This window comes from Cinclus cinclus, chromosome 17 (assembly GCF_963662255.1).
Source record: "Cinclus cinclus chromosome 17, bCinCin1.1, whole genome shotgun sequence".
Taxonomy (NCBI): Eukaryota; Metazoa; Chordata; class Aves; order Passeriformes; family Cinclidae; genus Cinclus; species Cinclus cinclus.
In genome coordinates, this window is record NC_085062.1 from 1,451,292 (window position 1) to 1,686,948 (window position 235,657).

Consider the following 235,657-nt stretch of genomic DNA (forward strand, 5'->3'; position numbering starts at 1 on the left):
TTCTGTTCTTCCCCCTCTGCTGCCCCTGCCCAGCTCCTGCTGCCCATCACAGCCACACCTGAGCACAGGTGAGCACCCCTGAGGATGCTCAGGTCTGTGCAGGTGGCTGCCACCAGTACCTGCCCCCTGAAGAAGGAATCAGGAATTGCCAAATTCGTGTTCCATTCTTTCTGCTGGGTGTGTCCGTGGAAGGAAATAAAGCCAGACATGATGAACTCTGCAAATCAGGGGATGCCCTGGGAAACTTTGGCTTTTAAAAGCCTGACCTAGAGGAAAGCAGCTTCTGTGGGGCAGCAAATTAAACAGTTTGAGCAATGTGCTCAGGTTCTTCTGGCACAAGCCCTAAAAGGCTGCAGTGCTTTGCTAGTCTGAGTTTTGGTGATGTGATGGGTGTGCTGGTGCTGTTAAACCACTTGTTTAGTTACAACCATGCATTAGAGATGGCTCCAAGCCAGAAAAGAGCTTGAACAGTTCTGTCCTGCACAGGCAGATCTGGCTGAGAGCAGAGACACCCCACACCACATTTAGAGACGTGCCAGACAAAGGAGCTCATTTTCTGCATTTATTTCCAGTGATGCTGCACCTAAACAAATGCCTGCCCCTCCATGCTTTTACACTGTGAGTGGAGCAGTGGCTGCTTCTGCTGTGCATTTTTTTTGCCCATTCTCTGACAGAGATGTCATTGCACACACCCTGCTGCAGCTCTGGTGCCATTTGTTGACTGATCTCATTGCTTTGGGCTCCAGCAGTGTCACAGCTTGGTGGCCACTGCCATGAGCCAGCAGCAATTCTCAGGTTCGTTTTTGTTTTTTTTTTCTCTGAAGCCTGACTTTTCTGCTGTTTTTGTGTCACACACACATGGAACTTCAGGACACTGAAGTAACATCAGTTTAGGCAGAGACCAGGAAACAAAGAGCCACACCCTGGGAGTGTGTGAGTGTGTGTGTGTGTGTGTCCTGGGTTTTGTTTCCTGTGGCACCATCACATTGGGGCACTCAGTGGCATCAGTCTGTGTTAAAATGGCCAAGGGCTTTTTGTTTTAAAACCCTACTGATTTAGAAAAATATTCCTAGAGATAATTCCATGGTATAAAGAGTGTATTCTGCTCTGCCTACCACAGGTTTAAATCAGAGGATTAAAAATATCCATTCTTCATTCTCACTAAATCCTAAACTTCTTATTTGGTTTTTGTATCATCAAATCCCATTGTTTTTAAATACACTAACCCAAGATTATCAGAAGGAATGAGGCAAGCCTTCATCTGCGTTGGTTTAGAAATCCTGATGCTGATCCATATGTTCTTGGAAGTAACACTGCGATGCCCTCTGAGAGCTTCAGAGCAGCTCTCAAAACATCACCCACTCTGCTTTCATTTCTTAAGCCAGCTGCCTCTCTCAATAAGACAGCTCAGTTTTATTCCCTCAGAAACCAAACTTTTGCAGAAACTGGCCAAATGGATCACTGGAATAGAAAGGAAGAGGAATACAGAGTTATGCTGAAAGGACAGCGTGGAGAGGGTGCAGAATTGCTGAATTTTCACATTGTGTTTTCAGTGCCCACAATCTCCTCAGCCTCCCAAAGCCTGCCCAGTGCAGCTCTGAGCTCGCTGGTAGTGATGTCTGGAGAGGCTCCCTGGAACAGAGGCTGGGCAGAGTTAAAGGAATTAATGCAGGGATTGATTAAAAACCCTTCAAAGGATTCACCTCGGGCAGTGCAAGAGCCTGGCCAGGGCTGCACCATCCCAAAGATGGAGCCAAGATGGACAATGGATCTCCAGTTTCACACTTTTATCAGCTGTGCTCCATTTCCACCTTGGGGTTCATTGTCCAAGCCCAGCTCCAGGTTCTGCAGTCCCACCCTCCCAGATTCTCTCCTCAATTCTCTCTGTTTGCACTTTTTGGGGCGAAGCTGCAGCGCTGTCCTTGGTTGTGGGGCTGGAAAAGGATTGTTTTGTGTGCCTGAGCTGTGAGCAGAACTTGGAACACTTGGTGTGCAGTCCAGAGTTATATCCTGATGCTGTTCAGAGTCTGGGAAATAGGAAAGCTCAGAATGAAGGCATCAGTGCAGCTGGAGGTGCAGAGATGGGAGCAGCAGGGGCTGGGTTTGTGGGGACTTCTCCACCTTCCCAGGAGCCAGACCTGTAATTGTCTGTCTCTGGTCCTGGCTCAGTCCAGCTCCTAACAAGACCAGTGGGAGTTTCAGCTGGGACAGCCTTCAGGATCTGTCCTATTTAATTTGTGACAAACACCACTCTGCAGGTCTCCTGCCTGCCAAATCCTGAGGGTTTCCGTTTTTGGAAGAAAAAGCCGGTTGTATTTGTTGGGCTGTTTCTTTCCTGGATGAATACAGGTAATTATTTCCAGTTACACAGTGCAGAGGCATTGGTAGTTAAAATGTACCCCTCGTCAGGTGTTTTGGGCAGTTCAGTGTGTGTGTGCATGTGTTTGTGTGTGGATAAAATAAAACTGAGGACAGCTTCCCTGGGAAAGATCTTTGATACCTTCATTTATCCTGAAGAGAGCACTGGGTGTGAGTAAAGCCACTGACAGCTTTTAGATGCTGCTGAGGGGATGGCTGTACCAGGAATGGCCAAACAGGGACCAGCCAGAACTGCCGAGACACAAAAACTGTCATTTATTAAAAAAAAAATCTTATTTCACTGTTTAGAACACCAAATGGAGACCAACTGGAATCTGTGCCCAAAGCATGCCAAAGAATTGCTGCTCTGAGGCTCTTCCTGAATCACATTTTTCAATCCATTTGTCCAATTGACTTTCTATAAAAACACATTTCAGTACAATAGAAATTACACTAGTGCTCATTAAATCATTCAGGTGGTGTTACATTGCTCCCATGAGTGCAAAGGCAGCCCTTGGCTTTGCAGCGAGTTTGGGCAGCCAGATCCCAGGTGTGGGCCAGCTAAAACCAGCAAAAGGGGGAAGGAGCAACCTCCTGAGGCTGATTCCCAGTGCCTGGAGGTTTCTGAGCTATCAGTATTTCAGTATTTCAGGGGTTCTGGCTCTGCCAGAATTTCCAACACCTGGAGCAAAAAAACGGAGGCTCAAATTTCTCTTTTTAGCATTAGCAAGATTCCTGCAGCTCTGATGATGAGGTCAGTGGTCACTTCAGAGTTTTGAGGTTTCTTGGAGTCTAATGGGAGCTGTAGAGAATTCCAAAGACTGAATCCAGTATGTGACCTGTGTGATTCCCACTGTAGGGCTGAAGGGACAGGTTTGGTTTGTTACCTTTCCCTTCAAATCTGAGCCTGCTCTTTGCCAGGCACTGCTCATTTGGGATGTTCACTCCTCACTCTTGGTGCAGGGGAAGGAAGACAGCGCTCAGCAGTGGAATGCAGGGATTTGTGTTGCTTTGAGGCAGGAGACACACGAGAAATCCACACACTGGTGACTCTGCTGATTCCTGTTCACCTGGCAGGGGCACATCACCCTCAACCCAACCAGCAGCTCACCCTGACCAGCATTAACACCAAAAAAAAACCCACAAAAAAACCCCCAAAAAACCAAACAAAAACAAACAAACAAAAAAAAAAAAAAAACAAAAAAACCCATGAACATTGTGTTTATTTCTCCAGCAAAATCTGTTTCTTTCAGTCTTTCATTTGCTTCTCTTCTTAAGACTCAAGTCTTTATTTCAGACATCTGCCTATAGAAAATAAGTATTTTTTTAAAGGGCACATTAAAAGATGAAAAGTGAAGCTTGAATAACTTAATCAGCATACAAATTACACAGATATAAAAGTTCTGTTTCATTGTCTTAACTTACAGTTTATTTTGTACAGAATTCATTATGTTATACATCTAAGACTGATTATATTGTATAAATATCTCGGGTGTGATGTATATACATATCCAGTGGTATAATTCAGCAATTAATGTATGCATTTCACAATACACTACCGTGTATTTCAATGTAGTGCACATGATTTATATTCCATAAAAGAGCACATCTGCTATGAAAAATCAGCATTTCATTCATAGGGGTTTGATTCCACCTTGCAGTACAAGGCTTTTCTCCATTTTATAATGGACTCTTGGTACTGTGTATGGCTGTAAGGGCTTCTTGTACATTCCCCAAGATGAGTTAAGAACCAGCAGCTCCAAACATGAACGTGGGGGTGTTGTACAGTGGGAGGAGAGCTGGACAGGGATGGGGAAGGGGCACAGCCAGCCCTGGGAGATGGGCAGGGATGGGGAAGGGGCACAGCCAGCCCTGGGAGCTGGGCAGGGATGGGGAAGGGGCACAGCCAGCCCTGGGTGCTGGGCAGGGATGGGGAAGGGGCACAGCCAGCCCTGGGTGCTGGGCAGGGATGGGGAAGGGGCACAGCCAGTCCTGGGAGATGGGCAGGGATGGGGAAGGGGCACAGCCAGTCCTGGGAGCTGGACAGGGATGGGGAAGGGGCACAGCCAGCCCTGGGTGCTGGGCAGGGATGGGGAAGGGGCACAGCCAGTCCTGGGAGCTGGACAGGGATGGGGAAGGGGCACAGCCAGCCCTGGGAGCTGGGCAGGGATGGGGAAGGGGCACAGCCAGCCCTGGGAGCTGGGCAGGGATGGGGAAGGGGCACAGCCAGCCCTGGGAGCTGGACAGGGATGGGGAAGGGGCACAGCCAGCCCTGGGAGATGGGCAGGGATGGGGAAGGGGCACAGCCAGCCCTGGGTGCTGGGCAGGGATGGGGAAGGGGCACAGCCAGCCCTGGGAGCTGGGCAGGGATGGGGAAGGGGCACAGCCAGCCCTGGGTGCTGGGCAGGGATGGGGAAGGGGCACAGCCAGCCCTGGGAGCTGGACAGGGATGGGGAAGGGGCACAGCCAGTCCTGGGAGCTGGACAGGGATGGGGAAGGGGCACAGCCAGTCCTGGGAGCTGGGCAGGGATGGGGAAGGGGCACAGCCAGCCCTGGGAGCTGGGCAGGGATGGGGAAGGGGCACAGCCAGCCCTGGGAGCTGGGCAGGGATGGGGAAGGGGCACAGCCAGCCCTGGGAGCTGGGCAGGGATGGGGAAGGGGCACAGCCAGCCCTGGGAGCTGGACAGGGATGGGGAAGGGGCACAGCCAGCCCTGGGAGCTGGGCACTGTGGGATGAATAAAACAAAAATTCTGCACACTTGAGAACTTCCAGCTCTCCCTCCCCTGTCCTGGCTTGGCTGCCACCCCCCGAGCTGCCCTGGCAGGGGCTGGGGGCTGGCACCAGCTGTGTTTGGGATGTTTGCAGGTGCCCGTGTCCCCTTGATGCAGCCCCTGCTCAGGCTGTGTCTGTGGGATGTGTCCACAGCACACAACCCCAGAGCCCCCCACGTCCTCCTCTACACACGCCAAAAGTAAGAGATGATGTTGGTTTGGTATTCAGTTACAGGTATTGCTTCCCTAGGCACCTACTGAAGCCTAATTCTAATTAATCTGACAGTACAGTTCCTATTTCTCAGACAATTCTACTTTCCTGCATACATACTTACATACATACATTTTGTGTCTTTTGATCACTTGGCTACCATTGCTTTGTTCTCTCAAAAGCAGAGACTTTTATCGAAGTGTAAATGCTGTTCAGTTAACAGCAAAGTGGAATATTATATATTCCATTAATAAAATATTGTATTTAACAGCATCACTGATAAATATTTAGGTGAATGGGGAAATTGGGGGGGAGGAGGGGTGCTTAAAATAATTTAAAATTGAATTTGCTTAGATTTAGAGTATGCCATAATTTTGAAATTAAAATTTGAGATATTTAATTTAAAAGGAACTGATCAACTCAGAACTATTTTGCATCAAGTATATTCATGTTGAATATATTTTCCTTTCATCTTACGAGAAGTAGCATAAATGCTCAAACCAGGATAAATCCAGAATAACTCCACTTTATTGGCATCATCCCAGTTTTACTGAAAATAGAGAGTTCTCTTATTTTCTCCTTTTTTGTATTGCTTTTCTTTTCCGTGGTTGTATTGCCATTTTCCATGTAAGAGATTTCATGTAATGACATGTGATGGAAAAGAAAAAGAAAAGTTTATGAACCTGCAGATCTTTCTTTCCCCCCTCCCTCCCCCCCATTTCAAGGTTTGGGGATTGGGTGTTTTTGTGGACAGCCATCCCCAGTTCCATTGTTTAACTGGCTCCCAGTAGCAGCTGTGCTCCTTCCTGATGGGCAGTAATTGTCATTTAACTTGGGCAGAGGATGACACCTCAAAAATTCAGTCACTGGGCCACCAAAAACTTCCCTGAGGACCTTCAGGGTCCAGCTGGGACTTGACCCCCTCAGTGACCAACAGAACACAGCCCCCGAGCTGTGAGCTCCTGCCCAGGGTGGATTTGGGGTCACTCTGACCCCAGGAGCACCAGGAAAGTGCTGGCATGGCCCCAGGTGTCCTCTGGTGGCTCCATGGATGGACAGCCAGGGTTTGGGCATAGGGACACCCCGGTGGGACAGCAGGGAGCACCTGAACTTTGGGATGCTCCAAGGGAAATCTTCCAGGTGAGTGACCTCTCTGATTTCTCACCGTGGGTGAGGCAGAGGAGCAGAACTCTGAAATGGGACCTCAGTGGGAGCGGAAGGAAGGGTTCCATGAGGAAATGGAGCCTTGGCAGGGATGGAAGGAGAAGTTTCCATGAGGAAATGGAGCCTTGGCAGGGATGGAAGGAGAAGTTTCCATGAGGAAATGGAGCCTTGGCAGGGATGGAAGGAGAAGTTTCCATGAGGAAATGGAGCCTTGGCAGGGACAGAAGGAGAAGTTTCCATGAGGAAATGGAGCCTTGGCAGGGATGGAAGGAGAAGTTTCCATGAGGAAATGGAGCCTCAGTGGGAATGGAAGGAAAGGTTTCCATGAGGAAACTGAGGGGTTTACACTCAGGACTAGCTGCTCTCTCCCCCTGCCAACAGCAGATTTGTTCCTCTGATTTCAGGACTAAATCAATTTTTTTATACTATAAATCAACAGTTTATTGTGCAAACAATAGTAAAGAGGGGGTTTTTTGTTCTGCTCTCTGGTTGGGCCAAATACAAAATAACACATTGGGAAGAGAAGTTAAATTCTAAAAAGTGGTTTTTATGTTGTTGGTGACAAGGAATTCATCTTTCCTTATTTTCTGGATCACTGAAGGGAGAGAGTATTTGTTAAACAACCCAAGACTTCATCTGATGCACAAGTGCTGCATCCCTTATGAAACAGAAGCATATCTGTGCTCTATTGTTTGCTCTCCTCCAAATTAGATGATGACAGATGCCATCCCCTCCCTGTGCAGCTCAGTGCCAGCAAAAGGAAGTCTCTAATCACTTATATAAGCCTGATGTCCTCACTTTTAGTCCCAATGTTGAAATTCCTGTGTTTTGCAGCAGTTACGTTAAATATGTTCCCAGTTGTGGATTAGGACCCAAATGTAGAATTTCCCACAGTTTTCCAGTTTGTTCAAATACCACCACTGAGCTATAAATTCAGATCTTGCTTTCATCTGCCTAGAAGATGGGAACTCCAGTACGTAAGGCAGCTGTAATTTGGCTCTTGTGGTTATTGCACAGGATCCATCACAGGAACATGTGCTTTATTGGGGGGGGGTTAAGCATTCTGTAGATTCAGGTTTTTCCTAACTGTAATTTTCATCTCAACTCAGTCATCCTTCAGTAAAAAAATACATGTGATGCACATGAAATGGCAGCTGTGAACTTCCAGCATGTTTTCCTCGTTAAAATTGGATAGTCCCATGTGTGACTGCAGTCCCAATGTGTCTTTTCTTTCCTTTTTAATGAAACATGGTGTAAAGTTTTTCTCTGTAATGGTTTCATGGCCGGGGATGTTTTAGACAAGGTCTGGGGCTGTTGAGCATGAACTTCTCTGGCCTGCTGAACTCTGCCACCTATGGATTCATTAGTCCAGAGTAACACTGACTCCAAGCTTTGCTTGTTTCCTGGGAAATTTCCTTCCTATTTTATGCATTTGACTTTCTCACTCAGATAATAACATGTATTGTCAGCCAAGCTACTGTTTCAGCAAAGCATTTCCCTTTGAAGTATATGCTGGTTGTTTTTTACAGGTTATGTTTTCATATTAGCAATGACAAAAGTGAACCCAGGGCTACTCCTTGATTTTTATTTTCCAGGGTTTATTATTATATTTACAGTTCCCTGTAAGAAGACACAAGCCTTTCCCAGTAAGAGTTCTAATTCCTTTCTATGTTTCAAATACTAACGACCCATATGGAAAGGAGGAAGATAATCAGTGATGAAGGAGGTATTTCTGGGGGCTGAAGCAGATGAATAAAAAACTCAAATCATTATAAATATTACTGTACTACACTTTGGTACAACCAAAAATTAAAAAAAAAAAAGCAACCCAACCCCCTTCAAAGAAAATATTTAATGTTCCCTAAGTCAAATAAAATTCACAAACAATATAAGAAGAAATTAACCACATGGGGTTCTTTTATATCTGTAAAAAATGATAAGACTACTTGGCTGCATTGCACATAGGCAATAAAGTGAGATTCATTCCAATCCCTTTTTCCGTGAGCCTCCTCTCAGGCTGTAAGCAAGAAATGTCCACTGTGCTTTACAAAGGACGACGACTAGAAAAAATCAATGCAAACAAACATCCCTTTCTTTTCTGATTTACCATTTACCATGAGAGATGACAAACAAATGGAGTCTCCTCTGAGTCTGAGCGCAGTTGAATTAGCATTTTGCTAGGACCAGGCAGTGTACAAAAACAGCCATGGTGTGTGACACCTCCAACACCTACAGGGAGCTGCTTTTAGGGGCACATCCTGGTTTGTGGTGAAACAGGATTAACTCAGCCAGCCTCTTGGACCTGCTCTCTGACATCAGGTTATCATCTCAGTACCTCCAGGCTTGGACTGTCTTGTTCCTATTGCTGACTGGACTGACTGCTCCACCATCCATAAACAGAAGGCATAAAGGTGATTACAAACATAAGAAAGTAGTTTTACATATTGTCTTGCAGTCTTTCCATATAGTCCCTAAGTTCCTTGGAATCACCAAGATTCATATCTTGGCATACCCATTTAATATTATCATCACTGTCAAATAGAATTGAGTTGGTGTAGGGGCCTCCATCCTCTGGCAGTATTGTTGTATATGAAGTGAACTTTACTCGCTTCTGCTTTGGCCCAGAAGGATTTATAGGTTCATTTTTAACTTCTTTTTCACAAAGGTACTCAGAAGATCTGAGGATATGATTATGAAGAGTCTTCTGAGAACTCCCATTAAGGAGAAAGTTGCTCTCTTCAAACTGCATCCCTCTGTCAATCATGGTAGTGCACTCCTCTGACGGGAGCGAAATGTCCACTGGGTTTTCCAGGAGCTCCACCTCATTTCCAAGCCAGACCCAGTCATGGGAATGGGGAATGTTGCCTTGCTCACTCACAGCAAACCTTTTGTGCCTGTACTTCCAAGCAAATGCCACACAGTTAATCAAAAACACCAAGATTGCTAAGCAGAAAACACAGAGCAGCGCGTACATGCCGATCTCCAGGTCTGTCAACCCTCTGGAAGTCAATGAGAGATCACTGGGACTGTTCTCTCCTGGTATTTCCACTTGGGTAGGGAAACCTGTGAAGGCAGTTGGGTTATTTTGGAGCTGGCCATCCTCCAGGGACTCCTGATCAATGGGAGATGTGAAAGTTGTGCTTTTGTTCGCATTGTCCTCAGGACCAGACACGTCCTCGTGGGTTTTGGACCAGTCTTGTGCTGTCCTCTCTTGTTCTGCAGCTTTCTCTATAGCATTGCTTGCATGGCTTTTAAAATCTTTCTCCACATCATCGATGTCGTTGGTGCTCCCTTTCTGGTCTGAATCTTTCTGACCAAACTTCACTTTGACGTTTCCTTTCCCCACAGCCAGCACGCTCTTGCGCTTGGTCTTCTGGCAGGGCTCGCTGATGACCAGCTCAATTTTAATCAGGGGCCCCTGCCCGTCCCCTTCTGCCACCACGACAGGCCAGAGGGACTGAAGGTTCTGGTGTGACGACACCACCATCTCATCCAGGGAGGTGATGGAGATGGAGAAATCCTTGGAGTCATAAATGTCCAAAGGCGTCACCGACCCATCGCTGAACAAAACCCAAGCACTCACCACGGCCTCCTGGAGGGGGGAGGATGAGGGCAAAAAAAATATGTGTGAGAGAGAGAGCACAAATCAGACACTCTGGAGTTAAAGTCTGGAAAAAAAAATTACGGAGTTTAACTTTGGGGTTTGTTTTTTTAAAGAAAATGTAAATGTCTACTCTGCTTCTCATTTTCTTGCAGGCTTGTGTTCTCTAGACCACTGAGGCATTTACCTCACCTTCAGGAACTATCAAAGAAACACTCATCTAAATTTAATAAAAGTGCTGGAAAAGACAATTGACAATTCTTTTTTCTCAGTCTGAAGTGAGAAGCCTCTTTTGAATGCCAGAGCCTCGTGATGAAAATAATCATATTTCCAACATCACGGTCAATTAGGTTTATAAAGGACCTATAATGGGGAATTTCTCTAATGCTGCAGTTCCAGTGCCTTATGTAATACAATGAGCAGAACTGGAATGTGTCGGGCCAGCGAGCCCATCCAGCCCATGGAACAAACTGGGAGCAGAACACATCTCAATGTAGTACTTTATATTTCCTGTCATGCTGTCAAATATGCAGGACTTGCAGTAGGCAAAAGCGATGGTGGTCTTTCCTGGGAACTGTAGAAACACTCATCAAAAACACCATTTTTATTTTTTGACCAAACCAATTTATCTTCTTACTGCAAATTGCTAGTGCAAAAAATATAGTTACACTTTCTGCACTGGTGTAGAACCTCAATTCTATAAAATCTATTAAAAGGCCACATACAGAATTTGCTCTGTGGTCTCATTAAAAGCTATTTAACTCCTCGGATTGTATGGCTCAAAGTAAGCACAAACTCATCAGTTTTCAGCAACACAGGTCATGAAAACTTCTGTACCTGCAGCCAGAGGTCGTTTTGGCTGAGCTGATTTTGTGAGACAATTAAGGAAGGGCATTCCCAGCTCTGCTTGCACAGCCAGGCTGTATTTTCTCCCAGAAAAAGTGGACGTTTTGTGGCACACGCATGCTTTGCTCGGCACTGTGCATTCCCAGACACGTGCATCCCCTCCCCTGTGCTGTGCAGGTGCCCAGAGCAGCTCTGCAGAGTTTAATGGTCACTGGGAAGGGGTCTTGGCACCATGGGCTTGGTCAGGAAGATGAACAGCCTTTACTACGAGGAGTCACTCCTTTTCACAGCCATCTAGTCACTATATCTGCTGCCTAAAATTTACAGCAAACTGCTCTGCCAAAGCAGAGGGAGCACATGAATTAACTGGATGTATTTTTTCTGGAGCCTACCTGTTTGGGAGTCCGCAGGATGTCGTGGGCAGAGGTGGTGGCAACGATGGCTCTCTTGTTTCCTTTGCTGCTTTGTAAGGACACGGACAAGCCTGACACCAGCTGGACTCCCAGGTCTGTAATGGTCACCCTGTCATCCAGAACTATCACTGTCTTCTCTGCCAGGATGGAATCCGAGAGAGGGGACAGAACCTGGGAAGACAAAGGAAACACCTTGCATGAAACAGCAGTGAAGTATTTCAAAGCAAGGCTGGCCTCTAACCAGCATACCAAATTAATTCTGGGTTTGTCACGTCCATGTCTGAGCCAGAGCTGATGTTTCCCCCAAGACATTACACTCATTTGCTGCTAAATTACTTTATCTAAAAAAAAAAAAAAAAAAATTAATAAAACTACAAATCACTTCAGAATTGCAGCTTGGTCTGGACAAAAAATATATAATATAGAATAAATTAAATGGATTTTTTGAAAAGTCATTTTTGTAGGGTCTATAAAACTCCCTGTGAATACAGTGCAGCCCAGAACAGAGTGTAAGACACTGATTAACACTGAAACTCAGTGAGTGGATAAATAAATGTTCAAAGCCTGGCTGATAGGAACTTGGCCTGTTGCTTTTCTAGGGACAGAGGACATGAATGAAATGAAAGTGAGACCTGCAAAAGAACTTTGAAAATCCCACTGGGTGCCTGCCTGCATTTTTCAATGCCAAAACACTCCTGCCAGTTGCTCCAAGACCTTGTTTCCAGCATGCTCAGAAAGAGACTCATCTTTATACTGGTGGCAGAATTTTGTGAACATAAAAGGACCAATTTTCCAAACATATTCAAGCATATAAAGGTGCATGAAGGTACTTGGCACAATTTCCCAGCAGTTATGCTCACGTGGCCCCACTGAAGTTAAAAGGAGCTGGTTGTCACCTCTTTCAGCAGCCAGAGAAATCTCCCTGTGTTCCATCACACTAAGATGGATCAATCCCTTCAAAAGCTTCACCTAAGGGCATTTTATGGAAGTGACAAACATCCACAATGAAAACCCATTCAAACTTCCTTTTCTGTTTAGGATGCCCATTTTTTCAACTTTTTTTTTTTTTTCTCCCCCTGAGATCAATGAATTTCCTACTCCAAGCACAAGCCCAGCCAGCCCTTGGTGTGTGTGAGCCTGAGCTCTCTCTCTGGGGCTGTACCTGCACCGTGGTGATGCCTTGCTCACGCCCAGCCAGCACTCTGCCCTCCTGGAGCTTGGCAACCTTGGGCTCTTCCACCTTCATGAAATCAGCCACGAGCTGCGTGATGTCGAACTGCCACTCCGAGCCCAGCAGGTAGCTCAGGTGCCCTCCAAACTCCGAGGACTCGGCCACAAACTGTGTCAGGACCCTGACCATGGCGTGCTGGTACTGCAGGGTGCAGCCTTTGCCTTTCTTCTCATCATCCTCTTCATCCTCGCTGTCACGGGTGGGCCTGTGAACACATCCAGCTCCGTTACCTGCCCCGAACCCCGACTGTTGTCACCAGTGATTTGGGTGTTGTCACCTGCTGCTGGGTGAGACACACACCAGGGTTTGGGTGGGAACCTTGGGGAGGTGTTTGTGCAGATTTTTGGTGCTGTGCAATTTAAAAGCTACTGTCGCTTCTTCCAGTAAAACCTTTTTTGGTGTGGGACCACCCAGCAAGTTGAAAATCTGTCTGGCATTGCTGGGATCCCAGTGGAGAATCCCCATTCTCCAGGCAGCAGGAAATGGTGCAGAGGGCTCAGGAAAGCAGAGGGAAATGTTTAGGAGAGGGCAGTTGTGGAACAAAGCCCCAAAGCCCTGCAGCAGCTCATCAGGGTGGGAGAAGCTGCTTTACCATCCTTTTAACATCTGCATTTCTGTGCTCTGCCCTCACTGTTATCTCCTGTAACACCCCTGGCCTTCCCTGCCAAGGCAGAGCCTCCCCATCCCAATCCCAATCCCAATCCCATCCCATCCCATTATCCCATCCCATTATCCCATTATCCCATCCCATTATCCCATTATCCCATCCCATTATCCCATTATCCCATTATCCCATTATCCCATTATCCCATTATCCCATTATCCCATCCCATCCCATCATCCCATCCCATCATCCCATCCCATCATCCCATCCCATCATCCCATCCCATCCCTGCTGTGCTTCACTGATCCCTCTGCTGTCCAGAAGCACACCTTGATTTTACCTCACATCCCATACAGCTCAGGCAGTGCCTGCTGTGTTCACTCTTTCAGTGCCCTCAGGTGGCTTCCAAAAACCCAAATTGGGCATTTAGGCTCCCACTCAGGGCCTGGGTTGCTCAGATTACCCCGTGCAGAAACACCTGCAGCCCTGGACACATCTCCAACATTCTCTCTCTGTCCCCCTTTCAAAATCTAACCTGTGAAATAAAGCAGCTTTCCCTAAAGCTCAGAGAAGGCATCACAGTGATTTGTTCATGATAGCACCGCTGTCACACCTCATGGAGTTTTGCCTGCTCAAAGACCCAGTTTACCACCAATATTAATATTTCATTTTTTTTCCCTCCTGTTCATTGCCTGGGACAAACACATGGATCCTCTTATCTCTTCCAAGTCAGGTATTAAGCAGTAGGTGGTCACACTTTTACTCATTATGCCCCCATGCTGTGGATTCATTGCTCAGAAATAATTTCCCTCCTTTCTGTATTTATTGAGCCTGAAGCCACCTCTATCTCAAGGGTGGGAAATAGAGGGAAAATCTCTTATTTTTCAAAGTATTGTAGGAGGTCGTTTTGTGGTTACAGTGTCCCTTTATCTTCTCCTTTGAAATAGCAGCTATGAAAAAGTATTATAAAACAGAATTGCCTTTGTTATAAATTGTTTTATGACAAAGTTGGCAGCCAGTAAGATGAAAACATATCCAAGAAAAACCCTTGTGCTCTTCAAAATGACTGAAAGTCCCAGTGTTACAGAACCTAATCCACTGGAAATGCATTTTCAATGCATCACTTGTTAGCTGAATATTTACATTCAGCCTCAGGTAAATGGTCTGTGGTAACTTTTGGTTTTGTGTGTGTAAAACAAGTGTCCATCATTGAATAACAGTGGAATTGTTAGGGAAAAGGCTACAAAAGTAGGATTTGGATTTCCCAGAGAAATCAGTCTCACAGAGTTTGACTAGCTGGGTACTCAGGGAAACCTTCAGTTGTTCTCTCCTTCCCAACACTGGTGTCAGTCTGAAAGCACAGTTGGCAAAACAGCCACAGAGAAAGTTCTAGAAGGGGGAATATCCATCGAGCTTTTGTAGCCCATGTCCATGTATGCTGTAAACTAATCCATGAACTCCTTAGTGTTCCCACTTTCAGTTTATTCCTGTATTCTGACCCTCTTCAAGTCAGCTCTGAACAATCTCAGGCTTTGGCAAAACCAAGTTCAGCTCTGAGACTTTGGGATTTGACCCTCTCTTAATAATACAGACAGTAACATTAGTGCCTGTGCAGAATTGGAGAAAAATGTGCCAAAGCTGTTCAGGTAAGGAGTACTTATGGGATTTGGGACACAAGAGCACAGAACTGATGGGAACCAGCCTTGTTATGGGAAAAGAGAGCCAGAAGCTGAGTTGGGTGACTCCCAGGAAATGTTCACATATTCAACATCCACACCAGCATCATTTTACACAATTCCCTTTCTGCTCCTGTTCCACAACCTGGTGTTTGTGCCTGCCCAGGGCAGGGGTTGGAACAAGATGATCTTTAAGGTCTCTATCAACCCAAACCATTCTGTGATTCCATGTTTTATTCAGAGCCAATAGGTTGCTGTTATTTTTATTTATGTGCTTGTTTATTCCTACTTTCACTGTTTAAAACTTTGCACCGCTGGATTGTCCAAGAGGAAATCTATTCCAAACAACTGGAGGGAATTCTTTTTCAGCCCCAGCTCATAAACATGAGCTGTGGAATGACCAGAGGGAAGGATTGCTGCACAGGGGCACAGAGGGAGCTCTCCTGTCCTTATTTCCAGACTAGGACTGTGTGGGCAGCTGGTATTTACCACAACAAAAAGATAATTCAAGTCCAGCCCGTTCCTTGGGGTATCTTAAATGCAAAGGCTCCATTTCAGCACAGAAACATTTAGAGATGTTTATGTACTGCTCCTCAGGATCATGATTTCTATGGCAAACAAATGTGGAGCATCAGAAAAGCCTCTCCAAAGCCCAGAGTGAGCAAGGCACGTTCTTCATCAGGAGAGGGAGGTTTAGGAAAATTTCTGAATTTTCAGTACAAGCTTTGCATAGATATGCATTGATATGCTTTGCCAGGTCTCAACTCAAGCACTCGAGTTCTTTCTGGGTTTTTTTTGTTTGTTTTTTTGTTTGTTTGGTTTTTTTTTTGTTTTTGTTTTTTTATTTTATTTTATTTTGTATTGGTTTTGGGGTTTTTTTGTTGTCGCTGTGGATTTTTTTGTTTTGTTGTTATTGGTTTGGGGTTTTTTGTGTTTGTTTGTTTTTTGTTTTTATTTTTTGTTTTTTTAACAATGGATATAATTTTTCCACTTTAAGGCCACAAAAATCAAGATTTAGGCAGTAAGTCAGTGTTTTGTCTCCATGTGTGCAACAAAATGTTTGAGATCCAGTGAATTGCACAGCTCCCTTTAAATTCCCCATTACAGTGTTTTCAGCAAGCTTAAAATCCTTCATTAAGCAGGGAGCTCATTTTCTGCTTAAGCCAAGTCCTGGTGAATATAAGATATTGCTGCATATTGTGCTTTTTGTCCTTCTTACCCTATTTCTTGCTGCTTGGCAAACTCGCTTGGAAGGTTTTTTTTGCTTTTCTGGAGCGAGCCAAGGTTGCCAGAATTACATTTAATTTACATTTCACAGAGAGCAAGGCTTTGCCAGGGAGCTGAGTTAAAGCAGCAGCCTGTTCCAAGGGTGCCTCGGAGCACTGATCTAATCAGTGATCTGTCAGCTCCACATTACACACATTGTCTCTGAGCAGTTGAAGTGTGTCTCTTTTAATCTGCACCCCTCTCAAACCAGGCATCACAGTTCTTGGGCCAGATGCTAATTTTCTGTTAAAAAAAAATAAATAAACAACCCAAAAAAAATCAGTTGTGCTGAGCTTGGGTTTGAAATACTCAATACAAAGAGTTGTATATTTAAAAAAAAACAACAAAAAAAACCAAAAAACATTTGCAACACCCCTAATTGAAAAAAAACCTCTCTCAGATACAAATTACAAACCACTAGGAGTTGATTTAGTGGAAGCTACAGAAATAAGCTGCACATAACTCCACTCACAGTTCAAGAAGCAATGTAATCTGGTACTTTTACAGATCTTGAAAATACAGCCTACCTATTAACAAAAATCTCCAAGGCCTTATCTCCACAGGACATTAAAGTCAATTAACTAAAGGAGCAAATTTACAGCGTGCTCCAGCCTTGTGCAGATGCTGCTACCCACAAATGGAATGGTTTGAATCCAGTGTTACTTAATTTGCCTCAAAGTACAGCTCTACTTCTGAGGGGCAGCACTCACTGAGGGTTTAACTAAAGCAATTTATTTGTCCTGCTTTTAACTCAGGCCAACTTTCCTGCTTTTGTCTCCGGAGCTGGACAGGACCAAAGCAGAGCTGGTCAAAGCTCAATAAGCTCAGCCTGAAGTGAAGCCTTTGCTGGTGATGTTGGGAGCCTCCTGAAAAGTGTCCCATCCCAGCTGTAAACATTTACTGAAATTAAATTTCCAGCTTGTTCTGTGAGACTTTAGCCATGCAATTCCTATTAATGCGAGCTGAAGGCACTCAGGCCATGTAAATATGTGTGCACAGAGCTGGTGCAGGAACCTCAAGGAGAAGGTAATTATTTTGCAGGTGCACGAGGAATAGAAATAAATGTTCTTGTTAGACTAGCAGAGTCTGCCTGGACCTCTTCTACACTCTTAATATTTGACTTTAATTTAAATATACACCTATTGTTTGCTGAGGCTGGGGTTTGTGCAGCCTGTGCTGGCTCAGGCACCACTTTCCCTGCACCAGTCAGGAGCTGAATTTCACCAGCCAGGAGCTGAATTTCACCTGCCAGGAGCTGAATTTCACCAGTCAGGAGCTGAATTTCACCAGCCAGGAGCTGAATTTCACCTGCCAGGAGCTGAATTTCACCAGCCAGGAGCTGAATTTCACCAGTCAGGAGCTGAATTTCACCTGCCAGGAGCTGAATTTCACCTGCCAGGAGCTGAATTTCACCTGCCAGGAGCTGAATTTCACCAGTCAGGAGCTGAATTTCACCTGCCAGGAGCTGAATTTCACCAACCAGGAGCTGAATTTCACCTGCCAGGAGCTGAATTTCACCAGCCAGGGAAGGCTCTTCCTATCTGCAGCAACTCTCACCAGAGATCAAGTTCTCCCCTTGATAATACCAAAGATTTGCCATATATTTGCAGGCTGATCAGTAAATTGTATTGCTGGTCTTGCACAGGGAAGATCAATTGGGTTTTTTTCCAGTTTCTAGCATAAAAGCAGCCTGTCTTTTCCTTTCTTTTCTCTAACAAGTTCCTGCTCTTGTAGCAGCTCAGAGCAGCTAAAAACCAACACAGTTCAAAGTGTGCGTGGGGTGTTTGTAAAAGTTTTGTAAAGACCCACTTCTCTTCATTGCTTCGTGGAAATTATTCAAGAGATTAGATAGGAAAACATGTCTGTAATCACATGTGGTTTACAACTACAAACATGGCAAGGTTTATAGGGAGGAGCAAGACATTTTCTTGGCTCAACAACCATCACTGGAAGAGCAGATGTGATCTGGGGCACATAAACTCTTTCTCAGGTCTGAGGGAGCAGCTATATTCAGATGAAGAACAGCTACGCTGATGCACAAACGTTTCTTTTGTTAACAGCACCAATAAAAACGTTTAAGGGATTATTGTAAACCCGGTTGTGTTTTGCCATCTGGCTCAGCCCCTCAGACAAGTGAAGCAGCACAGCCACGCTGGGGGTGTGGGAATGAGAGCCTGGGGCAGCCAGAAGAGATGCAAAAAAGTTTGGAGGTTGCTGAAGTGTCTCTGCACAATCCCTATAAAAATACAACAGCATTTTACCTGCTCTGTATTGCTGAATAACTTGATAGCAATGTTTAGTTCCTGCTGAGAAGACAAGGAGCAGTGTGAGGACACAAAGCCTGCAGGACAGGAGCAAAGTGGAAAATTATTGTGTTTTTGGTGAGGTGAGGTGAGCTATGAAAAAGCCACGCTGCAATCCTGCCCTGACCAGAACAGTGACATAATTCCAGTTGATTTCTGGGCTAAGTTTAAGGCTGCCAAAGTCTGTTGTCAGGGACTTTGGAAAGGATTCTTGAGTTTCCTTCAAGGACAGATGTCAAAAACTTCATGCAAATTGCCAGTATTGGCTCTTACATGAAGGTGAAGTTGAGACAACACAATGCTATGGCTTCACCTGCTGGGAAATGCTTGGATTTGGGGATTTTTGCAAAGATAAAAGCTCTCTCTGCTCCCTCTCAAACCTACAGCTTCTGACTGCAGTCCAAATGTCTTGAGTGCTTCAGCTTATCACTTAAAAACTCATAAAAATCCCCCCATGTCTAGGATTTTGGGAAACACATAGGAGGTGGAGGTATAAGGAGATTAAAAAGTAAGGAGAAAAGTCATAATAATCAAAAAGAATCAAAATGAAAAGCCACTAAATCTCCGGTTAAAACCATCCAAATCTAAAAATAAAGGAAATGTAAAAACCTTATGCGCAAAGCAAATGTCAGAGTGAGCACAACTAATGCTGGCTCTGAACTATTGATTCAGAATAGCCCTGCAAAGTTAAAAAATCCACAAGAATGGTCAACACAACAAGAGATCATTTATTTCCTGTTGAAACCTTTGCTTTCAGGTGGGCATAGCCTTCCAGGGGGATGGCACAGTGTCCACATTTTTCTTCCTCCTCCATGGAAAATTCCTGCAGATGTGTGCCAGCAGCTCCAGTGCAACCCAAGCAGCAGCAAATGCTTTGCACCAGAACTCTGCAAAGCTCTGCAAGCAGAGCAGGCTCTCAGAGAATTCCCTTTATTTCAGCTGGCCAAATAAACCAGAGGGAGACACCGGGGGGAGATTTCCAGCTCTGCCTGTAATGGCTTTAGTTTGAGAATGCCCACGACTGCTAAGCAGGGCTGGATGTCTGCTCCTGCAATAAACACCAGCTTAATCCTGTGCTCAGCAAAATCCCCCCTGCTTTTAGCAGGATCTGTGCCTCAGGGGTGGGACAGCACCGGCAGGACAAGGGAAGCTCAGTGGGGATTTAATCCATTCATTCCTCACCTAGCACAGCTCCTCCTGCCTCAAACAGCCACTCTGCCTTTGGCACTGAAGCAAACACTCCGAATTCTCTTGTCCCAGTTTCTCATCACCTCTTCTGGCATAGCAAAAAAAAAAATAAAAAATAAAAAATACCCACATAACCAAGAGGTCAGTCATTGTCTTTCTCTGGAGCCCATGATCTGGTTATCCTGCAGATTGTGTCCTATTGTTCTGTGAAGTGTTGGGTAATTCTCCTCCACTGCTGCTGGGCTCTTCAGGCTCTTCAGAAGCAGAGATGTTCTCCTGAGCACTGAGAGCTCTAGCTGCAAGTGCCACAGTGTTTAGCACTCCACTCCTGCTGCCAGCAAGGCTTTTCCCCTGGGTTATAAATCTCAGCTGGTGTCATGCTGTTTCCCCACTAATATTTTTCAACTTCATCTGAAATCCACCAACACTGCAGCGTTCCTGGAAGTTCTTAATCTTGCAAATTGTGCAAGTGATGGTTATTAGAGAATTGGCATTTTCAGTAGGGAACGATGGGATCAAAGCTCCAAATCCCCACTCTCTTTCCCCTCCCTTTTTCCCTGTCCGCTTTTTCCTGGTGGAACATGGTCTTCAGTAAGAGTTGCTTCTTACTTAACTCAGAGCTGCTAAGTAATGCAGCAGCCAGGTCTGGTGTTCAGTGCATCTGCACGGCCTGAACAACCACCCAAAGTGGTGGAATCTCAGGAGGTTTGGGCTGGAAGAGACCTGGACTGGTCACCTGCTCCAAGGCAGTGATAGCCGAGCCCTCCCTTGGCCCTGCTGTTTGTCACAGCAGGCAGGGATTGAGCCCTGGCCGTGCTCAATGTCTCTCTCACACACACAGGGTTGTGTCACACCAACAGGACAGGTCCGGGTCCTTTCCCTCAGCTTTGCACATCAGGATGTGTGATAGAATGTCCTGAGATTGTGTGGAATTAAATAATGCTCCAGGCAAAGCCACCGACTTTTAAACTGTACAGACCAGGATAAAACGCAGCAACTGTTGGATGTTTTAATGAAGGCTGAGGCAGACTGTAAAGCCAGTGGCAGACAGGAGAGTTTGGATCCCGAGGAATGTTCTGAAATGGCTGTTCCAAAAGCAGAGTGAAGAGAACATACCTTTTGTTGGAGGTGACAGGAATCCTCCAGCCCTTGATCTGGCTGAGCTCTGTGTCCGAGATCTCAATCTGCAGCGGGAGCCTGGGAACCCAGACCGTCACTTCCAGCTGCGTGGTGAAATGCTGGTAAGTGAAGTTAACAATTGTATCCACTTTGCTCTTCATTTCCTTGCCGTTAACGAAGATGGAGTCGCAGCTGTCAGAAACCTTAAAAAAAAAGATATATATATATATATATATATATATATAAAAAAAATTAGGGAAGGAATAAAAGTTTCTGAGGAAGAACAAGGATGATACATCAGTCCTAAGACAACACTGCAAATGTAAGTCATGCATATTGCATTTCCAGTGTTCTAATTAGAAGCAAACAGTGATAAATGGACCCCAGGGAAAGAGTTGTGCATTCCTCAAAGGATACTACTCGAACTACAAAAATAATTTAATGGTGTTATATAACCTGTGTGAATCTTTTATATTAGGCAAATTAAACTCTTCATGAATCAAGCTCCGTGTGCATCAACGTTTATGTTTACAACTTGCTTAAAGAACAAGGAAGAAATGGGGCCATATGTTAGCAAGAAAAAGACTGACTCAGAACCATAAACCAGAATCCTTTCCCTTTTCCTTGAGCACTGTAATGCTGAAAGACAAAGATCCCCTTATGGCTCATGAGCAGAAGTGCAGCAGAAGCATTATTTTTTAGAACTTCTCGGTAATTGTTTTAACAAAATGTATTCATAGTCGCTTGGTGGCATTCTATGAAATCACTGCTAAAACGAGCGTGTGGGCTGTGTGCTACAACTCATCTGCCCTCTGGGTTCCAGGGATCTTCTGGCACAAAATCAAGGTCCTGAGCACAGATATTATTTCTATAAAACCGTGATGTTGCAACTAATTCAATCTGCATCTTGGAAGAGAGGACTCCTTTGTCAGGAAGGGGTTTCTAATATATTTATATAATATATAATTATATATTTATATATTTATAATATATTTATATTTAAATATGATATAAATATGTCTGTGTGTAGTTGTAGATCACATTCATGTATTTATTCATGTGCAATATTCATGTTTATATGCATGTATAACATGAGTTATATACCTACATGTATTTTATCTATACATGGTTTGCATTCTGCTTTGAAGAGAGGGAGGTGATCACTTCCCACAGAGTCCATGCAGTGTGGATTTAATCTCTGAAAGCCCCAGCTGATGATGTGGTTGTGTTCCTGAACTGCACTTTGTTCTCCTGGCAGGACTGTTCTGGGTCACGTTCTGTGTACAAGGCACCCAGATCCAGAGGGATCTTGGCTGAGCCCGTGTTTAAATTCTGTTTTTCTGGAATTACTGAGATAATTCATGGAGGCTTCAGCGGGGAATATGGTGAACCACAGGCTGTGTTCCCTCTGCAAAACCACCTCAAATCTTTTCAGATATTAGCAGGGATTAGGGGTTACTGAACCAAGAAAAATTAGAGAAAAGTCTTTGGCAGATGTTTTGTTTTGCTCAAAAAAATACACAATAATCAGATACGAAGTGAAAGATCTGTCCTTCCATAGTTGCCATTTTTAAGTCAGCTTCTCAGATCCTTCTCAATGGACTGAAACTACAATTGCTCATTTACAAAGGGGCTAAGCCAGGTGATGAGGGATGGAGCAAAGGAAACTAAGTCACTCTTCTGGAGAGAATACTCCACATAAATGCTTAATGAGCACAAGAATATAAAAATAATAAATCTAGATAATCTGATAAAGAGCTTAGAATGGGCTTCAGGCACAGGAGTACCACAAATGAGATGAAGCATACTTGGAATCCCTTTTTCCCTCCCTCGTAATGTGTCACGAGTGTCTCTGAAAGTTTAAACACATTAAGCAAGCCCATTAATTGAATGAGCAGTTGAGACTCTAAACCATAAAGCTTACATCTAGGGAGTTATGTGAGAATTAATACAAGACAGAAATAATTAAGAAAACTCAAAGAGGGAGGGATAAACATCAAGGCCGGATCAGGGGAATAACTAATATCTGACAAGACAGAGCTAATTTTTCAGATTCTCTTCTTGCTGCATCAAATGTTCTTGTCAGCAGGCAAGAAAGGTGCTAAATTAGGGAACTGAAAGATGGACATTAATTGTAGCTATAAAAATATCAGTCTAGGCTTACAAATTTCACAGATTTTATGTCTAGACAGAGACATCCAGTCATTTATATACTGACCAAAAGGTAAGTACACAGCAGAATATGTAACTATGCTCTAGTTCACCCAGTGGTCTTGTGTAGCATTCAGAGCTCAGGATTCACTGAAGTGTATCTCCCAGGAAATAACCAGCCTGGATGAGAAAACTTGAAGGGAGCCATTGCTGTTTCAGTTCTCTATCTGGAATTTGAGGTTACTCTATTAAGTACAAGCATACCAGATCATTCAAAGGAAAATCCAGCTGAATCCCGTGATAAAGCAGGATAGACTAAAGCTCACATGAGGAAGCCTCATTTCACTCTCACATATTTCATTACTGCCGTGTTCCTTTCACTAACCTCACTGCACCTGGTGCTAGAAATTAGACTTGGCTCCTCTGAAGGAAATGAGAACCTTGAGCATGGACAGAAAACCCCCAGCACTCCTTTGTCACTTGGAACCCACTGCAGACCCAGGACAAAGAGCTGATCCCACCGTGGGAGCTGAGATTCCACGGCAGCACTGCTGGGACACTGCTCTGAGCAGGGACCTGGAGCCCTGGGGACTCTCTGCGCTCTCTGGCAGTGACCCTTGTGCACTTCCTACCCTTGTAAATCCCCTCCACACTTTTCCAGCCACACTCTGGCTGTCAGAGGTGGCTGTGATGCTGCTGGAGGAGGAGCTGGTCCAGTGCTGCCCTTTGGGGAGGGCACAGCTGCCTTAGCAGGTGACCACCTCTCACGATTCCTTTGAGCTGCTGCTAAGGGAACAAAGAGGGGAAAGGCTCTAAAATCTCTCCTGCAAACACTGCACAGTGAGGAGAATCAGCAAAAGCTTAGAATGCCACCCTCTCGTGTAAAATGCATGGAGCAAGGCTGTTTCAAGCAGTCTGTCAGCATCCATTGTCAGCTGCTGGCAGCAGCAGAAAGTGATGTTTGAGACACTTTGCAGGGGAGCAGGCCAGCCACGATGTGCTCCCATATGCAGGTCAAGAGAAAGAGAACTGCAATTAACCTCTCTGGGCTTTGAAGCAGGTGGGTGGGCTCCAACCCCCACAAGTAATTGTAAAAAAAAAGCACAATTTGCCCTGTACAGTCTGTCACAGCCTCCTCATTTTAGGCTAATCCGGAACAGAGGGAGATAGCAGTTCAGGAGGGGTAACTGGGAAACCATTTGATCTCAGGTCACAAAGGTTTCTGCACCCTTTGGGTGAGCAGGTAACACAGGGGCAATGTGAACTGGCAGGAAAACCAGTGACACCTGCTTGTGGCTCATCTCTGCACGCAGGGTCTGCTCCCAAACCCATCCCTCACCCTCAGCTTGCAGGTCATCCTCACAAGAGACAAGACAGTCACAGTCCTCATGGCTATCTATTATTTAGGAGGTTTTGGTCATGCTGAAATCCTACTGGGCACAACCATTTTTCTTCTCACTCTCTTGTGTGTTAGGGGAGAGGAAGATGCTGCAGCAGGGACCTGGCCACAGAGGCATCCATCTCCTGTCTGCAGCACCTCAGGGCATTTCCAGCCCACACCTCATCTCCAAGTTCATCTTTTTTCACCTTCAGGCAAACACTACTCATATATTTACATACACCTGTGTATGGACATGGATAATGAATGATAAAGAAAATACTCCTACCCAAAAGAATGGATTCTAGTGAATTCAGTGCAAAGCAGCAGTGACTAAGAGGTTGTGTGAGACCAAGCAGAGTCCAAAGCTGTCCTGTGGCACTTTTCACTTGTAAATTTTTGACACAAACCCTAAAGGGATGGTGCTAATTTTACAACCCATTTAAATAAAACTGAGGCATACACTATGTGTATCAGAATTTGATCTAACGCAGAGCCTTTTCAGCTGAAAAGCTCAGCCATTTGGTTATCCAGTCAGGTTCCCAGATGATTTAAATTTGAAGTCCAAACTCACTCTCGAAAAGAGGTGCTTGCTGCCAAAAGAGCCTTCACCAGTGCTTCAGCAACTCTGGATTTACATGAGGGGTTTTTGCTCAGAGTCAAGTTCTACTTGTCTTTAAAAACACCTGAGTTCAATGGGGTGGGCGTGCAGACTGCAGTGCTGTAACCCTGATTTTTCTCATTCATTTCTCATTCCTTGCCTGCCTGACAGAGCCATTCCTGATGGCCAGCACAGGAGCCCAGAGAGGTCTGGCTGCAGCCACCTCCATCCTGTGCCCACCCAGCAGAGCTCAGCCAAACTGGGGGGGTACAAAGGCTCATTATTGTGCCTGGGGCTGTAAGGAAAGCAATTGTAACAAGATTATAGAGAACGGTGCTGGGAGCGAACAGCTCCTTCTCATCATAATCTCAAAATTGTGATTTTGTGGTGCTTCCTGAACGCTGCCTTTGCCACCTTTTCCCTGGGGAAAAAATTGTTCCTGCCGTTGTTGTTCCCACATTAGGAAGGATTTGTTGAGCTGCTTGCTTGCTCCTTCAAACCCTTTCACTGTGTGTTTACCTTCTGCCTCCTGCATCTTTTAAAATGGCCTGATCATACATTTTTCTGGTTTGGATGATTTCCTACTTTATTTTTATTGTTGCTATTTTTGCTTTAGAAATTACAGGAATCTCTGAAATCACTTCCCCAGCCTGAGGAATCTGGCCTAGTGTTTGAGTAATAGTTGAAGACAAAAAGAAGGATTATTCCTCCCATCCTTTTCTTTCTCCCTCTACCAAACAGCTCCTTACCCCCACGTCTTCCCTGGCTCCTGTCCTCTTCTGCACCTGAAGACATTTCTGCAGTCTGTCCTACATCAGCAAGGGGCAGAAAGATGTGCCTCAAGTCTTGAGACAGAACAAACAAAGGATATTCCCAAACCCTTTTCAGATAAGAAATGCTGGGTTTATTTATATTCAGAATTATGCCTGACAGCAGTCAGTCTAATAAATGTCAGGCTTCTTGTTTTGGCTGCAGCTGTGTGTTATATCATGCCATGACAATTATCCAAGTGCACAGGATTCGCCCATATCCGTGTGTCGAGTGAAAAATCAGAATTTTTCATTAGATTTTGTTACTCTTTTAAATTTAAAATGAATTGACCACGTTTGAATGACAGTTCTGCCCAAAAATAACACAGTGTCCTGCTAGAATTCCAGTTCTGCCCAAAGATAACAAACACACTGTCCTGTTTTAACTCCAGTACAGCCCAAGGATGACAAACACTGTCCTGTTTTAATTCCACACAACCCAAGGATGACAAACACTGTCCTGTTTTAATTCCACACAACCCAAGGATGACAAACACTGTCCTGTTTTAATTCCAGTACAGCCCAAGGATGACAAACACTGTCCTGTTTTAATTCCACACAACCCAAGGATGACAAACACTGTCCTGTTTTAATTCCAGTACAGTCCAAGGATGACAAACACTGTCCTGTTCCAGGCACTGTGCCACCCTGTGCTCTTGTCACCTGCTGGAGCTCCTTGGGCTGATCCCTGAGGTTCCTGTCCCACCTGCCCAGGTGGCACAGAGCGTGTGGGGCTCCCAGAGCCCTCCAGGACCCAGCCAGGTGAGGGGCACCCACTGCCCTTGCCCTGGCACCTCTGCCCGTGCCCCTCACAAACCATCCTGGATCCGAGCCCTGGACGTGGCCTGCCAGGATCTCTTTCTCTTCCACAAGCACGGACTTTTCCAGGCAGATATTTCTCCCAATAGTTCTGCCTCCCTCTGCCCCAGCTCATCTTGTGCACTGGGGTCTGCAAATATTGTCTGCAAGCAATTTGAGGCAAATGGTAGATTAAGAATATACAGAGTAAAGGATGGCAAATGACATGATGCTGGAATTTAAACTAATAAAACACAAGGTTTTATTCCCTTTTAATCTTCCATATGTGCAGAATAGGCTTGGAAGTGTCATTTTTGAAACATTCTTTCCCCGTTAATTTGTTTTTATTGGCAAATCAGTTATCCAAGTACTGTTCTCTGAAATAGCTGCTGTAGTTTCAGATAGAAGTGTTGGCTTTAGGAATCCCCTGAGATATATTCTAAGGTTTCCTTCCTACTTAGAAATGATAGCAAGAGCTTAAGTCGAGTATTCCCCATCCCGTGTATTCGATATGTTTGTTTTTCATCTTATCATTGAATAATAATGTTACACAGGAACAGGATACAAACTGCCTGACTCACCGCAGTCCATGAGCTACACTTACAAACAAGATTAGAATGATTTTCCCCACCCTACCACCAGCTTTCACTGGAGAAAAGGTAAAAAATGAGATATGTCAAGGTGAGCCTGAGGCAGTTCCAGTGCTCTTCATCCTAAGCAGTCTTTAATTGCAACATGCACCGAGAATTAAATCACATGCTTTGCACTGAAACAAGAGGTGTCCCTAATCTCGCTGGTTGGGGAAATTGGGATTGAGGCAGGGAAGTTTGTTCAGCCCCTCAGCAGTGTGGTATCCTGTGAAAACAGCCTGGTCACATCACCTGTCAGCAGGACAGCGCTGTCCTTGGGTTGGTTATTCTCAGATACATCTGCTCTTCTTTTAATTACCCAAAGGCTTGATCTTAAAACTGCTGAAGTCAATCCAAACAAATCTACTGGAGGGTGATGCACAGAGGCCAGAGTTTCACTGGTTAGTAGGCATTTCCAAAACTACACAATCACATCCATCGGGAAATCCAGGCCATTTTGAACTGATCGTTTCATAATGGTCTTTCTTCCCAGATTTATTGTTCTAAAGGAGAAAAGCAGGAGATCCAAAACTCATATCTAGACTTTGAGTGTCTCTAAGAGAGACAGAAGCACAGCCTGGCAACCTCTTGTCCTGCCAGGGAGGAGTTGGAGGGATCTTAACACACAGACCCAGTTTAAAGCCCCCAAATAGTCCCCATCACTAGCAGTGAGCTGCAGGAGCATCACAGACACAGACACAACACCAGAACTGTGCTTGCTACACAGGGCCTGTCCTGAAGAGCACTTCTGGCAGGGGTACAAAGTGCACTCTGTGATTTACACTCAGCCCTGACTGCAATGATGAACTTAGAGGCAAGAGTGAAAGGAAAATCCTTCATCCAGGAAAGCACAGATCTGGAAAAGCAGATAACTTACTGAAGTGCTGTGTGCTCAAGAGACCAGAAAACCTCGATGAGCAATGCTTTGTGGAGGGGGAGCAGCAGTTGCACAGAGTTACCAAGAGACTGAGTGAGCAGCAATGGGCACCACAGAGTCACTGACACCTCCTGGGTTTGTGAAGAAGCCTCTGCTCCTTTTCTCTGAGGATCACTGTTTGACGCTGCTGAGGAAGAGAAGCAGGAAATTGAGGGAGGAGGGACATGTGCCCAGGTATAGCCTGTGATGGTGTGAATGGGTGTTGGAAGTTTGAGAGTGATTTTAGCATTTAACCCCCATTGAAATGCACTGAACTAGAGGGAAGGACAGCATGGCAGACATTAACATTTGGGTTTAACAATGCAGACAATTGCTGAGGCTTAGAAAAGGTGCACTGATCCATGAATGCACGATGAGAGTTTAAAAACCCACTGAACAGAATGGAGTGTGCACCATTCAAAAACTGTTGATCTGTGCAAAATTATTAAACAAGCCTTGAGATGTGCCAGGATTCCAGTCCCAGGTGCAGAGCAGCTGCTCCCCTTCTCTTCCCAGCACTGTGCAGGGGCACAGTTCCTGCTGGAGAGGAGAAGTTTGGAGAGGGCACAGGTCGGGAGGGGAAGCTGGGTGTGCACTTACACTGCAGCCTGCTGCTGAATTCAGCTCAGCAACAACCACTGAGCACCCTCAGAACAGAGTAAGGGCAGGTGCTCCAGCGTTTCCTCCTTATTCATTATGGAGAAAGAATGGTGAAAGCAAGTGGGGGGCAGCTAAAGCAGTCCATGGGGGCTGCCAAAATATTCTCTGCTTCTTGGAATGAGATCCTTTACCCATCAGCTGAGCTTTTAATTGCACTTTTCCCACAAAAAATCAAGCTGAGGAATTCTGTTGGAATTAAGTTTCTTCTCTGCTCATTGATTTCTCATCACCGTGTGCAGACTGAGTAAGAGAGATCATCTGCATTAGGTGGAATCTATGGCTATGTTAGGGAGAGGAAGAGAGGAGAGAGGAGAGAAAGAGCCTTTTCTCACGGTACCTGGGACAGGCAGTGGTTGGTCCCCCAGGAATGTCACCTCCCCTGCAGGAAAAGAAACACTGCTTGACACCAAGAACTAAATGCTAGAGGTGTCAGTGTTGCTGTTGCTGTGAGCACGGGCGTTTCTGCAGTGGGGTGGGGAGCCAGAGTCCGCTGGGAGGGATACAGCCTGCCTTTGGAACTTGGGCCAGCCCTTGTTGAAGTAAATGATAGATTTTTCTCCTGCTTTACTGGCCCTAGACCAGGAGTTTTCAAGACTGTGAGGACTTCACTGTCTATTGTACTGCAGTGACAGCCAACTGTGACACAAGCCTGGAACAAAGTCTTGTAGGCAGTGTGGTTTTGGAGGCTCAAGTTCTCTGCTGTGTCACACTTCAAGTTGTTTGGACAAACTGCAATTATCCCTTGATTGAGCAGCAGTTCCACTGCCAGGATGCAGCAGAGCAGGTGCACATGAAATAAGTTCAAGCTCATTTCAATCTCAGCACAGTTTGTGTTTAGGGAAAGCTTCAGGAATACTTTTTCCCCCATTCAATCACTACTTTTGTTGATAATGAGAACACATGGAGCAGAGCTTAGAGCAGGATCTCCTTTCTTCCTTGTGATCAGAATCGTGTCAGTCCCATTCTTGCTCCAGGAGTTTCTGTTTCTTCAGACCACTCTTGTATGCAAGTCAGCCTGGCTCCTGCTGGCCTTGTCTGATGATGCAGTGCCTCCCTGGGCCAGCATCCATCCCAGCCAGCCCTGCTTATCTCCAGACAGACATCTCCACTCTCAGCACTGGGATAAAGGATCTCCCACCAGCACTAATTCCGAGCACATGCTCTCCCATCTTAGGTGGATTTGCTTAAATATTTGATCTTTCCATTTGTGCAGATAAGGCATTACCAGAACTTGTTAGTTTACATAAACATCCACATTCTTCATATTCATAAGCTGCTGTCCCAGAAGGGTTTAAGAGCTGTTTATGTGGTGAAACCCCAGCAGATGGTACCAGCTCCTTCTTGCACCCGTCTAATTGCAAACACCGAACCTGCTCTGTAAAAGCTGTTAATTAGGTGAAAATAACACTTATGTTTGAGCTAAAACTAAGGTGGGGCTCCCCCCCCCCCCACCTCTGCTTTCCCCAGATTGAATTGCTCACACAACTGGGGTTATAAACTGACAGAATCATTTGCAGATGGGTGAGAAAAGTAAGAGGGGAAAATACTTAGGCAGCATCAGATGTAACCGTTCTTTGTAAAATAATGGGCTTTAAAAGTAATTTTCTGAGCACTAAGTAAACTTAGTGTTCATGATTCATGGCTCTAATCCCTGTGACTGAAATTTAAGATCTAAGGCTCCATGAAATTAAAGCAAAAGAAACAATTACATGCATATTCATTCAATTTCATGTACTGAGTTGCCTTCGGGTTTTCCAACGAAATTTTAACAGGGGGAAACAGAGGTTTCTAAAGACTGTGTTTGAGAAAACCCAGCAGATCAGCTCTAACTGCTGGAGCCAACCACTCTTCTGTGCCTGCTGGATCTCAGCATTCCTGGGGAATGCAAATATTCCATAGGTGTGACAGCCCAGCGGGCAGAAAGCTGAAGGACACTGAGTGTGCAGAGCCCTCGTGCACCACGAGAGCCTTGCCCAGCTGCACTGATGCCTTCATTCTGAGCTTTCCTATTTCCCAGACTCTGAACAGCATCAGGATATAACTCTGGACTGCACACCAAGTGTTCCAAGTTCTGCTCACAGCTCAGGCACACAAAACAATCCTTTTCCAGCCCCACAACCAAGGACAGCGCTGCAGCTTCGCCCCAAAAAGTGCAAACAGAGAGAATTGAGGAGAGAATCTGGGAGGGTGGGACTGCAGAACCTGGAGCTGGGCTTGGACAATGAACCCCAAGGTGGAAATGGAGCACAGCTGATAAAAGTGTGAAACTGGAGATCCATTGTCCATCTTGGCTCCATCTTTGGGATGGTGCAGCCCTGGCCAGGCTCTTACACTGCCCGAGGTGAATCCTTTGAAGGGTTTTTAATCAATCCCTGCATTAATTCCTTTAACTCTGCCCAGCCTCTGTTCCAGGGAGCCTCTCCAGACATCAGCATGAGGATGCTACAACAGGGCCAGGGCCCAGCAATCCCTGTGCTGCTCCTGGAGCAATCCTCAAGGAGAAGGAGCCCCAGGTGCTGCTCCTCCATGGGACAGAGCATCCCTTCCCTAGGGATGCCACGGGAACAACACATGGCAACAACAGCACTGCAAAGCCCCCAAGAGCAGACAGACAAGCTGTAAAGCTTGGGAGCTTAACAGTATTAAGAGGAATGTCTTAAGTCATGAATATTTGCCTCGCTAATCTAGCCTTTAATCTCCTCCCAGAAACACAAGGATACACCATCCTTATCCCAAAGGATCAACAGAAAGCCAGAAAAAAAAAATCCCCAGAAAGCTCTTAAATACACAACAGCACACTTTTGTTTTGTAAAGAAAACTCTGGTCCTATGCCTAGGCAGTGCTGCATCGACATTCTTAAGTCTTCCCAGTTAGTTTTTAGTCTCTGAGCAACAAATAATCCATTAATTAGTAAAAAATGAAAAAAGGAACTTTCAGACAGCCAACGCAGCCAAGAAAAGCAATCTTTAAACCGCACTCATTCAGCTTCAATAGAATTATTTGGAGAGAATGTCAAGAGTCTTTACCTAAAAAATTACTTCTCTTCTGAGACTGGACTGCACCGGACTGCCTTGTTCATCTAATCCAGGATGGCACAGAGGATCAGCATTAGGAGAGGCTCCCTGGTCAGAAGAGGGCTCTGGAATTTCCCTCTGGACTGTGTCAGGCCATGTCCTCAGTGCCTGCCCCGAGCTGTGCTCCAAGGACAGCCCTCCCAGGGAATATTCCTGGCTGCTCACGCAGGGAAACATGGGAAGCTCCTCTGGATGAGAGACTGGGAAAAAAAGTCCCCGTGTATCAAAACCATGGAAAACCTGATCTGCTCACGCCAGCAGCTGCCTTTGTGTTCTGCACCTGGGGCAGGAGAGCAGTGAATTGTCCCTCTGATGCAGGAAGGAGATGAGAAGGGAACAGAACAAATCCTGCAGGATCAGCCCTGTTCAGGGAGAGAGCTCAGGGTGACCTCTGCTCTGCTCTCTCTGTTCTTGCATTGTGTCAGGAAATCCAAACTCCAACAAGGGTGAAAGAAACACATCCCAGCCTCTGCGGAGCAGAATATCTTAATAATTGCAAACGATTATTTATAATTACATATATTTATAATTATAAATGTAATTACACGGACGTAATTACAAATGCCTGGTGCAACTGTAATACAAATGTTTGGCTACTGCAGTGCTAGCAGTGAAGAAGCTGCACTGAAGATGGGAATGCTGTCACTGCTGTGCACTGGTGCTGGGTCTCCATCCTAAAATCCTGCAGGGGTGAGGGGACATCTAACACCTCCCACCTTCATTTCCTCTTGCAGTGACAGCCTGGAGCTCTTGTGTTGACCTTGTCGTGCTCAGTGTTGGGGAAATGGCCTTGCCAAGGGTGACATCTTTCCCTGCACGTTGCTGTCCAAATCCATGGATGCAGCCCCACCCACCTGCCCGGAGTCATTGAGGGGTGTTTATGTTCCTCTGCAGGTTCTCTGAGAGTCATGCCAGTGTATTTTACAAAAGAATTAACTGCACAATCCCTCCTCCCGAGATGGGAATACAGCCTGTCCAGCCCCTCAAGCACAGGGGGAGCTCAAAGGGACACCTGTGGCCTCTGGGCAGGTGGCTCCACACAGGGGTGGCATGTCCAAAACTCCCCAAATCACAGCAAAATGATTCTGCTGGGAGCTGCAGACCTCATGGCTGTGAGGATCTGCAGAAAGCAAACCTCGGGATTTTCCTCTTTTGAGGAGAACTTTTAAAAAACCTAATCACAGTGAGAACAAATGTCAAAAATGCCACATTCCGGAGGACACAAAATTCACCTTTCTTCAGAGAGCTCTTCAGAAACCATGACTTATGGAAATCAATAATTCACTATTGACTTTCACTTAAAGGCAGAGATTGAATTATCAGAAAAATCAGTGCAGAGCCACCTGACTCCACTGTGCTCTTCACTGGATCATTTTTGATCCAAAGCCTGTATGACATGGGTGGACTGGGCTTCTCTCTCATCCAATAACACCCTGTTAAAATCCATTTACAAACAGTTGGCCTCCCTATCTGTCAGTCTTTCTGCCATGGACTTGTATGAACCCTGTCTAAATGCCACGACAGATCTGTAAAGTTCTGCAGTTTCCCCCTCGAACCTGGGCAGGAACAACTGTGCCAAGTCATGCATGAAAGGGAAGTGACAAATGCAGAGTGCTGCCCGAAGTTTTCTCTTGTACTTTAGGGTTTTTTTGTCTTTTCATTTGTTCTCCAACATCTTCCCTTAGGGCTGTGTAGAGACAGGAAAACATGCCACAGTGAAAGAAGAGAAAAACATGGGAAGAGTGGGAAAAGGTTTCTGCCTTCACTTCATCACAAGAGAAGTTTATGTAAAAGCTGCGTGTGACATAAAAATGCATCCCCAGAATCACAGAAAATCTATGAAACTGACTCTTTTATTAGAAATGATGAGTTCTTTTTCCTAATCAGAAAACTTACAGGTGCCACACAAACAGAAAATGCTTCTAGATTGTGTCGGGAAAGGAAATGATGTCATTAAAAATGGTTCTTTGTAAAAATCCCTAGAAAAACAGGTAGGAAAAGCCTACGTTAAAAATGCCTGGAAGAAGAGGCAGTGAAAGTGAAATGAAAATAAAGTAGCCAGGTAAGCAGAGCACAGAGCAGGGAGCACCTGGCTGAGTGAATGTACCTGGATGAGTTGGTCAGCCTGGATTTGGTTAGAAATGGATTTCCACGTGCTGCAGGCTCGGGTCCACCCGCCCCAGGTGAGTTCTTTGCTGTGGTTGCCACCCACCCTGGTTAAACAGCCGAGATTTTATCTGCATTTCAGTCCTGCTGCCAGACCCAACAGGGCTTGCTCAGAGGGACATGATCAGAGCAACCACAGAGGTGCAATCCAGATGTGAATCTTCCATGCACAGACACAGAAATTACTTTCCCATGAAACCCTAAGTCCTTCTCTTACTTTCATCTCCCGCTTACTAGAGCTACAAAAGAACAAGTTAATGTGAAGAACGGATTTAATTCCTTAATTAAGGAAAGTTTTCCTTTGTACTGCTGTTCTCTGGAGAGCCTTCCTCCCCCACCCACACAAACCAAACACAGGCACTGCAAGCCAGTGCTGTGCCTGCCACTTCTCTGCCCAAGCAGAGCACAAGTCCTGTGCATCCCAGGCATCCCTGCTGCAGGTGCTGCACTGTGCTTTTATACTCTGTGCCATCAGCACTGAAGGCTGGAGAGATTTTCCCTTTATTTTCCGTAAAAAACTCATGCCCCCCGTCTTATAAGTTTTTCTTAATAGTGGCTTCTCAGCTGATATCACGTGGATTCTTTTTTTTCCCCCAATGTTTGTGTTGCAGGTGCACTTTGGAGGCTGTGGTAGGACAGCTGTCATCTTCTCCTCTGCAGCTTCACTTCATATTTCATCCTGAAATCTGCAAATTGTTACTTGCCTTGATCTTCCCCCTTCTGTGGCAAAGGAGGGTTTGGTGAAGATTGGGATTTTAACCACATTTGCTGCCAAAACTCGTACATTTTTTACTGTCCATTCACCTTATTCTGACAGAATTTCCTATCCTTGCCAGGATTTCAAAGAGGGCTCAGGAGTTTTATGGAAATTCTCTCTGCCTGCCAACAGTCTTATCTTCGTGGCACAACACCCCCTGCAGCAGGCAGCTCTGAAGTCATCCTGTGGTGACCAGAGCTATCGGCTCTCTGAAACAACTCTAGTGAAAGTTATTTCTCATGTTTTATTCAAGTCAGAGATGCAGCCCTGTTGATTTCACTTGAGAGAGGGCCCTTCTTCGTGGCACTGAGATGTTTGTTTTTCACCATTTTGCTGCCTGCACTGTTGCCCAACACTGCAGCCCCTGCAGCTGGAGAAGGTCACCAGTCCTCAGTGAACTGGTGTTCAATTCAGGGCATCTGCACTTACTGATTCAGCATTTGGGGCCATTCTCATGCAGATGGATTCTGCCTTCCAATGCCCATCCACGCTGCACTTCATCTCTAGCTACACGCTCGGGTTCAAGGGGATTATGCAGAAAACATTTTATTCAAACCAGAATAACCAAATTCACTTCTGTGCTCCTGTGCTGCTGGGGAGTAGCTGGCTGGAAAACACACTGGCACTTTGTGGGTGCTTCTCACACACTTGGCAGTACCTGAAAGGAGCTTCCAAGAGCCTTGAGAGGGATTTGGTGTGAAGGATCTGTTTCTTAAGAGGTCAAACAGCCACCCCAGTTGTGCCAGATTGTACCCACGGGCATCTCCTGCTCCTTGGAGAGCAGACATGCAGGGTGCCTGCAGCTACAGCCCAGGGCTTAGGGAAGGCTGCACCCACACTCTAGGAAGGGATGAGCTGCTCTGGTGAAATTCCTGCTTTTCAGGATACCTTCTGTTTCTTTTCCTTATTTCTCTTCTCGCCTGCCAGCCTCATCCCAGCCTTCTTTATTTAGAATCACCTTCGTTTTCAGGTACTGCAGGCTTTTCCCTGAGCTTGCTGCAGCTCTTCCTGAACTCCCAGTGACAGACAGGAAAAGAATTATTTGACAGACAGGCAGCAGCCCCCCTTCAGGATCTCTTCAGTCTCACTAAACAGGATCCCTGACTCACACAAGGTCAGCAGCCTTCTCCAAGGAGCCACACTCCTGTACAAAGCCATCTGTGCATTCCTCAAACGGGCCAAAGCTGGAGGCATCTTCTTACAAGAATTAAGGGGATCAGAGTTGGCAATAATGTATTTTTTTCCTCAGCAGAACTGGTTACACGAGATGAAAATATCAATAATAACATAAGGCGATGAAACAAGCGCCGCTGTGAAGTTTGTGAGGAACAGAAGGTCCCAGCAAATGTCTGCGTGTGAGACTTCAAACTCACCAAGAGCACAAACAACAAACAGGCTGGGCCCTCGCAGTCCCAGGGCATGGAACCCACAGCCAGAGCTGGGAGCGTGCACACATTTGAGTGGGTTTTGGGGTTCCAGTTCAAGGGCAGCACAAAGGAGAAGCCTCTCGGGGTCTGAGCTCTCCCCCGCAGCGCTGGCTGCATCCTCCCTGCTCACCACGGTCGTGGGATCAGCATCCAGCTGCACCCCTGTGGGTTTCTCCCAGTGTCACCTTCCACCAAAAGCTGTTCCTGGTGTCCTACAGGAGCGGTGTGATTCTGGGGGTGCTGCAGGATGTGCTGCAAGAAGGAGACACAGCCCTGCTCTAAGGATAAAGGATCTGCAGCTGCTGTCTCCCTCCTGCCCTTTCTTTCCTTCAGTGTCGCTTTGTCCCTGCTTTTTGTACTCAGATCCTGATCTTCACTTCGCAATTTTGAAAACATTTGCTTGGCATTTATAGTGCACAAAATGTGCTTAAAAACACAGCAGTGAAGCATTTACTCCGAGGAAGGATTTTCTCATTTCGCTCTCATAATCTCTCATGCTAAACTCACTGCAGATTGGGGAAATCTAAAAGTCTCCAGCTTCTGTGTGGCAGGAACTATTTAAGTCTGCAGATTTCCAGTATGGGTGTTTTGAAATCTTTTATTTGTGGGGTGGCAATAAAAGATGTGGAGAGAAAATCTCCCCTGGCAACATGTACTCTTGAAAGGCCCTTTCAAAGCAAACATCCCAGCAGTAAGAAATACTTCAGCACGCCGTGTTCCCATCTTCCCCTTCCTTCCCTCTCCGCCTCCCCAGCCTGTGCTCTTTGCATTGGAATAATAAATTTCTTTGTGCCCCATCTTACAAAAGTGCTTCACATCACCTCCATGAACTTGGCTGGGGAAGACCTCGCAATCACAGGTTATATTCTTTCACACAGCACTGTGAGTATTTCATGTTTCTTTGCAGCCAAATGTTATCAGCTGGCCACGTAACATTCCATTTTTGGGTGGGGGGGAAAGAAAAAGGTTATTGTATTCGGAATAAGTGATTGCATCAAATGGCAACTAGATTGTGAGACAGTAATCATGCTGAGCTCAGGCGATTAAAAACTCACTTGGAAAATTGGTGCTTGCTGAGCCTTTATGGAAAGAAATGAATTAAGAAGGGAAACAATAAGGAAGTGCATACATTAATTTGGCTCTGCAGTGCATAATGTTGATTGTAAGAGGTCTAAGGAAGAACTGTGTGTCTTAAGGATTTCCTCTTATGTTTTCAGAAGGAAACCTGAGAGCCACCAGAGAGGGATTGCAAATTAAATCCCAAGAGTAATCTCAGAAGCAGCAATTGGAAAAGAGCAAATAAATAAATGACATAAATAGGAGCTAGCATTTCCTGCTAGGAACTTCTCTTTTGTGACAATGCCTCTCACACAAAGGAATCCCCTTGCTGGCAGTCCTGCAACCTCCATCGCCGTCCCCTGGGTGCTGGGCTGTGCTGGGTGTTTGCACAAGGAACTCCATAAGGGATGAGCTCCCTGGATGTCTGTATTGCAGCCAGCCCCGTGCAGCTCTGCACAGCTGCAGGGTGGGCAGCACTGCATGCAGGGCTGAGAGCATCCACACACTGCATGAATAATCCGTGCAAAGAAACGCCCAGACCTGTGCCGATAAGGGAAATGCCCATTTCACAGCCTCTTGCTGACACTTGCAGCAGTTCAGGTCTCTCTGCTCATTATTCCCCTATGGCCCACAAGGGATTTTGGGCCAGGCTCGTGTTTGAGGGAGGTTTCATCCTGCAGCCTCCATACCCACACCGATGGCCTTGGATGCACCAGCGCTTTTTGCCTCCCTCTTGCTGCCAGATTCTAGTTTTGTACCATATGTTTGGTTTTGAATCTAAACTGCCATGTTTTTAAATGAAATCAAGCTTTGCCATTCTGTTGTGAACGGAGCTGTCCCAGATGTGAAATCAAAGTTCTGATCAGCTGTGTGGAACACCAAGGTGACTGAGGCAGCTGTTTTCCAGAGCCTGGGCTCCAGGAGATGGCACTGCCAGAGCCAGGGCTGGGAGCTGACTGCTTTAACTGAACACAAGCACGATGCCCATTTGTTCCAGAATCGTGGAACACTTCCAGTGCTTTTCCTCAGGAGAAATCCGTCAAAGGAGTAAAACTCAACAACTTAATATTAACAAAAAGTGATTCATTTTCACAGTGAATTTGGTGGAAAGCTGCTTGATTCCTCAGCCAAGCATCACAGAGTTTCAAATTTGCCCCTCAACTTCTTGCTGAACTCTTTAAAGTTTTGCTGCTTAACACTTTTGATATTTTTAAAGATGTACCTGGACCATTCTCCAGTATGGTTCTGCTCAATTCGCAGAAACAACTCTAGCAATTCAAGGAGTCTTAGATGTGGGAGTAAACGTCTTGGTACAGTGCCATGAGTATAAATCAGACCTCAATAACTGACAGCACAAAACAAAATGATAAATCCTGACATTCTGTTAACCAATGAAGCCACTGCTCCATCTGAAGCTGAGGCATCCTCTCCCTGGAGAGTGTAATTAATTGGAAGAAGAGGAAAACCACACCCCAGTGCAACTCTTCCATACTTCAGGCAAATGGAAAAAGAAATCCATTTATAACTTCACTTTGTTCTTTCATCCTCATGTAACGAGTTGTCTGATTCAATAACCCAGCATTAAGCACTATTCCTTAAGGCTGGGTTTTCCTCATTGCCCTTAGAATCCCAGGCACTCCCCAATCCAACCCTGTTAATTCTCCTCCTGTTCCTGATCCCATGAAGAACACCAAACTAGTTTTCACTCTGACTTCCAGTTCCATCTAATGAGAATGCAAAAATATAAATAATTAAAAACCTAGCAAGGAAAAGCCTGCCTCTGCCCACAGAGGAGAAAGAGAGCTGGTTACTGTCAAATAAATTAACTGTACTTCAAATTGCTGGGGTCGTGTCAGCCTCCTCACCTCCATCTCCAACTCCAATTCCATATCTCAAGGGAGTGCATCTCAGACCATGTTACTAAAACGCAGGTGTGGGTGAAAATAAATAAATGGCTGTCACAAAAATAAATACCCAAGATGCCTTGAAAACCCCCCCATGGAGTGGGGGGAAGGCAAAGCTTGGAGCTTCCTCAGCACCAATTCTCTGGAAGTGAATTCACCTGGGGGTGGATTTTCTGGGTGTGCATTTTCACACACGTGTGTTAGAAATCACTGTGTAGTTGTTGGCTTTCACTGGTATGGATTGTTTTTTGCAAATTATTAATCACACCGATTTTGATATAGTACAGTTTGTAATCACTTTTAATTACTTTTGATAGTGTGATTTGTCCACTTTTGTACCCAGTTCCCTGGCCCTCTCAGAACACCATTTATGGAGGATATTTTAATTTGTGGACAGTGTGATAAATATATATTATAGTTTTGGCTTTCACAGAATATTAAAATACGTACATTATAACATTAACTTTTACAAGTAGTAAAAGAAGTAACTGTAGTTGTCAAATAATAACTAATACTTTTATTTTTGTAACTAACTGACAATAAGAAGAACAACTCAGATTTATTGGTGAAATAGCTAATGTTGGTTAAAGTATTTGTGGAAATAGCTAAAGCTGTCTCTGTAATTAGATAACATTTAAGGAAAGGATATAATCAATAACTGTTAGCTGCTAAAGCCATGGAACCAGAGGCTGTTATGAGAAGTGACACATGACCCTCAGAAAAACACAATTCAAAATTTCTGCACAAATCAGAACATTCAAACTAATTTTTAAAAAAAATTTGAATATAGATAATCATCATAAATAAGTATTTAACCAACACAATAGAAAAATACCTAAAACTGTTATGGTTAACCAGTGTCCCTCTAGCTAAACCTACAGCCAGCACTGTTATTGCCTCTTTTATCTTTTTATTAAATCTTTAAAAATTTTGAAGAGTGAAACATTTCTCACCCGTGGGTGCTGCCCCAAGCCCTGCTCTGGGTCAGGGTGGGATGCTCTGTGTGCTGCCCTTCCCCTGGTGTGGGAGCTGAGGCTTTGCTGAAAGGCTTTGCTCTCATCCCAGAGCTGACAGCTAATTTACCTGCTGTAAAAGCTGCCTTAACTTTCGCACAAAAAAGAGCAAATCCTGCCCTCTGTCACTCCAGTGCCTGTCAAACACTCACATGACTTTAGCTGAGAGCACAGCTTGGCCCCAGGGGTTTGGATGACAACAGGAATCTGAATTAATTTGCCCAGCCAGAATGATAGTTCAAGAGGTGTAAAAGCCTCGGAATGGTGAGGTTCCAATAGCTGCAATTAGAATATTTAAATGGCCAGCTAGGATGAAGTTTACAAAGTAGAGTTCACGTCCTACAGAATCTGCAGAAAAAGCCTGTAAAAGTTTGCCATTTTTCTACAACCACGGCTATTTACTGCCACCTTTGTTTGCCTGGACTGAGTTGTTTATTCACCCTGAGCATTTCTTAGTATAAAAATATTCCAGTTTTATCCTAAGCAATGCTATGGTTTGGGTAATGATCGTTTCCCAGGACTGGGATCTGTGCCCTTTGCATTTCTGCTCTCAGAGCAGCCAAAATGCTAAGCCATAGAATTGTTTTCTTCCTCTGAAGGAGCATCTGGTGCCTTGGAAGACACCATAAGCATCTCTGCCGAAATCTGTGTAATTGCACATGTCGGTGTGGTCTGTTCTGAAGGAATCCTTCTCCCAGACAAAACACTGTTTTCTCGAGCTGGCTTTGAAGACTGTGTGTGTTCAAAAATAGCTTCAGGAAGGCACACACATATATTTTGCTACAAACTGTGTACAACGTGTGCTGTATACAGAATATTAATTCCTCAATATGTGATTTTGTGCAACTGCCTCGCTGGCATCATTATTGCTATACATGGAGCTGGTTTGTGTGCAAATATTACTCCAAACACTAAGTTTTAGCTTGGCACAATCCTAAAACAATATAGATTTCCACCTGTTGCTGTGTATCAAGAGTGTTTTAAGCGAAATCTTTAATATGCAGTAAGTGGCTGTGGTTCTCTGTTCTGATTATCCTTTGTCAAGCTAGAAAACTAATTAGCAGGATCTGGTGACCTGGATGTCAGAACCTCTGATATTTCAACAAAGAGCAAAATCCTTAATTCAACAGCAGATATATTGTGGAGAGAGCTGATGTGCTCTCCTGCCCATCCCTAATGACTCATAAAGATGAACTTTGTATGAGGACAAAGAGAATGGTTTTTTTTGCCAAAACAACCAGAAATCGTAAGAAGCTCCAATTTATAAGTTTGATGAATTGCAAACAGCTCGACAATAATTCATTATTGCCCTAACTTAGGCATGTCTGTCTACAGATCCAAAAGGCAAGAGGTTAAAGAAGACAACTCTTTCTTGCCAATAAATCCTCCTGGGACAGGAGCGTCCCTGCCGTGGCCACGGCACTGCTGAGACAGAGACTGCAGCATCCCAGAGCAAAGCAGAGAGCTGAACCAGAACTCCTGAGCTCCCAGCAGTCCTCCCATCCAGCTGAGCAATGTTCCCTGCCACAGAGCTGCTGCCCCAGCCAGGCTCCAGGGGAGTGATTATTTCAGGAGCTGTGCCACGCACTGCAGAGCCTGGTCCCTGCCAGCTCCATGCCCAGCTGTCCCCAGGAGCTGGCAGGGACCTGTGCCTGCCCACAGCTGATTTCACGGAGCTGAGGGCGCTGACTCGCTGGCACTAAGCAGGTGAGATTAAAAGGACGGGATGGACAGGGAGAAGAAGTCCCTAAATTAAACACTCCAACTTCAGAAGCTTTTTTGGTCTCACAGCCCCAGCCTGGCCCCTGCTCTGGGGCAGTCACGTCTCCAGGGCTGCCAATCCTGAACCATTTCATTGAAGAAAAAGATCACTTAGAAAATAAGATCTAGTTCAAAATTAACAGTGCAACAAGCCAAGTGGCACCAAAGTAAATCCATCATATAAACAGGCGGAGAGGATTTTCACTGCTTCCAGAAGGAGTTTGGCCTCCTGGAGGAAGGTAATTTCTGCACGAGTGACCACAAAATAAAGCTGTTACATACTCAAAAATATGATAGATGGAGGAACAAGATTAGCTCTGCTTTATGTACGAGTCCATTACATTCTTGATCATATACTTTAATGGCAAAGCAGCTGCAGAACTCGCAAATCACAAGTTCTGGCTTTGTTTTCAGAGCTGCTGCATAAATAGTTGTATTTAACAGCTCCAGGCAGGCGCTTCTTTCTGCAAATTGTCCTAAGGATGTGCTGTGAGTCTGCAGCAAGGAATTGTTCTCAAAAATTCAGTGTCATCTAAACCAGAGAAGCTCGATATCCCTGTTTCCCTGTTTGCTTGTTGCCCGTGGATCCTTGTAGCAGTTTTTGTGCTGGGGTTGGAGATCTCAGTGCCCAGGGCTGTTGGACAAGGTCCTCAGTCACTCATCAGCTTTCTCTGGAAGAGGGAAGAACTCTCCTCAGATTTCATCTATCTCAGCTATTACCTCTCCTGCCTTTGTTACTCTGGTTTTTGCAGCACATTAGATAAAGCCTGGCTGGCTGCTGCCAGGAAAATTAGGTCTTCTATTGTTTTACCATTAATTATGGAGAGTTCCAGATAAGGTTTGTGTTCAAAAAGTAGAGGGCAGGAATGGTTTGAATTCTTCTTTCATTATAATCAGACAGGAAATTATGAAAGGGTGAAAAATAATTCATTGAAGAACTTTCCTCTAGCAAGATAACAAGGAAGGCAAATTGTGGCACAGATGGAGTTCAGGGGGTACTATTGAACACCATTGTTCTCTGTCTGCCTGTGCTGGGCATGGGGATCCTGGTCCTGCTGCATTCATGTGTGGGCAGAAATGGGCAGGGGGAGGCCCCTGACTCCCTGCTGTTCTACTGAGGGCCTTTTCTCCTAAAAAATAAAAAAAAAAATGAGGCTAAATCAGTCTGTGATGTAAGGCACTGAGTGACGGCAGAGATTCATTGGAACAGTCAGTCTCTTTCTGCCTAACTTGCAGAGAACATGGAACTATGACTAATGGAAGGATGAATTAATCGGGCAGCTGTCTCACTTTCAGTTACACTACTGAGATAAACATTTGGACTCAGAAGCTGTCCTCCTTAGAATTTCTTCATTTGATGCTGATGGCGATGTTTACAACCACCATGAAACTCAGAGACTTCAGAATTTTCCTTCGTGTGGAATTACTGCAGTCCAGGCTTTTAAAAGCACTTGCACAAAGGAGGGCATGACCCTTGCCTGGAGCTCCTGGCTAAAGGCTGGATCCCCTCAGGGTCCGTTTCCTTCTGCAATAAACCTTCTGTAGTCGACTTCTGCCAAGTTGCCACCATTTCTTTCTTTTCAGCTTCACAACCCGATGAATTTATTTAGGGTTTGCAGGAAAAGCGGGGAGAGAAGTCCTGGAAGAGAGGAGTCCGTGGCAGATGACCACTGAGGTTAATGAGGTGAAATGAGGATTTAGGCCGTTCAGGGTCCAGAGAAGCTTTAGAAACCATGTCATGCAGGTGGAGGAGGGGTTTCTGTCCTTGTTAGCAGATAAGGAAGCCAGATTCCAAGGGGAATGAGTGATTTACCCACAGTCACACAGAAAATCAGCAAGAGATATGGAAATTAATGCTGAGAAGCATTTCAGTGCCTTAATCATAAAGCCAATCTTTTCCCTCAAATGCCAACAGCATTAAATGTTCCTTTTAAATAATGGAATAAGCATAAGACTTTCATTGACTTACAGGAATGTTTCCATCAAAATGCTTTAGAGGGCAGCCAGTTCCAGTGGAAGAGTTGGCCAGAATTAGGACTCATGTCCAAATCAAGGAAGCAGGGATTGGGATGAGCTAAAACAAGTTCCACTGCCAGACTCCTCTGAGGATCATATCACACTAAAAATACAAGGTCAAAAAAACCCTGGGTGTGTTTTATTATATCCACCACTAATTAGGTAGGCTTTGGAAAAAGGGGCTGAAATATTCTCTGGTTGGGAAGTAATTAAACTGTTAGGCTGGGGGATAGAGGGCTGAGAGCAGGGAGGATTCACATCTCTGGCACACAAATAAATCACTCGCTCATCTCTTTGCCCATCTCTGAGCAGTATCAGGTCGCTGCCCAGAGAAACACATTTTGTATAAATACATAAGAGCCTGGGTGGAAGCCTGTTTTTGTTTAATCTAGCTTCAATTCGCTGTCTTAACTGAAAATAATGATGTTAGAGCAGTGATCAAAGAACTGTCTCATTAATTGGCTATTAAATCATTAGCTATTAAACAGAAATAAGAGGTTAAGAATGCAACACTCCATTATGCCCAAAAGAATAGGAATATGTCTCAAGTATCAAAGAAACAATAAAGGCAGAATTAACAGTGAAAAGAAGCTTAAGATAAGGCAATTAGATCCAAAATGCCTGAAAACTCTCATTAGAGGGTTCAGCACTACAGCCTAGATGGAAAAGGCAACAGAAACTCAGAAGCAAAGTCAATATTGACTTTACCAAAGGGGTTTGTAAATGGAATATGCATTTTTTCTGAAAAAAATATAGGCACATAAACCCCGCACTAAATTTTAACTCAGCTAATTAATTGTTATGGATTCAATCTTGCAACCAATACATACATTTGCAGTTTAAAAAGTATGCCTGAACAGCATTCGGTCTCAGTAATTTGTGACTGCAAGTATGCTGCAATTTTCACAAAAATAACATTACTCCCAGTTTATATCACCAGGATGAGGCAATATCAACTCAACAAAGACACATTCAGACCTCTTGGGTTTGTTCATTATGCCAAAATATTTGAGAGACGGGTGCCAGGTCTGGGAGAGGGTCCCAGGGGCATTGCCTACAGTCAGTGGTTTGAGACCCAAATAATTTCCTAAAGCAGGCAAATGAAGACCTGAGTTTGTCCAAGTCACTACCAAAAAATAAAAAATTACAGTGTAAATCCTGTCTGGTTCAGTCCAGTATTTTCAAAGTACAGCAAGTCCTAGAAACTCAATTAATAAAAATAAAACCCCCCACACACCATCATTTGGATCTGGATCTGATTTTCTGAAGTGCAAAAAGAAGACAGTCTCAGCAATATATTGATGATATACAACTTGATGCTTGAGTTTATAGTATGCAATTCATTGTTCATGTTTATCAACTGATAAATAATACCCACTAATCAGATAATAGCTGTGTGCTACACAGAGAAAAAAATATAAAGAATAGCAACATTTATCAAGGCAGTCTTTTCCTTTGACAATTAATTTAGTCATAAGTAAAGATATTCATCCCTGTTCCTCTGGTGAGGACCTTCAAAGAAATTTGGTTTCCAGAAAAAGAAGATGGGATTTTTTTTCTTCCCCTATCTGATATTTAAGGGAAAATATGGAACACATAAACAATACTAAAAAACCCCACCCCATACAGAATTCTCTGTAGTCCATTTTTAACTTCATTTGAAACAAGAACACTCCCAAACCACACAATAAATTAATCCATTCAAGTTATTCTAAAGCACATCTTTTATGCCTAAAAATAACAATAATGAGCTAAAAGCTGAAAGCCATGCAATGGTCAGAAGTCAGGCAGGCAGAGTCTTGATAAAGTCACATTAACACAATTTTCACTGCAATGGCAGGGAGACAGAACCACTTGAACATAATATTAAAAAAAACCCCCAACCACTAAAACGCAGCACAACATTGTTTAAAAGCTCGCAGCTCTCATTTTAAGACTTTTTGCAATCAGGTTGTTATTTTCTATTCCTGTCACTCTCCTCCAGATGCAGGTACAGTTCAGGATCTTTCACTGAGAGAAACTCTTGACTGGTGACGCAGCCGGAGCACAAAGGAAACTCCCTGCCCCGTGTGCCAATATTCTGCATTATTGCTGTGGCAGGATGGAACAGGCACAGAGCAGCAGAGACCCTCTGGGAGGAGCTGATCTCCGTGTCTGGGGTTCCTCAGCCACGTCCTTTGGCATCAGCACTGGCACCAGCTCTGGGTCAGCCACGGGCACCTCTGGGGTCTCCCTCCTCACCAGCACCCTCCACCACAGCAGCAGCCAGCACTGGGAAAGAGTGACTGGCTGATGGAAAAATCCCAGGATGGGTGTGGGAAATAGAAAAGGTCTAACACTCTCAGCAAGCTGTGCGAAAGCAAATCTCACGATGGAGAAATGCAAGAACGCTGAAGATGCAAGGATAAAAAACAGCAGGGCTGTGAGCTGTGTAGAGATAGGCCTTAGGAAAATCTGTTAAGCATGACAGTAGAAATATGTAAGCTTAATAATGAAGGTTTATCCATTGTTTTAAGCTATTACAAGCAAGCATTGTTCACAGCAAGATGTAAGTGTAGCTTTATTAATTGGCCTGAGCAAACGCTTGTCAGCTTTTAGTATTCTGCTATTGGTTAGGAAGTTGTTAAAAGACTTTTTAACAAAGAGAGCTTCCTCTGCTGTGCCAGCAGCTGAAGCTGTTCCATGTCCCTTGCTTGGCTCTGTAAAATGAGACTGATGGTTGTGATGGAATGAAAGCTTTGAGAGAGCTGCTCAGGCATTCCTGTCCTGTCATTTGAGTATACAGACATATGTAAATATAAGAGAAAGAAAAAAATCTCCCGGGAAAACCCAACAGTGGAGGTGGCCCATGTGAGGAGGTGCTGCAGGAGGAATAAAAGACACAAAGGGCATTCTCCAGCTCGAGGGGTGCCTCACCTTGACGACGTCTTCGTCAGCAGATCTGCACTCGGTGGAGTCCGAGACGTCGACCACGGAGCCGTCCTCCTGCACAGCGACCACCTTGACTGGCACAGACACCATCCTGCCCGTGAGGATGGCTGTGTTGAGGATTTCCGTGTCCTGGGGGCACACACAAACACGGCATGGGGGTTAGAGGAGCACAGCACCACGACAATGTCACAGGGGTCGTGGCAGCGACAGGACCCTCCCTTGCACACACCCTTGGAGCTCCCTGCAATGTTTTAGCAACTTTCTAAGGCAAAAGTTGCATCAGGACCGCCAAGCCCTGGTTTTGACAAACGTGGGCTTGCTCCTTTGGAGCCCTTTTGCAGGTTTGGCTGAGGGCAGTGCAGTCTGTAAGCACAGCACTGCTCAGTGGGATCTCCGGAGCATCAGCAGCTCCTCCCACCCCTTTGCCCCAAATCGTGCCAGTGCTTTGGGAGGTGATTTTCCATCATGACAACAGCATTTCTCCTTCCCGTTCCAGCTAACTCTGCTGTGAGTTGACCATTTATTTCCATAAATACATTAGGAGAAAACTATGCATCCATAGACTTTTTTTTTTTTTAGTCTTTCCCCATCAAAATCCCACCTAGAGACACTTAACCACATTTATCTGTAATCCTGATGAATTCCCAGCGCTGGCACTCTAATGACTCCATTAACACAGCCTTCCTCTGTGTCTTGGTGTGGCTGCAGTTTGATTAATTACTCCAAATGAGTTGCTACAGAGGCCCCTGCCTGGCATAAGCAGGTGCAGGCTGGAGAGGAGCAGGATCTGCAGAAGCTGTGCTGACTGCCAGCCCAAAAGTTGACACACAAGTGGGGCAAGGAATGATCTGGGATCTCCCAGGGATTCATTCCACCCCTCTCAAAAAGTCTATGATAGGAAATACTGAATCAATCCCTTTTCATTTGTTCAGCTTCCATAAAATTAATTGCTTGCCAGATGAGGACGGGGAAATAAAATAAAATTTTTAAAAAAAGTTGCTTCAAACTAATCTAACTTTTAATTCCATTATTAGAATTGGTGGAAGAAGGAATGGATTTTAGTGAAAAATCTGATGGCAGCTTGCATAGGGAGATATATTCACTATCATTTGCTCTGGCTGCTGGCTAGATTGATAGAGAATAATGGGCATTGACCACAAGCTAAGGACAGCTGGAGAAGACCAATAAATACTTACAACTAAGATGTATTATTAATCAATATTCGGAACCTTCTACAAAAAGCGCCCTGAATTAAATGAGCTGCAGCACTAATCACAGCAGTGCCAGCTACCTCTGAGAGCCTCGAGGTGTTTATGGGCAGCCACGGCCCAGAAAGGCATGGAGCACACACTCGAGTCCATCTCTGATCAGAACAGCTCTAAAAGGACGTGCTCAGCTTCACACTCAGACTCCAATGTGATTTAAGAGTCATCCTGAGCAGAGAGGCTTTTTGGAATAACACCTCGGGAAATAAGTACAGGCTTTGTTCAGTTCTCTGCGAGGCACAAACCAGATGTTTTACACAGTAAATGACTGTCTAGTTTTTTGTTTCTGCTGAATGGGCTCATTTATAACCAGCTGCCAGCCAGGAGAGAGGGACACTGGCAAAGAGAGGAGTATGTGACAGAAGTGGAAGTGTGAAAACACAACTGAGAATTCTTTACAAAGACTGAGATTTGAACAAGGCTGAGGAGAAAATGCACTGCCAGGTGAAAGAAGGCACTAAGGTGGAAAAAGGTTTTATAAGATAGACAAAGAGAAATTGGAGGTAATTCATCCACAAGTCAGAGAAGAGGTAGTTAGATTTCACCACTGCAAATATCCCCAAATAGAACCTAAGCCCTCAAACAGCAGATATTTGATGGAGACCTGGTGGTCCGGTGTCAAAGAGCTTGTAAAGAGCACTTCTCCAACATTCTCCAACAATAGATGGTCTTCTTCAGTGCATCTGGGGAAAATCTATTTTGGCCAAGGTCACAAGCAATGAGCACACAACAAATTCCACTTGCAGACTCTGTGTTAGCACAGCTGTGATCTCCTCCAGGTCGGGCAGTCGAGTGCAGCCACAGCCTGATCCAAAGCTCTGCCAAGCCAGGGACTAAAGGGTTCTCTGGGCTCTGGTGGACTTGAACCAGCTCCTCAACAGGCCTCATCTATTTCTCATTTGGTTTTTTTCTCTGTGCTGTTTGTTCTACCACCCGGGTGTTTACCATCCTGAGTGGCAAAGCACAAACCTCCAGCCTCTTTTGAAGTCTAAGTGCTCTTTATCTGCCAAAGCTGCAGTCAGACTTTGATGCACTGAAGGACAAAGTAAAGTTTATAAAAGGCATTTGCATTCCTTTCCTAAACTCCTGGTGAAGATGAGCATGAGACAAGCAGGAGCACCAGAACTGTCCTGAACCCACCTTGCTAATTATCTGGTGCAGCCCCACCAGCCCTGCACTTCACTGGGAAGAAATTCCACCAGAGAAATCAATATTTCAGATACCTGGAGTGAGCATTACACAAATATAACAGGCTGTGTAAAGGCCTTCTGAAGAGCTGGCTATTTATAGCCTGCAAAAATACATTTCCTCTGAGGAAGAAATGTGGACTAATTGACTGTCCAGTAGATTTATAAACAGACTTTTTAGTGCTTCTTCAACAAGTCATAACATTTCATCTAAATTTTGTAAAGCTTGGTTTACATTTCCATGGTGGGGTTTACTGCAGGAAAAGAGCTACTGAACTTTAGCTCCCCGTGCTGGTGATGACAACATCTGGAATGTAGAGAGAATGTAGAGATTGTGCTGGTTTGCATGGGTAGGTCCTCCCACCTGGCACAGTGAAACATCAGCAACCACAGCCGGGGACCACCAGCACAATCCTCCCACTGTGGGCACTGCAAGGTGAAAACTTGGAATCCTTTCCCATTCCTTTTGTTGAGGGTTTCAGCTGCCAGATCTTGACCAACTCCTTCAGGTCAGCAGAGCCTGGGTGGGAGCTACACATTGATATCACAGGCACCATCCCTGAATGATGATGATGATGATGATGATGATGATGATGATGATGATGATGATGATAATAATAATAATAATAATAATAATAGGGTGTGTTTATCTGCAGCTCTCTCTGTACCTGAATGCATTAGCACTTCAGCAGAGCTGTTCTTAATTACAACTGTAGCCTGCTAATAGCATTTCTTTGTTGTCTGAAGGAATCTACTTCTTATGCAGCCCTGGCTAAATTAAAATTTAATACAACATCAGGTCGCAACAGAACTAGGAAGCAAATGACAGCTGTTTAATTAAAACCTAAAGCTGATTAGATGGCACTACTGAGAGAAATACTCAAGAGGAAGAGCTGAAAACTACTGGAACTCAAGGCTGGGATAATGGCTTTATTTAAATGTGAATAAACGCTGCTCACAGCCGTAGTAAATGTTTGACAACTCGTGGGTTTGGACAAATGTGGAGGAAAAGTGAACGGGAGATGTGTCAGGAACCACGAGAGAGCTTTGAGAGCAAACACTGCTGTTAGCTGTGGATGGAACCAGGAGCTGGGATTGCTGAGGAACAGCTCCCATGGGTAGGCACAAAGGAATTCTAGGCACAGAGCTCCCAATAACTGTGCTTTGAACACCAACCGAGGGCTCCTTGGGCAGGTGAGCCTGTGCCAGCTCACCCAGCTCCCTAAAGCTGCTACAACGCAGCACTTTCACCCTCTTTTGGTTGTAAAGTAAAGACATGGAGAAACCCATGGTGCACCTCACAAGAAAACCCCTCAGGAGGCAGGAGCTGGTCCCAGTTCAGCTAATCCCAGTTCAGATAATCCCAGTTCAGATAATCCCAGTGCCTGATTCCTGTCCCTGTGGGAGCAGCCAGCAGCCCAGGTTCCCCTGACAGGTATCATCCCTGGGATTAATGCACGAGCTGCCTGCCTTTTTCTAGAGGTTAACAAAACATGCTACAGTACACTAAACCCAATAAACACTCAATTGTAAATCAGGAGGGAAACCTAAAGGCAGCCCTATTCCACTGACAAATGCTACAGTTAAATGCCTTTTGGCATTTAGCTGAAATGACTGTCTTTAGTGAGGAAGGCAGAGAGCTGGAACATTTGTCTGTAGAATTGCATTCCTTCATTATTATTTCTTTCCCCAGAGTGCAGCTCACAAAAATACATTTGTAATATTAGAAGGAGTCTTTTAGGAACCAGTTCTTCTGCCTGGAAACGGCATCTCTTAAAAAATGTAAATTACAGGGCAGATTGTGACGTGTGGGCTGGGCTAGGGGAGGGCTTTTTATGTGATAAATTATTCACCACCTTTTGCTTCAGATCAAAGAGCAAGGCAATAGAAATCCATTAAGCAAGCTTAATATATAAATTAGATGCTTTGCTGAAATTATTATAATCCACAGCAATTCTGGTTTTTCCCCCCCTCGTGGCTGAATACCATTTTGGGTTTCCAATACATATTAATGAAGCCTGAGTGTGAGAAAACTCCATTTTTCCACCATTATATCAGGTAAGAGATACCATTCAGTCATCCAAAGGCGAGAACAATCAGCTGGGATTATGTGTTTATGAAAGATTTCAAAACATAAACAATCTTGTAAAGAGATGGTATTCTTTGATCTTTTATTCCTTCCACATTTCCTTTCCTTCCTCCCTCCTACTAAAGGGCTGAACTTCAGCTCCTTCTTTACTCTGCAAACATCATTTCAGGGCAGTTGCTTGTGGAATCCCCCATTTCCCAATTCTCAGGTGTCAGAGCTCCCCTGCCCTGCTAGAAGCTCATCCCACTCCCCTCCAGCTGTTTCTGTTTCCTCATCCCAGCCTTTTTGCTGGAGTATCACTGCTAGGACAGGTCAGTTCTGACAGCACAAACACTGCAGCCCCTCGTGTCCAAGTTAAAGGTCATCCTCCTCTCCTCTCCTCTCCTCTCCTCTCCTCTCCTCTCCTCTCCTCTCCTCTCCTCTCCTCTCCTCTCCTCTCCTCTCCTCTCCTCTCCTCTCCTCTCCTCTCCTCTCCTCTCCTCTCCTCTCCTCTCCTCTCCTCTCCTCTCCTCTCCTCTCCTCTCCTCTCCTCTCCTTTACCTGCACAAAAGTTTGGTTTCCTGTGGGGCTCCCCAAGGAGGGCCAGGCAGGTGCAGGTGTTCAGCAGGAGGAATTAATGCAGATTGAACTGTACACAGAGGTTCCTAATCACTGCTTCTCACTGAACAATGTAGGCAGCAGCCATTAGCCTAATTGAATATTATTCTAGATGTGTATCAGTGCTGCAAAAACAATTTGCTTTAGCGCAAAAAGGCACGATCCAGAGACTCTGAAGTAGAGTCTTGTTTCAGAACTTGTTGGGATTTTTTTGTCATGGAGACACTGAAGGAAGCTCTGATTTTAGCAGAGGGTACCTGGTGCACACAGCCAGCGGGAGGGGTAATTCTGTCCTGGAGTTCATGGAAACCAAAGCTGAGATTTACTCCATTTCATGGTTTTTCACGAAGGAAATTCAGCTCATTTTGAGGTTTGTGTAGGATGAATAAGCAAAACCTGCTGCTGAAGGTGAAACCTGATTAGCCACACAGAGACTGTCATTTCTATGACCTGAGGCAGTTTGGGTTTTTTTTTTCATAATTCAGAACAGATCTGCCCCCATTAAGCAAGGGTTCAGAACACAGCCTGGTGCACTTGGCAGAAGTAATTGCAACCTGTCAGGCAGACTCCACTGTGCCTTCTGCAGGAGCAAAAGCCCTTCCCTGAGCCCAGGCTCGGGTTATTTCTCCTCAGCACATCATGTCCCAACCTGCTTTGTGATACCATGGCTCTCAAGTGCACACCTGAGGCTGGAGGAGCTGGGGAGCAGCTATTGTGTTGTTGTGTACCTGATCTGAAACGTCTGCAGAGAGGACAGACAGCAAGAGCTCCTGACTTGGGGTCTTTTAGCCAAGAAACACAGGGCCTGAAGTCAGCCTAAAAGTCTGGTAAACTCTGCCAGTCATTCACACTGCAATTTATGCTGTGTTCAGAAATCTGTGCAGGATCTGAACGCTCTCCTGACACACTCGAGCCAGTCCTTCTCAATAGCAGATGACTGGGAACCATTTTAAAGCATATTTAGAGTTTCACAGTTCATTTGAAGATATTGTTTTTCCACTTTTTGTTCCAGAAAAACATAATCATGTTCTGACTTAATAAAATTGTGGCTTCTCTCCAACTGAAATCAAATAATATCCCCTTGCAAGTGGACACAAAATGGGCAGAGCTCTCTACTCAAGAGCAGTGAGTGTACAAACTGATAAAGCAATGATTGTTTTCAAATGGCCCTGAAATAATTAATCTGAACATTCCTCAGAGGCATTGTTTTCTCCACAGAGAAGTCTAAGGAGGCCATGCCTTGCCATAGAACATAATTATCAGATCCACTTGAGTACCATCAGTAGTCAAAGATACAATTTTCTGGCTCTGTAATAATATTTAATGACATCGGGGATGACCATTTTGAAAAGTTTCCTTCAGATAATTCTCTAACTCTTTTCCTAGCCTTTACAATCTCTTTCAGACTGTCTTGGAGGGAAGCTTTTCTAGAGGGAATTCTTTGCCACTGGTGCAATGGGAGAGCTGGCAACTCAGTGGCTTGAAAAGGCTCCAGTTTCACAAGTGCAAAACTGCAAGCACTGAAACATAAGGTTGTGGATCACGTGAGTGTAGCACTGCAATCTGTGTGCTCATCTTCTTCCACGAGCACTACCTGGGCAGAAATCCATGTCCTTCTGTAACAACAGCTGTTTAATGCTATAGAAGGATGCACAAATTAATTACAGCTAGTCTACACCACATCCCAACATGCTGCAGGAGCATCAGCACGGAGGGAGCGTGATTCTCCCCCTCCTTTGGACACAGTGAACTTGTTCCCTTCAGCCATGCACAGTGGCTGTGCCTTAGGAAAACTGTTTATCAGCAGGAAAAATCCACGGGAAAGCAACCATAGCATTGTGCAAAATCCTTGGAGATCTGCTGATAGGAGACAGCAGTCCAGCATTCACTGGACAGGGGGCAGGAGAAGTGGATTTTATGTCTTGTCCCTCAGCACAGTAGAGCAGGATGCACATTACATTGACAGTATTTGGGAAGTGCATTATGGAGTTTAAACTGGAGCAGAGGTCTGTGAGATGCTCGATTCATTGTCCTGCAAAAGGAGGATTTCATTTTCTGAAGAACACGGGTCTGGCAGGAAGGAACCTGTGCCTTACCCAAAGAATTACTATTTTTTTATTCTTGAAGACAGGCTGCCTTATCTGTCAGGACCAGCCTGCTGTACTTCCTTATTTCACCTGTTCAGGTAATTCCACAGCTCTCACTGGGCTTGTGTGAGACGTGGAGTGCTCAGTCCCTGCAGGGCTGGCTCCTCTGAGTGCTCTCCTGTCCCCAGAGCCTGCAGTGAGGGATTCACCCCTGCCACTCCACGGCCAGGACAGCACCACAGGTCCCGTGGAAGGTTTATCTCTCCCCATTGCCTATTAAAGGGCTCAGATGTCTCTTTATACTTGAAGTCAAGAATTAGGGGAGAGAATCTCGATCCCTCCACGCTTTCAAAACCATAAAGAGTCAGCACCTGCACACAGCTTTGGTTCCTTCACTCCTGGGAGTTAAATCTGTACAGCCCTGCGCGACCCACGCACTGACACAGACTCACAAATGATGGCACCTTTTGTCTGCTTCACTTAATAAAGTTTCCTACAGCTCTATGGGGTGCAGGGAAAACAAAAACAACACCTCTGTAGCCAATGCAGCATCAGCCTTCCCCATCCTTCCACGCTCAGAGCTTCCTGCTGATTTGTTCCCTGATTTTGGGAGCACCCCTGCACTGCCACGCCACTCAGACGAAGTGCTGGCTCTCAACCTTCAACACTGAGCTTCTACTCCAAACAAACACTGGGGAAGATCTCACCTGGCTGTGTTTGGCACTGCCTGGGAACGCTTTTAGTTTGGAGAAAACAAATTAGCTTCTTGATGAAAATCAACTACTGTAAAGAAGACAGCTTTGAGAATATTTTTTTTGAAAAAAAAAACCCTTAAAACTAAAAAAATGGGATTTTTTTTTTCAAATCAGAGCATTGATTTATTTGAGGTGAGTTTTTGAGAGTTTTCTGAATGATCTAAGAACTATTGGAGGATTTTTACTTCCTTCCTCTGCCTCTTCTTGGCTTGAGTTTTGTTCTTGACTTTAATTTGTCAGTCTGCTCACCTTGTTCTGACCTGCTCCTATGTCTGATTATTTCTTTTCCTGCTCAGCTTTTACAAAGAACAACCTCTTTTTTATTCATGTTCAGAACAAAATCCCTTTTTTGTTTCCATGATTGAATTTCTCAGTGAACTCTTGTGCAGTGTATTTATTTCCTGCAGACTAGGACAATGTCATCTGTGTTTCAAAAGCTGAGCTGCTGCTGTCACAACATCAATATTTCTCCAGAGTCCATCAGCTTTTAGGAAACACAGTCCCTCAAATGAAAGACTGTGTTAAGAATCTGTGAGAAGGTAATAAAATAAAATAAAAAAAAAAGAGACTGACTGGAGGTAGTAACTATAATGAAGACCAAGTATCAACACAAATGTAAAACTGCTGTGAAATCAGCATCAAACTATTGAATTTTTCATCTTTTCCCATCTCTCTTTCATCTGTTCTAAGAATTAGACAGAGAATGATTTATTTAAACTAGTGCTTCTAGGATCTAGTCTTTCCACAATACTTCCAAACCAGTTCTCATCTCTGCCAAAGACAACTGGACAGTTATTTTCATTATACATCTAAAATAACTGAAGCAGAGGAAATCCCAGCAGGCCATGGACAGATGAGGAAAATTATTCCATATTCCCCAGTCCCAGGTGCAGGCCTGTTGTGTGGTTACACTCAGACTTGCTGTCTTCAGCCTCTTGCTTCTGACCAATTTAAATACCAATTTCCACACCTTTCCTCCTAAGTGGCCTTTTTGCATAACAAGTAAATGAGGATTTTATTGTCAGGTTCACTGATATTCAGCTGTGCAGCAAAACAAGGAAATGCAGGGGGCTCCAAATGCAGCAACAGATGAAAGGAAAGGAAAGGAAGAAATACAGCATTGCTTGGCACCCTTCTTGAGTGGGAAATGATCATGGCATAGGAGTTTATAATGCCACTGGCAGCTTCAGCAGTTCAAGGGGAAAATCACAGAAAATCTCTTCATGTGAAACTATTGAAAAATCTTCCACTTCCAGGGGGCTTCCAATGTCATCTCACAGGTGGCTTGAAATGGGGTGAGGGGGATGACATCAATGTTTCTCAGGAATAGAAAGTGAAAGGATTATTGGTTTTCAATAGAAGTATTGTGTAAACAGACAAAGGTCCGCCATTTATTGTTCTACAAAGGCAAGTAAATACCAAAATCACGGCTCATTTCCTTGATAAAGGATTTTAACACTGATCCCTTGCTCTTACACTTCAGCACCAAACTCAGACCAGGCTGGGGATTCCAAGGTAGTTCTAATTTTTGTCATTTTAAGTTCTTTGTAAACTGTGTGAAAGAGTGGTTGGCTTGGTTTTCAAACAGCAGACACTGGAGGATGGAAGGAAAGTGGAAAAAAAGACTTCTATCTTTGCTTCCAAAGTATTGTTTTCATAATTAGCCTTTCGAAGTCGTTAAGACATGACTGAAGTTCAAACCTCCCAAGCTGTTTCTTTAGAACCTGTTCCATTATGAGAAAATTATGGAAAAGCACTGATTTTCCAGGAAGATAAACTGGGTACAGCAAGAGAGGTAAAAGAGAATTACCCCATTTGTGTTGAAGGATTCATCTGCAAGAACTATCTAAGTGAAGGAAAGCCTCTCCCATTTTCTGCCATTTCCCTAATGTGAGGCACAAAAATCCTCACCCTGAGCTGCAGAGAGAAATCAGGTCAGCCCTGCTGGACTGTTCAAATAAAAGGAATATTTGCTATTCGCCTCCATTAAGGAAATTTATCTCCCTTAAAACTGGCTGTGTTAACCATTCATTCTTTACCTTCCCTCTAAAAATTGGCAGGTTTTCAAATGATAATACATTTATTTCTTCTTTTGCGCCACCAATTTCCAGCTGTTGACTGCTGTAAGGTGGGAGGAAGGCCAGGTCTGAGGCCAGGTCCTTTGTGTCCTGCAGCTGATGGGGTGCCAGATGAGCACAGCAGAAGATTCTTCTTGCAGAAAACACAGCTGAAGAAAACCTCTGGTTCTCTGGCATCTTGACGCATCATTTTAACAGAGAATTGGCAAAGGTGGAAAAAGCGCTGCACTTAGAGGCCACCATAAACCTGACACAAAATTCCAGCTGCAAAGTGTTTTTGGTTGGAAGCAGCCCTGCACAATTACCACGCAGGAAAGAGCAAGCTCTCCTCACCTTCCACTTCTTAGCACTTTGGCTTCTTTGTTCTTTTTCCCCACCTTGGAATATTTAGGCACGTCCTCCCCCCTGGTTATATTTCCCTCCCTGGGTGTTGAAATGAACTTGGCACAGATTTGGGGCAGTAATTCTCACAGTTTGTTTTCAAAGTGCTCCTCCAAAAACAGAGGCTCTTACCTAAATCAAACGTGGTGATTAAAGTATCTCATTTAAACTACTGCAGTTTCAATTTTTCCAGGCAAAAGGAATGATCTGGCAATGGATAAACTGGACCTTGAAATTAAAATCAATTTTCTGTATATCTTTGTTCCTTTGTTACGTTGCAAGAATTTTCCAAAAAGCCCAAGAATTATTGCCAGAAGGCTCCTCTGATAAAAAGCAAAACAAAGTAATTGAGCATTTCCCTCTACATTCTCTTGTGTTATTGCAAGTTTGTTTTCATGGCCAATATGACACAAAGGGGTCAACCAGGGCCAAGCTTCTGAAGTCACAGCAAATACATCAAACACACCTTTCTATTTGTTTTAAATTTTTTTGTCGAATGACACTGACATTCAGCCACCTGCCCACCAGTTACACTCCCTCAAATGTGGCACTTCAGTGCTGGTTTTGTTCTTCTTTGTTAATGATGGCAGTTCTGCAAGTTGTTGTTGATTTAGTTTGGGATTTTTCTCCCAGCAACGTTGCAATTAATTCTGGGACACAGATCCAATGCAATCTGACAAAAGCTGTTATGGAGAACAACCTGGAATAAAACTGCAACTGCACTTCTTCCTAAAGACAAATTGTGACAGGAGTGGAAGAGAAGATGAGGGTTCCTGGCCAGGTAATGCTGGACTGAGAAACAGGGACAGCCTGAGAGCATCTCTGAGGCAGCCAGGGCTGGCAGCAGCTCTCCCCTCTGCAGCTGCATTTCTGCTTTGGTTTTCTTTGGTTTTTCTCCTTTCTTGGACAAGAATCTCAAAACCAGAGTTTCAATCTAAAAAGCCTCGCTCCAGCAGCTTCTGCAACTCAGTCCAGAGGGGAATAAATGTATTATCTGGGAAAATCAAGGCAGAGGAAAAGACTTCAGACTCTATTAAACATAGCTGTGTGTAGCTGCTGTAGTCTGTATTTCACCAACTTTTGTGAGAGCTCTTCCCACTTATTCTGCATGGTGTCTTGGGCTAAACAAAGCCTGCATTTGACTGAAAAGACATTGACATGAAAGGTAGACTGGGATATGATACATAAAGATCTTGCTATTTTTACAAGTGCAGTGATATTTAGAAAGGTTGGGAACAATGTTTAGATCTTATTTATTTCTGGTCAAATGGTTTGCCAGAGGATTTTTCTGACAGTGGCTGTCTGCAATTCCATGGCAGTGAATATGCAGAAAATGTGCGAGGTCCAGGGAGTTCATTCACAAAATGCTGCAAAATGAATTCATTTACAGCTGAGCTGTGGCCTTTGTGTGTGTGTGTGTGTGTGTGTGTGTGTTATTTTCAGAGCACAGCACCCCTGAGAACACACCTCTCTCCAGGGCAGATTGTTTGAGTATTACAGCCACACCTGTGTTAATTTTAATTTTACATCGTGTCCTCACCTCTGCAGCACCATGAAGGGGGGCAATGTGTGACTTCAGCTGCTCCAAGGGAAGTCCCATTTATCTCTCCAAGAGCCAGTGTCACTTTAAAGAGAGTTTTTCACACAGAGTGCTCTGCCAGGCGTTTCACCGATGACTAAAACTTTATATTCAACATTTTGTTCACGTGCTCACAAGGAACAGTACAAACATGATTATACATTAAAAAAAAAAAAATCCCCACAATGATTAATAGAGTAGATTAACCTCTGAAACACTTGGACAGCTGTTTCAACATGCTGTCTTTGAGGGCAATATGCTGAAACAGCTGCTCTTACACATAAGGTAAAATTGTCCGCTTTGTTTTGCAGTGTGAACACTCAAGGCTTGTTTTGTGTCTTCGTGACTTTAACACACATCTGGAGCCTTGCCAAGGTTCTGTACAACTCACATACATTCCTTTTTTCCCCCACCTTATTAGCAGCTTCGCCAACGTCAACTCATTTGCTCAGCAGCAGGCTCAAAACCAGAGTCAAGTGGATTTCTGTCATCTTTACACGGGATCTACACGCTCAGGCTGCTCCCTGCAGCAGCATCCTCACACAGTGCATGAATGAATTTGATTATTTTTGTCTGTGGCTTTGCAATAGCACAAGTGTTTCTTGAATGGGAAAGCATGTCCTGGTTCATGGAGCTTTCTCTCCTTGTTTCCAAGGCAACTCAATACACAGACACATGCAAACACGTGTGTGCTATTAATATTCCCTCTGGATGGGGAAAATATTTTCATTTATCAATGAAACACTCAACAGCTTCTGTAGGAGTGAAAGACAAACTTCTCACAAAGGAATTCACAGCAGGAAAGCATTCGAGAAAGCCTTCCCTTTGATTGTAGCCTTAGTCCACATGTTTTGGGAAGTTTTTGCATCAAGATCTCCTCTGGTCAGATACACACAGAAACCTGAGCCCACCTTGCTGTGTCCTTGTGTGACAGCCAAGCTTTCAGTCAAGCTCTTGCAAAGAGAAGAAATAACCTGGGAGCTTTACTGGCACATTCATGCCCCTGGATTCCCTCCCATGAACAAGAAGCTGACGGAACTGGTGGCACTTTGTGCTTCAGGAGAGGTTCTGCAGCCTGGCCACAGCTGAGCTGCACCTGACACTTGGCACTGGACCACGGCTGAACCTGTTCCATGCTTCCAAATGAAACTCATTTCAGAGCAAGTGAGGTCTGGGCACAGAAACGATTTGTCATGCCCAGCACTCCGTGCTAAATCACATTTATACCCTCTAATTCTCAATTGTAATCCTCTTTGGGATTCGCTTAATTGTTCTGCTTTTAAGAGCAGGGGGTCAGGTAGAGGCAGGGAGTGCTGAGTGAGAACTGCACAGTCTGTGTCTGCCTGATTCTGCTGCTGGTCTCAGAAGGGAGCTGTGACAAAGAAGGGAGGCAGCTGGAAGTGGCAAAAGATGCTTTCAAAGGAAGCTCTCTGAACTGCTGTTGGTTCACTGTTGTTGCCATCGATCTGATTTTTCCCCTGCCATAGGAAAGGCCTGATGATTGCTGACACTGCCTGGGAGGTTGGACTTGTCATTCTCACGCTGCTTTGTAGGGTTTCAGAGCACAACAGACTTTGAAGCAGAGTTGGCTCTTGTCTTGTAAACACCCCCTTAATGACAACAGAATGTGGCCCATCCTTAGGGGTGAGTGCCATGCCCAGAGTAAACCCCACTTGCACAGTACACCTCAGGGTATTTGCAATATCACCAAATCCCGTGGCAATGCCAGCTCTGGGCAAGGCAACTTCAGGCAAAGGATCTTGGATCTCCTTAGAGCAGGTGTGGATTTGAAGGGACATAAATGTGATTTACCTCCAAGCTTAACAGCCAGCAATTGTGCTGAAATGGGATGCTGCTTATACTGAATTCAGTTCAGTTTGGGGCTTGATTTAGAAACAGCTGGCTGGGATTTATGGGATAGGGAATGCAGTAGAATTACATTAACATCAGCAGAACTCCTTTGCATTTCACTGGGGAACCTGGACCTTTTTTCTGTATGTGAATACTGGATGTTCCTCCTCCTTTGCATAACCATTTGAAGCTGTGCTTTACACAGCTCTGCTCTGGAAAAAGATTTGGGTTTTATGTCACCTCTCGTTTGTAAATAAATTTTTAAAAAGAGGAAAATCTTCAGTGGATGCTATGAGAAATCCCTGACTTCAATGGGAACTCCACCATCCCATACTAAGGAAACAGTTTATGAACCCAATTCCCTTAATTCACGCACTCCCTAACTTTTCAACACTGCTCCTATTAACTTGCACAACCATGTAGCCTTAATGATTTCAGGTTACATTTATACTACATGCTTCTATTTATAAATGGCTTATAAGGGAGACTAATCAATATTTAATAGACATTTGAAGTGTGCAGCAGACACGAGCAGCATGTGTTAGAGAAGGTCAAAACCACATCGATAGCAGGGTTAGAAACACCTATGAGCTCTGACTGGCAAATATCCCCCTGGGCCAACAGGATTTTGTAACAATATTACTAGCAATTATCCAATTAGTAACACTTTCATTAATAACTGAGTCTTTGTAAACTATTTTAAAAGCAATGCCATTACCCGAGGAAGCAATTCCCGTGTGCGAGGCGACCTATTCCATGACAATCATTAGGGAGAAATCTGTGGGTTAGGGTTTAAATGCCACTCTTCTCCCATAAGCTCGAACCAACACTGTAACATTTCTAATGCAAACACCATTACAGTGTTATTTTGGGATTTGGGCATTTTGTCATACATCCTTAGGTTAAACTCTGCTTTAAGACACATAAATTCAAGTCTCAGAGCTGCTTGATGTGCGTATCTGTGCGTGTAGAAGGCCACAACTTTTTATTTACAGAACCATTAATTAAATTACTGCAATTAAATATCAAATCTAATTGCATTAAGACAACATTAAGCACGCAGGAAGTCAGAATCAGAACTTGCATTAGGGTTAATGGGAGCTGTACGTGGATGGTTTGTAATGCACTCTCTATGAGCCAGGTCCCAAAGGACGCAGCTGACATACACAAAACCAACACTTTATGCAAATATCCTTTCACGATGTCCTAGTTTTTGCACCATTTCCAGCTGTTTCTGTGGGTTTCCTGCTATTTTCCAGGCAAGTCACCTGAAGTGAGACGGAAGAGTTTTATAAATGACAGTTTCTGATCAACTCAGAGCAGCTGAGAACCACAAAATCCTCAACTCGTAATTAGTCCACAGGGCACAAGATTCAATAACAAATCCACCTGAAATTATGATTCTCCCACTTCCTTTTCAATCTCTTTTCTAATTAACTGTAACAGTAATAGAGATTCCTGGGGGGGAGGGGGAAATAAAAAAATAGAAGTCAAGGGAATCTAAATCCCCATTTTCTTTGTTATCACACTCACAGAAGTGAGCACCAGCTCCACCCAGCAAATCCCAGCAGCCACATTCCCCAGGCAGAGGGGACATCCCTCACTGCAGAGGTCCTGCATTGCCTGGGAAATGCAGGGAACCCCCCCAAAAATGTTGTTGGTTTTTTTGTTTTGTTTTGTTTTGTTTTGTTTTGTTTTGTTTTGTTTTGTTTTGTTTTGTTTTGTTTTGTTTTGATTTGTTTTGTTTTGTTTTGTTTTGTTTTTGCACAGCAGTGAAGTGGGAGGACTCTTCAGGTCTGCTCCAAACTGACACCGAGTGTAAGCACTGCCCTCCTCAAGGATCCAAACCTGCTGGTGGAAAATCTGAAATCTGAAATAGAAAATGTGTCCTGCAGCAGGCTCCTTGGACATTCTGGCTGTATTCTGAACTTAATGGTTTTCTTGAGGGTTTTAGAGCAGAATTAAAATAATAATTAAAAAAATGATGTTTGCTTATGCAGTGATCAAACTAGCACAGAACTCTGTGTGCCTGTATTTTCAACTGGAGGAAAAACATTGAGAAGATTCAATATTTATGTAATGTTTTATGGAAGTTCAATAGCAAAATCCAATATAATTTCCCAATTAAAATCACCTGCTAGTTGACTTACATCCATTACTATTATCTCAAGCCACTGTATACTGAACCTATTCACACAACAGTTATGTGAACTTGCATAGGTTAAAAATTAGTAATTACTGTCTAGACAATTCACTGTTAGCTATAGTTGAGTGAATATAATGAATAATTTATTTGATTAATTTTGCATTCCTTTTTCTCTTTGTCAATTGATCATGACCATGGAAAACTTGAAAATGTACTCATTTATCAGAGTTATTTTCTGTGAATGATTCTTAGCCTGAACATTTTTCCACAAAACAAACTATTCTTACTTGTGGACTGAAATTCACATTATGGGACAGAAACTATGGAGACCACTGGGATTGTTGTTCCTTTTTGCTTAAAAAGATCATCATGGAAATAGCAGCAGTGCTAAAGTGTTTTTACAAAATGAGAACCCAAACAGCTTGATGCTCATTTTGTTGTATAAGTTACATAATTAAGAAAACTTATGCAGAAAACTGATAAGCAACAGCAAAACCTTATTTTTAAAACTATAGATGAAGTGGGAAGATGGTGATCTTTGAGTTTAAAAGCCCACAAGGAAAGGGAAAATAAGAAATAGGTGAGCTGGGGGAACACTGGAGGAAGGCGTGGCAGGAGTTCACTGTCCTCACAGGGATGGAGGGTTGCTTTCAGCAGAAATTGCTGAGCCCTAGAAACCAGATAATGTTACAGGGTAAATGTTTCTGATTTCTATGGGCAGAGTTGGATTTGAGCTGCCAATCTGGAGGCAAGAGACTCAACAACCATTACAGCTCCCTGCTCTGACATGGAATTTAATAGCGTGTTTTTCCCTTTGAAATTTGCTCTTCATTAGGTGCACTTCAAAATGGAGGCTGAAACAATGAGGGGCTTTGACTCTGCAGCAGATCAAATGCATTTTGACATCCATACACTCAAGAATAAATGACACGCTAATGAGATACAGAGATCAAATGCTCTGTTTGCCACTTAAATCTCCAGCAACATGGAGCACATCAAGGTTGTTAACCCATGCCTTGCAGGGTCCAAATGGCCCCACATTTCCTTTCTATCAAACTTAATTCTCCTGGCTCCTCCTCTTTTGCAGAGCCAACACCATAGGAATGATCTTGCTCTGACCACAAGGAAACAGGAGGAGGAGGAGGAGGAAGGGTATGCGAAGGAATGGGGATGAATGAAGTTTGATTTTGGGGTTGCACTTTCTACCTTTTTCCTTCCACTCTTTACAACAACCTTACAGGGACGCAGCACAGGCAGCAACAGCAAACACTGGCTGTGATCAGTGTGGGAGTCAGGGCAAGGAATTGAGAGCAGGGATTGAGGAGAGCAGGGATTAGGAGGACAGGGATTGAGGAGGGCAGGAATGAGGAGAGCAGGGATTAGGAGGACAGGGATTGAGGAGGGCAGGAATGAGGAGAGCAGGAATTAGGAAGACAGGAATTGAGGAGAGCAGGAATGAGGGATTAGGAGGACAGGGATTGAGGAGGGCAGGGATTGAGGAGGGCAGGGATTTGGAGGACAGGAATTGAGGAGAGCAGGTTTGGGTTCTCTCCCAGGGACCAGCACAGCAGCCTCACCAACACTGCTCTCATGGCTCTGAGGTTTTGGGCAGTGGTATTCCCAGCTGTGGAAAGCAGCTGGAATGCTGAGAGTTGTTACCATTCCAATACATTTACCAGCCAAGAATTCCAAGATCCCAGAGATGATGCCAAACCCTTTCATCTTCTCTCTGTCCTTGTTGCCACATTTGTGCGATGCCAACATTTCACCCCTTGAAACCCTCTGGATCTGTTCTTGCCCTCCAGGCACAGCAGTGAGTGCATTTATTCCCTCTGGAACACCTGGAATTTGCAGTGCCTGCTCTCCCTGCTCTCTCCCAGCCCCACGAGTGAGTGCTCTCTTCTTCCTCTGATGGATTTTGAAAGAGCTCACCAAAAAGTGCCAACCAGCACAAAATGCAGCCCCACAGGAGGCACAGCTGGGAACTGCTAATTCCCAAACTTCAGAGCTGAGCAATGCACAATATTCCAAAGCTCTGGGTTGGAGTATCCTGATCATACTAATAAAGCTTAGCATTTTCAGTAAAGCTGAGGCACCTTTGCAAGAAATTTCTTCACACACAATAGCTGCTTATAGGCTGCATTACAGCTTCTAAAACTCTCAGATTGCTGCTCTGCTCCATCGTTATGCTGCTATTTAAATGTAATTTAAAAAATAGAAATGACATGAAAAAATAATTCCTAAGCCTAACTGTATTGGGACTATGTAAATCAGAAATAACTACATTGAGGTCAGGGACAGCTTTGAACAGGAGCGGTGCAGAACACAAATGACTGTTTAAAAAGGAAAGCTTTCATTGCAGCACGTACATAAGAAATATTGTGTTATATATACATATAGACACACAATACAAAGTTAATTTATGTAGAAAGGACTCATCTTGCTGTACATCTAATAAATGCAGGCTGGCTACCAAATATTCCTAATAATGCTTCCTCTCCAGCTAGCAGAACAGCTCAAAAACAAACATCATTTTGTTCATGTGTGTCCATTATATTCACGTGCTGATTTAATTAACAGTAATTTCAATATCTCGGAGGTTTCTTCTCTGTTTTACAAATGATGCCCTTTTGATGAGGGCTTTGGTTTGAGTTACTGGCCAATCAGCTGTGGACCAAGACTAGAATGCTAATTGGCAATGAAACCAGAGTGAGCACGCTGGAAAAACTTCGAGATGAGCCAAATCATTGGGTCATTCTTAAGGAACACGAAGAATTTTTTAGGCAGACCAAATAAAAAGCTTTGCAGCTGCCTCCAGCCCAGTGGAGAGCCCTGGTGATGCTCTGCACTGCTCCCAGCCCATCCCTGTGGGTCAGGAGGGTCACTGTGCCCTCCTTGCTGCCCTGCAGGAGCTCCCACCACTCCTCACCCTCTGCCAAGGAATCCCTCCCTCACCTTCAACTCCCAGCACAAAATCTGTCGTAAAAGGAAGCAAACCTAATGGAGCAGAGGTATCCCCAGCTCAGCATTTCCCTCTGCACATTTATTATTGCAAACACTTACTTCTAAGGAGAATTTAGTGCCTGTGCACCCCTGGAGAGGATTTTCTAAGAATAGGAACTGTCCACACGGATCAAAGAGACCTGAGATCGTTCTGGCTGCAGGAATGGCTGCATGTCCTCCTACCCTTGATTTTTGGTCAGCACATTACCTCTTGCAAACCCAGCTTTATTTAGAAACCCCTGACCAAAGATGCTGCAGACACTCATCAATCAATTCCAGCTCACAGCTTCTTTTCCAGAACAAGCCTGTGTGGTGCAGAATGGAGGCAGCAGCAGCCTGATCTTCAGAAGGAGCTGTCTCCAGAGCACTGCAGTTTTAGTGAGGAGGCAGGGCAGGAAGAACAGTGTCTGTGCCCAAGGGATTAATCCCAGGAGCAGCACTGGGTGGAAACAGGGGACAGGAGCGTGTGGTGCTGGGAGCAGGAGGGGGAAGACAAATGCCCTTTGTCTGTCCCCAGTGTTGCTTGCCTGGGTGATCATAAATTAGCTCCAAAGTTGCATTTTACAGCAAGGACAAAGAGGAGCAGCAAGGCCAGACTTAGGACACAAACTTAGGACATCATTTGTGAGACCAGCACAGGTTCCCATGGCCCAGGCAATCCTGCCCCATTCCTGAGCTGGGGAATGCTCTAAGGACAAACATGGCATAGGAAAAACCAGATTACAGTGCTGCAAGGTCCTTAATTCCAAAGGCTCATCACTTGCATTCATCCCCATTTATGTGGATAAATCACTACTGTGGGGAGATTCAGAGTGACTTCCAAGAGGTGGATTAGTGGGAAATGCTGCCTGGAGGACTCCATCCTAAAGGATCCAGAGCATTTGGCATCAGCCTTCTCTGCATGTTCATTAATATTTTGGACTCTGATTGTAATGAGTATCAGCAAGTGTATCAAATTTCATGAAAGCAAATTTTTGGTTCACAGTGGAATAACATGGTGCTTTACTCAAGCAGGCATAAAACATGAGGATGAAAACCTCATATAATCTCCAGCTATTGTCATTCAATGTTTATCATCCAACACAGTAGAATACAATTCTTATCTTTGATGGATGTGGCACACAATAGCTGTTTTCTTGAGTGCATCATAAATATTAATAGTATTCACAGAACTCCTTAAAATTTGTCATGTCACATTGCTTTCATGGAATCATTCAAAATGCCATTATTTTTGTCCCACCAATAGCAGATTTTCCTTTAGTTTCTTTCTTTTCCACTCTCGAAATTAAATGGTAGGGAATGTTTAACTGAGCAGAGGAAAAAAAGGGATAATGGTTCACACTGAGCCATTCCAAAACCTACTTCAGATGCCCAGAATTAGACTGAAAGAGGAAAAAAATGTGATATCCTTTGGAAAACGCAGTCCAGTTAAAAATGAAACAGTCAATGAAATTGAAGAGATTTGTCTGGAATTCCATCTTTTGGAAGAACACTGAGGAGGAATGCTGACATTACCAGAATGTTCCTAGTCTGCCATACCCAGGACACGGGGGCTGGGAGCAGCCTGGGACAGTGGAAGGTGTCCCTGCCATGGCAGGGGTGACACTTTAGGGTCCCCTCCAACTCAATCCATTCTCTGTTCTATGATTTAATCAAGTGGAATCAAACACCCCAGATGTACAAGGAAATCAGTTTTTCTGCTGTTAAACAGCTTTGATCACTAAAATGGCTTTTCAGGGTGGCTGATCACAGTGCAAGCTGAAATCCCTGGATTTCAGTCACAGCCCACGTGGACATTCCTCGCATGTGCTCCCCACACATTTCTCTCCCAGAGTGTTTCAGAGTCAAAGCCTTCCCCTGATCAAGCTTTAATAAAACCTGCAGTGCTTTGTGTTTTGCTTGATGTGCTCCAAGAAATATTTTAAAATTTCATCTTTCTCCATAAAATTCACCCTGTGGTTTTCAGAGCAGCCTGACAAAACAAAACCATTTAATGCCCTATGACAATTAATTTGGAGATGGTAACAATTGCACAAGATCCTATCTCTGCTACAGGGACATAAAACACTCGCAGTGGGCAGGGGAAATAAAGTAATACAAAAGAAGAATCTCTTTCTTCCTATTCTGTACTCTCTCCACAGTAGTTAGTTAACTCTGAGTATAAAATTAATCCTCCCAATGTGGGATTTTAGGAGAGCTCAAGGCTTCAATGCTGCTGCCATTAATCAGTGTTAAAATTCACACTGAAATCTGAACTGGGAGCCACAGATCCCAGTTTTATTTTAAAACTATGTTGATAATCCCTAATATTTCTGGGATGGAGATCTATTCTAGATTGAATTTACATTTAATTTTTTTTTTCTGTGAAATGCTGAGCATAGGGAAGGACAAAATCCCATTCTAGGCAGGTTCCTTTGCATGCAAAGTACAACAGAAAGGCACTGTTAAAAAGGAACTACAAAGCCAAAGGTCAAAGAGATTTCAAGTAAGAAATATGCATTAAGTGCAATGGATAAACACATAAGGGACAATTTTGCACATAAATGCATTTAACCAACTTCTGAAAGATATGCAAATCATCAGGGTTTGCTAGAAATGACTCATCCTATCCTGATTTATTTTTTTTTTTTTACTTCGGAATTAAGTGGGTTTGATTTTCATAGCCAACCCCAGAGCAAGCAAAGACAAAGCTGGAACAGCCTGACATTTCCTCTTCTAGTTAAAGGTGCAGGTAAGCTGCTTTTTAAGTCTGGGTCAAGTCTAAGTCAGCTTCTAAGTTCTTGGACTGAGTGTGCTCTTTTAATTGGTGTCTGAATATAAATTCCACTATCAAACCATGATTTCTGTTGAAAAAAAGAAATTCTTTAAAGTTTTTTTCTCAAACAAATCAGCCAAGTGTTTCACTCTGCAATCCCATTTCAACCTGAGTTACAGCAATGGGCACCTTTAAGGACAATTTTTCTGGATGTTCTTGTCTGGCAGCAACCAGAAATGCAATTATCCAACCTCCCATTTAAAGGCAACCTCACCAGAACAAGCACAGCCATCTGTGCAAGTGATTCACAAACCAAGTGATCCAGGAAACCAGTACTCGACCAACAGCTCCCATTTTTGGGGGGAGGAAACAAAATTCCTGCAGACACAGTTCAAATAGTTGCAGGAAACAGAGCAATGTTTGAGGCTGAGGGGCGCAGAGTCCTGGGGAATTATTGATTGTTGCATTTGAAAAAGGCTTTGGAATGATGAGAGTCTGGGACTCACAGGTGCATTCCTGCACGAGAGAGGATTTGCAGCAGGGACATCTGAAAGAGCAGGGCTGCCAGTCACAGACCGGGCCAGCGTTTTCCCAGGTAAGAAGACAATGCCAGGTATTTTTCTATTATTAAATCTATTGTTCCTCAAGCCTTCAGCCTCAGCTGGAGCTTTCCTATAAAAACCAGTTAAAATACATCTTTACAATGTCTTATTTTTTACCTAAGTTCCTGGTTGCCTAGAAACTCTCTAAAAGACCTGGGGTTTAATTTTTTTTCTCTTTTTCTTTATATTTTGCCAACTGTTAGTTAGATAACTGTTAGTTAGATTAATCAAGTCGCAGTTGTTTGTGACAGAAACCTGGATGACAGACTCAAAGCTGGGGAAGTGTTTGTTTCTTGCATCCCAGGAGTGTCAGACTCCGCTGACCTTGCTACCAGCAACTTTCCACAGCTATGGAAATTACAGATTATGTCTGCTTAGAGCAAGAGCAATAACTGAGAATTACAGAATCATATCATCACCGGACAGAACAGACTTATCTGTGCTCTCAGTTTCTGTAATTAGCAGGACATGCACTTCCACTTGGCAAGATTATTATATCACATTCTTATAGTAAGACAAATCAAGCTGTCTAGTTTAGATCCAACTTTAGAATGCTCTGCTGGACCTTCTGGATGCCTAAAACACACCTTCTGCTCCATCAGACATCCACCAGACTCACAACTCCCATCCTGTTTCAATGGCATAAACCTTATTTTAAAATAATCACCTGCTGTGTTTACAGTCAGCGACGGGAACAGCAGAAGACAGAAGAAAATCTGATTTTTTTTTTTTCCCCTTGATATTCAGTAGCAAGACAAACACAGGAAGCAAAAATAGCTCTGGCTGTGCTTTCCTCACCTTGATGTGTAATTCTGTGTTTGATGGGAATGGGTCACCTTTACTTTGGGGGGATGTGAGTTCCACGTGCTCCTCTGGCACCAGATGTTGGAAGAATCAATTAGCAGAGATGACAATCACCAACAAGAAGAGGAGAGAAGCCCCCAGGAGCAAAGGGGCTGATGTTTGCACCTGGCAGTGGGTCCTGCAATGTTGAACTGAGCAGATCCTCAGCAACTTTTTATCTCAAGAGGTTATGACAAAAAATTTAGATAAAACTAAATGCTCCTTCAACTCTTCTAAAAAGAAACCTCTAAATATATATATAACAAAATATACATACATATAAAAATATATTTATTTAGTTGTTTATTTATATAAATAATATAAATATATTCCAGCTTCTAAGTAATCCTCCCATCCCTGCTTTTTTAGCTGAATTAAATCAGCCTAAACAAAACTGGAGTTTAGGTGACAAAACAGCATTTATGTTCTTCAAAGCCACTAATCCCTGCTGCCACTTGTTCTTAAAGGTATAAATTCTACCTCTTTTTTAACCAAAATAGTTTTTAGAGATAATAAGCAAGAGCACTGCAAAATTAAGTGTTCTTAAAAGTACCATGAAGAATACAAAAAGGGACTTAGAAGTTGTTCAGAAACAGGTAAAACTAAATAAAAGTGACTTCATTTCCATTTAATTTTTTATTCTCATCAAGCTTCGTTTATTCGGGTCTGATTAATTAATGTCTGTAAAGAGTTCCAAAAATATAAAACACTACATAAATACTAAATAATAATAGAGTACGTAAGGAAAAGCTAATTTGTTAATTTGCATGGAGTTTTAGGAATTTGCATTTATTTATTTCCCCTGTGCAAGCAGACCCATCCAATCCCTTTCAGCTTTTTTAGTAGAAAATACTTTGGCACCTACAGGACAATGGATCTTGATGTATTTTATGTGTTCCAGGTCACAGGAAATTGCTGAGACTGGAAGTTTCAATTGCTGGGAGCTCAAGGAGCTGGGGAGAACTGTGAGGTGGTGCAGAAAGCAAGTTTTCCTTCAGTATGAAATTTTGGTTTAGTTTCTCTCATTATTGCAAAAGTTGTATTTATTTAGAGTTTTGGTTCATCTCCTATGTGTTAAAAAAAAAAAAAGAAAAAAGAAGAAAAGGGAACTGAAGAAAATTCTCTATTGACTTCTGCACATGATTTCTTCCCTATCAAGTGTAACCTATGGCAGTGGGAAGTGGAAATTAAAATTATTTTGGGGTCTTGTTTCCATTACAAGCATCTTTCCTTGTTTCTGGTCATGGCAGTGGTCATGCAGAGGAAAACACCAATATCTGGTGGTTTTATGGTGTAATAGGAAAAAGCCAGCACAGACCAACTCAGAAAGGTTCATGAGGAAGCAAGAGAAAAAGGGAGAGAAGTGCTGTAACATCCAGACTCTTGGGCTGTTTCTCTGCTTTTACACCTGAATTTCCCTCTGAAATCCTTGTTCATGGGTAAAGCTCTGCTACTAAAAAGTCCATCAGGCCCTGCTGAAAATGTGCCTCTGGTTTTACCAGGAGATATTTGTGTTTTTAAAATAAATCATCAGCTTCGAGCTTCCTGCACACGTACACCTTACACCTGCTGGACTCCTCCATCTTCAGGAAGTATTTTATCCTTTCTGCATAACTCAAACCTTTTATTAAATTGATACTTTGCAGCTCACTGGACTCTTTGGTTCTTCAGGGGAAAAGCAGAGCAGCAAACAGTGCAGTTGTTTGGTTTAGCAATGAAGTTTCCCACACATGCAATGCTAATTTGTTTCATATAAAATGTCTTTACTAATGACAACATTTACCCTCAGAGCACAAGCGTGGCAGTGCCATTCACACAGCAGAAGACAACAGCTCCAGAGGAGCCATTTCCATGTACCAGGCCAATAACCCAAAAATGGGAAAGGATTTTCACAAAAGACCCAAACGGTTTCCAAGGAGCCATTACGGAACATCAGATAAATAAAATATTATTGAAATGCATTTTTTGCGTTTAAATCACTTGCAGCAGGTGCACAGGAAGACGCTTGTAATAAAAAGGCTCCCATTCCCTGGAATACTAACGAGGATCAGTGGAAACATTGAGGAAAAGGGAGCAGGAGCAGGTTCTAACCATGGCAAAGGGAACAATTCCCATAAAACCATTGAGGAAAAGGGAGCAGGAGCAGGTTCTAACCATGGCAAAGGGAACAATTCCCATAAAACCATTGAGGAAAAGGGAGCAGGAGCAGGTTCTAACCATGGCAAGGGGAACAATTCCCATAAAACCACTGAGGAAAAGGGAACAGGAGCAGGTTCTAACCATGGCAAGGGGAACAATTCCCATAAAACCATTGAGGAAAAGGGAGCAGGAGCAGGTTCTAACCATGGCAAAGGGAACAATTCCCATAAAACCATTGAGGAAAAGGGAGCAGGAGCAGGTTCTTACCATGGCAAGGGGAACAATTCCCATAAAACCATTGAGGAAAAGGGAACAGGAGCAGGTTCTTACCATGGCAAAGGGAACAATTCCCATAAAACCATTGAGGAAAAGGGAGCAGGAGCAGGTTCTAACCATGGCAAAGGGAACAATTCCCATAAAACCATTGAGGGAAAGGGAGCAGGAGCAGGTTCTTACCATGGCAAGGGGAACAATTCCCATAAAACCATTGAGGAAAAGGGAGCAGGAGCAGGTTCTAACCATGGCAAGGGGAACAATTCCCATAAAACCACTGAGGAAAAGGGAGCAGGAGCAGGTTCTTACCATGGCAAAGGGAACAATTCCCATAAAACCATTGAGGAAAAGGGAACAGGAGCAGGTTCTAACCATGGCAAAGGGAACAATTCCCATAAAACCATTGAGGAAAAGGGAACAGGAGCAGGTTCTAACCATGGCAAGGGGAACAATTCCCATAAAACCATTGAGGAAAAGGGAACAGGAGCAGGTTCTTACCATGGCAAAGGGAACAATTCCCATAAAACCATTGAGGGAAAGGGAGCAGGAGCAGGTTCTTACCATGGCAAAGGGAACAATTCCCATAAAACCATTGAGGAAAAGGGAGCAGGAGCAGGTTCTTACCATGGCAAGGGGAACAATTCCCATAAAACCATTGAGGAAAAGGGAGCAGGAGCAGGTTCTAACCATGGCAAAGGGAACAATTCCCATAAAACCATTGAGGAAAAGGGAGCAGGAGCAGGCTCTTACCATGGCAAGGGGAACAATCCCCACGAACAGGGTCCTGCTGACGAAGATCTCGGACACCACGAGCTCACTGACAGAGTCATCCCGTGGATATTCCACCTGCCAGGTGATCTGCTGGGCCCCTGCCAGGCTGCTGGTGTTGTCGATCTCAAAATCCATCTGCAGGATCTCGTAGGAGGTCATGTTTGCTCTGGAAAGCAAGGCAGAATTCCCCACAGGGTCACTGGGATGGTGATGGCAAAATGGATTTTCATTTCTCTTTCCTGCTCGCCTGATGATTTGCCATTAAATTCAACGTGCAGATTCGAGACACTGACAGAAACTTAAATGAAAGTGCACGTGGGCAACTGCAGAACTTCCTAAGTAAGGTGAAATTGTATCTTTTAGGTTCCTGAAATGGAGGCATTTTTCCCATTAAACTCAGGCATTCATTCTCCATAATCACAATGAACTTACAGAACAAGCCACAAACCCTTGGAAAAGCATTGCACAGATGTTGCTAAATTATTTAATATAGCATTATTACAATTTTGATGCTGCAAAACAACAGAATATTTGGCCATTCCTCATGTTCTACCAGAAATGAGCTCTTGTGGAGGGAAAAAAAAGACCTTCAAATCCAAACTGGTCTTTATCTCAGTGAAAAAATGGATTTGCAGAAATTATACATGACAATAAATGAGGGGTAGATTATCCCTATTTTCAATTCATGACAACATTCTCCTCGTCAGTGGTGCAGACTTGTAATTATATGGCAATCATATATTTCTCATCTGGAAATAAAACTTTAAAAGTAAAGAAATGGATGCAAATGCACTGCATTCAGAACTGAATTTAAGAATTCTGCTTCCTTTCTCAACAACAACTCTTATCACTTTCCTCAAGTCCAAAGCTATGTAAATATTAATAATTAATCCTCGGGTTAGAAAAACAAATCTTGTTTTCGTGTTACAGAGAAGCAAACAGACACCAAGGTTTAACCAACTGCACTTGGTGTATCCACAGCAGGGATCTGTTTAGAAAACACACGTTTGCTCATCCCAACTTCCCCAAAAACTGAGTTGTTTTACAAATCATACAAAGTTTACACACAAATATTTGAGTTCCTGCCCCAGACTCCCCGGCAGACCTCATGGAGGTCACAATCATGGAGAGAGGATGGAAAGGCTCTGACTGCAGAGCCAGCTCCTTCTTCTGCTGGAGAAACACTTGATTTTATCAGCACTGCTTCACTTTTGGGCTAAAATCTGAATTTGCTGTATGCCAGACCAATGGTACATTCATTTTCTGCGTGTCCTTCCTCAAAGCAGCCATTCCAAGAGCTGTGCTCACAGGAAGCTTTAGCTGCTGCTGCAGACAACAGAGATTTAAAACATCCTTTTCCTCTTCCCAAACACACAGAGGCAGAATCTGGGTTTGCCATATGTTTTTGAAGGAGAATTGTAAAAGGGAAAAGAAATCTGAGCAGGAATTATTGATTTTCGTGTTTTCTTTCTGACAACAAACAACCTAAACATATGCTTCAATGCCTGGAGGATAAATATTTTCCACGCTGACAGAAGATAATATCCACCTCCAGGCAAAACTAGAAGCTATTAAGACATCTTTTGTGTGGCCAACCAGACAACCATCAGAAACCTTTAAAGATAAATTTTATTACATAATAATAGGGATGTAATTAAACCATTTCTATTAAAAACATAAACTCAGTTTCATAGGGGTTTTTTTTATGCATCACCTCCAGCAGTTTGTTTTATCTAAATTACATAAAATTAATTTGCTCACAACACGGAACTAAAATTTAGATATGAGCTTTACACTAACTATGGATTTAGATATTGAGCCTGCCAAGGTATGTTTAGGTCTGCAATTTCTCTTCATTCTGTTCAGGCCAATAGCTGCCACTCACAAAAACACCCAGGAGTGCTTTCAAATTGAGAAGAAAACCTCCAGTGGAGGATTTGAGTACAGAGACACCAGTTAAATACTAGGTCAGGTTAGTCTGCAGTGACAAATCCACCCAATCTATGGGTGCCACTGACTGGCCCTTCTTTGAGTTCAGTCCACCACACCTTCAGTTATTCCTTTCTTGTTTTTCTTTTTACACATCCAGAAAGAAACCCCAAGAGCGGGTTCATACCTTACACACAAACCCTGCTCCTGTGCAGCTGCATTAACAGTGAATTAGAACGAAGCTGTCCCCCCAGGTTCCAAAGAGAATCCCTACCACCGCTTGGAAGAACACCACCAAATGTTTGTCAGAGGTTTTCTGCTTTGTCTCAGCAGCTGATTACGCAGCATGACACATTAATGCTGATTAAAGAAGGCTCCACTTCCCTCTTGGGCTTCTGCTGGAAGAGATGGCCTTGAACCATCTCTCACCTGCAGAGCCCTCTGAGTGCACAGCTTTGGCAAACCAGGATTCAGCTTTCTGCACTCTTACTCCCCAGCAGGTGAATGAATTTTCTCTAAAATAATGGTCTGCTTTTGTCCTCTTTAGAGATTCAGCCTTGGAGCAAAGCCAGGTGCTGTGGTATCTGGGACACCGAGTACCCCATGGATGGATTCACCCTCTTTGTTCTAAGCTTCTTCCCAGGTTACAACTGTAACAAACTCGATAAAACCTGAAAAGTGAATTTCTTTCGTGTTCAGACTAGTGCTCACCTACTGGCTGCTGCATCTCTTATCCTACAGAGGTTTCCTGCTAGAAAGACTGGTATTACATTCATAATTCTTGCAATTTATTAACCATCCTCTGTAACACCGTGTGGGAGACCACTGCCTTTTTCTGCTGAAACTGATGGAGGTTGCTAAAGTAAAACCAGAGATAAATTAAACCATAATCAACACCTCAAACGTCAGCATTTACTTATGTCAGCTCCATTAGCTGATAAATTCCCACCCCAACACCTGCATTTAAATTTCTCTCCTGGCTGTGCAGTGTATCACTGCAACCCTTTTTAAAAGCAGCTGCTCCACCCTGCCATGGCAAACCTTCATTTTTTTGGTCTGATTTGTAGCTGGGGGTCAGAACCTTGGTCTTGGTGTGGACCTGCAGCTGCCTGGTGAAGACAAAATGCCACCAGTGGGAAAATCCACGAGCAGAGCAGACAAGGACTGTAACTCATGCTGTTATCAGCCATTAAATCCTGTTAAAGCAAACTTTATCCTATCAAGATTTTTCTGCTTTTCCTGGAGACTTATTTCATTTTTCTCTTAAATAAGTTTGCACTCGTGGGGAGAGTCTGATGGAATCCAGGGACTATAAATCACTTCTCCCTTCCATATCTTTCCTCTCTTTTTAGTTAAATATTTCTGTTGTCCAGTAAAGTTTTTACCCGGTTTAGGATTTTGCCAAACTCTAGTTTAGAGAAGCAATAAAAAATAAAAAGTCAAAATTACTTTTATAAAAAAAGATTATTTCCTGCAAGCACAAGGAAAAGACCTTATAATTTTAGGCAGCTGGCATGCTTGCTAATAAGTCCATTTCTATGGAAATGAGTTCATAACTATTAATTTTGCCTGCTCCTGATCTATTCTTGATGAGCCTTTCAAATTTAGAAAAGCGCTTCATGATTCTCTCAATTTGGTAATTACTAACTCCCTTTGATGAATCCAGCCCAGTGTTTCAGACATGAGACATTCATTACACATTTTTCTCTCTGGTGAGAGGAGAAAAAAAAAAAAAAAAAAAACCCCATGGGTCTTTTTGGATTTATTTCCTCTCACAAACTCCTGTAAGTAGGTCCTCTTCTTCAAATGGTGATTTATAATCCTATTTGCGTACCTTCACAATCCTGCCTCTGCTGGGGGCTGGAAAAACGCCCGAATCCTTGAGATTTCTGCACAATCTCCTACTGTCTGGCCTCGTACCTGTCTAATTTACACCAGTCCCAAGCAGCCCAGCCAAGCTCTGTAACACCCCAGTCCCCATCCCACACCAGCAGCTGGGAGCTGGGTTCTGATCCCAGTCTGGAGTGGAGTTTGAGCACACAGTGGCAAATCTAGTCCAAAGAAAGCCAAGTCAAGCTCCAGAATAAAGGAGTTATGAGGACAGGAAAGGGTTGCCGAGTGCCAGAGCTTTCCCAACAGACACATCCACGTGGGCAGCAGTAAGTGGTTCCATGGAGCTGCAGCTCATTTTTACAAAATAATAGATCACTGTGAGGGTCCAGCATAGCTCTGACGTGAGAGGTTTTAACCAGCACCAGGAAATCACCTGGCACTGGAAGAACAACGAATTGAATTTGTCTGAGCCCAACATGGAATTATTGAATTAATGGGATGATACTCAGTGACTGACGTTATGGCAGCAGCAACAGCACAACTGGCTCACATTTACCTTAAAGAAGCAAAATTATTTACTATTAATAAAGATTTGCACTGCTAACCAAGCTGAAGGGCCTGCCCTGTGTGTCTGGGGAGAGAATGAGATGCAGGGTGGCATTTCAGGGCATTTCAGTGCCACCCCAAGGCTCTGCTGGCTCCCACTCACGGGTCAGCAGCGACTGAGCTGATAAAAGTCAGACCCTTCTATTGCTGCACTTGGCTATTACGGGAAATCATGAGTTCCATTCACTCATAAAATGTTTTCAGTAAATGGTAATTTGTTTATGAGGCCAGAGCAGTGTAAACAATACCCTCACAAATGAAGCAGACATGGGGTCTTGGAAAATAATAAATGTAGGATATCGTGTTGCTTGAGAGTCTTTTCCAAGCTGATAATGCCCAATTCTTACTCTGACAAATTGTAACCAAATTCAATGAGAATTCAGTGACCTTACATTATTACCAAGGTACATTAGTTTATAAAATACTTCAGTAAAAGAGGTCTCACTCCTTGGATCTCAAGAGGATTAATTTTGTAAATATGGTTTACTGAAGAGCAAACACTTACAAGAGGAGGCTTTTCAAAAACTGAGTGGAAATGCTCAAGACCCTAATTTCCTGCTGAAGTCAAATGAAGCAGCAGATGACCAGGACCTGTCAGGGAAAAGACCCAGACTAAAGGTCCTGACCTTCTCCCCCTGAGGAAATGAAGATCCTGGCAGCCTGAGATGAAGGAAATGAAAGCAAACACCTACCAGGGGCAGCATGCAGCTTCTGAGCCATGAAGATTTGCATGTGGACATCTCCTCTGCCTCGCTGCCTTCCTGCCCAGAGCCACCTCCAGCACCTGCGGGTGTCTCCCCACAGCCCCAGCACCTCTCTGAGGTCAAGCACCTCTGCTACACACCAGCCTTGACTTGATAAAGTCAAAACATAAATCATTTCTCCCAGCATAATAATAATAATAATAATAATAATAATAATAATAATAGTAATAATAATAATAATAATTCTGATGAGACCGTACGGACACAAAGCTGCTGTCTAACAGAGAACTTGCTCTGTTGTCTGTATTTTCCCAAATATTTTTTTTTTTTTGGTGTCTGATCTCCGGTTTTCTTTCACTGCCATCAAAATTCATGCTCTTCACAGAGGTACAGGCAAAGAAAATGGCTACAGAGGATAAACCCAAGCTGCTAAATCCATTAAGAATGTATGGATTGACACAGCATGTTCTAATAATCCAGTAAAAGCCATAAAAACAACAAGAAAACATTTTTGTTCAAAACACGCCACCAAGACCAGGTATTATGATGTTATTTTGCTTAGCCAACATTTTCCCACAACTGAAAACAATAAATCTAGATAATGAGCAAACCTTTTAAGCTCTTCAGCTTCTCCACTGCCAATTCACAACTGTGCTGCTCACTAACAATGTGCAATAACTTCCACTTTATTTGATTTTATCAACATCATCGTGACAGCCCTGGAGACAACCGAGACAATTGCTTCAATTATTTTTATTTGCTTGCACCCTTGTGACAGTGCACAGAAACGCTTCTGGTAAAAGAGCCCTTAGATACTCTTTAAGCCAAGCTTTAACAAAACAACTCTTAGGACTGGACTCTGGTAGGGTAATTGGTGAGCTCCATTGGTAACATTGCTGGGCACTGGGAGCCCATTTGTACCTTGGTCATTACTCTCCCCTTTTGGAACAGCATGCAATCTTTTGGGGCTTAAAAAAGCATTTTGATTGCACTGGAATATTTTTCTGACTACTATTTAGAACTTCTTTATTGCTGTGTTGTGTATTTCTTAAAATAAAGATTCTCTGTCAGGAGGAAGCGTCTTGTTGGGAAACAACAAACACATCCAGTGAGAAACTGGGGCCAGGGTTTAGCTGATGTTGGATGCAAATAGAGGGAGCTATTGTTGCGTAAAAAATAAGAATGATTTTATGATGAAAGACTTATTCTGAAAGCTATCTAGTTAATAAATATCGACAGCCCAAATGGTGCTTATGATTTTTCTTTAACTGTTGAGGAGTTCTTACATTTTTACATGCCATAATCACATGGTCTATTTTCAACATTGCTGTGAAGGCAGCTCAAATATATTGTGAAGCAGAGATGAATTGTTAAATAACCAATTAATGAAAATTAAAGATAATTAATTCAGTGGCATAAGAAGCTTTGTGCAGAGCAGGAACTCCCATCCAAAGATCTCTGCAGACTCTCCAAAGACCCCAGAAAGAAGCAGAGTGCAGCTCAGGGATGACCCAAGGCACAGTGAGCTTCAGGCAAGCTGAGTGTAAACAATGCAGCAAACATTTCACCTCAGGGAAAACACAGGGCGGGGACAGGAGCATCCATGAGACAGGAAATATTCCCTGGAAATCCCTGGTGACACTGGGCTGTCCACATTGCCACCACACAGGCAAACACCTGAGTTTCCTGCAGGTAAAGAAGCAAAAAAAAAAAAAAAAAAAGTTCACTCTTAACCCAGAGCTTCCTTCAGAGCCTTGCTGTGAAATGGGAGGCAAGCAACAATTTAATTTATCTGTGCCTCTTGCAGATTTATTGTGAGCCTCAGGAGGAGTGATCCTACATGGCAGCTCCTGAGCTCCTGAACATGCACAGCCACGTGAGGCTCTGGAGTTCTATATTTACAACCCTCACACAGATTCCTCACCTGGGACCTGGGAGAAGTGACCTGGAGACACCCTAACAGCTCAGGCCACATCTCCAGCAAGATTCCTTGACATTCGAAGCACTTTGCTATTTTCATGTGATATTAGCACGAGGTGATCAGACTTCTCTGTGTGCACCAATCCCATGAGAAATGAAAAGCCCTGCTAGAACTAGGAGGAAGCTCCTTGCAACCCAGTTGCTGTTTTGATTTCAGAATTACAGCTGAGGTTGACAGCTCAATCTCCTTGGGGAGGAAAATCAACCAGAGGGGATGTGGAGATGCAAATTCCCCACACACCAAATTTCTGAAGGAAAGCAGAAGGGACCCAAGTGCAGCCTGTGGCACGGGCACACCTGAGGAGCTGCAGGAGACACAGCACAGACAAAAGGGATTCTCCTCCTGAGCATCCAAAAAGTCTCATTCAACACTTTTGCTGAACTCAATCCTCTGCTCAATGGGCAGATTGTGTAAATGACTAGATAACAGAATGCCAAGCTGCAAAGACAATGGGAAATTAAAAACCAGTCCATATATTTCTTTTTACAGCTTGCTAAGAGCTCATAGGAGTGCTGTAGAAGCTGCAGTGATACCACCTTCATTAAATAATTAAAGAAAAAAATCAAAACAGGGGCATGGCAAAGATTATTTTGTTCCTCCTACATTCTCTTCAGCTCCAAACAAGTTTAAGCACCTAATGAACTAGACTTGGCTTTCTTTGACTCCAATGTACTCTTAGATGGAGAGGGAATGTGCAGGGTGTCCTGTGGCTAATTCACACTTGTGCTAAGAAATAAATGTCCATGGCAACATCCTCAAAGCAGTGAGGGCAGGGAGCAGGACAGCCCATTAACATCAACACAAACGGGACCTCCTCCCTCCCCACTGCCCTGACAGACACATGGTGTGCACTAAATTGTTCTGGATTAAAGGCTGATAATTATGTTTTACCAAAGAGCTAAGCTCTGCCTCTCTCTGTTGGTACCCACAGACAGCAAAAACATGAAAGTGAAACTGGCACAGAAACATCAGTTTCCCGTGTTTTAATTAATAAAAAAGATTAATTTATGCAGCTGAGCAAACACAGGGTGGCTCAGGGTCCATATTCAGTGGATGAACAGAAAGAGCCATCTGCAGTAAGTCTCTGTACCTCCACCCTTTGCTAGTTGAGCTTAAAGCCCTGATCTTCACATCAGAACTAACAGCAAGAGACAAACAAAGAGTTCCAATGTAAGTCACCCCATTAAAGACTGGTTTTGTCCCAAAAATGAACCTGAATTTTCCCAGACATGCAAAGATAACTCCAAATAACAAAACGCAGATTCAATATTTCTCCTTTTAAAAATCATTCCACGATTATTTTTTAATGGCATGAAAGTAAGGTCAGCACCAGAGCCACCCCATAACATCTGCAGGTCACCTTTGCAAAGGGCAGTCAGGACCCTGGCACTGTCCAGGACAATGATTTCCCAACACAGTGACAGCTCAAGGGGAGCTGCTGGGACATTGCTCAAAGCCAAGGTCACACCCTCAGCAAATGAGTGCAGGAACAAGTGAGGAATAAATGAGGTTAATTCATTCATTTCACAAAAGGAATAATTAGAAATGGGAGGGGAAGAAGTGGTGTTCAACCCAGCCTGTCCCACCCATGGTTTATATGGGAAAAGACAAAAATCATCCCAAAACCTCATTTCAAGGAATTTCCTCAGCAATTCACAACCTGAGAGGGAGTGGGCTGAGTGTGCAAGCTGAGCAGACACCTGCACCTTGGGAAGAGTCACAGCCAGGACATTTCCATGCCAGCCCTCCTCAGGGAGTCTGAGCAATGACCCAAAATGGCAAAATGACCCAAACTCGGGGTGACAAAAATCCTGTTGTGGTGGACGTGGTGTTACATTGACTCCCTTATTACCCACTGAAACAGGCACACCATTTGGGCGTTTGGCATTTGCTTTTTCATTTTCCTTGCCACTAACAAACATTTCACCCGATCAAAAACACCAGCTGTCACAAAGAACAAAGGGACAGAGAAAAAAGGATTTCTAGAAAAAGAAGGCAGGCTCCTGTAAGTGCTGCAATTCATCCTAAACTACATAAAACTATCCCCAACATCACGGGTTAATGCAAAGCAGAATGTACAAAATCATTCTCCTTCTATTCCTCTCCTTTCTGAATCTCCTCAGGATTTCATAATCTCTTCCCCTCTCCCGCCCCCCTCCCAACTCTCTTCCTCCCCATATAAGAATATGCTCAGCCCTGGAAAATTGTTTAGCTGAAATCCTTGGATTTTGTGGAGGCCTGGCATTCTTTGGCCAGCTGTATTTACACCCGTGGCTGCTGGGTAGTCATGCTGGAAGCAATTAGCTTTCATGCTTTTCAAATATCGCCTTTCAAAAACTTTGAGATCCCTCATCTCTATGGATTTAGATGTAGAGAAGCACAGGAGGAATAATTAAAAAAAATAGTTCATCCATATGCTGAGCTCCTTTAGTCTAATTCAAACACAGCAACTTCAGCTCCCCAGCACCTAATGAATGGCACCACAGCCACATCCCCAGCCCATCAGGGGAGATGCTCAAAGGCTTTGAAAACCATCACCACAACACTCAAATCCAGCAGCTTCCAACACTGCTGGGTCCAGGGAAGGTTCAGCAGCCAGCAGCCATCTCTCATGGAGTGGGACACGTCACCTTTGAGCACGTCTGTGGAGTTTAACAACACTTTCAAGCGTGTCCTTTATATTTTTCTAAGAGGAAAATCTGTCACTTGTTGGACTATTTTAAAAAAAAAAGAGAAAAAAAAAAGGACTGGAAAGAAAAATATAAGAGCGTAGTTAAATGTATACTGATTGCAGTAATTGCATCCATTCCTCTGCTGGAAAGTCTTGTATTGTATTTCTAATATGTGCTGATAAGTGCATTCACAACATGATTAACTGCCTCCAGACAAGAATGGCTATTATGTTTAACAGACTGATTAGCAAGTGACAGAGCTGCAAACTGTACTCCCTGTAAATTGGCTGCTTTTAAATTACAGCAACTTTTTATGGCTCCATTTATAAAATGCAGTGGCTTGTTACACACACCCAACGTAAATTCCTGTCTGACAGTAAGGAATAGAGGACACTGAGCTTTTAACTTTTAATCTTCAGATCTCAATTAAAGCATTGCTCATCTTCTTTTTAATTACACCAAAATCTGCACTGTACATGGCTCTCATCAGGCATCATCTCATTTTCAATATTGGTCTCTCAAAACCTACCCTTATACACAGGGACAATGATTTCAGTCTCTTTCAGAAGTTCTGCCTTATTTTTGCTGGTTCTGTAAGATGGGATTTAGTGTATTCTTCCCAGGATTTGATGAATTCCCCCCTGCCACAGCTCCAGGCACCTTTCCCATGGACTCTGACAGAAGTCCCAGTGCCCTCAGATCAAGGCAAAAGGAAGAAGTGCAGGGTCTGGCCCTGCTCAGCTCCTGGAATGAAGTCACAAATCTCAAATCCTCCTCAATTCAGACTGGCCACGGCACGAGGCACATCCCTGCTACAGCCAGGATTGCTCCTGCTCCAAGTGAAATGGGCTCCTCATTATTTCCCTGTATTTTATCCCAACAAAGGGGAGGATTTGGGCACCCAGCTCCTTGCAGTGCTCCTGAGAATCCTGCCATCCAGTTCATGGCTCTGGTTTTTTGGGTTTTTTTTGATTGCTCTTATTTTTATCTCTGTAATTTCTAAGAGTACCAGTCTTGTTTTGGGCCCCTGTGTATTTCATACAAACACAGCTAGTGAGGCAGTCATGACCCCAGAGACTTTGCAGTCCACAAGACAGAGAGAGAAAAGAGATTTAACAATCTGCACCAATTTAAATTCATACAGAAGGCACAAACCCTTTAAGTACAAATTTATCTAGAGACTTTCAAGCTCAATGACATCATGTACTTCAAACCAACTTATTTATAACATAAAGCTTAGTATAACTTGTAAGGAGATAGAATAAATCAATTTGTTCTATCACAGAACTTCATCAGATACAATACAGATGGCTCTGCTACCATGGTTAAAAATAACCTACACATTTTAGAATCAGCTCAAGGCATTTATCAAACCAGGAAACTGGTGGAGGAGGATGTTGTCTGGCATGTACACAGTAATGGGAATATCCACCCAGCAGCTTGGGGTTTTTATTAATCCTACCTCAGTGTTTATAATTTTATTCTGAACTGGGAGAATTCTGCTTCCAAAATAATTTATCATTGCTAAATACCAGGATGGAGCAACTTGAAGTTGTTTATTGAATGTAGATTAAGAGGGGAGAAAATAAACCAAAGGGCAGCCTGATTGTAGCAGGGAACAGAAAACACTTGAGTAACAAACCCAATCTAAAGCAAACTGGCTGAGCATCCAACACTTCCTGAGGGGTTAGAAAGGGTGATGGGAATTCCCAGACCCTGAGGTAAGGCCTGTATTAATTAATTGTCAGGGAGATTGCACCACAGAAGATCTGGCATCCTCCTGCGTGCTCCTCAGCCTGCTTGTGATTCCCAGATAATCTGCACCAGGCAGGGAGACAGGTGCAAAAAACCCCACAGCCCTGCAAATAATGTTGTTGGAAGAATGAAATTCATTTGTTTCTCGGCTTTCATTGCTCTTATTCTCACGTTCAGCCCACAGAGGGAAAATTAGGTGTTGGTGTTTGCTCAGGATTTATTTACTAAAGGGTTTGCTGCGAGGTTTCCCAAGGAGATCTGTTCAGCTCTTCCCACTGGAAGGAAACCACGATGTCCCAACACCTCTGGAGAGAGGGGAGAAAGCCACCAGGAACAAAGGGCTCAGGATGAAAATGCCCAAAGAGACAGGATCATTCTCTATGCTGGGAGGAAATTCCAGTACCTGTGCAAAACGAGGAGGGATAGCTCATGCTGTGACCACTTTTTTACTCTTCTTTAAACCAGGTATAATAAGCTCCTGGGTCAGCCAGAACTTTGACATCCACTGCCTTAGATTTTTCTTCATAATGAGCTCCCTTAAGAAGACCAAAAGCCTTGGTAGAGCTCAAATAAAGGCAGATTTCATCACAATAAACCTCGAATATGTAACATTAAACAGGAAAAACTCCAAGCAACTGGATCAAAGAGAAGGGAAATGAAAAGCAGTGTACACAGCCCTCCCCCAGACTGGGTCACTGCAGGCAAGCTCTCCACACTTGTTCCCAGCTGACCTGGAGACTTCCTGGGCTGCAGCAGAGCCTGCCCCGCACCTGCTGGTCCCCAGGGAGACCCCTCCGTGTCCCCACAGCCACCTCTCCCTGCTCCCTGTGCACCCCTGTACATCCCTGTTCCCTGTACATCCCAGTTCCCTGTGCATCCCTGTTCCCTGTACATCCCAGTTCCCTGTGCATCCCTGTGCATCCCTGTACATCCCTGTACATCCCTGTACATCCCTGTTCCCTGTACATCCCTGTACATCCCTGTACATTCCTGTTCCCTGTACATCCCTGTACATCCCTGTGCATCCCTGTACATCCCTGTACATCCCTGTTCCCTGTGCATCCCTGTGCATCCCTGTACATCCCTGTACATCCCTGTACATCCCAGTTACCTGTACATCCCTGTGCATCCCTGTACATCCCTGTTCCCTGTGCATCCCTGTACATCCCTGTGCATCCCTGTACATCCCTGTTCCCTGTACATCCCTGTGCATCCCTGTACATCCCTGTACATCCCTGTACATCCCAGTTACCTGTACATCCCTGTGCATCCCTGTGAATCCCTGTACATCCCTGTACATCCCTGTTCCCTGTACATCCCTGTGCATCCCTGTACATCCCTGTTCCCTGTACATCCCTGTTCCCTGTACATCCCTATACATCCCTGTACATTCCTGTTCCCTGTACATCCCTGTTCCCTGTGCATCCCTGTACATCCCTGTTCCCTGTACATCCCTGTACATCCCTGTACATCCCTGTACATCCCTGTTCCCTGTACATCCCTGTACATCCCTGTACATCCCAGTGCATCCCTGTACATCCCTGTACATCCCTGTGCATCCCTGTACATCCCTGTACATCCCTGTACATCCCTGTTCCCTGTACATCCCTGTACATCCCTGTACATCCCTGTTCCCTGTACATCCCTGTACATCCCTGTACATTCCTGTACATCCCTGTACATCCCTGTTCCCTGTGCATCCCTGTACATCCCTGTGCATCCCTGTACATCCCTGTACATCCCTGTGCATCCCTGTACATCCCTGTACATCCCTGTTCCCTGTACATCCCTGTACATCCCTGTTCCCTGTACATCCCAGTTACCTGTACATCCCTGTTCCCTGTGCACCCCTGTACATCCCTGTACATCCCTGTTCCCTGTACATCCCTGTGCATCCCTGTTCCCTGTGCATCCCTGTACATCCCTGTACATCCCTGTACATCCCTGTTCCCTGTACATCCCTGTACATCCCTGTTTCCTGTACATCCCTGTTCCCTGTACATCCCTGTACATCCCTGTACATCCCTGTGCATCCCTTCTCCCTGCACATCCCTGCTCCAGCCACCCCAACCAGCTCCCAGCCATGGCTCTCCTGCACTTCCACATCCCCCCTTCCCTTGGATATCTCCTGGTTCCTGTTCCAGCCTCAGGGCCAGCTCACCATTCTGAGCCCCCTTATATATAGCATTATAATTTTGGCCTCCCAATTCACCATTTTTCTACAGTCCCAAAACACTACAGGCACAGAAACAGTTCCCAAAGTTAAGACCTAGCAGTTATTTGATCAAGAATTCCCTCGAGGATTCCTCTCCCAAGTAGATGCTCAGTGCAGGACCACATGAGAAGTTGATCTCTCTGAAGTCCATTGAGCTTTACAATCTGCTTTCTGTGGGCAGACACTGAAAATCTATTTGCAATCTAATCCCTTATTCTGAAGACAACCATAAATTTTAAAAAGGTAACAATCAAAATATAGACAAATTCTGGCAAGAATATCAAGTTCAAAGTTTACTTTTCCCTTTAGAAGATAAATTTAAGGAAAAAAAAAGAGATACCACTAGAATTCATTAGATAAACAATTTAAACTAATTGCACATTAAATTAGCTGTTCCCTACTACATCACTTTATCCGCTGCTCCATGCCCATATTTTGTTTTCCAGAGGATCACAACAGCACAGCTAATTATGTGGATGCTTCTGCAGGTTATATATTGAGAATGAGAACAGTTGATTAACTACTTTGATAGGGATTCAAACAAGTACTGGGAGAAAGTGGGAAAATCCCTCAGAGCAACCTGGTGCAGTGGGAGGTGTCTCTGCAACTGGATGATCTTTAGGCTGCCTTCCAACCCAGGCTATTCCAACATTCTCTGATCTGATTTTGCTAATCTTTAGCATCTTACTTTCTCATCTTCATTATTAGTGAAATTGTCATGGATAACAGGCCCATGTTTTCACCTTCCAATTCGTTATTATTTCATCCCATTATTTCCCAAGCATCCGAAAACCCAACTGGAAAATCTGCTCCCAGAAATGAGAAGATCACAAACCTGCTTCCTGAAATGAAAGAATCTCAACAGGAAAAAGCTGCAAGAAGAGCAATCATACAAAATTCCAGTGAATAACCCAGCAGCCACAACGCTGCTGTGGGGATCTGCAGGCAGCCAAGAGATGACAATACTTTAATTAAAATGGCAAATTGCAAAAGGTGTCCAAAAGCTTTTCCTCCTCACCCATCCCTGCACAGACATCAGGCAATAAACTAAACATCAAGTTGCTCTGGGAGTTGTTTCCATAACCAAATGCAGATAATGAGGTATCCCCTCAAAACACTAAACTTTTTTAAAATTTAGTTTAAAACTGAGAGGAGCATGTGAATAAAAGGGAAGGTGTCTGAAGCAAAAGGACAGATGGTTCTGCTTCCAGAGAGGTGCACAAAACTGAGGTTTATTACAAGCCTTTTATTTTACTTAGAGCTTTTTTATTTACTCTTCTTTCTCTCTCCACTCACCTATTCACATCCCCCTCAGAGTACCCAAAACCCAAGCTCCCGTTTTTTCCATTCAAATTCAAATTCAAACACACACAAGCGCAGCACAGCTTTCAGTGCAGAAGTTTGAAGGGTTTTGTTGCAGATTTTGGGGGCTATTTTTTTTTAAAGTGTCTAACAAGCCAATGCCAGTGGCTGAATCAGTGCCTTTCAGATGAATCCACAGAAAATGAGAGGAACATGGCAGTGGTGACACATCCTGCAGCCTGAGCCCCCTGGAACTTCCAGTGTGTGCTATTATTTCATGGATAACGAGTAATTCTACTGTGTTTATCTCACCAAGAAAACCACTTTCCCCTCTTGCTTTTGCATTCCCTGGGTGCTTAATGAAGTGCTTTTGGTTTTGATGCAGGTAAGGGCATGGAGAATCTCCTCAGCAGGATTCCTGTGCCCTGGGCAGGCTCTCTATGGACACGCTCCCACCCCAGGCTCCCACAAAAGCAGCTCCAGAGCCTGGGATGCAGGAGCTCTTCCACGGACCAGGGCAAGCTGAGAAATCCCCGTGCTGCTCTCATTTCTGAAGATGTGCATGAAGTTATTTCCTTTATATTAAGTCCCTGCTCAGCTAAACCCTCTGAGATAAGAATGTTTAACGGGTTCGTGGGCTGGATTTCAACTGTTCCAGTGCAATAAGATGAAATACTCCAATTCGGAGCAGATTTCCCTGAAATACAGCATTCATATCATCCTGGCTGAACACTAAACACCTGCAGGAAAGCTGAGCTGTCTTGGATTTCCTGTTGGAAATCTCCTTGTTGAGCAGCTCAGGTTACCCTGGGAATGTTGCATAGGTGGGTCCTTCCTTCCTGTACCTTCACTTTTGGTCTTTAAACTTGGGGAGAGAAAATTATGTGCATTATAATTAAAAAGAAAAGGAAAAAATAATTTAAAGCTAACAGTTATTGCAATCACCATAATAAATTGATAGGAAATACATTTAACTATTGCCATGGCAATCAGGAAACTGTTTTGTTATAATTAACAGGATAATTACCTTTCTCTATTTTAACAAACTCATGAATTAAAAATTTAGGACAGCTTTGCCGGAGTAAATTCATCTGCATACATTACAAATCACACATTCTCATGGCATTTTCCTCTTTAACTCATCATGGCTCTTTTATTTTATATGTTTTTTATATCTTTATGCCATGTTGTAGAATTCAAGGTTGGGTTGGATGGGGCTTAGATCAACCTGGGGCAGTGGAAGGTGTCCCTGCCCATGGCAGGGGGTTGGACAAAATCATCTTTAAGATCCCTTTCAACCCAAACCATTCTGTGATTCCATGCAATTAAAAAAAAAAAACCAAAAAAACAAACAACTCTGAGTATCTTATTTACCCACAAATCTACAGAACAAAGGAATATGTGAAAGTTACTTGGCAAATAATTTCAAATTACCATAATGGGGTAAATCCCACAGAGCCTGAGAACAAAGCAAGCAGAAGCAAAGCAAAGCTTTAGCTACAAATTGTGCATCCAGCACAAGAAATCAGGTTCAATAATTCACTGTTATGTTTTGGTTTGTCACCTTTTACAATCCTTGCTGAGGAATGAATGTAACCTATGCAGAGCTCCTTTCAGCAATGATTTTCTCTTGTTTGCAGGTGGAGGTCACAGGTGAGATATAGACCATGATCCCTTTTGTTTGAAATATAGATCTCTCTAAACTGTCTTACAAAACAGGCACTGTCTGGGAAACTACCTCTTCCTTCTGTCTTTTTGTTTGGAATAGAAAAAATGGACATTTGTTTGTTACTTAGTTGAAATTAAGATGCTTCTGAAGACTGTAAAGGGAAAAAGAAATTGAAATTACAAGAAAACATGAGCTGTGAGGATATTTAGTATGTAATTATTTAAGTAGAAGACCTTTAATAAACTGGATACTCAACCTCAGGTTTATAAACTCAGTATTTAAAGGCCAGTTCCACTTCTGGGGAAAAACAAACCAGGACTGATGTTAGATCAGTAATATATTTTAGCATGGCTTTTTCTTTTCTACTGTAAAAATGCCTAATATTAAATGTACAGTACTAAATTGGAAGGGAAAGCAAACATTATCCAGGGCAAAGAATCAGATAAAAGCACCAAGAGAGATAACACACCTAGACTATATATAATCACGTGGGAAAATAGAAATAAAGGTGGTGCCTCTCTGCTGCAATAAAGTCAAGAGGTCCAGGCAGCAGCAGAACAAATAGAAAAGAGCTGCAGAATGGGATCGGGCAGGGTCTGGGGGAGACATTTGCTGGCTGCTCATGGCAGGGCTCTCCTTGGTGGCTTCTCTGGGGTCCAGCAGGCACAGAGACGGTGCTGGGCACCTCTGTCCCACTGAGACCCCAAAGACCCCCAGGGAATGATGCCTGAGGGACAGTGGCAGCTCAGGGAAAGCAAGCAGTGACACACTGGCCAGCCAGCAGCAGCCCACAGTGCAGGGACTTAGAGGGGAAAAAGAGAATTTTTTTAAAAGGGAATTTTAATATTACTGAACAGATTTTTTTCTCTTGCAAAGATGTTCCTTTCCTTTCCTTTCCTTTCCTTTCCTTTCCTTTCCTTTCCTTTCCTTTCCTTTCCTTTCCTTTCCTTTCCTTTCCTTTCCTTTCCTTTCCTTTCCTTTCCTTTCCTTTCCTTTCCTTTCCTTTCCTTTCCTTTCTTTTCCTTTCCTTTCCTTTCCTTTCCTTTCCTTTCCTTTCCTTTCCTTTCCTTTCCTTTCCTTTCCTTTCCTTTCCTTTCCTTTCCTTTCCTTTCCCACATAAACTTTTATAATCTACAACATCCTCTGGCACAGACTCCCCCAGGGTGTGCAGCTGGTGCAGCAGCACCTCCTTTCATTTTCAATCTGCCAGCTGCCAGTTTCAAGTGATACCACCAATTCTTTTTTGGAAAAGACACTAATTTTCCTATTCACCTGCCACACTGCTAATTCCTCCAGACCTGGCTCATTCTCACTGAGATGGGCATCTTCATGCCAGTGGATATATTCCCTTTCCCGCAGAAGAACACAGATGTTGCCTTCCTAGCTGCTAATTTTTATCTTTTCTCTTAATTGAAATTACCTTCTGCATCCCTAATTTTATAACTAAATGTCCCATATGTTGATTATGGTGCAGCTTGCATAAATTCGGTTGAAGAAAGTTGGTAAATTTCTTTAAATAATAATTATTAGAAAAAATATCCATTAAGGTAATTTGAAATTACGTTAGTTGGAAATTAAATTGTTAAAAATTATACTTTCTTTCAAGTTTAGAGTTTATGACTGAACAATCCTTCGACCAAGCATTACATGACAGGAATTCAGTGCTCAACATAGCATAATTTTAGAGGGAAGTGGATATTCTGTTGTGACATAACACAAATGAATATACATGACTTGAACCTCTCTCACAACTCCTTAACAATAATGTGCATTAAATGCTTCGAGAAATTCCTTCAGGCAACAGTGGTTGAATCAATATAAAATGCTTTCAGATTAAAAAGTGCATGAAAGTTTCAGGATCAGGAAGGCAGGGACACCCTCCTCTGTCCCAGGCTGCTCCCAGCCCTGCCCAGCCTGGCCTTGGGCACTGCCAGGGATCCAGGGGCAGCCACAGCTTCTCCCTCCCAAGGAAGAACTTCTGTATATCTAACCTAAATGTCCCTTATTTTTTTTTTTTTCAGTTTGAACCCAATTAATATTAATATTTCTCATTTAAAGGAATACTGCTGCTCCTTTCACTCAGAGGTGAAATACAAAGCAAATATTGGGGATGTAAGTGTGGGCAAAGCCAGAGAAATATTTGCACGTGCTACAAATATTATCTACAGAACAACTGAGTTTTAATAGATCAGTTCAGGAGCTGCAGACTGTAACGAGGTGCTCAGTGGCTAATAAACCTAATAAACCTATTAAAGCTAATAAACCCCAGTGTCCAGGCCAGGCAGCTCTGAGGGACCTGTGTCTGTGAGAGGGAACCAGGCACTGTCCTTGGGAAGCAGTGGGGCAGGGCACTGCCAGCCCCAGGGCAAATCCTCCTGGTGTGGCTGCAAACTGGCAGCACCCCTGAGAGGAGGGGACACCCAGGGACACACAGGGGGCTGTAATTTCTGATCCCTGTGATGCCTTACATTTTAGCTTTCCTATTTCCCAGACTCTGAACAGCATCAGGATATAACTCTGGACTGCACACCAAGTGTTCCAAGTTCTGCTCACAGCTCAGGCACACAAAACAATCCTTTTCCAGCCCCACAACCAAGGACAGCGCTGCAGCTTCGCCCCAAAAAGTGCAAACAGAGAGAATTGAGGAGAGAATCTGGGAGGGTGGGACTGCAGAACCTGGAGCTGGGCTTGGACAATGAACCCCAAGGTGGAAATGGAGCACAGCTGATAAAAGTGTGAAACTGGAGATCCATTGTCCATCTTGGCTCCATCTTTGGGATGGTGCAGCCCTGGCCAGGCTCTTGCACTGCCCGAGGTGAATCCTTTGAAGGGTTTTTAATCAATCCCTGCTTTAATTCCTTTAACTCTGCCCAGCCTCTGTTCCAGGGAGCCTCTCCAGGTGTCATTTCTGGTGACCCCATGCAGGGACATCTCCTGCTGCACATCCCAGGGCAGCCCTTCCAGCCCCTCTCACTGAACACCAGCTCCTCTTCTCCAGCAGCAGCCAAACCTCCTGTTCTGTGCAGAGCTGCCCAAGAGCTCCAGCTGTGGTGAGTGCAGCTCGGCCCCTGCTGGCACTGCCCGTGGCCAGCTGAAATTTCTCTTTTCCTTGCAACCTTTCCTCCTCTCAACTCTCCTGCTTTGTCCCCTCCTCTCGTTCTGCCTCACACCGAGTTCACAAAAACCTAGCAGTAGGGATAATATTTTTGTTTCTACAGCACTTGTCATTTATAATTCTTCACCTGCCCAAAGGTTTGGAAGCACTACCTGCTGTTAAATACCAATTTCAATTATGTTTATTTTTTTGTTATCATTATAGTTCTCCTTCTCCTCTGTGACTCCTTTTACTTTATTTTTTTTAATTTTTCTTTCCAACCTCTTAAATTTCATTTCTTTTTAATTGTAGTATGCTATCAAGAAAAAAAAATCTGTATATTCTTTCAGATTGAGCCAGTCTTCTGCACGACAAACAGTAATTATTTCATGTAATACACACACCAGCACACACGTATTTCTTGTCACCAAGTACCTGACAGCATTTCAAATGCTGGGAGAAGCTTTTGCATTTAATAAATGGAAAAAACCTGCCACAGTTGATTTTATACAACTTATCTGTATAAGTTTAATAAAAGAATCCCATCCCACACCTCAACCAAGAAATTTGGCTGCCACATATTTAAATTAAATGCCCAGTGGAACTTTCTAACTGCACAGCAGCAGCAGATTTACTGAAAGCAGTAATGGTCAGACAGCTTGAGTGGGAACTTTTAATTGAGACTTATTGGAATTGGAGATTCAGGAAATGGAGGCCCGTGGATAATTTAGAAACAATTTAAACCACGGAGCTGCAGGTTCTGACTGGCACATGTCACAGGCCATCAAGGACTGGTGTCACTGCACTGCCAAAGCCCCTCCTGATGGCACCAGCCTGCACCAGCTCCACCTTCACAAAGCTCTGAGCAGCACTCCAGATTGCAGCATTAAAAATGGGAACACCCCAAAAACCTTTTTGCTGGAGGGAAAGGGAGAACCTCTCTGACTTTCGGGGTAGTCAATAAATTAATTTTTCTGTTCACTCAGGAGGGAGAGAAGCAAACTGGCAGGTCAAAGACCAAGGCAAGGCACACGTTCTGCTTTCCCTGATCTCTGGCACTGCAATGTGCTGAGCCCTAAAATGGGTGGAAAGAGATAAATGAGTGCCTAAATCAGCAGAACCACCCACGGCAGTGCTTCCTTCCAGGCTTGCTCCTCCATCCTCATCCCAGGACTAAACTGCTTCCTCTGGCACCTGCTTTCAAACAAAAACCATATTTGAGGTCCCCTCCTAGCCAAGCACAGGGACAGAGCTGGGCTCTTTAAAGATTCAACTCCACCAACCCTGAGTGCCAGGGAAATAAATATATGGTATTTTAGAGGCATGGGACATAAATTCTGACTTGGTTTAGAAGCCTGTGGGCAGTAAAGTGCTCTGCCCATTAAAACATAAATTATCATCTGAGTGTAGCTGATGAGAGGCTGGGACTAATAGGAAGTGGTGCTAAATAAGAGTTATAGGAATGCTTTTTCCAGTCTGACTGCAGGAATTTACTCCCCTCCCTAGCATGCCTCAAGATGGCAGATGAAAACTAAGGCTGGTATGTATGGGAGCTCAGAAGCAAATTGTTACCCTTCAAACACATCCTTATCAATCAAGCATCTTCTTAATCCCATCAACTGTGATTGGAGAACATCTCTTATCCCCAAACTTCCCAGTCTTTGTGACAAGAAAATGTTCAGTCTCACAATCATCCCCTGAATCAGGGAGCAGCAGCATTAATAGTAATAGTGGGTGCACCAGGAAACTGAGCCTGAGTCGGGCTTTCAAACAAATCATTCAGAGGGGCTGGTTCTGAATTTCCTCTGAAATCTGAGCCTGTAACACAACTGAATCCCCTCAGAAACCCTGCGCCTGTGCAGCAGGACTCAGCACAGCGTTAAAGACCACAACAGACTCAGGAATTGAATCCAGATCATTTCAACTTTTCTCCACAGTTTTAGCCCAGACCAATTCTGAACTTCTCTTCTGGGAATTAATAAAAAGCGAGTGTAACAAGTCTGAAGTGCTTCATGAGCTCAAAACTGCCGGCTTGTTTATGTTCTACAGATAAATCAATACATTCAGATAAAGTTTCTGATTGCCAGTAATATTTTCTCTGACTCTTGAATTCACCCTTTTCTCCAGATGCTCATTTCTCCAGAAATACTAACTGACCTCTCTTATTTATGGTCTGTCTCTGCTATTTTTTGCTCTCCCCCTCCCAGCAGGGCTCTCAGCCCCACTGGGATAGGGCTGCTGGAGAATTCCAAGTGTTGGCAGTGTCACCAAGAAGGATTGCACGAGGTCCCATTGCTGCAGCCTGCAGTGCTCGGGGCCAGAGCTCTGGCCCTGGGCATTACTGACAAAACAGGATTCTTGACACTTGTATCTAGTTCTTACATGAAGACTGAAAGCCAAAATAAATGGAAGGGCAGTGTATAGGAACAGGCAATAGCTACGGGTTCCCTGCACCCATGGCTGTTCTGATTGACTGGGGAGGGAGGAATCCTTTTAACTCCAGGTTTGGCCTCTTGCACCACATAACTGAAATTATTTAACTCTGCTGGAGACCTATAAAGAGCAGAAGAGCCACAAACTAAAGAAGATTACAACGGTTTCTTGTTTTTTCCTTGCCAACACAGTGATGGCCTACTGTCCATTACAAATAAAGTGAAAAATCAGTCCTGCATTGAAACAGCAGCCTCTGCACCATGCAGCACAATTGCACTCTGTTTCCATCCCATCTCAGCTAAACAGGACTGGAATTGTTACACAAGTCCCAAGGTGCCCACTGATGTGAGATGTGGTTTTTATTTATTGGAGAAGACACTTGCATGCTCTGGGAAAAAAAGTTATTTTCTGGCCTTAAATCATCCATGCAGGAACAACTACAGGAAAGTCTGCAAATACATCAAGAAGGGATTTAGGATTGAATAGGGCAGGACAGCACTGAAGAGCCCAAAGAACACGGGGGAAGATGGGTTTGAGAGGCAGGGGGGAAGAAAGGCACATGCTTTAGGATGGAGGAGCAATCCTGCCTGCAGAGCTGCCCTGGGCGCTGCACAGAGTCACCTCCCCTGCCAGGCCAGGCACAGCCAAGGGACACAGGGCTGGCTCTGGCCCTGCCCTGTGCCAGCCCTGCCACCCCCAGCACCAGCAGAGGCACAGGGACTCCCATCCCAAAGAGCACAGCCCTGCCTGGCCCTGCTGTCGTCTCCTTGCCATTAACTCGTCCCAAGCACATCAGAAACTTGGATTGGGAACGGAGAGGAGCTCTGAAATTCAGCCATATCCAGCATCCTGCTCAGCGTGCCTCCTGCATGAGGGAGATGTTGTTGTGTCTGTTGGATGGGGTGAAGCGGCAAGGCGCACGTATCTCACGTTAGGGAGATATTTAATGTATGCCCTTGGCAAATAACAGACTATGGAGCATCTGAAATAAACAGAATCATCACCCAAAGATGAGACATGCTTCTGTTAAAATGAAAAAAGAAAAAAAAAAAAAAAAAGACAACAGTTTCTTAAAATAAACAAACGAACAAACAAGAAAACAAAAACAAAAAAAAAAGCCGCTATTTACAGTAAATTAAAAAGTATCTATCAAATCTCACTTATGGTAATATAAAACTATTTCTGAACTTTAATTATTATGACAAACTGGTCTCCTGTGGCTTGTTCATTTCACGCAGCTAAAAAAAAATTGTTAACGCTCTCCTAATTATATCAGTTTTCTGTGTTAAAAAAACTGGCTCACACTTATTACTCTATCTAGAGAAGCCATGGATCATCTTGCTATTCACTTAATGCTTTTAATTTACATATCAGAAATACTAATAAGTGTGGTGTTATTAGATCACATTCCCTTTTGCTTCCAACCCAAGAAAATGGTTTGTTTTGTTTGGCTGCCACAATTAAATTAATTTATTTTCCTATGGCATGGTTTTTGATAAGGGCCTTTATCAGAAGTTTGACTGTATTAAGCTTAATAGGACATCTCTCATTAAAATAAAATACGTTTCATTAAAATCAAACAATGGCTTTGCCCCCCCCACCCCCATTCTGGCTTCATTAGCATATTTAATAGAGGAGATAATTGTGCTTTTCACTTGAACAAGAGCCTCAATCTGAAGGATTTGTTTAAAATTCAGCAGATTATTTCAGTCTCACGTGATAAGCGGCAGTGCTTCGCCTGGAGGTGGCCAAGGCAGGAATCTGACAAAGAATTCAGATTGGGCACGTTCTGGACGTGTTCCACATTCCCTTTCTGTGGTGCTCAAAAGTACCCATGAATTTGCCCTTAACTTCCTATAATATTTACAATAAATCCAAATGATATCAAATAAATTATATCCTTTAGCCCCCTGCAGGCATTCCTGGAAGACATAGAAGAGTCTGTTTGAAAAGGAACTAATCCATAGCCCAGAAAATCAACCTCTGAACACTCTGCACTGGGAGAGCTGGCTCCTGTTTCCAGCAGAAACAATCTCTGACGACCTTTGGGATCATTAATTGTTTCCAAAAGGAACAGAAAAATACAAATAATTTTTTTCAAAAGACAAAAGATTCTCTACTTGGAGAACACATCAACTTTCAGAATAAGAGAGAGAAAGAACAAGGTTTTTGAGCTGTTGCTGTTTCGTGTGCTTTCAGCTGCTGCAGCTCACCCCTTTGAGCAGGGGGACCCAGCATCATCCCCTGCCATGCCTGGCTCTTCCATGGCTCTGTGCCTTTGCAGTTCCCCTCCCATTCCCACTCATCAGGGATGGGAGATTCACCCCAGGTCCAGCAGATACTGACACCTGGCAAAGGGAGGAATAACATCCCCTGGTCTGGGCTGGATGCTGGATGGGAAAGGAAAAGCAGCTTAAGAAAGATCTTGGGGTTGGTTCTGAGCTAGACAGAGATCTTCGGACAAAACCAAATGGCTGGAAAAGGGTCTCAGTGCAGGTGGGATCTGTGCCTCTCACAGGACCTGCTCAGGAACCCAGCAGGGAATCCTGGTGGAAGGAAGGATCAGCCAGGCCAGGGCAGTGCGGGGAGCAGATCAGCGTCGAGCACGCTTCCCATCCATCCCCACCCGTGCAGACCCAGACAGGGATTTTATCCCAAGAGCACAGCGTCACTCCAGGTCGTTCCTCTGCTCTTCTGGCACCCACTCCACTTCTTCTGCTCTTCTGGTACCTACCCCATCCTTCTTAGGAATTTTCTGAGGTGGAAACTTTTGTCTACCCAGCTCTATTCCTGCCTCATATCCTCTTCAAACAGATTTCTGCTCACAGTTGAACAGACATTAGCTGCTGAAACAAAGCAGCAGCCCATATGCAAAGTTTGTTTATTTGCACCACAGTGTCCTGTGCTTCGACTCAAAGCCAAAATGCCCATATGGCCGCTGGAAAAAAGAAGTGGGAAAGCAAAAAAAGAAAAAAAAAAAACCAAAACAGAGAGAGTAAAATACTGAGTTGTTTCGGCAGGAAGGAAAGGGGAGTTGTCAATACAGAAAGTGGGTTAACACCTCAGCAGTGTAAACACAGAGTCTGTCATTCTGCATACAGGGCAGAGGAAAGGGGCTGAGCACACAGCACTGCAATTTCTTCTTGCTCCTTCCTCTGTCCTTGCCCTGTCTGGGCACCACCTCCTGCACAGGGGACCTGGGAACCCTTCAGGGATCACAGAGTGCCCCTGACCCATCTGAGCAGCCCCTGACAGCTCCTAAAGGCAAAATGCTGCCCCAAGTTCGTGGCGCTATTTATGTAAGGCAGAATTTTTCATCAAGCTGCTATCAAAGGGCACTCTTCATAAACTGCTCAGATATCACACACACAGTGCTGCTAAATAAAGAGAGTTGTCTTCAGCATTAAAATCAGTTTCAGGGGAGAACTCAGGGTTTAAGCTAAACCAAAGCCAGGCTGAATTTTTACTTAAACAGCTGCTAAGATACACCCTTGAAATTCTATCCCAAAATAATGAAAAAAAAACCCCAAACCTTTCTGGGTTCTCTGTATCCCTGAGCATTTTCTAGGGCTGTCCCCAGAATTACCCCAGTTTAACGCGCAGCCCTCTGAGAGTCCCGGCACCAGGAATACTTTGAGCAGGACTGCAAATGCTGTGCTGGTTTGAGCCCTGCACTTGGGCAGGAGAGCAGCATCACAAATGATTGCACAGAGGCAGCAATCTGCCAGCCCCCGTGGAGACAACCTCGAGCATATGTTCAGTGCAGCATGCAAACATCTCTGATTGTCCCAGGCAGATCAACAATGCTCTGCCCACACGTCCTGAACAGCGGGAAGCAGGAGATTGTGGCACGAGGCTTCCCCGGCTCTGCTGCTGCTGTCTGAGGTTGTTATATTTATCCATTTTCTGGATCATCACTTCTGCAGCTCGGCAGGTCCAGCGTGCTGGCCCCAGGAGCAGGAGCAGTGAGGGGTGTCCAGCAGGACCTGGGGACACGCAGCACGGCTCCTCTGCTGCTGCCGCACTTTTCTTTAGACTCTTCTGGAAGTTATTTGCATTTTCAGCCCTGCTGGTTGTTTTTTAGTTATTTGCTCCTGAGCCAAAGTGAATTCAGATGCCCTTCCTGCCTGCCTGCGCAAGGTTTCCTTGCACACAACCCCTGGCATTTCTTTGGGAAAACCTGACAGAAATATCAGTGCTCGATTTCCTGTTGTGCCATTGTTTTCTTCCCTAAATGGTTCCTAGGCTTAGCTCTCTGAAGATAGACCCATAAATGTCCCAAATACAGAGAATTGTGCAAATGATTTTTTTTTAGTGTGATTGAATCTGAAAACGAGAAAAGTTGCAGTATTTCTTCAGATCAGACAGGCCAAAATTAAAAATTTTGTATCATTCTTTCAAGGTCACAACCCGAACATTTTAAAATGCAACAGCAAAAATATTTTAGAAGGAAGTAACAGCTTCAAACAAGGATATTAAAAAGAAAATAAATGAACAAAACAAAAAAACAACCCATCTCTTTTTTCAAGGTCTAGAGAAAACATGGGTCAAAAGTTGTTCCTTATTCATAGCCTAAATGGTCTAAATATGTAATGACTTTTGGCTGACACAATAATTCACTTTTTTCAGTGAATAGATAAATTTTTTCTGCGGTTCCACAAATAACTACAGACAACTGAGAACTGATGAGACTGTTTCAAAACAAAGCAAGCAAACCAAAAAAAGCAAGGAAATGAGTCTGAACTTCTGTCTTCTCTCCAGCTCCCACTCCACCACAGCAGTTCCCAACTCCTGCCATGCTCTCTCCATGCCAAATTTTGCAACCACAATAGCAAGAACATAAAGATATTTAGAGTCATTCACTTGCATTTTGAAATTAAAATTAACTTCACAGCCTTCATCAAGAGCTTCAGATAATTGAAACAACAATGGAAATGTTGATCTACAAAATGTGATTCCCCAAACCACAACTGGGCCAGGAGCTGGAGACTTCCAGCCACATTTCTGAGAAGAAAATGACAAACTTGTCTTGTCTCTCCAAGTACTGCAGTCTTACTTTTACCTCTGACAGCAAAAATTAGCACTAAACCAGGGTTTTATTTCCTTTTCTCCCCGAGAGGAAACGCCAGAGCTTTTCCTGGTGTACACAGCATTCCCCTTTTTAGCACTTATTGCATTGATTTTTTGGATCTTGGCAAGACGCTAACCTAGTCTGTATAACCACAGGCTACAGTACTTCAACTGCCAGACATTAATACATCTGTTTTAGTCACTCATCCACCCCCAAAATTGACAGTTTGAAAAATATCAGCTTCTGATACATGAAACTTAACTAAGCCTGGACAGCTGAATCAGTGCAAAGCCAGATTTCCATGTTAATACCACCCTGCTGACACAAAGCACTTGAGGTGTTTTATCAGTTTGTCTGTGAAAAGCACTCAATCTTTTCAGAGGTATGAAGCAGGGAGAGGAAAGGCCATTTTGCTGACTGTGAATTTACCATGCATGGCTGAGATGCACAGCACCCATAACTAAAACAGAATGAGGTGCCGGGTGTGGATGGCAGGCACTGACCACGCTCCCTTCTCTCTCCAAATGCTCCTCCAGTCCACTCATTATAACACCTGTGAGAAATACACAATGTTCCTCTGAGAGCCACTGACAAGCCAACAAAAAGAAATATAAAAATCTGCAAAAATGAGAGCAAGGAGCAGCCTTCACCTGTCACTGCCCCAGGCCCTCCATCTCCAAGCTGATGGGGAAATGCAGACATCCACCCCTGCCCAAGTGGGAACTGCTCTCCACACACAGCTCCTGCTCCAGGCACACACCATTCCCACCCCACACTGGCAATGCCTAAAGGTTTGGTGAGGGTGTGAAAAAGAGAGAATGGGACAGAGCTACAGAAACAGAGAAACGGCATCAAACACAGGAATCAGCTCCCAGCTCAACCTAAATCTCCTCTATGGGACACACCATCAAAAATGCAGACTCTCTGCAAAGATTATGTTCAACCATTGCTCAAGGCTGAAACAGGGCAGGGAAGCTCTGGGATCATAAGAAGTATTTGATAACACCGAGAATAAAAACTTAAGTGAGGAAGACCGAACCAGTTATGCTTTTCAGAAATCTATTACAGAATGGTGAACTGATGCAGGGCAACCTGCAAGAGACTTAAGAGCAGAGAACACAACACAAGCAGAGCTTGCAGTGCAAGAAGCCAGTGAGGCTTGAAACTAAAACCACAGAGCTGCAAATTATTGCAGAATGGGAAAAAGACACGACTAAGTTGAAGAGTCACGGGGTGACAGCCAGGACAAAGGGTTGTGTGGCACCTTCCAGCATGCAGCACAAAAGGTCATTATCTGCAATGGGATCTCTTGGGCTCCAGAGGGATGCCAGCACCTCAGGAAGTGCCTTCAGGCTTGGAATTGTGGAGAGGAAGATCATCCTAGGGCAGGGAGGACAGACATGCTGGAGAGGCTGGGAAAGAGGAGGGGCTCAGTAACAATGGAGAAGGGATCTGTTTTCTGGGGCACTACACAGCTAAGACCAACACTATTCTTATTCAGGTGGAGGAGTTGGGATATTGACTTCAATAAAAATAAAATTTGGCCTTAAAGTTGCAACGAACTGTTTATTAATTAGTATGCCCTAAATGTTCAGAAAAGGCTATTATTTAAAGTGCATTATCCCCCTCTTCAATCTTCTTTAAATGAAAGTTGATTGAAATGATGATAGGATTGAGAAATACAGACTCTTGCCATCTGAAGATGCTCTGTTACATCCTTTTTGCTTGAATTTCATCAAAAGCCAGCACAAAAGGGATGTCAATGACACAAGAGCAGAGCCAAATGCATCTGGCTTTACTGAGTGTAATTGTAGTATCAAGTGCCTTGTTGGGCTGTGCCTTTTAGAAACAAAAACAACCCATTGTGATACTTTGGAAAGGTTCCTTCTCATCTGCACGGGACTCATTTAAAAAGGATGATTTAAAACAAAAGAAACATTATCCAATATTAGAAGTAAGGGATAGCAAGGCTCATTAATGCAGTGCACTGAAGCCTCTGCCATTCCATGGCACAGCTAAACTGGTGTAATTAAACCACAGCTCCTCTGTGTTATTTAGCAAAGTAAATAATTACACTGTGCCCCTGAGCTTTGTTGTTCATTTGTAGCATCAGGCAGAAGCCCTAGCTGTGGTTCCTGAACCCCCATTTCCCGAACCTCCATTCCAGGGGGCCGTGTCCCTGTCCCTGCAGAGCACCAGAGGCATTTCTGGACACCTCTGACATTCCCTGCTGGTTCCTGGAGCTCAGCACCAGCCCTGCCCTGCCTCACACGTGTGCCCTGGTGCCCAAGGCAGCCACCAACACCTCAGCCTTTCAGGAGCTCTGAAATACCCTCTGTGGGTTATTCCACAGGGTGGGAAAGGCACGGTTACCCCTAAGCACCAGAAAGGCTCTGGGTTCATTCACTGACTGAAATTTAATTTATTTTGTCCATAAACATAAATGTCACCACAGCAGGACTGCAGGCACTTCCAGCATCACTCCTCCTTTGATAAGTGTGGCTCTTCCTGCAATCCTGTTATCTCCCAGGCAGCAGGACTGCATCAGCCCACTGGACAATACCCACTTTTCTACAACCTGCTTATGGCTCATTTAACTAAAGACTGAGAAAAGAGGGACAGTTAATAACAGCTTTTAAAAAAAATAAGTTATCTGTTCAACACCCCATCTATCCCTGAAGATTTTAGGTCATGCTAGGGGCACATATCTGTTCTGGAAGCTTCAGAATTAAAGCAGGGCTGGCAGGATTAGAGCTTCATCCCAGCCCAGCAGCTGTGGAAGAGCTGGGACTGCACAAGGTGACAGCCAGTCCATTTCTAATGGCACACTTAGACAAACACCCAACATCCCTATGCACTCTGTGAGGCTGGAAAGGGGAATCAAAAGCACAATCAAAACAGCAATCAAAAACACAGTGCCCCAATAATCACAGTATTCAACCCAAAATAATCGCATTCACCAACATCCCAACAGATGAGACCAGTAATTCCCACATAACAGCAGGAAAATTAATGCAGGTGTCAACTTCAGTCCTTCGAGCCGGGGAGTTGCAGTGTTTGCTCTGAGGAGGAAGATGTGGTTTCCCTTGTTTTCCTGCTCCTCCCAGTGGCTGAAAGGAAAGGTCTGCTGGCAGCAAAGCACAGACTTTTCTTCCCTTCTGACTGGCCATTCCCACAGTCCCTTTTAGCCAAAAGCCAGGAAGGGCTCATCGTGATGCTCTACATGCCCAGGATGAATCAGGAAAAAGCTCTTACATGACCATGAAATAATATTCCATTGCCTTGAAAAGCCTGTGACTACATGTCAAATATAGTAATGGTAGAGCTGATGAAATAAAAGTGTCAAAGATAGGGAAAAGAGATTCAAAAAAGCAAGAAAAACAACCTTTCCACAGGATATTGGTTTTGTCTGAGAGACTCCTCTTAGCTGCTAGCATTTAAATCAGCAATTTGTATCTGCTTGGGCAGGACAAGAGATTCCATTTCACCCCCTCACAAGAGAGATTCGTAAGGGAAGCTGTTCTGAGCTGGGGGTGATGCACACACAGAGATAAAGAACAAAGCATTGCCTCTAACCTGCCTTCAGTGATGCCTGGAGAGGCTCCCTGGAACAGAGGCTGGGCAGAGTTAAAGGAATTAAAGCAGGGATTGATTAAAAATGACAGTGAGTCACGAGTTCTCACACTTTTATCAGCTGTGCTCCATTTCCACCTTGGGGTTCATTGTCCAATTCCAGCTCCAGGTTCTGCAGTCCCACCCTCCCAGATTCTCTCCTCAATTCTCTGCTCTTTGAACTTTTTGGGGCTGAAGCTGCAGCAGTGTCTTACACTGAATGTAAGATCTGTGTGGTTGTTATGGTGCGCCAGCATTCCTCTTAGGAAACACATTTTGAAGCTGATACTCCAACACAGGTAAAGAGCTGAAGGATTTATTTATTTTCTAAATAAATAAACTATTTTCACCTAAAAATTCAAACCTTAGAAAAATAGATTTCCTGTACAACGTAACATTGACAAGAGGAAGACATCACATAAAATCTCTACCTTTCTACCACTGCTATTAATCTTGGTGGATCCCTGCAGCTCTGCAGAGCTCATTAACATATCTGAGACTTGGTGTCTCTGGCTAAATTTTGAGCTCGGGCAATCCTATACACCAAAATTTTACTTCTTCAGGTAGGAAGTTGACTTTTAATATCTTTACTTAAGCTGAAAAATGTTGTCCCTGTCCAATCAGTCCAAAATTTGCCACTCATGAGCTTTTCCCTCACTGCTCTAAATGTATACTTCTCTGCATTCCCCAAGAAAAAACACAATATGGGATGGGGAGAGACCACATATAAGCTATTATTTGTTTTATAGTAATAGGTTGTTAGAGTCCTTCTTTCAAGGTTGGCATTTACTTTAATGAATCACCTTTCTCCACACTTATTTTTAATGTACTGTGCCATGTTTCTCATGGAGCCTCACTCTCTTTTGCTTAAATGCCCTGTTGGCATTTAATTTACTGAAACGAAAGGATTATCACCATATCTTATGGTTAAATTGGGATGATTAAATGCCTACCACCATACTATTTTTAAGCAGCAGCTCATTTAGCCTCAGTGAATTGTCACATGGACAATCCAACTTCATTGCGCATTGTCATTGGAGAAGTAAAATATTGTCACTCCTAGCATAGCTGAGGACACTCTAAATTGACTCAGAGATTTCCTCATGCACAAGCAAGGACAAAGTAGGATTGGAGGTGACCTTATGGATCATCTGGGCCATTTGCTGCCAGAGCTGCCATGCTGCATTTGTGAGCTGTGTTTTGGCAGTGGTGCTGTGCCTGTTCTTCAGGGGCAGGGAATGTTCCAGAGCCTCGCTGCCAACAGGCACCAGGCTCTTGGACTCAAGTGGCTTCGGCTCTGCTGCCAAAATAGAGCACAACTCCCCCCAAAATGGCTTTCCGGTATAAAACTGCTTGTGAACCCTAAACACTCGTGGAAAAGGTTGACATTTCAAGCTGCAAGTGAATTTGTTCACTTTGAGCTGCAGAAAGTGCACCTCTCACAAGATACATCTCCAACAAATGCCAGCCCCAGCTATCTCTCACCTCAGGCAAAACCAGAGGCTATTAGAGAGCCTGCCTGCATGCTGTTGGTAGCACATAAAAACAAACATGGTCTTGGATTTTGTTCAGGGGAGCTTCATAAACACTTGGCCCTGATGTTCATGGTAACTCGAGCCTGCAGTTAAACGTGGGTGGGTGTTCTCCTCACAGTTCCTTTCCACCTGGTCCTGTCCTGTACCAAAGTGTGGCTCCAAATTTTTACCACCAAAAGCCTGATCCAAATAAACAAGAATTCAGAGAAGCTTTCCCACCAGCTTGGCTGGAGGTTGGATGAGGGCCTTTAAAAGAAGGTCCAAACACATCGAGTTTGGATAAATGAGCCACTCACTCTTGGCAATTCGTGTCCAGTCTCCAAAAACCACACCACTCCTTTTCCAATCCGCAGGATGGGCTCTCCTCTCTTTCTCTGCATTTCCTCTCCCTTGCCACTGTCTCTTTTAGAAGGAAAAACAAAAGCTGCAGAGTAGAGAAAACTGATCCTCTAGAGAGCTGTCCCTCCAGCCTGGGCCCCAGCTGCCCTTGGCACACACATGAACACAGAGCACTGCTGATCCCTGAGCTCCCCCATCACATTCCCACAGAGCATTCCCTGCTCCAGACAAGTCTCCAGCCCCATTATTCAAACACTTAACGCAGCCTCTGCTTTACTGGTCTTGATAAGTCAGATTATCTCATTAGTGCAGACATTTCACTTTTCCTGTCAGCTTCTGATTTCGTTTCAGTAAGTGAAAGAAAGCCAAGGAGTTACATAAGGAAGGATTTGTCTTAAGCAGCTTTGCAGACAGCAATCCCTCATCTTGATAATTTTTAACAGGTAGTTGCTTTCTTCTTTTTTTCTACCCTCCTCCTATCAGTTTCTCTTTTTATCAAAGTACAATTAAGCAGGCTGACTGGCTTGCCAAGTTTTTATAAGAGAAACCCCACTTCTCTTGCCTTCTTGGTTGATCGTTTCAAGCTTGTCCTTAAACAATGCTTTTAAATGTTGTTGCTATTATGGAAAGAAAAAAAAAAGAGAGAGAGAAAGGAAAAAAAGGCCTTGATAGATTGCAGACACTGTCCTTGGAGGCTTATTCCTTACCTCGATCTCTTCAGAACTCAGCCCAACAATTCCTTTACAGCCAAGCTCCTTCCCCAAGGAGCTGCAATGTGCACGACATCTCTACTTTCTCCCCCTTTGTTCCCATTTCTGTTTTCCATTTAAGCACTGTGGACAGAAGCTTCTCAGGCGCCAGCAGGAGGAGACAAGGCAGAAGTTTACCCTGCTACATTTGGAAAATAGCAGCATTCCCATGGCTGATGTGCCCCACAGCAGCAATAGGCCAGGGCTTAAAATTCTCACTTCTACAACAACAATTGAGTGTTCTCCATCCCAGCCTTAAAAAAAAAAAAAAAAAAAATCCTTAATATGAAGCTTCCTCCTGGAATCTGGCAGAATACCTCCTTGCCTTTTACACTCTCCCCATCTTTGCCAAGTGCCCAAATCCATTACCTTGACAACACAGTGCATCACTGTAATAGCATGAGTCAGCCTCGCAGTTTTTGTGACCATAACAAAAGCAGACTCCCATCGATTGGCATGGAGCTCCTTGTTCCAAACTATAATTTCAGAAGGATACTTGCTTTAAATCTCATCTCTCTGCGCTTTGAGTCTTGCCAAACTTGTCCATAGACCAAAACCAGTGGCTTGTTTTATGGTCTCATTTTAATGGGTTTGTCTGTATTCCAAGCCCCAGCAAACAAAACAGATCAAATCCCTCCACTTAGGGTTCTCACTCACAGCTTCTCCTCATCTCCATGTACCCAATCTTCACCAGCTGAGCTCACTGCCTGCGCCACCTCCCAGAGTTTCCAAGTGATGGTCACACTGCTCTGCTCCAGACTAAAATCCAAGCATGCAGATGTTTCACTCAAAACCTTTGGCATCTGCAGAGCTGAACCAAAGGCTTAGAGCAGTGAGGGACAGAACAAAGGGGATGAACCAACAGGACTGTGCAACGGGTTTTCCATCAGAGAAACTCCAGTTCCAGCAGGTATTGATCCAAAGACAGGACTGTCTGCTGGCCAGCACACCTGTGGCTGACAAGCCAAGAAAGCAAAGAGGTTACAATAATGTCAAGAAATAACGGTCACCATGAGCACACAGCAGTACATCTTCTTTTACAATAGCCAGGAGAAAAGGGCTCTGATTTCTTGTGTTTTGGTTTCCTTTCCTTGTCAACATCCCAGGCAAAAAGCAGTGGCTCTCTGGAAACGCTGCATGGCAATTGTTGATGAGAAATCTGATTACCATGGGACGTCCTGAGCTTTTCCATGTGGTTCTTTGGGACATCAGTGGAGCGTTTAGCCAGAAATTCAGAGGTTTCCATCGGAAATCTCATCACAGGGATGTGTTTCTGCTAAGCTAAAATCCACTTCAAATCAAAAAATCCTTGCAGGAAAGATGGGCAGGTCACCTCAGCAGTTCCCTGAGTTGCAGGGAGTTGGGAGCTCTGCAGGGCCAGTGAGAGCCTGCAGCACTCCACAGGCAGCAGAGATCACACACTGCCCTGGCACAGCCTCCCAGGAGCCCTCCATGGGCAGCACTGCTTTTGGGAAGGGGTGGAGGACCCCTCCTCAGGTGTCCCAGGAGGTCCCACGTATTTCACAGCCCTGAGCCTCCCATCTGTTCCTGAGAATGGGATGAAGGATCTAATTAAGGGGAGATTAACATGATAGGCTCGAGGCAGCAGAGTCTCTGCTGGAGAAAAGTCAGTTACCTGCTGGAGCTCTCTCAACAGCTTAATGCAATAGTAGAGAATGGTGAAAGGCAACATCATTTTCTACAAGTTTCCAATAATGCTCCATGTAATAGAGCAAAGGCCCTGTCCTTAGGGGAAACAATGCTATAGTTCAGAGCAAAAAAAATGAAAGAGGAAAAAAAGATAAATCAAAACAAGCCACAAATCACCTTCCAGCCCAGCATTTTGGGCTACTTAGTGATATACAAGTAAAGACAAAGAAAGGATGTTCCTGGCAGGACTTCAGACCTGCACAGCACATGTTCCATCTCCAGAGCACCAGCCACCAGTGACCAGGCTGTGCTGGACAAACCAGCCACTGCTAGGAAGGACTGAGGAGCTCTCCAGCCAAGTTCCAAAGGTGACTAACGATGGTGCAAATGAGGCTCATGGGGCAGCATTGCAAGGGAATAAACAGCCCTCCAGTATAAATTAAAAGAATATCATAAGTGACCAGATGACAGAATTTCTGAAGGCCTCGTAGAACTTTCTGCCACACTGCTGCAAACTTCAAGCAGAGTTAGGTATGAACATTTCTAAAAATCCCAAGGATGTTTAAGTTCATTTTTTAGGCAGAGGAGGAGAATGTCCATTCCACAGCATTCCCTTGGCTGCTTCTCTTTCTGTGGCTATCAAAGACTTCAGGTTCAGTTGGAGCTTTGAAGCCAACACTTGGAACTGGTGCTGTAGATTTCCTCACCTGAGGACTTGGTCCAAGTCCTGCTCTCTGCCTGCCTGAGGACCACGGACCATTCCCCCAACACCCTCTGAACATTCAGCTCCCTCTGATCTCCGTGATCCTAAGTCCCTTGTGAGAGAAGCAGATGTTAATATTCCCATTTTATGACTAGAAACTGAGGCCCAGAGAGTCGAAGTGCCTTGGCCAGAGTCACAGAGGGAGCATCTGGTTTAGCAGAGAGCTGAAGCCCAGCTCCACAGCACCAGGCGAGCAGCCAAACTCCTGGAACAGCTTCTGTCAGGAACAATTCCCATATGGAAACATGCCACGAACACAAGGACAGCCTAATTACAATTAAAAAGGAATCTTCCCATACACAAATAGGGTAGCAGTGCACAACGTATATTTAACCCCTTCCAGCACTGAGCAGGAAGGCTCTCACTATCCAGAAGGGCTTTGGAGAGCACCTGCTGCCAGTGGCGGAGCACGGAGGGCACGGCCATAACCAGGCTTGGTTTGCTGCTCAGGATGGTGCCACAGCTGCCAGGGCAGCTCTGCTTTTCCTTTGCCTTGAGCCACGCACCAGCCCTGGCAGAGAACTCTGACCCAGCTCATCCCGAGCCTCCTCTGGCCCGCCCCGCTGCTATTTCCCTGCAAATACACTTCACTCACTGTAGTTAAATCCCCTCTGTGCCTTCCTTCGGAAGGGAGGATTTCAAAATTTGATTTGTTTTAGTCGCTAAGTACTCCCTGGTATTCCCAGCAGATCCTTTAGCTGACAAGGTTTGTACTTGTCGCCACTTTGTTGTGTTTTATGAGCAGGGTCCCGGCACAGCCCCAGAGAGCGTTCAGCACAGCTCACATCACTCTCACCCGTGCGCAGGGATTGCTCTCCTAGCACGGTGTTACTCACAGAATGGTCCCTGCAGGCAGAGCACTCCATCAGGGAGGATGGCAACTCAGGCCAGCACAGCGTGCGGCACGAACGGTGACGATCCCTGCGGTTTAAAGCGTGGCTGATCAAATATTTGTGCGGATCAGGGAGATGCTGACCCGGTTCACATCTTGTGTGAGGTGCCCTGGGGTGACAGGGGAGTGTGGCAGTGCCCAGCTCTTCACATGCCTGCTCTGGGCTTCCTGCTGCTTCTTCCCAAATCCCAGGCTGGACTGCCATCCGTGGGAGGCTTTAGGGCACCTGTGGGAGCAGGGCTCCTGCTTCCTGAACATTCTGTGCCCTCTCTCACCTCACCCTGCTCTGGTTAAAGCATGTGATGAGCCACAGACGGTTTGCTAAAATCCTTTTCAATTGTTTCCTCCTCAACCAAAGGCATAACTGGGCAGTCCCGATTTGCCACCAGGAGTCTAAAGGTGTTTCACCAGCGCAGCAGTGGGATGAAAAACCTGCAACAATCAGATCAGCCGCAGTGCTGAGAGACAGAACAGCTCACAAGGAAGGTGCTGCCCCAGCAATGCATAAAAAGTTCATCCCAGAGCATGATCCCCCCACTGCAGGCAACTGGAGATGGCAAAGAGCAAAGGAGCACAAAGAAAAAAAAACCTGGAGATCTGAGGCAGCGTTCACCCAGCACATCAACTCGTCTCCCACAGCAAGCATGGGATGAAAGCCCTGGAGCAGGGAATTACAGGATCACTGTTGTACAGTCTCTATCCTCGCACTTCCATGGGAGAATATTTCACCCATGAACGCTGCATTCAAGGCTGACAGCAGAACCAGCAGTAGGATTCCTCAGCCAAAGTCCTTAACAAAGTTTGCTGTCTTGGAAAGTGTATTTTGTAAATTCTGTTCCACCGTGCTCTCTGCTGAGTGTCTGTTCAAAGGGAAAGGCAGGGTGTCTGACAAACTCCAGGGCTTCTGACCTTACAATCCTCCAGGTCCTTCTATTACAGCCTCAAATCCAGACAAAGCCACCCCTGCTGCTGCCTTGCACTGAAAAATGTAACTGGACAAGAACATTGCAGGTTACTCGAGTTCCCCATGAAATTAGCAGGGGTTTTTTCACTCGCCTCCTTAGGAACAAAACCTCTCTGAATAATTCCTGCCTCCCACCAGTCTACTGCTCAAAAATCTTTTTGGCTGGGATTCATCAAAGCAAGCCATAAATTTCAGTGAATTTAATTTAGGCTTAGGGTCAAGTGTATGCCACCTTAAACCCCCCAGAATTTTACTTTCTTTTTAACAAAATTAACTTTTCAATGCATGTAATATGGTGTAAATAAGACCTTTCCAAGTATCTCTGCCTTTAAAATTTGTGTTGTATCATCTTCATTAGCATCTGTCACATTACACCCGGAGACAGAGTTTACTGTGAGTGACAGAACACGGCAAGTCAGGACATGCAGGTGTGTGACAAACAAAATCAGTGTAATCACGAGGCTCAGAAAATTGCTTTTAATGTTATGTTTATAGATGTAATTCTGTAAAATTACCTGGGCAGGATATAGAAGGATTTTGCTTTACACAACTGCCTGGAAATCCTAAAATTGCAGGTATAGAGGTGGGACTTCACTCACATTTCAGTGCAAGGATATAATGTAGAAAGTAAAGATGTGTCAAGCAGCAAAGTGATATTTCAGATACTGGTAAATAAAATGACATTCAGTTCTTTCCAGTCAATGGTGGCAAAAGGTTTTAAATACAAGTAAAGAGTTGAGGAGGGGCCTGGGAACGGAACCTTCCAGACAGTCTAGGACCTACAGCAAACACCTTAAAAACATTACATTTGTAACTAAAAATAAAGTGCCACTTCATTTGGTGGCTGTGCAATAGTGATTTTATACAGTGCCATTAAAAGTAAAATTCAAACAGGAGGAACTGCTGAGTGCTGCTAAACTGCAGAATTTTTAAGTTCTTTTGAGGCAAGAACATGTCAATCTTTTATATGTCTGCAAAATGCCACAAACATCTACAGCAGTCTATAAATCATAAAGGGAATGATACAAACAAACAGGAATTATGGGATCTTATCTCTCTGGCAGATTTTGCCCTATGGATAAAGTAGCTTACAAAGCAATAATGGAATATTATCAGCAAAATAAAGTTTTAGTGGCTTTTTATCCTTAGCAGCGTTTTCCAAGCACCATGTCAATAGAAGTGAAGCTTCATCTGGGACCAAAAAGTTCTGATTTGCATATGTTATCATGCAAAATGAGATTTTATTCTGCCCTTGCCTTCAGAAACACTGAGCCATGCATAAGATCAGATCACAAAATTAAAACAATTTATTGTACTGGAAGTCTCTTCTGTTAGTCTTGGCCAAGCTCCCAGTTCAAGTGATTAGTGAAAGCACAGAAATACTAATTAGCAGGGCAGGCTCCTCAGAACCCTCCCCATTTGTGTTCATGGGGTATTAACAGGTAGACTAACCATGCTCATATGAAAATTACTGTCTGCTCCACCATTAATCACCAAGACAGGAAATCCAAGGAGCACTTTCAGCAGACAGATAATTTATGCCTGGAGTTTAAGCCCTCCCTCCCACGGCGTGCTCCTTTCCCAAGGGCCCCCAGAGCATCACCAGCACAGACAGCACACATCACACCCTGCACAGCCAGAGCCCATCCTAAGGATTCCTGAAGCTCCAACTGCTCTTTCTTTGCTCTCATCTTTCCAGTCTCATGAAATTTTCAAGACTTTTCATCAGTCAAAACAAGCAGAATCTTACTTCTTACATTCAAATGCAAGCGCAATCCTTCTTCAAAATCACTTGACTCCAGAAGTCTGGGATTTCGAATGTAAATATTTGAAAAGACACGATAAAAAGAAAATGACTTGTCAATATGCATCATCATGACTGCTTAATAAAGCTCCTCTGTACATGAGTACCAGCACTGGCTTGGTGTTTTATGGTAAATAGGTGGAACCAAAGCTGAAATAACAACCAAATAAAGCTCGGATTAGCAGGAAACCAAACTAGATTAGCTATGAGGAGTAATGGTCTTTCATGTCATCAGATAAAGAGCTGCTTCCTGATTTTTGTCAAACATCAGCTGCTGGTATGAATTCAGGGTTTCCCTCTTGATCTCCCAAAATCAAATGGTCCCATAACTTTTAAGAAAGCCTTGTAGCATGAGACCTCCAAAAAGAAAACTTTCCACTTGCAAAAAGCACTCAGGAAATAACAGTAGAATTGGCTGCATTATAGAAAATATCCAAAAAAGCAATGAAAAGGCTCCTCCTGGACTGGGCCCTAACCCTGCCACATCCCAACTGCAACACACACTTCATATTCCAGAAGGCAGCTCCCACATAATGGTTCAGCAACCTACACTGCTGCCAGGAATAGAAAAGTACATCAGACTTAAGCAATTAAGTTTTTCTGTGCTACATAAGCCGGGGAAGAGCCACACAAAGAAAATAGCAGCACAGAAAATGAACAGGATGAATTACAGGCATCAGCAGTAACAGATAAAAGAATAGCTGCTTTCTTTCATTCAATAATGTATTTGGAGGAATAAAGCTTGTGCTGACAATGAAAAATGTAACAAGTGGGACTACAAATAAATGTGCAGTTAGCATTTATTTCGTCAGAGAGAGTCCAAAATTCAGCTTAAGAGTCACATTTTGTAGAAAATTTCTACCTGGGTCAAAGACTTATCCTACAATTTAAGGCCACAGTAGACCTTGAAATTGAATTTTATTTGGAGTGGGAGGACAGATTGGGTTAAGGAAGGTCAGGTTTGCCAAAAAAACATTTTAGTTTTGTATTTAAGCATGAGTTATGAGTGGGGGAGGAAGAAAAATAGTAAAATATAAATGGGGGCTTTTGTGTGTTACTATGCTTGGTTAAAAAAAAAAAATCCCTATCTAGAGAATAAAAGGCACTAGAATCTAATCAACTGCTCCCAGCAGGAAGCCAGGAGTAGCACTTACAGAGTGCAGCAGACTGACATATAATCATGGCTGAAGCAGAATTACAGCTCACAGAACCCCAGCACTCCTGTTGATCTCTGCTGGAGCTTCAGGGTGGGGGAAGAGGTGGAGGGAAGAAGTCCAGCAGACATCCCCTCATCAAAAAAGGGAAACTAAAGGATTAACTGGTGCCAGCCCCAAAGCTTCCCCAATTCACTGCATCACAAGAGGCAAAACCACAAATTGTCCCACTGCAGGTGATTAACTTCTTGTTCCATTCAGCCTGTTCCATTCAATTCCTGCTCCCACCCATCCAGTTCTCCAGCTCTTTTAAAACTATTTATTGCTATATAGATATATAAATATATTTTGTAAAAAGATCAGAGTTTGTTCTGTAAAACACCAAGAAAGGAGCCCTACAGTGGCTTTCAACACTCAGGCAAATAATAAAGGTATAAATGCCTGGTTAGCTCCAAATCAACAGACATCTGCTGGTATTTTCAGCTTCTAAGAAAACATTTGACACCTTTTTTCCCCCTCCACCACAGTCTTTTCAGAACATGTCTGCGTTCATCTGGCTTGGGGTTACCATCTATGTAAAACATGAGTAACTGGAAGAGCTGAGCTAATTGTGGAGCAGCAAAGAGCTACTGAAAGGGAGCTCAGATCTTCAGACACTGGAAATGCCTCTTTGGGATGGAGAATACTGTGAGATGAGGGCATGAACTTCTCTTCCCTTGTCTCCTTGTAATGCATGGGAAAGATAAATGTTGTAGGGTGTGTAGTGAGAAGCAGGGCAGCGCTTTCTGTCTGAATCAGATGCTGGGCTGGGACAGGTCCTATGTCACGCAAATGCCAGCTTTGGGATGTCACTGAACTCCAGAGACCTCTCTGGCTGGTATCCAGATTGCTGGCCACACTGCAGAGGGGCAGGGCCTCCCATTTAGAGAAAAAACCTAAATAAAAGCATGCAAAACATAGAGAACTGCTGCTCTCTGGCTTCCTGAGCATCAGCTGAGGCTCTGTAATGAACTCCCCAAAACCCTGTCCCTGAAACAAGCACGAGTCCACTGGGGACAGTGTCCTGGACGTGACTCCGACCAACACAGGTACCAGGGATGGCTTTTAGGAGCCCTGAGGTACTGACTAATAAACAGCTCATAACAATAATAGGATGGCAATTGGCAATCAAATGAAAATATTCTGTATGAAAGAAGTAATTTTCTCCTACAAGGTGTTGTTAAGCAGCAGTCACAAGGTGTTGTTGACTGAATAAATAATAGTTTTCATTATCAAGGCATTCATAGTCAGCATGTTTCATGCTCATCATTACCATTTTTTATTTTTTTTTTTAAAAAAAGCCAAAAAACTACTTTTCCTTTATGGCAAGGCTTGGGAATGACAGATGATCCATCAGCTTATCTGCTGATTTTTAATGACAGAATTTTGCATTCATTATTCCCTACTTAAATCACTCTTTTTAAAAGGAGAATAACTTGTTTCTTCCTCTTTTCACTAGAGAAATTAACTGGTACACCATTAAGAAGTGCTTGTCTAACAAAAAGATACAGCAGAAAACTTAGAAAACCAGACTTAGAAAACCAGCATGGACATAAATCGTCCAAGAGGGAGAGTGAAAACAGGAACCCATATATCCAAAAACCTCCACTATCCCCTCACTGCCAAGGTCAATACTTCCAGATTTAAATCTCTGCACTGAAAACTCCCAAGAGAAAAGACAAAATAATTCTCTTTTTTGCTGTGCAGGGCTGATCCCTCCCTCAGCTGAGGAGCTGAGGTCCCTCCTGTCCCTAGATACTGGTAAATAAAATGGCATTCAGTTCTTTCCAGTCAATGATGGCAAAAGGTTTTAAATACAAGTAAAGAGGTGAGGAGGGGACTGGGAACAGAACCTTCCAGACAGTCTAGGACCTACAGCAAACACCTTAAAAACATTACATTAGTAACTAAAAATAAAGTGCCACTTCATTTGGTGGCTGTGCAATAGTGATTTTATACAGTGCCATTAAAAGTAAAATTCAAACAGGAGGAACTGTGCCATCAGCCATGAGCAGGGGTGTCAGTGCTGCTGCTGCTGCTGCCCACCAGCCAACACAACCAAAGAACCCAAAAAATCCAGAAGAGCAGCCCCAACAACAAAGCTCTTCCTGGGACTTGTACACACCGAGATTTTGAGCCCAAGAGCCTAAAAACTCCAGAAGAATCAAACCAGTTCATTAACGACACCGACAAAACCAAACAAGGCATTTTTGCAAGATCAAGTTACTGGCAGTTGGTTTTAAGGAAAGCTTTTTGGCTAAAGCTGCAGTGATTTGCCTTAATGACTGCAATATTTCACAGCAAACCCCTGAACAAGCGTCCTGGGAAAATCCACAGACACCAACTCGTACAGAAAGAATAAACCCAGCTTCCAAGTGTGAGTTCCCAAAGACAGGATGTCCAAGGTTATAACAAAATGATGTTTTCAGCCAAGTGCCAAGGAGAGGTTTCCCTGTCACAGGCCCAGTGAGACGAGCTGGAGAACAGTCCTGGTGCAAAGTGCTTAACTCCCATTTCATGTTCTTCTCAAATAAACATTGGGGTTTACAGGAAACAAACAAAAAAAATCACACGCCGACACTGACAGAAGCATCAGCCAGATTTCATGTTTTCGTTTTACAAGAGTTTATAACTTTTTATGTTAACCATAAAAACATAAACAAAAAAAGTTTGTAACTTTTTAAGTTGCAAACACAGGTGAGGCATAGTAATAGCAAAATGAGTGAAAAATTCTAACTAAAGCAAAAAATAATTTATGCAAAGTTAAAGCTGGGTCGTTTTATAATGCATTTGGCACAGATGATTCAAATAAACCAATGTAACAAACTTAATATTTGTCTGTCTAGCAACAGCACCTCCTAACAGTAAAATGAGTTCAAGTTTTGGCTAAATGCCTAATAAATGAGTTGTTAGCTTTTGTACTTTAGTGCATTGGCTATTAAGTAAGCAAGTCAACACATCACAAATGGAATCCAAATGTGTGCAGTAGGCTTTGCTACAAGCCAAACTCATAAACTGGTAAAAGAGAGAATTAAGCACACCTCAAATACCAGCTCCCCGATTTCACATTCATTCAATAATCTTTTCCAGTCTATTATATCAAAGAACAATCCAATTATGGTACTTAAATCCCTATGTACAGTTGCCAAAAATAAATTCCTTAGCAACACTTGAAATATCCCCAGAAATGTTCCTGTGCTGCAGAAAATTCCAGTTTCTGATTTCCACAGTATTTCAGGTGTGACACACTAATGCCTGTCATTATGCAGAACCTGGCTCACCATCAAGACTTATATTTTCACAAATCTAGAGATTGGTGTCTCTAATTGCAGGCTCAGAGCATCTCCTTTATCTTTACACCTGCCACACACAGAAACGAGGCAGGTACTCCAAAGCAAGTGGGTACTTAAGTGGCTCCCTACATAAAGGGGCTCTCCTGAGTCTGGAATGGGTTTGCAAGCTGGGACTACATTAGGAAGTACAATATTTAAAGAACAATCAGGTCATCCTTGTGTGCTATAAGGGTTGGGATCACGTCTCCTCCCTCCCTCTGGGATTTCTATAAGGGTCAGTGAAGATTTCCCGTCAGTGAGGGATGGGAGGAATCCCAAAGTGCTGCACAGATACCTAAACTGTGCACGTTCCACATTTATAAGATGAGTTGTGCTAAGAATTGTTTCTCCTGGGTGTTCACCCCAGCAAACACCAAGGAAAGGGCTACTTCAGGCCATCAAGGGAAAAAGGTGACTAAATTATGAAAACAGCCCCCCAAAACCCAACATTTTGTCCCTGGAATCAGGACATGTGTCCTGAGAGGGGTGAGCTCAGCAGCCACGGTTACCTGGGCTGTATCACTCACACTCCAGGCACCAGCACAGCTGCAAAGTGCCCACAGAACTCTGCAAAGCTTTAGAAATTCCCCACACCTGGACAGATTTTCATCATGGACCTCCTGAGGCAGCCCACGTGCCATCGTCCCCATGGCCATTAATAAAACACACTGCACAGGGAGGAGCAGGCAGGAAACCAGCAGAGACCTGGAGAAGCCCATTGATTGTGAATATGTCATCATTCCCTTTGGCATCCAGTGTGGAAAAAGCACGACGCTCCACTGGATGAATAATGATTTCAGCAGCCACTCACTCATCTGCATGCATTGGAAATTGGCTCCCAGCCTCCCTGCCACGTTCTTGCAGTCCTAATTATACAGACCACCCTACCCTGAAATTAAACTTTCCCAACTGTTACATCAATATTAAGCTTCACATCGAGGAATGATATGCCCAAAATGGAGGTAATTAGGTCAAATTAAAAAACAAGACTAATTTCAGAATGATTTGGTTCGCTTTTCTGTTGCTCAGAATAAGGTTTGGATCAGGTTCTATGGACTGCACTCATGAAGAGTTTATTTAAGCCACTCCTTTGCATGTTCACCAAGGAAGAGACCGAAGGGTCTGGAGTTCCAATGTTTGGGTTTTGTTGCTTTTTTTTTTTTTTAGTATTTTTCTAATTCATTGTAGTCCCATTAAACAAATGCTGCCAGAAAATATTCTGGGTTTGCAGAAAGATTTCTACTAGTTTAGCAAGTCCAGAGATCTTTATCAAACATTAGTTTTCTAACTAATTTTCATGCCTCTGTTTGTATTGAGTTCTTCCAACAAGATATTCCTTATTTTCCACAATTTCCAGACAACAGAACATTGACTTTGCTGGAGCTCCCTGCACTGCGCACCAGGCTGCTCCAGCTACCAAAGATGCATTTGTTCAAAAAGATTCTTTTGGGTCATAACAAGGGATGGAGTAAGATGGAAAAAGAAGAGTGGCTAAGCCATCAACTCCCTGAAGTGGTGAGCTGGGACCAGGAGCAATTATCTGCTCTAGCAGAGACAGCCACCCCAAAGAGCTGGCTGGCCAGGAGGGAATCTGTGTGGCTTCCAGGATATTGGGGTCCCTACAGGAGATGGAGACAATTTCATTGTTCTTGGCCTTGAATGGAAAAAATGAAGAGGAAAAAAAGACCCTCCAGAAATGATATTTGATCCTCACACCGCAGTTTTTTACAATAAGCTGTCCCTCCCACTGCTGTTAATTTGGCTATTATTTTTATGTCCTCTCTAAGGTACTGTGAGGTGCCGGTGCTTTCATCTAATAGGAACATTGCCAAGCTGGCCTGGGTTCTTTCATACAAAAAGGCAGAGATGTAAAGAATAAAGGTTAGTTAAAATTCTCCTAACTCAGGTTTTCTTTGTGATTCAGTTTGAAAACGAGTGTGGTTGCTTCTCACTGGAACTCTCTTTACACAAAGCAGAGCAGACTCCGTCACTCACAATGGAGGTCACAGCCTGAAAACTGGTGCATTACAGATAAAATCCTCTTCATCGACGGCTCAGGAGACAGAGCTGTCTTGAGGGTGGCCAAATGAGCTCCTGCAGGATCTGAGGGCCATGGCACCCTACACCCACAGCGCGTTTCTTCGCCTTTAACACCTCAGACCCAAGGAAAGCAGCGAGTGCCTAAGAAGAGGAGGGAAACACCCAAGTACACAGCACCACAGCATTTGTGCCTCCTTCCCACACCTTAGGCACCCCTAGGTTTTAATTCAAAGCTTTCCTTTCCAAACTAGCTGAGGTCTGGCTTCACAGAAATATGGCTTTCATGGTGGGAAGAGTTCCTGAGGAACTCCAGTGTCCTCACCCCCATCAGTCTGGCAGGAAGGGACAGCAGTGGCTTTCCCTTCCCATCTCCCTGACTTTTTCCCTTCCCATCTCCCTGGCTTTTTCCATTCCCATCTCCCTGACTTTTTCCATTCCCATCTTCATCTCCCTGGCTGTTTTCCCTCAGCTCTTCCCAATTCTTTCCCGCCTGCTTTACACACTTCCTTGTGTTTCTTTTCTCCCTCTGCTCCCCTTACTCACTCACTTTCTAGCACTATGTGAACTCCATGGCATCCAGCCCACTGCCTTTGCATGGCCTGAAATAAGATGGAGCAAGGCTGTGTGTCTGCAGCAGTTGCTGCTCTTTTGTGCACAGCAACACGTGCCATTGATCTTCTGTCAGACAACTGCTGCTGCTGCTGGCACTTCACACACTCGGTGTCCTGGGGCCAAGCAAGTTCCTGTGGCAATAAAAACATCAGGAAGTGTTTGAGTGCACGGCCTGATGCCTTCCCCAGTGCTACAGTGGCTGCAGCCCATCTTTCTGGGCTTATTTATCTGCCGGGAGCACCAAAGTCCTCACTGCAGCATCAGCCTGCCCTGCGCTGAGCTGGCACTGGGCACCAGCACAGCTCAGCCTCCAGGAGATCAAGTCCCTGCAGGAAATCAGCTCAGCAAACCCCAGGCTCTGTCTGGGAGATGCTGATTTGGAATCTCTGCCCCACTGTCCCTTTCTTGATGGCTTGGAGCCAACATCAGACCCGAGTGGGTCATTCTGCAGCAGAGTGGAGGGGAATTCAACAGAGAAATACCTCCAAGGAGCTCTGAGAGAGAATTTCCACCTGGCAGAGAGGGGCTGAGTAGCCCAGGGAGCCTCAGGTTCCAGGTGGAGCATTTGCTTAGTGCCCCATGGAATGTGCAGTGGGGAACGGGGCACTCACAGGGCAGGCTCAGAGCTTTGCCACAGACTCTGCCAAAGTGAGCACAGAGAGGGAAGAAGCCCAGTTCTCGTTTTCAAGGCACACCCAAAGCTTTGAAAACAAAACCAAATGATGCATCTTTGCTCAGCGGATCATCCATTCCAGCAACACATATTTACTTTAAATAAATATATGCACAAATCTTAACTAGCAGCAAATGTTTTATCTTTCTTTTGGCTGATATTCCTGGTTCAAAGGGTATTCACAAGCACAGGAAAATAAGTGAATTATTTTAAAACAGGAGGATGCATTTGCGTGCCTATAAATATATAAAATAACTGCTTTTCCTGTTTTAAAGATATATTACAATTAAAATTTTATAAAATAAGTAAATAATTTGAATTCTGTAAACACCTCCTAAAATAGTAAAGAAATTGAGCAATCACAATAAAATCCTAATATTTCATTCAAATTTAAAGGCAGAGGATGTCAAATGTTAGAGCTGAGTTGGAGTGCATCAATTTAAAAATATATATACATTTCCAGGTAACAGAATAAATATTTCTGAGGACACCTGAAAAAATGCCTTCTGAAGATTTCACTCTTTCTACTTCTGCATGCTGAGTGCCCCTCATGCAGATTTAATTTATGCTGTGATGGATATCCTGAGAGACAGAAGCTGTATTATAGGCATGAAAATAAAATCATCCCTAGGTGAGAAGAACCAGTTTGGTCTCAGTAACTCTCTACTCAGCACTGCAGGTTAAATTGATTTTATTATCTTTGCTAGTTAGCATAAATATAAGCTCCCTGATTAAAACACTAGTTTGTCAAGGATCAGACTCTCCTTACCTGGCAATAATCCAATACAATTTAATGACTGTTCCTGAGGAAGGAAAATAATCTCTCAGTATATTTCTATTCCCTTTCAGAGCTGTTGCAGCTCTCTGGCCTAAGCTTTTGTGCTGGTGCCATCTCTGTCCTGAACCAAAGGCTGGGTCACATGAAGGGTTTGTTCTTCAGCTTTCCAGCAAGGAGAACACTGAGCACCATGAAATATGTTCTGTTCTGGAGCCTTTCAAATGAGAGCATGGAGACTCAGCTCCTGCTCAGCACTGATTTCAAATAACTTAATCCTATAAAATACTAAATCACTCTGGCAGAGCTCCTGAAATCCTGTTCCTCGGGGTATCAGCCCTGAGTTATGGGGTACCACAGCTTGCCAAGATGGTCCAGGCTCTCAGGGCATTTTTTTCAAGCCCTCTTGCCCTGGTCCCACTGCAAGCTAATTTGTGCCATGTTCCTGAAATGCTTCCAGAGAACTCTCAGGAGTAAAGGACACAAGAACTGCAAGGCTCCATCCATCTTTTAGCAAATGCAGTGGAAATGACCTGCATGGTCTGTACAAAGTGGGATCTGTTTGCAGGAAACGGCCAAGGACTTGTGTCTGTACACTCCCAAATTTTAGCAAATTTTATTCTTGCACTAGTTCAGCACTAGGTAAGATCCCAGCCCTTCAGCAGCTCAGCTGCTGTGCACTGAGGGCTGAAAACACCTGATTTTCAGCAGAGCCCACCAGCCCTGACTTCCTTGCAAGCCATGTCTGCCCTCAAAGCAGAAATCCACGCACATCCTTTCCCATGGAATGGAAGTGCTGGGTCCCAGCTGCAGGCATAGAGCAAAACTGTTTGTGCTTGAAGAATAAACTGTGTCTTTTTGAGCCAAAACACTGCTGCTTCAACTGTCCCCACCAAAATGAGATTCTCAGAGACCTGCCCCGAGGAGAGAGCTCGAGGGAGAAGAGATGCAGATGGCAACAAGCAATCTCCTCACTCAATGAGATACCAAAAAGGTCCTTTGAGATAGCAAAAGGAAGGGCAAAGCAGGGCTCCACACAGATCAGAAAAGATGTGGTCATATATACTGCTGTGTGTATATTTAAAATAAATCTTTTTATGCTCTTTGTTCAACTGCATTATCAAAAAAAAAGAGGTTTTAAATACAAGCTTATGGGGCGACTAAAGAGGTGAATTTATGGATGTATTCCTAACAAAACACACTCTGGAAGGCTTTAATCTGTGAATTGTGACAACCTTGGACAAAATGGATTTTTAATAGAATATAATGTAAACTGCCTGAAACATTGTGATAAGGAGGGGGTTTTTTAAGTAATGCACAAAAAAAGGCAGCGATGCGCTCTGCATGAAAGGAGGAAAGGTCTTAATTTAAAGCATTTTAATGGACACTCAATTTGCGTAGGGAAATGTGAGAAATGAAGATGAAAAACTCATGATAGCAGTAACACTACAGAGGGGAGAGGGAGAAAGATTAGAAAAGTAAGCAAATTTGAAAATGCTCCAGCTGATAAGAGGGGCTGAAAGGAAAGCAGAGGGGATTAGAACATGTCACAGCCCAGAGCCACGGCTCTGCTCCTGCCTCTGTCTGTCAGGGGCTCTTATCAGAGCCCAGCACTGGCAAAGCCCAGCCCAAGTGCCAAGCTGAGCTGCCTGGGGTGAAGGGCACCAGGAGGGCACGGAGCCCACTCAGGGTGGCTCTGACTCCCAGGGGTTTCTCGGTGTCCCCAGAGCTGTGCCTGGGGCTGGCCAGGCTTTCCACCCTGCACAAAAGCCTGAGGGAGGCTCAAACCCACCAGGAACTCGGCCAAAGCTTACCCAGAAATAAGCTAAGCTCGGCCCAGAGGCTCAGTCCTGGCTTACCCACTGCTCCCCCACCAGCTGGGCGAGCCAGAAGTGAAATTAATTCCAAGGGAGAAAAAAGCATCTCCCCGAGGTGGACACGATTCTGTGCACTGAGAGCTTCTGCTCTGCCACAGAAAAGACACAAACTGCCTTTAATGAAGCTCCTCGGGTTGTGAAAATGAGGAACACGTGAACCAGCTCTAGTGAAAATTTTGTCACGTTGACCCTAAAGGAAGCAAGTTCAGGTCTCCAATCATTTAAATGAAACAGCAGAACTTCTACATAAACACTTGACATTCTTCAAAAGAAACAGGAGGGCCACCATTATGACCAAAGAGACAAATTAAAGGAAAGATCAAAGTTAAATATTTACTCTAAGCACTACAATATTTGCAAATCTGGAAGTGATCTTTCAGCAGTTTCTATTTGCATACTTTAATTAATCCAAAAATATTAAACTAATATTATAAAGGAAAGGGTCAAAGTATTAATTAACTTGAGATGCATTGCTTTTGTGCAATTTAACAGTTCAACACAAAGCAAAACTCAGTTTTAATAAAAACTAAGTTACTGTGACAGGTATAATTTCATGGATTAGTGAAATCACATACAAGGCTATAAGTTTCAGTGTGCAGGCTTTTTTTTTTTTTTGGTCCAACTTTAAAAATAGTTCTTTCATTTTGATTTCAGCAGCATCAGATGGCCCTAATCTCCCTTTAACCTCAGTATTTCACTTTCAACCTGATGGCTTTCCACCTTGCTGCAAAGGGAACAGAGGTCATGGTTGTTAGAGGGAAGAACCTGATGGGGTTCACAGGGAGCAGACCCTGCCCAGCCACCTGCTGCCTTTTGGGACCACCTGAAAACAGGGGGCAGACAGAATTAAGGGAATAAAAAGCAGTTCTGTTTATTGAAGGGCCTTCAGGTACATTTGGGGCAGACAAAGCCCCCCAGGGCTGCACCCAAGAATGGACAACGGGTCACAGGTTTTCACATTTTTGTAAGTTCAGTCCATTTGGGTATTTGGGTTAATCTCTCAACTACAGTTTTAGGTAATGGAGTCATTTACCCCAAGTTTTCTCCCCCCAGTTCATTTTTGTTTCCATCTCTGGGGGCCTGAGGCAGAGAGGTGTCCTTGATTCCCAGCCTGGAGAGGAATTGTTGTGTCTGACCAAAATGGGAGAGCAGCAGCTCACACTGCACATGGAGTTTAGAGTTCTACACTGAAGAACTGCAGGATGACAAATACACGAAAAATATAAAAGGTGGAATCCTAAGGCATCACACCCACATGAGCCACTGGAGCTGAGCCCTGCTGGAGCCACAGTGTCACCTCCCAGCACCAGGACAGGCACAAAGGTCCCCTCTGAGCCAGGCTCAGAGCTCGTGCCTGAGCTCACACCCCAGAGGGACTCTCTGGCCCCAGCAGCAGCTTTGGGACACCTTGCCAAGAGACAAAGGCTTGGACACAAAGTGCCAAACACAGCGGGCAGAGCTCTGTGTTATCAGCCCCTGAAACCCCAGAAAATAACCATGGAAAACCCCAGAAAATAAGCACGGAACGTGGCTGGAAGCTCCTGCATCCCCTCAGAATTACAACTTACAAATGTGTTTAAGAAACAAGAGGGGTCTTCCCTCACCTCCCCTTCTCCTTCTGTTTTCTTTCCTTTTTGCCCCCCTCTTCTCTCCTTTCCTTTTTTCTTTTCTTTCCTATCTTTTTTTTTTTCTTTGATTGGGGAACAAGTGCGTGGAACAGCTGATGAGGGGAAAGGCTTGCCTGGAATTCATGCCACAAGGTTCTGTAGCAGCTCTGCAGAGACCCTGAGAAGGGAATCACCTCCCCTCACTTCACAGCTTCAGCAGGCAAATGTCTGCATCCCACTCAGCCACCTCCACTCTGCTCCGTGCTGGAGACACCCAGGCACTCTTCCCTTGTGGTGCACCAGGAGAACTCTCCTCAGCAGTGCCTCTTGCTAAAAAGTAATTAAACATCTTCCCAGTAAATATTAAATAACTTTCCACATTAAATATTATTGCCCTCAACACTTCTGTGGCAGGTACCCAGAGCTGGATGGGATTCATTTGCTCCTCTAATACAGCTTCAAAAACTAAACAGAGTACAAACTCTCTTTGTGCTCCAGACCTCTGGCAATAACCTTCCTAGGTCTAAGCAATTACCAGCAACCATTTTCCTCCCTTACAGGAGTTTTCAGACGAAAAAAATACGGATGCAAAAGACTCCGTGAATAAAAATTTTGACATAAAGTTTTGTGATTTCCTAATTATTTAGGAATTTATTTATTCCTAAATGTATACACGGTGTACTTTAACTGTGGAGTAACTGCAGGATACTGGGGAGAAATTGCTTGTTTTGTGAAATCCATAATTCTAACTAAAAATGTACATTTCTCATTACTTTTGATGCAGCTGATGGGAGCATTCCAAGAGCTCAGAGACACTCCAAGGTGTTTGCAGCATTAATAAATAACAGTGAATAGCTGTTCCTTTCATAGCTTTCTAATAAAGAAGGCTGCATTGTTCTACGTTTAAAGCATTTTGTGTGCTGCCTATCTATTCAGTTCCCTCAGTTTACCCTGCAGAATGGAAATTCTAGCTCTTCTTGGCACAAAATTGGGGATCTTTTAACGTATAAAATAGAAAGCGGAGAGGAAACAGTATCTCACTATATTGCTTTCGATTGTTCCCCATATTTCTCTATTTTAGTTCATTCTTTTCTGTTGGCTCTTTGGCAGCAGGAATTCTGCTGCCCTGACGGGTCGTGAAAAGCAGACGTGAGCTAGGACTGGGGGGCTGCCTCCAGTTTAACTCAGTAACGTGCTCCCAAAAGCTCGGAAGTGAAACAGAAGAGAGAGGAGCTCTGCTCAGATCACCTAGAGCTTTGCAGGGAGGCTGAGCAGGGCTGTGGTGGCTCATGAAGGAGTTCTGCAGGGCCATGGCAGCGCTCAGCACAGGTTCGTGCAGGGGGCTCACCTGTCCTCGGCGCCGGGGTCGTTGTGCACACAGGTGAGCGTGGCCGTGCTCCTGGCGCTGTCTGTCTCCTCCTGAACCCCCCACTGGTCAGCATCACTGACCCTGATGTCCGAGATCTTCACTCCTGGGGCCGTCCTGATCCTGTTGGGGAACCACAAGGATTGCCTTAGCTGCAGCTCTCCAGATAAAGGCAGCGAGGGGAACAAGGAGGGTGAAAGGAAATGCTCCCTCTCCCATCAGTCACAGGTTGCAACCACGAGTCACTCTGCTTTAAAAACATAAAACAGATCCAATCGTTTTAAAGAGGTGAGGTATAAGTTTCATTGTGTGCAAAGCCAGTCAACTTTAGCTGGAGCAATGTGGAGAGAATAAGAATGGTTTCTGCTTCTGTGGCACCAGTCTGATACAAATGAAACAGATGTGACGAAGCATAAGTTGATTTAATTTGCTGTGTCTGTCCTGCAGTTTAAGATGGGGAATAAGAGCAATGTGATATAAAATACATCCTCCTGCCTGAAAACCTTTGGGAGTGAGGTATCTTCTAATATTAGGGCCGTCTGCATGGAAAAAAAAAAATGAGTTTCATTGTTCAAAGACCATAACGCAGGAAGGAGAGAAAAGGAGTAAGTTATTCTAGACTGAGGGAGGAAAATAATTATGTCATTGCATCAGTATCTATCAAACTGGGCACATCAGACTGCTGCTGCTGAAAATAATATGATGCTGACGTGGGAAACTTGATTTCCTGAGCATGGCTAGAGAGTGAGAGCAGCGTGGTAGCTGGTAAATGTCATCGCTTTTTGGCTTTAAAAAAAAAAATAAAACTTGCCAAAAATAAAAGTCCATGCTCCAGCGAGGCTCAGCGTTAGGAGCAGATTGCCAAGGAATAGAAAACAAACTGCTTTTAATAGCAGGAACTTCATTTGTGCAGCTTGACTCCTGAAACAAGCCTGGGATTACAACAGGAGTGCTGCAAATATGCCTGGAGAACAATTAGGCAGAGAGAAACTGCTGCAGCGCCACGCTTGCCACTGCTGTGACTTAATTAATTAAAAGCAAAGCCAAGAGGGACCTTTTAGTTATATGGTGGAATGGAACAGCACTGCTGGGACCTGGAGCTTTATTTAACAGCCAGTTGTGCTGGGTTTGCCCCATGCCTCACGGCCAGTTGGTGCTCGTGTTACACCAGTAAAAACTTCCTTGAAGCTCTGGCTGGGTTCATGTGCTTGGATCAAAGTGAATTCACCACTCCGTGGGTGGCCTTTTCCTCTGAGAAGGAATTAATTCATCCTGCTTTTATGATATCCTTATTTTTGCCTGTAAGGCTTTACTGACTTGATGGGTTAAATCCATGCCTGGCATAGCCAACCTGATGAAAAATATTCTCTGTAACAGAATTTTACTTGATATTGTTCTAACTGTTTCCTTCCTGCTTTTCCATAGGCATTCATATCTCCAAACAGCATTACTCAAAGCTGATGTGCCCCTTTCCTATCACCTCATCTCCTTTCTTTCAGAGGGACATTCACTTATTCTGTAGTGATTACACTGGACCAAGTAATTCCTGCAAGACACCTGCACGGCTTCATTTCAGACTGACTTGTAATTCACATGAGATAGAGAATTAGGACCTCAGCAATTTTCTTTCATTAGACTTAGTCAACCACTTTTGGAAAAAAAATCATTAGGGCCTAGCAAAAAAAAAAAAAAAAAAAAAAAATCAAAGTACCACTTTTTAAATTTTCTCTTTCCCAGCCAAAATTGTTTTTTTTTAAAGAAATTCACCTCACCATTCTCTCAAGTTCTCATGTTTATCTTGACAATGTGCCTGAAAACTTCTAACCTGACTTTTCACCCAGGTCAAATGCCGTTTAATGAAAGGTGAATTGAAGGGCAGGAGATGCTGGGGGGACACGCATGCCAGGACAGTTGGATCTCATCCACGATTTCAGGATTCATCAGCCTTTCCCATCTGCCACAAGCTCGTTACATCCTCCTACACAGCTTTTACACTGCAGAGATCTTCACTCTGCAGCAGCCACTTTTGTCTATTCTGAACCAAATCTAGGGATGAAGAGGATGATGAGCTACAACGAAGAGGAAGAGCTACAATGAGGATGAGGAGCTACAGTGAGGATGAAGAGCTATAGTGAGGATGAGGAGCCACAACGATGAAGAGGAGCTACAGTGAGGATGAAGAGCTATAGTGAGGATGAGGAGCTACAATGAGGATGAGAAGTTACAGTGAGGATGAGGAGCTACAGTGAGGATGAGGAACTACAGTGAGGATGAGGATCTACAGTGAGGATGAAGAGCTACAGTGAGGATGAAGAGCCACAATGAGGAAGAGGAGCTACAGTGAGGATGAGAAGTTACAGTGAGGGTGAGGATCTACAGTGAGGATGAAGAGCTACAGTGAGGATGATGAGCTACAGTGAGGATGAGGAGCTACAATGAGGATGAAGAGCTACAGTGAGGATGAGGAGCTACAATGAGGATGAGAAGTTACAGTGAGGATGAGGAGACACAATGAGGATGAGGAGCTATAGTGAGGATGAGGAACTACAGTGAGGATGAAGAGCCACAACGAGGAAGAAGAGCTACAGTGAGGATGAGAAGTTACAGTGAGGATGAGGATCTACAGTGAGGATGAAGAGCTATAGTGAGGATGAGGATCTACAGTGAGGATGAGGAGCCATAATGAGGACGAAGATCTACAGCGAGGATGAGGAGCTACAGGACAAGTTCCTGCACACCTGGGCAGGATTCAGGAGCCCTGGGCAGCTCCTCCTGCTGCTGCTCCCCTTTCAGTGGCTCCTCACACAGAGCCTGAGGATGTGAGAGCTCCAGCATCCCCCTCTCTCTGCACCTCCAGCTGTTCCAGCCCCTTTCGCAGACCCTGCTCCCCAAAACCCCCCGCTCCCTCCTGGCCCAAGCCCTCAGCCAGGGAGCTTTGCTGTTCATCCTCTGGTGTCTGAGCACAGCACGAGATGGTTTTTGCCATCAGGTGAGACTCTCCCGCTACCCAAAGCTGGCTTTCCCTTCAGGGTGACCCTGCACAGAGGGCCCTGTGGTTTTTTTGTGCCCCCCTTGCCCTTGCTGTGCCCTCCCTGGCTCTCTGGGTGAGCAGCAAGTGAGCAGTGCTCGCTGCTCCCCAGCCACACTCTCCAAAAGCATCTCAGGGTGCTGCATTTTAGGAAAAATTCCAGTCTAATCCCTTGCATTGCATCTGCTCTGGTGGGCTGAGACAAGATGTCATTTTGCATTTTTGGATATCAGTAGAGCCAGGAAGGTTGAAAGAAGGAAGAAACTACGTTCAGCTTCTCACTTAGGAAAAGTCAAGAAATTCAAATGAAACCAGCCTACATATGGGAGGTTTGAGCCTACTGTGCCTCAGATAAGTGATTCATATCTTTAAATCTTCCCCCAAACTCCACAGGCACAAAAATTATTCTAAGTGTTGGGGACTGAGGCTTTGAAAAAGAGTAAGAAATTCCTACCAGAGCTGACATGAGCTGGAGGAAGGATGGTGAATGGCACGTGTGGGCCCTACTCTGTGCCAGCCTTCAATTAGAAGCTTGGGTGTATCATTAAGTTTTCCTATACCTCCCTTCCCCACGTATAAAATACTGGAAAGTGTTGCTCTGCCAACTCAAAGGGAGCAGTAAGGATAAATGGAATTGCCTGAAAAAAAATCTGATGTCCTTTAAATTTGCCAGCTGATATAAATTCTACCATCTCTGAGCATGAAACTGTGGAAAGGAGCTGCTGAAGTATTTCATAGGACCGTGACCCAAATAAGCAATTAAGTTACCACTAAGATGGCTTAATTGCTTTTTTTTTAATAAAGACAATTTTGAAATGAGAGGGGCAAAAAAGGAATAAAGGAACAAAACATGACAGCCAATTGGAAATTTGGCAAAACTAACATTTCATTCCCATGAAAAGCAGAATTGTCAGACAGGAAAGTGTCCTGTTAAAAGCCCACCTTTAAAACATTGCAGTGTGCATGGCATTTGAAAATGGAGTTAGCAGGGACGTGAGACAGGGGTGCTGAGGGAGCTGGGTAGAAATCACCCTGCACCAGGGTCTGCTTGTTCAGGATACCTCTGCCTCAGGGGTGAGGGAGCTCCCTCAGAAATGTGACCCCTCCAGCACTGCCCTTGCTGCCACTGTCCCTGTAAGGTCTGCAGGGGATGCAGAAGTGCCAAAACTGCTTCAGAGGGAGCTCAGCCCCCTCCTGCAGCTCCGAAGTCTCAAGGAGAAGCTGCTTGCAAAGTAGATTTTGGACCACATTTGGCAGCCCTGGCAGGAGTTTCCCCTGAACAATGTGTCCCCCATTTACTGCAGAAAATAAAGGGACAAACGTGATGGACTGGATGGAGCAGCATTCCCAGCCTGCCAACCTGGAACACAGAAACTCTTTTAAAATGCAATCCCAGCCCAAGAAGTGTATTTGACCCTGAGAATTGAGCCAGTCTAAACCTCTTCTCTCAGTTCTCACAGCACACGGAAAGAAGGGACAAGTAATCACCAGGGCTGGGAAGAAACTGAAGAGCTGCAGGAGGGATTTAAGCACCGAGCGCTGGGTGTGGGGAGTTCCACAACTCCCAGGCAATTAAGTGCAAAATCTGAAAGGTAAATCCTTGCTTGTCACACCACCCCAGCCCCAATCCTGGCAGTGGGAACTGGGAGGTAAAGTCTTGGCAAAAGGAACTTTAAAATAGAAACAGAAGGAAAAGATATTTAGGAAATAAAACAGAGATGTGCTCACAGCAGATGGGAAATGCTCAAAATGATGGGAAAAACTACTTTTTCAGAGCTATTTTAGATTTCCTCTTAGCCCCTCCCCACTCCATTATGGGGAAAGCATGATCTGAGCTAAATTCACTCTCAGTGACGTACTAATAATAACAGTTATGATAAATTTCATTTGTAACTTCCAACCATTTCTGCAGTCAGCCCCTCCACATGCATTTTTAGCCCAAATAAAAATAAAGCCATTATCTTTTCCCTACAGGAAATCCAAGCTGTAACCAGTTTAGTCAACTTGCCCAATATTATACTGTCTCTGCAGAGCCAGAACAAGGATTGATCCATCCCAATTCCCAGCTAGACACCCCTCCCCATCTTAAAGACCAAACCAGAGCAGAGCTGAGTAATTCCAAGCCCTCACAGAGCATTTAACATATTTGAAGAATTGCACAAACAGCAAGTAATTAGTTCTGAACAAGGTCCCTGGGGAGTTTCTAGTTAAAATACATGTGGTTTAGGATACATTAAACCAAGCATTAGAAATTAAAATCATCGCTGAACTCAGACATAACATCTGGGGACTTCTGGGTGCAGGTGAGATGGGCAGGGCTTCTATGAAGGAAGGAATTCAAGGATTCCTGTAGAGGTGGAGGAAGGAGAGGGAGATGCTGGGAGGTAGAAGCAGGTGTGTGATTCCCAGTTCTCACACCCAGAGCACTCTGTGGCATTTGGGAGGGAGGCACAGACAGCCAGGAGTCCATCCCTGAGAGTGTGGGAAGGCAAAACCTCTTGGGAAATGCAGTTAGAGCAGAGGGAGCTCCCCCAGGACAGGCACCATCCATCTCCTCTGTCCTCCTGGACAAAATTCTTCACGGGTAATCCAGAAATATGAGGAAAACGAGGTGATGTAGTCACCCAGAAAACACACGGCAGAACCAGGAGTTCAACCCACAGCTGTCTAGGAGTATTTTGGTATCTTCTCCCTCCACCCTGGCACTTCCCCTGCTCTTGCTGCTATCACCAGTGACAACAGCCAGCCATGGAAGAGCAGCCCTGGCAAATGCCCTTTCTGCTGCTGTGGGCTGGGAGTGTGTGAATCAGGAATCCTGCACTGCCCCACCTCTCGTGGAATTTACAAAAGCTCAAGGGACCAGGTCCTAAGTCTTCACAAGCTAAGCGAGTGTTTATTTTTCAAAATATGTCCCCAAGAGCTTTAGTTCTTTGTTCTTTCATATTTTAAAAGACCTGCTACAGATTTATGTTCAAATTACCTCCCCATCAAATTCTCCTTAAAATAGCAGCACTGGGCCAGCTGTGTTTGCTTCTGCAATTCCATATTAATGTCACTATAAGCAAAGTCATTTTTCCAAGTATGCAAAATACACTTCAAAATACACAAAGACCCTGCAAGGACCCGAGCCCTCTCCAAAAGGTCACTAGAGTAGGAACACTAAGAATATTCTGCTTTATAGCAAAGTGAAACAAGCAGCCTACACACCCCCATGGAGAGGTGTGAGTAGATGGTGAGCAGATGGCAATTTGGAAACAGCAACTGCGAGGCACCAAACAAAAGGAAACCCCAGGTAAAAGGGTTTGGATGAAGGTACCAGCAGGCAAAAACCTCAGTGTGGCCCTGGGCAAAAGCCAGTGCCAGCAGGGGCTGCCAGTGAAACAAGGGTGGGACAAAACCCCCAGGTTTGCCCTTGGGGTTCAAGGCAGAAACTTCCAGAGTCAGCTGGAGTTTTACTTCGGGTTTGACCTCGGAGTTTCATCCATGCTAAAAACTGCTCCAGTGAGTGACCCCTGAGCACATCATTGGCTCAAATGCGTTCCCAAAATGAGACCTGGCAGTGCTGGGCTCTGCCTGCCTTGGCCCCATTTTCCCCAGAACCGACCCCGCTGCAGGGTCAGAGCTGTGCCAGCCCCACTGCCCTTGCTGTGCTCCTCAGCTCAGCGCTCTCCCACCTTCACACCACACCAGATGTGCCTTTCCCTCCCTGTGGCACACCTCACTTCCTCCCCGCACCAATTATTTTTAAATAACTTTTTGTAGCTGCTCTGCTTAACCCTGCCAAGCCTTTGGGGCTGCAGCTTCTCCGAGAGCTGCTCTTACACATCAGAAGATCTCAGTCCAACACACGCTCAAGGAGGAAAGGCAACAAACACCAAAGCTCTGGGTAGGACACGGCACATAAAACATGTTCAGGGACCAGCACAGTGCAAATCTGCTCAACACCAGTGGTGGCTGCCAGGAAAAAAAGCCCAATGAGTCAGAGAATAGAAAACCCTTTGAAATCATGGAGGGGATCAATGCTGAAGATTTAGAGTGACACAATTACCACTCTTCTACCCAAAAGGTGAAGCTATCAACTTTTTTTTTTCTCCTCCCAGCCCATCAAATGTTTGAAATTATGTAAAACATGGAGCTCACTAGCATATTGGATTTTGAATAATGAAAAGAGTAAACAGGATTTTAATTTGGATTCTGACAGTAAGGTGCTTTCCATGTGATAAATTAACTATTAGGGAAGACAAATTAACACAACCACCCCTTGAGTATGATGGCTTATGATTTTGAGGAAGCTTTTACAGAAGCATGATAAAAATAAGGCAGGATGAAAAACAGGATATGATGATGGAGGGAGTATTTTACCAAAATTTCTTCCTCCTCCTCCTCCTTCTCATCAAACTGTGCATAAAACTTCTCTTTAAAAAAAAAAATGCAGCAGCTTCTCTCTAGAGCCCCCCACTCTTCCTAAGAATGTCTTAACATTTTAGAAGAGTTCCTCAGCTGTTCTAGATGACCAGATTGATGAATTTTAAAGTGCTTGTTAAACACCGAGATGTTAAATTTGACATCTGTGAAGCAAGGTCAGAAGAAGAGGTGTCACCCTTCCTTAGGAATTTTTTGAAAGGAAAGGTGTCTGAGAAACATTTTCTAGGCATAAGACTATGCTCATAAAATCAGCCAAGAGGATGTGATCAACTTCAAAGCAGTCAAGCATCATGTTATATTTCCATATCCGAAAGAAAACTCCCAAATTTTGTCATTTTTTTTTTTAAAGGAGAGAAGACATTTTAAGATTTCACCTTCACATTTCAGCAGAAACTCCATTTTTCAATCTGCTCTCTCTCAGGTAAGCAAATACAGCTCAGAAAAACAGCAGAAAGGAATCTTAATTGGCTTGAAATTAAAACTATTAATTTTTATTCTTATTTATTCCTGTCACAAACCAAACCTGTTTTATATGGATTTCCAACACTGCTATGGAAACCTGAGAGGTTCTGAAGTCTTTATGTAACACGAGATGAAAACGCCGTCTCCCACAGTGAGGACTGTTTTCTTTGAAATATGTCAACAGTGGAATTTTGTCCCTCTGGGAGAAAAAGGGTTGCCAGGCACTGAGAGAGGAGACATCAAGTCCAAATCTATTGACTCAAGACATGCTTTTAACCATTTAACTCTCTGGGCAACTTCAAAATAAGGATATTTCCTCACCTTTGCTTGGAAGTTCATGCAAGGAGAAAAAGCCCTACTATTTCTATGGAGACACCATGTACTGGTATACCTAAAAATTGTACAGATACTGAATTTCAATATATTCCTGTAATTTTCCATTGGTACTTCAAACTGCAAGTCAAAAAGGTTCTGTAACAATTGGTATTTTCTTAATAAAGCTGAAAGTCACAATTTATTGGAGTCCACCTGAAAAGAGTGCTGTGCCTTTGACATGCAAATTACTTTAATCAAAATATAAGCGTGGGTCTACATTGTGCTGAAAGCTCCTAAGTTTCAGCAGACTCGTGGCAGCAGTGGGACAGGCCTGATGTTTGGGTTGCCAAGCCTGACATCCCACTAGCCCAGCTCCAGAGAATCCTGCTACACCAGCATGGAAGGGGAGCAGATCCTCTGTCCTTTGCCTGCCTGGAAGGCAGGAAAAATTGCCCAGAATTTGCAAATAAACACACAATTCCTAGTATTCATTGGACACTTGACACTTCCAAAGCATCCAAGAAACACGAATTAACCATTCCTACTGTAAATCAGAAGGAGACAAGTCTTTTTCCAGGCCAAAATGATCCTTGTAGCACGGACAGCTCCTAACATCCCTGTCCCCTTAGGGTGCAGCAGCAGCTCGCAGCCTCCCCTGGAAAAGCAGAGATGTTTTCCTTTATCCCAGTGCCTCTGTGCAGGTCACTGAGCTGTGATGTGTGGATTTGGGGTGGGGGTTGCTATTCCAGGAGCTGGGAGTGCCCGCTGGCACGTGCCCTCAGACTTCTCCAGGACTGAACTCGGTGCCCTCTTCCCTCCAGCACAACAATCTGGGCTAAATTGCTAATTTGTGCTTCTCTGCAGAGAGGAGAGGTGAAAAGCTGGAGTGGTTTTCTGTAGCACATCTACAGAACAAAAATCAAAGCCCCTTCAGTCTCTTCAACCTTTTTCTGAAAGATCTAAAACGCTCAGACCACGTCCTTTACCTTGAAACCAATGCAGTGCTCTAAGAAATGCAACTCTTCCTTAAAACCTGGAAGTTTTAGCAGAGAATATGCACTGCCAGACTGAAGGAGTTCACAGTATTTGAACTTGGAATTCTTGCAATCATCCAGAAACACAGCTTTGGAAACCATAATGAAAAAATCAAACTAAAGCAGAAGTTTCCTCCTGCAAAGACAAAGCTACTTACAGGTTTCTTTTTATTGAAAGGTTCCTTTCAGAAATCAGCACTGCAAAAAACATTTGAAGCCTGGATAGAGTTCAGGCCTCCTGGGAGACAAATAATTGTTATCAAAGGGTCATTTTTCTGTCTCTACAAATTTAAAAAAAAAGAAGCTCCGAAGGTCACAGATTCTGGAAGCACCTAAACAAAAACAAAATAAAAACTTTCTACCCCTCTCCCTGCAAAAGTAGATAACGAGCTCTGTGGCACTGTCCTGGTCAACGCATTTCAAATACTCCATCACTGCAGCTGAATTTACTCACCACCCTGGACTCTCAGACATTTCCTTTTAAAAGTTTATGAAATACAATAATATATTATTATAATTAATTTTCTTTTACCAGACATCAGTATATATGACTTAGGGCCAAAAGAACCTTCCTTGGTTGTTTCAAGCTTCACCAGCAGAAAAATAAACTAAAAATGATCATCCAAAAGAGCAGATCTTTGGAAACTATATACACTCCTAATTCCACTGAACTCATCCCAAGCCTTTGCACATCCAGCAGTTGTTTAACAGAATGGAGTGGTCTTTAAGGGATCTATCCTACATGATCCCATGCGTGCTCACACTCTCAATACAAAAGCAGCACAGAACAGGTTGGTACCAGGACCTCCACCCAGGCTGTGGTAAGGAGACGCTGACCTGAGCACAAAGGATGGAGTTAGAGGGAAGTGAAAAAAAAAAAAAAAAAAAACCCACTGCAATGAAAATCCTCCCAGAATTAAAAAGGCCAGAAGAACTTTGCCTGAACTAGTAGTTGTTGTTTTTATTGGAGTATTTTATGGGGTTTTATGTTGTTTAATCGAAGAAAGAAAATGGGTGCCATAAAATATGCAGAGCTAACTGGGGCTGTGGAGTACATAGCTGAATATTGCTAGTAATGCCATTTCCCCTTCACTGTCAAAAAATAAAAATATCCTTCTTTATGCCCCTGTCACATGGAACAGCAGTGCTCTCACGCTTGCCAATCAATCATCCTGGAGTGCACCTTTACCTTGAGCACAATGTGCTAGGACGGGGAATAAGGAAACCTTAGGAAATAATCTCCCTTTCCACAAGATAGAATTCAATTTCCAGCATAGCTCAGGCCAGTGCTTTTCTTGAAAAGGTGGCACCATATATTATAGCAGAAAAGCATTTTTCTGCTGGTAGTGAAAACTTTAGTGAGCATTATGATTATGTGGTTTGTACTCCAGGCACCAATGACCACTGAGCAGCCTAATAATGAGCAAGTTCTGATGAGAACAGCCCTCCAGCTGGGATAAAACATCAAAGACTTTTTTCACCCTGTTTTTTTTTTTTTCTCTCCATTCTCCTTTCTTCACTATGAGATTTTTTTTTTTTCCTAACCTGCAGACAATTTTCCAAGATCCTCCTCAGGAGTCAGCCCTTGACTGTGGTGCTCAGGTAGCCCCAGTCAGCCCTTTGGCCACGGTACCAACAGCTTTTATCTTTGCCAGCCCCATTTCTTCCTTCGGGTGGTGCTTCTCAGGAGCTTCTTGAACATTCTCTGCAGGTAGATTGAGCCTTCACCAATGACTCTCTGAATCCCTCCCTTTGGAACTCTGCAGTTTTGGCAAGGATTTTGCACGTCCCAAGCTTTGTCTCCCATCTGAGCCCAGCAGAGGCTGCCTGGGTCCATAATCCACTGCAATAAAGTCCAGGGAAAGCCCCACAGATGGATGGTGCCAAACCCTGTCTGCCTGGATTTGTCTGCAATGTTTCCAGCTATGAGGATGAACAGACAGTTTTTTGCCTCTGGATGCCCTGAAGCTCCAAGTTCCAGCTTTTTGCTCTTCAGATCTGGCCAAAATATCATTCTGCAAGCTGATGCCTGACAGACAGAGCCCAGCAGCCCCAGAGCCAAACATGGCAAAGAGTTCAGGAGGATTCAGCCCTCCAAAGTGTCTTGCTCACAGTGCTGCCACAGCTTAGAAGGCTTATCCAGTCTTGCAAATCTGTCAGGAAAATTTGCCAGCCACTACACAAAAATTACTTGCTCTTTACCAGGGTGATTGATGGTAATGCAAGAAACTTACGGCATTTTACTTGCCTGTCGAAAGAAATTACTCACCCTGGACCAGCAGGACTAGGGAAGGATTCTTTAATCCTTACAGCAATTTTTAAATTAAACTCTAGTGTTCATAGGGCTGAGGATCAGTCACAGACAGCAGCTGGCTTCAGGATGGATTCCAACATGATATAGCATGGACAGACAGGTCTGGCACGGCAATAAGCAGGGTGACAGGCAGCTGCACACTGTGCTTCTGACTTCTTTTTTACATTGGCAGATTTCAGGAGGCCAAATCCATTTCCAGATCATTAATCTCTAACAAAGACCTAAGTCCTGGCACCATGCATGTAATAAAAAGTTGGGGACATAACAGGACAAAGAGGCCGTAACCAAAAATGAGGTTTCAGTGGCAGAAGAATGTGCTCCCATTTTGTCTCTGTGTTCAGAAGAGTATTCCAGGATTAGGGATTAATTCACTTCCTGAATCAGTAGAGGGATGGGACCATTCCCTCTCCAGCTTTCCTTTTCCATCTTAACCCCATCCTAAAACCTCCTGTATCTTTTAGCATTTTTCCTTTGCCATTGCAGCTGTTGCCACCAGGGTTTCTCTGGTTTGGTTTGACCTGCAGAAGCAGCACTCCCCCTGGAAGGACAGCAGATCCTCCACCACGGCTCAGTCACAACATCCCTGTTAAAGGAGCTGCTTCTCTAGTTTTGGGGCAAACAACATTCATTCAGGAGACTGCTGAGGGGGCAGGAATGAAAAAGGTCCTTGAGCAGCAGCTGGTTCTTACAAGCAGAAGCACAGGTGGCTCCAACATTCAGCACTGCCCTGAGAACTTATGCAAGACAAAAAGCAAAGGAAAGCCCAGCTTTTGAGGATACGAATGAGCCACTCTCACAGCTTTGACTTTTGGATAGACTGTTTTCTTGACCAGTCTTTATGATTCAAGATCCTTACACTTCCTCAGAAACCAGATGAAAAACCATCTCTGCCAAAGGTCACAATCGAAAAAGGGAGAGGAGGAACAATTCATGTTTTATGAAGACTACACAGGCCTGGGTGCTAGATACCAAGAAGGCTCTTAAACTTCCAGCACGTCAAAGAAAACCCTGTGTTTGCAATAACACTCCAAAAGCAGGCTTTCCCACTGAGGGGGGCTGTGGGGCACAGAATCAGCTATCTCCAAATCTAGCCACAATCCATTATAAACATTCAGTGATTTTCAGAGAAAAACACTCACAGTGAGACACTCTATCCAACTGAGCATTAAACACTTCCCATTCCTGTTCTGCTTTCCCAATTCTACTAGTGTCTAACCAGAGTTCTGTTAGTCATGAATTCTTGATTAATGAGCCTTGTTTAGAGGATGTGAATACTGAAATTGCTCTGATATACAAGGCTCTAACCACAGAAAGACAATCTAATTCAGCGAGGGAATGTGCTGTGCTTAGGGGGGAGTTCCAAACCTTCCATAAAGGAAATCAGCTGTTAAGTCATGCTAACAAGGGGCAGCACGCTGTGCTCTCAGCTCCCTGGTGCCATGTGATGGTCTCACAGCTTGGCATCTGGGGGCAAAATCATCTTCACGTGTTAAGGATGTTTAACATCTGCTTGTAAATCTGGGGCCGGTCAAGAACCGGCTGTGAGTGGAGCGGGGATGATGCCAGAGTGGTTTTACACCAGAATCTTTAACCACGAGGAGCATGAGCACACACACATCTCCTGAGCTTGTACAGCAAGGACCAGTAACCCAGGGCTAAACTAATTATGGCTTGTTATGCTTGAGCAGGAAAACAGCAGCAGCTCCTCTCCTGCTTCAAGGGGATGTGTAAAACAAGTGTCTGCTGGCTCTTCTTCCCTGTGCCTGCAAGGGAAGAGCTGTCTCTGGGGAGTCTTCAACTCCCAGGGTGTCCAGAGGAGCAGATTTCCTCCACAGCTGGGAACAGGCAGGACAGCTCTGCTCTCCAGGCTTGGTGGCAGGGCTGGACAAGGCCCTCAGCAAACCAGCCTTCTTGTTGACTCCGATATAAAAATGTATTTCTCGGGACATGAAAAATCTGATAGAGCAGTGCAAAACAAGAAGATAGAGTTTTTCATTAAATAGTATCACTCATCAAGTGCCCATGAATATTCGTAACAATTTTTGGGGTGGAGGGGGGGACCTTAATTTTATTTGAAATGGTTTATAAAATGCACCAAGATAGAAGAAGTGTTCCTTGTTCTCCTACAGCAGGCACTTTCAGACGTGTTTCAGGAGCCCAATCCTGGAGACCAGAGGATTCATTCTGAAAACAAGCCTTTTTCCCCCTGAGCTCCTCCCTAGCTCTTCTCAGAAAATGACCTTTTGTGATCTTAAAACATCTTGAATGAGACAGGAAGATTAATTAGCTCCTCCCTACTTCATCTTCATGGAACATCTGAGTGGTTTCTACAGCTGCAAAACCTTTATGTCCACGGTGCTTTTGACTGCACTGCTGAGATATTCAAAGACCCACTAAACCAAAGGGGAAAACCCATTCACTGAGACTTTGTATGGAAAGGAGGTGGGGAGGGAGGGAGGCAGGCTTAAAATAATCTTCTACTGAAGTTAGACAGAGTCAGTTGGAGAAGATTTATTCACAAATGAAGCTCTCCCCTTACAAAAAGTCACCTACAAAGATCCATGCGATGAAGAAGCAAAAACAAAGCAATCTGCCCTATATTTTTAGGCCCACAGTTTTGCACCTACAAATCACAATTGTTTTCCAGTTGCAACTTTAACACGGAGTTGGAGCTCACCTTTCAGAGCACTTTCCTGCATGGGTGGTGTTTGTTGATGCCAGACTGATTGTGGTTGTAATTTTTTTTCCTCCAGCAATTATTGTCACTGTATCAGACTTTATCCTAGAGTCAAGTGCTGAGGCATTAAGGGACAGTGTTTTCCCAGCAAGTAATTGCTAATACAAAGCCTTATTCTCAATTACCGGTGTCAATAACTTGTGGATATTAAAAATGAAGACATTGTGTTACTGGGATGAGATTGCTTTCTAACCTGATATCTGGTCTATAAATGACCTGATGAAGAGCTCAAATAACAAAGGCACCACTCAAAAAAAATCACTAAATATAAGGCTGACATCTTTTGACTTTCAGTGGTGTTGAGAGCACTCCGTTCCTGCCTGGTGGTGTTGCCTTCCTGACTTGAATCTTCACTGTCAAGACATCGTCCTCAATTCACTTCAGGCACAGCTATTCTCAGTTTTAACACTCTGCCCACCAGACTAGCAGTGGGTTTCAAAAGTGGGTCTGCAAGCTGCAGTCTCAAGATCATCTACCAGAAATACCAATATTATCCATCTTTTCTACTTTTTGGAACAGCGAAACCTCAGAAGTTATCATTACATTCAAGTTTTGGCTTAGTACTGGGAAAATTTTATCTTCTTTTAACTTGGGGAAGGCCTTTCTTTACTGAATATTCCTGCAGTTAAGATCTCTCTGCAGCTTTATGTGAAATTAAGTAGCCAATGTCATACACATGGTGCTGCAAAGACTAAATCTTGATATTAAGCACAGTCAGGGTTTAATCTCCCTGCAAGCAGCAGGTGAGATGGGGAAAGGCTAGATTTGGAGAATGTAATAAGCAGTCACAGGTGAGCATAAAATATAAATGCAAAATGCATTTCCTCATATTTATTGCATTTTTTACATCTAAATCAGGCAGATTTCATTCCACAGATTGAGACTGATCTGAAGTAATTTAGTGGGAGGCTGGTAGTTGAAACACATAATCACATTTCTAGAACAATGTAATTACATTGAATTTAATGTGATTCCCTGCCACAGGTTTAAAAGTGCAGCCTCCTCCACATTCTCAATTTATGCTGAACATGACACTTGATGTAAGACTACTTTTACATAGCCAGGCAGAGCATTGCATAAGGGGATGAAGTATTCTGTGACCACCTAATTCCCCAGGCCCATCAGACAAAGGCACCAGTCATGGAGTACCAGTAACTCAAACGTTCAATTCCTAGGAAGATGCTGTTTCAGCAGATGACCACTGATTTTAGATTTCATTTTCATTAAATGTCTCACAAGGAACAATTATGCCCACCTTAAGAACTGGTGCACAAATCAGCTCCGCTCTGTGGAGCAAAGAAATTTGATTGGAAATTCATAGCAGAGGAGTTTTCAGGATTTTGTGGGTTGTAGATGTTTCAGAGAGTTCTGTGATAAAGACTTTATATTTATAAAGAGCAGGCTAATAAATGGATAGGGCAGGTCATAACCATTAAGAGCTGCTAGGAAATGCTGGGAAAAAAAACTAATTGCAACCTGAATGCAGACCAAGAGCTTGAATACTAAAATAAACACAAGGACAAAGGGCTGGAAACGTATCAAAGCTAGGAATAAAATAGCACAGTCATTGGTGTTTATTTAACTCCTACAAATTAGTTACAAGTTGATCTAGAGGAAGTGTGCAAGCCAATGCATCAGGACAGCTCGTACTGCCAAAGCACTGCATAAACAGGAGAGTTACTCTTAAAAATAAATAACAGTAAATTACAACTGATCAGATGAAATTCTGCCCACTATGAGACAACTCAAGTAATCTCTCTGCAGAATAATTCCAAAGTTGTACAAATGGAGGCATATTTACAAGCAATTTGCAAACAGAAAGAAAAATGAATAAATTGATCAAAAATGCTATTTACTGCTGGCAGTGTATTTGACTTTCTGCAGAATGCTTCAACATCTGTATTCCTTCATTGGAATAAATAAGTATTGAAATATAACGGATAATGAAGCAGATTCTAAAAGGCAAAGTGCACAGGATTTTTTTTTTTCCGAAGACCAATATCAATCTGAATGAAATAAAAGTTGAAAAGTGGGTTTTAAAGCTGGGGACTTTTATGAAAAGTAAACAAGCAATGGATTTAAAGTTGTTTAATTACTGATGAATCACAACATGATGGATATGGCCTCGGAGAGCTCCAAATGCATTACACACTGTGGAGGAGGAGGGAGAACAAGGGAGAAAAAAAGCCCCTAAAAGGAGACAACCCTGGACCTCACTCAGCTCAACAACCCTCTACTGATGCCTCAAAGTCAGCTGCATATAGGTTATAAATCCAAATCTTAGTATTACCCCATGCATGGAAGTTTTCTTTGGCTTGAAAAAGAAAAATCTCAAGGTGTGCAGGCTTGAAACAAACCAAGGAGAGCCCTCGATGTCTTTGAGTGGCTTTTTGTCACTCCCTGCAGAGCGCTGCGCTGAGGTGACAAACGCAGCCCCGTGACAAAACCAGGGGACAGGAAAGCTTTGTCTGGGAGATGACAACATGTGTTATTGATGGCTCAGGCAGCTGCAGACCTCAGTGCCTGCAGAGGATCCTGGTTCTGTCCCAGGAAGGCCTCGAGGAGAGATGAAGGCAGGTGTGAGTCCCACAGGACACAGCAGCAGCAGCTCGGTCACCACATCCACCGCCACCGACCCCAGCACACGCGCCACGCACACAGCTCAGCTCTTCCTCTGAGCCTGACAAGCTTCCCAACAGCTGCAGAACTTCCACGCTTCAAACCCTTTAGCAGGGTTTCTTCAAGGAGTGAATGCATTTGCTGAAATTAATTTTGGGCTGCAGCTTCTTAAAAGGTGCCCATTTCTGCATCAGGCAGATTAGCGGCGGAGCCGGCTGGAAGCTGCAGTCTTAATCAAAACCAAAAACGTACTAAGCAGATTTTCCCTTTTGTTTACTGGAAAGATACTTTCTTCAAGGTGACTCAGGACAAGAGGCAGCCTGCTTAAACAATAAGAGATTTGCCAGAGGTCTCCCTTTTCATCCCTGATCACTTCCTATGGCTCAGGAGGAGAATTCTGCAGAGGCACACGGGAGTCAGAACCTTCACTAATGTCAATCGTTCAGCTGCAAAGCAGAACCAGACACAAATACTTGGATTCAAACTTCATCAAAAGTGGTTAGAAATGAGAAACAATTTGGCTACAGCAGGATTATCACTACATTAACTGTGAGGTCAACCCAACTATTCAGAACTTCCATCATAAATCAAAAGGAATGCCAACCTCTGCCTACCCCACCATCGCTCCAACAGTTACACATTCAGATTTCTTTCTGGAATAAGTGCAAATTTGCTTTGATTCTATGACATTTCATCACTTAATACATTTATATCATGTCAAGGGAAAACTTGACTGAATTCACAATGCTGTTACTGATTGAGTTCCTAAAAGGAACAGCTGTCAGAGGGACTTGCAAGAAGAAATTTCAAAATCCCATTTCCTAGTTGGCAGAGGACTTTCTGCACCTATGTACAGAACTTTCTGGTACACAGGGATGGACAGCCCCTCTCTTCCCAGTTTCCATCAGCCCATGATATGGCAGCTGCTGCAGCTACACCAGTGCCTGCACAAAACTTGTTCTGCAGAGTCCTGCAGTTGAGTCTCACAGTTGTGGAGTCAGAATAATCTTTGCTGGAGACTCATGAACAAGCTGTGGGAGAAGAGTGTGAGACCAGCTGAGGGGAAGCCACCAAAAGGTCTCCCCAGGTACAAACTACCCAAGCACAGAGCTCAGGTGTGAGCAGAGAACACAGCAGGCAGCAGAGCTGGAAGTCAGATCTACCCCAGCTGAAAATGGGGAAAGATGACACAGAAAACCAACTCAATTCAAGTTTGAGCTCATGGCCAGCGCCCCAACCTCAGAGCTTCCTGCTCCTCTCAGTCTCTACCTATGAATGGAAAAACATCTGGGGAGTTTTGCTCTGCTCCTGATCCCTCCTCAAAATCTTCTTTGCATTTGTTTAGCAAGGTCTTCAAAATACAACTTCCAAGGGACCCCGAGCATTTCCAAATTCCTCTCCCTCTTGGCAGAGACGTGAAGTGACCTACCTTGAACACTCATGGCTTTGTTTAAATTAGGCAAAGAGGGGGAAAAAACAGTGCTTTCCAATACTTGAAAGCAACCAGTTCCAAATAAATATTTCAAGTTGTCCTGATTGTTAGATAAGCAGCTACTGCCGAGATTGCAAACGTTGCAATTGTTTTGCCACACGGTCGCCAGCAGCTGGAAGCTCTGAGATGCCCATTTCAATCAGAAATTTTCCATTTCAAATACATTTGGTGTTTGTTCATAGTGAGAAATGCTTCCCACTACAAGAGCTTTCAGAAGACCACGAGGAGTGGCTTTTGTAAAAGTGGGGGCAAAGCACAGCTTTCTGTAAACACACCTTTTGATCAGCAAATAAGTCAGAAAAGGTGCTGTGCCACACTTTTTGTACTGTTATTAGGCAGCTGAGAGGCTCCTGCTAGACCAGAAAAAAACCTTCAGTCAGTCCCAGAGAATATTCCCAAACAAATGAAAAGAACGGTGGGAGGAATTCACTTTATAGTGCATTCATTGTACTTTCCTTTTCATTAAATACAATAATATGCAACAGCTCCTTGTGGTGTTGAATGGACAATAGTCTTCACTCTTTTTTCATGCCAGCACTTCAACCACTTGTACTTACATTCTTCCACCTAATCACTGCCTCGCTGTTGTTAAAATCCATCATGCACTAGGGGCCAAATCTTGAGGTTCCCACTCAAGCCCTCTCTTAAATGAGCTCTTAGGAGGATTTTTGCATGATTAAGCATCACAGGTTTTTTCCCCTTACTGATATTTGAATAAAGAACACAAGAACTGGCCTTGATCATTACCATAATGCTTTCACGTTTTCCACAATGCCACTCAAAAGCCTAAAAATATGGCATAGAAGCCCTGCAGGGAATTAATGCAAAGTGTCTGTATTTGCACCAGGAACCAATTGCTGAAAGAGGGAAAAAAAAGGATATCTGAAATAAACCTGGAGGATGCATTAGCAGAAGCACTTGTGAGCAACTTGCCCTTTAATGCACACATGGGACAGATTCATCTCGAGAGTCACTTCAAAGGGAATGGTCTGTAATCAAAATTAATCACAATTAATTTGGCCCTAGGTTTCTGCCACAGAGAGCAGGCTCCTGCAGCGAGCGCTGCGGGCAGCGGATGGCAGGGATCACATCCACAGCGTCCACCTCTGCTGATATTGCCAATTCTGCTCTGCTGGTGCCATCATCAAATGCTGCAACAGGATTCAGGCCAAATTTGCTTATCAGCTCTGAGCCATGAGGCCAGCCAGCAATATGTGCTGAATGGCTCTCTTTTGGAGGATGTCATCTTTCTATTTATATTACCTAATTCTTCTCCTCCAGCTCCCTGTGGCAAACCAACAGTTGAGAGCAGCCAGCAGAAGCTAACAGGGTTATGTAAGTGTCCATTTGCTGTGCATATGCTCTCCCCCCTAAGGCAGGCAATCACATGAGAGAGGTGCACCTTCCATTTTTGATGTCTAAGCACATCAGAGTTTTGGAGATGCTTCAGTGTCTCCACCCTTGCTGGAGGAGCACATGTGGGGAGCTGAGCAAGAAGCAAGCAGCAGAGAACTGTCACAGGGGCAGACTCAGAGGGATGCTTTGGGCTGGACACAGAAACACAGCCCCACTGAGCCAGGCAATGTCAGCTCCACATGTGGCCCCTCTCAAGGTATTGATGAGCAGACACAGCCCTCAAACTTTTTGCCCAGGCTTTATCCCTTACTCTCCCAGCACAAAAGGAAAACATTTTCATTGGTATGGAAAGATGCAGCTTCCCTGTTTCTTGATCTCTCTCAGTCTCTACCGTCTGTTTCAAAGTAAACTGGGTTTCTTTTGTTTCAAAAATATTTAATTTACACTTAAAAGAAACAATAATAATCCCTGTAATCCATTAATTATTGTGCCCCAAGGTATGTAAAAATGGCACACACCCTATAATGTGAGGGACGGTTGGCACCAAATCTCTTGTTCTCTGGAAGTATCCAGGGTTTAAAACCTCAGAAAAGCTGTCTAGAAAAGCGGAACTCCTTAACACCAATTGAGTGTTAAGAATATGACATGAAGTTTAAAGTAGGCATTTTAATTATGCATATTCCAAATTTTTTTGTTTGCTGTTCTACCCTGAAACTTCACCTGAATAGAGCTCACCAATACACATCACTAAGGTTTTACTCTCAATCAGAACCTGTAATTTCAGTTCCTCCAAGTGTTCAGTCACATGAAGACAAAACTGATTCCTGCTGCCCCTTCTCCTATCTTGAATATGTATTTTGGCAGTTGTATCTTCCCAGAATACAGTAGTATCACTTCAAAAACACCCCAAGTTTTTGCACGTAAATTCCTGTGACATATATCCAAAGCACATCAAATTCAGCAACAGCAACTGGAAACGCTGGATTCTTTTCCACAGAGCACTTGCTCTCTCCTGCCAGCAGATGGGCTCTGCTGAGCCCAAAGGAGATGACCCGAGCCTGTGACAGGCTACAACACGGCAGAAAAAGAAGGAGCCATCGCAGCAAATGAGGAATGTGTCATTTTCCCCACCTTCTCTTGGATGGTGAAACAGAAGCACAAGGAAAGCAAGCAAATCACTCACGGCTGCAGCAAGAATAGCACCAAAGTCCCCGAGCGCAGGACACGCTACATACTTGTAGTAACAAAAAATATATCTGTCACTGCATGTCACACGAGCTCATTCAAACTAAAAATTTATCACTTGCTTCGGACTCCAGCCAGGTGACAGCAAATATATCATGGAGCTGTCAACAATCTGCTAATCTGGGCTGTGAAGTGTAGGAATACAAGAAGCTTAAAAATATACTGCTCCTTCAGAAACCATAAATTTTGCTGGCTCTTTCTCACATACCACTGGGTAATAGGTCTGCTCCAGCTCCTTCACTCCCACCTGCTGCAGTTAAACAGTTTCATTTTGCATGTCTATTTAGAGAGTGACAATCAGCCACACGAGGCAATCACCCATGGGTATAACTACAAAGCAACACAGACCCTCTCTGGCTCTGTGACTGAGAAGAATTACCAGTGGCAGATTTAACTGCAAAGCTGGTACAGAAATCCCAGGACAGACTCAACTGGATTTGTCAGAGACAGCTGGAATATCATTCCTGCCCATCTGGAAACCTGAGCTGTTGTGCTCTTTGGAACAGAGAAGAAAGCAAGAAGAAGAGAAGGAAGACCTTTCCTCATCCATCTGAAACCAAGCCACATGTCTAGGCTGTGCCTTTTTGGAGCCAGTGCAGAGGATGGCACAGTCCCTTGAGGGAACACTCAAGGACTTCAGCTTCTCCTAGCTCATACATCAGACAAAAATTCAATCTGAGGCAGGGGAAGGAGCTTTGACTATAAATACAGGAGAAGCTTCAAGGAATACTCCACAAATATAATCATTTGGCGTTTCACACTGGGCACATTTTTGGGAGGCTACAAACAAAAGCAAACTTCTTTTTTGTCCGAGTCACGATGGTTTATGGGCAGCCAGCTCACTAAGGACTGCGTTGTCCTGTTTAGCCTCAGCAGCCCTGCCCCTCCAGCCCTGTCACCTGGCCTGGCGGGAGAGGCCAGACTGACCCACTGCTCTTTGTGAAAATTCACTTCTTTAACTGCATTTCTCTTATGCCAAACACCTTGGTGTACCTGCCATTCTTCATTTCCCCCCTCCGGCCACAAACTTCAATTTTCTCTCCTCAGCTCTTCAACAGCGCATAATTACAACTAATTATCGATCACTGAGGGATTACTAGTTGACAAATCCAATTTCCACACTGTTACCAAGCATGACTGACTGGGGCCTGGAGAGGATAAAAGGCACCTGTGCTGCTGTAGAAACCTGCAGGTGTCTGAGCTGGGTGGGACAGCGTTGTCACTGTCACCAGCCCTGAACCCACGGGGCTGACGTGTTCGGGGACCTGTTACACCAGGCTCCATCCACACCAAGTGACAGTCCTCACCCCAAAGACATTTACAAACCTGCAAAAGCTGAGCCTTTTACATCTGTAAATGCGTTCAATTTGGCTGCGTTTGCACCACTTTCGCGTTCCATTTCTGCAAATATCCTCACAAGCAATGTTCAGAGAAACAGCTCATTTCAGGGCAAAGAACGCCCCTCAATTTTCCTCAAAGCAAATCTTAAATTTGCATGCTTTGGTGCGCCTGCTGATCTCAACAAATTGGATAATGCAGGGAAGGGGAGCTCTGTGCAGCCCTGGTGCCCCCAGACTGCAGCTCACACGCAGCCCATTAATGGCCTTGGTGAGCTGCAGCAAGCCAGTTCCCCAGAAATCAGGAGTTTGCTGCCACGTGCTCTGGGTGTTGCACAATAGAGGCACTGTGCACACAGAGCATTTAAGGAAAAAGAATGAAAAAGAGAAATCTGAGAGAAAAAAAATACATGGAGCTGCTCAAACATCATTGATTGGAGTAAAAAAAGCAATGTTTTAATAAGAAGTCACATGATGAATTTTTTCCCAGTTGTACTTCAATGGAGTTATTCACATAATTCAAGCAGACACAAATCCCACTGTGAAAATATCTGTGCTCCTGTAGCCCAGTGGCAGCCCTTCCAGCATGACTTACAACAAAAGGCTGGAAAAGTCCACTCCCGTGGTACACACAAATTGGTTTATTATTAGAGCTCATCCAGCACCATTATTTTCTGACAGTAAATGTGTTTTTAACAGAATTGAAATTGCCGTGAGGAACATTTTTCTTGCAAATGTTTAACTTTTCATTGGGGAAAATCCACATTTTTGTTTCACGTCTCTTTAACATTAAGATACATTTCCCTTTCCATTCAGTTCCAAAGGAAGCACGACACAATTTAGAAAATGCTGCACTAAATCTTCCTGGCTCCTAAAAGCGAAAAAAACCCTGAGAATAAGCCTTACATAAAGAAAGATTGCAAGTACCTTACTAAGGACTTTATTCATTAAAAAAGACTCAAGTCTGTTCTGCTTCTTGTCTATGAAAGTGAAACATGATTTTATTAAATTAAGCCCTTAATAAGTTTGCTAAGACTCTGTCAGGCTGAACATTAACTATATTTCCATTGTTTTTCAAGTCCGAAGAAGAAAGTTGTTCTGCAAAGAGACAACCTCACTTAAAGCTTCTTAACCTCCAGAGCAGCAGGAAAATTTGCTTTATGAAACACATTTGCAATATCCAGTTCACACATGAGGCATGGTACATTTGTAAAGAGAAAATGCAACAGCTCTTGGAAATTGTTTGAGGAAGGGAGGGAGGAAAATAAATAAATAAATAAATAAATAAACAAACAAACCACAGTACAAGCAGTTAAATTCCCAAATGTCCCCCCTGGAGGCATTTTAAAGGGAGGTGATGCTTTGAGTCCTTTCCAGGGGATTAGATCCAAGCCACAGCTCCCTCTGGCAGCCGGGGTACTGAGCCCGCAGCAAGGCTCATTCTTCCTGAAACGCTTGCCCTCCCTGCATCCCTGAATCCCTGCATCCCTGCATCCCTGATTCCCTGAATGCCTGAATCCCTCCATCCCTGCATCCCTGCATCCCTGAATCCCTGCATCCCTGAATCCCTGCATCCCTCCATCTCTGCATTCCTGCATCCCTCCATCCCTGCATCCCTCCATCCCTGCATCCCTCCATCCCTGCATCCCTGCATCCCTGCATCCCTGATTCCCTGCATCCCTCCATCCCTGCATCCCTCCATCCCTGATTCCCTGCATCCCTCCATCCCTGATTCCCTGCATCCCTCCATCCCTGAATCCCTGCACCCCTCCATCCCTGCACCCTTCCATCCCTCCGACGGCTCTCTGCTCCACTCACGAGTCCGCTCTGCCCTCTCCTGGCCTGCGCACGGATCTCAGTCCGTGCCGGGATGAAGGGATGGGAACGGCCTGGGCATCATTGCCCCTTTGGGATGGCACCTCCGACTCACCACCCCTGGGTACTCTCTGGGCCATCCCAAATCCATCTGCCCTGCTAGCAGACCCAAGGGACAGAGCAGGAGCATCTCACCAACCCCCCGGTCCTCACTGGAAAATAAAAAAACAGTTTGAGGGTAGTGCCTTCCTCCTTTTGGAAAGCATCTGCTCTTTGAGGTGTATCACTGGAACACGAGCAATAAAAACAGTGATTTGTAAAATGAAAGCAATGACAGACGTTTCTTGTACAAACACTGTGAGACATTGCAGATAAAGTAACATCACATAAATAGGCAAAGCATTAGAACTATTATCACCAACGACAGCACAGGGGACACAGCAGTTTAGCAAAGGAAGTGAAAAATAGCGGATGTGATTTAAGAGGCAGAGAAAATCTGAGCTGGCAAGTTGTAATTACTGCAGCTGAAAGCCAGCCAGGATCCTGGCTGACTGCCTCCAGGCTTAGGAAATGCAACCCGCAATATTTAAATGACCAAATAATTGGGACCTGGGTTTCGTGTCCCCAGTGAGACACAGTCACTGATGTGGCCACACCAAGGACAGTTCCAGGAGAGCCACAAACACCATCCTGCCTGGCTCTCCTGACTGCAGATCCTACAGCCAAATACTGACCTGAACCAGATCTGCTCTGCAAGGTCATTTTTCTTCCCACAGTGGTACAGCTGCAGGGCTTTTTCAACCTTATTCTTCAGCTTCAGCAGCCTGTAAGCATCTAATGTCTAGTCAAAGGACATCATTCATCCATTTTATGGTTCCCAGAATGCAAAGATATCTACCCAATTTCCTAAGAAACATTAATATTAAAGGATGGCTTTCTCAGCCCAAATCATGCAAGCTGAACAAAGTTCTCCTGACGTTTCATGACAAGGTGATTAATAATACCAAGAAGAAGAATGAAATGATACCAGATTATAAACTATTGTAAATCTTTCAGTCATCCCAGGAATAATGAATGTAGATTTCTTAGGAGAGCAGTACAGATTTAAACAGAATCATTTCAGTTTTCTTGTCAATCAAGAGGCTATTTTTGTAATACCAGAAAGAGACAATGAACTCACGTAATCTTAAAAGGAGAGTGTAGCACATTCCTTTAAAAACAAAGAATTCCAAAGACCATCCTAAGCTAGAATTCCCAAAGTTGTTAAAGAAAATGTCGCACATTAACCATTATTGTTGATTACTGACCTTCCCTTCTCCAAGCAAGAGTCACAATGACAAGAATGCAGTTGGACTTAAAATGTCTGAAGCTGACATGACCAACCTTCTTCAAACATTTAATTTAAGGGCATGGTCAAAGCTGTGCTGGCCTAAGAATCCTCCAGACCAAAATATCCCAGACTTGCTTGATGTGGGTGGGTTTTGGAGTCAAGCAAAATGCAATTGCAAACTCTCACAAGTTTTTCCTCAAATGCTGTTAAATTTTCAACCCCCACCTCGACACAAAGTTTATGGCCTTACTCTGCTTTTTGGCTGCAAGGGGAACCCGGTGCCCTCTGACCCCTGAAGGCAGTTCTGTCCTAGACATTACCTCAACCCAATAATTAATAAGTAATAATACTGAATTTGAGCTCGTGGAATTCGCACAGGCTAAATGTTCCAAAGAAAAATGAATAATGCATGCAGAAGAGATTCATTTGGGGGGAAAAAAATGTAACTTCAGTTAGAAATAAAGCCCTGGTTGCCTTGGCAAAGAGGATTTAATTGCTGTAATCGCTACATCTCACATAAGGTCGCTGTTTGAGGGAGTCCACAGTACTGCTATTCATTCTGTGGCAAATAAAAGACTACTGGTCCCAAGATAATTCTGAAAAGGTTTAAATTATTTTTAAAGGGTTATTAGCTTTGGCAAATGAGTCAAAAGTCATCTTAGCTGAGGAGCATAGGTACTTACACCCCATTATGGAGATGACAGCAGGAAATTCCACAATTAAGAGTGTTCTACTGGTGTTGCTGTGTGTCATTAAAAGCAGAGCTCCAAACGTGGATTGTTCCCTCTCCATCTGTGTCCTGCCCACCCACCCACTCGCAGTTGCCACTGTCCCCAACAAACTCCCCAGAGAAACACGAAGCCAGGACGCTGGCACACACACACATGTGCCTTCACACAACCAAATTCCAATAGTTTTACTGGCACAAATCCTAAGCAACTGTACGGAAGTCGATTAAATCACCCCTCTTTTCTGGGTAAGACTGAGAAGACTCCGGCCAGGCAAATTAAATTAGAGATGGGCCAGAGCCAAAGTCTCAGATCCAAAACAGCCCAAAACTCACAATGCATTTGGATCCAGGTCCAGATTCTCACAGTCTGCTACTGCTTCTGCCTCACCCTCTGCTACTTCCCAGGACAGGACAAACTTTTCAGACTGTCCCCAAGCATCTCTTGGTGTATTTTGTCACCATCCTCCACCAGGGATCTGCATCAAAGTGCTCATCCGTGTGCTCCCCGTGGCTGCTTGGCACATTTCTTGCCCAGACCCTCATTAACTGGGGCAGATGCTTAAAAAGCTGATGAACAAAGCACTGCCTATCCCACACTTCTGTTTCTCTGCCTTTTCCACTCACTGTCCTCTAGGACCAGCACAATTAGAGATGGTGATTTGCTGAAAATGCATTTAAGGACTCCTTCATTAATACCACAAAAGGTTGGGCCGCACAATGAGAAAAAAAAAGGAACTGAGAAAGTTTGCTTGGCAGGAGAATATTCTAAAGGATGGAGTGGAGAGACAGGAAGGTACATTTTGGACTTAGTGAGCCATTTAAAGGAAAGCATGGAGGGGGCAGAGGGAGCGTGACAGCTTTGCCCTACAAACCTGGGGCCACTTGAACATGGTTCTCCCAAGAGCACCCTCCTGGGTGGGATAGCCCTGGATACACTGCTGCTCAGAACAACTCCTCCTCTGCTGGGAATACCCACAGCATCTCCCTGGAGTTCCTCAGGAGAACAGATCTGAGAGACATTTCCCTTTTATTTAGCTGTATGAGATCCCTAACACAGGGTGAGGCTCTGCTGCACCCAGGGCACTGACAGCCAGCACTGCTTAGGGGCAGACCAAAAACTGGGGGGAGTGGAGAGCCAGAGCACTCAGGAGCAGCTCCCTGGGCTCTGGAAAGCTCAAGAAGAGCCTCTGCCATGGTGCCCCTTGTGTCACTCAGCACTGGCCCCAGGGCAGGGGCTCTGGGCTCTGGCAGCCCAGGGATCCCCTGTGCTCCAGGCTGCCAGGAGGGCACAGGCAGAGGAATAGCTTTAACTGTAAGCACCGTTTGCTGTGCCTTGGAATGGCAGACTCATTTGTCACTGTTTTCTTCTCCTGCAGCTCTTGAGATTCATCTGGGATCCAATAACTTTGTTAATATGATTTCTTTTATAACCTGGCCGAGTACAGCATCCAAGGCAGACATGGCAGCTATTTGGAGCCTTGAACACCTCACAGCACAGCTCCCTGCTCTGCCTTATCCAGAACCATTTCTTATGAGTCTTTTATTGACATACATTGCATGGGGAGCAGGAGCAGCACCCAAAACAAGAAGATATGCTGACAATTTTCTTGCAATATTTGGTTTCCTGCTCTTTCTGAGAGTTCTTTCTCCCCAGCAAATTATCACACTGGGCTTCTTCTATCAAACCATGCAAAAACTCCTGGGTAAACACAAGGACAAAAGCAACTCTCTTGCATCAGGGGGAACATGAAGAAATTGAGATCAATGTGCTCACTCAAAGCAATACTTTATCAGCTTCACAGGAGAGTAATCTGGTTTTTACCGGGATAAAATGACAGTAATGCACGGCCTAAAACATCTCAGGAAAAAGGAAATTTCAAAGTAGTCACATTTTTCTACTTTTAATACTATTCATTACTGTGAATGTAATGAATAGAAGGAGAAGTAACTGCATCAAGGACCGAATCACTGTTGTGTCTGACTTGTTTAAACAAGACTGTGATTTACTGCACTGCCAGCTAATGAAGAGCTGTACAAGAAGCTGATCAATGCCATCATTGTCTGGCAGCACAAAGCAGGGACTACTCAGCATATTGTCCAAAACAAAGGCTCCCCCCAAGCTCCCCACCAGGGACTCATTTACGAGGACACACAATTTGCAGAGAGCCACAGTGTGCCCCAAACTTGAAATGATCACTCCAAGACAGGAACCTTTGCTGACCTGTGTTTCCAACCTGAGTACAAGGTAAAAAATAAAAGAAATGGACAAAAAAAGATGCTTGCCTTACAGCTGTCTTCCTTAAATTGCCCTTTGTGATACTGTGAATTTAAGCAGTTTTGTCACCCCAAGGCAGCTTTGTGTTCATTAAGGGAGGTAACTGAACTCAGAGCCGGGTGCTCACAGGCAGAACTCAGCTTCTAATTCCATCTGTGGTTTCCCTTCCCATTTCAGAGCTGCACCAACATTAATCACAGCAAAGGTGAGACAGGAGAGCCCCCAGCAAAAGCAAGTTCTGGAGAAGAGCAGTGGAAATGCCCTGAGCTGGCTGGAGAGGCTGAACCTTTGGGACCCCTCTAAAGCAGCTCTCATCCAAAGGGATCCAATCCCCACCCCACACACCCTCACACTCCCAGAGCAGTCTGAGCAGGTGCCCCAAAACAAGAATTAGCGATGGCTGCCCCAAAATCCCCACGCAGGAAGGCTCAGCACCACAAGCACGTGAAGCACAGCCTGAGCCTTGCTCGGTTACCCCAGAGCAAACACCCAGCTCTGCAGGAGCTGCCTGCAGTTAATTAGCAGGAGTCGTTCTGTCACAGCTTTTGGAGATGGGGCTTCAGCTTAGAACAAGCTTGTAGAACCCAAAGCATTTAGAAATGTAAAATCTCTTCCCATTACTATCAACCAGGCTGAGTTTGTGTCAAGTCACATGGAGTACTGGCACCTTCCAGATCTGTGGGATCTATGGCACCTTCCAGATCTATTGGCACGTTCCAGATCTATGGGATCTGTGTCACCTTCCAGATCTATTGGCACGTTCCAGATCTATGGGATCTGTGTCACCTTCCAGATCTATTGGCACCTTCCAGATCTGTGGAATCTATGGCACCTTCCAGATCTATTGGCACCTTCCAGATCTATGGGATCTGTGGCACCTTCCAGATCTATGGGAAGTGCTTTTGCCATGCTGTCCCTTCACACAGCACAGCAGTGCCTGCTAACATTGGCACACAAGAGCTTGTCAAGGCTCCTCTCACAGTCCTGACCTGTGACACTCGTGCCAAACGAGCTGATGTGTGCAGAGCCAGCAGTGACACACAGCCCCACGAACCCACTCGTAGGGCAGCCATGAGACACCTGCTCGTGCACCAAACAACCCAGAATCAGCACAGCTTCCTCTCTGCTTTCCTACTGCATGGTTCTGGATATGAGATACAGCAAATTCATTTGCATGACATTGTCACATCCTTACTGCTCACAGGTGCAGATGGGCAATGAATGAGATAGCTGAGGTGCTGGCAGGGCTTGAATGGAAGGAGAAGTAGGGTTTCAGGGCAAACCAAACGCCTTTTCCAGTGGGAAGTGGATCTTTGTTTCATTCCAGATGTACTCAGTGTTCTAGCACACAACATGAAATATTCCCAAACCACCAAAATTAAAAATAACTGGCAAATCCTTTCACCTTCTCAGTGAAAAACACTGGTGGAATACACACAGACTAAATATTTGTAATCAATCTAATTCTACATTTTGATCCACCCCCCCCCTCCAACTCTTACAAACATTTCCCCCTGCCCTGAGAGAAGAGAACATCCCTGAGCCAAGGCTGTGGAGGCCAAGGGAAGGAGGAGATGGTGGGAACATCTGCCACAGTCACCAGGACCCTGGCCCCATCCTCCTGCCCCTTACCAGCACTTCACAACAGCACAGGAACTTGGTTTGTGCACACAGCAGCACAGCCAGGAGCCCTTTCGCAGGGCAACAAAGATTTCCATCAGGAAACATCTCAATTAAAGCCCCCTGTTTAATCACCATGAGGCTGCAATCCCATCTGGAAGCACTTCCAAGCCGATATCCAACAATTCCCAGGGTTTCTCTCTGTCACTGGAGCTGCTGCTCTGCCTGTGCAGTGATCATGGACAGCTGATTATTGCAGCACATAGTTGACCTTTATCTAAAATTCCATTAAAAAGCCTTATTGACTGTAGTCTTGCAGGGTCTTTCAGGATTCACTGGGCCATTTATTCCCTGCTGGAGATCCATCTCTTTTTAAGCTTTTAGAATTGCTTCAGCTCTAAGGAGAAGATTTTTTTTTTTGTCATTTTAAACTGCTTTTGAGACTGTATGGGGGGTGGTTTCTTTTCTTCTCCCTCTCCAGTGTGGCTAGGGCAGAGGAATTATCTTGAGGCACGTGAGAAGGAGAGAGAAGCTGCCAGTGTGGCACAGTTATTTCCATGATGGCTCATGGATATGGATGTAGCAGAGCCACGGACTGCCAGCAGCTCCCAGGGAAGAAACCTTTTTCCCTTCAGCCAAGAGAGGTTCAGATCTAACTACTTCACACAGCATCCTTGTGAAATTTGTGACTCCATACCATCATGTTGGATTTTCATCAGCTACAGCCAATTTTTCTGGGCCACAAGCCGGTCTCAAACAGAAATAAGAAAAATAAAATAGTTCAACCCTTCCTGAAAGAAAATTTATAGAAATGGTTCATTCAAGCCAAAAAAAAAAAAAAAAATTCCGATGACAGCTCCCCAGGCTTCATAGGAGTGTCCTGAAAGGATGTTATTCCCTTTCCCATTCAGTAAAAAAAGAAAATAAAATAGTGGGAGGAAAACAATATAGGCATCAAATGAAGCAGGAGATCTGGGGGAAAAAAATAATGTGAATCTGTCTTGGAGGAATATGAAAGAGTACATAAGTACTTGGGGACTGAAGGAAAGTTACACAGACACATCTGGCATTTCCAGACTTAGCAGTGTTGATATTTTTACCAAAATTACGTATCACTATTTCATATTTATATTTAGTTCCATGTACATTCAGAAGGAAAAGAGAAACCAAAAATTTCAGCATTCATCTTGGGTTCATTAAAAGTTCGGACTAAAAACCAAATGATTCCCAAGACACCAGTAGTGGTTTCTTTCTGTGATTATTTCTAAATCTGAACCAGCATTTCTGATTTCAGGAGAGTATTTTTTTCACTTTCTCAATACTTTGATTTCTGCTGAATGTTCATCCTGAAATGATGTTTCAGTGAATCATTCCTTTGTCTCCCCAGTAACAATCCCAGTGGCAGTGCTTCCCCATTCCCACCAGCTTGCTTAGGAGCAAGGAAGGCCATGTGGAGCCTGCTCCTCACAGGCAGCCAGGCTGCATTCCCCACAGTCTGTACTCTCATTTTCTATGCACTTCCAGATCCAAAACCTTCTGTTTTCTTTCCCTTGTTTGCTCTTGGCAGCTATTGGCAGGAGACATCCTCTTAATGATCTTTTTCTGGCCTTCTAGACGACTGCTCAGCCTTCTCCAGATCTTTCATTATTAACGCAGAAGCCTTGTAAGTCACTTTTAATGGTCTGTGCAATTTTTATTCCTTAGCAGGAGACATCACCTCCTCCATATGGATATATGTTTATTAATAGAAATCCTTGATATCATTTTGCCTAGAGAGAATAATCAGGAAGGGTCTCCTGGCATGTATTACACCTTGTCCTGGTTCATCCCCCAGTCCCAGTGGTGCTCTGTGTGGAGCAGGGCAGGGAGGAGTGATGGAAAATCCCTCTCCTGAGGCTGCCAAGGCACAGAGTGCCAGCCAGGTCCCTGAGCAGGGTCCTGCCATGCCCCTGCAGCCACAGCTCCACATCCTGAGCCACTGCTGCTGCCACTGCCCTGCCCAGGCATTCATTACCTGCTCTCAGCCCCTCGCTGCTGTTCCTGGAATTTCTCCAATCTCCAGTTCCATTCTGACCGGGCACAAAAGAAGGATGGGTGGTTGGTGTTGGGGACGTGGAAGGAATGTCAACGATGTCATTTGTGTGACAATTTGCTGCCAATGCTCAGCTTTCAGGAGCAGCACATCCTCACTGACAGTTTAGATAGGGAGACTCTGAAAACGGTTCCATTTCCAAAAATCCCTTGTTTACTCCTAAAGAGACTGTCCTCATTTCTTTCCTATAACCAAGGGGCAATTGTCCATTTATTTCATTAAACGTTCTCCTGCTGTACAAATAACTCCCATTTTTCTTTTAAATACATCCTCTGAGTCTCAGGATGGAGTTAAATAATAACAAACACCACAGAAGAAACAGAAGCCATTCCCAGTGCTATTAGATGAGATTTCTGTTCTTCCAGTTGAGCAGGAATTGTTTTCTCCTGTCTCTTTTATAACTCCTCCATGCATCAGAAGACTTCTTCTGTTTAGCAATTAGCACTAAAGTTGCTGTTACCCCTTCTGTAGACATGATTTCCATCTTTTCTTTCCTCATTTACTGCATTTCATCTACATTTATCAGTGAAGAAGGAAGCAGAGATACTCCAGCACATCAAAGGACAAAAAGTACTTGAAGATTTGTGACAATGAAGTATGTACGAGTTCTGATGGAATCTCAAAGCTGTCCTTCATTTTTACCTTTTTTGGTTTTTTGGGTTTTTTTTTAACAAGGGCCCATAAAAGAGTTTAATCATGGCAACATAGCCCATTTCACCTACCTTTACAGTTAAACTGTGCTTAGTGACAAGCCACCAAACATAATGGGCAAAATTTATCTTCCCAGATGGTGAATTTTGCAGCACAGATCAAACCAGCAAGGCCACAAATTAATCTCCAGTGTCATAAGCATTTCATTGCACACATGTATAGATCATCTGTCAACAGAGCCTGCAATAGGAGTGGCAGGCACAGCAGAGGCACTGAATGCACAACTCTGCCCCAAATTCTGCCCCTTGACACATCTGTGTCCCCCACTGAAACCAAGCCACGCTGGCTGGATCCCAGCAGGAAAAAAAACAAATGGATTTTATTCCAAACACAGCACCACTAAAGCTCCCACTCCACCTAAAATTCAAGTTATGGAACGAGAACAACAAACCAAGACTTAGCTCAAGTCAAGTGAAACCAGTTTGGACTGATGGAAGGGACTGGAAGTGACAGCTGGAGCTTCACAAGCTGCAGTGCCACCTGTAAGTGGCATGGCTGGGGGGACTGGGACCTAACAAGTGGGTGTCTCTCAACACAGCAAATTGCTGAATCAAGGAACTGCTTCCAACTGCTTTTCAGTTTCCAAGCTTGGTTAAGAATCCCAGATTTCACCAAAATAAAAAAGAATCAGCTCCCATACGAGAATAGAAGTCAGTTCTGCTAGGAAAAATCTCGCATAAAATAAAATACCATGCAACACGGCATGAAATAGTAAAGAGGTGCATAAAATTGAGCATATCTGCTCCTTTGCATCCTGTCAGAGCTCAAGGCTGGCATCAAATGCTGTGCTGAGAATGATTTGGTTTTGATCTATCCTCTCCTATGAGCCAGACCCTGCTACACTTACAACAGATATGATTAAAAATTATCAGTTATATTAGGCAAAAACACATTTCCCAAGGCAAACATTCACTTCAATGTATTTTTCTCTGGCTATAACACACAGAAATTCTATGTCTATAAGAACCTTCTGGGTTTTCACAGACATTAGCATTGAGCAGAAAAACAGGGAAAGCTGGTGAGGGAAACTGCATAAATTAGGCACTATAGTGCTTGTATTTCCCTCAGCAGCATTCCCTGCCTTCCATGTAAGCTTCAGCTGGAAAATCTCTCCGTGGACCCAACATACATCATTCAAAATCATCGCAGCAACAGTTGCAGGTACTCTTTCCGTTCTAAAGAACAGGTGAACCAGCAGCACAATTGCATTCCGCCTCTCACTTTCAGCATTCAACTGAAGGGTAAATAAAAATACTTTCAGTTTCTCTGATGAAAAGCACAGTGCAAGCAAAGCCAAATAAAAGCCCAGACAGGCTAGACTACAGAGAGCCAACAGTGAATTTTCCAAGGAAATATTTCTGGGCACGTAAAACATGCTGATTTATTGTATCAGAAACATTTCCTGGAGATGAACAGATTCCATACACTTTTCAGAGAAGGAAATCCCCATGGAAACCTGACTGCCTTCCAGCAGCTGGGGAGCACTGGGATGGATGTTGCACATGTTGGGAGAACACCTGGCAGCTGGAGCCATGCACATCCCGTGGGCTGGGGGACAAGGTGAGCTCTCAGCAGAACCCAGGCTCTTGTGGATCATCCTGGGGCTCCCCAGTCTGGAAGTTGTCTGCTCCCTCATTTTCTGCTTCCCTGAAAACCCAGGTTAGTCACTTGCTCAGTGCTTCCAGGACCTATTTTGCTTTTGAAAGACAGCATTGCAAAAGTGTCTCTGCAGGAAGTTTTTTGGTTATTTCCTGGCCAGCAGAAATATCAAAACTCTATCCACCTTCGCACGATTTGTTACGAGGTAAATGCCATTTTAGAAATTCCAGCAGAAAGAAAACATCCTCATCTTAGGTTGTCTCTAATACCTTGGGAATTTTATCTGTGGTGTGGGGAAGAGAACAAAACCCTGAGAATTAAGAGCTGATGTTAAATCCTTGCAGGGCCTTAGGCAAATTCTATAATCTCTCTGCTATAGCACCGAGGATCAATACACGCCTGCTGAAACCCGACTGCTCCATGAGGCCAGTCCATCTACTGACAGTGGATGCTGGCCAAATCCATATTTAACAAATTAAGAACTGTAAATCCACAGAGAAGCACGAATAAGTTGTGTTTAAAGGAAGACCCTTCCTGACCCAAGCCTTGGAAAGTTCATTTAAACCCCAGTATATTTCTCCCCCATTTCCCCTTGTTAGCAGCGCTGTGCTGCGAACCACTTGTCCCCGTGCAGGCAGCAATATCTAAGTTTATTAACATGCATGTGCTAGTTCACAAATGCTCCATGATTTGAAAGTGCTGCATAAGGTTTGCTGTCTATTTTCTCAACATCTGTCCCCAAAGCACTTCTGTCACGTTCTGCTCCCATCGTTCTTGGATCAAAACATTGGAAGCAAGGCACGAATCTACTCTGAGGTTTCCTTGCACGGGCTGCAGCTCCTTCTTTCCCAGGAGTTTCACATCCTTGCAGCAGATGACACTTTCCAATTACCTTTTGGCCCTTTTATTCCCCCAGTTTGGCTCACATTTCTCTCCGAATTTGGTTCCTACGCAGCTCTGAAGGCAGAGTCTGACAGCTGAGGACATAACAAGTACGCAGCGCTAACCCTCAGGGTGGTTTCTCTGTCCGAATTCTCCAATTACAGACAGATTCGCAAGGAAAGGTCAACAGAGAGTGCCCAAACTTAAAACAAAAATGGGCCACGAAACAAGCAGTCAAAAGCTTGAATAAGCAGGATGGGCTGATCTTATAGGAGAACTGAAGACAATTTGCAAAGTTTGGCCCCAAATCCCTGCTCTGCTAAAGGATTCCTCCACAGGCTGAGGTCATTTTCTCACTTCTCAGCTCCCCTCTGTACAGTGCAACAAAAGAGTTCTCACCACATTTGACCTGTGCAAGATGTAGCCCATGCTTTTTAGAAAGATGATGACCATAAAGTCAATAAAAACAGAGGAAACTTCACCAAAGAACAGAAAACTCTCCTGCAAACTCTTTAGCAAAGCACATCACGGCAGTTACCCTGGCTGACTTACAGAGGCAGAATTATGACTAGAAGCAAACAGAATTAAAACAAAAAATAATCAAACATTTATAGCCCATACTTTAAAATCAATGCCCATGCTCCAAACAGTGTCATCCACACAGATAATTCAAGCCTATTTATAGTTTTCCCCTACTGAAGAGGAAATGCAGAAGTTCTCTCATGAAAACACTAAAATAGCCAAGTATTTACACCCAGCATTGATTTGCCCCTATTTGTTTTGCATACAACACTTAAAAAATTTTCTTACCTTAACACAAACTGGTCTGCTAGGGAGTAATCAGCCAGGAAAACATGGAAGGTCACAATGTCACCCTCTCTGACTGGGCTGAGTGGTAAGTGAATAATGAGATTTTCATCCACCCTCAGCGAAGACTGCTTTAATTTGTCTTGATTTGGGTAAACAACGATGCTACCAATCCTCTCCATAGCTGACAAAGCTTGGTGTTCGTTCTCTTCACCTGCATGGATGTTGTTTTCCCATTTTGCATCCTCTGGAGAACATTCCCCATCCACTGTATAAATCTTATAGAAGAGCTCCACAGTAATCCCTTCCAGAGAGGTTGTTTCCTCTGAAACCAGGGGTGGAGGGGAGCTGAACCAGCTGGGAGACAATTCCAACTCCACAACACATAATCCTAGGTGGCCTGTCAATCTACAGCTGGCCACCACTTCTCTGGACTCCAGGAAAGCAAACATCTTCACACAAGGCAGCATCTCCTCAGAGTCGTAGTCATCCCAGTCCTTCCCCGCAATATAGAACAACGTTTGTATTTTAGGTTTGTTGGAATAAATGGAGCTGTTGATTATGTGGGATTTTAATTTCCAGTTAAAAGTGAATTTATTTGTGAAACCAAAAGATGCAGAAGTGAGCATGAGGTCCAAGGGAATGGGCTGTTCAACAGAAAAGGGTCCATACGTGGCATTGAGGACGGGTGGCTGATTGGCTTTGTATAGAAAGAATGAATCCACCCTAGACTGCAAACTGGAGTTCCTCATGATATCCTGGTTGGCTTCTTTGAGGAAGAAGAAAATATCAGCATTGGAGATGTGAGGGCTCGCAGGGAGATAGGTTGGCAGGTTTGAGAATCTCTGGATGCTGTCCATGATCCCTCCTCGGCTCTCCACCACTGCAGGCCAAAGAGAAAAGGAAACACAAAGACAACTCAGATGTCTGCTTAGCACGGCCCTCAGCTTCTGACAAAGCAATGGATTACAGGAGATCAATACTGCTGGCCACAGTTACAGAACAATCTGATACAGGTACCGTGGAATAACACTTCTGCTCAAAGCTCAGGCTGGAAACTTTGCATCAGCTGTACAGCTCCCTTTCCACCTTCCCCAGTCTGTTATCTGCTTGAAAGCCATTAATCAACTACTGGGTACCAGAAAGAGAGGATTGATTGGCCAGATCCCAAACTAACTTCCAAAACTTTTTACTGGCAGTCTACTTCTTTTATTATCAGATCAAACTTTCAGCTTCTTCTCACACATGTTTCAATGTGCCTAAGAAACTGGCATATTGAATATTAGTAGCAATAAAACAGAACAGTTTAAGCAGTAAAAACTGAACATTTTCTTTGTTGGAAAGAAACAGCAGCTTGGAAGTTAGTGAGAACCTGATAAAAGCATTATGCTCCAAAACTTTCCACTCTAAAATGTATGGGGTTTGATAGAGGTCTCAGTGGGATGGATTTAGAGGCAGGAGTGAACTTGAGAGAAGGAGAAATCCTTCACACACAGAAGGTTCTCAGACACTTAGAAGGACTTTTTGGTTTAATTCCCGAGGAGAATGAAACACATTTGGAAACCACAGAAGTTTCTCTACAACACAATGGTCAATCCTCCAGCCAGCACTGAGTGATTTTTCCCAGGAAAGAAGATTCCAGAGGGAGGGAGGGATCAAGCAGACATCTTTGTTTTGTGCTGATCCCTAATTAATAGTGAGATATATTCAGTCTGGGCTGTGATTCTACCAGAAACAGTGGCTCTTTCAAACTAACAATTCATGCACTCCAACAAAAAGCCGGTGAATCCTGGGACTGCCTCAGAGGAAACAAACAGAAACCCAAGGAATTAAAATGCAGCAGCTCCATAATGCACTGAGATAACAAAGGCACAATGACAGACCTAAGGTCAAAGCTCTCCTTGTGTCTCTGAAGCTGAGTGGTGATTTCACTGTTTGTCAGGGCTGGCCAGAGCAGATACACAACACACCAACAATTACACCTGTTCGAGCCAGATCACTCAGATACTTGCAGCCACAATTTAGCAGAGATAAAAGCTCTAGTATTTAAGCTGGTTTTTTTTTTTCAGGTTGTGTATTTTTAAAGCCTACATTTATCAAAGACAGATTCTAGGGCAAATCCCATCCATTTGACTTTGACCACTCTTGTTCTCAGTTGAAATTCTGGTCGTTTGTTTTTCAATAGTTTGATATTATCTACACTTGTTTAAATGCCTCTTATTTTACCACAATACTTTACTGCCTTTACTTTTGCTGTATATTTACTTGTGTCAAGGGGTTTTTTTCAGCCATTAGAATATTCTTTCTGGGGATGAGTAAACATGCAAAAATATACAAAAGCAGCCAAAAAAATTCTCAGCAGGAAACGCTCCACCAACAATTTCCTCTCTCACCACTGCACTTGGGGATCAGGTCAGGGTTCCCTCTCAGCTCCAGTTAAATAAAAATGCAGCCCCACCAGGGTGTTCCCTGCCTTGATCTCATCACAAACATCAGCCCAGCTCTGCAGCACACCAGCACAGCCCAGGGTGGAATGCAGAAACCCAGATGATGAGAAAGTGGCAGTGGCATTTTCTAGTTGGGAAAAGTGACCTCGGTCCCTGCCCTCCACATCTTTCATCCACACGTGGATGATGGGCAGCGGGTGCTCTCCCTCCCCAGCAGAAAGTCACCAAGGGACATTTTAGCAGCCCCATTTCTGCTCTGTGATTTATTTACAGGGCACTCCGACTCATCCTGCCATTCTGGGACTTCCCAACTCAGGAGCAGAAAGTGAACTTTGATCCTGGGAAAGCTGAGGCAAACAGGGAAGGAAGGGTATTTTTTTTTTCTTTGTTAAGAATTGAGATGCAGACAAGCCCCTTTCTGGATTAATTGTAAAGAAACTGAACTACATTTGAAAGCAATACTTCTGAGAAGCTGCATTTATTTTAAAAACTTTGCAGCCGTACAGATAAGCAACCAAGCAGATAAGCTAAGAGGCAGAGCAACAAGAGTATCCTCTGATTTATAGAGCAAGAGCTAAAATCTCCTTCTCCCAAGGCACAGCAGGTTGCAGAGGAGATTTAAACACTGACATAGCTGCAAACCAAAAACAAAACAAGGCTTAAATGCATTTGTGTTTACATTAAGGACTCACACACACACTTCATGCAGATATTTTGTCTCTCTCTCAAGCAGCCATTTACAGCAAGTTTAAAAGGGGTGTTTTTTCCCTTTCCTCCATTTCATTACCGTGGCAACTTTTCAGTGCCTCTGCTCAGAACTGGTACGAGGACTAGGATATCATCCCACTGTAACTCAAACAAAATGAGATACAAATTTTGTCTGAAGGTTTATATGGGAAGCCATAAACTTCAGTAGACAGGGCTGGGCTTTGTCCTAGAACCAGCATGCAACAAAATATGATATCTGAATTTAGCAGCATTTTATGATGCTGTAGGAAGATCTAAAAAGAAATACTTCACATAATGGCAGGCCAACACCCCTCCTTTTTAATTCAGCACATAGCACCAATCTCCTTACAGCAACAATCAGAAACCAGACACATTTGGAGCTTTCTGTGTGCAATAATGTGGTGAAAAAATCACCTGCTCCTTTAATAAGCAATCCAGCGAGATCAAAGAGGGCAGAACATTAGACCAGAACGTGGGTTAGTTCTAATTAGGTACCACAAGAGAGCAAGAGCTGAGGAAAAGTAAATGGAGGTAAAAAAGAGCATCCCCAGAGCCCAGTGCTTTCCCAGACACAAGAGTCTGGTTTGCTCAGACTGCTGGGGCACTGGGGGTGTTGATGGGAGATGTGGGGAAAGAACACGCTGCTGGCTGTGAATTGAGATATTTAGTTGGAATTCTGGAAAAACTTTTACCTTGTAGCAGGTTCTCTGCAGCTGCTTTGCCCCTGTTAAAACACTCATTTGGATTAAGCAGCTACTGACCCTTAGAGCAACAGGTCAGCTTTTAAAACATCATCACTACAATTTTATGCTTAAAATCCTTCCCTCCAAAGTCGGGCAATATCCTCATGTCTCATCCTGCAAACTCAGAGCACAGATGGAAAGAAAAGACCTTTGTGATGTCTCTGAGGTGCAGAGAGGGAGGAAAGCACCAGGCACAGGACTGAGCATGCAGTGCTGAGCATCAGAGCTGTCCCTCCCTGGTCCTCACCCTGCCCAGCTCGGGCCTCAAACGAGGCTTCTGTTCTGCTCTCTTGATAATTTTTTACCTAACCACAAAATTACCCATCGTTTTTGGTTTTAATCTCACTTGATCCTGGTCTGCCACCGCAAAAATTGGCACAGGACTGAAAGAGATGCAAAGCCACAGCTGCAGGCCAGACTGTGCAACAAAAATTTGCCATTAGTGGAACTCAAGATTTCATCAAAGCTACGTTTCTTAGATCTCATACTTTTTAATAAGAAACAAAACAAGCATCCTGCTGGAAGGTAGGGGTGGCAGTGGCAGGTCAGTGTTAAAAACAATGCAACTATTTTAAGTTGTAGTGAGAGGAAAGTCTTTTAAAGCCATATTTTTCTAGCTAAAAAGGAAAATAGCTCCTGATGGAACAGGATAAATCCAAATTTCACATCTAAATCTCCCCTCTGCTTTAACTAACTACTTAACAGGAGCCAAGTCTTCCATAAGCCATCAGTAATTCTGAAGCTGGAGGTGCAAGGAACAACAACTGTTTAAAATTGCAACTCTTTCAATATCCTTTTTCTCTGAAAACAAACAAGAAGCCAATCCTGCACCTGTGGGAAATCTGGGAAAATATTAAAATTCATCTTTTCTGCAGCATCATCGGAACTGTACAGCGAGCTCATAGAGACACTCCTCTTTGTAAAAGAAGAATAATTTCAAGTAATGTGGTGCCAGTAAGTGCTATGATGTTATCCATGACTCATAGAGGCAATCAATGGCTTGTCTGTACAGGAGAAAAATCACCAGCCCCTCCCACCAGCCCTTGCTGAAACACCATAAAGATCAAACTACACATGTACATTATTCCACTATAAAAATGGCTCTATTCATAATAATTATTTTGTTCTGGAATTGCAGGCATTAGCCTTGAATAAAAACACACTGTATCTCAGAAGAGGGTGTCTACACAAGGAAAACTATTCTGGAAGTCATAAATTATAGGAGAAGAATTAATTCTGGACCAGCTGTGCAGGTCACTCTCATGCAGCCAAGGGATGCTGCTCAGAGACCCCAGCCCTGAGAGGTTGTTCAGGGTGATTTGACCTGGCTACAGCTGGGAAAGCTCTGACTCCTGAGCCTGGCAGAAGGAGGAGGATGAGGAGGATGAGGAGGAGGAGGAGGATTACAGTGTGGAATCTACTACGGGTTTATTCACCATTTGAGCAATGTGAGTGGGCCAAGCCTGTGTGAGGGTCTGGGGAGCCTGGGTGAACAGCAGCCTCGTGCTCTCCCTGACTCACTCAAAATGTGATGAAATACCCAGGAAAGGAGGATGGCACTGTTTACTTCCTCCATTCAGAGCCCATCCTGTGACTCATCTCCTCAGCTTTACATTCATAAGGAAAATGAGGAGAACCCTTCACAGTACCCCCCGGGGGTAAAATTCCATCACCCAACTAAAGCAGGAAAAATTCCATCACCTTCCATTCACAAACAAGCCTTATTCCTTTACTGCTCGACTTTGTTATCCACTGAACCCCACTGGCACAGCAAAAGAGCCATAATGACAATTAGTGTTTTCAGCTGTAACAGAGGCATTTGAAAATACAAATCATACTGCAAGAAAGAATTAAGAAGTGCTTCCAGTACATTTTTAACATTAAAGTCAGACCAGAAGCTGTCAAGATATAAAAAATAATAGTGTGAGAAAAGATGATAAAATTCCTTAAAGCTTTTCTCATTCTCTCTTCTTCTTATCCTAATTTGATGTAAGGATAGAACTTGATGTAAGGCTTGCAACCAATTCCCAGTCCTTACATTCAGTCTTGATTACACATTTGTGGAGACAGAGATTTGCTTTGCAAAACATTGCTAGACCAGCAGCTTGTTTGGAAAGACAAGAAAAAAGATGCAATTAAAAAAAAAATAAAATAAAACCAACTTAATCCAAACATCTAACACTGAAGAGAGGTTAATTAACTTTTGTTGGCTTAGGACAATGTCTCACATCCTTATCTCCAAATGTCTGAGTCAAACTTCTGCTGCCCAGACTCCTCTGCAGCTGCACATTCTGGCCACTCTCTGCCGGAGCTGCCCCACCTCATTCCAGAAGGGTCTCAAAGCCCAGCCACACTCCAACCTCCCTTTCAGCAGATCAGGGAATGGCCAGAACTGATTCACCCTCTCCTTCACCGCTCCCTGCAGGGTGAGCTCAGCCCTGGCTGGAGCCATTTCCAGTCACTGAGCGCTGGAGGTGGCCAGTGCAGGGCTCTGTGTGGCACCTCAGGGTCCAGGGGCAGGCTCCTGCCCCATCAGAGCTCCGGGCTCCCTCTTCACTAAAGCTTCTCCTCCCAAAAGTGTTAGAGGCTTTTACTGCTCCCTCTGAACTCTGCACAGTGGGTAACACAACTAAAGCACCTGGTTTTATGGGCTGGAGTAACAGAGAAACCACGTGCCTATGTTTACTCTGCTTCCAAAAAGGCTTTAAAGCAACATCTCTGGCCTCATAAATCTTTTGTCTACTAAAATATATTTTTAAGTGCAAAATTAAACCATGCATGTGAATGAAATTCCCGATCAGGTCACACATTCAGCCATAAATTGTGTTATTGTGTTCCAGAGCAAGGTTTTGCCTGCTTGCCACTGCCAGCAGATTAAGTTGGATGGAGAAGTTTTTGAGCTGGTGCTTTCTAGAGTTTTTTAGCTTGTCTGAATTTTGCACAGTCACCCAAACTGAAAGACATATGTGCAGCAAGGCCACCTACAGATAATAATAAAACGGTGCTGTCTGAAAGGCTGCCTATAAATCTTATTAAAGTAATCCCTTCCCTGAACCCAGATTATTACATTCACCTTTATGGTAGAATAAAAATTAATTTTCTCAGCTATAATAAGTGTATGATAAGAAGGCATCGCTTGGGACTAAATAAAGATTATAATTAACTCCAACTGAATAAATCTAAATTTAGCTTGGACTAGCAATTTGCTTTCATGCATTTTCCTCTACAACTGAGTGAATAGGTACAGAAGGATTAGCATCCCATGCCAGTTCCAGCACTGCTGCCACAGACAGGACTGGGACAGAGTGTAATCCAATACCCAAAAGACCTGAAGATTAATTCAGGGTTCTCTATCAGCAAAAGTTTGTAAGACTGGAGAAAAACAAAAAAGGCTCAAAATTGCCATTAGCCTGGCAAGGAAAATGTGAAGTGTTGGACTCCAGAGGGAATATTGCTGCCCCTGCTCCCTAAATCAGGGGTAGGCAAAGGCAGGAGCTCTGCCCCAGGCACATTTAGGGGAAGCACCACCTGTGATTGCTGGATCTTGCTCTTTCCTACCAAGATTTTGGGTGCTATTGGAAAGGGGCTGCTGAGCCAGGTGGGTCTGTGCCCTCACCCACCCCAGTCACTCTTAATTTGCTTTGCCTCCCATGCAACACGTCTCAGGTGACCCTAAAGCAGCTGCAAAACAAGATGCCACAACATTAAACAAGGACATTCAAGCAAACAAAATAGGGTGAAGTAAATGCATCCGACAAACATGCAAAGTTTACCCTGACTTTTTACTTGGCTGAAAATAAAACCCCTTAGAGCAGCACTATATCCAGCAGATCAGAGATTCATCCTTTTTCAAGGAAACAAGGCTCTACTTAGAAAAGGCTGAGGAACTGCCTCGTTGAGCCACTACCTCATTATTTGAGTTGTCGGGGAAGATGATTGTTAACAAAGTTATTAATGGGAAGGAGGAGGTCCAGCTTGTTCATCAAAATGTATTTATCCTAACCAGCACAGCTCCTGTGCCACCTCCTCCTCCAAATTCCCCGAGCCCATTTCCTGAGGTGTAGAACAGTTCTTCCCCATTCCCGAGGTGTGGAACAGAGTTTTTCCCCATTTCCGAGGTGTAGAACAGAGTTTTTCCCCATAGCACATCAGCTGCTTTGGCTGCCCACACCTCAGAGCAGGGAGGGTGCTGAGGAAAGGAATCCCTTGTGAGTTTTCTCATTTTTTGTGGCCTTTGCAATCACTCAGGTTGCTCTGCTGGGCTGATCACTGGCCTAACATCCTTTTGAGTTTCCATCAAGGCTGTTAATACAGTGGTTAAAAGTCACAGGCTGCTCTTAGCAAGTTTCTCTGCATCTCTTACACAACAGCAACAGGGATATTGTCCTGCCACTTACAATTAGAGGCACCAGTACAGTCGCTAAAGGTCACAAATTCATCAGCTGAAAGAACTGAAGGAAAGAGCTCCTATTGCAAGTGAAACTAAAGTTTAAAAAGCACCTGATTAACCAGGGAGAGGTTTTGTTCTGGTTACCTGGAGAGGAGAAACAACTGCTAATGCAGCTGCCAGCACTGACAACCCTTGGGCATCCCTTCTGGCACCTGATAAATAAGGTTTGTCACGGCCACTGGAGGTTCTCATTGCTAAAAGGAAGGTTAGGAGAGGGGTCCTTACCATTATCCAAAACAAAACTCATTTTCCCTCAGAGATATTTCAGAAACAACAGAAAATGAATACATATATGGGAGTGTGTGGATATATTCTCCAAATAACAGAGAGGCTTTACAGGCAAACACATTCTCTAAAGGCACCAGGTGATTGCAAAAGTAAATCTTTTAAATATATGCTCTAAACCATTAGCCAACTGTGAAATATTTGTATTCTGTGTCAAAACACCTACATGTCACACAAAGCCAAGAGACTGACAGGAGAAAGGGCAGGATTTATGCTAGCTGGGGTCTATCTGTCATGGAGATAGGTAAGCTGAGAGAGAGGCCTTTTATTAAAATCACTCTCTGGCTGCAGATATTGATCTAAACAGCTAAGGTTGGACAGCAAAGTGCATCCCCATTTCTCACAAAGTTCCTTGCAGGCACAGCAGGAAAGGACTGGGGTAAATGCCCTTACCCCCCAGAAAATGGCACCCCAAAAGGATGGGCAGGGAACAAGGGACAGTGGTAAGAACTGCATCCCACCACACCATGGCACAGCTGCCTTCCAGGAACCACAAAGTCCCTCTTCTCAACTCCTCTCCCCAAATTTTCAGGAAGCCTATTTTGCTCCCCAAACCACTAAGGCAGGTTGCCATTATTCCCAGATTGAGTTCAGCATTAACACAATTCAAAGAAACACAGTGCTGATTGCATTTCTTGCATTCCCATTTCAAGGAGCAAATGTCATTTCAAAGGGATCCTTCCCTAAATCTGCTTCAGGGTTTTCCATTTTTCCTCTGAGCAATAATTTCTGCCCTGGTTTGGGCTGATCCCCTCAGCCTCTGGAGGACACAGGATTTTTTGGCTGTGCTTCTCTTTACAAACCCCAGGCTTGTGACTGTAGTGAGAATTCCACCTAAACTCAAAATGAAGGAAAGGAACTAGAAGTTCTATATACTACAGACTTCCTACATTCCTGCATCCACTTGTTAGACAGGTATATCACTTTAGGGCACTTCTGATTCTCCCCATGCAAGCATGTCTCTTCGGAGACATTGGAAAATTCCTTGCATGAGCTGAAAATTACAGGATATTAAAATGCTGATTCTCCAGAGGCACTGTCAGAAAGCAGGAAGGTTGGCCCAAAGCCTTTCTCCAGAACAATGAGCTTTCACTGGATTCTCCATCCTGTTGATTCAAAGCTCCTGGAGGCAAAGAGCCCTGAACTGATGGGCCCAAAGAGCTGCATGGAAGCACAAAAGCAGCTTACAATAAACCCCCTGTAAAGTTATTAAGAACACAGATATGTCTCGAATGCAGAGAAAATCCTCTGTCTCAGCAGCACACATCCACATCCCACTGTGACTGTAATCCCAGGAGGAGTCTGTGCCATGCATGACCCTGCTGGGGACCACGATAAAATGCAAAAACCCACAGCAAAAACCCAGAGCTCTTCTGAGCTCACAGCCTGAGCACCAGGAGCAATTCTCCTCTCACTCCCCATTTGTGCTGCATCACTCACAGGGTGCTGACCCCGACTGCTCACACTGGTTTTGGGCACTGTTAGCAGTGTAAATTCCTGGTTAAACCTTTGCACTCCTCAGGTCTGTGGAAAGAAGTCAGCTTTCACTTAGGTCTCCCTGCTCAACTCCAGAGGTGCAGGCAGCTGCCTCCACCAAGATTTGTGTCCCCATCCTGCAAACACACACAGAGATCATTCCAAGAGTGTGCAGCCTCCCTACGTCGGGGAGTTTTCCCACTAAAAAGATGGAAGCACAAGCTACAGAGTTCCAGGACAGAGACCTTTGAGGTCATGCAGCCTTTTAGTGCTTCAAAAAAAGCTCCATGGCTTTACAGATTCCCCACTATTAGTTCAGAGATGGCAGGGCATTTTTTCTCTGAAGCCAGGCCTCAACCTGCACTTAGCATTGCTCTCAGCAGCAAGCAATCCTACACTAAGCAGACTCCCAGAGCAATATGTGCTCTCTGACACCCCCAGGAGCAGCCACACAGGCCTAATTCTGCAGCTCAGGCACCACTGAGTTATCAATTCTTGTCTGCCTCTCAAGGAACACCACATGAAAACACAGATCCCTCCTTTCTAATGACAGCCTGTTTCTTTCCCCCTGCCCAAAATGCCGGAACAAAAAGTTTCTGTTTTATCTCAGATTTCTTTACTTAATTCAACACTTTATTTTTAGAATGACAACAGCCTCAAGCAACTCCATTAATTTGTTACGGAGCGAGAGAGCTTTGCATTCTAAGTGTGATTGCTGACCTGCTCCCCTGCTCCCTTGCTTCTTCAAACAGCCCTGCTCAAGCACATCCCAGAACCAGAACAAAGCATAATTTCTCATGCTTGAATGCGTTATTTTACTTTATGAATACACATTTGACAAATTTTACAAATTCACGACAGATGCTGTCAGAAAGGACAAAATAAGCCTCCCCCAGTACCACTTTTCTCTTCCTGCAGCAATCAAAGGCTGCAGCTTGTCATTCACATGTGGAGAAGTGCTCCTCTTGGGGCGAGAACAAGGAGCCTCACCCAGGACTTCTCGGGTGTTTGCTTCTCTCTCTGTTGCCAATTCACAATTTAGAGTTTGATTTTCTAAGCACAATGAAAATTCCCAATAGCTCTGGAGGAGGCAGTTCAAGGAGATCTTGTCAAAATATTTGTGTGTAAAGAGAGTGAAACCTTATGGTGACTTTCATGCCGTGAGGCACCAAGTACAGTTACCTTGCTCACAGACAATTATTAACTTACAGGCAAAGAATAAAAACTCTTGAGCAAAACCCAAATCTGGATGAGGTCATACTTGCTGTGTGGTTCACTCATGTCAATGTATTAATGCAATAAAAGATAATGAGCACTAGCTGACAGCATTTTCAAACTCTCCAAGAGTCAAGAGGAGTAAATTAGACCAGATTTGAGATTGCCTGAGAAGGCAAAAAGCTGGATCTAATTCTTTTCTCAATGACAGGGGAATTATAAAATTGAAGAAGAGTCACAGGACATCACTATCACAGCCCAACGTGCCTGGGCACAGCATTTGTGTTTGCTGAGAATGCAGCTCATCACAGCTCAGCATCAGCCCATTTGAAAGTGCCATCATGGGCAGTGACAGGGACAGCAAAAGAGCCGTGTTCACCTTCTGCTTCATGGCATCACCTCTAAACCCCTGTGTGGAAACATCACAACTGCAGTTCAAGTTTGAGCCAATTCAAGTTCAAGTCAGATCTTATTACATCCAGTACTGCTCACCTACCCACAGCCTAGAGAATGAAATTCTGCAGAAATTCAGCATCCAGGTCACTTCAGCACTCTGCTTTGTCTGGCATTTATATCTAGAGCCAAGTACATAATTCTCACTGCATAATTTATCCATGGGATTTTGCCCATAGGACAGCCAAAGCAGATAACAATTTCTTCATACTTATTTATTTTTTAGGAAATTCCGTTAACTCCTCCTCTGCTTCTGAACTCTGCAAAAAGATTATAAACCTCCGGTTTTACTCTTCCAGAGCTTGAGCTCTCAGCTAGCTGTGATCAGAGAGATTAATTCACCTCTTGTTCAGTCTTCTGCCTTTAGCAATTCTTGTTTCCTGAGTGGAGGGAAAATGTGTACAAGCACTAAATCTCAAACATGCTATTCTAACATTTGGATTCCATTATCCTAGAGATAACATATAATCCTATAATGATATGTAATAAATTAACATTTAATCTCATATCAGAGAGTTCAAAGGGATCAGAGCCAGCTGGTGCTAAAATAAGCATTTGCTGGAGGCTGCAGGACTGGGAGCTGAGGATGAGATGTAAGATCTGAGCTGCTCTGATGCTTCGCCTTGGCAAGAGTGGTTGGCAAGGAAAGGCTGGAATAAACCCTGGACACAAAAGGGACCATGTCTGAAAGCACCCGACCTGTGCCCATTCCCTGCCAGGGAAATCCCTGCAGGCCTTTCAGCAGGAGAGGAAGAGTTCCCCCCTGAGAGCTGACAAGCAGGGAAGGTGATCATCCCACAGTGCTGCTCAGGGGGTTTGATTCACAGCTCCACTCATTCCCTACTTGTCAAGGTGCCTTGAGATGTGACGAGGCTGGGAACAAGCACCCAAGCCAGGGCTGAGCTCTCTCCAGCTGCAGAGAACCACAAAAATCCAATTCTTCCCCCTGGCCTTCCCTTATGCACACGCAGAACTGATGGAAGATGTGCAGTTTCAACACAAAGAAGGAAAAAAAAGTTAATTCATTTTGTTTCCGTCTCATGTGCCTTCATACACAGGGCTAATGCACTGACCATTGCACAATCATCATTAATAATGACAGCTGTTAATAAAGTTTTATCCACAGAGACTTCCTTATTAAATGCATGCAGTGAGTCTGGTGTGAGGGATTTGGTTCTCTGGAGACAGGCACAATGAAACCCCTGGCAGAAGACACAGCCTCCGGAGCCAGGCAAGGACCTGATGATTACTGGGGGCTGCTGACCCAAAAAAGAGCACGGAGAAAGCCCTGCCTGGATTCCAAAGTCCCTCCAACTTCCACCAAGCCCAGATTTCACTGTTAGGGGAAGGGGATAAAGAACTGTCTTTATCTTCCCAGGTGCCCCACGTGCCACCTCCCTTGTCCCAGCCATGTCCATGGCCTGGGGCAATTTTCTGGAAAACTGCAGACCTTAATTTTTGCTTGTGGGCAGCAGGAAAAAAAAAAAAATACATCGGTCAGATTCAGCTTTTGTCTCTGAATCCAAAGACACACTTCACTGCTCCATCTCAGACTGGAACACAGTGTAAAAAGAAAACTCTCAGCCAAGAGAGGCAAGAACCCATCAGACACAACAGTATCTTTTAAAATCTTGTCAATTCTCTCTGTTGGTTTTTAGTGAAGACACATCAACTTCACTGCCAAATGAACTTGAAAGCAAAGACAGTAAAAAAAGGGGGGAAAAAAAGAAAATTAGGCAGGAGAGCCAATAAAAATATACAGTGAGAGGAGTTTCAAAACTTGACAGTGACCACAGTTCTGTATCTGAAGAAAACTTAATAAATAAAAATAACACAAAAATTTGAAGTGTTACAGAGTTATCTTTGCTCTGGCATTTAACACACATTTCTATTACCCTTTCTCGATTAGCCAAATGAAGATCAATGTATCTATAAAACTCAATGACATGTTAATGCAAACCTTAAAAAAGATAAAATGCCTTTTATCTCAGTCTTAGGAAAACCTAATAAAGAATTAACAGTCCATGAAGCTGTGGAATTTCACTCAAGGCTTTACTCTACACCAGGACTTCCTACTCCATTATTTTTTAATGGACAGGTTTCCCCAGGCTTTGGGACATGTCAGGACAATTGTACATTGTCATTAAAATTGGTCCTGTATTTTCCTTCAGAGCTCAGATAGGAACTGGATTGTAGTATGTGAATTTAAAATACAGACAACAGCCAGAATGGATCAGAAGTGCGAATCCAGAGCAAGTGTTGAATAGATATGGGGAAAATTGTAAAAAGTCATTATTTTGATCATGATCTGACAATTAATGAATTTATGAGCTAAAAGTTCCGCCTGCAGGATGAGGACTTTGGATTAGAACTCATTTGGACCATCAGCATTTCAAATATCTATCAGAAGCCACTGCCAGGAATCTACTAACATGACACAGGGTGTTGAATCTTCAAAGGGAAGCAGACAAATATTAATCTAGATCTTTGCTCCAGCCCGGTTCTCAGAATTAACAAGCCTTCAGTGAGTGGCACAGAGCTGGGATCCAGAACACCAGACACCCCCGGGCTCAGTGGGAAACTGCTCCCATCCAAGTCCCATGTATTTATTTCTACAGACAAACACACAGCAGCAAGATCGGAAATCTCAAATGCCAACACTTAAAAGAAATCCAATCCAACTTTTCCGCACACATTTAAAGAGTTGCTTGTTCTCAAAAGGGCCTGAACACCTGCAGCTCCCACTGAGACTAAAGGAAATGCAGGTGCCCCCCACTTCTGCCACTTGAGGTGGGCTTGACTTGGGTGCCAAGGAAGGGACCCACTCCTTTGGGACAGCCACGGGTGATGCTGAGGCCACGGTGCCCAGCTGCAGCAGGATGCTCGTCACAGGGGAACGTGCCAAGACAGGCACAACACGGAGCCCGAGCTCAGGTACTCCTCAAGGCTGACGGGTTGGGCCTTGTGAATCAGCACAGGGAGAAGGGAGACAGCAGTAGGCAGGAAAAACACTCCCAAGGAAAAGCAGGAGGCAACAGTCCAGGAGAGAGTGATGGGGAAAGCAGTGAGCAAAGAGGAGCTGGCAGGAGCCGAAGTGAAGCTTGACTGTACACAGACTGACAACTCACTATTTCCACTTTAAAAACCCCAAGCCATCAATGATTTGTCCAAAAAGCTAAAAGACACTTTGAAACTTTTCTTTCTCCTCTGGGATGAGGATGTCTTGCCTTTAACCCAGTTGGATCAGGTAGAAAAGCCTTCGTGCCTCCAGGGTCCCTCCAGCACAGCATTGTCCCCCAGAGCTGCACTACTTGTACCAGTTTACCTGGGACCCTCCTCACCTCCCCTTCTACCCCTGCTTCTCCCCCTGCTTGAGGAGAACAGCTGCTTCTCCCAAGCACTCTGAGATTAATTATTCTTGGCTCTTCTGCACCGTGCCTTGATCTGGGAAATTTATTTAGATAACTTCTCAGGCAGCATATTTATCTGCTGGCCTTAACATCTGCCTGAGCATAAAAGTCAACATTTGACTGATAAGGAATGTCATGGCAGTTAGGTAGAGACTGTCCTCTGCCAACCTCGCCACCCTTGCTCTGGCAGATCTGGGTCTCATGGCAAGGAGCCTGAGTGTGTCCCCTCTTCCTCCCTGAGGAACAAGCACAGGTCTCAGCCAGAGTGAGAAATCAGGCACGGGACAAGAGGAGAGGGCATCTTGTCCCATCAGGACACAGGGACAAAGGTGTATTCAGCCTCAGGAACAGCAGCACTGCTCTGTCAGTCAGGTGCAAAGAGATGAGACCCAATTTAGGACAAGAAGAAAGACCCCAAACAGGGAAACAAGAAAGACCAGGCAGAGAAACCCACACCATCCCCATTTCTGCACTGCCACCCCATGCACTGAGGACATTCAGGCTCCCTCAGCACCCACACTGTCCCACCACCACATTCCAGCCCAGAGGAAGGAGCTGTCCTGCTGGGAGAGGATGGGAACAAGGCTTGAGCCACAGGCATTGCTGTCTCTCCAGGCACGGATATGGAATAACAGCCCTGGCTGCATCTCGCACTGCAAATTCAATTGCTGGCAAAACATCTTATTTTGCCATCTTTACTCACCCATCCTCTCATACACAACAAGTGCATTTGGATCACCAAGGTGGGATGTTAAATTAATCAACAGGAAGCACTGCCTCCCAAAGGCAGCCTATTCCAGATCTATTCCTGGCCAATCTTCAAGGAATGTTCTTCTACTCATACAGAAAATGTGTAAGAACTGCAAACATAAGAAAATACTGCTCTGTGCAGGGGGGGTCAGACCAGTATCCTTTGTTGCCTGATGTGGAAAATGCCATCACCAGACCCCATCTGACTAAAGTCTCTTCGACGAGCAACAATTTTCAATAATTGTTATAAAAACCTAGGTTGGAAAGGTTGGAAAAACACAACAAAGAGTAGGGAAATAAAGACTTAGTTTAAAAAAAGCAAAAAAATTCTAGTCCTTCCCTTTTAAACACACTTTGAACCTCACCATGGATGAAACTTAGAGCCAAATATTTATAGGCAGCCAACTGTAAAAGGCCTTCCCTTTTGATGTCACTCTCCTGGCCCTCGGTGCCAGCCTGGGCAGACACAGACATGAAGATGGAGAGTGAATTAGCTCAGGAGGGGGAACTTGTCAATCAAAGTTGCTAATGCAAGACCGCAGCAAAACTTGGGTTTAACCTCAGCAGTGACCACCTGTCACAGCGTGGCACTTGGCTTGTCAGTGACCTGCTTTCAAAAGCCAGGATGCTGCACAAGTCTTCCTGAACCACAGCAGGGAAAAATGCACCTGCCTGCTGGGCAGCCAGCAAGGCTTCCCAAAGGCTGCAACCAAATGGATTCTCAAGTTCCAAGGAAGTTATGGAGAAGAAAACCGTGCAGCATAAAGGATTCATACAGAGAGGGACTCCACAAAGCTCCCCTCTGCTCCTGGCACATCCATTCTCAGGAAAATCAGAGCACTTTCGTGCATAACCACATCCTGACTGAGGTACAAGGTTGCACAGGAAGAGATCATGTGTGTTCTTCGCATTTACCATCAAATTTAAAGCACTTCCACACAGAAAGGCAAGGTCCACATGCCAGGGAGCACATGTCCAGAGAAACTGCATTTACCTGGAATGGAGGATGGCCCTTCCTCCTCTTCTTCTTGGCTCATAGCTGAATTTTTGGGGGTTTGTCTCTCCATACCAGGAGCAGTGCAGAAGTTGACTTGGGTACCTGACAGGTAAGCAGGTTTTTGTCCCAACCAGTTTATTTACACCAGTACAGACCTAGGGCTCACCCTGTTTTCCCTGTAACACTCCTGCCTTAGAGGCCCGTTGTCTGAACATCAGTAACAGCAGGATTCACCAGAGATGATAATATTTTAAACAGAATGTGTTTGAGGTTTTTTCAGGAGTATTAGTTTTCAGAAATGCTGTATGTTTATTCATGCAGTTAATTACATAGACCACAATACAAACAGAAATGTCTTTCTTTTTTTTTTTTTCTTCTTTTATGTGTAGGAATAAAAGGAAAAAGTTCAATTCTAACTAATCAACAGCCTTATCTTATTCTTTCCTCAGTGTTTAATCAAAATGTTTCCAGCATATACAGCTAGCAACAAAGACCCAAACAAGTTAATTTTCCTTAAGCAAGAAGGAAATAAGCTGAGCTTCACCTTCTGAATACAAGATATCCCACAACAGCAGGGAAGAGAGTCCCAGGAATTCGGGTTGCTGACAGCACCAGGGCCCAGGATGAGCATGGGGGTGCTGAGAGGGGAGCAGCAGTGGGAAGGGGCAGTGAAGGTGCAATTCCTGCCCTGCCACAGCCTCGTGCAATTCCCAACTCTGGGACTGTGCCTGTGCTGCCTCCCACGGCACAGCCCACACCGACTTCAGCTCTTGTCATTTTATCAATGAGAACCAGGAATTTGTGAAGACCAGCTTTCACTGCACTCCATTATGTTTTTAGCATAAACCAGAAATCGATTGTGTCTCGTTAATAAAATTCCACCACAACAAACTAATTAGAGAGCCTCATTAATTTTTTATGCGCGTTACTCCTGTGCGTGAAGCCGCTGACCTTTCAGTGGCTGGTGTCTCATTCATTACACACTTCATGTTTTCTGCCTCCTTTTCTGTGATTTACAGTAGTTGCAACACGTTTTCCAAAAAGCAAAGCCTGGTTTTTGTTTTTTTTTTTCAGTGGAGCTCAGAGCTGGCTTCTCCCTCCTGCCAGGTTAATTCCTGATCACGTCTGCTTAGTGCTGCATGGCCAAAGGACCAGGGAAGCAGAAAGAAACCTCTGAGCCACTTCCACCTGCAGAACAGAGGCCAGCAAAGCCTGGGCACACCTGAGGGTACAGGGAAACACAGGGATTCAGTGGGCACAGAGAAAACCCATCTCTGCAGGGACTGAGGACGCACAGTCTCTGTCCTGCTCAGCTCCAGGGTGATGCCAGCTCCATCCCACACGAATACTCAGCCTGGTGGTTTCATAACAAACAGACAGAGGTCAATCAGTCCATGCCCAAAGCTCAGGGTACACCACTACCAGATGCAAGTGGCCATTAAATTCATAAAGAAGAAGTAAAATAATTTAGGAATAAAATAAAATTTCTGCTTGGGTAAGGTCTCCTGGATCAGGCATTAAATCTGCCTGGTATCTTTCCTGTGTCATCGCACACCTATTTTCTCCTTGTAAAGCACAGTATTGATTTTTATATGTTTTCATTCACACTTAGAAGCTTTCCAAGATTGGACTTTATTCTTCAATATTATCTGCTGAACAGTGAAACACTGGAATAGATTGCCTGGGAGCACCACAAGGTCTTCATCACGGGGAGGCCACAAGGACAGGCTGTCAGGAATTTCACAGGTAGAGCTGAGATCTCCTTGGGACAGGGGCATGCACAAGGTGACCCCTTTGTGTTCCCTCCCAGCCCTATGTCTCTACCAACACTCAAGCACAATCTGCACCTGAAACCACCAAGGGAGTTCACCTGCCCTTTGGGACAGCAGCAGCATCTCAGCAATGGGGAAGAAAACAAGTTATCCTCCTTTATGTCATCTCTGGAAAATGCAGCTATCTCAGAGCTTATCTGTAGGCCATACTCCAAATTTTTCTCACCAGTCACCACTATGCACTGAACAAAAAGAGCAGCCACTTCTCACAACTGAATGCCCATTTCCAACAGTATTTCCTGAGCCCAAGATAGGCTCATCCTGATACTGGCCCATGTTCATGGGCATCAGTCATGTCAGGAGGGTTAATTTGTTAAAATACAGAAAGTCGCAAATACCAAGAAACATTATCCAAGTGACAAGTGCTTATGCATATTTTATGAAGCATCTTCAACCTCAGTTCAATGTATCCAAGAATACTTCTGAAAAATGGCAGATTCTGGATGGGATTTGGAGAGGAAATGACATATAGAATAGGAGGACAGATGTTGCTAATTTATGATGCAAAGGCCTTCACTGAAAAGTGCACATTTTGCTTAAGATTCTCTACAAATGCTATTTTAATGCTGATTTCCTCCTCTTTAGAATTTCACGAACTCTTGTCTGTAAGAACTTCAGCTTGGCTCAGAAGTTTAGCTTGGATCAAAAGCAGCATCTGTAACCAGCAATTAAACTGGGGCTTCAGTACAGTGCATGTTTTTAAAGCATACCCAACTTTTTAACACCACCACTTGGAAAAACAGGGTAAGCTGTACTTTGGGAATGTGACAGTGCATTCTGCCTGCCTATCTTCCACTCCTGCCAGCATTATTGGGACTATTTGACCCAGGACTAAACTCAGAACAGCAACAGAGTAGGAACCAGTGAGATGGATGGATCCTAATACACAAAGAGGTCAGAAAGTAGAAGCTAGACCATCTGTTAAAAAAAGAAAAGCAGGATATATTGTCAGGCCCAAGTGTTTCATCAGTCATTCCCAATGCCTCAAGCCCACAGTCTTGCTTTTCCCATTGACACTGAAAAGCATTTTGAACATGAGTCAGTTGGTTCTCATCTCCTCCCTCTCTGTTCTACCCCAAAAGGTTTGGGCTACAAACAAGGAAGACACTCATGTCCCACATGCAGGAACCTGCACAGATCCTTTTCTACCTACCAGCCCCTCCAAATGGATGTGTGGCTTCATGGCTCTTCTGCAGCTCTCCACAGACAACCATTACAGAGCAGATAATTTTCTGCAAGGTTGAGACAGAGGGGTCTGTGAAATCCTCCTTGTGTGTAAATATCAGTTAAAAATAAAAAAGGGGAGCTGTGCACTGACTTCTCCCTCTGGCATTAATTTCAGATACTGCTGGATCATGCCAAAGTGCAAATAAAAGACAGACACCATCATGTGCAGACACTGCACTGAAAAACCAACACAAATCCAGGGCTTTCACTCTATCACAGGGCAATGTTTGCTCCTCAGTTAAGGCAGAATAATTATTTCACATAAGGTGACATTTAAAAATAAAACACACGTCAACCTCCCCCCCCAGCCTGACAGTTATATAAGTCAGCAATCAAAAAATTTCAGGAATTTGGGTTCCCTGTACAACACTGGGGATGGGAGCACCAGGGCTCAGCTCCAGAGCTGGGACAAGGCAAAAGCCTAGAACATCATCACCAGCCCAGGTGCACGATTCGGGGTGCCTCAAGCTCAGCTCTTTGCTTGTTCTGCACAACAGCACAAGCTCCAATCACAGCCCTGCATTTCACCTCCAAGGGAGCCTCTCGGCTCTGCTGCAAGCCAGGAACGCTGAGGTGAGACCCCAGGGAGCAAAGCAAGGCAGCAGAGATGACCAAGGCAGCGTGGGCTGCACCTATTTCCTTGGCACCACGCACCAAATCCACGGTGAAGGATTCCTAATCCATAATTCAGTGGCAGTCTCTACGCCCATGGATCCTTGCAGCACAAACAATTAATGACCGTCAGCGTTCAGCGCTGCTGACAGCCAGATCCTGGGGAGCTGCGTGGGGGAGGCAATGCTAATTATAAGCAGAGCTGATATCTGGGCTTCCCAAAAGCCAAGGGGACTCAGCTCCTCCATCAGTGCTGCCTGTGGCGCACCATCCATCCCCAGGTGACACCGTCACAGCCACAGGGCCACCAGCACAGCCCTGGGAAGGAGGCTCTGAGTGCACCAACACCTCACCAGCACCAACTCAAGGCAGCTGCTGCTGCCCTGGTCCCTGTGCTGGCAGGGGTGTCCCCAGTGGCAGGGGGCTCTGGGGGTGTCCCCAGGCACAGGCTGCAACTCAGGGACCTGGCCAGAGCCAGCTCAGCCCTTGGCAGCTCGGGGCTCTGGGAGCTTGGCAGCACTTCAGGCTCACACACACCCACGGTGCTGCTGGAGGAGAGTGATCACCCTGCACAACACTATCTCTCCCATCCCAAGCAGAATTTATTTACTTTTTTTTTTTTGTTTAGTTTTAATCTGATAAGTTGAAATTTCAGTGCACTTGTCTGCAAAAACACTGCATTACAAAGACATACAACAAATCCCGACTGTTTATAGACTCTGTTATTTATTCCCAGTGTATCTTCCTACCTTTTACTGGCCACGTCTTTTATCAGCAATAACCAAGTACCTCTCAAGTTGACAACCTGTTTGGTTTATGGCTAGAAAATGCATCCAAGTGTCTTCCAAGTCTGCTGTGGCTGCACAGAATTCAAATAGCTCAGTGAATGTCATTTTTGCAAAGTTTAGTTTAGATATTATTCACATTTTGCTTCTGGGTTGTTTGGGGTTTTTTTGGTTAATCAGCATTGTCTTAGGGTGGGCTTCTTAAGACCATGTAGCCTTTTCTAAATTGTGAAAACTGTGACAATGTCAGTGCCAGAACCAGGGCTCCCAGCCTGCATATCGCCCAAAATGATAGTGCCTGAAAAGAAGAACAATCCTAATCAAGGTCCAAGCAATTTTGAGATGATAGGCCATTTTCAGTCAGCATTAAGGGGAGCTGCCTACAAGGATACAGGAAGAAAATCAGTCAATGAAGAGTGACAAAAGAAAAGAAAACAGTTAGAAAGTGACTTTGTGGCAGTTTGAAGGGACAGCCAGATTGCTGGGACCTGCAAGGCACATGCACAGCTACAGGACTTCAGGGCAAGAGGAAAAAGCCCAAAAAATCAGAGTCCACACGTGTGCTCTGCCTGGACACTCAGACACGGACTCCAGCCGTGTCCACTGAAACAGAGAGGATGGTTTCACTTGCACATATGACAAAATCAGGCCTGGACTGAAGGCCAGAGGCTCCTGGGGAAGCGTGGTGACGCCCAGGTACCAGCTGGCAGGATTCTGCCCTCCTCCTCCTCCTTCCCTGCCAGCCCTCATCAAGGGCTTGCTTCACATCACTATTTCCCTCGGAAAGTGCTGTTTCTCAAGCAATAATCATGCTTTTGTGTTTTAATGTTTTGATTGTGCTCAGTCTCCTGCTCTCCCCAAGCCCCCTCCAGGTTCACGGCAGTGACACCTTTCCCTTCAGATTCCCTCGTTTCCCATCGTTTCTCTCCCTAACTGCATTGTTGTCATGGAAATCATTCCTCCTCTCCATCTTCCTGAAAGGCTTTAAAAAACACCCCCTGCTCTACCACCTCTCCAGCAATCAGCCACCCCAGCCCCTCTCCCAGTACATCCCAGTTCCAGCAAAGCCCCTCTCCCACTGCCCCACCCAACCAGGGAGCATCTGGGCCCCAACACAAGGGATCCTTTCCAGACCCCCTTGGGGTGATTGCCAAGTTTGCCACAGCACTTTGGTTCTCAGAGGTGCAACCTTGTCCCAGCTCAGGAGCCATTAGCTCTGAAATGCAGGGTGCAGCCACAGCCACCTGTTCCCTGTCTATATATACAGATAGAGATGTCAAGTGCTTGGGGATTTTGTATAAAAATGTTTCTGCTTACATAACAGGCAGAAAATTCTGCAGTCAAGAAATTCTGGTTTTCCAAGCTGGGAAGTTAATTACTGAAAATCACCTTTGATGAACTTCCAAAGCAAAGGCTGCTGGCTCCAAAAGTGGAGCTGATGGCTGAGCTGGCTCCAAAGAGAGAGAAAGAATCAACTGTGCCCAAAATAAAGCCCATAAAACTGCTGTGCTGGGAAACCGTGCCCAGGAGCTGGGGGCCACTGTGAGGAGAGGCTGGGGCCACCAAACCCAGGCCACCAAACCCAGGCCACCTCCTTCAACTTCATTTGAATGACACAAAGCCAGAGGTGAGTGTGAGGCCAAGGACAGCTTTGGCACTTCCTAACAGGCAGGGCCTGCACAGAGAACCAGGATTAAAATACCCTAAATCCCAGCTAGGAAGACACAAACAGGCATTCAGCCATGACTAATACCCAAATATTCTCAAGATGGAAAACAAGAAATCTCTTCCATGATCATTCACTGACAGAGTCCCATAAAGCTACTAATTAGAATGGTGTTTACAGTCTATATTTCATTTCATCTGATGTTTTTACTCTGATTAGTTATTCTATCACCTGCAGAGAGCTAGTTAGCTGAATGCAAAGATGTCATTGGACTTAATCAAGTAAAGTAGCATTTCATAGAGGGAATTCAGCTAGCTCCATCCTGCTCAGTGCTGTTACCCTGTTAATAACTTCTTTTAAAATTAAAGTTGAATGAAAGCTAAGAAGAGTCAAGTTAGGCCAGTGTTCAGAAGAGTGATGTTTAAAAAGTGGGTGAGCTGCAAAATAAAAGTGCTTTACTGACTTTTTTTCTTCTGCATAAACACCTCAGCCAGACAGCAGAGCTTCTGGAGGAATTACCAAACAAGGTTTAGTGGCCCTGCGTTCCCAGACTTTCCAGTGCATCTCCTTGGAGCAGCAAAGCTCCTCCCAGTGTCTTCTCAGCCCAAGCCACCCAGACTCCCTGAATTGCTTTCAGATGTCAGCTCTGATGGGAAGGTGCTCTCTCCCTCCCAGTCGGGGTGTCAGTGGTCTCAGTCTCCCACAGTGTCCCACGTCCCGCTGAGCCTTCCCCAGTGTCTCCCCTGCACACAGCCCTGCAGAATGGCTTTTTGTCATCCATGACATGCTGATGTTTGTGCTGCTGAGAGCAGATCCTTTGCCTGAAGTGGTGCCTCGCCTGCTCTGCTGCAATCCTTGCCCCAGGCTATCACTCGGCCCTTTCATCCCTTGTTCCAGATCACCATTTCAATCTGGCCAGATTATTTTAAGAGCGAGCTCTGGTTCTTCTTCCCCAAGCATCTGCAGTCTCTCCTGACTTTACATCACCTGTCAGTTTAACAAACCTACTCTCCATTCCATTACCCAGATTGATAATGAAAATATTGAACAGAGATGGACAGAAGCCAGCCCTGCAGAGCCTCACAGATTTTTCTGGGAATTCAAGATAAATGGACTGTTCCATAAAGCCCTCCCTCCACTCTTCCCTCTGTTTTAAACCCCAGTACCACGTCCATCATTTTCTGTCCTCCAGGCAGCTCGCACCTCTCACACACAGCTGACACACTGTCCCTCAGCACTGCACCTCTGGGGCACCTAAAGCTCCCCAAACCCTGGGGATAATAGAATATGAAATACCTCAAATCCCAGGGATGGGGAGCTGTCCCCTTGCTGAGAGGTGATGGCACCTCTGGCCTTTCCCTGCCGGGGAACCAGCGCCCTGGCTGGTGAAAGACACAAAAAAGCTTTGGCTTTAGAACAAAAATTGTTGCTTTTTTCCCTCCATTTAGCTTCCTAATTACAGTTAGCCAAGCTTGAAAATGCTATCGTGCATTATGCAATAATCCACCGAGAGCAGGGGATTTTTGCATAAACCGTGTGCTCTAATGAAAAGCATTCCCCCCTTTCTGCCAAGGGGCAAAAAACCCCAACCCACACAAAACAAACAAAACCTCTGTCCTCCAAGAGACTTTTACCAGTTCTTTGTTCCATTTGAGTCATACATTTGCTGACAATACTTCTGTCAAAAGCAGAGCAGAAAAAGCTCAATTTGCAAAGAGCTGGGCTGTGTTCACCTCTATAAAAGCCACACACTGATTTGCCCCAAACTCTACTAAAAAAAAAAAATTAATAAAGGCTGTTTCTCTAATTGAGGGGCTGGGGTTTCTTTTTTGAAGAAAAAAAAAAACATTATTTAGTTATTAGAGTGGAGAAATCTCTTGCTCTACACAGAGCACCAAAATGTTCTAAAATTAATATACTGCTCTACTTGGTGCATTTTAAAATTAGATTTCCTTTTTCAGAGAACCTGTATGCAAAGTTGCATCCTGATGCAAAATGAAAGTAATAAACACTTCAAAAACACGTTTATAATAGAAATGCTAACAAATCCTTAACTATAATGATAATGGTTTGCTAGGCAGCCCTATAATGTAAAATTAATCCTTAACATGTCTTAATTTTTTTTTTCCACTGGGTCATTTAATAATGTGATAACTCATTTCTTTCCTCTGCCTTCATCTCTCACATTGCCATGGAGACAATTGTGAATCAGATATAAATAAAAATACTCTTAACACTGTGGCACCACATGTTCTTTTGATCCGTTGCCAACACGATTTTAAAATTACAGGAATTTACAGGAGCTCAATAATTAACAATTCATTTGCTAAGAAATCACTTCTTTTTAGCCAGTTTCCTGGTGATGTGCTAACTCAGGAATGCTCACAAACATCAGCAAGAAATTAAAAGTTCTGTATTTCCTTTCAAATATCTACCTTGCATTTCAATCAGCAGCTCAGAGGAAAACAACTACTGCAGGCTAGAGCCCAAAACACAACTCTGCATTTCATTTGGTGGTCTCATGAGTCTTGGTGTTATTCCTAATGGGAATCATTTTTAAGGTAATTTTTAATTGTTTGAGCTCAGAATTTACTTACAAGGAAAACCAGAAGTATGCACTGAACAAGTTTATTGCTGGCTTCTATTACCTGAAGTGTCAAAACGAGGCCACGGATCCCTGCTTCTGTATTAGTTTGTTAAGCACACACTGCAGTAGAAAGATTAAGATTAATTATGCATTAATGATCTTGAAACCCCTTAATTGCTACCTACTGATAGAGGCCACAGTCCCTGACATTACCCATGTTCTCTGCAATTCTGATGCACAGCTCTCCTGTGCCATGGGTTTTCTCTGGGGCAGAGGCTGCTGGGGCAGAGGCTGCTGAGGAGCCTCCAGCACTCACACAGCTGCTCACTGTCCCCACATGTCACCTGGAACAACGTGAGGGCACTCCCGGTGCTCTGCAATTGGGGTCTTGATCTTCTCAAAGAACTCAGCTTAAACCTGCGCTTAAACCGGTGCAGTCAGGGAAGAACACTCAGTCTCAGCTTTTACAAAGGCTTTCATGCAACTGCACCACTGTTATTTGCAGTTACATAAACCCCTCAGTTAAGCAGCATTATTACACCTTTACGTGGTGTTCTGTCCAGCCCAGCATCCCCTGAGGAATTGTGTTTCTCTGCACAGCATCTTCTATTCTCTGCCTTCCAAGTGGAAGGGCCAGCATGGGCTGACCAAGTTATTAATCACTGCCATGTCTCTCCCACTAAAATATATCTACTACAACTCTACAAATACCTCTGTGCATCACAGGGAAACCTCATGTACACAAGGTCTTGTAAAAAAGCCCCCAGCTCCAATAACTGTTTTGTTCCAAAGGATTCAAAGTGATTTAAGAGCTCAAGTCTGACTCTCAAGAGCAACATAAGCACCTAAAGTGTTTAAATAATAGTGAGGACTCAGTGGCTCAGGGTTTGCCTTCCCAATATAATTCCTGCTGTAACAGCTAATTATAATTAGTGATACACTTGATACCAGCCCCATCCTTTTGGAGACTTATAATGATCTGCTTTTAGAGTGGGCTCAGGGAGAAAAAGAAAGAAAAGGAAAAAAAAAATGGAAAGAGAGGAAAAAAGGTTGCTACTTCTTATGACAGCTGCTCAGAGCTGGTCCATGGGGAAATAACACATGTCAGCCAGTCCCAGCAGCTGTCTGCAGCCAGAGAGCTCCACCAGCAGCTGCTCTGGCTTCAGCTCTGCCCTCTGCTCCTCACAGGTGGACACCTCCACCAGCCAGTGCTTCCAGAAGTGGGACAGCAGAGCACCTGCAGCACCCACCCTTTTTCTGTCAGCATATAGAGGGCAAAGGCATTGAAACTCTGCTTCCAATCCAAACCTGAAACAAGTGCAAGAGATAATAACTGGATAAAAACTAGGAGAGAACCTATGGCTGGCAACCAGAATGGAAATATGAACACAGAGCACTGATTTTTCATAAGGTGAATTCAGTGTTTTGTGCCTCCCCGCCACTAGATCTTGGTATTTTATCAAGCAAAGCCAGCTGGTATATTAGTGAGGGACAAAAATAACCCCAAAATGCAGGAAAACTACCTGGTGTACAATTCTGCACAGCGGGCAACCCCAGCCCCATCACCACAGGACACATGAGCAGGGACACACAGACCTGCTGCACGTGGACACACCACCTTCAGCTTCCCAGGAAATGGCAAACAGCCTCGGGAGGGGCAGGAAAATGGAACTCAACTGAGAAGGCAAAAAGCAGGGACAGAGGGGGCTCTTCTTCACTTTTTGCACAATTTGATGTAAATTATGTGCTCACTCTAAGCAGCCAGGAGTGGATTTGGGGGAAAATAAGTTACCACAGGGTTTTAGCCTCCTGCATAGCTCTGCTGCAGAAAAGCTGCACGACTTCCATATCTCTTAATGGGCAGCTTTTGCCTACTGCCTATGTGCAATTTCTCACTTTGATCTGGCCCAGTAGTCTAAAAATAAAGTTAAATATAAACATCGACATCCATACCACAGTGTCAAGGCAGGAGGGAATTTTCAATTGAGGGAGAGGGCTTAATGCACAAAATAACTTTGACATTTGGTTGTACTCGCTGAAAAACTCTTCAACACCTAGAGCCTGGCTAAGACATTTGAAAACACAGATGATCTTCCAATCAATACCCAGCCTATCCCTGGGAGGAAAGCAAGGCAAAACAGTGCCATGTTATATATCAACTATCCCAGTCAGACAAATCAATAATTCATGATTTTTCCAAAGGCCAGGCCGTACCACAACCTTCTTCCTCCTTACTGGTGCACAGGATTCTCAATTAGCCTGGAAATATTTCCACACCAAAGTGAACCAGTTTGGTGACCTGGCTCAGCTGTGGTGTTTGCTGTGAAATTTCACAGTTAACCCCACCTTCAATAAGAGGGACTTGGAATAAAAGCACCCCCCTGAGGAAGCTCCCACTGATGGGCAAGGCTGGAATTGCTTGGTCTGAAATCCCAGCAGCTCCAACCATGGAGCCTGGAAAAGAGAAAACCTAGTGGAAAAATGTACCAAGAGCTCTGGGGACACGCAAGAAGGAAGAAACCTCAGTCCTCAGAGATGGGAGGGCTGAAATAAAAGCTGATTAAGTCAACAAGGAAGACAGATGTGCCCAGAAGTTTTCCACCATCCCAACCACCTCTTCTCCCCTTGTTCCTACAGTTAGCTTTGAAAACAGTTGCACAAAATCAGCTTCCAAGTGGGGTGCTGCTATGCCCAGAGGCAACTACAGGAAAGAAGAGAGAAATTATGAGATATTCCCCTCCCAGAGCCCCTGTCTGACCACAGGGACACCCATGGGGCAGCAGAACCAGCTCAGGGCTGGAACTGACACAGATCCAGAGGCAAACTGAGCACAGGGCAGAGAAGTTCCCAGTGTGGAGCTGGCTAAGCACAATTTAACAAAACAACTTTGAGGGAGGACTGGTGGCATCCCCTGGCCCTGCTGCCCAGCCCAGCACTGTCTGTGTGGAGCCTGTCTGGCATGGGAAGCCAGCTGGAGTGCCCTGGGCCAGACAGCAGCAGAGACAGCAGCTGCAGGAGTGTCCTCAGTCTGGCTTGGAGGCAGCCAGGCAGGACTTAGGACAGCAGCCTAACTTTGCAAACATTATCTCTGCTTTACGACTGGAGAATTGAGACACGCAGAGAGGAAGCGCCGCTGAAATTCAAAGCCCAGCCACTGTGCAGAACTGAAAACACCTGTCTTGATCACAGTCTGATAACTGAAAACACAAGAGAATCTCCTGCTCTCCTCTGTCCAAACACCTCAGAAACCATTAAACATTCAAAAGGGAGCAGCAAAGCCTACACACCAATTAAATCGTGTTGCAGTAAAATAACCATCCATGTGATTGATGCTCTGAGATATCCTGTGTGCTCCTTCTGTGGGGCTCAGCTTTTCATCAGCTGCTGGAGCATGGGGTTTACAGCACACAAATTCTCACTCTTGTTAGGGTTTTGGTGCCTGTGTTCTCTCACAACGGCTCCCCATATTTATTAGCAGTTTGATAACAGAGTGAAGCACTTGTGAAACTGGCCCCAAGCTCCGCTCACTGAACTGTGAATTAACTGTAAATATAATTAGAGCTGCACCTCACACTCGGGACTGGGAGGAACAGGAGGTCTGCCCCAGAGCTGTTACTACAGCAGTACGCAAGTCCAGGGCTGATAAATATAGCAAACCCCCAGCTAAAAGAGCAGAATTAATTACATCAACTGTTAAAACAAGCCACACAGAGTGCTTGTTCCTCTACTTCAAAATTAAGAGGAAATTCCTTCCTGCACTGTTTGGGGAACGAGTAATGACTTGAGCAGCCACAGTCCCTTCCCAGTGCATGACAGATTTCCAGGAGGTCTGACTCCATAAAGCACTGCTCAGTCATGAAGAAAAATTAAAACTAAATTTTCTTAGACAGACAACCAAACGAGTTTTCAAAAGTACCCATCTGCAGCCTTTTAGAAAAATCCATCCTTGTGGTAAGATGATGAACACAGCCATCGTGAGCATCCTCAGGCAGCTCCTCCCAGCAAGGGGACCACTGCTCTCCTAAGACAAGGAATGAGAGATGAGCAGGGCTGCAATGGAAGGGCAAAGAGAGGTGTGAGCTGTGACAGCTGGCTGAAAACCCGAGATATTTTTAGGAAATGATGCACTGGTGACCCTGTTGGACTGGGGGAACCTCAGCAGGCTGGAGGAAAGGTGGTAACAGGGCAGCAAGGACCAAAGGGAGCAGAATCAGCTCAATTTGAGTGCAGTAAATAACAGATAGAGGGATCCCAAAAGGGGATCTGTCAGGAAAACTGCAGTAATGGCCCAAGTTACAGCTTGGAAGAGTTAATCTAGGGCTCAGGAAGGTTTATCCCTCAGAGAGCAGAGGAACAGGTCCCAGGGAAGGGATGAATCCCAGTCCCAGGGGAGGAGGCTTTGCCACGGGATTCAGCAATACCAGTGCTCGTGTGGGCAGCTGTCCTGCCCCCAGCAGGAGGCTGGAAGCCTCCAGAAGATCCTCCCAGCTGACATTTCTACAGTGGCATGAGATACAGCCTGTGTGAGATTAAATGAGCTGCAGGATGCAGGAAGGCACAGGCCATGAAGAAGAGGAGAAGTGGGAAGGCCAGAGGATGAGATGCCTTTCTACCAGAACTGCTTCTCTGTGATGTTTTGCAGGGCATCAGGCTGAGACCCACAGCAAAGGGGAATCACCCAGCCAGCACAGGAGTCCCTTCCCACTCCTGCCATGGACAGAAGCTCCAAACTCCCCACACCACAAGGATGACCAGCAGAGAGATTCCCAGCTGCCTCGTCCAGCCCCCATCCCATGGCAGAGGCATTTCCCACCCCAGCAGCAGCAGGGAATATCTCTGGGTAATGCAAATAAAACCAGAACACTGCACCCTTCACCACAATTCTGACCTAAATCTGTGCCAGCAGAGGCAGCGAGGCCATCAATCGAAAAAGCCTTGTAACATAATGTCTCCTTGTGTTGCCTTCTTCCATAAACAAGCAAGATTTATGCATTCCTCGGGCTATTAACAAGAGCCATTTGTCTTTATTTCTGCATGTGACTAATGGAGACACCAGCAACATTGATGAGCCACGTGGGATTAATTAATAAAGCTGTTTTCAAGGGGGTATTTGTGGTCTTGGTTTCTCTCATACTAAAGGAAACGTCAAAGAATTTTTTTCAAAACATAGGATGAAATTTCATTTAAGAGACCAATGGCCCATGTGAGTGTGATCATTACCCAGCCTAGCAAAAAATTATCAGTGTCCTAAAGGTTGATGACTTCCTCAAGTTTTCCTTAATTACTGTGTTTTACAGTTACTAAAGCAGCCCAGCAAATCAAATCCAACAAGGCCACAAAAAGTAAAAAAAGAAAAACAAAACCATAGGGTCCATATGGCCCCACTCTTGAGCTGATGATGGTCAGAACCTAGGTCATTCTTTTTAGACACCCATTTCAAACCATTCAGGATGAACCTGGAATTCAGGAATTCTCCTCTTCCCCAGGAGAATCATACAAATCAGGAAAAAGGGGGAAAAAAAAGCTAAAAGCCCTCATGGTTCCACAATATATCAAAGGTTGAGCATGGCTTGGTATCCTCCAGTCTCATGTTTCACACATATTCATCTTCCTATTGAGTGACCACATTGGGACAGGGAATAACCAAATGAGGGGTGGAAGGACAGGACTGACCGGAAATATTGGAGACAGTTTAAACTTTGTAAATATGAGCTTTCACCAAGACGACACAAATAGATTTGACTCATTAACTTAATTCATTTTATGAAAAAGTTGAATGAAGGTTAATAGGAAATTAGTCATCTTTCCTTAGGTTTTTTCCTATCCATCCTACGTAATTTAATTAAAAACGTGCTGTAGAGTTCCAGAGGATGATTAAAAATAACCTCTCATTTTCTATTAAACTCCTTAGGTTTGTACAGGAATTCCTATAGAATCTTATTAAATTTCTGTTTACCTCTGCAGCATTTAATTTCCATTCTGCACATTTTTTTCCTTAAGACCAAAAGGATTTCAGGATGGTGGTGACTTCTTAAATAAATATTCTTTCCCATGGCTGGCAGTCCAAACTTTAGGTCAGTGCTGGACACCAGTGTAAAAACTCTTTAAAAAAAGCAACATTAGTAGCTTTTCTGAATGAAGCACAGGAGGAGTTGAAAAGGACTTTTCTACCTATCACTGCTGTAACTTTGCAAAAGAAGACCCGTAGCAACTCAGTCACTCTGCAGGCTTCATGAAAGCCAATTTTTTTTTTTTTTTTTTCAGTTTTCTCTTGCTGTGGAGTTACAGCACGGAGCTCTGTATTAAAACAAGGCTAGATTGCCTGACAACAGGTAGGATATACTCAACAAAAGCAAGACTCCAGAGACTGCAGGCTCTTTAAACCTATCAAAACTGGTAGAACAGCTCTGATTTCCATACTCAAGCCCATCCCTCTCCTTGAAAATTTGACCCAGCTAAATTCATTCAGCTGTTCGTGTGTTCAGTCCATCCAGACTAAATCCAGACAAGTCAGAGACACAGAAAGGTTTGTACAAATTCCACAGAGCTACTCCAGCTTTAAGGAGCAAAGCTCAGCCAGCACCCACCCTGCTGCACATCCAATGTGCAACAGTGAGGAACTGGCTTTGGGGCTGGAAAACCCAAGCTGGATATCAACAGGCTCCTGTGCAACTCTGGTCAAATATTATAAGTTTGGCTGCACCAAAACACGCTTGCTAAAGATCATAACAGGGCTTAGGTGCTTAAATATCTTATTGGAGCTTAATTTTTTTTTCATGTTGCTGCTTCCATTCCATGCGAGCACATCCATACTTCTCAGGGCAGGTGAGAGGTTAAAAATCAGCTGTGAGCAGCCAGGCACAAATTTTCACATGAGGTGGGAGGCAGACCTGGCACATAGCACATCCTCACCACCAAGGCTCCAAAACGAGCCCCCCCAGCAGCAGTGCCAAGGTCTTTGCTGACCTCCCCAGCACAAGATTTATGCCCAGGATGAATGTGTCTTTTTGAACGTAAGTGTGCAACAATAAAAAAATCCTTTCATAAAATGCAGCCAATCCTAAGGGGGACAATTACTAGGAGATAAAGAGAACAGAGTGGAAAAAAATTAAAAAGATTTACAGTTTCTACATTTCATTAGGAAAGCCTGTGGACTTGACAGCCACCTTGAGCAGCATTCAGGAGGGAAGGGAGGAGCCAGCAAACATCCAGAGGCTGTCACACCGCAGTTCTGCCCTCAGGTATCTGCACTGCCATTAAAGACCAAATCTAATAAGAACTTGTTCTGCCTTGCAAGCCAGAGAAGCCCTCAATAATCAATTAAACTGAGATAAGACTGCAGCTGAGTCCATGCACACGGACCGCTCAAGCCCGCGTCCCTCATCGGTTTTCCAAGATCAATATTCATCAATGCAGGTGTCAGGCACATATCCATCACCCTGAAGGTTGGCATCAAGCACCAGGGCTCTGAGCACAGAGCGTAACCAGCCCTTCCTGTTCATTGCAAAGCCAAGCCAAGGTCTGAACCACTTCGTTCCCCAGGAACGGCAGAAAAGGACTGAAGAGAAACCTTCTGGTTTAGAAAGAACACCAAATTATCTGCATTCTTTAAGACCCAGAATGAGAATCCCTGCTAAAATCAGTATGCAAAGGACCTTACAGCAGGTGCCTAACTGCCAAGGACCTGGTTCCCTCATGGCTTTATTGCCACTGAGCCTTGCCCAGCTTTCCATCCTAACACAAGATTTTCTCTTCTGAATACAATGGAGTAATTCCCAATTTGAATTCCACTGCACAACAGAAACAGCCTGTAAAACCTTAAAAAGAAGCCAGTTCCCTCTAGCAGAATAGAAGATACATTAGGCTTCAGGACTGTATAGAGAAGAACATAAAATTAAAATACCAGACATCATAGCGTTTGATAGCATCTTCCAGAATCAAAGATCTCAAAACACATTACTAAGTGAAACAGCCACGGCTCTGCAAGACAACTGCACATCTCCAAAGTGAATCACATATTCAAGAGAGGAGTTGAAAAGACTTTATGTAAATGGAAAGTACTTTGTTGATCCACAAAATGCTACCAGCTCTGGGAGGGAGCACAGCAGCACAACACAAAGGTCATAACATTCACCATAGGTGTGCCTGTTACTCCAGCTCAGTTTGGACAGCAAGAGTAAATTAGCATTTACTCTCTCACCAGCAGAGAAAGATCATCCCATAAATGTATTTTCATCAGCTTTATGTAACTCAGAATCTTCATTTTCTTTGCTCTCCCCAGTATTTAATGCCTAAAGAACAGATTCTGTGGTTAAAAATTGCATTGTTATAAAGCAATGTAATAATAATATCCTTCTTCAAGCCAACTCCCACAGGCTCCTCACTAAAGGGTTTAATCGAAAATGATAGTTAACAGTTGACTCAGTGTTTTCATTTGTGGCTACTTTTTCCTCTCTTTTTTATTTAAGTTTTAGTTTTTACAGAAATAAAAAGAAAGCAATCACAATCTGTTCTAAAAAGTTTCAGCAGTTCCCAGTTCAGTGTTGTTGATTCAAAGCAGTCTAACAGACTTTTTTAAAAAAAAAAAACCTCTTATTTCCTTTTCTATTGTGTACCTTTTAAGAATAAGCTTAGTTTATCCTTTATCCTCTTTCTGCAGACACGGGAGAGTCAGATCTATACTCAATATCCAACTTCCCCAAAGAGAAACTCATTCTAACAGATTTTTTTTTTTTTAATGCAAAACCTAGAATTCAATTTTTAGGTCTCTCAAATACCTTCCAATGCTGATAAACAGGAGCATAATCCAAGCAAAATAAGTGTCTCAAATCCTCGCAGCTAAATTCCAATTTCTGTGCAAATTTTAAATGTTGCCCTCCAGTTCCAAGGAGTTACGTGTTGCACAAGCAGATAGTAAAGGCACTGACCTGATTTGTTATGCCAAGTATATAAAGTGCCATAAAATACTGCAGAGGAAAGCTCCAAATTCCAGCACCTTCATAATCAATGGAAAAAAACCACAAGACTCTCCCGAGCCACCAAGCAGGTCTCCAAACTCTGACATTTTCATTATGAAAGCTTGTTTTCCAAGTCATTAATTTGTCAGCATTTCAACAGAATTTCATATCTCCACAAGAGCAGCAAGCTAAAGCATCTTGCAATCAAATACCCAAAGATTCCCATCCAGTGCCACCCACAGAAAACAGCTGGGTTCTACCTAAAATATCCACCAGAGCACAGTGGTGCCCTCAGGCCTCCGCAGGAAATAATGTCCCTGAAAGCCAAAATCTGGGCACGTTCTGCCTCCTCACTCAGCTCCAAGCTGCCTCTCATTTCCCACAATGGGAGCAAAAAAAAAAAAAAAAAAACCCAGCCTGAAAAATTCTGGTTGAAGTTGGAGGCACTGAGCATTTGTGCATCCATGAAGACATTGCAAGGATCCTCTGGTAGCAAAGCAAAGGAAATCAGCATCCTGCAGGATTGAGCTTGACTTCCAGAGCTAGACAAGCTTTTGAAGATCCAGCCCTTATGCACTCATTCTGAGAAATGCCAGCAGCTAAACTTTGCCATATTTGAGTGCAGGGGAAAAAAAAAAAAAATCTTTCCTGAGCGGAGCCTGGCAGATTTATTATTTTCTCTGCTTCCCATAAAATTTTCCATCAGAAAATCCAAATTTTTATATGATTTTTTTTTAAAGGAAACTAGCTCTTAAAGCTCCCAATATAGCCACTAATCCCTAACCAATCCCAGAAGGCAATCTCTACCCAATGCTCATTTACACTGGAGACACACAACTCTGCATTTTTCCTTGACTCAAACTGGGAATAAACTAAACACAAGAAATATGCAGGTGGCAGATCAGAGACCTGTGCAAACTGAGGAATCCAAATCAGGCTGGAGAAACAACGTGAGGAAAGCACCAACTCCATTATTTAACACTGTCCTTGTGAGTGACATCACAAAATAACCCAGGATATACAGGATAGATGTAGGGAGCCCCTCCTGCCAGGAGGGAATGGCTCATGGTGGGTACCAAGGAGAGGCATTTCCTACTGAGCACAAATAAATACCCAACTGGAATTATACACATGCTAGAAATGGGGTTTTGCTTTTGTGATGCCTTTTGCCATTCACGTGCTGCAACTACTTTTTGTTGAACTTGGCAGAGCACTAGAAATACAACATGGAACCTTCAAAGCATCCCTGTGACACGAAATGGGCTCCATGTGGGACAAGCCTGACAGCACCACCTGAGACAGCTCTAAATTGCCCAGCTGACATGGCAATCTCCTCTGCTAGGAGAGGGGAACTGTCTCGACAGGAAGAAAAATTGATTTGGGTCAGGATTTTAAACCTTTCAGCTTCATTTAGTCCTCATACTCACTATGATAAATCCACCTTCTCAAGCCCCCATCCCTCCATTCAGGGCCTGGCTCCACACATTGATGTGAGGAAACAGTTGTGCATTTTTTTGCTGAAACAAAGTATTGCAACACCATGAGGTGTTGCAATTGAGAGCATCTTTCAAAAGACTGTCCAAAAGGAGGAAAATAATTGGGATATCCAAGTCATCCCTTACACACCCTGCACAGCAAAGACTTGAGCACAAATCACCTCGCAGGGGTTTTTTCCTTGACACAGAGGACAGAGGAAAGAAAATACAATTGCCACATGCCACAGCAGCTGCTAATTGTCCACTGAAATAAAAGGGGAAACGCCATTCCTGCTCCTGTTGCACCCTGAAGCAGAACACAGCCCTCAAAGGTAATTCCTGGCAATGCTACACAAACACCACCCTTGTGACAACACGAGTCAGCAAATTACTTCTAAGGAGTTTACAGCCTCGAGAATACCAGAAAGAAAAAGGAAAAAAAAGAAATACACCTGATTGCACCTGCATGCAGCGTACATGCTCCAGTACTCTGCACATTTGTCATATTAGTGTGTGCATGTTATTATCCAGGGATGCATCAGAAACTGCTACCAAGGTAACACGGATGGCAATAAACAGCAGCCAGGGGAAGCACACCACCAGGAAGACAATTCATTTCCTCAGGTTATATTTTTGCTCCCCCTCTTACAGCCTCATTGGTTGTTAACGTATCAAATATTGGATTTGCATAGTTTGACGCCTTTTGTGGTTTTTGAGAATTAAGATCAGAGTCTACTAGAAGAAAAATTCTCATTAAGGACTGAAGATGAAGTGCTCTGAGATTTCTCACACGAGGCACTCTCCAGAGGAGACATATTTGTGTGAGTCAACAGCATATGTCACTCTTGGAAAACAACACATTTGAATGTGACCTTTTCTCTACTAGTTTTATTTAATGAACAAACTGAACAAATTTTCAGCATTTCATTTCACAGGGGTGCTCGGCCAGGCACGGGTTAAGTTGATTTCCAAACTTCACCACGACAGGCAGAGAACTTCACAATTCTGGCACACATCTGGGGAGAATGGCAGCACAGGGAAAACAAAAGGATTTATTTCCCTTTTTATGGTAAGATGACAATTCAGGAGCCTAGCAAATCCTTAAAAAGAAATCTCCAGTGGATGGATGCAAACAGAAATGAGCCCAGGCACCTCTGCTGCTGCTTTGCCCATCACATTTATATACCTGGCCCAGACCAGCAAAGGGAAAATTGAGCTCTTTCAGGAGGCCAGATGGGCTCTCAGTCTCAGGTGTTGACAGTTTTCATTTCTCAACTGTTTTACAAATGAATGTGGATGTTTGGGGACGAATTTCCATTTTTATTCAGTGTATGAGAATGGCCTTTCTGGATATAGCTGTCTCACAAAAGAAACCACTGCTTGATCATGGCCCCAGCTCATCCAAAAAAAGGCTGAGGACTGTAAAGACTTGGCAGGGGAGCACCTGGGAAGGGCTGCTGCTTCCCCAGCCTCTCTTGCCTGTGTGCATTGGGTCAGATTCCATGGCTTTTGTGGCAGCCCTTTTATTATTCTTATTATTATTACTACTACTACGACGACGATTATTACTATTTCCAAGACAGCACCAAAAGCTGATACAATAAGAGGGAGGTGAGCTGGGCTCTACTTTGCCCTGCTGAACACTAACATAATTACCCACATCCCAAGTGCACTGTGGTGCCTTTGTGACTGCAAGTGATTCATGAGTCCAAAGGACCTCAACTGGAATTTAAATTCCCGGGGTAAGGCCATTGGGTTTAAAGACCAAAAAAAAAAAAAAAAAAGGAAAGGAAAAAAAGTAGAAGTCTCAAAATGGGTATGTTTTTTGATCTAAATATCTTGAAGAGACAGATATTGAACTGCACAGCACTATATTTAGACTCAATTTCAAAGGATAAATGCACTTCAAATCTCTTCATTAGCTCCATTGTTCAGCAGTGGTTTATTCTGCCAAGAGCAAACCTGCCGTGCTTCAGAGAGGACTGTGGTGGCCACCGTTCCACAGCAGAGCTTGAGGGTCCCTTCCCCACCTGAGGAACATCCCCATGAAGACATGGCAGGGGAGGAGGATATTCCTCTGCTCGAGGGCTGGGTGAGGGCACACATGGGCTGGAAATCCCTGTCCAGACCGGCCAGGGTGGTGCCCAGGGCTGCCCCTCTCCACCCAGCAGCCCCAGGGATCCCTTCTCACCTGTACACAGACACAAGGGTCAAAGCAGGACAACCTGCCTCTGAAGCAACCCACTCCCTGCAGCGATTAAACAGAGAACCAAAGCACCCTTTTAGGAAGAGGAATTGTTAGACAAGATACATCCCACGTGTGGCACAATCCTCCTCAGCATCATCAGCCCAAATTCAATACGCAAAGGGAAGCAAAAGGCACTGCTGTATTTTGGCTACCTGTGGAAAGCCACGGGGCACTGACCCAGGGCTGGATGCTCTCTGCAGAGCCAAGCCAAGCTGCCTCTGGAGTCCTGTCCCCACAGCACAGCCTGGAGCACGGTGGCCCTGGGGACGTGGTGTGCAGGACCAGTGCTGGCTCCGAATGCAGCTCAGCTCCTCTCTGCTGCTTGCGCAGCACACACAAAGCACTGGGGTGAGCGTGGCCCAGGGACACCCTGCTGGGGCACGACCAGACCCCGTGTGCCACAGGTCACCACACCCCAAGGCCACCAGGAGAAGATGCCTCCCAGCTGCGAGGTGCCACACAGAGCCTTTGCTAACAAAGATTTTATCAAATTTCAGCCCAGAAAGTTGGTCAGCTGCAAGGAGGGCATCCAATTCAAACAGGTCAGGCATTACCTGAAGGAGCAAACACAACAGACTCTCCTCCAACAGCTGCAATAATGCATTTTACAGAGAGCTTGAAGTCAGCTCAGATTTAAGAAGCTGAATACTTCAAAAGTCTCTGAAGAATACTAAAATAAAAACTCGGTCACACTGCACTGTGACTACTGTGGAGCACTATTAAAGAGAAGCTAACATTTGATTTCAATTACCCAGCATATATCTGAAAGACTAAAGTTGTCTCCAAAGTATTAGATGAATGTGTGTTTACTGTGCACTTGTGCATAGAAAATGAAAGTTATCTGACAATCATTTCCAAATACCAATATTTTACCAATATCATTACATCAACATCTAACGAGTCTCCCTGGGCTTCACACCATGTTAAAAGGAAAAATTAGAAAGCAGAGGTAGCTGAACACTGCTCTTCATGACATAGAACAAATGCAAATTAAAAAGCTTGGATCTTGCTCCCATAGCTCCATTTGTTCAGATCACGTTGCCTTTTTTTTTTTTCAAACTCTCCTGAAAAAAATGACAGAAAGCAGGAAAGTTTGTGGCAAATGCAGAATGACATCCATAAATTTATGAACTAACTAGACTGACATTCAGTGCGATGCAAAGTGCTTTCCAATCAATAGCCATGAGCATCAATTCCCTGCAAAGAGCAGTCCTGTGCCACCACCTCCCACCAACAACAGGCAATGCCATTTTCTGCTTAACTTCACGGTGGCTGCGATCTCCCCCAGTGGATGGCATCGACGGGGCTGTGACATCAGCAGGGGACAATGGGAGGTGGGTGTGTGACAGGGACATGCAGGGCACTGGGCTGCTCGGCAATAATCCCTGCGTGCCCATCCCTGTGCTGTTCCTACACCCAGAGCAGGGAAATCCCTACAGCAATTCCAATACTGGCGGTGAGGAGCAGTAGTGATAACGACATGCAAAATAAATAAGTGCTCTGCCTTTGCTGTGTGATTTAAGGGAATTTAACTCCCAGTTCTCCAGAGCCTTGCAGGAAGCAGCGGGTGGTGTTGGTTGACTTCAATGCAAAGTTTACTGTGCCCAGAAAGAGACCTGGAAAGCAGCCTGGGAATCAGAGGGTTTGGGCACAGCCCTGCTCATTTGTGATCAATAATGGTTTTGTCTCTCTTTCTGCTGCAAAGTATCAGCAGAAAGTGAACTTCTCCCAGCTAAGGTTTGCTCAGGATTCACTCGGGATGGATTAACAGCAGCTGAGATTGAGTCCCTGACAGCTGTGACAAATGAAAAGCATCATGTTCAAGGGCTGCAGTGACAGGGTTTTGGAGCAGTGCTCTGGGGTGTGAGCCATGGCCCACACAGCACTGCCCAAACCCCTTGTCCACAGAGATGCTGCTTACACTTGGATAAAGGGAGCTGTGTGACCTGCAGCTCCTGCCTCACACAGGAGAGGCACCTGAGCAATAACAAGTGAACAGGTTGTTTAATATTCTGCTTACTCCTCACATGAAGTCCTTCGATTAAAGATGTAATTCAGATTCGTTAGACATTTTAGGTGCTAAACTCCTGCTGATAATTGCTAAAAGTCACCTGCAATGAGAACAACATAATCCTTCCATTTCTGTATTGCCTCCAAATAGTCCCAAATAAGACCATGAGGGAAAAAAAAAAAAACACCTTCTCAGTCCCCTTTTCAGCATCTGCTACAAACAGGAGGTTTCTGCTGGGCACGATGCCCACTTTACTCAGTTATCAGCACATTCACCACCCAGGACCCAGAGATCCCCAGTGAGGACCAAATAAATGGTCAGCAGGGACAGGGCAGATTCAGCATCTCTGTGGAACAGGCACGAGGGATACCTCAGAGTCAACCAGTGAAAATCCCTCTGCATCAAACCCTGTCAGAGCAGTTAGATCATAAACTAATAATGGTCAATCTCCATTTGTTTGCAAGGTTGCAAAGAAGGCTTTCATAATTCTCTTAGAGACGTAAAAGAGGTGCTCTGATTCTGCTTTAAATGAATGTGTGTGATAATGTTAGCTGCCGGTAAACCTCAAAGACAGTATTTATACAGCATCAGGAACATTTGCAAAGATGGAAAAGAAATAACTTTGGGCTGAAAGACCTTAAAATCAATAGCCCATAATCTGTAAACTTTGGTGTCTCTGCCTAAGCACGCTGCAGGATCTGTGCCTGTATCTTGGTAACTCCAAAAAGGCCACATTGTATAAAGTAAGTTATAAAATTCTGAAAATGTACTGTTCTTTTTCTTAAGGTTTTATATTTTTTTAAATGTTGAAAAATGTAAAAATGTACCATTTTAAAAATGGTCCACCCAGAAACTACAGTCTCCAGCTCGTACACAAGAGGCACAGCACAATAAAACACCTTAGAGCCTTTTCCTAAGCAGAAAGCAAGGCAACATTGCTAATTTATTGCAGATCATCATGTTCTTCCAGGTACCAGGAGGGAAACACTGCCCATGCATTTCATGCATCAAAACCTCCTAGAAAACAAATCAGGCTTGTGCCTATGTGGTCACTTTCTGTAGCTGCTGGAGGTGGATGGGCAGAGGTGGTGCTGCTGCAGTCACAAAGTCTCTCACTCCAGATGCCAGATGTCCCATCCCTGTGGGCCCAAGGCTGACCTGGAGAGAGGGCAGTGACTGATTCTGCTTTGCTGGGTGGCTGCACAGACCTTGCCAAGGAAGCAGGAACAGCAGCAGCATCGCAGGCTCACAGTGCGTTTTTATGCGCTTGATGAGCTGAGCAGAACTTGCCAGTTCCATCATGCAAAGCCATGAAGTGCTTCTTAAATCCCACCTGAGTGTGGGCACATTAACAATGGAGAAAAGAAGAGGAAGGAGAACACTGGAGGGGAAAACCAGTGCCCAGAGCAGGGGGAAGCTTCAGCCCCAGATTACTTAACTGGTAAGAGAGGCCAGACAAGCAGCCAAGCCCATCGAGGTTTCATGACTGCTATACAAGGTGTACATGATCCAAAATATTCCCCACTGCTCCCATTCTTGTCACACATGGGTAATTCAAGGGCAGGCACATAAAACAAGGTTGAGTTGAGCAGGATGACCAGCTCAGCCCAACACCTCCTGCTCCAGTCCCACTCTGCAGGATGACTCCCAGGCAGGGTTGTGTGGTGCTGTGCAGGATTCAGGAGCTAAAGGCTCATCTCTTTTCCTGGCTCTGGCAGAGACCAAAGTTACTGTGCATCTCTGCCAGTTCCCTCTACCTGCAGAACAGGGATAATTGTGCTTAGCATCCTTTTCCTGCAGTTTGCAAAATGCTTTTTAAAAATAAGCAGGTGTGGAGAACTGCTGGTACAAAGTACCATTAAAAAGCCCCTCTAGATAAAAAACTAAAGTATAGCAAACTTACTAAAATAGGATGCAGCCTTTTAGCTACAGCAACCCTGTAGCTTCTTTTCTCCCCTGAAGTTAAATTGAGGCAATTTTCATGAATACGTTAAATTGGCATGAAAACTAAGAACAAAATACATTTTGTTTCTGCTTTGGAAATCTTTGTCTCCTGGTCTCTTTAGTTTTCTTGCCCATATCCAACATCTTCTTCACTTTCAATTGTGTTACCACACATCCATTCTATGATTCCTTATTGAAAACCAAAATAAAAAAACCATCAGTAATTCAGCCTTCCTCTCAGGGTCACTTAAAGGACATTTCAGTTGCCCAATATGATGCAGCTGAGGACTTCAGATTATTCACCTGTTGCTCCTGCAGGTGCTGTTTCTATAAAATTAAGTGCCTGTCTAATGGAAGTGCTTCCAAAACGGAGCTGGAGAGACAGTGTAGAGCATGGTAGAGAGTGTACAAAGTAAAATGACATCATCCTAAGGGGGAGGAAAAAAAAAAAAAAGACACACCAAAAAAAAACAAGGAGGATCTGGAACCACCTCCTTCCAAAGCAAGGCAGGATTCTGCTGTGCTGAAAATACCAACTGGCTGCTTTCCCAGGTAAAATGCCATTGCTTGAAAGAAAGAGTCAATTACTGCCTCAAGGAACCTCCCTGTTGAGGCAAAAAAAAAAAAAAAAAAGCTATTTCAGACAACGTGTTGAACCCTCTTCATGATTAGAAAAAGAGAAGAGAAAGCTGCCTGTGTGTCAAGCCAAGACAGGAAATACAAGGAGATGTGGGCACATTTTTCACCAGAGGGTGGCAAAGGGGAGACACATCCTCTGCTCTGGGCTGCTCCAGCTCCACTCCCAAGGAAAGCAGCAAGGACCAGGCAATGTGCTCAGCATTTGGCAGACAGAGTACAAAATACCTCGAGGGGATCAGCAGGGACCCCCCTCACCTTGCTGTCTCTGAGAATCTTGCCTTTTTTTGTTTATCCTCCCTCCCTGTCAGGCACTGGAGCTCCTGGGAAGCGCTGTCCCCAGCAGGCATCCCTGATGGTGGGGACACATTTGAAGCCACAGAGGTCTCTCTGTGAGCTCAGGGACCTCCCGGGCTCTCACAGAGCCATTAACTATCCCACCAGGTCTTCTCCAAGGGTTTGGTGAACCTACCCACACACCAGTGACCAAAATCCCAGTCAGGGGGGTGCAGGGGAGGAGTGCCCTTGCCCTTGAATCAATCCCAGCAGGTACAGCTGTGAGCCCATCAAGGGACTCTGGCAAAAATTTTATCTTCCATCAAGTAACAACACTCAGTTTTTGTTAAAGAGATGAGAAAGGCCTGTTTTATGTGAGAGAGAGGGGGAAAACCCTATGTATACACACATGTATCTCTGTATAGTGTGTGCCTCAGTATATAGAATATGCATATAGATGCACACACTTCACAGCTTTCAGAGAGGATGACAGCATGTTTTCATATAATACATCTGAAGAAAAGGTCTTGTATCAGTGCTACAGCAGAGAAAATTTCATCTTGAAAGTACAGAATGAAGGGAGAAAAAAATAAAACAGAGAGCAAAAATGTTTTCCTTCTTATCATGTCTGAGGAACTGAACTACAGTGGTGGGAAGATATAAAACCCCAGACAGCAGAGCACTGTTCTGGAGACCACGATATGCATAAAAATTCCAACAAGCCCTTGTTAAATGTTCCTACCCCTCCTACCCTCCAGTCCATACCTCCAGGGTGCAATTTTCAGGAGACAGAAAGATTTAATGTGCTTTGGTTAAAACAATCCCCTGGATTCTCACTGCAGAGACTGTCGTGACAGCGTGTTCCTCTGCTTTATTATATTAATAAGCAGAGTCACTCAACATGATGTGGTTCTCTGACTTGCACATGACTGTGTCCCCAAGCTGCAGCAATACAGAGGCCTCCCCCCAACTCCTTGCAAAAAAAAGGTTTTTTATTTTGAGGCCAAAAAACTGCAGCAGCTTACAAACAAGGATGCACATACAGTAGGTTTTGCGCGTGCAGAGGCAGCAGCTGAATTCACCCCCAGTCACCTCCCTGCTCCCTGCCAGGCTCCTTGGGATGCTGGTGATCTCCCCCACTCCCAAGCACTCCATCCCACTCCCATGTCCATCTCAACCTGTCCACTCAAGGGGCATGCTGAACATATTTTCCATTTATTAGAGCCAAATAAGAGTAAAAAATAAGGTTATTAAAACAGTAAAAAAATCTCTAACCCACGAGCAAAGTTCTTCTTCCTCTTCCTGAAAAACACTGCTATCCTGGTCTGGAATCACATGTACCTCCCCTATACCCTCTGCTCCCTGCCTTTATTTCCCAGCTGGGAGAGGCAAGTTATGTTTCTGCACCCCAGGAACCACCACTTGCTTGGCCCTGAAGATGCCCCATGTGCAGCTCTGTTATCACCACCTTTATTGGGGGGTTTGACTCAGGCACAAGCAGAAAGGAGACTGCTGCTGTTATCCACATGTACTCAATCCATGAGGACCCCTGCTGTTTTTTCTGCTCCCCTACCCATAAAGGTCTTCTATTTTCCCCCTAAGTTGCAGCCTCAGGAATATGCTGTGTGGCACAGGTTTTATATCACATAAATGATGGATATTGTTTATGTACTGATTATGTCGAACCCAGCTGTTTACCTTTGCTAGGACTGCAATTATTTTAACAGTAATTGTATAAATAAATTAGGGAGAGACATAGCAGGAACTTTCTAGTTTGGTTTTTGAAACTAGAGCACTGCCAAGATTGACCTGACCTCAGACAAGTCACATGCAGCCACTTATTTTAAATATCAACTGAGCTCATCCATGCATGAAAAATAGAGTGCTCTGTAGGGTTCTGGGCACAAATGGATCCCAAAAGGTTCAGAATTCAGCCCAGTCACATCTTCCTCATTTATCACCACCTGCTTAAGCTGCCACAGCACCCAGGTCTTCCCAGCAGCCAACCAACCACATAAGACTGACATCAAACCTGCAGAACGCAAACTGCCCACAAGACAAGCACATTGACCTCTTTTCTCTTCCTTCCACCAGGTTCACTCTCCTCCATATGAAAATACCAGTATAGACTAAATATTTTTGAAGGTACCATTTTGCAACTGGAGCAACCATTTCCCAGCCCTGCATGCAGTTCCCCTGCTTCTCCTCCTTTCCCTGGATTGCAGACAGATGCCAAGGCATGGAAGTTATTCTTTCATTTACAGCATCTGGTTCCTTGGCAGGCTCCTTGGGTAATTATGTTCATAGCTTTAAAGCTGTCTCTAGCTCTGCTTCATGGGTTTGCTGCTTTTGGCTTGTAGCAGTCTCCTCTCATCTTCCCTGTCCATCACATGGGCTCAATGTTGCTGTTAAAATGCAGGAATTAGACCACTTGCATCTCTCTCTAACCAGAGCACAAATAAGCAATGCCCCATGTTGTTCTTTGAACACAAGCACTTGTTTTACTGGATGGTGTTCCTCTGCCTCTGGAGAAACCACAAACCTTTGTCCAAATTCCTCTCAGGACCACCTGGCTCACACCTCTCCAAAGCTGGAAAGTGTGTGGCTACAGCCACAGCCACGATGGGAAAACCCACCAAGAGACCTTTGGCTTTAACTTAAACCATCTGTGGCTCTGTGCAGCTATGGAGTTCTCACCGAGAGGAACAGAGGGACAGACGTGCACTGACTGCCAGACAGACTGACACAAGCAGTGCAGCCACAGCTGTGGCAGCCAGCAGCTCTGGACTGAGAAAACTGCAGGGCTGGGTAAATGAAGCTTGCAGTGAGCAGGTGAGAGAGGAGCAGTGCCCTGGGCAGGGGGGAAGCTGGGTGCTCTCTCACTCCTCATGCCCAGCATCCAAAGGCCCCATCTGGAGCAGGCAGACTGAAAATGCTGCTCCCTCAGCACGAGTGCAGCAGGGCTGGGATCCCTCACTGCTTTAACACAAACCTCCTTTGTACCCTCTGTGCTGCACAGGTGCCACAGCCCCAACACAGGGCTCATGGAAAGAAATCATCCTGGCCACGGAGGGACCCTGGGCATTGCTATGGTTTTTGAAAGAATAAGCCCATAAAGAGAAAGTGCAACAGATTTAAGCATTTAAATGCATTTCCATGACTGTTTGTGATGATTCCCAGACAGCAGCCTTCATTAAGCTGGAGCTGAGGCTGAGAGCACCAATTAGCAGGATTTAAAAACAAAAAAAAAAAAAAAAGGAGATGCTGCAGTTATCCCCAAATAAAGAGTACAGGCCCAGCCTAATCTTTTATGCCTGGCTTTGCTGGAAACAACAGGAGGTTCATGCTCCAGGAATGTGAAGTGCACAGTCCTTGGGAGGGACAGCCAGCTTGGTAGCTCAGCACCATTTGGCTGCTAGGGGGAGGGAAGATGTAAAATGCAGCAGTTCATCCCCACACACACTGCCATAAAAGCAAGGGAAGAAAGGAAGAAGAGAAATCCTGGCAAAGCACTGGTGGACACCTCTGTCTGTTCAGCAAGCCCCAGGCAGCTGGAGGAAGAAGACACTGAGAACTGCCCAGCAGGTCCCAGCAGTCACTCACACACACTTTAGGAGATGCTTGAGCTACTTTAAAATCACAGGGCAAATTACAGTTACACTTTTTTCCATTCATTCTGTATTCTGTCAAATTCTTTAACTTTATGCTGTGCACAAAGTGGACCTTGGCAGCAAGACCCTGCTTCATCCTCACTCCTCGACTCCCACCATGGGAACTGCTTTCCAAGGTGGTGCAATTACTTATCCAGTTTCCCTTCCCACAGACTCAGTCTGCAAAGCCTGCACATCAACTTTGTCCATTTTAGCCTCAGACTGGCAGCAAAGACACTCAATAGCTCAAAACACAAACCAACAGGAAAGATCAAATCACCTATTTAAAGAGTGAGTGTTATGGATTTTCATTTTTTCTATAAAAGCCATGAGCGATTATTTTTGAGAACAGAGATCTTAACCATTCATTTATCCTGAGAATAAAAGTGGGAGAAGGGGAAATTATTGCTTTTTCATTATTTGTTGCACTGCCATGACTGAATCAAAGTCAGAGGACTGCCAAAAGACCTCTTTTGATCCAAATAACTATCATCTTCATAAACATTTCTACAGGGAGAAAACCCAAAACCCCAGTCCAATCTTTCCACCATGATTCTAAAGATAAATATATAAAAAACAACAACAAAAAACTTCTTCCTCTTTGCCATTCAAGCCAGGCACAAAAGCTTTTTAGAAGAAGCTGTAGGGGGATCCAGAACTGGACCAGAAAAAGCCAAGCTTGAAGATTCCCATCATCAGCCCAACACTGTAACACCATTCAAAGTGACTTGGAGAGATTGAAAAATAAAATAAAATAAAACCCCACATATATATATATATATATATATATATATATAAAGAAAAGATTTTACATCAGGAACCAATTTACTTTTGCTGCTTCACAGAGCAATCATGCCTCAGGAGCCACAGCTAAATGGCTGGAGCTCACATAACTGGAAGAGCAAAGAAAGCAGCAGAGAACTTTAATGGCTTATGAAATTCAATTGAAATTGATGTCTGTAAAAGTGAAACATTTAACACCCCACCAACTTAACATCAGTGCACCCATGTGCATGGACAGGTACATGAACAGAAAAGGTGGGAGCTCGTTTTCCACTCACCCACGTGTCCATGACCCCCACAGTGCCCTAGGGAAGGAGATGGCACCCTCATACAGGAACTGGAACAATATGTAAATATTTTCACTCCTCCAGACCTTTCTCTGCTGGAAGCTTTAATACAAAACCCATCTTTTGTGAAAATGGCAATACATTATTACGACCTGCGCCTTTCATGTCTCTGAAATATTAGAAGCTGCATTCTGCATTTCAACTTCAGCTGGAGCAGGAACTCAAAAACCCTCTCTACTATTTGAGATGACTTTGAATAAACTGTTTGCAGCTGATGTACTTTTCCAGCACAGATCTTCTCTGTTATGAAGCCTGTCTCTGACGAACAATAGAAAAATATTGTTGACAGGGGTGTACTTTTCCATCTACTCAAAAATATCATTTTGCAGAATATTTTCACAGCTCAGCAGAAGGTGGAAAGATAGACAATATTATGACTAGATAAGAAAGAAAGAAGACATTCGTTATAATTAGCTTGTAGTAGTTTCCTTGTTGGTTTTGGCTTGCTTGAACAAGGTTCTTTACTAGTTAGAGCTCCAATCCAACTTACAAAGCCTTCAGGAAAAACTAATGATAATCAAAGATGAACCTGGGTAAAAACAATCAGAATTTGGCTGAAACACTTTAGAACAATGCTTACATACCCAAAGCAAGTAGAACCACCAGTAATTTAACATGAAGACTTTGACGTGCTCCCAGCTGAATGGTCAGCCAGGTGCTTTAGGATGCATCACCCCAGCTCAGAGGGAAGAACGGAATGGCCACATCCTGGCAAGGGTCCCACTGTCCTTTACTGAGTGTCTCGGGGCACAGGGACACTGTTGCCTTGCAGAAGGACTGCAACATCAGGAACCACCTCACTGGAGCCCCCATGGTGCCCCCGGAGCAGGCAGGGACATGTTCATGTGGCCACTCCACACTGAGCTTCCTCCGGTGTGCTGCACCACTTGATTAATGGGGAAGCCTTGATGTGTAAATTAATCATTATAACTTTTAACTGAGCTAATGTAAGCATCCTATGTTGCTAATTACACAATACAGGGTGGGGAAAAAAATTTGCAAATTAATTTAAATGCTTAACCTAATCAGGATGGCAAATTTTAATTACAAACTGTTGTGTAGCAGCAAAGTAAGAACCTGCTGCAATTCAGCAGCTCTGGTTCCACAGCAAAGTTCCTGCTGTGTCTCACTCCCGTGCCCAGGTCCAGTTCTGCTCCCTGCAGCCCCAGCTACCCCCAAAACCACAGCAGCCTTGGCTGGGGACAGCAGGGACATCTTTCCAAGGGTTCTTTCCTCATGCAAACCTGGCACGAGGAAACACCACCCCTGAGCATCTTGCTCCAGTAATGTCCTTCAAGAAGGGCTCCTTATGGACACTTTCAAGCTTGGAATGTTCAAACTCCCCCGTTTGCCACCTCTCCTTTAATCTGAATTAACATTTCCACACACAGAGGCAGAGATCAGTGATCTTCCTCCAGCTCAATGCTCCTCAATTCACATAAGCAAGAATTATCTTTGGAGCCTGTTTCCTCTATGCCCTCACAGTTAAGGGGAAAGCAAGAATAAAGTGAGATCACAATAAATAAATAAACACAAACGATGTAGTGCCTGGAGCAAGTTTTTACAACCAAATTAAAATCCTTGAATTTTGTGGCTTTTAATGGAGACCCTGATACAGCCAAGCAGGTATAGCATGGCAATGCACCTGCACAATGCATCACCTTGGGAATGTGCCACTGTGAGGTCAGTGATGGTGACCCTGCAGAAAAACACCCACTTGTCAATAACTCTGCTGGTAGTCAACCAGAGAGTTTCAGTGAGGACAGAAGAGCTCTGAAGTGTATGGCAAAAACATGGTTATATAAAAAAGCAAAGTGAGTCTATTGTTTCTTATGTTATTTTTAATTTGATACAACCCCTACTTGTCAAAAAAGAGGGGCGGAAAAATCCCCACAGCCTCTGAGGGCATTAACTTGCTTTGGAATTTGCCAGTTACCCACAGTAAAACAAAAACCTGCAGTATTTTTGGGGTTTTTTTGGTTTTTTTTTGAACACCAGGGGGCTGATTACTGTGAAATGATCTTAGGCTTCTCCCACTAAGTGGACAGATGGATTGCTACTTTTGCAACTTCTTTTTGCAGCCTTGAATTCAGTTGCTGGCGGGAGGCTCCTTTCCAGCTCTCCCCAGCATCATTTCTCTCCTTGCACTTGTCATCTCACTTCCCAGCCCGAGGCTGGGCTATGGAAAAGGCTCTCTGCAGGCACAGGAATGTGCACACACCCCTCTGCCAGCCAAAGGACGGACCCCACTGTGTGGGTACCTCTCTGGTGCCCACCCTGGGGGACAGGGAATGGCACAAGGCACAGCAGAGCCCCGCTCCTGGATTTTCATGCCGAGGAAGCTGCTGGTGCTGAAGCTAACGGAGGCAAATACCACTGGTGCTAGACAGACTAAAATGAGGTCTCTCAATCTGCAGTGTAGAGGGTTCCGCAAGGTGAGAAAGAAACACAAAGCACTGCTAGGCAAAAGTTGCCTCCTTAACTTCTTTTTGAAAAAAGACTAATTCTCCCAGGCGCAAACTGAGACGCTGCCAGGTCCATCCCTGCTTCCCTGACGAGCACGGAGAGCTCGTTCAAAGAGACTCACGAATGGAGCAATGTGGGTCCCTGGCCAGCAGCCTTTGCATTCACAAGCCACGACTCCCACAGGAAAAACACAGCTGGCAGGGAGAAGAATTCCGAATAAACTCCTGGGCATGCAGGGAGGGGAACTGCTCAGTCCGAAGGTGCTGTGTAGGAACGATGCCCCGAGGGGACACTGCCCGACTATTGGGCATCACCCCACTGCAGGGACTGCAGCCCCTTTAAGAGGAAGGCAAGGGACAGGAGGAGGAAACACTCAGTTTGATCCGAGGAAGTGAAAAACCTCGGGAAAAGCAAACTGCCAGCCCCAGGAATGACTAAGCACAGAGCCAGGCAACGCAGAGCTGGCTAAGGCATCCACACAGCACACATTCCTGCCAGCTCTGGAGGTAGGCTGTATGGAAAAAACATTTCTAGGGAGGAAAAAAAAAGAAAAGCCGAACCTGAAAACAAGGACTCAATTCTTTAGCAATCCACATGAACTGCCTGAGCGTGTTTATAAGCGTCCCCACCTGTCTGTAACTCCAGCTGATGCACAGATAGCAATGCATGGGTCAATAATGGTTTATCTAAAGATGTGTGTCAGCCCATCTCTCCTCTGCTCTCTGACAAACCTTTTACAAGAGCCACTTACTTTAACCCTGAATTATCTGCCTCTGCTCATCTTCAGGGAGAATCAGCACGGCAGAGAAAGAAGCAGGCAATTCCCTGTGATCTGAAAGCTCACTTTCTAAATCAAATCAATTTTTCTAACGTAATTTGCCTCATCTAAATCACTGACCCATGCATTTTCTCACCATCCTTTGACAAGAGCTGCACCAATTGAAGCAAAGCTACAACACTTCAACCAGACCAATTCATAGAAGTCTTTAGAGGAATTCTTTCATCACTGTAATTAATTCTTTAAGTACCACAGTGGGATGCTCTGAATTCAAACCCAATCCAAGGAGTAATGATTATACTAATGGGAGAAGCTGCGCAGTAAATAAATGCAAGTGCCCTGCTGAAAGAGATCGTTTTCAATAGGAGACTGCCATTGAGGGAGATAACTGTGTTCTGGAGATAATAACTCCAATGATGAAGTCCCAAAGACTGACTGGAGTGTGATACAACAATTCCCAGATTCTGCACACCTAAGGGATGAGCTTTTTGACAGGTGTGCATTAGAGCTGGGGCTGCTCCAGCTCTCAGCCCTGTGAGGAGGTGAGGGGACAGAGGGCCTGGGGCAGTTTGGGAAATCATCTGAGAGTTTGCTGGTTGGTGCAAGAGCCAAAGCAGTGACTGCCCTTTGGCTTTCCCCATTTGGTTCAATGCAATAAAGCTTTCTTACACATTTATTGTGTTGGGCTGCAGGATGCTCAGAGAAAGAGAGGGAGATGCTTTAACTCTGGATGAGCAGGACCCTTCAAGAAGACACAGCTGAAGCTGTACCCAGGAGCTGATACTTGTTCCCCAGGGCTTACAGCAGACTCCAGTAATTTCATTATGACTCTGTAAGTGAAATAAGGTTCACAACATAATTTTAACCAATAATGGACCTTTGGGGTTTAAAAGGGCATGTCTGAAGGACAGCTCCTCAGTGCAGTCCCTGGAAAGATGTTCCAAATCCCCATGGCCTGTCCAACTTCATCACACCAAGGAGGTGATGAGATGGGTGCCACCATCTGGGCTCTCCTCTGTAGGGCTGCCTTTGATCTCAGCAATAAAGAACAACAATTCCATCTCTTCATTTCTGCTTACGACTGCCCATAAAAACTGTAATGGGCTGGTGCAAATCAAACACAGCAGAAGAACCGAGTAGTGCCAACTCTGGGGCAGGCAGAGATCCCTTACAGAGAGCCTCAGCACTGCCTGGGATGGGGTTTGGAGGTGCCAAGCAGCTCAGGCACCAAAACAAGCCAGGGCTGAGATGTGGGGGAGGAGACAGTGCCCGAGCTGTGCCCAGCACACCTGGGTTAACAGACTGGCCACAAACCTCAGCAAGGAACCTCTGTCCAAGGTGAGCTTCACTCCCTAAAGAGCAGCAGCAAAAACCACCAGCTGCCATCAAAAAATAACCCCAGGGCCCAGCTTCACCCAACACCTTTGCTCTCCCCGCCAGCAGAGCTTAGACTTTGGGTTACTGCCCCAGGGCACCTCATGGGGATGATAGACAGACAAGGGCTTTGATGGTAACCACTTTTTTTCTCTAAAGCCCTTTGAGATCTACAGGGGAAAGAATGATAAATGATTAATATTTGAAAAGGGAAAAAATCTCAGCTACAATAAAATTCATGCTATCTTCTGTTTATCTCTTCCTTGTTTCTCCTCTTTTATGGAGTTGAGCCTTTTTTGCACCAATATTCATGCTAATATCCTTCAGTGGGCTACTACTACACAAAAGACCCAAAATGAGTAACTGTGCTGCATTAAAAAAAATACAAGAAACCTTTGTATATTAATTCTCATAGCTGTCAGAGATGAGGATTTAATAATGTTAGTATCTAAGCTACTCCATTATTTCCAAACACCTTGGAGCAGAATGTCTTAGTGGGAGATGAATTAGCTAGTATGACTGTAACTGCCTTCTGAGTGTTTCCAGAGCATAATCTATGGCTCATCACCACGTGTGCTTCAAGTCCTTGCCCTTTCTTCTCCAAATAACCTCCAGCTGTAAACGTATTTACATGCTGGGTATTTACATACCAGACCCAGCTCATTTTTTTGAGCATTTCCCACTCACTGTTTAGCCCCATTTGTCCCCATTTAATAGATTTGTCCAGGTTCAGTTTTGGACGAGTGATAGGGATGGAAAGTTGGGAACTCAGGTCATCCAATAAACAATGGAATGAAGCAAAGAAGGAAAACAGTAGGCGGAATACAGGAGAGGTCTAATGGCTGCAAAACTCTCTGCCAAGGGAAGCAGCAGAAGTCCTGCACAGCTGAAAACCAGCCATGCTCAGGAACAGCCTGTACCCAACCACCAGAGATAGCAAAGGCAGCTTATTTGCCAACTTTTCCAGCTCTAATTCCCCTGATTTGAGAGGCTGAGGCACACTGGCCTCTGAGCTTGCCCTGAGAGAGCCCTGCTGCTTCCAGAAAGCTCTTACCATCCTCTGGGTGCCTCTGTTATAACCTTTTAAAAGCCTGCCTCACTGTGTCCTCTCCGCACTCAGTGAAAGACAATCAGACCTTGTGTTGTTAGTCCCTGCTACCCCCAGGTCTCTGAGTGCCCTTGAAAACCCCCAGAGACATTTCAGGCTGCTGTGGCCCCACAGAGTCAGGGACAGGGGCACTGGGGGTGGGTGGCTGCTGTCCTCCACCACACTGGGTGCTCACGTTGGCCAGGGACTTGCCCCACGCAGACATCCAGACCATCTCTTTCCAAAACTCATCTGGCATTTTCTCCTTTTTCAACCAAAAATCTGGGTCCCAAGACCAGTCAGCAGCTACCAACTCTTTGCTGAGTTTCTAATTACTGCTCGTTGCATAGAAACCTGCTCCATCTGCTCAAGGGCTCCCTTTTAGGGCACAGGGGCTCTGGCTTATTTTTAGTGCAAAGTTCATCCTTTTTTGAAGCTGCAGCATAAATGTTTGTTTCAAGAGCTGCAGCATCCATTAGACAGCTCTCCTTCCCCATTGTGGAGAATGTCTTGCTGCTAAGCAAAACCTGTGGTTAATTGACAACAACTCCTAAACTGAGATATAAAGTAGCTGCGTCTGTCACTCATGCAAACAGCAGTTCAGATGCTAAATAATGGAAAATGCTTCATTTTTCTGACTCAGGAAGATCCTGTATTAAAGAAATGAATGTCTCCAGTGTTACAGAGCCGTGCCCTGATCGTTTCTGCGTCTTAAAAATCTAACATTGCCCATAAAATTCCTAAGTAACATAAACCCTGTTCCTCTCACTACTCTCCCAATCAGAAAAACTGCATTTAAATCACCTGCTGGCAGGTTTATTACAGGGCCCACAAGCAGATAAGGTCCTGTGCACCAGCCCTCTGCACTTAACAGGAAATAAATCTCTGCTTTGCCATCTGCTTTTGAAATGTTTCCATACAAGCTAAACAAAAAAACCCCAAAGACACGTGTACCTCTCATTTTACCTTTTAAAGGATTTTATTTCTGGGGTAATGAGGATGACATGTCTCTCCTCTCTAGGAGGAATGCTTTTCCTCCTCAGGGTGATTTTCCCCAGATCTCCCTCAGCCCCAAACCAAACTCTCCCAAGGTTGTATGTGTGGATGAATGGGCTGGCACAGGGACAGCTGCTTGCCCAGAGGCACCATCTCCCCATGAGCTGCTACCTGTGGAAACATTTCCAGAGCCTCCTGAACCCCTTGGCTTGGCCAGAATGAGGATTTTCATCCCTGCTTCTCCATTTAGCCCCGGTTTGAATGGCATTGGTGGAGTTTTTTCCATCGTTTCTTTCCATCACCAATGCCAAGCTCGAGCTGCCCAACATGGGTGATTTCACACCATCCCTTCCCCATAACCACACCTGTGGTCCTTGCACAGCCTTTAAGCAGATGGCAGCACCATCCCCAGGCAGGAGGACGTGGCCATGCAACCACAGAGAACCGAGCACCCTCTCCCCAAGATTTAGCAGCTTTGTCACTAAAAGCCCATTTCCTGCCACTGCAGGGGACGATGGGGCAGAGCAGCTCCTGAGGGCCAGCTGGTGCAGGCACGGTGAGATGAACAGAGCTGGTTTACATGCAGTTTCCAATTAGTTTACTCAGCAGACGGCTGCCTTGTGGAAACCCCTCTGTTCCTGGCTATCCCTCACCCCTCAGGGCACCCCTTGGCTTGCTCTCTGACTACCACCACCACAATAAAAAAAAAGCAGAGTTAAAATCAAATGCTACACTTCATCTTCTCTCCTTGCCTGAAGTTGCAAGAGACAAGATAGGACATAATCGCCACTCTTAAAATCATCTCCTGTGACAGGCAAATTGATCAAGTGGAGAGGCTGGGCTGCTTTTGAACTTGAGCAAACTGATTTTCCATGAAAGATGGTGTTTACATTGCCTCTCAATAGTCTGCTGAAATATGCATTTCTCTCACCATTTCATCCCCGAAATTTAGGAGGAAAGAGTGGTTTTAGGGGAAAAAAAGAAGGAAAAAAAGAAAAGGGGAGAAAAGTACGCTTGAATCTGGAGCACATCATAAATTCATGAAGCTTTCTGAATGCTGTCAGAAACAAACATTTAAGTAAACAAAGAAAAGCTCAAAGTGTGTTGCAACAGAATCTTTGGGTAGCGTGGAAACAGCATTAATATTTCCCTTGCACCTGAGACTAAAGCCAATTGTGTGAGGTACTGCCCAAACAGCAAAGTCCTTCCACAAGGAGTTCACCAGCACACGCCCTGCAGCAGCCCCTGCTTTCCTTCCCATCGCAGACTCTACCTCACAGAGGGCACCAGGAATACCCAGGGAAATCCGGACACTGAGCAATCCCCATCCCCCTCTATAAGTTGTCCCCAGGGACCTCTTGCAATTCCCGCCTGCCCATCCTCACGTGGGAACTGCTTCCTCTGAAATGCCAGCCGGGAAACTCCCGGCAGCGTGAAATCAAAGCATCTTCCACGACATCTAGAGCAGCACATGGTAACTCACACTCCACAGGCTCCGTGGCACTCGGAGTGAGAGGATCTGACAGCCGCTGGGGAGGGCACCACGTGCCAGCACATCAGTGAGCCACTGACAGGGCTAGGAGCTAAAGCTGTGCCAACAAACCAAGTCACTGCTTGTCATTAACCAACATCAGTTGCATTTGGGCAAGGAGAGGAATCAAGTTCAGTGAGTTAAATTTGTTGAGCTGACAGTATTTATTTTGGTTGGATGGCTTCTCTTTCACTGGGAGGTTTATTAAGGCTAGAAGACCTTGGTTTTGCTTGGTTTTTGGGGGCTGCCACCTTCCCTTTGTTCCTCAGAGACAGGACAGGTCTGCAGCCACCTCCACGAGACACAGGGCTTGGTGAAGCCAGCTCTCCATCACAGCAAAAAAAAAAAAAAAAAAAAATCCTGTGCTTCATACCAGCATCAACCACCAAGGGCAGGACAAGCAGCACGAGCTGCCATAACCCAACATTGGAGTAATGGCACCCCTTCCTCCACCTTTCAGCAAAGGGGCACAGTCAGCACAGGCCCCCTGAGCAGCCTGGCTGCAAAACACGTTCCTGAGGAGCTGTGGAGAAGGGCAGGAGGACCCCAGCTCAGCGTGGGGTCAGCAGGGTGGAATCTCCATCCCACTGGCACCAATGGGAAAACCCTGCACAGCCTAAAGCCCTGGGTAACCCAAATCCTCCTCTCTCCAGGCACTTTGAAACAAGGGAGTTCTTGCCCAGGGACTGTGCCTTCCAAACTGCTGCCTGGGCTCAAACAACAAACAAATCCATGATGGCAAACCCAACACAGCAATTAAATAAATGGAACCATCTCTGGATCAGGAATGCATCCTTCATCCAAAAATAATCCTTCCTGAGACACAAACCCTGTCCCAGTCTTGGCAACCCTCTGCTCTCACCTCCTGCAGCTGCTCCTGGGTTCATACCTTCCTCACCTCACTAAGCTGCTTTACAGACAGAGATAATAGGGCTGGGAGTGACTATCATTCCCAGCAACAAAATACAGCAAATTAATTGTGCTTAATTGATTTTTATATTTTAAGGTAACTATTTCAACATTCAAACCGCATGAGACAATTGATCAGCCAGAGTCAGGTATCAGTGAACGGAGTTCTGTGACCAAGCCCCACAAATTGAAGAAAATATTTAAAACCTAAAACCAGTGAGACTTCCCCACTTCAAGTACACAAAGGAGGCTGCAGCACCAGCAACAGGAGATTTTTGAAGAGAAAAATGCTGTTCAGGGCAAGTCACAGAGTTGCCTCCTGCATTCCCAGAGAGCCCAATGCCAATCACAGCAGCAATCCATAAATACAGAGTAGGTCCACTGACTCCAGAGCAGCGGGTCTAGATTTATGGTGATAGGAAATAAAAATCAGGGTATCTAAAATATTCTGCTCTAATGGATGCTGGAGCAAAAGGCACTATTATAACTTCAGACTTCCCCCCTCTCCCCCCCAGCCCTCTATCCTCCACTTCACATCAGTTTGAACAGTAAAACTGCATAAAATGTTGAGATCTGAACTAACATGGAGAAAATAACCTACATTTCAACAGTTTGTATGATCACGTTCTGCAAATCTATTGTACAGCAGATAATACAAGTCTTTCATTTCTGTTCCTAAACAGCCTCTGAATAAAAAAGTGTCTCCATATTAGGTAGAGTGATACAGGGACACATAATAAAATAAGCATAATGTCTCTCCACCCACACCCCCCCCCCCCCCCCCTCCCCGGAGTCTAAAAGCAACCGCGGGTCCTTCCTCCGGCACAGCTGGCAGCAGCCCAAGCGCATCCCGCGGGGGCAGGAGGAGCGCGTTCACCGAGCCCTGCTCGCCCCGTTCCTGCGCCTCCCTGCCCCGCGTTCCCGGGGTGGAGGCAGCGGAGCGAGCCCGGTGACACGGCAGCAGGCAGGAAAACCAAAATATTCACGTAACTCATCCAGTTCGCTCACAGGATACCTATTCACATAACCTCGGAGACGGCTCCGCCGCCGCCAGCGAGGAAGGCGGCCAAAACCCTGCCTAGATGCCAGCAGCAATCGGGGGCCTGATGCCAGCGAGAGACATCCTCGAGCTCAGCGTGAGCGGCCCTCGGATGCCAAACACACTCACGCACACCCTCTGCCCGCAGCCGTGCGCGCCGGCAGCCGGAGAGAGCCGGGGCAGCTGAGTGATCTCTTAATTGCACCTTCACGAGGCTGGTTAGGGCACCTGCCTGACGGCCGAGCGAACGCCACCCGCTTTGAAAAGGCTGCAGAAATTCAGCCTGGTGCATCGCCCGTGCCCGCAGCCTGTCCAGAGCCGGCAAGGGGGAAGGGAGGGAGAAAAGGCGAGTAAATAGAGAAAAATGGCAAGAGCCCAACGCGACCGTCTGTAGGAGCCGGGAGCTTTGCGGAGATGGCAGCACCGCCGCATGACTCATGCAGGTGTCTCTCCCGTCTGCAACAACCCCAGCCGAGATGCGGCTCGTTAACCCCTGTAATCCAGAGGAGAAAACCCACTTGGATCACAGCGAGCTGCGGAGGGTCGGCGCAGACCCGGAGGGAGGCGTTCCCGGGCTCTGCCGCCGCTCGCCTCTCTCCGAAGAGCTTTCCCCTGATCCCAAACCCCGTCTGCACGCACAGACATTGCTGCGGTCCGCGCCAGGGCTGGGACAGGGCAGGGGCAGCGCAAGGATGCTGCGGCCGGGAGAGGAGAGAGGCGCAGGCGGGGAACGCGTTCGGCGCTGGCAGCTCGAGCTGAGAGCGCGCTGCGAGTTCCTGACGCGCACACTGAGCAGGGAGCGCTCCCAGCAGCGCAGAGGGATGGATACGTCGGTAGGTTTGCAGCCACAAACTGTTTCAAAGTGGGTTTCCATATGTTAAAGCGCTCAGAGCGCTGGAAGGATTACACCCACAGCCCAATCTCACCATGGTAGCTACCCACACAGGAGGAGACAGGAGAGGGGGGGGGGGAAGATCGGGGAGAAGATGAGCATTAATATGTCAAAGCAATAAAAATAAAATTTTAAAAAACCCCATAAAGCTGCTCGTTTGCTGCGCCTCTCTCCTCGATAAAAGAAGGGCATCGCAGTGACCACAGAAAGGCACCATTCCGCGGGGCAGGGCTGACCCACAGGCAGCCCGTGCCCTGTGTCCTATGCTCGCTGCCCCAGTCTCCACAAGCTTCACCCCCACTTTCCATACCCTGCACCCCAAATTCTGCAGCCCGGTCCCCGCATCCTGTTCAAGAGGATTTCCAAGTGCCGCCAAGCCCAGCGGAGGAGGAGGATGGAGGGCAGGGGCACGCAGTGCTTTTTGGGGCGAGCAGAGCAAGGACCCCCGGCTGTCCATCTTCTGTGTGTCCCCAAGGCTGATGCCTCCCGCCTAGCAAGCTGTTCCTGCTCTCCTGTAGGAACCTTTCCTCAAGGGTCACTCCTTTCTCATCTAAAATCCTTACAGCCAGGCATATTCCTAAAACCCCCGTGAAGTTTCCCCAGCAGCCCAAGCTTCACGCTACGGCCAAACGCGAGCACCGTCCCGAGAAGCAGTAAACGCAAACGAATCCCCTAGTGACTTCGGCACCGATGCACCTTAATTAATTTGCCTTTAACAACCCCTGTTTATTAGGAACAGCATCTGCCAGGGAGCTCACGGGAGCACTCAGATGAGAACGGCCCCAGAGTGAAGTCCTGCTAAAGATTTTCCCAGGGGCAGCGCTCTGACAGCCTGGGGTGAGCCCTTCCCCAGCAAACACCCGCACCTGGGACCCGAAACCCTGCTCCCAAGGGCAGCTGGGGGGAAATAAAAAAAATAAAAAAAAAAAATAAAAAAAAAAAAAACAGAGGCAGAGCATCTCCCTGCCCGGGCGCGCTGCCTCGCAGCTGGCTGTGATGAGGGAATCCCACCTGAGCCAAATCAAGTGCAGACTCCGCTCCCCTCCAGCCCACCGAAACACGTCCTTCTCGAAATTAAGCGCAAGAAAGGTTGCACAAGTGTTTTGTTACCGAAGGGATTTAAGTCCTGCACATTTTTCCCCCACCCGCGCCCGTGGATAGCCAGAAGGAGCCAGGAGCATCAGGGAGGAACGAGGGTCGGCCGCCCCGTGGAAAACCCTAAATCCCACGACCTCTGTCCATCCCCAGAGCTCCGGCAAGCCCAGACTTTCCCTTTTTTCCCCCCCAAGTCGGCAACAACGCGCTGGCAGCGGCCGAAGCAGGCAGGCGGGGGGCCGGGCACCCGCGACACGCGTGGGGACAGGGGACGGTCGGGGAGGCAGCAGGAGGAGATGGATGGAGACTTCTCAGAGACGGAGCGCGTTCCACCGCGGGGAGCCGGGGGAGGGAGGGCTAAGATGGGGGAAAGGGCCGTAAATAAACCCGGGGGGGGGGGGGGCAGGTATAAAATAAACACAAATAGTTAATAACAAACACAAGAAATGAACGCCAAAAAAAAAAAAAAAAAAAAAAAAAAAAAAATCAGACAAACAGAACCACAGCGGCGGGACCGGGGTTACCTCGGCACAGGAGCAGCAGCAGCGGCGCCAGGAGCAGCGCGAGGCCCCGGGAGAGCATCCTCTTTGTTCCATGCCCAGAAGTAGTCATGGTGCTGATTTATTTGGAGAGGGGCGGCTGAGCGGGGCGGGGGGGGGGGCGGGGGTGTCGCTCCGGAGCCCGTAACCACTCCCCCCGTTCCCCACCCGCTCCGCTCCGTCCGACCGCGGGGCCGGAGCCCGCGGAGGAGAGCAGGGGAACGGGAACGGGAACGGGAACGGGAACGGGGAACGGGAACGGGGGAGTCCCCCCTCACGGCCGCCCCCGCCGCATCTCCGCCCCGCCCGCGGCAGCAGCAGCAGCAGCAGCAGCGGCGGCTCCCCCGGGGCAGCGAGCGTTGTGCGGCCGAGCCGAGCCGGGCCGAACCGAGCCGAGCCGAGCCGAGCCGGGCCGGGCTCACCTGAGCGGGATCGGGCCCGCAGGTGCCTCTCGGCGCCGGCGCCGCGGGGGATGCGCGATGCCCGGGCCAAAAGAGAGCAGCGAGCAGGGCAGCCCCGCTTGGTGGCCTTGGCTCGGCCCGGTTCCCGCGGCCCGCGGGGTTGGTGCCGGTGCCGGTGCCGGTCCCGGTCCCGGTCCCGGAGCCGGGGGGCCCTGAGGGGGGGGGCGCGCGCCGGCCGCGAGCCTCGGGAGAAGAGCGCGTGCGCGCCCTGGCGGCCACCGGGGGAACTGCAGGGGGAGAGGGGCGGGCAAAGAGCGTCCCAAAAAACTGACCGGGAGAATCCCCAACAACTGACCGGGAGAATCCCCAACAACTGACCGGGAGAATCCCCAACAACTGACCGGGAGAACACCAAAAATTGAGAGAGCGTCCTGAACAGTGTAAGAGCATCCCGGCGGTTGGAAAAGGGCATCCCAAAAACTGACCGGGGGAGTCCCCAGAAACTGACCGGGAGCGTCCAGAACACTATAAGGGCATCCTAGGGGTGGGAGAAGGGCATCCCTCGGGATGTGGGGGCATCCCAGGGGGGGAAGAAGGGCATCCCTCGGGATGTGGGGGCATCCCAGGGGGGGAAGAAGGGCATCCCTCGGGATGTGGGGGCATCCCAAACGGTGTGAGAGCGCTCTGAAGGGGGTGCAAAGGGCATCCCAAAGGAGTGTGAGGGTGTCCCGAGGAGCACGAGGGTGTGCGAAGGGAGCCTCAGGAGTTCGAGGCTATCCCGTGGATGTGCAAGGAGCATCCCAGGGGTGTGCAGCGGGAGTTTGGAGCGTGCCCAGGGCAGCCCCCGCACCCCAATCCCGGCGGGATCGCCTTGGCTGGCACTTGGCCAATGGAGCCAGGCACTGCCTGTGTCCTCTTCCTTGGAATGCAAACGTATCCCGCTGCTGGACCTGGAATTCCACTCCAAACCCGCTCAGCCCTAATTGCTGGGAGCTGTCACTGTGATCGCAGTAAAACCAGCAAGACAGGGAAAGAAAAGGAGAGGGAGCACTAAACCCCTCCCCTGGGCTCTCCCGCAGTTTTGCAAACACGGCTCCGAGTTTGATTTTTTCCCTCCCTGCATAAACAAGCTTTTCTGTAGTACTTGCTGTAATCTTGTTTGCTCCATAACCACTCCTAGGAATGTCATAAAAAATTTAGTTCTAATATTTTACCACTCCACACAAACATGAACGTGAATAAATGCTTATCTCCCAGGTAGGGAAATGTACAGCAGCGTGAGAGCAGACAGGAATCAACCTCAGGCTGGAGAAAGCGGACCCACCGAGGTGGGGAAAAAACAAAACTGTGAGGAACCCAAAGATTCGGGTTCCTCGAAGAAGATAAAAGTGATATTTAAGCATATAAAATGAACAAAAGGCAGAAATGAAGAGCATCTTGCTGTCTGCCCTCAGTACTTGATCTAATAAAATACAACCAGAACGTTCAGCTGCTAGTGGAAATCCAGTGACCCAAAATAAGGGAATCAGCTGCTTTAGACATCCATTTCTTTCCTGGGGAGTGTGGGGGAATGTTGGATTTTCCAGCTGGAGGTACAGGGGTTGCCCTTGGCCCTGGGAGGAGGTCACTGCGTGCCACTAGGAAAGCAATGTGCAAAGGTGTGTGCAAGGGGCTCCCGAAGCTGTGTGTGAGCTCAGCTGCATTCCCTGGGCACAGCAGCAGGACTCAGGGGAGTTATGGGGGGCACAGGGAATTAAGAAACAATTCCCTTGTGCAGCTCAAACCCAGCACTGCCCCTCGGCCGGGGTGCCCAGTCCCCCTCATCAGCCCAAACCCTGTACACAGCAAGGGCCTCACCTCACCTTTAGGGCAACACTGGGAAGCATTTCAACTTTACTCCATCACGGCTGCACATTTTAAAGTGAGATTTGATATCCAATTTATATGTGAAGGAAAATCTGAAGTGAGGAATCTTGCGGGCTGACAAAGTGCTGACAAGGAAGTGATCCCACCTGAAGAGATCCAGGTACATTGGCTGCACCCCATTCCCATTCATTCCATCCAGGACTAGTCTGGTTCTTCCAAAACTTACTTCCCAAACTGGTGCCTGAGATGGATAGCAAAGCTGTAGTGATCCGTTGTCACTTATCCTAATAAAGCTGTATGGTCCTCTCCATCCCCTACAAAATGCTTTTACTGCTTTTTAATGAAAGGTAATATTCTGGTACAAATGAAGTGGAAACATGAATTAAGTGGTGTCTGCAGACTGTAAGAAGGTTGCTTGGCAGTGCCCTCTCTCCTCACAGCTTTCCTCATTTGTGTTGAACGAAACAAACCAAAACAAAACCAAATAGAAACAGCAATAATTTTATTTGAGAGCTTTGGGCTGAGCGCGTGGGACTGTGTACAAACTAACAGATAAAAGGGAAGATATCACAGGAAAAATGCATCAGAATTGGGGATTTTCCAGGTCACAAAGTACCTTGTGGGGTGAGCCCATGGCACAGCAGCTGCTCCCATGGCAGGGGCTACTGGGGGTGCCGAGGTGTTTTGGGGAGCAGGGGGAGCAAACCCCTCGGAGACCCAGCTGATCACGAGAGCAACCAGAATTGGCTTGCCTCGCTAAGGTTAGAAGAGGAGGCCTGAAAAAACCAGAAGGGGATTATTGGGAGGTACAAAAAGCGTGAGGAAGAATTGTAGGTAAATCAAGAAAATAATAGACAGCCGATGGAGCGCAGCTTCCTCATGGGAGCAACAGGACGATGAGTGCTCCTTGACTGAATTTGCACAATTCATGCCGGGAGTTTCTGGTTTCCATATCGCTGCTGAGCCATTCCAAGCTCCTTAGCTGCCTTACAGCATGCCTTGTCACTCCCTGTTTTCTTCTGCTGCCAGAGCATCAAAAGCTACGTGAGGAGACAACGCCGAGACGGCAGAGCCACCCATGGTGCCATAATCTGGGTCTCACATATGTGATCCTCAAAATAATTCCTTTCCCAAAGGAGATTTTCTTTTAAGTTATTCCGGTGGGATGTTGCTACACTTCCTTTGTGCCGGCGTGACTTTGCACACAGAGGCAACCTGTGTGTATGAAAGACTTGAAAGACTTTGCAGCATTACTGAAAGCTGTTGATTTTCACATCACTCACATGTCAAAAGATGGGAGGTTTTGGGAATGCCCCTAGGAGAACAGAAAGAATGGGAATTTTGAAGATGTCTTCAGGTATTAGGAGGCAAAACCCCAGCTGGGAGTTGGGGGAGGTAAGGATGGGGGCCGGATCCTGAGCTGTGTTTAGACCCTGATCTCCCGGAGGGAATAAGGAGCTCAGGTAACCCTGAAAATCGATCCGAGCTTTGCAAAAATGACATTTCCTTGCCCTATAACTGATGTGGAGCATGAGATTTAAGTCCTGTGTGTACAGAGAGCCAGAAATTGCCAGTGAGGAAACCCTGCTCCACTCAGAGCATCGAAATCCCTGCTGTCCCACTGACCACGTCTGCCCACTGCTTGCTTGCAGGCTGCAAGAAAGTGCTAGAGAAAGCCCAGATTTTGCCAGAAACTCATTGCTTCCACTTTGCAATGTTGAAAACCACTGGGGTAATGAATCTTTGGGCTGTTGGATGTAGGCTGGCACGGCGCTGGTTGCTGCTGAGATGGAAATTAGCGACCCCGATACAAAAAAAAAAAAAAAAAAAAAAAATGGGATCTCTGGGGATGTGTCCCTGCCTGGTGCCCAGCGGCATCCCCAGAGGGAGGAACCGAAGGGAGCAGCGGGGAGGAGCCGCTGTTGTGCCGGCAGCGAGGAGAATCACCGTGAATCACAGGTGAGTGATTCACTCGCCCGCGTCAGGCAGAGAACCTGCGAGCAGGGCAGGAACTGAATCACAGCGCTGCTTTGCTGAGGGTTCTTCTCCTTTTAATCATCTTCTCGCTCATTATCCTTAAAGCCCCGAGGATGAGAGGGCTTCGCTCGCCAGAAGGGAGCGGGTTAATCACCCCCAGGAGGAAAAGCGCAGAGCAGTGGGAATTGCGGTGCTCCGCTGCCGCCGAGCACCTGCAGAGACTAAAAGGTGATGAATTGCCCTAATTTCTGCTTCCTTCCTCACCTGTGTTTAATTAAATTGGTTTAAGACAGGTCTGAGAGGAGACTGGCTGATTTCTCGCTGTGTAATTTAAAACACCTGTATGGGGTAGGTGGGGGAATGCCCGGCAGAATCCATGAGCTGGAATTGCTCAGGGCCTGGCACCTGTCCCCAGCCGTGCCACCTGCAAAGGTCAGGGGATTGTGTGCCTGGTCCTCACCTCGCCGGTGATGTCTCCTCTCTTCCTCTGGTTGGGAAGCGCCGGAGATGGAGAACATGGGGTCAGAGGCAGAGAAATGGGTTATGTGCTTGTGGCAAGGAAGGGGCTTGGCTCCTGTGGTTCTGTGGGCTCGGAGGTTGGCAGGGAGAGCAGGAAGGGCTGTGCCAGGGACCAGGAGGGTGCTGGGGGAGCTGGACCACACGCCCAGGCAGCGGCACGCACAGAAGTGCTGGAGAGAGTGTGTCCATCCATCAGGTGCCAGCCAGAGAGGCTCAAAGGGTGGAGCACGAAAATCCTCCTTCCACCGAGTCAAACTCACACAGAGAGCCCACGGGTGCTACTCAGCCCTGGGTGAAAACAGAACAGAACCCCTAAAAAAAAAAAAAAAAAAACCTAGCGGAAGGAGAACGCGCTTCTCCCACCAGCCTGGGGCTCTCAACCTCGCGTTCCATCCTTCCAAAAGTGCCCAAGTCCAGCCCGCAGCGCTGCACCCTGCTGCCCGGAGGTGAAATGTGGGCACGGGGATGGGAGGGACGCAGCCGAGCCGCTCTGGAGAGGGATGAGGAAAACTCAGCCCCCAGCACCTCGGGACCAGCGAATGCTTCCCGTGCCTGCGCTCCTCAAGCAGGCAAGACCTGCTTTTCCACGGAAATCAAAATCAACCCAAAGCATCGAGCGTTTTCCATGCAGGTCACAGCCGGGAGACTCCCCAGGCAGCTCCATCACCGAAGAGTCGCTAAAAGCAGGAGTCACACCGAGCTCCGTGCCGGCCTGCTCATTAAAACAGCCTTTGTGCTCCAGAAATGCATATGAAAGACGCACACAGGCCCTGTCACTCTTACAGATTCCTTCTCTCGCGTTCGCTCGTTCTCAGCTAAACTAAGAAATGCCTGAAGCCGTCAAAGGGGTGGTTTCAAAGGCAGCCCGGAGACAGAAAGGGAGCGAGCCGGCGCTGGAAAGCCTCGCTAATCAAGGCAGAGGGACCTGCCTGGTTCCCTCCCTCCCCGAGCGCAGCTCGTGCTTCGGCTTTGAAGACCTGTCACCTGTGATGCCGCTCCGCTTCAACATTTATACTGAGAATTTTTTTTTTTTTTTTTTTTTTTGTCTGGAATATATGTGGTTTTTTGGCTTCTTCTTCTTTTTTTTTTTTTTTTTTTTTTTTTTTAAAGCCATTCCTCCCACCTTTCTTCGCCTCTCAGCGGAGCTCTGGGATGTCGGAGCAGGAGCATTAGAGAGCCTTAAATAAAAGGCAGGGGAGGTGGCCGCCGGTGCCAGGACCGTCCCCACCCGGGCCATCAGCCGTGTAAACAAAGGCATTTTTTTTCACAGCATGAGTGCCGAGCAGGCTGCGTCGAACACCGAGATCTTAAGAAATCCGGGTCTCTCTAATGAAAAGGAGGGAGTTTTGCTCCCAGGAGCGCTACAAAAATTAATGGATATTATGACTGTAACTACTTGAATCAAATGCAAAGCCATGTGTCACGCAGCCCTTTTGCGATTTCCGCAGCTTATTACAAACCTGCTTACATCTGCCCCTGCCTGATTTAAACCCAGCAGGAATAAAACTAATATCAAGTGAGCAGAGTGAACGAGGAGCAGCGATGCTCTTAGCACGACTTATTCAAGTGCAGCCCCCTCCTGACACCGGGCAGACGGGTCCTGCTGGCCTTGGGTGGGTCACAGGGTAGCCAGGCACATCCCAGCCCCTGGAACTGCCCCTTTGTGCCCGGTGTCACTGTTCCTCGCGGGCAGGGGACATCCCGTGGCCCAGCGGGTCCCTCAGGCTCTGCCGGGGCAGCGCGGGGTCAGGTCGGGGCAGGGAGGCTGGAGCGGAAAACTCCATCAGGGATGAGCTGGAAGCGAAAACACCTCCGGGCAGCATCTCCAGATGCAGCCGCTACCCCCGGGTGCCTTCATTAAACCCAACAATGCCTTGGGATGGTGTTCGAAGAGCTGTCCGTGGCGTGAAAAGCAGAGGTGTGAATTTTCTCCCGTCTTTAATCCGAGCCCGCTGAGCGCTGACAGCGCCGCTCCCAGCTGGCGAGCGGCAGAGCCAGGAGGCAGCGCCGCATCCAGGAGGTGCGAGGAGCCAGGAGCGGCTGGCAGGGCACGGAGCTGCGGGATTTTGCGGGATTTGCCGCTCCTTCCTCTCCCCTTTCCTGCGCGCGGAACAAAAATACCTGGCTGAAATTGTAAGAGGTTGTGTTAACAGGTCGCCAAACGCCTGTCCGGGATGGGTTTGGTGGGTATGCTGTTGTAGAGAAATCCAGATGGGGGCTGGGGCTTCACCAGCTTGCTTTCCCAGCGGTGTTTTATGAATTACTTACAGGTGCTTGTAGTCTCTGAGCTGGTTTAATACTTTATCGTGTTTCCATCCAGGTGCAGGACAAGATCCCAGGGAAATCCAAACCCGGGGCTGCCTGTTAATGCCACCACTTCAATTTGCTAAGGAGCCGACCCGGTGCTGCTCATCCCTGAGGTTTGGATGTGATGCACATGACGTGCAGGAGGAATTATTCATACCAAATAGTCGTTCCTGCCCAAATTAGCTTCCAAAAAAGGTGGCTGTGAATCCACTGGACCATATGAACCTGGAGCTGCTGCTGAGCAGATCCGAGCACCGAGCGGCAAAAGGGAAATCTTGCATGAAAAGGCAACTCAGGGGTATCCAAAACTCACAGCAAAACCAGCGGCTGGGCAGGACTGAACTTGGCCAACACCACCAGAGTGGCTCAAACTGAGTTCCTGGGCTGCCCAAATCCTTGCATCACCCCTCACCAGAGGAGGACAGCTCAGCTCACCTGAACTTGCCCCTCGCCAGGGATCACACATTGACCCTTCAGCTTCTACAAGGACATGGCTGTGCCTTGGGGCATGGCCCAGGTGGGATCCAGCTGATCCCTCATGCCACCAACCACTCCAACGTGGAATTCTGTGGAGATAAACAGGCCCTAGGTCAGAGCTCACCTCTGTCCTGGCAGCTCAATGACCCTTCTGCAGGGCAGGGACTGGGGGCCCTGCTCAGCTCTGGGTGAGCCAGGGCAACCCAAATGAACTACCTGGAACAGAACAATTGATTTTTTTTTTTCTATTCTAATAAATGAGTGGGAAATTTCCACTCCTTGGATCAGGAAATGCTCTGAATATTTATATTATTGTTCACCAATTGGAAAAAAAAAAAAAAGAAGTGCTATAAATGAACATATTTGGTGACCCAGTTTGAATGGCTCATTATGATTAGATCAAGCTAATTGCCAGCCTTGTATTTCATTTGGCAACTTGTTAAGCTAATTGAACAAAATAAAACTAATGAACAATTATAATGAAGTTTATAATTAGACCATTGGAAAAAACTCAGCATGAGAATATTTAAGGCATAATAAATGTGCGGGAGGTTTGGGAGGGGGGCAGTAAATTATGTCACTCTCTCCCACCAAAATCCTTCTTCCCAGGTTCTTAGTGCATTAGTTGTTCCCAAAGCACATCAACATGGCATTTTATTTATTATTAATTACCTTAATGCCTTTAATGTCCATAGATGGCATTTCCAGGGATCCTAAACGCAGGAATAACCCCTGTTAGTGAGGCAGCTCAGAAAGGCCATTATGTGACACCCCCAACTCCACCTTTACAAATCAAGGTCTCCATTAAGGATGGGTTTGTAATCCTGAAAGTGAAAACCAAACGCATGGAGCAGGCAGAGGAGTTCACAAACCCCAGCAAGCTGATCTGTCCTGTCAACACAGAAACCTGGCACAGGAGCCAGGGAGGCTGAAGGGGGAAGAAGAGCAAGAAAAATGCTCTCTGCCTGATTAGAGCCACTTTTAAAAAGTAGTTATTTTTGTCTCATATCTGAATAAACCCATTCCAGCCCCCTTTCACCCCCTGCTGCTGAAACACACGCAGTTAAATATTATGATAAGACACAGAGTGACTTTCTGGAGTTTCAGTTTACAAGTCAAGCAGGTACCCACCAAAACCTAGTAGAACTGTCACATCAGACTCTGCATTGCTTAAAAAACTTCTCTTCCCCCTTGCTTGTTTATCAAAGTAGTTAGTTCATGCAGAACTCAGTGGTAACTGAACTTTTGCATCAGGGAATAAAGGCAGAAACTCTTAAACTAGGGAGGAAACGTGTTCAGCCTTTTCTGCTGGATGTCTGGAGGTTCCCAGAGGTCTTGGCACTCTGAAAACAACTTCTGGTTTCCAACAGGAGCTCATGGTGCCAAGGGCCACATGCACAGGGCAGGGATGAAGCACATGTGGTCCTGGAGGAGCAACGGGTGGGAGAGGAGGAGAATCAGCCCTGGAGATGTTGAACAGCTCAGCACTGATCCCATTCTCTGCCTGTAACCTCCTTAATCCCAGCGAGGGTAACATTCTTCTTCCCATTCACAGACCTGCTTTACTCTTACAAAGATTAGGATAATACACTGACTCAGGAAAGAAAAAAAAAATCATTTTTATGAGCTATCAAATTCTCTATTCCCCTCCCTTGTTTTAATTTGAGCAGCATGAGGATAAAACCTCTGTTTTTGCAGTCATGTCTCAATATTTTTATGCCATTAGAACCAGCTGTCCTCTAAATGTAATTACAGGTTTCACCAGGGGAGTGATGACATCCTGGTAGCAGTAGGAAGCTGTAGCTGTCTGATGCTCTCCATGTTCCATCACCTTTCCACCAGCCTTGTTCAGGGTTTGTTTTTTTGGGGTTTTTTTGGCAGGTGTTGGTTCACCTGCCAGCCTGGGGCTGCTCCCACTCCAGCAGGGGCAGGAGGGAGTTTTGGCAAGGAGGGTGCAGAGGGCATGGCCAGCCCTTGCAGTGGCACCAGCAGGGTTTAAAAATGCCCTTCCCCAGCCCCCAGGCTGAGCTCTGCCCCTGCTTCCTCTCTTGGTGACCTCCCTAAAAGCTCCCACACATGCAGGGGCTCCCACGTGCTGGTTTGGGCATTTCCTTCCTAATTTTCCTCCCCTCTTGCATGCACACACCCTCTAATTACAGAAAGGTTGAGGAAACGGGAACAAACCCTGAAGTGAAGCGTGAAATGGGCTCCATGATTCCAGATAGCCAGGGCTGTTTAAAGCCTTGCTTGGCATTTGCATTATAAGAACAAATCCTGTACAGAAACCTCTCCTATGCTTTATACTCCTGCATTAATTCATGAAGTGTCATGTACCTAGCATATTTTATTATACATGAGAAGCAGACAAATTAAAAGTCTCAGCTGAGTATCACATTTGTACACTCAAGGCCACCTCCTTCAGCTCTGGAGAAGGTTGAAGTGACACTGGTTTAAACTCAGCTTACCTTTCAAACCAAGTCAGTTAAACCAGCACAAATTCTCAAAATTTTCTTCCATTTTCTTCACCATTTATTTCCACTTAGCTTTAACCTTTTTGTAGCTAATAGAAGGTGAAGAGAAATATGCTCCTGCTCCTTGTCAAAACACAGGCTGTAGATCAATACGACTGGGAATGCTAGAAGCAATCAATGCCTTTGTAAAACAAAAACAGAACAGGGGGGTGGAACTGGCTGATCTTGAAAGGTCCCTCCCAACCCAAACCATTCCCTGATTCTACAACTATCCCCAGCACTAGCACTGTTATCCTGCAGCAGCCAAAACTTAACTCCATTTAAGTCTACAGCAGGGGAAACAAAACTGTAAAAAGTTGTTGGGTCTTTTTTTTTTTTTTGGTGGTAGATTGCTCATTAGCGATGTGAACCTCCTTACCCTAATGATGTATACTTTAATATGCTATTGTAAACTAATTACCAGTCCTGGGGATGATGGTTTTTTTTTCCAAGGGACGTTATCCTTTCAGCTGGAATCTCACACTGAATGCTGATAAGCCTCTTGAACTTGGCAAAATTATTTGTCAAAAGTAGTAGGATGAGAATTCGTTAAGGTCTTCTAATTAAGAAGTACAAGGCCCAATTAAGCTCTCACTAATGTGCACAGCCCAGTTAAACAACAGCGTGCCAAAGATTTTCCCACCCTCCCCAGAGCTGGTTTCTCACTTGAGTTCATCTCCAGCTGCTGGTTTGGGAGAATTTCTCTGGCCCTCAGAAGCCAGAGGTGAGAAATGGTGTGGACAGCTGGAACCTCTGCATTAACACTTGGGGACATCTCCTTGAGCAGCCGGAATTGTCCCAAGACTCCCTGACAGCATTGTAGAGCTGCCTCCCTCTCTTGTGTGCGACAGCCACCCCCACTCTGCACACAGACCCTGCAGAGCAAAATGCTCAGGCTGATGTTGATTATCTCATTATTCGAATCTAAAGAGGCCCCTAAGTCCCAGCAAGGAAAAAGTGCTCAGCTCCCAGGCTGGATCGTGGCCATGCTTCACAGCAACTCCCACCCTGGTTTTATTTTTGGGAGAACACAGGTTAGGACATGGAGCTTCCTCCCCTCTATACAAAAAATATAGAAGAAAATGAAGTTACATTGTGTTGCTCTCAAAGACCCAGCCATAAATGAGCTAAAACTACCTTTCCTCTTGAAAGGAAAAGCATGAACCAAGCAATCTTAGATTTATCCTCAGTTTTGCAAGATGCAGGCAGCCTCAGGAAACCACTCAAGCTGAACAACTCCAGTGGAGAAATTGCTCAGTGCAGAACCCCAGAGGGCAGCTGTAGGAAGACCAAAGCCTTCATCTACTGAAACATCTCTGATCAGGGTCTCAAAGCTGGCTCCAATCTGCCCCAACCCAAAACCCTACAGCTCCATCTGGAGAAGTCTCAGACCCTGGTACTCCTGCCTACGCATTTTAAACCTGATTTTAACACCCATTTACCTGTGTGAGTGACTACTCAGCTCATAAACGAAGTACTTTAAATATGTATGCACTAACCTGAAAGACAATAATGGCCCCAGGGAAGTTGCATTCCATCAGGCAATTACCTGTGTTTTTAAAATCACTGAATAAGTAACTCACACAACCCATTTCTCTTGCACATAACAATAAACAATTTTATCAGCTGTGCCTTGCTCGGGCTGCTGTGTACCAGCTCATTTTATATCACTGAGAACCACCACTAACCAGGGAAATTAATTGAAATCGTAAGGCAGTGGGAGGGGAAAGTACCTGCTCTAACAGCAGCTGACAAAAGCACATTTCTTAGAGAGGAGTGATAAAACCCCATCTCCCCAAGGGCAAATGGGCTGATTCCATCACATAATTCAAGAGTCGATCTCAAATTTGCAGAGGACTCGGTGAGAAATGCACCAAGCCTGGAGTTCCTCTGCTCTAATTGCTTTGCTGTTGAACATTTAAGTCAGAGCTCAAAGCCATTTCCAGAGCCAGCTCTATTTGCATGCCACACATCCCACTAAAATCTGCACATGGAGCTTTCCAGGCAAAACACTGTGAACCTCAAATTATAAATAGGCAACAGGACAAAAAAAAAAAATAAAAAGGAAGAAGGCTGTGCACTCAAGGTACAACAGCTACATCCTGGCAGCCCTAAGGCATCCATGCAGCATTTCAGGGTAAAACCCCAGAAAACCTGGAATTTTCAGGGCAATACAGAAGGAAATCTGTGTTTTTGTTGGTTACTGACATCTGGGAAAAAGCTTTGCAATAGCTGACAATTACAAGAAATCAAATTATAGCCATTAATTAAACTTTTTCCTGTGTTTTCAGCATGATAAAGGATTAGAAAAAGCAGCCTCTAGGCATTGTATATGTTCTTAATGTATCTGTGCTTCTAAAGTATCTTTAATTAATAGAATAACCCCAAATTACTTATTAATAAGGATCTGCGGGCTTTGTAAACCTCA

At 44.9% G+C, this 235,657-nt stretch overlaps 1 protein-coding gene across 1 annotated transcript; it reads right to left on the reverse strand.

Moving 5' to 3' along the window:
• Positions 1-8,942: 8,942 nt before the first annotated feature.
• TMEM132B (transmembrane protein 132B) lies at positions 8,943-223,245 on the reverse strand. The gene is made up of 9 exons (XM_062504444.1): positions 223,158-223,245; positions 162,479-163,358; positions 126,233-126,373; positions 73,183-73,369; positions 46,788-46,931; positions 20,750-20,955; positions 12,528-12,801; positions 11,345-11,536; positions 8,943-10,097 (listed from the first exon to the last, which is right to left on the reverse strand). Exons 1-9 carry the CDS (start codon positions 223,243-223,245, stop codon positions 8,943-8,945), a joined length of 3,267 nt encoding a protein of 1,088 aa, XP_062360428.1.
• Between the last annotated feature and the right edge of the window lie 12,412 nt (positions 223,246-235,657).

Bases quoted from the DNA above. Each gene is read 5' to 3' on its own strand.
- TMEM132B (XM_062504444.1), bottom strand. From the start codon at position 223,245: ATGACTACTTCTGGGCATGGAACAAAGAGGATGCTCTCCCGGGGCCTC. The intron at 73,370-126,232 runs GTGAGCCCCCTG...CTTGCTTTCCAG, and splicing joins GACCCCGGCGCCGAGGACAG to AGCAAACATGACCTCCTACG. The intron at 46,932-73,182 runs GTAAGAGCCTGC...GTGTGCCCCCAG, and splicing joins GGATTGTTCCCCTTGCCATG to GACACGGAAATCCTCAACAC.